At 43.6% G+C, this 288,358-nt stretch overlaps 1 protein-coding gene and 1 pseudogene across 1 annotated transcript; both read left to right on the forward strand.

Annotated features, from left to right (window-relative positions):
• Positions 1-71,973: 71,973 nt before the first annotated feature.
• On the forward strand, positions 71,974-215,043 carry LOC124606579 (aminopeptidase N-like). Its single transcript, XM_047138564.1, has 16 exons — positions 71,974-72,664; positions 93,177-93,261; positions 108,930-109,073; positions 115,858-116,041; positions 130,706-130,812; positions 133,509-133,664; positions 143,506-143,808; positions 154,899-155,082; positions 155,171-155,327; positions 161,953-162,034; positions 168,066-168,246; positions 170,559-170,733; positions 186,177-186,451; positions 193,975-194,171; positions 196,113-196,277; positions 214,896-215,043. The coding sequence occupies exons 1-16, from the start codon at positions 71,974-71,976 to the stop codon at positions 215,041-215,043; spliced, it is 3,234 nt and encodes a 1,077-aa protein (XP_046994520.1).
• A 49,406-nt stretch (positions 215,044-264,449) lies between these two features.
• On the forward strand, positions 264,450-264,567 carry LOC124607800 (annotated as a pseudogene).
• Positions 264,568-288,358: the final 23,791 nt, after the last annotated feature.

Below are 288,358 nucleotides of genomic sequence, written 5' to 3' on the forward strand. Positions count from 1 at the left end.
TGCAACAAGTTTTCGCTAGAGGCCACAGATTTCTTTTTATTCAAGAAAAATGTACAAATGTCACTTTCAATATGTCCCATGTCACAAACAACTTCGAATAGGGCCTATGTCCATATTTAGTTTTTTGCTTCAAATGGTCGTTCCTGTCATATCTTTGGGAATTGACCATTTCTCCTGAGACAGCATTTACACATGAACTACCATGTATGTTAAAATATGAGGGCCATTCAGAAAGTAGGGAACGTTTTGACATTAAAAAATCTAACGTCTGAAAGAGCGACTGACATACTACTTTTCCACATAATCACCAAACACATTGAGGCACTTATCATAGCGGTGGACAAACTTTGAAAGACCTTTGTCGTAAAATTATGTCGCCTGAGACTTCAGCCAGTGATTCACGCCCACCTGGAGTTCCGTGTCGTCATCCAAAGCGCTGCGTTGCAAGCCAGTTCTTCATCTTGGGAAGCAAGTGGAAGTCGCTTGGTGCAAGATCACGGCTGTAGGGCGGATGAGGGAAAATTTCCCATTTTAATGAATTAATGAGTTCTTTAGTGCTGTTTTCCCTGTGAGGTCGGGCATTGTCGTGAAAAAAAAAGTTTTGGACGCCAGCTTTCTTCGGCGTTTGTTTTGAACTGCTCTTCTAAGGCTGCGAAAAGTTTGACAGTACCGGGCAGAATTTATGGTTGCTCCACGCTCGAGAAAATCAATAAGAAGCACACCTTACCTATCCCAAAGCTCTGTCGCCATCAGTTTCCTTGCCGACAAGGTTTGCAAACATTTTCTTGGTTTTTGGGGGGACCTTGCGTGCCCCCACTCCATGGACTGTAATTTTGTCTCGCAATTGACGTTCAAAATGTTCAAATGTGTGTGAAATCTTACGGGACTTAACTGCTAAGGTCATCAGTCCCTAAGCTTACACACTACTTAACCTAAATTATCCTAAGGACAGACACACACACCCATGCCCGAGGGAGGACTCGAACCTCCGCCGGGACCAGCCGCAGCAATTGACGTGTTTCACCCAAATCTCGTCACCGGTTACGATTCGATCCAGTAATGAATCACTATGGTTGTAGTTGGCCTCCAGAAATGTCAATTTTGCCTCCATTCGCTATTCTTTATGGTGCTCTGTAAGCAATTTGGCCACCCTTCGTGCATAAAATTTATGGTAGCCTAGCTTCTGAGTGACAATTTCAAATAACAAACTCCGTGAAACTTGTGGAAAAGAAAGCTAAAGCTTAATTGTGAAGCAACTGTTTTCACGAATCGTTTCATGAACTTTAGAGACAAGATCGTCAGTCACAATACTCGGGCGTCCACTCTTCTCTTAATCATGAACGTTAGTTCGGCCATTTTTAAACAGAATGCACCATTTCCGGACGGAACATTCACTCATTACGTTGTTTCCGTACACTTCGCACAGTTCACGATAAATTTCTATGGGTTTTAGGTTTCTTGCCAACAAAAAACCATATCACAGACCGCATCTCACAACTGGCGGGATTTTCGATTGCAGCGCACAATTTAAATTCGAATATCGAAAAAACCAGACACGCAGAGACGTTCCCGCTATCACGGATGGAAGCCGACTGAGCTGCCAAGCACGCACATACCAAAATATACGCGATCGGTGCGCGCCTAGCGGCGTCAGACGGAAACGTTCCCTACTTTCTGAATAGCCCTCGTAATTATGTGTTATCCTATCTGAAACGCCCTGCTAAACCCGCAGGACAGGACAGGTAGTTGGAATTGTGGAAAGGGGCCAAAATGAGCGGCTGTCAGTTACACTCGAACACACATAACTTTATTTATTTGACCAAACATTACAGCACAAATTCTTGAACTTAGTTATACGTCACACTATCTTATGCCTTAAGGACACAACAACTTTAATTTTTAAAAACGGCTAAAAGCCATTAACTCAAAATCAGACGCCAAACAAAATATTTAGAAGGCCGAAAGCCTCACGTGAAGTACGTTCTACAATTTGGCTGAAGGCCCAAAATCTAACTCTTGAAAAGCAAAAACTTTAATTTAATGACGGCTGAAGGCCCATGATTTAAGACTCAAGGAAAAATTAAATAAAAAACAGAAGGCAGAAGGTCTTATCTTCAATTAGGTTGAAGGCCCCAAACAGTCTAATACTTAATAAGCAAGGAACTTTAATTTTAAAACGGCTGAAGGCCCATGACTTAAAACACAACTAAACTAATTTTTAGTAGGCAGAAGTCCCAAGGCTTTGTCTTTAAACAATATATTAATCAGGCTGAAGGCCTAAACAATCTAACACTTGTCAAGCAAGGAATTTTAATTTTAAAGCGGCTGAAGGCCCATGACTTAAAACACCACTAAAAACAATTCAACTTTAATTCAAAACCATCGGCCATTAGCCATACAAATACACACAACAGAAAATAAGAAAAGGCAGTGCAGCTAACTGCACTCAGAAGTTTCGAGGGTCTGCCAGCACTTGAAATACTAACTGAAATACTAACGATCACTTAGGTGAGACAGGCAGTCGGCCTAACCATTCTCGATCCAATGACAACCCCACCAACAGACAGTCAACGGACCCACTGACAAGGTAACTTGCGCTCCACTCGACCAGCACACAACCGGGAGTTCAGTGCAAAACGTAAAAGGCATGGACGCCCACAACCAAGCATACATTAAGCTGCTGGACAGCGACACCACGGTGAGGAAAGGACACTGCCTGAATTTACGTCAACGTCCAGGTCAGGTAACCGGAACGTTAACGGCCACCTCAGTTGCAAATAACCATAAACAGTTAGACTCCACTGGACGGTGGCTAAACCTTCGCCAGCTCGAACACACAGGTTGTTGCTTGCGGGAATGTCCCAACAGCCAACAACGAGAACCAAACGGCACAATGTGAACAGTCTTGACTTGCTGATAAATTAAATCCCAAACGTTCGTGTCCAATGGCAGTGAGCCACGGACCTCGTAGCAATGGGAACAGCCCTGCACACTCCGATACTGCATAGAGACCGCCAGCAGGCCCAGCCAAACTACACCCTGCGGAGATATCCTCGCTGCTCCACGCCAACCGATCGACTGCTCTCACACAGCACAGCTGGTTAACTATAAGCACCAGACCAAAGATAGTACAAGGTGCGAATATTGATACACGCCGCTGCTGCCTCTCATGGAGAGAGCAAACAATAGCATAATCGCAATAACGGCGGGAAACCAAACACAGAATAGGAACCTAGGTTTAAACCAACGAATAACATGAGCCCAACACGGCTCACTATCCACCAAAAGTAATTAGAACCTTCATAGAGGCTACAACACACCAACAACAGCAACTATAAATGCAACAGACATAGAAGAAGACATAATAGTACACCTAACAAGAAAACAGAAGATCAACAGACTAAAACAAATCAGATAAGGATACAAAGAACAAAGAGCTGAACTCGGACAGAGAGGTGCTCAGTCAAGAAAGCGAGTTGGAAGCTGTATCACTGTGCCAAGAGCACAGAGAACAGAGTGACACCTCAAGTCGCTGCGTGGTCTGCGATCTCGTCCGCGATAGTTAGTTGCCTTGGTGGGGAGCAGTGAGCCAGCTTGCAATCCGATCTGTAAGAGCAGAGAGTTGGTGAGACGGCCTTTGGTCTCATTGGTGAGGGTGGTGGGGAGCCGGAGCTGTTGGTGGGGAGTGATTCCTGAATTCCTTTGCGGTTCGCTCTGACCACACGGTGGCTGAAGACCACAGCTTTTACGAGAGTATCTCTGGGAACACATTCCGAGTACGGTGCTAAGTCAAAGGACAAGAAGTAACAACTCACTCAAAAGTATGTAAAATGTTATTGAACTTCTGAAATCTGGGATATTCTTTTGAACTCAATATCGGAAACATGGGACTGGAAGTGTTTTCTGCCTGTGTTGAAGCATTTTTCTGTCATTTGACCAGGTAATTGCGCCGTCAACGTGGCAGATTGTGAAGCAAAGGAGTCCAGGTTCGATTCCCAGTTGGTTGAAGATTTTTTTTCCACTCAGAGGCTGTGTAACGAGTTGTGTTTACTTCCATGTGTAATTAATATTACTATTGAGATGGATAAAGAGCTACTGCCCGCCAGTCAATAAATCGAAGAAAAAACCCGGATCCTTCCTTATTTTCTGTTTTCATGGAAGAGAAAAACTTTATGTACTGGTAAGGTACTCAAATCCACATGTGCACATGGTGTATACATTTTTTGTAGCTTGGGAAACGTTTTCTTACAGATGCGGCGTGGGCCGCTGTTGCAGAAGCCTAGAGTAGAATTTTCATCCCGCTCGTTACAGCCACCAAAGACGCATTTTTTCGGAATCATCCATATTCACCCTTGAGAAATATCTGGCTTCTTCAATCAATTCAGGAGCGGTCTGCCCATCTGTACCGACCGGGCAGCGCGAGTCGAACCGCACCCGCAGTAATGGCTATGGACCAGGGCGGGCCGTGCAGGCTCGATGCACGCTTGTAGATGTGGAGACTGAGCCAGTCAGATGCATTTTGCCGAACTGAAGGAATTGTGGTAGCAGCTGGGCTGGGGGCACTTGTATTTGCTCTGGCTGGGTGTATTGCGACAGGTGATAGGCTCCTGTCATATATTTGGCTACGGAAATGCTAAGCTGACAACCCACTCAGTGGCGTGTATTCAGAGGATGCAAAGTGAGCTTGCGACTAGCATGAAGTAGAAACTACGGCGAATCTAATGGAAAAGTTAAAGTTTAATGCTGTTCCTTACGAGGGTTGACAAACGCGATATTATACAGTAATTTTGGATAAACGCTGCTGATTTTTATGATTTTCAGCAAAATTTGTAAATTTGCGCTCGTTATGCATTACGATTCAGGCAAGGACCGATATTACCTCAATGTCTGAACAAGCAGTTGCTAGAGCCTGGGAACATGGCTACCTGCTATCCTTGGTCACAAGCACGAGGTCCCGCAGTGAGACTACTGTGGACCTTGATTTGAGGTTAGATGAATTAAAAACTGTAATTTCTTTTCTGGTGCTATGGAGAATGCACAGGCGGTTAAGGGAAATGACTAATTACAATTGTGATACATGGTTTCATGTTACCTTGACTCCACAAACAGCCTTAACAGGTTGTAATAACGATTGTATAGGTATGTTGCTATTGGCAGGAAAGTAAACAATTGCGCTCACAGCGTATCGTACACCTAAGAGGTGAAACCATGGAAATCCCAGCAGGCACTCTCTTGTACAACTTTGCTGCCTGCTTTTTATGGAGAGAAGGATGTGATACAACTGACTGAACCTACAACGGAATCAATCATGCATCACAACTACAAATCTTGTATATGGCGTTTTCGTATGCATTTTTACACCAGTAAACTCTTACATCTCCTCAGTGAATATGACGAAAAACTGAAACATAATTAAGGATATCCATATCTGTTTACAAGAGTGTCGAATCCAATATAGAATTACTTGACTGTTTTGTTTCAAACATGCACATGAATAAAATAAGAAAGGAGATAACTTATTCTATTTTTGTATCAGCTATTCTTGATTAAGCAACTCATATGTATAATTACTCTCAAATTTCCTCGGTACTTCTGTATTTCACGGCTGTTAGTCAAGAGTTTTAAACTTCACGAACATACTAACAGATACATACGATGGAGTTGCTGTTATCGCTGATCATTTGAATGGATTGCAATAAACAGTGATAAACAGGTTTTCTGCTGCTCATTATTTTTCCTCACTTTCAATGCTCTTATATTATATTGTATTGTATGTTAACCGGTCACCTAGAAACGACGGAGAGGTTCCGTCCCCGCCACAGCCGCAGTGGTCCACAACCCCACGATGACTACCGCAGTCCACTTCACCCGTCCGCCGCCCCACACCGAACCCAGGGTTATTGTGCGGTTCAGCCCCCAGTGGACCCCCCAAGCAATATCTCACACCTGATGAGTGTAGCCCCTTGGTTAGCGTGGTAGAGTAATGGTGGTGTATGCGTACGGGGAGAACTTGAACTTGTTTGCGCAGCAATCGCCGACACAGTGTAGCTGAGGCGGAATAAGGGGAACCAGCCGGCATTCACCGAGGCAGATGGAAAACCGGCTAAAAACCTTCCACAGATTGGCAGGCTCACCGGACCTCGACACAAGTCCGCCGGGCGGATTCGTGCCGGGGACCAGGCGCTCCTTCCCACTCTGGAAAGCCATGGGTTAGACTGCTTGGCTAACCGGGCGGACCTTTCAATGGTCTTTCCATCATTTTTTTTTTATTCAGATAATAGAATAATAGAATCTGCGCTCAAGGTGAGGAAGTAAGGAAAATGACTGGTTGAGTTTTGCACCTCATTAGGCGAAACCTTGTATCACAGGTATCATTTTTGAAGAGGATAATAGATGTAGATGAGAACATGGATGAGTGAACCTATGCTGCTGCTTATGTATTTGAAATGGAAGCAACTTGCAAGTTTCAAATCGTTCTAGATACTTTTGCACATACCTTGTCTCTCTTACAATACTGGCTACTGTGTCACAAAAAATTAATGAATTCCAAGAAATATTGAAAACCAAGTATGACAGATTCGACAGACTATGGGAACGAGTCATCCATGGCCAGCATATGGATTAAGCAGTAACTAAATGTGCTAGTCATAATTCTGCCACACTGGACTCACATTCAGGAGGATGACGGTTCAAACCCGTCTCTGGCCATCCTGATTTAGGTTTTCCGTGATTTCCCTAAATCATTCCAGGCAAATGCCCGGATAGTTTCTTTGAAAGGGCACTGCCGATTTCCTTCCCCATCCTTCCCTAATCCAAGCTTGTGCTCCGTCTCTAATGACCTCGTCGTCGATGGACGTTAAACATTAATGTCCTCATCCATAATTCTGCAGTAAATTTAGAACCACAGTTTAGAGGAATATACGATAAAATTTTGGACCTAGTCGTGCGCCGGCTACATCATAGATTTACAAACTTGGACTCCCTGTTAGCTTTGGAACTTTTACATGCACATAAGTGGTACCAATATACCCCCTCAGCCCAAGATGTATCAAGAGTGGAATATATATACACTCCTGGAAATGGAAAAAAGAACACATTGACACCGGTGTGTCAGACCCACCATACTTGCTCCGGACACTGCGAGAGGGCTGTACAAGCAATGATCACACGCACGGCACAGCGGACACACCAGGAACCGCGGTGTTGGCCGTCGAATGGCGCTAGCTGCGCAGCATTTGTGCACCGCCGCCGTCAGTGTCAGCCAGTTTGCCGTGGCATACGGAGCTCCATCGCACTCTTTAACACTGGTAGCATGCCGCGACAGCGTGGACGTGAACCGTATGTGCAGTTGACGGACTTTGAGCGAGGGCGTATAGTGGGCATGCGGGAGGCCGGGTGGACGTACCGCCGAATTGCTCAACACATGGGGCGTGAGGTCTCCACAGTACATCGATGTTGTCGCCAGTGGTCGGCGGAAGGTGCACGTGCCCGTCGACCTGGGACCGGACCGCAGCGACGCACGGATGCACGCCAAGACCGTAGGATCCTACGCAGTGCCGTAGGGGACCGCACCGCCACTTCCCAGCAAATTAGGGACACTGTTGCTCCTGGGGTATCGGCGAGGACCATTCGCAACCGTCTCCATGAAGCTGGGCTACGGTCCCGCACACCGTTAGGCCGTCTTCCGCTCACGCCCCAACATCGTGCAGCCCGCCTCCAGTGGTGTCGCGACAGGCGTGAATGGAGGGACGAATGGAGACGTGTCGTCTTCAGCGATGAGAGTCGCTTCTGCCTTGGTGCCAATGATGGTCGTATGCGTGTTTGGCGCCGTGCAGGTGAGCGCCACAATCAGGACTGCATACGACCGAGGCACACAGGGCCAACACCCGGCATCATGGTGTGGGGAGCGATCTCCTACACTGGCCGTACACCACTGGTGATCGTTGAGGGGACACTGAATAGTGCACGGTACATCCAAACCGTCATCGAACCCATCGTTCTACCATTCCTAGACCGGCAAGGGAACTTGCTGTTCCAACAGGACAATGCACGTTCGCATGTATCCCGTGCCACCCAACGTGCTCTAGAAGGTGTAAGTCAACTACCCTGGCCAGCAAGATCTCCGGATCTGTCCCCCATTGAGCATGTTTGGGACTGGATGAAGCGTCGTCTCACGCGGTCTGCACGTCCAGCACGAACGCTGGCCCAACTGAGGCGCCAGGTGGAAATGGCATGGCAAGCCGTTCCACAGGACTACATCCAGCATCTCTACGATCGTCTCCGTGGGAGAATAGCAGCCTGCATTGCTGCGAAAGGTGGATATACACTGTACTAGTGCCGACATTGTGCATGCTCTGTTGCCTGTGTCTATGTGCCTGTGGTTCTGTCAGTGTGATCATGTGATGTATCTGACCCCAGGAATGTGTCAATAAAGTTTCCCCTTCCTGGGACAATGAATTCACGGTGTTCTTATTTCAATTTCCAGGAGTATATATATATATATATATATATATATATATATATATAAGATTGTGGCTTTAATGCTTCAGGCGCTCTACATTTTCCCCTCCCTCTTCTCCCATTTGATTACAACCCTCTGGGCGTTCGTTTGACCATGTAACTGTCAGAAAAGTATTTCTTTGGAGTGCTGTTCAACTTGCACGTCACATTCGCTTGAACTTTGGTTATGTCGTCAAAGTGCTGTCGATGTGAATTTCTGCAAGCTGTCGTTATGTGGTAGGTTCTTCTTGATAACCCCAAAGCTCGTGACTGTTGATGATTTTTTACAGAAAATAGTTGTCCATATTTGGCATTCCAAACAAGTTCAAAAAATGGCTCTGAGCACTATGGGACTCAACTGCTGAGGTCATTAGTCCCCTAGAACTTAGAACTAGTTAAACCTACCTAACCTAAGGACATCACAAACATCCATGCCCGAGGCAGGATTCGAACCTGCGACCGTAGCGCCAAACAAGTCGTGGCAGGCATCCACACATCTTTGTTTTTGTTCAGGAGGCCGGGTGTGTGGGATAAACACTGCATACACATTCTGGAGAATGTCTTGAACACTTGACGTAGAGACTGTGCTTCACTGTCAGTGTAACACAACTTTTACACACTACAGCCACACACCCACTACTTAACACTACCTGCTTACAACTGATGAGCTGAAAACTCGTGTGTTGTTTGCAGTTGTTAGTTCTAGCTGCCATCATAGTTACTGTACTGTCGTCAGGTGTAAGCAAGGAATAAAATCAGTTTTGGAACTTTTTGTGCAGACACAGTAAACATTATTACTCTGAACTTGCATTCAATCACTAAAATACTGCTATGAATCTTTTTTTTTTTACTTTTCACGATCGCAGCTAATCATTGGGTGTTTTTCTGGAAATATGCGTCGTAAAAGTGGTGGTGATCTGTTGAAGTTTATAGGCAAGTGGACTCCAGTCTGCATAGTGTTAAACGGTAAAATTCTTTGAACATACGAGGGGCATTTAGTAAATAACACAACACACTTTTTGCTGTAGGCCAGTTTCGGTTGAAAAAAATGCAGATTCTGTAGTGGAACATCGTGGAATATTCCCACTTCAGTCCCTATAATTTTATGAAGTTCCGATAGTTGGCAGCACTATACGTCATCTTCAGCAATTTGTAACAGGGATGCATTCCTAGCAGAGAACTGTCATTGATTTTCTGTTGGCGGGAAACCAGAGCATCATAGATATTCATAGGTGCTTGTGGAATGTCTACAGAGCCTTGGCAGTGAACAAAAGCACTGTGAGTTTTTGGGTGAGGCATATGTCACCACTGTAATGAGGTCGCACAAACCTGTCTGTTCTCCCCTGTGCCGACTGGCCATACACAGCCGACACCAGCAATGTTGTAACATGCAGGCACTCATTCGAGGTGATCGACAGCTCACAATCAAGCACCTCACTGCTAATCTGGAAATCTCCATTGATAGTGCTGACCTGGATCTCACACCTTCCGACTTCCATTTGTTTGGCCCAATGAGGGGATGCTCTCTGCTGCAAGCAGTACATGGATGATGGGAGGTTATTGATCCACCAAGACGTTAGCTCTGACATTTGACCAGTGGAGTGGCATCATGCAGGAATACAGGCCGGCAGTGGGATAAAGCTGGTATGAGCACGTGCTAGTGCGAGTTGTATACATTCATGGGCACACGTCCCCAGTGACGTCATTGCTTTTTCACAGCTGGCACGTGGACGTCTCTCTGTCCACCTTCTCCTCTCCTCCCCTTCCTTCCCCCTCCACCCCCCTGGAAGGGGTGGGAAATTCAAAAAAAGATGGGAATTCAAATTTTTTGGCAGGACCAACAAAGGGCGCTGTTGACCTCCCCCTTACCATCTCCCCTCCCCTCCTCTCCCCTCCCCACCCCTTCTCAAAACTGACAGGAAAAGAATGTTGTCTGTGCTGGTTTGCCAGATAGGATGGGAGTCTTTTGTATGCACTGTTTGTTTAAACAACCTAAGTTGTCACTGATGGAGCACTAGACAGTAGCTCCATCTATTGCATTTACCTTGAGGTGACCTAGTTCATAACACCAGCACCAGAGGAAACTGTTGACTTTCCCCACCTCCACCACCACCCCTCCTCCACTAACCCACATCCCCTTTCCTTCCCCACTTGTCAGGGAGATTCAGTCTTTGCTGAACTTCCTGAAATGATAGATGTATGTGTTTACTGTGAAGTGTGTGTTCAATGGATGAGATGTCTATGCTGGAGAAGGAGGAGTTTAACGGCGTATTAGCTGTAATTATGCTGCACAATGCTTGGAAAGCGATGATACTGAAGAGCATATGAAGAATATGAGTATGCTTCATCAAATAATGAAGATGCAGCAGGATGGGGCTAAGTTACATCTCGCAACGCATGCTGATAAATGCATGTGCTGGTACTATAGATCATTCGAGAAAAGTCCAATTAGTCTTCTGAACTGCCAGAGGAAAGACGTTCACCTACTCCAGCGCAAGCATCCATCTGCAAAATTGAGAAATGAGGAAACACTGGTGATGAACAGGGATGAATTTAATAAGTGTACTACATGCAAGCACAGAGCTGAGGACTGTATCCATAGCTTCCTACTCAATGAGTGGAAAGAAAATTTAACGGATGAGTGTAGGATGAATACTTTTCGACAAATAATGCCAATGGAGTGGGATAGGGTGATATGCATTTCCGGACTCATACAGATGTGCTGGAACTGCCTAACTATTCTGAAATTACCAGAGCTGTTTGGGTCTTGAGTGAGTTGGTTCGTAATGTCACCACCAGAGGGCGCTGTTGTTCACCCTCACCACATCTCTCAGGAGCCAATAGGAACATAGGAATATTATATCCGGTCACATGATCACTATGTCAGGTATATAGGGTAGACATGACAGCTATCCAAGTCCAATCAGTCTGTGGAAGAAGAAGAACCATTCAACGTAGCCAGCATAATAGGAAGAACCATAAAATTAGGTGTACATATTTACTTAGCTTCTCTGCAATTCAATTTTTTTCCTTTGCTCAACTCCATTTTCGTTGTTTGTATGGCTACTTATTGCTTCTTCTTCTCTGTTCAGTGGTGATCTCCGACGTGTCTAGACTAGCAGCAGCAACGATCACTGACTCGTTAGGGGCTGCAGCGACCTCCAACAAGTCAGGAGAAACACCAGTATCGGTGTAGTGGGATCCTGTTGCGCACCTGGTCAGCTTGCTGGAGCAGGACAATGACGTGCTGTTGTCTGTACCACTCAGTGATCTCTGGAACGAAGATGCACAGCCAGTCCCTGACTCGCAGAAGTGTACAAATGGTACTATCCTACATGAACCAGGTCAGTACTGGCTGCCGACATACGAGCCATCTCACAAGGGAACCTCCCCATCGCACCCCCCTTAGGTTTAGTTATAAGTTGGCACAGTGGATAGACCTTGAAAAACTGAACACAGATCAATCGAGAAAACAGGAAGAAGTTGTGTGGAACTATGAAAAAATAAGCAAAATATACAAACTGAGTAGTCCATGCGCAAGATAGGCAACATCAAGGAGGGTCTGAGCTCAAAAGCGCCGTGGTTCCATGGTTAACGTGAGCAGCTGCGGAACGAAAGGTCCTTGGTTCAAGTCTTCCCTCAAGTGAAAAGTTTAGGATCCTTATTTTTGCAAAGTTATGATCTATCCGTTCGTTCATTGACGTCTCTGTTCACTGTAATAAGTTTAGTGTCTGTGTTTTGCGACCGTACCGCAAAACAGTGCGTTAGTAGACGAAAGGACGTGCCTCTCCAATGGGAACCGAAAACATTTGATCGCAAGGTCATAGGTCAACCGATCCCTCCACAGAAAAACACGTCTGATATATTATATACGACACTGGTGACGGCATGTGCGTCACATAACAGGAATATATTGTCGACCCACCTAACTTGTACACTTGGCGAATGGGTAAAAAGATTCTTCTACCTTACCCGATTTAGGTTTTCTTGTGGATGTGATAATCACTCCCAAAAAAGTGATGAAAACATAAGAGTTTGTCACATAAACTGCAACAAATGAATGCAACAGTTTCACAGTGGCACATTTTTTCCTGTGCTCTGTCAAAACATACGTTTTTAACGTTTTCAAATTTTTCCGTGTGTGGACCGTCAAATCCTACATATGTCCAAGCAAATCTGAACATGTCTTGGAATCTTGGAGAGCGAAGTTGATTATGTGTGAGTGCATGAACTTTATTAATTGTCTGAAAATAAAAAATTAATTTTTTTACTCGAGGGAAGACTTGAACCAAGGACCTCTCATTCCGCAGCTGCTCACGCTAACCACGGGACCACGGCGCTCCTGAGCTGTCATTATCCTTGATGTTGGCTATCTTGCGCATGGACTACTCAGTTTGTATATTTTGCATATTTTTTTCATAGTTCCACACAACTTCTGTGGTGTCACCGCCAGACACCACACTTGCTAGGTGGTAGCCTTTAAATCGGCCGCGGTCCGCTAGTATACGTCGGACCCGCGTGTCGCCACTGTCAGTGATTGCAGACCGAGCGCCACCACACGGCAGGTCTAGAGAGACTTCCTAGCACTCTCCCCAGTTGTACAGCCGACTTTGCTAGCGATGCTACACCGACAAATACGCTCTCATTTGCCGAGACGATAGTTAGCATAGCCTTCAGTTACGTCATTTGCTACGACCTAGCAAGGCGCCATTACCAGTTATATTGAGATTGTTATTAATGTACCGTCAAGAGCGATGTACACCAATTATGGATTAAAGTTAAGTATTACATCAACTACGTACTTTATTTGCTACTATTAATTCCCTTAACTGTTCCAGACCTCACGCCAGTCTGCGTGAGCTAAACGCGTGCCTTTCGGCTACCTCCGAGTGGCTTGGCTGTCTTGCCAAGTCACTACAACTTCTTCCTGTTTTCTCGATTGATCTGTGTTCAGTTTTTCAAGACCTATCCACTGTGCCAACTTATAACTAAATCTGAGGGGGGGGGGGGGGGTGCGATGGGGAGGTTCCCTTGTCAGAAGATTCCCAAGTTACTGTACGAAGAACGAGAAGCTAGCAGTTCCACCTAGCGCTCTAACTCTTTTCGCGTCAAGATACAATTTATCATCCACAGGTTCAAAGCTTTAAAATAATCATATCCCTGGTACTCTCACCCTCGCTTCCACCCATCTGATGGCATGTCATTAATATCGAACTGATAGGCAGTTATTGAAATGATCGAGTCCCTTTGTATCGTGAGTAATGTTTTCCCCGCAGTAGAATTATACTCGTCAGATAACCGTTATAGTTGTTTCCATGACGTCTCTGTAGGCTTCCAACAGGCTAGGCAATCATTTCCTCTGATACCAAAATGGGTGGTAACCATCGACAAATGACTGAAATCCTACGCTAATTGCATTCTTTCTCTCAGTTGCCACATTTCGCTGGTGGAAGTAAGTCACTTAGAATTCCGGTATATTGGTCCCAAACTAATCCCGTTGAGACCTGTCGGGAAGTGGGGGCGCCGGCCGGTGTGGCCGAGTGGTTCTAGGCGCGTCAGTTTGGAACCGCGAGACCGCTGCGGTCGCCGGTTCGAATCCTGCCTCGGGCATGGATGTGTGTGATGTCCTTAGGTTAGTTAGGTTTAAGTAGTTCTAAGTTCTAGGGGACTGCTGACCTCAGATGTTAAGTCCCATAGTGCTCAGAGCCATTTGAACCATTTTGAAGTGGGGGCAGCAGGATGTTCCACTCTGCTCTCCACTTCCACGACGGCTTTTCCAGCGGATTCCATGTGCATAGCTGCTATCGGGTCGCCAAACTTCCCCCGCACATCAGAACTGTACTGCTCGCGGCAGACAACACATCGCTCGCCATCCCAATCAGCTGTTAATGATTCCAGATTCGCAAATGTTGTCCTATCTCTCTCAGAAGGACTGGATGCTTAAATGTTGCTGGGGTTAATACCAGGGTGTTGAAAAATATGTGTCCTCTCATCTCTCCGCAAATCTAAACCTTCTGATATGTGTTTTCGAAGTGTCCCAGAAATGCTAACACAGTGAGCAATCCCCCCATGGGGCTCGCCACTATTTGGCAGGTACGTGCTTAACTACCATGGGGCCCCAGCCTTTGCAGCATTTTTTTCCTTCCATGCTACATGTCTATGCTCTTGCTGTTCTCTTCCCCCCTTCCCTTGGGGAATATCTTTGGGCTGCTTTTGGAAATTATTCTGCATTTTCGGTAGTCAATATCAGAATACTCTCCACTGTTTTTCATTCCTTTTTTCTTTCTTCGTTCACCTTTTCCTGTCATTCCTTCGCTTCGGTGTTTGATGTTTCTCTTTTTCTTCTTCCCCCCTGTGCGTTCCTGAAGGCCAGCCCACGAGTCTGACGCGTGACAGATGACTGGGTAACGCGTAATTCCCAGCCCTGGGTCGGCAGGTAGGGTTGGTACGTACCCCTGGTACAGGCCAGGCCCAGGGAAAGGTGATTGCCTGCGTTACTACCTTCCCTAATTGCTGATTGGTCCCTCTGCCAGGCGTTCAGGAGGTGTGACCTGAGTGTGAACAATTACCTAAGGTGGGTGCGCCCCTTTCCGAAGGGGACCCCCAGTTGGAAGGAGTGTGCCATCGGAGATGCTGGCAATCGTGGGGGATTTTCTCGCAATGAGCCAACCATTTTCACAGCCAACGGCCACGAAACGTTAACGGAATGAGGCTAACGATTCAGGCCCTCCCAGCTGCACCATGCTTCCTTGTGGTTTCACGTACTGAAGATGGTCAGTATTTTGCTACAGTAATTCCGTTTATTATTCAGAAAGGTGTTGATACAATTGCTGGCCCTGTGAAATTCTGATCTCTTAGCTTTTGGAGACTACTTCTGATTCTCATGCAAAAATGGTTCAAATGGCTCTGAGCACTATGGGACTCAACTGCTGAGGTCATTAGTCCCCTAGAACTTAGAACTAGTTAAACCTAACTAACCTAAGGACATCACAAACATCCATGCCCGAGGCAGGATTCGAACCTGCGACCGTAGCGGTCTTGCGGTTCCAGACTGCAGCGCCTTTAACCGCACGGCCACTTCGGCCGGCATTCTCATGCACAACGACTGCTTACAGCTTCACTCCTCCAAGGGTACCCTGTTCATGTCGAGGCCCTTCGAATGCTGAAATTTCCGAGGTGATATTTACTTCCCAACTGCTCGATGGCCTGACCGAGGCAGAAGCCCAAATGTAAATCCAAATGCACCTCTCTGATCAGGGTGTCATTGCAGTCCATCGGGCGATGATAAAAGCAGATGGCTCTTTAATGCCCGCACGCACTCTCTTTCTCACTTTTCATTGAGTGGTTCTTCCATCAAATAGCAAAGCAGGTCATGAAGTTATCACAGTCAGACCATATATTCCGAGCCCGATGTGCTGCTACCAGTGTCATCATTACAACCACACTCGAGAGTCCTGTCAACACCCAGCCAAATGTGTAATCTGTGGTAGGGATGCTCCAAAGGGCGATTGTCCATCTGCTTCTCACCACTGCAGTAACTGCAATAGCGACTGTACCTCCTCCTCCTGCGACTGTCCAATGTATCTCGATGAGCAGGCTGTTCAGGATATCTGGCTGAAGAAAATAGAGCCTTACCTGGTCGCTCTCAAGTTGTTGGATAATGTTTCATCATCTGGCACTCACATTACTGTTCTTGCTACATCTTACTCCACGAAGGACATGACCACACAGACATGCTCGCTAAGATTTAGCACTGCTGTTGTGAAATCGCCCATTAGCATGGTAGCGTCCCCGTCTCCTCATCCAGTTGTGCAACACGCCACCAAACTTTCACCTCACGGGGCGAAGTCACCATCTACACAATAGCCAGGCTGGAAAGGATAGAAGGAATACTCCAGTGAAGACTTCCTATGTCTCTCCAGTCAACCAACATCTGAGTCCTCTGCCAACTGGAAAGGCTCTAAGAAGTCAAATGAAGGCGAACTATCTTCTCCTTCAGCGACACGAAGATTCTCTTTGGCATTGTCTCCATGTGATACCCTCGCCCAGCCGACCTCTGTGTTGCCTGTGCTCACCACCAACCGTCTTTCTGCCCTTGACTCAGCAAGCTGATAGAAGAATTGCGATGATTCTATAGACCCCATGGAGCAGAATCTCCTGCATCTGTGCCTTGTAGCAGCGAGTATTCGAAGGTTGGCACTCGGCAGCCACTGAGGTGACACCCCTTCGTTTTTTCCTGTCATGACTCCTCTCCAATGGAACGTCCATGGTCTTCGATCCAACAAAGACGACTTACAGGTGCTCTTAGAATCACAGCATCCACTTGTTTTAAGCCCTCAGGAAACAAAATTGCGTCCTCATGCTGTCGCCTTGACATCTCGCTTTTCTTCCTGGTCCGTTTTGACCTTTCCCCCAAGGACGGCATTCCACCTCGTTGGGGGAGTCATGCTCCTCATACAGGATGACGTTCATAGTCAGCTCATCTTCCTAACTACCCGCCTTCAAGCTCTTGCAGTTCGCCTGTTTCTTCCTCACTTCACCTTTTACCTTTGTACCAATTACATCCCTCCATAATTTGATGTCATTAGGGCAGACTTCCTTCAGCTTACTGTGCATCTACCTCACCCCATTCTGCTGCTCAGTGTAATGTGCACAATCCCCTTTCAGATTCTCTCAGATCCTGTCCGAGAGGTACCCTCTTGGCCGTCTTTCTCAATCAAGTTAACCTCTCCTGCTTTAACACAGGAGCAGCCACATTCCTTTCAGGTTCCACTTACACCTATTCCCATTTGAACCTATCCTTCTGCACTGCCCAGCTTGCCCATCGTCTCGAGTGGTCCATTCTCTCTGACACATACTCGAGCGCCAATTTCCCGTGTGGTATACGTTTGCTGACATCTACCCCACTTAAGTGCACACCCAAATGACAGCTTACTAAGGCCGACGGGAAGCTTTACCCTTCCCAGGCGACCTACAGCGAACAACATTTCCCCAGTTGTGATGACCAAGAATATCACATAAACGTTAGCCTTACCACCGCAGAACGTTTCATTCCTCGCTCTTCCTCTTTACCACGTCGTGTCCCGATCCCTTGATGAACTGGCGTGTGTCGCGACGCAATTTGCGCGCGGAGACGTGCTGTACGCGTTTTTAACCAATATCCTACGACGGAAAACTGCATTGATTATAAACAGTTGCGTGCACATTGTCATTGCGTTATTTGGGATAGCAAAAAAGCTAAATGGATTTCATTCGCTACTTCTTTTAACAGTTGCACTCCCTCTTCCATCGCGTGGGCCAACCTCCGACGGTTCTCTGGGACTGAGATTCATTCTCTAATTTCTGGCCTAACAGTAGCACACAACGTCATCGTGGACCCTATTGCTACCTCCGACACTTTGAGCCGCCATTTTGAGGAGATTTGGAGCTCCTCCCACTATTAGCCTGCCTTTCTCCATCGGAAACGTGCGGAGCAGGCTCGGGCGATGCCCTTCTCTTCTCATAATCATGAGTGCTACAATGCCACCTTTACTTTGTAGGAGCTAGAACATGCTCTCACTTCATCTCGATCCTCTGCCCCAGGGCCAGACGATGTTCACATTCAGATGTTGCAGCATCTTTCTCTTGTGGGCAAGCACTTTCTCCTTCATATGTATAACCGCATCTGGGCAGAGGGCACATTTGCCAGACGCTGGCGTGAAGCCACTTTCATACCCATACCTAAGCCAGGTAAGGAAAAACACGTTCCTTCCAGCTACTGCCCTATTCTCTCACCAGCTGTGTTTGCAAGGTGATGGAACGTATGATTCATGCCCGGCTGGTGCGGTGGTTCGAGTCTCGCAATTTACTAACCACTGCACAGTGAGAATTTCGGACCCGCCGTTCTGCAATTGACCATCTCGTCACTTTGTCCACCCATATAATGAATGGTTTTCTGCCGTGTATTTCGATCTGGAGAAAGCCTACGTCAGCTGCTGGAGGACTGGTATCCTCAGTACTCTCTGCATGTGGGGCTTCCGAGGCCGCATTTCTCGTTTCTTTTAGGAATTTTTAAAAGACTGAATTTTCAAGGTACGTGCGAGTTCTTCCTTGTTGGACACCTTTATCCTGAAACGACGTGCCTGGGGTTTCCATCCTGAGAGTCGTCCTCTTTGCTGTCGTCATTAACTTTATAATGGCCTGTCTCTGGCCAGGCATCTGTGTGAGATAACATGCCCATTTCGCCTTGACACAAGGTCTCTAAAATGACTCTTCTTTCCACTATTAAGGTGTCTATATGTAGCATGAGTTCACTCTCCTTCTCCAGAACACAGAATTTTATTGATATCGGTCAGTGCCCATTTCACAATATTTTTTCTCTAATTTCATGTATTCTCTAGTCAATTTGGTAATATTTCATCCTATTTCCCTCAATTTTTACATATTTCACAGCAATGTTTCGTGATTATACCAGGTTTTCCTGGAATTTCAGAGATTTTATGCAATTCTTCATATTTTTTCGACAGTTTTCCATATGTATATGCTCATACTGCTGACACACCACACGGTATTTGATTTTGCGTCTCATACAGCAACCTTCTAAAACACCTGTGACTTCCTCTCTCCCTAAAGATCCACATGCATGCATTTTGGGTGGGACGATAGTGAAAAGTATACTCGCATTCGCTTCATATCTATATGAGACTCGAAGAGTGGTGCAGATGATAGATGTATTGGGAAATCAAAGTCTGGAAACAATACTGTGTACTGCTCTGACCCATCAGAGAACCTGTCTCCAGACTCATGTACTGCTGCACTTGATGGAAACTTAAGTCTGGAAACGGATCTAGATCTTCATTTGACTTCCACTCCGTTGTGTAGCCGTCTGTAAAAGCAACTTGACATGTATATGGAGTTGATTTCTGTTGCTGCTCAGAATTTTTTCCCATTTGTTCTTATTGTTTACCAGATGTGCATCATCATTTGTTTTCGTACTTTCCATCTCTGATATGTCCCAACAACCCTGTCAGGCCATCTACAAACTATAGCTTTTCGGTATTTATTTTTATTACGCTAGTACTAAGTTATTCGTTAGTTGACAGTGTGTCGACAGGCAACATCTCGAGCCATAAGTGTTTCCCTCTCTATCTATGCAGCGCATCTCCTCGGCAGTGTCATTTACAGACAACCAGTATGCGTCCAAACCGCAGCTCCAAACCGCAACCATCCACCGCTGACAACTCTACACACACATACATACTCTGCATGCATATTAATCGCGAAGTTTCAATTTCGTCCACTTGTACCTTATTTTAGACAGAGCTACAGCTCTGCAAATAGCGAAGTACTCTTCGCAAAACGGTGCTGCAGCAGGTGTAAGCACATTCGAATTCCTCCTGCTTAAGAGCATAACATACAGTTTTTATTACCAATATCCATAACAAGATTGTCTAGATTCTCCAATCATAACAACCATCTAAGGCATCCCACTGCACCTATCACACCTCATTTATACTCTTAAAGATTCGTGATGACGGCACAAGATCACTCCAACATGCTGTTTGATTTGCTAGATGTCCAACGGATGGAAGAAGACAGTCATTTGGGAGTATCGTTATTATATATGAGATGTTTTTTCTTTAGTTATATGTGTCCAGAACATAACATATAATACATATATCGTTGATGATCATACATATACATATAAATACACAAGCATTACAAAATATATACACACGATTATATTCTATGTGGAGCCCAGAATTCCGCTGTATCAACTGCCTTATCATTGGCAACAACCAGATCGTCCATCGAGACAGGTTCTGCCAGTTCCATGCAGTTGAGTAGATGCTGGTCATCTTGAGGTTCACCACACTCACATAACTCGTCGTCTGAGATTTATCCGTATTTCTTCGTTTTTACCTTACACAGAGATACTTCAGTTCACAGTCTACTGAGGACCTTCCATGTCTCGTATGGGAGGTAGTGACCTGCACCAAGTCCTTCTTTGGGGTCATACCAATATTCCTCTGATGATGAACTATACCAGAGTCGTATTCTATGCATTGCAGATGGTGTCGCAATTGCTTGTGTTGTCTGCAGGAAACTTTTTCTCGATTTCAGTCTTGGTAACTGATGTTCATGTTCAAATAGGGGATGTCCTGGGTCTGTGTCCTGCGTCTTTCGTTTCATTTCAGCTGCAGTTCTCCTTCGGATATCTGGAGGTGCTACACCAAAGAGGTAGAAGATTTGCTAACCGGGATTGCCCACAAGCACCCTGTTGCAATGCATTTCCGTTGCATTTCGGGTAATTTTTACGTGTTTGGCATGGCTGGGGTTCTGCCATACAGGTTGGTTGGTTGGTTGATTGATTTGGAAGAAGGGACCAAGCAGTGAGGTCATCGGTCCAATTGGATTAGGTAAAGATGGGGAACGAAGTCGACCATGCCCTTTCAAAGGAACCATCCCAGCTTTTGCCTGAAGCGAAGTAGGAAATTACAGAAATCTAAATCAAGATGGACGGACGCGGGTTTGAAACGTCGTCCTCGCGAATGCGAGTCCAGTGTATTAACTACTGCACCACGTTGCTTGGTGTCACACATGTGCTGCATATTCTGCAGTGGAGGAGCACAAAGAAATGGAAGATGTGTGGATGACATCCAGATGTGCTCCCCAGTTGTTGCCTGTCAGTTTTTGGATGATATTGTTCCTAGCACAGACTTTAATTTTTGTGTCTGTCCAGTGGTCTTTGAAGTTGAGGTAGCAGTCCAACTTTACTACCAGATATTTTGGAGTATCGCAGTGTGTTAGTTGTTGGCCTCTCCAGATTATGCTCAGTTTCCTCCTGGCCTCTCTGTACGGTAAGTAGAGTGCACACGCTTTTGGCTGTGAAGGGTTTGGTTTTAGATAGTTACTGTCATAATCGTCAGATAGTGTTTTAGGACCTATTTTAGTTTTTCTTCCACCTCCTCAAAAGTTCTCACTTGGGCAGCAATTGTTGTATCATCTGTGTAAATGAAACACCTTCTGGTAGTATTAATTGGCTGGTCATTAGTATAAATATTATAACAATGGGGCTAACACACTTCCTTGGGGGACACCATTTCTCTGTGTCCTCCAATGGCTCCTTTTGTTTTGTAGGATAATTAAAGAAATGTCTGTTTTGAAGTAGACATCTCCTAAAATGCGTTAAATAGAAGTCTTTTGTGATGGCATAGATCTTTAGATCTTTGTTAATAATTTCCTACCATTGAAGGTGTTGTATGTGGCAGTAAGATCAACAAAGGCAACACTGGTGATCTGCCTGCGTTCATATCCAGCTTCTATGTGTTGTGTCAAATTCAAGATCTATACACAAGATGACCTCCCTGGACAAAAAGCCCATTGTTCCCTAATCAGTGTTTGGTCGACATGGTCTGAGATTCGATTCAGGATAATTCTCTCTAAGACTTTATGAAGGTGTCATAGAAGTGATATCGTTGGTACGTTTTTGCCATCTGTTGGCTGTTTCCCAGGTTTCAATACGGCCACAACGATGGTTTGTCTCCAGATCTTTGGTATTTGCAATCTTGAAACACAGTGTTCGTCGTATCTAGATTCCATTTCTTGTTGCTGGTGCAAACATTTTTATTTGTTCCTTTCTCATTTCATCCAATCCAGCACGTTTATTGTGTTTCATTGAGCATATTGCGGTTTCTATTTCTTCCAAAGAGAAATGTATGCCAGTATAGTTATTCTCCTCAACAGTTCTTTGTATCTTTGGGGTTACAGATTTTTTATTAAATTTACCATTCAGCAATAACTGCTGCGCTATCTGGTGAGGTGTTATATCAAGAATGACTGAGAGAGTAACTGTTGGGTCGTTTCCTAGGCTCTTCAGCAGTTGCTATGGCTTTCTACTGTTTTCTTTCATATCTAGCTGCATCCTAAGGTCGCACCATTTTTTTTTTTCTTGTATCTGATATGGCTAGCTAGCATCAGGTCTTCGAAGAGGTGTTCATATTTATTCAGGAGTGTCTTTGTATCTTTGTCCAGTCTCGGTATAGAGGTTGCTCTACATCCTCAGGATATGTGCCTACGTGAGACCGTTTTGACCAGCTTTATAAAGGACTCATATTTGTTTGGAGAAGGATCGAGTTCAAGAATTTCGGAGCCAAATTCCTCAACAAGTTATCCCATTGTGCTCGTTTAAAGTTAAGCCTTCTCTTGAAGGTGGTATACTTGGTTTTGATGACTGCTTCTTTAGTGCATATAATAGCTCAGTGTTGTGTCCTTTGAATTGGATCTCCCATTTCTTTACTCACTTGATGGGCAACATTTTCACTTGCAAAGATATTATCTGGGTTATATCCATGACCCCATCTTCCACTCCGGAAGGGGTATGGTAGCTTTGGATCATGAATTTGCTTCAGGCCCGTGCGTTCTACCCAGTTTTCAAGGTCTTCCCCACTTTGGTCTGTTTCTCTATAACCCCATGATACACTGTGGCAGTTAAAATCTCCCATGACCAGCTTCACTGGTAACGAACAGAAATTATCTGGTTCCTTGAAACTAAATAAATTATTTGGGGGTTTGTACATGGATGTTACTGTATGAGATTGTGTTCCTACAGTCAGTGTTTCTGTGTCCTTGTATTCAGTTAAGTTTGCGTGCGAGATATTCAGCCCTGGCATAGTAAATATTGCACTGCCGTATTGCGTGTTGCGTCTCTCAGTGATTGTCATTCTGCTTATCTTTGGCCTTACGTCATTCACGCCTCTATGTGTTTCCTGGATGAGGTCACAGTTCTTTGTCTTACGCATATTGGATAGTAATATTTCTCTCTCTCTGATGATATTCCTTTAATATTTTCGGAAATTACTGTAAGGTCTAGAAAAGCGCATTAGTTGGACAGTATAGTATAGCACTGCACTTGAATGCATCCAGTGACTTCCAACCACGTATTCTACAGTTGCAATGCATTTGCTTTGTTTCCTGTTGGTTGTGTCACGGATCTCTCCCGTGACCCAGAGTAGACCCAAATTACTTTTCAAGTGTGGACCCGCCAAACGTTATATCCAGAGTGGTGTTTCGATTCGGATTCACAATACTCTACATCTGGGATAGGATTCGAAGGTGGATCCACCGTGCATTATATCTGGTGTCCGTACAGCAACTGATTCTACAGTTGCAATGCATTTGTTTTGTTTTCTGTATGGCTGTGTTGTGGATCTCTCCCATGACCCAGAGTAGACTCGAGTTAGTATTCGAGTGTGGAACTATCACTCGTTATATCTGGAATGGTGTTTGGATGAAGATCCACAATACGCTACGTCTGGGATTCGAAAGTGGATCCACCACGCGTTATATATGGTGGCTAGAGGTGGCGCAGTGGATTACGTGTGGAATAGGGATAGGGTTTGATGTGGATCCATCAAGCCTTATGTCCAGAGACATGTTGTATGTCCGAAGGTGGTTCCACCAGCGCGAGGACTAGGTCAAGCTCTGAACTCTGCGGTGTTGGATCCATCTTGCTTCCTTAGGTACTTCGACGATACCTTCCTGATATGGCTTCGACGTGAAAATACACTGTAGCAGTTCGTGGATCACATGAATGGTGTCCATCCCAACATTAAATTTACCATCGAGATGGAGAAGGATGACAAGCTGCCATTCTTGGATGTTTTAGTTGAGCGGAAGGCAGGAAACTGACGCACATTGATCGACATTTGAACGCCAGTAGTTTCCACCACGCTGTGCAGAAGAAAGCTGTCCTGAACAAGTTAATAGACAGAGCGAAAGTTATTTCTGATGACGACCGTCTACAGACTGAATTGCAGCAGTTGAAACACGTGCTCGGAGATAATGATTACAGCAAGAAGAATACAGCAAACACTTTCAGGTACCACGGAAGAAGGACCCTTTGTGAATCGGCAGAGGAAGCCAAGTCGGCGGCTTTCCTGCCATACTGTGGGGCAACGAGCGGCAAGTTAGGACGTGTAATACAGAGACGTGAACTGAGACCAGAGCTCTGGCCCGCCCCCAAGATACGAGATATACTGCGCCCTGCTAAAGTCAACATAGCTCTCGTTTGCCCGGTGTGTATGGTGTTCCTTGCGAGTGTGGCAGTGTCTATATAGGTCAGACAATTTGCACGTTTGCGGAGCGTTGTACTGAGCACAAGAGACATACTAAACAAAGGGAGATTCACAAGTCGGCCATAGCTGAGCATTTCCTGAAAAACGGACACAAAATACGGTTTGAGAATACAAGAGTCTTGGCTCACATGTCAAAACACTGGGACTTCGTTGTGAAAGAGGCGGTTGGGGTCAGAATAAACTGCAACAAGTTTAACGGAGACCAGGGGTACACATAAGTAGAGCGTGGGGGCGGGCTTTGGATGTCGAAAGGAAGCAACGACGGATGCTTAGCGCTTGTAAGAAGGCAGGAGCGCCGGTTTCAAACGTGGGGCCGGCCCTCGCCACACCTGACGTCACTCAGTCCCGCAGAGGGACGAAGTTGCTATGAGCTGCCCAGCTCACCATCCGCCAACGCGTCCTTTCGGGCCTGTCTGGTTGGTGCCAGCGGCATAATCGTGGTTATATAAGCGGAAAATCGTGCCAGGCTCGGCAGTCAGTAGCGTTCTTCCTGACGACGATGGTGGAGATAGCCATCGAAAACTCGAGAATTTTGTTGTAATTGAAGAGGCTCGAAAATCTAGAAGATTTTATTCAGACATGTCACCATCAAAGACTCCTCGGATACACGATTTTCAGTATCCTATTAAATATATTATCAATGTATTTTAACTCTTCTGGAGCTGACAGTCACAAAAACTTTTTTTTCTTAGAAACATATTAATCACCTTGTATTTCAGCTCTTTAGAGCTTTTTTGCAGCTTCTTGCGAACTGCAGTATAATGAACATTAATAGTGGTTAACTTAAGAAATAGGGCACTGTTCATAGAGTTCATTAATTTTTAGGGAAATAGTTTGATATTAAAACTAAGACCTAGCGAACAGGAGCATTCTTGCCATCTATGTAGAAGAATACTGATCGTTTCTTTCTGTCCAGAGTGATTTAGTTCATGTTTTTTAAGTCCATTATTATTTGCATACTGGACGCACTTGAAGTGTGTGGATGGACCATAGGAAAATTTTATGTTTCACATCTCGTCATAAACGACTTGACTGATTTTAATCAAACTTGGTAGACATAAGACTTATTGCCTAGAAAGAAGTACTGAGGAAGTAAGAACTACCGAACTAGCACTGGAGCTTCGGTAACATATGAGGTGAACTGAGATAGGGGGGAGGAGACATGGACAGACAGAGAGTGTGGAGGAGGAGATGGAAGAGAGGGGGAGGAGGAGGTGGAGAGAGTAGGAAAAGGAACATATGAACAGAGGCATGGGGAGGAGGAAATGGGCAGAGAGAGGTAGAAGGAGCAGATGATCTCAGAGAGGGTGAGGAAGGGATAGAAAGAGAAAGTGAAGAGGAAGAAAGAGATGGAGAGAGGGAGCAGAGGAGTTGAACAGAGGGAGGAGAAGATGGACAGAGAGGAGATGATCAAAAAGATTGAAGAGGAGGTGAAGATCAAGGAGAATGTGGAGGAGGAGATGAGCAGAGATAGTGGAAGGAGAAGATGGATGGAGGAAGAGGAGAGAAAGAGACTTTCATAGAGAAGGGAAGGAGGAGATGGACACAGAAAGTGGGTAGAGATATGGGGAGAGTATGGAGAGAAGAAGGTGGACAGAGAAGTATGAAATGGAAAGAGCGAGAGGGAGGAGACATGTATAGTATATGTGATGTAAGTGAGCATGGGTGAAGCTGCGCCGAAAATGTGTGTATAACAAGGGATTTATATCTTTGTGATATTCCATATAACATCCTAAACCACTGGGTTGATTTAAACCTAATTTGGTACACATACTTCTTATTGTCTGGAAAGAAGCACTGAGGGTAAGAACTATCTAGCTTTCAAAGGGGTGAGGTTGGGCTTGAAAAGTAATGCCTGACATCTAGATTGCTCTGCATGACTGGCATATTGTGCTGGTAGTATCAGAATATTTTTCAGGGGTGACATATGTGACTGGGCATGGCTGAACAGAGAGAAGGGGAAGAGGAGGTGAATAGTGAGAGGGTTGATGATTAGACAGAGAGAGATAGGGATGAGAAGGAGATGGACAGAGAAAGGGCTGGTGGACGAGGAGATAGGAAGGGAGAGGGTTGCAGGAGGAGATGGATAGAGAGAGATGGGTAGGAGGAAATGGACAGAACTGTGGATAAAGTGATGGACAGAGAGAAAGGGGCTACGAAATCGGCAGAGGGAGGAAAAGAGGAGTTAGACTGAGAGTGGGGGGAGGAGAACATACAGAATGTGCAGAAGAGTAGATGGACAGAGAGAGAGGGAGGAGGAGATCGATTGGGAGAGTAGGAGGGGAAGAGGGATAGAAAGAGGGGAGAGGAAGAGATGGACAGAAGACAAGGAGGAGGAAGGAGGAGATGGACAGAGAGATGGCGAAGGATGAGACAGAGACAGGGGACAGTAGGAGATGGCTAATGAGAGGGGTTGGAGGAGGTGAACAGGACGAAGAAATGTGTGCAATATATGTGACATATGCATGCACATGTGGAGACGTGGGGGAAGACTCGTTAATACTAAAAAAGTGGAAGCTTTGTTGTGTAGAGTCCTGCTTAACCAACTTCCTCGATTACTGTATCTTCAAAATATGAAGGATAGCGGGAAAACTACGTTGCCTTGGTGTTGGAATAACTTTGTATGTTCATCATATATATCCAGTTGTGGATAGTTGGGTTTTCCAATATATCAATAAAATTATATTGATATTTGCATACATACATTGGTGACAAAATCGCTGTTACTTTTTAACAGCCACCGTTAAGGAAGATTGTTATCACCTTTCAACACAGAGCTACGACTCCCACTGTGAGAGCAACCAAGCCAACGTAACTGTATGCCTTGTTGCCTATCTTGTATGTCATAGGGGGCACTGTCTCCGTCCTCTGATGGAGATAAGCTGTGTGCCCGACCGAGACTCGAACTCGGAACCTTTGCCTTTTGCGGGCAAGTGCTCTACCAACTGAGCTACCGAAGCACGACTCACGCCCGGTACTCGCAGCTTTACTTCTGCCAGTACCTCGTCTCCTACCTTCCAAACTTTAGAGAAGCTCTCCTGGAAGTTTCATATCAGCGCACACTCCGCTGCAGAGTGAAAATCTCATTCTGGAAACATCCCCCAGGCTGTGGCTAAGCCATGTCTCCGCAATATCCTTTCTTTCAGGAGTGCTAGTTCTGCAAGGTTCGCAGGAGAGCTTCTGTAAAGTTTGGAAGGTAGGAGACGAGGTACTGGCAGAAGTAAAGCTGTGAGTACCGGGCGTGAGTCGTGCTTCGGTAGCTCAGTTGGTAGAGCACTTGCCCGCGAAAGTCAAAGGTCCCGAGTTCGAGTCTCGGTCGGGCACACAGTTTTAATCTGCCAGGAAGTTTCAACCACATAACCCTTCGAATCTTCAATGGCACACCTTCCAGCAGGGAAGGAAAAGTCACCCACAAGAAACACTGATAGATCTGGCTTGTTAGGCGATGTGTAAGGGAGACTAGCCCCAAAATACGGTCGCCATTATCCTGGCCCACACATTCCAGCTGCACCGATGTTGATGATTCACTGTCATCACACCACAGATGTGCATAATACGCCACATACGACTGTCATGAAAGTTGAAGTCTGTGAATGGGATGGATAACACAAATCCCGGAATCGTGATTGTCTGATGAAAAATACTGCTTCCGATGTGGAAAGTCTGTCAATAGTAAGCCTTGTACACGCTTTAAGTGATAAGGGTAGTAAAAATTGTTATGGAGAATGCTCCACATTGCCGCGCGGGATTAGCCGAGCGGACTTAGCCGCTGCAGTTATGGCCTGTGCGGCTGGTCCCGGCGGAGGTTCCAGTCCTCCCTCGGGCATGGGTGTGCGTGTTTGTCCTTAGGATAATTTAGGTTAAGTAGTGTGTAAGCTTAGGGACTGATGACCTTATCAGTTAAGTCCCATAAGATTTCACGCACATTAATGCTCCACATGGTCGTCTGGCTTAACCGTGTACTGGCGGGCAAACTGCCTGGTACTGACATGGCAGTCGCCTTCCACAGTGTTAATCACATTTTCCTTCAAGTCTGGTGTCCGAACATTTCGGGTATGTCCTTCATGATTTCGTGCTTCCTGAAACGACCCTACCTCAGACGAAGGGCGAATCGCTGTTGCAGACATTGAATGCTGTGGTTGTTGTCGGCGGGGACAGGTCTCCTGGTATGACCTTGCTCCCCTCTGTGCAGTGCCATTTGCTTCTCCGTAAGTAAACACCAAGTCAGCAAGCTCTTTATTCAAATGGAAATAATTGTGTACAAGGGGGTTATCATGTCCACTCCAAGATGAGTCAGCAAGAGAACTGAATTGGACGCAACACTACCAATTACTATGGCAAGAGAGGGCGCTAGGGCATGATGTGTGAGGAACAATACCACCCTCTAGGAGGAAACCATGCATGCTGTAACTGGCTGCATGGTACAGTGCGTATTAGTCTCGGTAACAAAGTATGATTGAATAAATGGTCTCTAGCATGGAAACCATGCATTTCCAGACATAAGTTCATTACGTTCAAAAATGGCTCTGAGCACTATGGGACTCAACTTCTGAGGTCATCAGTCCCCTAGAACTTAGAACTACTAAAACCTAATTAACCTAAGGACATCACAAACATCCATTCCCGAGGCAGGATTCGAACCTGCGACCTTAGCGGTCGCGCGGTTCCACACTGTAGCGCCTAGAACCGCTCCATATCCTCTCATCGCTTAATCCATGGAGTTTGTACACGGTGGAAAAAAAAACATGTATAAAATTGTGCGACGTTTCGGCCACTGTTGCAATGGCCTCCCTCAGTGTTTTGTACTGAGTCCTGAGGAAGGCCACTGACAATAGTGCCGAAACCATGGACAATTTTATATATTGACGATCCAGTCAAGAGCCCAGAACAATTTTATTGACTGTGACAACTAACACCATTTGCATGAGAACTGTCCATGTAGGGAGTGCTCTCTCTCTCTGCATCCACCTTTAATCCGAGAAAATTCATGTGAAAGAAAGGTGACTTATTCTTCCGAAAATCAAGAAACATCTATTGGATAGGGTAGATAATAACACGCAATAGGCTAAGAGACCTAGGTTGGCTAACATTTCATTGCAATCGGAAGCTGAAGAGGAAAAAAGGATTCTGCAACACAAATAAAAGTTGATAGGCGTGTTTCTACACCTGAAAGATGTTGTCTGTTCAAATTTCGTGTCAGTCGCATTGGAGTGGCACTTGTAGCCCACTATGAAGACACAAATCAGGTGTGCTTTAAATACACGGTGTCACTGTCGTGAACGTCAGCTACTTTTGAGATTGGACGTGGTGAGTTGGTGTTAGTCAAGAGCGCCTTTAAGGTGCAAAAATATGTCATTATCAACAGTTCACTGAGTTTGAATTAGATCGCGTAGTAGGGCTACTCTAGATGTTCCTTCTGTGGTATCGCAGAAAGGCTTGGCTGGCATCTAGCCATTGCGCATGATTGCTTGCAGCAGTGGTCATGAGAATATATGGTTGGAAGAAGACCGAGCTCCGGACGGCCACGTGACACTACCGAGAGAGAAAACCATCGTGTTCGGCGTGTGGCTCTGGCGCATTGCACTGCATCTGCAGCAGCAATTTGAGCAGCAGTTGACACTACAGTGACACAACGAACCGTAACAAGTCGGGTGTGCATTCCACTGCTATTTTCGGTATAAGTGGCGTCAAGCGAGAGCTCAATGGAGGGCAGGACCTGGAGGTCTGTTGTGTTTTCAGATGAACGCTGGTACTGCCTCGGTGACAGTATGGCCGTGTGTTAGTTATAAGGAGTCCAGTTGAGGGCCTCCAACCAATCTGTCTGCGTGCTAGACACACTAAATCTACACCTGGAGTTATGGTCTGGGGTGAGGTTTCGTATGACAGTAGGACCACTCTGGTGGTTATCCCGCGAACCCCGACTGCAAATTGGTACGTAGGTCTGGTGATTTTACCTGTTATGCTGCCATTCGTGAACAGCGTACCAGGGGATGAGGGGTTCCACCAGGATCACGCTCGCCCACATACCGCTGTTGTAACCCAACACACTCTGTGGAGTGTCGACATGTTGCCTTGGCCTGCTCGATCACCAGATCTATTTCAAATCGACTCCAGCGTCATCTGCAAACAGCATTAATCGTCCTTGTATTGACTGACCAGGTACAGCAAGCATGGAACCCCATCCCACAAACTGACATCCGGCACGTGTACAACACAATGCATTCATGTTTGCTATAGAAGAATGCTGAAGATTAGATGGGTAGATCACATAACGAATGAGGAGGTATTGAACAGAATTGTAGAGAAGAGGAGTTTGTGGCACAACTTGACAAGAAGAAGGGACCGGTTCTGAGGCATCAAGGGATTACAAATTTAGCATTGGAGGGTAAAAATCGTAGAGGGAGACCAAGAGATGAATACACTAAGCAGCTTCGGAAGGATGTAGGTTGCAAAGTACTGGGAGATGAAGAAGCTTGCACATGATAGAGTAGCATGGAGAGCTGCATCAAACCATTCTCAGGACTGAAGACTACAACAACAACATTCCACGTTCTGGCGATTGCACCGGTTATTATTGTACCAGAATTTCACAGATGCAATGGCTTATCTCCCGCTTACATGAACCTGTGAGCTTGCAACGTTAATTACTGACATATGTTACCTAGACAAATGTATTCCCGAAATTTCATTACTCTGCATTCATTATATTTTTGTGCTACTTTCTTTCCTTCAGTATATAAGAAGGTATTCTCCTTCAAGGTAGGTACTCAGTTGCCCTTACGATCCTGGGTGCAACCCGTTCTAGTCTTCCTGCAAAGAAGTAATTCATTTTCTACATGGCCTTTGTGTGCAGTTTCAGACCGATTTCATGCTCTCTCCAGGATGGCATATTCTTTGAAAACCCCTTTACCTTCACTACGTACTGAAAACTATATGCAGCTGAATTTGCTTACAGTATTCTATCTTGGTCTCCACAATATTTATCCCCCCCCCCCCAATTTCTCTCTATGACCATATTAACTAGTTCGTTACGTCTCAAGATGTGTCACTTACTCTATCCCTTCTTTTAGTCAAATTCTGCCATAGGTGTCTTTTCTTTCCCGTTCGATTTAGTACCTCTTCGCTAGTTATCGGAGATACATATCTTTTTCAGAAATGCTTTACTTTTTATTGCCAATCTGATTTGTATATCGTCTTTAATTCGGCCATCGTACGTTATTTTGCTGCCCATGTAGCAGAAATCATCTATTACTACCAGTGTTTTGTTTCTTAACTCGGTCACCTGATTTCATTGGACTACGTTCCGTTAGCCTTGTTTCACTTTTGTTGACTTCAGCTAATGACTTCTTTTCAAAACACAGTTCATTCCATTTCCGGTCTTCCAAGTATTTTGACGTCACTCAACAGTACAATGACATATGTTATAGTCTTCAAGTTCGTGTAGCACTTCTATGTATTCTTTTCGTCTTTCAGCCTTCCCTTCTTTGCTTAATACTAGCTTGTCATCTGAGCTCTTGATATTCATACAACTGTTCGTCTTTTCTCGGAAGGTATCTTTAATTTTTCTACAGGAGACACACCCCTTCCCATGATCATGCATGCTTCTAAAGTTTTGTATATCTCCTCTAGCCATCCCTGCTTTGCTATTTTGTACCTTCTGTCAATCTCATTTCCTAGAAATCTGCATCCAGTTTCGGTTGCTGTGTTTTTATATTTTAACTTTAAGTCAACTAAATTCAATATTTAAAAAAAAAAAAATAAATAAATAAATAAAAAAGAATAAATAAAAAAGGTGAAGGAATTATTGGAATGGGACGGAAATCGTGAGATGTGATGTACATGTACATACAAACAACTTTCAGAAAAAAATGGATGATTTATTCAGGAGAAAGAGCTCGAGAAACTGAGCAAGTCAATATCACTTTGGTCCACCTCTGCCCCTTGTGCAAACAGTTGTTCGTCTTGGTATTGAATGACAGAGTTGTTGGATGTCCTCCTGATGTATATCGTGCCAAATTCTGTCCAGTTGGTGCGTTACATCGTCAAAACCCCGAGCCGGTTGGAGGGCCCAGCCATGATGCTTCAAACGTTCTCACTTAGGGAGAGATCTGGTAACCTTGTTGGCCAAAGCAGTGTTTGACAAGTACGGAGACAAGTGGTAGATTCTCTCGCCGTGTGAGAGCGTTATTTTCCTGATATCTAAGACAAGAATGGCTTGCCATGAAGGCCAAGAAGACAGGGCATAGAATATCGTTGAGCCGGCCGCTGTAGCCGAGCGGTTCTAGGTGCTTCAGTCTGGAACCGCGCGACTGGTACGGTCGCAGGTTCGAATCCTGCCTCGGGCATGGCTGTGTGTGATGTACTTAGGTTAGGTAGGTTTAAGTAGTTCGAAGTTCTAGGGGACTCATGACCTCAGATGTTATGTCCCGTAGTGCTCAGAGCCATTTTTTTTTTTTTTTTTGGACTACCGTTGTGGTTAAGAGTGCTACGAATGACAACTAAAGGGGTTCTCCTATGCAAAGGAATGGCACATCAGTCCATCACTCCTGGTTGCAGAGCTGTATAAAGAGTGCTGTCTGGGACATCTGCAGTATATGGAATGTTTCGTCGTATCTTTCATGAAGGTCTTACCAAATGGCACATTTGAGCAGGATAAGCAAAGACCTACATTGCAGTGAGCCCCACAAACGCCTTGAGATATTTACAGTTGCCCTGATATATCGCGTTTTGAGCGTAAATGTTATATCCGGCGAAAAGACGTCAACTTTTCACAGCAGCCTCCAGTCAGTGGGTCTTGATCATGAACTGGCACAGCATTGGTTTCGGGCACGGCAAAAAATTCCTCACGATGACATTCGTGTGCTGTTTGATTCAGTTCCACAAAGAATGCTAGAGTGTATTCATGTTCGTAGAGTACCTCATACTGATGTTTATGATGGACATGAATTCTAAACGGAATAAAAATTAAATCATTTCATACCCGTCATGTAATGACCATCTGCACAAATTATGATAAATATCAGACTGTTGCTTCATGATGTAATGCTTCCCATATCCATCAGTCTAGTACATATCAAGCTACCAATCAATGATAATCAGAAATTGCTAAAAACAGCTAAGGAAGTAACAGCTGTTTTGAGAGAAGCTGCTGTTCTGCTAATTTACTAGTTTGCATTTATCTAGCGCAGAGGTTCCCAAACTGGTGAGCGCGCCCCCCTGGGGGGGGGGGGGGGGGGCGGGAGGGGGGGTGATGATGTTGCAAGGGGGCGCGGGTGGAGTTAGCGGTATGACCTTACTTAATTACTGTGAAATTTGGCAACCAATTCATTGATGTTATCTCATAACTTATAACGTTTCGTTTACAAGTAACGAAAGATAGGGGCACGAAAATGATTTTCGCGTAAAACCCCAGGATGCACCGCTCAGAACAGCACCGCAGAACAGGTAGCAAATTCTTAGGGTGCCTGTGGGCTGTTTCCACCCTAATCCGGGAAAAGGCCGTTTCTCCCAGCAAGATCCCTGCTCGGCCACCAGGCCGCAGACAGACAGTGCACCGACTAGCTGCGCTGCGGCTGGGCTTCCCCGTTCTTCGCCCCACCCCCCCACAGGCAGTCATCTGAGGTCCCGACAGATGACAGTAGCTTTCCTTTATTTCAGTTGGTTGCTTGCAGTTGTTGACACATCTGATGTATTGGATTTTGCTGAAATCTCGATGAATCTTTCACAGTTGTACCTCAGTAAAATCAGTGTTAGTGCGAAATTATACTGTTAACTTCTTGTTTTCTTTTACTTCACCATGAGTGTCGTGAAAAATCGTAAATATAATGATGATTATATCAAATACGGTTTTTCTTCTACACAAAAAAAATGGTGTTGACCAGCCGCAATGTGCTATTTGCTATGAGGTATTGAACAATGATTCCATGAGACCTTCTCGTCTGGAACGTCATTTGTGGGCAAAGCATGGTACATTGAAAGAGAAGCCGAAGGAATTTTTTGCTGCAAAATGTGATAATTTGAAACGGATGAAGTTGGACACTGCTGGATCCTTCGCTCAGACATCAGAAAAGGTACTGGAATCCTTGTATGAGTTATCGCTACTTGTTTCAAGGACCAAGAAAAGTCATGTTATCGGAGAGACACTAGTCAAACCCTGTTTGTTGAAAGCTGCTGATATTGTTCTTGGGTCAGAAAGTAAACAAAAACTTTCACAAATACCGCTTTCTGACAATACTGTGAAACGTCGGATTGATGATATGGCCGAAGACGTACAAAATCAATTAGTTACGGCCGTCAAACAATCGCAGTTTTTCGCATTACAGTTAGACGAGAGTACCGACGTTGGGAATTGTTGCCAACTGCTAACTTTCGTTCGCTATATAGAAAATGAATCAATTAAAGAAGAGTTGCTGTTTTCTACAGAGTTGAAGACAACTTCAAAAGCAATTCATATAGTGGCAGCCGTCTCTGAATTCTTTTGTAAAAATGAGTTATCATGGCAGAAACTGATAGGTGTATGTACAGTCGGCGCCCCATCAATGCTTGGATGTCGCTCAGGATTCGTGCAGATGGTAAGAGAAAAAAACTCTTGTGTTACTGCTGTATACTGTGTAATACACCGTCAAGCATTGGCAGCTAAGACACTTCCAAAGGAACTCAATGATGGCTTGAAATTGTGCATCAAAATCATGAATCATATTAAAAAGAGTGCGTTAAATTCCAGGTTATTTACGGCTCTTTGTGAAGACTTGGGAGCAGAGTATAAAACACTTTTATTTCGTACGGAAGTGCGCTGGCTCTCAAAAGGAAATATGCTAGGAAGATTATTTGAACTTCGAGACGAAGTGATGCAGTTTTTGGAAAATAACAAACAAACTGAATTGTATGTGGAATTTAGAAAGCCCGGTGTTCATGTTGCATTGGCTTATCTGTCAGATATTTTCGAATCTTTAAACACATTGAATTTGAAATTACAAGGTGGAGAGTCAAACATAATTTTTCATCAGGATGCCATCAAAGCGTTTACTGATAAGTTGCAACTATGGAAACGTAAAATTTTAGACTGCAATTATTCCTGCTTTCCCAGATTGTTTGGAATCCTGGAAGAAGCCCGATTACACAACGATTTTAAGGATACTGATACTAAGAGTAAAATATCGAACCATTTGCAACACCTCATTGATAAATTCGAACGATACTTCCCTAACAGTTGTGATGATAAAATTTATTATAGGTTAGTGACGGATCCACTTCATGTTGACGTGGATGTGTTGCCAGACAGACCACAAGAGGAAGTCTTAGAATTAAAAATGATTCTGCAGCGAAGTATGAGAAGATGGATAAGCCTTTATTTTGTGTGAAATATCTCACGGTGTATCCCAGCACAGCAGAACAAGCACTGAAACTGTATTTACCATTTTCAAGCACTTATTTGTGCGAAAGAGCATTTTCAGCGTTAGTGGTGACAAAAAATAAGCTCAGAAGCAAACTCAGTATTGTCAATGATTTATGTTGCGCAGTTTCTACTATTCAGCCAAGAATTCAAAAGCTTGTAAAACATATGCAAGCTCATCCTTCACATTGATTTATTTGTTTGTTTCTTGCCATATGTGTGTGGAAATAATATTTTTATAATAAATACGTCACATTATAAGAGAACTTGTTATTTTTCTCCTAACTATCCTTACATGTAGGTAATACTGTAAAATTATAAAAAAAACTATTTCGAAGAAACAATATAAAATAAACACAGTGAATCTGATTTAAATATAAATACTACGTGTGATCCTTATGGATTCTGATGTTACGTGTGGTATGTTATTTCAACTAACAATAGTATTTCTTCTGGATGAAGACACAGCGAAAGTTTATCCTAGATATGACAAGCGAAGAGTAGTCCTAAAATCGAATACTGGTGAAGAAATGGTGTGCAGCAAGGGAATGTAATCAATGTAAGGAAGTTGTTTTATTCATATTTTTTTAAGTTCCGTGTAGTCTGCAAAATTATTTCGTAAAACTTATTTTTTATTTTTTGTCTGGTTCTGTGAACTGGGCGTTTATCGCCGTTCGGTAACTATCATCGTTGACATAAATGCCAACCTATGCGCAATGACAATGGGGAGCGCTATAGGCGTACAAATCAGTGATGTACGTTAACACCGTGACTGAGTGACTATTTTTTATATTGAGTGAAAGTAATAAGCTGCACTCAACTTAAAATAATGGCCCGCATCCACTAATCTGCATAGGTCGCAAATACTTTTCCTTGTTTACCAAGGACTTTCTTGACTTTAGGAGTGGCTTATAATCACTAGACTAGACTGATGACGTAATAACTGCGACTCGATACATGAACAGCCTACCATGTTACATGACGTCATCATCACAAATTTTTCAATAGTTTCTTGATAATTAATAAAAATCTCTATATTTTTTTTTGGGGGGGGGGGGCACGGAAATTTTCTTTTCGGCACAAAGGGGGCGTGATAAACAAAAGTTTGGGAACCTCTGATCTAGCGTAATCTTAAACTATATTAAACAGCGTAGCGACAGGTTATTGTTAAAAGTGTGTTCCGTTTAAGTTTCTAAAAGTTCCTTCCCTTTTATCAGTGTATACCTTGACTCGTTCGATATTCCTGAAGGGTGATTGAATGTGTGGTGTCACCGCCAGCCACCACACTTGCTAGGTGGTAGTTTTAAATCGGCCGCGGTCCATTAGTACATGTCGGACCCGCGTGTCGCCACTGTCAGTGATCGCAGACCGAGCGCCACCACACGGCAGGTCTCGAGATACGGACTAGCACTCGCCCCAGTTGTACGGACGACGTAGCTAGCGATGCACACTGACGAAGCCTCGCTCATTTGCCGAGCAGATAGTTAGAATAGCCTTCAGCTAAGTCAATGGCTACGACCTAGCAAGGCGCCATTAGTAACATTGCATGTATCTAAAGAGTCTCACTTGCATCGCCACAATCTCCAGATGTACCAAAAGGATGGATTAAAGTTAAGTATTCCAGAAGCTACGTACTTTTCTTTATAGCATTCATTACGTATCCTGTTTCAGACCTCACGCCATCCTGCTTTAACTTAGCGCGTGCCTTTCGGCTTCCTCTCATTGTGTCTAGGCTGTCTTGTCTAGACACAACAGAATGAATTGTGATTGAGTGAGCAAACTGACTATGCATATAGAATTTCTTTCAAATATAAATAGTTTGCACAAGTCTAGTACGAAAATGCAATGACTAGTGATTGAAACTTATAATTATTACATTGTTAAAATGCAATATGCAGACCTACTTGGTCGTTTCATTTCTTGAATGTATGGTTTCGAAGATCGCCGTGAAGCATGAATGCGAAGGCAGCGCCATATCAGTGGCATTTTGCGACATCTGGAATCATATTGTGATGCAAACAAGTACGCTAGATGGCAGCGCTGCTTGCTTTAAGTGTGCAGCTGGAGGCACGGCAGGTTGAATCGATATTCAAAAAATACGTACATTATTTCTCGTTGTTATCAAACTTCGTAGTACATCTTTTGTAGCCGAAGGACTTTAAATTAAACAGTGTGAAAGGATGATTTGGGTCTGCTGCTGAGAAGGGTTTTAATTTACGAGCTCTCTCTTTCGTCTGCTTTGTTGATGATGTAATTTTATGATTATATTTTGATGTTAGCAGCACTATCGTTACATGAAACCCAGAGAGAAGTGTTCGCTAGATTCATAAATTGTGACTTAGTAAGTGCAATACATCCGTACAAGATTGTAAATCTTGATACGAGATGATCTTCCATGTGAGAAATATTACATAAGAATCGTGAGTTGACTGTTTGCTTAGGTACATGTGCAGAGCCTTTCATTTGTACTCTGTTTATTTAGTCGGTATAGAACTTCTTAAATGGAAAAGAAATATTTAGGAACCTCGTGAGGACTAGGCTGCTTATAAACTCTACTACAAAAATTTATTAAAGTTTTTTAGGAATCTTGCACTAAGGCAATATTTTGATAACGGTTGACGAGACAAATGAGGAGCAGATCTTGGTTAACATTTTTCATGTTTGTGGAATCTCTATGCTGTAAAATCGTAGTTGCTCATTTCATCTAGACTAAATGCTTTGATTAACGTCACATTACAATTTAACGGTAGAGTCAGATATGTGTATAGTATTTAACAATAATTTTTTGAACACTGCTGGTGAATTAAAAAAAGCTTAGTTTCTACAGAGAATCATATAATTCTCTTGGAAAGTGGCTTCCGATACTGATAATTGAAATACTTCTCTTTCATACTGACAAGGGGAGTATGAGTCAATAATTAAATCATTGAAGGCTACAGACATGATGGAGTACCTTTCAGAATACTGAAGTACTGTGCTGCACCTGTTAGCCCTTTCAATTGTCCATATTTGTAATTTTTCCTTTAGGTTTGACCAATTTCCTGAACGATTTAAGTACCCAGTAGTAAAGCCACTTTATAACAAAAGGGCGAAAGGGATAATGTAGGCAATTTTACACCTATTTCTATGCTGTCAGTGTTTGTTCATGCCATTGAAACGGCTGTGTATGTAACGATAATTGATCATTTCATTACACATAATTTGCTTCCAAATGTACAATTTGGTTTTAGTAGTGGTTTAACGACTGAAAATGCTGTATTCTCTCTTCTATGTGGGGTACTGGTAGGACTGAACAAAAGGTTTCGAAAGACAGGCATATTTTTTATTTAACTAAGGCTTTTGATAGTGTTGATCACTAAATACTACTTCATTATGGAATACGGGGAGTAGCTCACAACTGGTTCACCTCTTTCTTTAAGAACAAATAGCACAAGGCCATTCTCCACACTATTGACAACGGCTGTAATGAGAGGGCCGACTGGAGCAGTGTTAAATGGGGGGTGCCGCAGGGATCAGTGCTGGAGCCACTCACGTTCCTTATTTATATAAATGATGTTTCTTTTAATACTATGGATGATTCTGAAACCTATCTGTTTGCTAGTGGATGTTGTGTGCGACGTTGGCACTGTTTCAAATAGTGCAGTTCAAGATGTAAGTTCAAGGCTCACAGAAGGTAAACTAACGCTAAATCACAGTAAGATTCAGTTTTCATAAGTTATAATACACTGTTCAACAAAAACCGACGTTCTAATTACACGGAATGGGCATATGTTTAGTGAGACTGAGCAGTTCAACTGTCGTGGAAAACCGATGTTCAGGATCTTGTTCAAAGATTTAATGCTGTCATTTTTACTATCAGAGCAGTATCTGAAGTAAGTGATATGTCATCACGAAAAGTAGTCTGCTTTTGCTTATTTTCCTTCACTTATGAGGTATGGTATTATATTTTGGGGTAACTCTTCCCATTCTCGAAGAGTATTTTTAGCGCAGAAACGGACCGTTCAGGCAATAAATTGTGCACATTCGCGAACCTTTTGTCGAACCACGTTCATTAATGTGGTTATTCTGACACTGACTTCCAAGGCTCTTGTGCAGAGAGGCATGCAGTATTATGTTGCATCCATTTTCAATAAGTTACCACAAGAATTCAAAATTCTTAGCAGTAATCCACGCGCTTTCAAATGTTAGGTGAAGAGTTTCCTCATGGATCACTCCTTCTACTCTGTCGAAGAGTTTTTTGAAAAATTGAGCTGATTCCTGTGTTATTTTGTTGATTGCGTTTGTATAAGCTCATAGCTTGTCGTCTTTTTACAATTTATAAACATTTCTGTTGTAATTTCATGTACTGTCACGTTCCATGATCATGGAAACTTGCTCCTCTATTTGGTAATACGGAACTAGACGTGTAAAAAAAATTATCAAGCCGTGTTTATATGTATTACGTCAGTTATTAAGTGAAATGGTTTGAGAAAGCTGTCTGTGGATGAATTTACGACCGACGTAGATAAAACGAAGACACTGAGTAGAAAAGGTAAAACAGTATATTAAAAATGGCATAAGCATTGGTCAAAGTTAGGTTCCGAGGAAAACCGATGACTCGAGACCCAAGGGCAGAAGAAGGAAGGGACGATACGAACAAAACGGTGTGATCACCCTTAAATCGTACAGTTGCGGAACGGGCAAACATGTGTAACCCGTAAATGCACATGACGACAATTACTAAGTGCTTGAGACCCATCATATTCGTAAAGGTAAGGATTCAAAACGAATCGTCAAGTCCTTTTAAAGCGCGTTCTGGCGAGTGCCGGTATAAAGGCGGTAAGAATATGTGAAGTATCATGTATGATAGAGTATTGAAGTTATGCGAAAAAGGTAGCTTTCACATATCTACGTTATACCAGATTTACAGACACTAAGTAACATAGATATTAGAGTTACTATCAGGAAACTATTCAAGCGGTACCAACACCAGCATAGAAGGCTGTAGGAACCCAATATGTCGAAATATTTGAATCACGATGTGGTATCGATAGCTACGATACCACGGCGTTGGGCAAAAGTTCTGAGGTTGGCACTACGACACCGACACGGACGACAACGCCCTCTAACCGGCGCTGTGCAGCTCTACGAGCGCCGCTCCAGATTCCGCCCATTTGATTCCGAGTAGACGACCGAGCAACATTATTTCTATTTCATAGTGGGCGAGCCTCTACAGATTTTGCCTGTGTAACTTCTGTGGGATTTGATACATCCGGATTCGCACCTAAGTGCTCCTCAGTGCAAAGTTATGTATTCATATTCTCCCTATTGTAAAGGTGATTTAAATTTAAACTCAGTACCGAAGCATTTTCACCTTTTCCCCTACCCTTCAGTTTACAGGAGCAGAACCACGCGCCACCTTCCAGGCGGGATACAAAACACGATAACATCAATAAAAATAAAAATAAAAACACAACAGTAATCAGAGTCTGCAAAGTCGAAATACGTGAAGGACTAGGAACTATACCACGGCAGAAGTAAAATAAATGGGGAGTTCATTGATGAGACAGTACTACATTTATGTTAAAAAAAGGAATGATTTTCTATCACAAAATGACATGTGGCGACAGATGCAATATTTTCGAGCTTAACAGTCACGTTATGGAATCGTATCTGGAAGAGTATGTTGGTAACTATGTATCTGATGTGACTAACTTGAGAACATCATACATTCTACCTCACACATTGTTCTCAGTCATAAGACTGCAGCCAACAGTACAGTTTTTTCCCTAAATGAAACTACTGGTATACTAGTTAGTAGTTTGTTTATCCAGAGCGCATTTACAAAATACACACCTGGAAATGGAAAAAAGAACACATTGACACCGGTGTGTCAGACCCACCATACTTGCTCCGGACACTGCGAGAGGGCTGTACAAGCAATGATCACACGCACGGCACAGCGGACACACCAGGAACCGCGGTGTTGGCCGCCGAATGGCGCTAGCTGCGCAGCATTTGTGCACCGCCGCCGTCAGTGTCAGCCAGTTTGCCGTGGCATACGGAGCTCCATCGCAGTCTTTAACACTGGTAGCATGCCGCGACAGCGTGGACGTGAACCGTATGTGCAGTTGACGGACTTTGAGCGAGGGCGTATAGTGGGCATGCGGGAGGCCGGGTGGACGTACCGCCGAATTGCTCAACACGTGGGGCGTGAGGTCTCCACAGTACATCGATGTTGTCGCCAGTGGTCGGCGGAAGGTGCACGTGCCCGTCGACCTGGGACCGGACCGCAGCGACGCACGGATGCACGCCAAGACCGTAGGATCCTACGCAGTGCCGTAGGGGACCGCACCGCCACTTCCCAGCAAATTAGGGACACTGTTGCTCCTGGGGTATCGGCGAGGACCATTCGCAACCGTCTCCATGATGCTGGGCTACGGTCCCGCACACCGTTAGGCCGTCTTCCGCTCACGCCCCAACATCGTGCAGCCCGCCTCCAGTGGTGTCGCGACAGGCGTGAATGGAGGGACGAATGGAGACGTGTCGTCTTCAGCGATGAGAGTCGCTTCTGCCTTGGTGCCAATGATGGTCGTATGCGTGTTTGGCGCCGTGCAGGTGAGCGCCACAATCAGGACTGCATACGACCGAGGCACACAGGGCCAACACCCGGCATCATGGTGTGGGGAGCGATCTCCTACACTGGCCGTACACCACTGGTGATCGTCGAGGGGACACTGAATAGTGCACGGTACATCCAAACCGTCATCGAACCCATCGTTCTACCATTCCTAGACCGGCAAGGGAACTTGCTGTTCCAACAGGACAATGCACGTCCGCATGTATCCCGTGCCACCCAACGTGCTCTAGAAGGTGTAAGTCAACTACTCTGGCCAGCAAGATCTCCGGATCTGTCCCCCATTGAGAATGTTTGGGACTGGATGAAGCGTCGTCTCACGCGGTCTGCACGTCCAGCACGAACGCTGGTCCAACTGAGGCGCCAGGTGGAAATGGCATGGCAAGCCGTTCCACAGGACTACATCCAGCATCTCTACGATCGTCTCCATGGGAGAATAGCAGCCTGCATTGCTGCGAAAGGTGGATATACACTGTACTAGTGCCGACATTGTGCATGCTCTGTTGCCTGTGTCTATGTGCCTGTGGTTCTGTCAGTGTGATCATGTGATGTATCTGACCCCAGGAATGTGTCAATAAAGTTTCCCCTTCCTGGGACAATGAATTCACGGTGTTCTTATTTCAATTTCCAGGAGTGTATATCAGACATGTCATCTTAATTGAAAAAGGAAATAATTAAAAAATTAACTAATTCATATATACAGTAGTGGCTCATGTAGGACTAGCTTAACATGTTGTGTCTTTAGTTTGATACCTTGTGAATAGTGTCTTTTATAAATATTTGCAAGCAAGTTTACAATTAAAAGACAAAGAGGAGATTTATTAAATTGTTCATATGGAGGGTCAATAAACAACAGACTTTCGTAACATGTCTCACAAGAAAATAGAAACTCAATAAAATCAATGTGTTATCCTTATGGGTAAAGATCTGTATATAAGAAACATCTATCTCAGATAACTAGCGAAGTTAACAGTAGGAAGTGTGACGATCTTGTCAACAGCAACAGCGATTTCCATCTAAGCTCGGCATGGGATGTGGCGTTAGCAAAAATACCCAGGAACTAATGCGAAAGTGGATGAGAAAGCGGACAGAATAGACAGGCAGCACTAGCCGGTACCCCAGTGCCCCTCTAAATGCCCCATGCCCTCCCCCCCCCCCCCTACTCCCTTCCCCAGTCGCGCCTCCCAACGGAGCGCCACATTCCTTCCGGAGTGGTTGGTACACCCCGCAGAGTTGTCTGGTTCCAGCGGCTACAAACGAACTGAACGTGAACCCGACACTTCACCTTTGACGGGCAGGAAGAATCTCACAAAAACGTTGCAACAACACGACGCCATGACTCGGGTGATAAGCAGAGAAGATTTTATCGCCTGTACAAGGACATTAAGTATTTCGTCATCTTAACAGTCACTGAGATTTATACCACATTTTTCTGAGTACTTGTTTACTCTCTCTAAAAGTGGTGATTGTCACGTTGATAAACTACTTCTTATTTTCACGTGCAACAGAAAACAGAGGTAGCCATTTCACTGCAGTTTTTGTTACAAGTAAATCAACAAATGCGGACAGGAACAGCTCCGAGGTAGCTGCGGGTTTTTACGTAATCTCCTTCGTTCTGAGTCTGGAGTCGATATAAGGACGCAGGTATTCGAGAATCTGCCTTTTAGCGCAGATGCCTACCTTAACTCCATTTAATTTTCAGGATGCCCTCGCCTCGCTTAAGGATGGACATGTTTCTAAAGCCGTCGGCACACGGACCGTGCATCCGAACGTTGAGCGTTGAGCGTGCCGAGTTTCTGACGTCGTAGCGTGGAGTAGCACGTTCGGGAGTCTTTCCGAACGTGCAGAGCAATATCTGGCATGTCAGATATTCTGAGCGTGCGTCTGAGCGTTGACCAATGAGGTGGCACAACGCTACCTACGTCACACGCACGCCATCTCCCTTCAGTACAGAGTTGCAAGACGCCATATTGGCATTCATTTCATTCTTATATGTACATATGCCATTTCTGAGCATCAGCAAATTGAGAATCACTGGAAAACCCGTTGTTAACTGTGTGATTCGTACCAATAAAATAATGAGAAACATCATATTCGTGGCAAAAGAATTAGTGTAACTTCAGTATTATGAGAGTCGGCTACTTGAAGGCAGTGACACAGTGAAGATCCTCCCAAAACGCATTGTTATTGGTCAATTTGTTATAATTCAATTTCAATTAGCAACATATCTACGATTAAGGTTTTCAGCAAGGGTAAAATAATATGATTAGAGGTTATATCAGCGTTGTTGGTTTAGCATAATGAGAAGCGTCGCTGTCCTGTAATGCTTTGTCTGTTGGGGCCATGGTTCGCGTCTTGACGCTTCTAAATTTTCCCCCCTAACATTCGCGTTTTTATTAGGTTCTGATTCTTTATTATTAGTTTAATGTAAGTATGTACTATAATATTTGATGTTATGTAAATATAAGCTCACCTTTTTTCGAGGGGTGAGTTTATTCGATTGGTTTAATCTACAGGACAGCATGCGCTACTTGTATAAAGATATTTTGCTCCTTTTTCTTTTACGCTTCGTAATTCACATGCTGCAAAGATTCTGCTACTGGGTAGGAACAGTGATCAAGTAAGACTGACCTTGGGGTTTTACTAAAATGTGGGAATGATGAAATAATGTTTATCTTATGCGGAGAACTATTCCAAATTTGTACCGCACTGTTTGTAATGGAGCTTTTATAAGCCTGTGTCCTTACTGATTGGACATGGTACTTTCCTTTTCGTGGGCGATGGAGGAAATGTGAGTTTTAATAGAGCTAACGTGGGAATTTTACGCGCGCCTGTTGCGTAAACAGTGTGGTTTACGAACTAGAAACATCCCTCAACTGCCGCTGGAGTGCGTTGCGATCGCGTGTACCACGTTGGGGCCCACGTACCGTATGCACAAGTCGCAACGTTCCTGAGCGTTCAGCAGCACGTTGGACTTGGCACGCTCAACGTTAACGTTCGACAGCACGGTCCGTGTGCCGACGGCTTAAGAGCACGGCAGTCAATGAGAAGCGTGCCGAAAACTGATTGACCCCTGCAGCCGCTAGGAAGGAGCGTCAAGAATGCACACTTGAAGCGTGTGAAATTTTCTGCCTCAGAAAACGGAAACGGACCGAAGATTCCAGCGCCCCACAGGCACTGGCAGGAGCGTACACAAAGCGCCAAGAATCCGTGCAGCAAGGCGTGTGAAACTAAAGAACTGCGAAAGAAGTCAGCCTGCTTAAAAAAAGGTTGTATGAACATTAAGGAAGTTTGTTATTAATCACGAATGCCAGCATGTTCTCAAAACGAAGCAGAAATATGAGACTGCCCAGGCCTCACGCAAAGACAGCTTTTATGAAGAAATGTCGAGTGACTGCATTCACAACAACGTAGGAACGCAGGAAAACATCGGAGGAATCCACGACCAGCGCTGGGAAAAGCTTTGACGGTGAAATCAGGAGAAAGACTACAAGGGTCTCTCCAATAGAAATGCACACACTATTTTTTTAAAAATATAGTTTTCATTCCGCATGTGTGAAAGTTTTACAGCGTCTAAGTACATCCTTCATGCTTGTTTTCAAACTTAGTTCAATCTGTTCCCGTGAGTTGCGCCATCACAGCATGTCTTCAAGATGGCTGCTACACTTGACGTTCATGAGAAGCAACGTGCTGTCATAGAATTCCTGTGCTGTGCAAATGAGACAGTGGGAAACATCCACAAGAGGTTGAAAAAGGTGTATGGAGATGCTGCTGTCGATCGCAGTACAGTTAGTCAGTGAGTAAGCAGGTTACGTGATGAAAGTGGGCACGGCAATATTGAGGATTGTCCTCGCAGCGGCGGGCCTCGTACTGCACACAATCCAGACAATCCGCAGAGAGTTAACGAATTGGTGACTGCTGACAGACGCATCACAGTGAACGAATTGTCACGCTGCGTTGGGATAGCGGAAGGAAGTGTTTGCAGAATACTGAAAGTGTTGGGTTTAAAAAAGGTTTGTGCCAGGTGGGTTCCCAGGATGTCGACAGTGGCTCACAAAGAAACAAGAAAAACCGTTTGCAGCGAACTTTTGGAACAGAAAGAGAATGGTGGAAATGAATTTGGTTCAAATGGCTCTGAGCACTATGGGACTTAACTTCTGAGGTCATCAGTCCCCTAGAACTTAGAACTACTTAAACCTAACTAACCTAAGGACATCACACACATCCATGCCCGAGGCAGGATTCGAACCTGCGTTCCAGACTGTAGCGCCTAGAACCGCTCGGCCAACACTGCTGGCGGAGATGAATTTCTTGGAATAATTGTGACAGGTGATGAAATATGGCTCCATCATTTTTCATCAGAGACAAATAGTAGCATCATGCAAATTCACCCAAGGAAAAAAAATCAAAACCACACCTTTTGCAGGAAAAGTTGTGGCTACGGTGTTTTTGGATTCCGAAGGAATATTGCTTGTGGACATCATTCCAAGTGGAACCACCACAAATTCTGATGCATATGTGACGACACTGAAGAAACTTCAAGCTCGACTTAGTCGTGTTCGACCACATCGGCAAAAGCAGGATGTTTTGCTGTTGCACGACAATGCACGGCCACATGTCAGTCAAAAAACCATGGAAGCGATCACAAAACTCGGATGGACAACACTGAAACACCCGCCTTACAGTCCTAACCTGGCTCCATGTGACTATCATCTCTTTGGGAAATTGGAAGACTCTTTTCGTGGAACAAGGTTTGAAGATGATGACTCCCTTGTGCACGCTGCCAAACAGTGGCTGCAACAGGTTGGTCCAGAATTTTACCGGGCGGGTATACAGGCGCTGGTTCCAAGATGGCGTAAGGCAGTTGAGAGGGATGGAAATCATGTGGTGAAATGAAAATATTGTTCCTAAAGGATGTATCTACACACTGTAAAACTTTCAAACATGTAGAATATAAGATGGATTACAAAATAAGTGTGCATTTCTTTTGGAGTGACTCTCATAAAATTCCCGAATCACACAAAAGGCCACGCAAGACAGAGAATTTCACCCTGCACTGAGAGGCGTGGTCATGAAATGGCGATCACTCATTGGGTGTCGTTGCAAATTTAGTCAGCCCGTGGCTATGTCGAGAGGAGGAAAATGTTCAAGGAGTCGTTGAGCTAGGAGATGGATGAGGAGCAAAGAAGACTTTCGGCGAGACAGCGCGGAAGTGAGAGGAAACCTGCCATCCATTGCCATCTTCCGCCTTCCGACACCGTGATGACTCTGCTTCGGGTACGGCAACACACGCGACCTATCAACGAAGAGACCGCTACGGGCCACCGATGCAAAGGCGCAGCACAGCAGCAAAGCTGCCGACTTGCCCCGCACAGCTGCGAGGCTGGACGCCGTCCAGACCTAACGCCTGCCGCCGTCATCGCCACGCGACGAATAAACGTGAAGAATGATGGTTTGTTCCTCCCTCCTTCCCCTTAATAACTGAGTCGGGTCCAAGCCCAGTAAAATCGGCCCTTAGACTTGTAATTTCTGTTTTGTGTGTAAAAGTTGCTGACATTAATGCACCCATTTCGTGTTTTCTTCATCTAAACAGCCTGTTCCATTCGCTTATCAATCCCTTAACCTCATAACCTTCTGTGTCTGATTTCAGCTAATCTCTGATGGCTTCTAATGTGGGCGATCTCAATAGTAATTTGCATTCTATGCGATATCACAAAGAATTTATTGATTAACAACATTTTTGGTGCTTGACATGGGGTCGCCTGACATGGGGACGCCTCATTAGTCATCTACATGCCATTTCATGTGACATGGGAGAATTTTTCAGTTGACTATAATGGGGCCTGCAACGCATATTTTCCTACAAATCGACAAAAGAATCTTTTATAACTGACGCTTTATAACGGTACGTTTACGTAATGTGTATACATAAACACACAATTATAAATGTCCCCGTTCGTAGTCGCTAATTATAACAATATGTTTACTTTTGTGCTGTAACATATAGCTATAATCAGCGGTGGAAATATATTTGCGAACGCCGACCGTGTGCGGCTGTTTCTTGTTGGATCGTCCGATCAGTTCGAAGTTGCATTGCAGAGGAGAGTAAATGCCTATTCAAAATATAATTATTTTTGGATAGCTCAACATGAATTTCCTAAGGGACCGTAGTTTATCATGCATTTAGCAGTAGAATATGGCGCGGAGAAAATATCTCGCCGCATGCAACTTCCGTCCGATTTTGACAAAAGAATTCGTGACTGTGAACTTTGTATTTGGCAGAAACATAAAGAAAATTAAATAACTTCATGAAGGAGTGAGACATAGATTCTACACTAAATAAATAGTCCATACAGCACTTCCATTTAACACTGAATTTATGGCAACTAATAGATGAATTTACACTGCAATGAAGGATTTAACATGGATGCCGTTTTGACTGGCACTTCTCTTCTCGTAATGAAAATAATTCCTTTGACGTTTTCACATACACGTCGCACAATAAGTCTACCGCTATGCAGTATTGCACTTATACTTTACACTAAAATAATATTATTTTTAACAATAATAATACGGCGGCAAGACATGCCCCTCCGACACAAGTTACAAGAGACAAGAGAAGAAAAAAATGAGTAGCTGAGTAACTGTTAATCGAGAATATCTCGTACATCAAAAGAATGTGTAAAAGTGTTCTTCTTTTGTCCGTTTTTCGCGCCGCGTTTTTCAAAGTCAGTAGCTCACTGCATCTCTGACGGCGCTTCGACAATAAACAAGTTACGTCACAGGTCGTTCACCTTTTACATTCTCGCAACATTATTTGCTAACTGTAGCTGTTGAAATGTTTACGTAATGTGTATACATAAACATACAGTTATAGCTTATGCACCTGTGATGCAAATGCTGTACAACGAAAGTGATACTGGTGTAGCGAACAAGGAGTATGTCTGGGAAGTAGAGAATAAATGTTAAGACTCCGAAGTGCATTTTGCATTTTCTTTTCTTTGTATTTTTTTCCGTTTAGAAATTGGTAGGAATGGGAGGGTTAATAAGGTGAGTAAACCAGTAATGCAGTAATGAATAATAACAAAGTGAGCCGTGCGTGGTTCGTTCTCGTGCCATATCTTAGTTGACATCCTGCTTTTACTGTACTACCACCTCGTTATGTTAATTTCAAGTACTGGTGTCACTGAATTGCTGCCTTGACTGCCCGTGAGCGGCAGCAGCGGCGGTTATCGATATAAGCCCTGGCGTATTATCTTTGCTGACTGCTATTACTTCCCGGTTGTCGCATGTTGGGAGTTAGTTCGATCTGCCAGTGAGTTGGGAGGCCCTAGCAGTGCAGTTCGGACGCGGCAGAAGTTCAGTCGGGGTGCGGCTGCAATGAGGTCCGGACAGCCATGACCCGCCCGACGGTTGCCGATACACATCACTTGAGTGCGGACCACCTTGGTTGGTCGTCGGTTGGTCGTCATGTCGGACGACGTGTATGTTGGCCGGCGATCGCTTACGGGTTGCCTGCGTGTGCCGGCTCCTGATTCGTCCTTGTTATTGCACAGTCGCTGCCGTTGGTATTGTCTAGTCCTTCGTGCAACTGTTCGTGAAACTGTGTGTAGCTTGTGATGTCGACTGCTCAGTTATTTTAGTGCTGTCTCCGTGCTGATGTGTGGCAGTCGGTCGGTTGGTGTGGATCACCCAGGAAATCTCCGCGCAGTGCCGCGGGCCGGGCCTGCTGGCGGTCTCTGCGCAGTGATGGAGTGTGTGGGAGCTATTCCGACTGCCACGAGGTTCGTGGCTCACCGACGCAGGACATCAAAGTTGAGTGGTGATTTAATTACCGAAGCCAGACTGTTCACATTGTGCCGTTGGCTGTTGGGTGTATTCCGGTGCGCAACAGCGAGTGTTCGAGTTGGCGAAAGTTTGGCCACCATCAGGTGGAGTTTAATTGTAATTTGGTTATTTGAAGTTCTAGTGCACCAGCGGAATTTTCTGCCTTGTGGCCGCTAGCGTTCCGGTTATCTGCCCTGGCCGCCGACGTAAAATTCAGGCAGTGTCCTTTCCTCACCGTGTTGTCGCTGTCCAACACGTGTGTGTAGTTTTGACAGCTTATGCATACTTGGCTGCGGGCGGCTACGCCTTTTACGTTTTGGCTTTGGAGTTCCTTGTGTACTGGTGGGGTCGAAAGCAAGCCGTCTTGTCGGTGGGTCCGTTGACTGTCTCTTGGTAGGGTTGCCGGGGGGATCGGATATAGTTGGGCCGACTAGCTGTCTCACGGGAACAACTGAAATAGCGCATCACTTCACTGCAATTTGCATTTATTGTAACACTTGATAACAGACCAAGAAATTGTTGCGGGTTACACTTGACAGATAATAGTACTAGAACAATAATAAACACCTGCTTCAGTTTTCTGCACTTAAGTTAAGGTTCAACAGGCGAACACGATTTAAGTTCTCCCATAAATATAAATACACGCGTAGTCGCATTAAAGAACTGGTTATGAAATAATCATAACATCAAGGCAGGCACACCCCATTCAAAGAAAAATAATTAGCAAGTTTATACATTGACTAGAACATTAAGGTAAATCACAGGAAAGTGCACCGTCCACAACACCTTACGACGTCAGTTAACCTCCAATAAGTTCCTTTCTTTACAATAAGGCACTAAGTACAGCTCAATAGTAATTAAAAAACATTTAGATTCCACGTGCATAAGCACGATTAAGAACTAGTGGAAAAACACTAAATTGGAAATTGACCAATCTATACTCGAAGGAGACACACTCTACCTAAACACCCTAAAAATGGCAACTTAATGGTTACTTAGAGTAACAAAATTAAGAATAGCTTGCTTGACTAGAATAAAGGAATAAATAACACATACACGACCTGTGACGGCTGACAAACTGTGTTGGGCTATTGAGCAGTAATTAATTTTAGCCACAACATACGCTAACCAGGTTAGCACCGTATTTAAAGACAAGCGTCGAGCAAGAACCCTGACCAGAAGGTAATGGAACCACTACTAATTTACAACTAACTACAGCATTGAAATCAACTCATGACAGTTGACCATTACTGATGTGGCGTACGATGGATAGTCAATAGACTGAACACTCACCTGAAACCCAAGTATAATGCTGAGGGGCGGAACGCCTAGCCCCGAAGCCTGTTTAGCGCAAACACCTAGTCTGAGAACAAAACAACCATGAAACAACAGAATTATATTGCAGCTTGCAGTACAAATGCCAGAGCCCGAATATAGCCTTAACACAAGGTAGGACCAAAGCACACTAGTTTCTCTCTCAGTCAAAGTTTCCAAAAGAATCAAAACTAGCAGGATTCCTTTACACGGCAGACGTGCCAACACTTCCGTTCATACTCCAGAATCAATTAGCGCAACAGAAATCGCTGACACATTTCAGATAATATTTTAAAATATCATAAATTCCTTTGTTTACCATAAGCCTTAATTAGTTAACAGGTTAGGCTCTGTTATTGATGCCACGCAAACGAGGTAGCAAGTTGAGGTCTACAATTGTACTTTGCCAGTTAACACGCGTCGTGACGAAGAAAGAAAGAATCCAGCTAATTAATTGAAAGCCACTACTTGGATTCAATATTTGACGATGCGCGTAAAATCAACAGACAAAGGTGAGAGTCAAGTTTACACTCCCAAGCAGCACACGCAGAACACGAGCATAAGGTGAGCATTAAATAAACTGCTCCTTGTTCAATCATTTACACACCGACGAAACAAATAATCTTCGCCGAATTACTGCAGACGCCGGAATCCCCAGTTGCTTGCAAATGACGGAAATAATGGTCAAAACGGCTTACTTTAAGTCCGATGACATGCGTAGGATAGGAGTTTCAATGGACAACCAGGCTCTAAAAATGGTTCAAATGGCTCTGAGCACTATGGGACTTAACATCTATGGTCATCAGTCCCCTAGAACTTAGAACTACTTAAACCTAACTAACCTAAGGACATCACACACATCCATGCCCGAGACAGGATTCGAACCTGCGACCGTAGCAGTCGCGCGGCTCCGGACTGAGCGCCTAGAACCGCTAGACCACCGCGGCCGGCGGACAACCAGGCCTCATCCCCTTGGATCCACCTGCGACCAAGACAGTAACATTGGCTGCTATCACGGCTTTAGCGATGTATCACACCTGACACGAGTCACGCCAAACCAACAAAATGGCGTGGCCTCCTGTACACTCCCAGACGTCCTCAATCAAGAGTCCTTCCTCCCGACCGACGCTCTCCCGCAATCACGGCAGGCGGCTGGCCGCAGCAACGCCACAGCGCTCTCTGGCTAGGGTAAGAAAACAGCGGAGCGCGAAGCGGGAATTTCAAAAGCAACGCGTTACAGACAAGGAGGAAAGGCAGAGAACCAACCGTGACATTTCGTCACTGTTCAATACCTAAATTGCTTTTGTTACAAGTCACGCATCGGATTACATTGCCTGAAAAATCGGTGCTGAAAACTGATCGTGAGTTACGCTTTGAATCGTTGTTGCATCGTCACGGTTGTACGGTTACTGCTGTACTTCCAGAAGCAGATTGCAAATTTAAAGCCTCTAAACAAATTTTTCATCTTAACGATAAAAATACACGTCACATGGCCGGCACACAGGTGTGCAGTTTGATGGTATTGCTTTTACCGTCCAAGTCCATTGAACCTCCTCATCTACAAACGTGCTACCATACACGACGGAATTAGTTCGTCCACCCCTGGAATCCAATATCAGACAAAACTTTTTATTAGCAACTTATGGTTTCAAATTTTTTTGAGATTTTTTAAATTGAGATTGTCAGTTTCACGGATTCGGAACAAGTGACGTAAACATTTTTTAACGAGTCGGTTAATCGGTTATCGTTTTATATATCTCGGGGACCAAATTGTCATCGGTATCTTATAAGCAGAGGGAAATCATAGGCAAAAATTTTCCAGAGGCTGTGATGAAATATTGCCCCATGTACGAATGCGTTACTTTATGATTACTGCCAACTGTGGAAAGTGTTCGTTGTTCCTCCTGTACCCGATAACGTGGTCGTCTTCGCAGGAATCCTACTCGGAAATGTTTTCCTACAACAAGGCTTAAAATCGTAATTCATTACTAATCCTGCCATTTGAGAAATTGATTGGTGTACCTTGATATTACTTCTTAGTGGTTTACTTACCTTGTTGACGCTCCTATTCTTACCAATGTGGATGTGAAAAAAAATCAAATGGTGTAAATCTGCAGAATGCATCTGCGAATCAAACACAAATTCGGTGCCCTCCGTCCAGATGCTTTGGTCGCTACACTAGAGGCTCTTTCGTTGAACGGTGTTTGCCTTTTCGGTACATAGACGACAGACGAAAAAGTCTGTTTCTTTGATTTCTAGGAAAATATGCGTTTGCGTGGCACATATATGATGACGAAAAATGCTCAAATTGTCTATTGACACCATCAGTGTTGGGTCGATTGCGTGTGATGAACTTCAGAGGCAGTTTTCTCGAAAACGGAGGAGTGTTGAGCCAAAATAACATAGAGACTTTTATTTTATGACGTATGTATGCAGACTGAAGCGAGGAATGAAAATTTGTGTTATGGCTGGGATTCGAAGCCAGGTCTCCTGCCCACTAGGCGATGCTCTAACCACTACGTCATCCTAGCACAGTGGCTTTGCACATGTGCGCAGATTATCCTAGCCCGCCTCTCTCCTCAATCCAAATTCCCATTCACGCCTCAGCTCACTTAGTATTCTCCCTAAATTCTAACAGCGCTGCAAAGATCTCCATTTGCATTTGAATAGTACCTCAGCGTCGATCGAAACAGGAGATCCTGACTAGAACCCAGGCAAATGAAACCACACGGTTCCAGAGACCTTTACGCTGAGGCGTGAATGAGAATTTCAGTTGAGGAGGGGGGGGTGCGAGGATAATCCGCGCACTTGTGCAAAGCCACTGTACTAGGGTGACGTATTCGTTAGTCCGTCATCTGCCTAGTGGGCAGGAGACGTGGGTTCGAATCCCAGCCATGACACAAATTTTCATTCGTCGCTTCAGTCTACATGTATATACAGGGTTATTACAAATGATTGAAGCGATTTCACAGCTCTACAATAACTTTATTATTTTAGATATTTTCACAATGCTTTGCACACACATACAAAAACTCAAAAAGTTTTTTTAGGCATTCACAAATGTTCGATGTGTGCCCCTTTAGTGATTCGGCAGACATCAAGCCGATAATCAAGTTCCTCCCACACTCGGCGGAGCATGTCCCCATCAATGAGTTCGAAAGCATCGTTGATGCGAGCTCGCAGTTCTGGCACGTTTCTTGATAGAGGAGGTTTAAACACTGAATCTTTCACATAACCCGACAAAAAGAAATCGCATGGGGTTAAGTCGGGAGAGCGTGGAGGCCATGACATGAATTGCTGATCTTGATCTCCACCACGACTAATCCATCGGTTTTCCAATCTCCTGTTTCAGAAATGCCGAACGTCATGATGGAAGTGCGGTGGAGCACCATCCTGTTGAAAGATGAAGTCGGTGCTGTCGGTCTCCAGTTGTGGCATGCGCCAATTTTCCAGAATGTCCAGATACACGTGTCCTGTAACGTCTTTTTCGCAGAAGAAAAAGAGGCCATAAACTTTAAACCGTGAGGCATCCAGAAGCTTTAAACTGCGCATACCATCGAGTTAGCAGTTGGTGGATCTTCGTACTGAAGTGTCGTTGCACTGTTATGACTGACTGATGTCAGTGCATTTCAAGCACGACATACGCTTTCTCGGCTCCTGTCGCCATTTTGTCTCACTGCGCTCTCGAGCGCTCTGGCAGCAGAAACCTGAAGTGCGGTTTCAGCCGAACAAAACTTTATGAGTTTTTCTACGTATCTGTAATGTGTCGTGACCATATGTCAATGAATGGAGCTATAGTGAATTTATGAAATCGCTTCAATCATTTGTAATAGCCCTGTACATCATAGATCTTTGAGACTTGAAAAAGTCTCTAGATCCATACACTTCAATTTTAGGTTGCACACAAACGACTTGTCAAATATGAGCCGAATCGGTTGGCCGTGTCTGAGGCTTTCTCCTTGTATGTAGCAAGGAGTAACGCCATCTACTTTGTAACGCGCCGGGACATGGGCAGTTACTCGTTAGCTTACCAACATTAGTATTAATAATAAAGGGACTGGCAAGGGCATCAGATCATGACTCAATTAAATTATGATAAATATGAGGCACTCTCAAGCAGTCTTCCCTACATGTCTGCATGATTAAGTCACTAACTTAAAGCGTTGGTGCAAAGTGTCTGATGTTGACAATTGTGGAATGTAATGTCTGCAGCTGGCCGTAGCTCGCTGGGCCGCCGTGGGCGGCAGGTAGCGGTCACCGGAAACGCGGGACAGTACGGCGCTTTTGGGAGTAGCCCGGCATCCGGAGCCAGCTGTGCTGGGCAACGCGTGACGAAGACGAGAATTTCGTTTGCTTAGAGGCGTTATGACCTGCTCGATCATTGGGTAGATCTCAGTGGAGGGATTTCGGCGATGCGTTCGACATTGGCCGAAACTGAGTATTCTTCTGCCGCGTTTTCTTACGCGTGGTGAGACGGGAGAATTGTGGTTGGTTGGTTGGTTGTTTGGGGAAGGAGACCAGACAGCGTGGTCATCGGTCTCATCGGATTAGGAAAAGATGTCGGCCGTGCCCTTTCAGAGGAACCATCCCGGCATTTTCCTGGAGTGATTTAGGGAAATCACGGAAAACCTAAATCAGGATGGCCGGACGCGGGATTGAACCGTCGTCCTCCCGAATGCGAGTCCAGTGTCTAACCACTGCGCCACCTCGCTCGGTCTGAGAATTGTGGAGAGAGAGGACTTCGCCTTCAGCCATCGAGCGGTACGGACTTGAAGACGGCGTCTTGGCCATCGTCTTCGGAGGGAGATATACGGTCTGTATCGCAGCATTGCACCAACGCGTGTTCCGTGCAGAGTTCTGCGGTTAGAGCTCTTCGTGTGCTCAGAAGCGAGATTTTCACCAACGCTTAACCACTTCCAACAACTTACCTAATATTCTTGATATGGTAGTTATCCTTGCGAGGTGCCGGGTATTTATCAACGTAGCTGCCAGTACTAGGAGCGCGTAATTGCAAATTGTTAATGTGCCATTCTCAGGAGTGTGTGGGTGGACAAAGAAATTCACATTTTTTTGTAAATTTTGTCAGTTGTGGGGGATATTGAATTAAAGTGCCAGTATTATAATCGAATTATCGACTTCATTGTAGCTAGCATTTACCCTGTCCCAGGAAGTTTTACATGTTCAAAAGGGCTCAAATGGCTCTGAGCACTATGGGGACTTAACATCTATGGTCATCAGTCCCCTAGAACTTAGAACTACTTAAACCTAACTAAGCGAAGGACATCACACAACACCCAGTCATCACGAGGCAGAGAAAATCCATGACCCCGCCGGGAATCGAACCCGGGAACCCGGGAAGTTTTACGTGTACTCTAGTCACTGCACAGCTTGCCCAGACGGGAAGGAAAGAAGGTTTGCAGTCTTCTATGTCAGCGGCGGACAAATAAGCTTACAACTTGAAAGGAAAGATGACGCAGCGGTTTTCTCACTCAAAAATTGTATTTGATTGTCATTCGTCCGAAGGACGTGTTATCCCACGTGTAAGAAGGAAAAACGTTTAACATACTTGTCAGAACACTGCAGCTGCAGGTAAGTGGCTCGACTTGATCGGTGTCCGACAAATCTGAGCGCGGATGTGGCATCGACGACTTCAGCAGGACCATACTCGACATGTAGGATCTCAGCGAGTAACGCTCGAAACATCCTGTCTGATCAGCCATGCAGGTTCGTACAGTCACGTCACGTTCCTTGTCAGAAAATTAGGTTGTTTGCACAAAGACACTTATCTCCAGGACGATGTGAGGACACCTGGAGCACCACAGGAACTATCGTAGCTTTCCTTAGCGCGGCAGAGAGAGGGGCGCACCGAAAACACTGGACACAAGAGTGCTGACACCACGTCTTCGTTTCAGGCTTGTCGCAGTTTTGTGCACAGCATCAGGGTGGACATATCAGAGTGTGGAGGCTGTTAGGTGAGCGAATGTTCCCTTATTGCATTCGTCAAGGCAAAACACCTGGCGAGACAGAAACTAAACACAGACAACAGAGACACTGAACAAGAGGATGTATCAGGCAAAAGCGCAATACTTGGAGAAAGTAAATGTATAACCACATTTAAAAAAAGAGAGAGAAATGTGCACGTCTGTGTTCGCATGTCATCATGCAAGCTCAGGCACACTTCCGCGCACTGAACCATGGTAGTTTAAAATATTGCTTTGTGAAACTAGGATTATCAGGACGCTCGGTCCGAGGCGTCTTGTCACGGCTCGTGTGGCTTCCCCCCGTCGGAGGTCCGAGTCCTCCCTCGGCCAAGGATGTGTGTGTTGTCCTTAGCATAAGTTAGTTTAAGTTAGATTCAGTAGTGTGTAAGCTTAGGGACCGTCGACCTCAGCAGTTTGATCCCATAAGTCCTTACCACAAATTTCCAAAATACTCGTACCGATAAACATGATTACAGCTTTAGAAAAATTGGATGATTTAGTCAAGAGAAAGAGCTTCAGAAATTGAGCAAGTTAATAACGCTTTCGTCTACCTCTGGTACTTATGAAAGCAGTTAAACGGCTTGGCATTGATTGACCTCGTTGTTGGATGTCCTCCTAAAGGATATCGTGCCAAAAGTCTGTCCTAGTGGCGAGATGGCTGGAGGGTTCTGCCCATAATACTCCAAACTTTCCCAACTGGGGAGAGATACAACGACCTTGCTGGCTAGGTAGGGTTTGGGAAACACGAAACTCTCGCTGTGTGCGGGCGGGCATTATCTTACTGAAAGAAGCTCAGGATGGCTTGCCATGATCGGCAACAAAATGGGGCGTAGAATATTGTCGACGCACCGCTGTGCTGTAAGGATGACGCAGATTACAGCCAAAGGGGTTCTGCTATGAAATGCATTGGCATCACAGACCATGACTACTGGTTGTCGGGCCGTATGACGTAAGAGAATCTGGTTGGTATTACACCGCTGACTCGTGCGTCTCCAGACGCGTCTTCGCCCTGGAATCTCACTGACTACAGTAGAATTGTTTTTAGTGATGAGTCCCACCTCTAACTGAGCCCTGATGACTAGCGAAGACGTGTCCGCAGATGCGCCTAACAGCTGTGGGATGTCAATCTCTCGAGTTACATGCGGCCTGACAAGAGGGTGTGATCGTCTGGAGTGCCAATGCATTTTGTAGCAGGACCACTTTGGTCATTATCCTTGACACGCTTACAGCATTGCGGTACGTCAACGATATTCTACGTCCCGTTTTGTTGTCCTTCATGTCAAGGCATCCTAGGCGTACATTTGACCAAGAAACTGCAGGTCCACACACGGCGATAGTTTCTGCTGCCGGTCTCCTTGCTTCCCAAACCCTTCCTTGGCCAGCAAGGGCGCCGAATCTCTCCCCAATTGAGAGCGTTTGGAGCATCATAGGTAAGGTTCTCCATCCAGCTCGGTATTTGAACGATCTAACACGCCAGTTGGCGAGAATTCGGCATGATATTTCTCACGAGGACATCCAACAAGTTTGTCAATCAGTGCCAAACCAAATAACCGCTTGCATAAGGGTCAGAGATGGACGAGCTCATTACTTACTTGTTCAATTTGTGAAGCTTTTCTCTTGAACAAATCATCCAATTTTTGTGAAATTGTAATCTTTTGTTTGTCTGTACATACGTCGCATCTACTCTTTTCCGTCTCATTCGGATAATTTCTTCGTGGAGCGTTTCTTTATTAGAGTTAAAAAATGGTTCAAATGGCTCTAAGCACTATGGGACTTAACATCTGAGATCATCAGTCCCCTAAACTTAGAACTAATTAAACCTAACTAACCTAAGAACATCACACACATCCATGCCCGGTTCCAGAATGAAGCGGCTAGAACCGCTCGGCCACAACGGCCGGCTTACTATATACTAAAACTTTTGCCCAGATGGATGTGGCTGGCTCATCACTAATAAAAATGGGAATAAGCCAGCCAGTCTAACGTTAACATTGGCTCCCCTTCAGCATAGAGGAGTTCCGATTTGTCGCATTATTTACGAACCCGTGCTACAGTAGCACTGTCGTCAAACAAAAGAGCCTGTCACCGATCAAATATTTTAACACCTTTTGATCAGTATAAAAATAGTATTTAGTTACAAAATTTTTCACAACTGTAGTGATCCCAAATGCGCCATATTCTGAGAGCTCGTCGTTGCAATACAGGAATCAACGATTCTACACTTACGTACATAATCTCCAGGGCATCGTCTGGTGCATGGAGGATGGTACTTTGTAGTACTGTTAGTGATTAACTTTCCAGTGAGGAGTGAGGGGAGAACGAGTATATGCTTCTGTGCGAGTCCTGAATTATTATTGTTATTATTTCTTTACTTTCTCAGACGTTATGTCTGGTTAAAAATGGAAAGTGCCGCGGACCTTGATCAAGCGTCACTTCCTTTTAACTGTACGGTATATGTTATATTGCATTTAGGAACTTTCGGGTAATTGAACATGTATCAATAATTACAGATTTCTGTAGTTTTATATATAAGTTTGGATGTAGCTGTATTGCATTGATGTACTGGTGGATATTGTGTGGTATGACTCCTGTAGTTGATGGTGTAATTGGTATAATGTCAACTTTATCCTGATGCCACATGTCCTTGACTTCCTCAGCCAGTTGGATGTATTTTTCAATTTTTTCTCCTGTTTTCTTTTGTATATTTGTTGTATTGGGTATGGATATTTCGATTAGTTGTGTTAATTTCTTGTTTTTATTGGTGAGTATGATGTCAGGTTTGTTATGTGGTGTTGTTTTATCTGTTATAATGGTTCTGTTCCAGTATAATTTGTATTCATCATTCTCCAGTACATTTTGTGGTGCATACTTGTATGTGGGAACGTGTTGTTTTATAAGTTTATGTTGTAAGGCAAGCTGTTGATGTATTATTTTTGCTACATTGTCATGTCTTCTGGGGTATTCTGTATTTGCTAGTATTGTACATCCGCTTGTGATGTGACCTACTGTTTCTATTTGTTGTTTGCAAAGTCTGCATTTATCTGTTGTGGTATTGGGATCTTTAATAATATGCTTGCTGTAATATCTGGTGTTTATTGTTTGATCCTATATTGTAATCATGAATCCTTCCGTCTCACTGTATATATTGCCTTTTCTTAGCCATGTGTTGGATGCGTCTTGATCGATGTGTGGCTGTGTTAGATGATACGGGTGCTTGCCATGTAGTGCCCTATTATTTCTATTATTATTATTATTATTTTTGCCTTCACGGTGCTTGTAAGTTGGTGCTAGTAGAATTATTCTGCAGCCTGTCGCAAATGTCACTTCTGTAAACTTCCTCTGCAGTCTTTGTGAATGGAACCTCTTCTCTCCCAGGGATTCCCATTTGAGTTCATGTAGCACTTCCATAATAATCGTGTTGATCGAACCAAGCGGTAACAAATCTAAAAGTACACTCCTGAGTTACTTGAATGACCTCCTTTAATTCGACCTGATGGGGATACTGAACACTAACTAAACACGAGCAGTGCTTGAGAATACGTCACGTAAGTGTTTCGTATGCCGTCTCCAATATAGAAGAGCTAGAATTTCATGGAAGTTCTCCGTTATAGAAGAGCTATAATTTCATGGAAGTTTTCCAGTTACTCAAAGTCTACCATTCACGTTCCCCACAGCCGAACTTACATCCTTGTCCATTTCATGCCACTTTATCACACTATGATAAACATTTCATTGACATGATTGTGTCAAGCAGTACACCACTAGCACTTATTCAAACATTACAGGAATGATTTTCATGCTCATCTGCATTAACTTACATTTTTACACATTTAGAACAAGCTACCATTCAGAATACCAAATCGAAATTTTGTCCAAGAAATCCTATGCCCTTCTACAGGCACTCAACGGTTACACTTCGCCATACTCTATAGCATCATCAGCAAACATTCGCACATTGCTGTTTACTTTATCCCTCAGATCGTTTATATGTATAGAGACCTAGAACAGGCCTATCAGGTTTTCTTAGGGTACTCCCAACGGTACCTTTGTGCAGTGAATTGACTATTCACGTTATAGATGACTTCCCTTTTCCTCAGTGGCGGCTCCGGCACGGCTCTTGTTTTCCTCTCGCCACTCGGGGTGCTCATGTGGGTGAAATTTGCAGAAAGAGTGCCACACCGAGGTGAGGTGAGGTTGGAACTGTGGGACTGTGGTCAGCAGTGGGCAAATCTTCTGTGTCGTACCGCGATCTTGCGTGGCACACTATCTGAGCTTGTTTTGCATTGGCGTGACCAGTCCAGGGAGTTGCTGGTGGCAGCGCCATTGTATTGCGTTTTCTTCTCATATTTTATTTTATTTTAGTCGCTGGCTGGATACTGAATTAGAGTTTTTGAAATGGAAATGTTTTATCACTTTTAACTGTGAAGTCATAAATGCAAGTTAATAAAATGTTTTAACAGCCAGCTCCCAAACAGACACCATCAAACAAATCTGAAATAAACTTTCTACGAAATTTAAAAGTAAACGTTGTTAGTTGCATTGCCTTTTCAGTGGGAACCTATACCTCTTCTTTCTGCTGCAATGGCCATGTCAAATACAGCCACTGTAGAAGTTGCTAATTGTTGACTGTGTCACCTAATGAAAGAAACTTCTATTTCGATGTGGTGAGATGAAATGTTTGCCAAATAAATAGCCAGGCATTGTGTTTCACTTCATTTTCATACTAACCGAGAATGTAATCTTATTCAGAAAACTGTTATAACAGAAAGAGCGATATAGATATTCGCTTTCTTTCTTCATCAAGACTTACCACATGTGTACAGAGGTTGGTAGCTGCGATGGTGTCCCTTTCCTAGGATGAGGTGGTGGTCAGATGACTTAAGTTAGTAGAGGCAGTCCAACTACCCTTTCTTTCCCATTTTCTTAGGTTAGTGGAGATAGCCCAATTGACCTATCTTTCCTCCGAAATTCGAACTTCCTGCCAGTTGCTAGGAAGAGGTGGTAGTCAGATGACTTAGGTTAGTGAAGGTAGTGTGTGACCTGTTTTACTACCATTTTCTTAGGTTAGTAGAGGTGCGTTGCATTGTGCTGATGGAATTTGAACTTCCTGCCATTTTCTGGGGGAGGGGGACGGGAGGGGGTTAGGTTAGTGGAGTTAGCCCAATTGACCTACCTTCCTGGCAAAATCCGCCATTTGGACGATGTCGTGCGCTGTTGCCAAGTCTATAGGCCACCATCTTGGATGATGTCATCTCCGCCATTTTGGATACATCTGGCAACAATGAGAGTGGGGCGACACTGGCCTAGGTCCACTAATTGCATTACTTCACTGGGCTTGGCATAGTATGCTCTGCCGAAAATTACTAAAGCAGAAATCCAGTTTATTACTGATAATGATGAACTCCAATTTGTTGAAAGGTATTAGAGGTGTTCCATTGTTCATGAAGACATGCTGTTGCCAATAGCAGATTCATGGTCTTATGATGACAAAATTTCTGCATTTTATGCTGCATATATTTATGTCAAAAGCCTTTACAGTTGGGTGGCGTTAAAGTATTTTCAAGTGTCCAGTTTTGTGTGACTTTCTCCAGCAAGTGTTGTACCTTTCAATATAGAAAACACGGAAATATGGAATTCCAATAAATGTTACATTTAAAAGTGGGTTTCTAATATTCTGAGAATATTTACGATTTGCGTTTACATTTGTCCTTATGCCCAGAAAACATATCACCATCATCAAACAGTAAGAAAGGAGAAATCTGAAACAAAGTTTGCAACATAAATTGGTTTAAGAAAAGATCAACGAATTTTTTCATTTAACGAGGATAAAGCCATACGTTGAAATTAATGCACGAAATTGAATGAGCAACAGCAGCGAGAAGATTATTTTCAAATTAATGAACAATAGTGTGCTTGAAAAAATAATGTAGAATATGATAAATAAGGCTAGCGATATCTTGGCAAGTCAGATATGGAGGAGCTGTATTAATTGCCAAACCACGTTTTCAAAAGAGTGTCGGTTGCCAAATTAGGAAGCATATTTTTCGCTAAATCGGAAACTTCTGTAATTCACTACAATAACTGAACTTTTCGTCATTCCTTGACAGAATACGATAATAATATTAAAAAGTAGAACACTTCACATATGCTCATGCACGTGTGCTCTTGCATATGTGTGTGCGCAGCAGTTTATAGAATTCAGGTGAAGTTGCTTGCATATTTTTTAAATGTGTGTGTGTGTGTGTGTGTGTGTGTGTGTGTGTGTGTGTGTGTATGTGTTTGACGCTGGCAGTTTACGGAATTCAGAGGCAAATAGATTTGAAAATGGCACCTATATTCGAATGAAACTTCAGTATCTTTTTGGTACGAAAATTGTATGTCTTTGAACATGACGCCATTTCAAGCAGTTCAAAGACAAATATCTTTCAACATAACAACATTTTCATATAGTTCAAGTGAAGATCACGTAATCTGACAGCTACATTATGATTGGCATCATCGTTTTAATACTACACTGTTATTGACTGGAGAGGGAAGACCCAGGACGAGAGTGAGGGGTGCAGAGTGTAACTGGGTTAGTTCTGCCACCCGGGTTTCTTAAAAATTTCCTGCCACCGCCATCGTCTTGTTTATTTTAAATTTTCCGCAACCGCTAACTTGCATTTTTAAATTTTTCTGTCAGTGTCAATCTGGATTTTTTGGTGGCTGCAGTATGGACTATCGATGCACACATGAACTATGTGGCAGGTAGGGCTCTGTTATACTACGTATTATCAAGTGTTGTGATCTCATTGCATTTGTGAGAATTCTTTACAGGGCCATTAATTTGGCGACACCAATTTTTTAGATTTTACGTCACAAATCCACTGTAAGGACCAAAATTTATTGAAAAACGTATTTTTGAAATATCTGAATCTCAAATAATTCTCAGCTAGAGTAATTCTCGACCTCTGTGGTGCGTCCGTCACATTATTAAAACATACATCAATTTTTTGTCGTTATGGTCAAGTTTTTGAATATGCACTTTCGAAACTTTCACAAATGTAAGCACACCGATACTTCAATCTAATTTAATCTCCTAGTTGACTAATATTCAAGCAATTATAGGTGATTTAATTGGTTACAGCAATCATAAATTTCAGGCATTTCTCTCAAAACGATGCACTGACCTCCTTCAGTAATAATTCTATACAAAGCCTAACAGTCTGAGATTGATTTTTAAATTTCCTACTTTCACTGCTAACAATGCTTGTTCTCGCGAAAGAGAGAAAAAAAGATAAAAGAAGGCTGTTGATGAGATTGTCCTTTTGCCGGAATTTTTATTAAAGCGACCCATGCCCCAGGTTCTTTATAACAAACTGGTAACGGTAATAATCTATACTGGTGATTATTAAAGATGTCAAAACCAAAAACCCGCTTCTTATAATTCACGAGGACGGAGCTATAAAAATTATTTACAGTGAGTAGATGTGCCCTCCAGATTCAGTAAGGCTTGAAACGAGATGTTTTTTTTCTACAATTTTGACTAGCATTTTTACGTTTTTGAGTAAACCATTAACCTACAAGAGATAAAAATATAGCTGTCATGACGAGACGTGAGAAGCCAATGATCTTCACTCCAATCCTAAGTATTTACTAATACAGTAATAAGCATGGATAGTGACATTTTGAGACCGCGGCTGTGTACATAATATGGGCTGATTCTTTCAAAGAAAGAAACAGAAACCAGCCACTATTAATAATGCTATTTCTTTGAGTAAATACCGCCGTAACTGGTTTCGAGATGGCTGTTCACAAGATGAACATTTAGATGTTTTTCTCATAGAAAAATATGGAGCTGAGTCATAGCTGTCAGATCCTACGTGGCTATCAAAGTTGTCATTTTCGGCTGACACCACAAGCTCATGAATGAACTGAACTTGAAACTTTAGAGAAAGAATAACCTCGTCTGTGATCCCTACCGATTAATCAAAGGACTTCAGAGAAAGCTGTCATTGTAGTACAACACGCAGAGAAAACGTTACCCATTTTCACTGCTTTAAAGAGTTTTGTGCTATAACCCCGAAGATGTCAACCTTCATTTTCCCCAAAAAATTATTTGTGATTTGGAGAAGCACTTTTTGGGGAGACTGTCACATCTCAACAGAAATAAGAATGATATTCTTCTGTTATAGAATCCGTTTGATTGTAACTTTGATTTGCAAGCAAACGAATTGTCGAAAGAGAAGGAAAACTTGTCGAATTTTGCTGTTGCATTGCATTGTATTGTATGTTAACCGGGGACCTAGAAACGACGGAGAGGCTCCGTCCCCGCCGCAGCCGCAGTGGTCCACAACCCCACGACGACTACCGGAGTCCACTTCACCCCTCCGCCGCCCCACACCGAACCCAGGGTTATTGTGCGGTTCGGCGCCCGGTGGACCCCCAGGGAACGTTTCACACCAGACGAGTGTAACCCCTATGTTTGCGTGGTAGAGCAATCGTGGTGTACGCGTACGTGGAGAACTTGTTTGCGCAGCAATCGCCGACATAGTGTAACTGAGGCGGAATAAAGGGAACCAGCCCGCATTCGCCAAGGCAGATGGAAAACCGCCTAAAAACCATCCACAGACTGGCCGGTTCACCGAACCTCGACACAAATCCGCCGGTCGGATTCGTGCCGGGGACCAGGCGCTCTTTCCCGCCCGGAAGGCCGTGCGTTAGACCGCACGGCCAACCAGGCGGGCTTACTATTGCATACTTGATGTCGTGTTTCTGAAGCTGAAGATATTTACTGCTGGTATGTATCAGCGTTTGGAACAACTTGTATTTGTGAACAAACATTTTCATAAACGCAGTATGTTAAGTCAGCACATCGAAAGAGAAGGCTGATGAACATTTGACAGCAGTTCTTCTTATTGGAATCAACAAGGCTGATATCTTGAAAGCCAATCGCTAGTTTCACAAATCTCACTAACGTTTTTGCTGCTTTGTTTGTGACATTCGGATATTTGCACAGTAAGTATGATGTAACTCTCTTTTTGCTAACGTCGCCTTCTTTGATAACTTGTTAGTAAATAAATATCTTCGTTGTCCTTGTTTTTCTTTGTGCATTGCTTGGCACTCGCCCCTAATTAAGACGGAATGCTGCACTTAGTTTTTCGTCTTTTTTCCCAGAGCTTTCGTTCCGGTTTGCAAGTATTATAAAGAACGGCGATGCCGTTTGTCATTTGGTCAGTTATCTTCTCCACTGCGAAAAAAGTTTGACAATCTCTGTTCTACGAGACAGTGTCTTGTACCACTACGATGTATTATTCTCAGAAGGATAACCTTGTCTTATGCATGTTCAAACAGGGTTGTTATTGTTAATCAAAGGGAAGCAAAGCTGATCTCTGAACAAGATATGGTAGCACAAAGTCACTGATAAAAGTACCACTACAGGTATACAGGCTCTGCTAGTGTCTAGTTAGCGTGAGTTGTCGCGGGCTCACTAGTGATTTCTCAGACGCCATCTAGTTCTGTGAGCCCATGCTGTTACTGTTGTGGGTTTATTATGAAGCGACTACAGCCTTGGTTTGATTCGAAATATCAACAACAATATGAAGGAGCCTAACAACGGTCTCACGCATTATTAGTCTTCCCGCAGAGCCTTCGTCTTGGACCGAACGCTACCCAACAAGAGAGTGTAAATTCCCCTAGGTCGAACATTCTATCACGCAGATACACATGTCAGCTCTAGGGCTGAGACGTACAAACTGTTTCGTACTTTCGAAGTCTGTCCATTCTGTTGCTTCGGCACGATGAGTCTTCAACGGACCGTCGGTACTCAAATGGTTCAAATGGCTCTGAGCACTAAGGGATTTAACATCTGAGGTCATCAGTCCCCTTGAACTTAGAACTACTTGAACCTAACTAACCTAAGGACATCACACACATCCATGCCCGAGGCAGGATTCGAACCTGCGACCGTAGCAGTCACGTGGTTCCGGACAGAAGCGACTACAATCGCTCGGCCACCGCGGCCGGCCCTGCCGGCACTCGAACAGCTTTTCATGAGTGTAGTGGGTCAAAATACTTCACCGCCTATGTACTTGACCGCTTTTATCTCAACATTACTGATAGCTTATCGTTGCCTTGTAGCCGTGATTTTTCCCTAGCATATCAAGCTGGAAATATATTGACGTCTCATTCGAACTACCTGCTCTAATATTCATTGAGTAATTGGTACACAAATATAACATGATTGTATTCTACAACCTGTCACAAATATCGCAGCAATAATAGACGTTAGACACAAAATATGACCAGCAAATTTGAATAAAGACATATTAAAGATCAGATACCTTACTAATCCCCTTTCCGTTCATATCATCAACACTATCTACTTCTGGTCTGAGATCTTTCATCCTGTTGCAAACTTTTCATTTATTGTTTGTCGTTTGATCTGGACGTAGGTCTGACGTTTCTGCTGAAGCCACTAGAATGACACTTGATAAATGTGCAGGGACACTACACATAACCATACCTAATATTGTGCAGGAAAACCATTGTCACGCAGACAACTTCCAATCGTCTCAGAATGGATAAATACGAGTAGTGTCTGGCTCTCGAGGCACTCTTATACCATTGTTCCTGAAAAACAGTGGAAACCTCAGGTAGCGATAGTGGATGTGGACAGCGATCGCGCACTCTTCCCTCCAAAGTAGAGCACGAAGGCTCAATAACATAAGATCTGGCGACTACGCAGTTTCCTGATTATGGAGCTCCCTTCGTGTTATTTTGGTGCAGACAGGGTTCGCGAGTGCGACACTCAGTTGTGCAGCGACTTTTACAGCTGTCGTCCTCTTATTTTTCGTCTGTCATGATTACTAGACGCACACTTTCTTTCTGACTTAGTGGATGATGTTTTCCTGTTACAGAAGCATCAACCATATGAGTCCCAACAATTTGCCCACGTCCGCATTCGCTTAATGCACTCACAACCACGTAGAATGTTGTTTTGACCACGACTGACAATTGAAACACATTGAAGACATCGCACAGGTGCCGTTCGTGGTGAAGTGTAACAGCGCAACCTGCAGGGTTGGCTATCATCTGCATTTGTGTTCAAGTATGTAGTCCTCGGTGTGTCTATATATTTTTATCCGACCTCTCATGCATTCCAAATCAGATTATCACTACCAATGACATTCCATGATTTTATTATTTAGGTGTAGACATTGACCAACTGGCAGGTATCTTCCATAGTTTCAGTTTGTTTCTACTCTCTCCTCTTTTTCCTTTCTTGGTATTGTGTTATTGTACCACATAATCATCTAAGTAGGAACGTCATTGGCAGCCACCAGCAGCGGCTTTGTGATGGGCTACGAAAAGCCGTGAACTACACTGCGCACCACAATTGAAGCATCACTTTTTCAAAACCGCATAATTGTCCCTCATTGCGTAGCACAATTATAAAATTCGGATGAAAGTTGCCTAAAACGAACCTCTGTAAAGAAGCAAAAGAAGGCACATTGGGACCTCACACTCGGGTTCAGTGACACTCTAACCAACAAAGCGTCGACGCAAGCGAAAAAAAGACCAGGGCGCAGAAGTTCGTGTGAGGTGAGCTAATGATGTCAGTTTGGCATCAAATTTCACCACAAATCTGCACATCGTCACGGTTGGCGTGTTAAACGACGGAGAAGTCGGTACCACGCCTTTTACCCAAAGTTCACCACATCTATTGAAGCCTCTGCGATGGAGGACGGAGCTACGACGCCCTGTGTTGAAATCGCACTGTTTTCTCATGAGTGGGCGAGGAAATTGCTTCAAACACACTACCATTCGTAATCGATACGAAAAAGCTTGAGATAACATAAAGGACATCAATGGAACCACCCCTTCCATTGGGGAATTGGTTCCCAAACATTTGGCGGTCTAAAACGACAGTTCGCAGCGCGATGGGCAACAGGACGACATTCTTGTCATTTGACACTGCTGACATCCCCTGGACGATTAAACCCTTCCGTGAGGACATCGTGGGGCTGCAACCTCACTGAACTTGATCTGACTCCTGTAATGAGTAATGCGAAAAGCAATGTTTTCTCTGGTATACAGCGCTGAACTACTAGAGACCGTTCAAAAGCATCTGACAAAATTTGAACATGATTTGAAGCAGTGAAAGGTTTGTAAGCTTTTTCAGCCCTCCTGTTTCGTGCCCTCCTGTGACGTGATCACAGGGATGTGCAATGTTAACATGTGGGTGAATAAAACGGCAAAGGGCCCTCCTAAGACTTTCCAGTTGGGCAACATCCTCGGCGCCACCCATGTACCCTCGGTGAGTACTTGAAAAATGTACTTGTCGAGAGACTTTGATCTCCATTCATCTGAGCAGCGCTCGGCGCTGCTCTAGCGCCTGAGGGCAGGCAACCCCTCAGACAAACTTTAGACTCTGCATGCCCACAAGCAGGCGCTAGAGCAACTGTGTCCAGCATTTGCCCTTTCCACCCCTAGTGTCTGTCAACTTTTTCACGTGCAAGTACTGTCAGTTGATATACCATATTCTGTAGCCTGCATACTCTCTTATTGGGCCTAAGATCTTCCTTAAGACCTTTACATTCTTGGCTTCTAGCTTCCCATTCAGATCTTTCCTACTTACTGCGAGGAATTCTACTGTATACAGAGCCTCTGGGTGAATGACGGCACCATAGTGCCTCGGCTTGGATTAAACAACACAGATCATTTGTTGTAAAAATCCAGTCAGCAGATATGCTACTTGTTGATGCTGAATGTGAAAGCATATGTCTCGGCGATATTAAGTACTACCCAGTTTCCTACGATCCTTGGTACACCAAACGGGTTAGAACACTGTTGCAGAAACAAAGAAACAAACATGCCAAATTTAAGCAGAAGCAAAGTCCGCAAGATTGGCGATCTCTTACAGAAGCTCGAAATTTAGTGCGGACATCAATGCGCGATGCCTATAACAGTTCCCACAATGAAACTTTGTCTCGAAACATGTCTGAAAATCCAAAGAGATTCTGGTCTACATCTACATCCACATTCCGCAAGCCACCTTACGGTGTGTGGTGGAGGGTATCTTGAGTACCTCTATCGGTTCTCCCTTCTATTTCGATCTCGTATTGTTCGTGGAAAGAAAGATTGTCGGTATGCCTCTGTGTGGGCTCTAATCTCTCTGATTTTATCCTCATCGTCTCTTCGCGAGATATACGTAGGAGGGAGCAATATACTGCTTGACTCCTCGGTGAAGGTATGTTCTCAAAACTTCAACAAAAGCCCGTACCGAGCTACTGAGCGTCTCTCCTGCAGAGACTTCCACTGGAGTTTATCTATCATCTCCGTAACGCTTTCGCGATTACTAAATGATCCTGTAACGAAGCGCGCTGCTCTCCGTTGGATCTTCTCTATCTCTACTATCAACCCTATCTGGTACGGATCCCACACTGCTGAGCAGTATTCAAGCAGTGGGCGAACAAGCGTACTGTAACCTACTTGTCCGCAGCTCGTGGTCGTGCGGCAGCGTTCTCGCTCCCCGCGCCCGGGTTCCCGGGTTCGATTCCCGGCGGGGTCAGGGATTTTCTCTGCCTCGTGATGACTGGGTGTTGTGTGCTGTCCTTAGGTTAGTTAGGTTTAAATAGTTCTACGTTCTAGGGGACTGATGACCATTGATGTTAAGTCCCATAGTGCTCAGAGCCATTTGAACCATTTGTAACCTACTTCCTTTGTTTTCGGACTGCATTTCCTTAGGATTCTTCCAATGAATCTCAGTGGTCGTATGTGGAGCATGTTAGCGGCTAGAAACAATAAATGCCTTCTCTGCGTGATAGCAGTGGAGATACTAACGAAGACAGTGGTGCCAAAGCAGAGTTACTAAACACAGCCTTCCGAAATGGCTTCACAAAAGAAGTCAAGTAAATATTCCAGAATTTGAATCGAGAAAGGCTGCCAACATGAGTAACGTAGAAGTAAATATCCTCAGAGTAGTGGAGCAACTTATATCACTTAATAAAACCAAGTCTTCTGGTCCAGAATGCTTACCAATTAGGTACTTAACAATCATATACGACCATTCGCTCGACGAAACATCTGTACCCAAAGACTGGAAAGTTGCACAGGTCACACCAATATTCAAGAAAGGTGGTAGGAGTAATCCACTAAATTACAGGCCCGTATCGTTAACGTGCTGAGCACGAGCTTTTCATCTCCAATACCCAATTCCGTTTGCGTAACCGCTATAAGACCACATGGATGCACCCACGCTCCAAACATTGGCATCTTATAGACTACGTTATTACGCGACAGCGTGACAAGAAAGACATTCTCATCACAAAAGCAGCACTAAACATCGATGAGTGCTGGACGGACCATAGACTTTTAGTCAGCCGTTTGAGAGTACCAAAGTATCGCAAGCCACGATCCCACTTTTCAAACCCACCACGCAGAAAATTCAACATAAGCAACCTGAACAACAAAAATGTTCGCTCACACTTCCAAGACATACTGTCCGAACAACTTAACAAAGCTCCAGCAACCACAGATGACGTCGAACAAGAATGGACCACATTAAAGAACATCATCAAAGAAACTGCTGAGAATGTTGTTGGTTGTAGTGCACGGAAAAGAAGTGACTGGTTTGATGACAACCACGGAGAAATCCAAGCCATCATCAATGCAAAGCGGGATGCTTACCTATCCCTTGCTCAAGATCCATCCAGCGCAGAAAAGAAAGCACACTTTCTAGAACTCAAGCAGAAATGTCAAAGTGAAATACGAGTAATCAAGAACAAATGGTGGCAACAGAAAGCCACAGAACTCCAAAATCTTTCTGATGCAAGGAACCTGCGTGGCTTTTATGCTGGTATTAAAGAGCTGTATGGACCTATCCGCTCATCATCAGGAGCACTTAAAGCTGCTGACAACTCCACCATTCTTACTGAAAGTCAGGACATCTTAAATCGTTGGAAAGAGCACTTCAGCTCACTGTTAAACAGCCCTTCTACTGCCGCTGGAGATTTTCTCAAAAATGTCCCACAGCACCCTCCAAAACCCTGTCTGGCTGATCCTCCAACTTTTCAAGAATTTTGCAAGGCACTCAAGAGTGTGAAACCTGGGAAGGCTCCTGGACCTGACAGCATCCCGATGGAGCTTATTGAGGGTGGCGGTTTGCCTCTAAAAACTAGACTCTTCTCACTTATTATATTAATGTGGGAAACCCGCAAGGTACCAGCTGACTTGAAGAACTCCACAATTGTCACCATCTTCAAAAAGGGCGACAAAAGCGTCTGTGGTAACTACCGGGGAATATCTCTACTCTCTGTCACTGGAAAAATTTTTGCAAGAATCCTTTTAAATCGCCTCCAGACACTTTCAGAGACTATACTACCTGAGTCTCAATACGGGTTTCGACCTTCAAGAGGGACAATTGACATGATCTTCTGTGCACGACAACTACAGGAGAAGTGCAGAGAACAGCAAAAGCCTTTACTACTTGTTTTCTACGATCTAGAAAAGGCCTTTGATACAGTTCCCAGAGAAGCCATGTGGATGGTCTTAAAACGCTTCGGCTGCCCTGAACATTTTGTTGACCTGATTGAAGCTCTCCACGTTGATATGACTGGACAGGTCCTCTGCCAGAATGAAATGACTGGTGAATTCCCAATAACAAGTGGGCTTAAACAAGGATGCGTTCTTGCACCTACATTATTTGCATTGTATCTGGCAGCTATGCTTTACGAGACAACCGTAAACAATGCAGGAATAGAACTAAAGTACAGGTTTGATGGAGGATTATTCAACCAGTCCAGACTCCATTCAAAAAGGTTCACCAGTACCACTCGTGTGACAGAGCTGCAGTATGCTGATGACAATGCCTCTCCAGCTCATTCACCTGCAGAGTTGCAGCTGTCAGTTGATTCCTTCAGCAGGGCGTACGAACGATTTGGTCTCTCCATCAATATTTCAAAGACAAAGGTGATGGCGCAGCCAACTCCTGGCTCCTCCGTTCCTGACTTCAGCATATCCATCTATGATACACTCCTGGAACAAGTGGACCATTTCCTCTACCTGGGAAGCATACTGTCATCCAACTGCTCATCTGGAAAAGAAGTGGAGAATAGAATACGTGCTGCACATGTAGCATTTGGTCGTCTTACAAAGCGTGTCTTCCTGAATAAAGACCTAACACTGTACACCAAACTGATGGTGTACAAAGCTGTAGTCATTTCCACCCTGCTATATGGTTGCGAAACCTGGACGTTGTATCGCTGCGATCTGAAGAAACTAGAACGCTTCAACCAACAGAAGCTAAGATATATCATGAACCTAAAATGGGATGACTTCATATCCAACACGGCTGTTCTAGAGAGAGCAAAAATGCATAGCATGGAAGCTCTTATCATTGGGCATCAACTCAGATGGGTCGGACATGTCCAGCGGATGAAAAATGACAGACTTCCACGCCAAATGCTGTACAGCGAAGTGAGCACAGGTAAAAGGCCACGAGGTGCCCCTCTCAAACGTTATAAGGATCAGTACAAGAAAAATCTGAAAAACTTGAACATCGATCCGAGTAACTGGTCCACAATAGCAGAAGACCGAAGTCGCTGGCGCTCAGTTACCTCAAATGCTCTTCAAAACTTTGAGCTGGAACGTCGAAGAATGGAGAATGACAAACGCCAGAGACGTAAACTCCTCCAGGCTCAGCCACGTCCTCCACCTTCCATCAGCTGTAATGTCTGTGGCCGCCTGTTCCACGCTAGGATTGGATTGCTAAGCCATCAACGACACTTCCACGCCTGAACCGTGACAAAGGAAATCTCAGGAGAGAAATGAAAACTCGGATACGAGTATCAGCCGACGTAGCAGGATTCTGGAACATATATTGTGTTCGAACATTATGAATTACCTCAAACAAAACGGTCTATTGACACATAGTCAACATGGGTTTAGAAAACATCGTTCCTGTGAAACACAACTAGCTCTTTATTCACACGACGTGTTGAGTGCTACTGACAAGGGATTTAGGATCGATTCCGTATTTCTGGATATCCGGAAGGCTTTTGACACTGTACCACACAAGCGGCTCGTAGTGAATTTATTTATTTCTCGTTCAGCTACAGGCAAAGCGTGATACACTTACAAACATCAACATAAAACTTTAAATTAACATTAACATTCATTTACAATAAAGTTTTCAGGGTTTCCAGCCACAAAAGTGCTTGGTCACTTATCACATGTATGTCCATCAGATTTCCTCCCTTAAGTCCGTGTACGTCGCACTCAACTATATGCTGCATGGTTTGACTCTCTCCGCACTCACAATTGGGGTCCTGGGAGAAACCCCACTTTTTCAACAAATATCCGCACCGACCAACACCTGTCCGCAGACGATTTAGAGTTACCCACACTCTACGTTGGAGTTGGAAGCCTGGAACTCGTTGAGATGGGTCCTCAATAGGGAAACTGTTATTCACTTTGCTTTCCTGCCATTGCTGTTTCCACAGGTTATCGATATCAATCTGTTGTTTGAGTTCTTTCCAGAAGGGATTTCTTGACATCAATCTGTCAGGGGGAGGAGGTAGGTCCCTGAACTTTTCTTTGTACCTCTGGATTGCTCTTTCACGTCTAATCGAGGGTGGTTCGATATTGGCAAGGACGGGCAGCCAAGGTTTCGGGGTGGGTCTTACTGTTCCTGTTATGAGCCTCATTGTCTCGTTAAGTTGCACATCAATATATCTGACATGCCTACTGCGGGCCCAGATGGGTGCGCAATATTCCGCTACACTATACAGAAGTGCCAGTGCTGATGTGCGTAGAGTTTCAGTGGAACATCCCCAGGTTGTTCCTGCCAGTTTCATTATGATGTTATTTCTTGTTTTCATTTTTTGGGCGACTTCGTACAGGTGGCTCTTATACGTGAGAGTGCGATCTAGCTTAACACCCAGATATTTTGGCGTTCTATCGTTTTTCAACAATTTACCTTTTATTTGCACTTTTAGCTCACGATTTGCATCTTTGTTACACAAGTGCATTATTGATGCCACGGATTTAGTCGGATTTACTTTGAGGTGCCAGTTGTCATAATATTGTTGTAGTCGTTCCAGATCCCTGTTTAAAATTTCTTCCAGTTCTTCGAAAGTGTTGGCGTGAGCCGCGATAGCGATGTCATCTGCATACATAAAAGAACGAGATTCCAGGTTTGGGATGTCCGCTATGTATAAATTGAAAAGGCATGGAGCCAGCACAGACCCTTGGGGGAGACCATTTTGTAGTGTCCTGTAGCTGGTTGTTTTCCCATTCAGAGATACCTTGAATCTCCTGTTTATCAACATATTTCTGACTAGATCTATGATCTTCTTGCATTTCACGACTTTTGACAGTTTATACAGTATCCCTTTTGTCCATACGGTGTCGTATGCTGAGGTGAGATCTAATAATACCATGCCCGTTTTCTTTTTGTTTTGGTAACCTCTTTCAATGAAAGTGGTTGGGCGAGAACTTGGTCGCAACAATCTCTTCCTTTTCGAAAACCGCCTTGCTCTGGGAGAAGAGCAGCTTCTATTTTACTTTCTATTCTGCCTAGGATGACTCGTTCAAACAGCTTGTAAGTGGTGCACAATAAAGATATCGGTCTATAATCTTTAGCATTCTCTCCTGTTTTCCCTGGTTTCTGGATGGCTATGACTTGTGCGTTTTTCCATTGATTTGGTAACCGGCTGGTATCTATGATATTAGAGAAAAGAGAAGACAGACATGCTCTTCCCTTTGGCCCGAGGTTCTTCAAGAATTCTGGAAGAAGGCCGTCACAGCCAGCTGCTTTACCAGGTGACATTTTCTTTAGTGCTATATTTATCTCTTCTTGTGTTACCCAGTTCGCTAAACCTGCTTCCTCCTCGCTTGCATCTAGCTCTTCATTCATCAGTTGGTGCAGTTCTTTTTTCTTCGAGGCGGAGGCATGGATTCTGGATGTTTGTAGTATAGAAGAGCATATCTTGTTAGGGGTCATTTTATTATTGATGTTCCGTCCCTTGAATTGTGCTCCGCCAAGTTTCCTCAGTAGACTCCAGCTCTTCTGAAATTGCTCGTAGTGAAATTGCGTGCTTATGGAATGTCGTCTCAGTTATGTGACTGGATTTGTGATTTCCTGTCAGAGAGGTCACAGTTTGTAGTAATTGACGGAAAGACATCGAGTAAAACAGAAGTGATTTCTGGCTTTCCCCGATGTGGTGTTATAGGCCCTTTGCTGTTCCTTACCTATATAAACGATTTGGGAGACAATCTGAGCAGCCGTCTTCGGTTGTTTGCAGATGACGCTGTCGTTTATTGACTAATAAAGTCATCAGAAGATCAAAACAAACTGCAAAACGATTTAGAAGAAATATCTGAATGGTGGGAAAAGTGGCAGTTGACCCGAAATAACGAAAAGTGTGAGGTCAGCTACATGAGTGCTAAAAGGAACTCGTTAAACTTCGGTTACACGATGTATCAGTCTAATATAAAGGCCGTAAATTCCACTAAATACCTAGGTATTACAATTACGAACAACTTAAATTGGAAGGAACACATAGAAAATGTTGTGGGGAAGGCTAACCAAAGACTGCGTTTTATTGGCAGGACACTTAGAAAATGTAACAGACCTTCCAAGGAGACTGCTCCACTACGCTTGTCTGTCCTCTTTTAGAATACTGCTGCACGGTGTGGGATTCTTACCAGATAAGACTGACGGAGTACATCGAAAAAGTTCAAAGAAAGTTATGGCAGAGAGTGTCACAGAAATGATACAGGATTTGGGCTGGAAATCATTAAAAGAAAGGCGTTTTTCGTTGCGACGGAATCTTCTCACGAAATTCCAATCACCAACTTTCTCCTCCAAATGCGAAAATATTTTGTGGACACCGACCTACATATGGAGGAACGGTCACCACGATAAAATAATGGAAATCAGAGCTCGTATGGAAAGATATAGGTGTTCATTCTTTCCGCTCACTATACGAGATTGGAATAATAGAGAACTGTGAAGGAGGTTCGATGAACCCTCTGTCAGGCACTTAAATGTGATTTGCAGAGTATCCATGTAGATGTAGATGTAGACACTTGAACTTTTCTGCCAATCCAGTTATATTCTCTGGGCGCTGGTTTGATGTTAGTTATAAATTCCCATTCTCTAAACAGATCTGGAGGCATCTCTTATCCTCTTGGGTGTTTAATTAATTGATTGTCTTAGTGGCGTTGCCGAAAGAATCGCAAAGATTGCAAAATCTGCGAGGGCTAGGTCCGTTGGCAGTGCCTAACTGCCCCTATGATTGAAAGAGGCGTTACGAATAGAAAGCGATGAGAAAAACATCTCAGACAATAGTTATTAAACTTGTATGGGATAAAGACCCCATCCACTGAAATGTTACAGACCTATTTGCTTATCAAGCACCTCGCACAAGGTATAGAAGCGTCTGTATAATGACTGGTTGCAGCCTCACGGGGAGCTCTTGGTGCTTAACCAGTGTCAGTATGATTCAGGAAAAGGAAGTCTATAGATGACGTAGTGAATTGAGTTCTTCAGCTCGCAGAAACTTCGATGCCGAAATATGCAATTTCTCTCATTGTTGACCTCTCAGGAGCCTGTGACAACCTTCAGTGGCCTGTGATGTACGTCCCCTCCACGATCTCCGGGTCCACAAATGCCTGTACAAGATATCGTCGATAATCAGTGGCCCCTAATGCACGCCAAGGAAATAAAAAGTCACTAAGAGCTGTTTACAAGACAGTCTTGGATGTTTGAAGCCACATCATAATATCAGCTTCCCTGGTGTATTCACTTCGTGTTTCTCTGTAATAGGTGAATGATATCTGCATTGACCATCACAATAACTGACTGTAGAGCAACGTTTGACAAGAACAGTTCAGCGAATCACTTCTTGATAGTGATAGCGTTAATTCCTGAATGGCAGTCACTGCTGATTTCGTTACACCTAAATACAAGTTTGTTCCCAGATAGAAAACAAAAATAAAAACCAGAATACAGAACAACTAAGCCTTTTACATCAGGTAGTTTAAAACTGCCAATATCACCATTCATTTGTCGGTAGGTTTTTCTAGAAGTATTCTGATTCACCCATGTTTCAAAAAGGCAATACGCTGTAGAATTACCTTCATCTTTCCAAGGAATTGATCCCGTGCTACTGATGTGTCACTTTGCTATACTAAAAATCACGTTATATAACTGTTTTAATATATTTAAAACTAATATATTTTAAAACTCTTTGCATCGACGAAATACGATATTATTCATCATTTTAACAAGTTGACATGATATAAAGTCCACTGAATTTACACAAATTTCATACACGGAGTGCCTTAAAACTTTCATGTATAATGATTGAGTTTTGTTACTTGTTTCGTGGGATTTGGTTGCCTTTCAGGTGACAGGGAGCTAATATTTTCAAATGTTCCTACACCCCTGACACAATTCGGTTATAAGTTTTTTACTGACCACTAATGGTGCTACAGTCCGTTCTCGTGTCTTCCAATCGTCATGAATAAGGGCTCACTTTCAGTTTCAAGTTCGAAAAAGTTGTAAACAGATAATTAAGCACTCTCACCTGAGAGTAAAACACTTAACTTGTATTGCCGTTTCTTTATGGATCGCACTAGTTCATTACAGACAAACGTTATTAGCTATATGACCAAAGAAAATGCCACCAACTGTTGAGATGCAAAGAATAGTTCTGTCGCACAGTAAAAGAAACTGTACTGTTGCGATGCAAACTGACATCGCAGTTTGAAGGAGAGCAGTTCTCAGCTAGGCTCTCGTAAAGACAATAAATGTTATTGGCTGCTGGTGGATTTGAAGGGGGCTAACCAGAACAGCTAAAAATTGGATCGCCTCCTGATCTGAAGCAAACTATAGACACCAACAAATCTCCTTTTCCGCTAGCTTGCGGAGAAAGTTGTTAGCCCAAAGTAACTCGTATTAGCAGAAGTAAATGTCTTTACTGACGCCCTGTAGCTCTGGAATATTCTCCCTGTCCCGCATAAACGGACTACAGAAATAATTAAATTCAAGAAATAAACTTGTTGTGTTTACAGCGACTTCTTCCAATGTATGCTAGAACTAAGGGTTAATAATTTATGGAAATTAATCACAAATGAATGACACAGTTAATTGTAAAAAACTTTTCAAACAGAGAATATTTAGTCAGTGTTAAAGACTTCGCACATTGTCTGCAAATTAACTTCCTGATGTAGATCAGCCCTTGGACCGCAGGTAAATAATATAAGTAAGTACGAATTCTCTTTTGGAAGTAGCAACAGCCACAATAAGGAAACGAAAGGTGTCTGTAAAGTTTTACTGTTGGATGGATCTGAATGAGGTACTTTTATTTAAATGGTACTACTTCAAGGACGTTAGGAGTTTCATCTTAAGGAAAACACTGTAGGAAGGCAAAAACTTCATAAATGCATGGCAGACGGGAATAAAGTCTTAAAAGCGTCAGTGTAATTCACTGAAGTATCAGAATGGTGACTCGAAGGTGTGAAATGGTCTGTGCAGACACAGATGAAATGTTTTTAGCTCAGCGGTTTTAGTAAGACAATGGTAATGTCATCTGGAATAGCTCTTATGGAAGGTGGACATTTGAGGTATTTCAGAACATCAATGGCGTGCCTCATTATATGAGATCAGATTGTTCAAGATAAGGTCGACTTTGTCTCATTGATGACCACAGCGAAAACTCCCAGCACGAATTCGGCGCGTGATAAGTTCTGCTTCATTCGGTTTCTTCACAACGTTGGACATCCCGTGTTTCTCAGAACGCTTAGTCTTCCATTGATTGTTTGCTGATTATAGCATCCAACGTATCTCCACTTATTCTACTGCCTATTGATGACGGAGACTTTCCATGAGTACGTACAAGAGATAATTTGCGCAATGGATATTTTAACACTACTGACACTTATACGTCCCCCAGTAGGAGTACGTTATTCTCATTAATCATGTAAATTGTCATGTGAAAACCTACCCGTTTCGTAATATTATGCTGTGGATACGATAAAATGTCAGGATAAGCCGACAAAATCCAGTCCTCCTTTTCACGAATAAATTATAAAATGTACACATGGACCTGAAAATACTACGCAGAGACAGGAAAATATTATGTGCTAAACGATAAATGCAGTGATTTTCATACATTTATTCATCATAAGAAAACAATTTAAAAAACTAAGTAAGGATTACAAATCTCAGGTTCTCCCTTTATTAATACTGGCCCATAAACTGTCCGGCTGTGCCCCATAATGCACCCGCGATCTGTGATTAGGAGCGGAGTAACTGACACCCCCGTATAATAAGTAGCAAGAAGCAGTATGAAACCTCAGTGCCGAACGGAGTAGAACGCGTGATTCACCGATGTAAATTCACTTTCACACACGCCGGTGCATAAGCAAGATCACCGTAATGATCAGAAGTCATAACCGCAGGACTTCTCGCCTCAGCGAGATGACAGCGAAATTGTACTTCACCAAAATTGCAGCCGAAGACGTCCGTCGACTGCCGTGGACCTCCAAGACAACCCTCCTGCTCCACGACCCCGTAACGACTGCCTCCTTTTTTCTAATCTCCTCTTTTCGCTGCTCAAAATCTTTTCTCCCCATTAAATTTGGGTGGCGGATCATCTTTCCGGAAGGCGCTCGTTTCTGAACGCCGACCAATCCAGATCGACGTTTATGGAAGTTCTTTCTATGTCCGTAGGAAAATACGCAAATACCTGCTGCCATGTGTTTTTGGCCGACCAGGCCGCATTCTCACTCGTGCCCGTCGGACACGCGTTCCCGTTCTGCAGCTGGTCCAGCTTATGGGCGAGTCCCGTGGCTGTGCCGACCTATTGTCCGAAGGAATGTGTGAGCTTCCTGTGTCCTTCCGCTCTACCACGGACTTCACAGCTCTGCTTGTTCCCCAGTCACCCAACATGCAGACACTATACAATAAATTAAGTGTACTAGACGATGTTAGTCGCATACGTGTTTTTAATGAACAAGCACAAAACTGTCTTCTCTATCAATGAAGGGGCTTACTTATGTCGTATTGGATGCAAGCGCGGTTTCTAAGTTGTAAAATAACGCCACCTTACAACCAAAGTTGTTGATCATGGTGAGAAATTCCTGATGAAGCCGTGAAGTTAGTTTATGTGCACCTTAGGTCATCACCCGGTATAAGACGTGCTGAAGTTGTTCAGACAAACCAAGATATCCCTGATACTGGAATGCCGCATTTACATTTGATACAGATCAAGTATAATTTACAAATCCAGCAGATTATCTTTACAGAATTTTTAAATACACTCCTGGAAATTGAAATAAGAACACCGCGAATTCATTGTCCCAGGAAGGGGAAACTTTATTGACACATTCCTGGGGTCAGATTCATCACATGATCACACTGACAGAACCACAGGCACATAGACACAGGCAACAGATCATGCACAATGTCGGCACTAGTACAGTGTATATCCACCTTTCGCAGCAATGCAGGCTGCTATTCTCCCATGGAGACGATCGTAGAGATGCTGGATGTAGTCCTGTGGAACGGCTTGCCATGCCATTTCCACCTGGCGCCTCAGTTGGACCAGCGTTCGTGCTGGACGTGCAGACCGCGTGAGACGACGCTTCATCCAGTCCCAAACATGCTCAATGGGGGACAGATCCGGAGATCTTGCTGGCCAGGGTAGTTGACTTACACCTTCTAGAGCACGTTGGGTGGCACGGGATACATGCGGACGTGCATTGTCCTGTTGGAACAGCAAGTTCCCTTGCCGGTCTAGGAATGGTAGAACGATGGGTTCGATGACGGTTTGGATGTACCGTGCACTATTCAGTGTCCCCTCGACGATCACCAGTGGTGTACGGCCAGTATAGGAGATCGCTCCCCACACCATGATGCCGGGTGTTTGCCCTGTGTGCCTCGGTCGTATGCAGTCCTGATTGTGGCGCTCACCTGCACGGCGCCAAACACGCATACGACCATCATTGGCACCAACGCAGAAGCGACTCTCATCGCTGAAGACGACACGTCTCCATTCGTCCCTCCATTCACGCCTGTCGCGGCACCACTGGAGGCGGGCTGCACGATGTTGGGGCGTGAGCGGAAGACGGCCTAACGGTGTGCGGGACCGTAGCCCAGCTTCATGGAGACGGTTGCGAATGGTCCTCGCCGATACCCCAGGAGCAACAGTGTCCCTAATTTGCTGGGAAGTGGCGGTGCGGTCCCCTACGGCACTGCGTAGGATCCTACGGTCTTAGCGTGCATCCGTGCGTCGCTGCGGTCCGGTCCCAGGTCGACGGGCACATGCACCTTCCGCCGACCACTGGCGACAACATCGATGCACTGTGGAGACCTCACGCCCCACGTGTTGAGCAATTCGGCGGTACGTCCACCCGGCCTCCCGCATGCCCACTATACGCCCTCGCTCAAAGTCCGTCAACTGCACATACGGTTCACGTCCACGCTGTCGCGGCATGCTACCAGTGTTAAAGACTGCGATGGAGCTCCGTATGCCACGGCAAACTGGCTGACACTGACGGCGGCGGTGCACAAATGCTGCGCAGCTAGCGCCATTCGACAGCCAACACCGCGGTTCCTGGTGTGTCCGCTGTGCCGTGCGTGTGATCATTGCTTGTACAGCCCTCTCGCAGTGTCCGGAGCAAGTATGGTGGGTCTGACACACCGGTGTCAATGTGTTCTTTTTTCCATTTCCAGGAGCGTAGTTTTAATTCGAAATATCGATCACTTGGTATACTAGAAACAATTCTAATGTGACCATAAAAAAGGAAGAATTTAGTCGCTTTTCGGATGGAAGTAACTGAACAGTCACTACCCAGAATGTCTACTAGTGTCATTACAATAATCTCTGTTAAAATAGTCTGTCACACCTTTATCCGAGGGCACGAGCAAAAGCGTCTTCTATAACGGTCGCACGGTGTTGATGTGTACTTTCCAGGTTTCACTACATCCGAGACGAAACTCCTATTGGTCAGTTATTTTAAAATAGTAGAATCCGACGATCTACATGACCATTGCAATACTAAGGCAGTATTTGTGCTACTTTTATCTGGAAAGTACTGGCAGAATCCGACGTTGTGGACGATAAGTTTGGAGCAGAGGAAATGTAGGAACACACGAGTAAGTACTGACATTTTGACCTATCTTAAGACAGATTAAAGAAAGGCAAATCTGCATTCACAGCATTTGTGGGTTTAGAAAAAACTTTTGAAAATATTGACTAGAAGACTCTACCTAAAATTCTGAAGGCAGCAAAATGCAGAATGCAGTTATAAGATTCGAAGTACATTAAAAGAAGGTCGTAAATGAGAAAGTAATGAGAAAGAATGGATGCCGTTCTATCAGTGTATTGAACAGGCAGTAAAGGAAACCAAAGAGAAAGTTGGAAAGGTCATTAAAGGTCAGAGAGAACTAAGAAAATTTAGACTTGCCGATGACATTGTAATTGTGGCTGAGATGGAAAAGGGACTGGAGTATTAGTTGAATCAATTGAACGGGATGGATAATGTTTTGAAAAGAGTTTATAAGATGAACATGAAGCTTACGGAGTGTAGTCGAATTAAATAAAGCGATGATGAGGGAATTAGATTAGAAAATAAGACACTGAAAGTAGTAGATGACTTTTGCTATTTGGGCAGCAAAATTACTGACAATGTCCGCAATAAGACGCTATACAATGCACAGCGGCAATACCAAGCAAAGCATTTCTGGAGAAGAGAGCTATTTTAACATCAAATATAAATTTAACTGTTGGGAAGTTTTTACCGAAAATATTTGTGTGGAGCGTAGTAAGGAAGCGAAATGTAGACGATAAGGATAGAGGCAAGAAGAGAATGGAAATTTTAAAAAGTGGTGTCACAGAAGAATGCTGAATATGAGCTGAGTAGAAAGAGTAAATAATGAAGAGGTACTGAATAGGATCGAGGAGAAAAGAAATCATGGCACAATTTGACTAAACAAGGTATTGGTTGATGCGATTGCAAGGCATCAAGGAATAGTCAGTTTTCGATGAATGAGGAATACAGTCAACCGGTCGCGTAAAGTTTATTGCAATAAGCGTTGAAGGGGTTTCGAACAAACATTGAACTGAACATTTAGCGGCCAATTTCGATGGCAATTAAAGCAGTACTGAGCGTGCCACCTGCTGGGTTATAGTTGCGTGACATATACTCAGCAGTATGAAATACGTGACTGAAGTAGTAATACATCAGTGTAAGTGTTTTAAATAGAACATCTGCACACAGTGTATTAGCAAGGACATTATAAATGAGAATACAAAAGTAGTAAAATAATTTTGTTTAAATATGAACAAATGGTAAAAGTAATAAAATAATTTTGTTTAAATATGAATAAATGGTTTTCTTGATAGATTCCATGGGAATGATTGTACCCCACGATAGCGATGTAACTCGTACAGAGAGGTCAGCAGCGATCGTAATGTCATCTATCTTTTATATTGCATTGCAGAGCCAGTTCTCCACTGACAATGCAGCTATCATCAGTGTTATAAATACAAGAATTAGACATAGAAACAGTTCATTGATCAACGCCAAATCACAGTTGTACACAGTTACAATTCCACAATTACATACCGTTATAAATCGTCACGTAGACTGAACTTAATTATAACGACACATATTGCAACCTAACTCAGGCATGTACAAGCATTAATCCAAATAACACTGCTGTTTACAAGTTAAGAATGTAAATTATAATCTTACACCGACTCGTTAATCCTGGTCCAATGTTTTATGGAAACAAATTATATATCTATCTATTTCAAGATAATTGATTAAGTGTAACATACAATTCGTAATTATTTTTTAACTGACATGCCTGTAGACGAAACTGTTTTTTATTACTATTGTTATTAGAATTCAATGTATTTTTATGTATACAAGAATTATGTTAACCCATTCTTTTACATACTGACATGAAAAAAGGGGGCGTTTGCTCTCCCGTATGACGTAATATAACACCTGTCATAATGATTTTTTTAATTTATATGCCTCTATACAAAGTTTTATTTTATTATAATTACTAATTGAACTACCTGTATTTGTATTTTTATTTGCATAAAAGTTTTGAGTGTAACCCATCCTTTTACATATGGACAAAAAATTGGTCTGTGTTGGCTGTCCTTTATGTCATAATCTAACTCTTGTCGTAATGATTCTTGTCATAACGACTTTTTGAACTGTGTGGCTGAATACAACATTGAATTTTCTTGGTATTACTATTTCAAATCCCTGTATTTTTATGTACAAGTTGTTTTACATGTGGGCAATGAACAGAAGGGGTTGGCTATCCAGCATTACATAAACCTATGTTAGGTCTGTGGATTTATAAACAGTGGACTCAGTTGGACTGATGCGGTACTTGCCTGAGTTATGTTAGAATGTGTGTCGTTACAGTTATGGTCAGTCTACATGACTACTTACAATGTTATATGAATGTGGAATTGTAATTGTCTGCAACTGTCACAAGGGTTTTTATCGATGTGCTGTTTCTGTATCTGATTCTTGTGTTATTCGTATTCATAGCACTGGTAACAGCTGCTCTGTCAGTTGAAATTTGGATCTGCAGTGCAATAAAGAAAACAGATACTATTACATCCGATGCTGACCTTCTTTTTGTTCTGGATAAAATGATTAATTACAAAAATATATGTGCTGGTGAAAAATTACATAGCAGGACTTTAACATGATATTACAAAACACAAAAACGAAAAATATTCTTTATGTAAAATCTGCATAGCCAGATTACAGTGCCGTCTGGTGTGATGTCATTAAGAAAATACAGAAACCGCCAAGCAGAGAGAAAACAACGTTTCCGAAATGGAAGTGCACACAAACATAAGCCAAAACACCATCCAGTTGCGAGCAAAGGCTTAAAGCGTTTCTCAAGTGTAGTTGTTCATTTAAAATAAGGCCATCTTTACTGGTTATATATCTAAAGATCTGAAATGCTTCCAAGACAACAAGCTTCCACCCTTTCTTCTCTCTATACAGAATCGTCATTTTGTCTACTCCGTTTGGATCTTGTCTCGATGTTAATAAATGCTCCGTGAAAGTGTCGTTATGAACATTGGTAACCTTCTTTCTTAACAGCTGTTCCCTGTACTTTATGCTAAAGGCCCTACAGGTCTGTAAATGTAAAACAGCGCACACGTATCGCAAACAATTTTGTAAACTCCTGCGCAACTTAAAGAGCCGTTTGAAGATTTTAAGGTTTGGATCAATATTTTTTTGGAAAACCGTTATTTGTGGAGACGACAACTATGCATCCATATGTCTCAACCAACAGCCACTGAATCCTTTACGACCCATTACCTAAGTAAGGTACTGCAGTAACATTTACGTAATCATTATCCCCATTCTGGGAGTTACCAAGAGTAGTGACTCCTTTAACAGTTTTCGCTTAGTTTTTTTCTACGAATGAAGGTTCACGACCATTATTACAGGCTAATATTTTAATTTAATTAATTTTTTGCTTTAGTTTAACTGGTGGTAAAGATGTGACTACAACGTGACGAACAGCTGAATGAAATAAAGTTGTATCGTGGCACCGAGGACATGTCGAATAAGAAGGTACGAAAGACGTCAAAAGATACTGTCATCTGTTAGGGTAGAATTGAGATCCCGAAAATTAAACTCACGATTTACATTTTATAACTAGGAAGTGAAAATCGTGAGCTGAATTGTGGACGAAGTGGCACATGGGTAGGGTTTCGCTGTCACTCACACGTCACTCCCACACGGGAATCGTTGACTGACTGGCGAAGCGTCCCTGCACAGTGTTACAAACAACATGCTGTAAGGGTTACAGATCCCTGTTCAGTACTATGTAGGGCATTTAAAACGTGTACTGTACAATGTCTTTTTCATGGCAGTTTCAAGAATCGAAGCAAACCGTTCCACATAATTGTTTACGGAGAATTGCCGCTTGCCACTGATTCCTCTGACTATTTCTGCAGTAATGACATCATTTTTAAAGAAAATCAGTAAAGCTGATTTACTTTTAAAAAACTCATGCATTTACCATTGCTTATTAGTGCTACGCAATTGTAATTTGAGTGGTTATGGTTTTCTACTATATAACCCAAGGCGTTAGAATCAAGATTTTACTGCCAAAGTGTATGAGAATCACACAGTTGTCCAACAGTTATATCAAGTGTCAGCAGAGGTACCGCAGCACGATACCGCTGCTTGCAGGCGTTTAATACGCGTGGACAGTCCACCTGCGTTCTTATTCTCTACAAAGCAGTATTGTTAAGACATTTAGGTCAGTACTACATAGTTCTATATCATCTATAAAAAAGTGCCTTGTAATGTGAGATATTCCAAACATCAGTCACAGCTCATTCGTATTGAGGAACAATACTAATAGCATTCAGAATCCAGTTAAAGTATATATGAAAGAGCCAACCTCTACACGACAAATCACATTCTTCTAACCTAACATCAGTAATAAAACGACTCCAAGGACCATACTTGATTTGATGCACACCATGAAAAATTGGCACATTTGATGAAATGACTTTAAGCTTAAATGGCAAGATATTAAGAGATTTTGCTACATTTAACCAGCTAAAAATTACAAATACCTTCTTCAACAAGAAAGACATAAATAAATACACCCGAATTGCAAGGGATTCACACTCTAGTAACTGATTGCGTAATAGCTAGTAAAAAATAAGCTTTCACATTCGAGATACTCATGTATTTAGCGGCAGTGACACAGACTCTGATCACTTACTGGTTGCTTCAAAGACTGAAGTGTGGGAAGATGAAGGAAACAGACAAGCCTAAAGAAATTCAAAAACTGAGGCATGAAATTTTAAGTTCATCTTCTACAGGAAGAAAGCATAAGGAATTTATACCAACAAAGACTCACGCACGAACTGCAAATGGTTGGCACTAAAGACAGTATTGAAGAAGAATGGGGAAGGTTAAAACCAACACTGTGGAAAATAGCTAATGAGGCACTAGCGAAAAGTAATGAATTAAACAGAAAAGGGGTCTGAAAAAAAATGGAATACAGAAATAGCTAACAATATTAAAGAGAAAAATGCTTTAGTGCCTATTTACAAACACGAACAAATGAAGCGTGGGAAATATATAATCTCGAAAAGAAATAAAACAAAAAGTTTGGTAAACAGATAAAAGTTGTAAGGTGCAACGGTCTTGCACCTTACATGAGCCCATTTAACGTGACTGTAATCACTTGACGAGCACTTTAGGTCAATAAAAAACGACTGACAGCGGCGCAATCGCTTTGTAGATAAGTTGTTGTTTGTTGGAGTAATACTCTAAATTACGGTGTAGGAAATCTATGTGGAAACGCATCGGCACACTGGCTATTAATACAGCGAGAATTACGCGATTTTGTAATTATAAGATTTTGCAGAGATGCAGTATGCGAGACAGAGCTCGGTTACCTCCCCAGCTTGCCGGCGAAGTCCACAGCCTGACGGTATGAATGGTGAACTGGGAAAGTTCTGTAATCCGTTTAGAGAGGCCACAGCGGCCGCCAGCCTCTGAGGGATGTGCGGCTGCAGGTGTTCAAGTGTTTACCAAAACAGAACAGTGGATAGCTGGACGGGCTTTCCTGAGGGTGCTCTCGCCTATGTCCCACTAATTTTACGCCTTCGAGTAACTCAAGTGGGGCAGGCCAGGAGATCCGAATAACAAAAACTTTCAATGCAGGAGTCTGCGTTCGCCACGACGGGGAACCTTGCCGGGAAAATCTAGAGTGGTCTCTTAGAAGAAAAATTCCAGTAAACGTGTTATTTCGCACAGCCGTCCTTCTTCCCAGCTGGCGTGGGCGGAGTTTACTTGTGAAATTTTATAGAAAGGGTAGAATTGTGGAAAAGAGTTCTATTCCCAGGCCGTACATTAGTCGGCACTGGCAAACTGGGTATTTTGGCTGCTTCTAGTAATGTGATTCGCTCGGTAAAAGTTGAGGTGGGAAAACGGAGGTGAAGAGCGATCTTGCTCGACTCCCTGTAGATGTCTTCCGTACTGAGCTCTCATACTGAATGTTAGCCGGCCGAAGTGGCCGTGCGGTTCTAGGCGCTGAAGTCTGGAACCGCGAGACCGCTACGGTCGCAGGTTCGAATCCTGCCTCGGGCATGAATGCGTGTGATGTCCTTAGGTTAGTTAGGTTTAAGTAGTTCTACGTTCTAGGGGACTAATGACTTCAGACGTTGAGTCCCATAGTGCTCAGAGCCATTTGAACCATTCTTGGGAGGATGTTAGCCAAGTCGTCTCCCATCTTGGTCTTTCGCTCTGAGAGGGCCGCGCCAGCTCTTTGGTTCCAGGAAGATTGTTGCAAATAGGTAAGTTTACGGACAGCGGTCTGATGTCCGACTGTTGTAGGAGTGTACTTTCCGAGTCGCCACACGCCGATCGCACAGCCGCGCCATCGCCGTCGGAGACCGCCGCTGCAACAGGAATATTACGGTGAGATCGATCCCGCTTCGACCTGTGTTAGGAGTAACGTTAAATAGTTGGATCACGTGCAGTTCCTGTTTCCACAGATGTTTCACGATACATTGGGGTGTAGTGGTTCTTCATATTTTACGTTTTGTGTCGATGTCAGTCGGTCAGCCAAGTTATAAGAGATCGCGTTTTGGACCGATTTTAACACAGTTCACTGCCAGTGCCAGTTAGGAGGATAATTTGTAAATTGTTCATTGTGTTTTATTCAGCATTGATCTGAAGGTTATAATAAAATTATTGTGATTCAGTAGAGCCCTTACTTTAAGTAGGTGATCCTGAATTCACCCTTTTGCTTTATTTTATTTTTGTGCCTGTGTTTGATGTCACTGAACACCCTAAGTGCTCGTGATCGTTCATGTTTGAAAGTAAAAATAGGTGTGATTTATCGTCAACACTACCACCTCAGATTAATTAGGGGTGACAGGATTATATTTAAATCTAGCATTATCCATTTTTGCGTACAGTTCCACTCCCAATTTCTCTGTAAGTTGCTTGTCAGGGGCGAACACACGCAAAATCGGACAAGCAGCGGGTGGGGTGTTACAAAGTTTAATAAAAAGATACCATAAGGAATCCCGAAAAGCATTTATTGCTACTGTTGAGCATGACATTCATGGAAAACATGGTATAGTGTTTAAAGATATAGTGTTAAAACCCATGAAACACATGAATAAAATAGGAAATATACTGCAAAGATTAACATAATAAATTAAAACCAATGGATATACTATCACAGAAATTTGTAGTGTGATAAAGATAGTGAAGAGAGGTATTACATAAAAAATGAATCTTCAGAGCTAACAGACAAAAAAGAATTAAAAGCAGCCTTAAATGTAAAAAAAATAAGAAAGCTACTGGTCTGGATGAAATTAATCAAACATGGAGGAATAATTTTAGAATTTTTGTTCCTCCATTTTTTACGTATATATCGCATGAACTATTCAATATACACAGCTAAAGTTATGTCTATATGTAAAAAAGGCAGTAGTAAAGATGCTGGAAATTACACAGGAATAAGTTTACTTAATGCACGATATAAAATTTACAGGAAAATTCTTAATCAAAGATTACAAACTATCGCCGACTGGATAGCGTAAGAAGAACGATCAGGCTTCAGAAAGGAACGCTTGTGTAATGATAACGTATTTATAGTAAGACAAATAATTGAAAAACGTCGGGAATTCGGCTTAGAAACGCGTGTACCATTTATTAATTATGAGAAAGCGTTTAATAAGGTAGGAAGACCCCTTTTATGGTAAATATTAGAAACAGATGCTTTTCCTAAATATTTTATCAATACCCTAATGAGTTTATACGTAAATATGAAAATATTTGCAGGTTCAGGTTCGAAAATGTTGGATGAAATTTTAATAAACCAGGGAATTCGACAAAGATGTAGTCCAACAGCCGCTCTATTTATTATCACCCAGCTATTTTGAGCCTCAGTCCTTCTGCGTGCTCCTGTCCAGAGCTAAGTGTTTCAAGCTTCTCTTTGACATATGACACCAGTACCCATTTATTTAGTTTGATGAACATATATCCTTCTACTTGTTCTAGTCACCATTTCTACTTCGGTAACCATTGAAGTTATAACTGTCTCATAATCATTTATACCAATTTTAATGTGAACATCTTCAAAGAGGTTAGGTCTATTAGTTACCATTAGATGCAATATATTGTAAAGTATCTGTTTTAGGTAATTTTCAGAGAACTTTTAATAGGACGTCTTATTGCGCCCACTACTAAAAATCTTGGAATTTTACCAATTAAACGTTGCAAGATTAAAATCTCGATAGATGACAGAATGGTTGGGAGATTTACTAGTAGGAAACTGACATTTTCTTACAGTTTCCGGTGCACCAGAAGGTTAGTCTGTTGGTCGATAGAAAGATTCAGTTACTACCTTTATGTCCACCTTTCACACCAAGTATTGCCCAGACAATCTCCTATGCAGCTTCAGTTTCCATCTCGACGGATCTGAGTAGCTTGTCTACTACAACAAATACACCACTTCCATTTCCCATTAACCTATCCCTTCGATAAAAAACTTAAATTTTTCCAAAAAATCTAATTGTTATCAATTTCAGGTTTTATCCAGCCTTCTGTACCTGGTATTACGCGAGCTCGCTTGCTTCATTAGGATAGCTTTAAATTTTGGCACTTTGTTGCTAACGCTTGAGCAATTAAACACTAGGATTTTAATAGTCTCGCTTGTAGGAATCTCTCTTTCCTTTCTTTGGATCTTAACACCAATACGTGTCTGCTACAGGTGTTGTTGTCTGGACTGGATGGAAATTCTCCTAATCGACAAAAAACCTCGTGTGCACCCCACACGCAGAGGACTCTATAGTTCTCAACCTAGCTTTTTACAGAACTTCTGAAGTCTCTACTACAAGCCGTCCACTCGATTCAAAACCGAAGTGTAACCATCAGTTCTGTGTCTACTACAAGCCGTCCACTCGATTCAAAACCGAAGTGTAACCATCAGTTCTGTGGCAGTGCTGCAAACTGAGAGCTTGCTGAGATTCCTCAAGTAAGATCTTTCAACAAAACGTCTTTCAGCACGACACTGATAAAGCGACAGTTCGCTTGTACTCTATGCTTTGTCCCCAAATGAGCCACTGCTTCGATTGTAATGTAGAGGGGCACTAGACCTTTTGGACACTCAGCTTGGGACTTCTCTGATTATCTGATTGGCGGATGCTTGAGATGAAGGAGTAAACATACGAGGTCTTTACACGCGCTAGATTGGTGTCTGGAGCTTCTCAGACGTCATCGGAAAGACAATGTCGATCTTATCTCTGGTGGTATCATATATGGCATTAAGCGGCGGAAAATGTGAAGTACTTCAACTTGTATTCCACTATAAAAGCCACTCTAACATAACTTCGTTGTGTCAGTCTGTTATAAACTGAGGAACTCTACGTACTTCTGTTGTGTCATCACTGGCGGCTTCAGAAATTTGAAGCATTTGTTGATGAAAAGGTGCGTCATAAGAATCGTATCATAGAATTAGGTATTACATTTATAATAATCCAGCTATTTAATGTTTAGACAACTGATGTGTTGGCTTATTACACATTCACAACATCATATATTAAAGTTGTATATCAAATTTATCATTCTTCTTCGTTTTGTTCTTTTAGTACTGTCTTCTTATAGAAGTTTGGCAACATGTTTAGTATATTCTTCTCTTCTATAAGTACCTTTTCTTCAAAGGTAAGGTGCTTCAAAAAGTTGTTAAGAGTAATTTTTTTTGAATTGGCTACCAACTTAACAGTTTAACGCCACAGTGAAGTATTTAGTCGTCGGTCAGATCTGTTCATGCGAAGGTATGTATACATTTCAGTTGCCTTTATTCATGAACGATGTCTTAACAGCGCAGGTTCCTACCCCGTACAATGTACTGATACGACTTAACCCTTCACCATTTGCCAACAGGTGTTACGTTGCAGAGCACGACTGCATACCAGATTCGTAAGTTTTTCTATTGGTGTCCAGTCATTGGGGATTCTGCTTTTCAACTGTCAACCAGCAGCCTAGGTATTTCAGTCTACTTACCCTCTCTGGTATGCTCCACACAAATTGATGATCCCATTGTCTATTCTTTCTGCTGACCAAAGTTTTTATTTTTTGGAAACTTATATTTAGTCCGACTTTTTACTGGCGATGTTAATTCTGTCGAGAAGGAATTGTAGGCCTTATAAGACCTCAGCAAGTGTTACAGTGTATTCAGCATAGTGTATAACATTCAAGCATTTAACATTAGTTCTGAGTCATTTATTGACATCATACAAAGCATTCCGGAAAACTGCTACAGAATTTAAGTTGATGTGTGCTGGAGATAATCCGCATCCTTGAAACTTCCTGGCAGATTAAAACTGTGTCCTGTCCAGGATTCGAAACTGAAACCTTTGCCAATTTCGGATCCCAGTCCGTCACGCAGTTTTCATCTGCCGGGAAGTTTCAAATCCGCACACACTTCGCTGAGGAGCGAAAATTTGTTCCGGAATATAAGTTCTCAGCTGATACCTTTCAGCATTCTAACGTCGTCTGAAAATTGGCTTCTTACCATGATTCGGGTCATTCTTTGCAGTGAAGTTGTTTAATTATATGATTTGATGTTTGACGTTGTCAAACACTTTCTCAAAATCGATAAAGCAAGCGAAGGACGTTTATCTACGGGTAGAGACTTTTTTGAACTAACACCTGTTTATGAAACAGGGCATCTCTTGTTCCGAAATCGCTACTAAATCCGGACTGCGTTTCGTTTATGTTTCCATTTATTTTTCTGTGTAGAGGGCAGTGCAGAATTCGCAGAACACATTCAGAGCAGTATTAGCATTAGTCTTCCTTGACAGATTTATGAAGATGGGTTTAAACCATTCTACCGGTATATTCTCAATGTTGTAAATGTTACTGAAAAAATTTAAGAGAATTTGGTCTTTATTTCATTTTGCAATCATAAAATAATTGTGAAATATCGGGACCGTAAAACAATAGTTTCGTTTTTATTATCGAAGCATTTTCTGTTGTCAGTCACGATATAATTTTTATTTATCTTACATTCAACGTTCTTTGAGATTTAATTTTATTCCCATGTCCTTTTTTACTCAAGTGCAGATAAAATTAAAAAGCGCTTGGCAATAGGAATTATTTTCTGAAACGTTTAGTGCACAAGATGAACAAAATTGGTAAAAATCATGACTGTTAACAGTGAAGCAGTTTGATAACAAAAAAGAAATTATTCGTCGTTAGAGAGTGAGTCAGCAGTCTCGTTGACAGCGCAGTCACTTTTTTCGATGTAGGCTTATTTACATCAGTCTGCGGAGAACAAAGTTGTTAATAACAATGTTTTTGCTATTATCGAATTGGCTCCCCACACTGTGGTGGTACACTTCAATAGTTCATAAGGACTCGGTGCCAGTTAAATGTTGCCGCAACCCTACAGCTTCCATCGAGGTTCTCAGGTTCTCTGTGAGAGTGCCTGTTAGCAATATGAGAAACCGACACCTCGTCTTTATAGAGTTTGGCTTCAGTGCGGTACTGATAAAAGATTTCGAGTGGTTGAGATATATGTCTTGGCCTGCTGTTGCTCTGTCTACAGAGTGGTAATGATAATTTGCTTTTTACCTGCCATACGTGCGTCAGTACTATAACTTTCAAGATAAGATCAGATAAATAATGTCAGATGACAGCTAAAGATTAAGAAATTGACTTGCACTCGTTTTCTATGCATTCAAAAGGATATTCGTAATATTCGTAGTACAAGAAGGGGATGCCAGAATGGCCTGCAAATGTCCGTTCGTGGACTTCGTGCAGATCTTTGTTCAGTCGTCTGGGAATTCTAAGTCTGTCATTCCTGTTGATCAGATTATGGTCTCCTTCAAAAGTAACCTCTGCCTTCATTCAGTAAAGATTAGAGAAATAAACGGTTTGCATTTGAACCACGCCTCCATTATCATTTCAAAGGAATATGTGCACAATTCTGTTGTTTAACTTGCAATATGATTCTAACAGAAATATTTATGTTGTATATACAACCTTTACATACGCAGTCTCCGACAGTCACAGATATAATTTTCTGTATGTCTTTTAGTGATGATACAGTTTGTTAGATGGGTGCGTAAACAGTATTCGAGTATATGCTCGTGTACACCTGGGTTAGCACGAATACGTGTCATGCTATAATAAAGCAAAGCTAGAGGCTGCAGAACGCTGACTATATTTTTTAATTGAATTTATTGACCTTTAGCTTGCACCATACAAGCAGCTCATACTTTCATACTCATAATATTTGTTTGTTTGCACGTAGTACAGTGAAAACATAGTTACAGATAGACCAGTACTACATAATCAAGGGTTACAGAACACTTTCGTGCACCTCATTGTTAGAAGCGTATATTTGGGGCAACGGTGAATCTGCACATGGCGTTGAGAAGCCAGTTTTGCTAACAAAACCGTCACTCAGGTAGCCAACGTGTGACCAGGCCTACAAGTTCTTGTAGAAAGCATTGTCTTAAAAACTGTGCCAATGTTTAATATTAATGGGAGGCTCATGGTCAAAGGTAATGCCAATTATTACCTTTCCGTGAGAAAAATTCAACGCAAGTGGGGCGCTAAAACTATTTAGTCTAGGTGCTGTAATTGTCTTCCTTGGAATCTCCTGAATATCTAAATACTCCTGGACTGGGGGAGGAAGAATTCTAATGACCCACAAGCACCCAGTCTGTGCACATGATCGCCGCCGCTTGGTTCTACGACCGTTGATGGACGCGCCACGGCTCAACTATATCGAAAATTCAGGATGAGGTTCAGTTCTCAGTCTCTTTGTGCACGACACAGGGCTTTTAAATGGAATGTGACGAAGTTCACCTCAGACATAGTAGGCATCCACCTTTCTATCGCCAGTAGTCGTATATGTCAAAATGACAAGCGACGCCGTCCGTCCTGACGAACTGTCCAGGTATGCCAGCGGCCTCAAGTTCAAACACGCCAATGGACACACAGCAGCGGTCATCGTCGATCATGTGGGGCTCGGATTAAGTTCTCTGTTCGTCTTCACCTACATCTAAAAACATATTCCGCAAGCCACCGTGCAGAGCGTGGCGAAACGTACCCTGTACCACTACTAGTCATTTTCTTTCCTGTTCCACTCATAAACAGAGCGAGGGAAAAAGACTGTCTGCACGCCTACGTATGAGCCCTAATTTCTCATTTCTTATCTTCGAGGTCTTTACATCTACATCTACATCTACATGATTACTCTGCAATTCACATTAAGTGCTTGGCAGAGGGTTCATCGAACCACAATCATACTATCTCTCTACCATTCGACTCCCGAACAGCGCGCGGGAGCCGGCCGGAGTGGCCGTGCGGTTCCAGGCGCTACAGTCTGGAACCGAGCGATCGCTACGGTCGCAGGTTCGAATTCTGTCTCGGGCATGGATGTGTGTGATGCCCTTAGGTTAGTTAGGTTTAACTGGTTCTAAATTCTAGGCGCCTGATGACCTCAGAAGTTAAGCCGCATAGTGCTCAGAGGCAGGCAGCGCGCGGGAAATACGAACACCTAAACCTTTCTGTTCGAGCTCTGATTTCTCTTATTTTATTTTGATGATCATTCCTACCTATGTAGGTTGGGCTCAACAAAATATTTTCGCATTCGGAAGAGAAAGTTGTTGACTGAAATTTCGTAAATAGATCTCGCCGCGACGAAAAACGTCTATGCTTTAGTGACTTCCATCCCAACTCGCGTATCATATCTGCCACACTCTCTCCCCTTACGTGATAATACAAAACGAGCTGCCCTTTTTCGCACCCTTTCGATGTCTTCCGTCAATCCCACCTGGTAAGGATCCCACACCGCGCAGCAATATTCCAACAGAGGACGAACGCATTGTATGTTATCGGCAATAGAATAGCTCGGCAGTCAGCTTCAAATGACGGTTCTCTAAATTTTCTCAATAGGGTTCCTTGAAAAGAATGTCGCCTTCCCATCTGAGGTCTCGAAGCATCTCCGTAACACTTACGTGTTGTTCGAAACTACTGATAAAAATCCAGCAACCTGGTTCTGAATTGCTTCGATGTCTTTCTTCAGTCAGCCTGGTATATATCTCAGACACTCGAGTAGTACTCAAGAACAGGTGGCATCAGTGTCCTATATGCAGTCTCCTTTACAGCTGAACCACGCTTTCCCAAAATTCTCCCAATAAACCAAAGTCGACCATTTGCTTTCCCTACCATAGTTCCCACATGCTCGTCACATTTCATGTCGCGTTGCAATGTTACAGTCAGATATTTAAACGAGTTGACTGTGCCAAGCAGGACACTAGTAAAACTACATGCTTGCTCTTTCTACCCATTCGCATTGACTTACATTTTTCTATAGTTAAAGCTGGCTGCTATTCATCACAGCAACTAGAAATTTCATCTAAGTCGTCTTGAACCCTCCTACAGTTATTCAACTTCAACAGCTTACTGCACACCTACTCTACTACGTGATCACTCTGCTATTCACAATAAAGTGCCTGGCAGAGGGTTCAATGAACCACCTTCATGCTGTCTCTCTACCGTTCCACTCTCGAACGGCACGCGGGAAAAACGAGCACTTAAATTTTTCCGTGCGAGCCCTGATTTCTCTTATTTTATCGTGATGATCATTCCTCCCTATGTAGGTGGGTGCCAACAGAATGTTTTCGCAATCGGAGGAGAAAACTGGTGATTGAAATTTCATCAGAAGATCCCGTCGCAACGAAAAACGCCTTTGTTTTAATGATTGCCACTCCAATTCACGTATCATGTCTGTGGCACTATCTCCCCTATTTCGCGATAATACAAAACGAGCTGCCCTTCTTTGTACTTTTTCGATGTCATCCGTCAGTCTCACCTGATGCGCATCCCACACTGTACAGCATTACTCCAGAATAGGGCTGACAAGCGTGGTGTAAGCAGTCTCTTTGATAGAACTGTTGCACCTTCTAAGTGTTCTGCCAATGAATCGCATTCTTTGGTTTACTCTACCCACAATATTATCTATGTGATCGTTCCAATTTAGGTTATTTGTATCTGCAATCCCTAAGTATTTAGTTGAATTTACAGCCCCCAGATTTGTGTGACTTAGCGCGTAATCGAAATTTAGCTGATTTCTTTTAGTACTCAAGTGAATAACTTCACACTTTTCTTTTGCAGGGTCAATTGCCACTTTTCGCACCATACAGATATCTTATCTAAATCATTTTGCAAGTCGTATTTATCATCTGATCACTTTACGAGACGGTAAATGACAGCATCATCCGCAAACACTCTAAGACGGCTACTCAAATTGTCTCCTATGTCATTAATATAGATCAGGAACAATAGAGGGCCTATAACACTTCCTTGGGGAACGCTGGATGTTACTTCTGTTTTACTCGATGACTCTCCGCCTATTACTACGAACTGTGACCTTTCTGACAGGAAATCACGAATCCAGTCGCACAACTGAGTCGATACTCCGTAGGCACGCAGTTTGGTTAGAAGACGCTTGTGAGGAACGGTGTCGAAATCCTTCTGGAAATCTAAAAATATGGAATCAATTTGACATCCCCTATCGATAGCACTTATTACTTAATGAGTATAAAGAGCTAGTTGTGTTTCACAAGAACGATATTTTCTGAATCCGTGCTGACTATATGTCAATAAATCGTTTTCTTCGTGGTACCTCATAATGTTCGAATACAGTATATGTTCTAAAACCCTACTGCAAATCAACGTTAGTGATATAGGCCTGTAATTCGGCGGATTACTCCTACTTCCCTTTTTGGGTATTGGTGTGACTTGAGCAATTTTCCAGTCTTTAGGTACGTATACAACGTGGTTGTATATAATTGCTAAATATGGAGCTATTTTATCAGCATATTCTGAGAGGAACCTGACCGGTATAAAATCTGGACCGGAGGCCTTGCCTTTATTAAGCGATTTAAGCTGCTTTGTTCCACCGAGGATATCTAATTCTATGTTTCTTATCTTGGCAGTTGTTCTTGATTGGAGTTCAGGAATATTTACTTCGTCTTCTTTGGTGAAGGAGTTTCGGAAAACCGTGTTTAATAGCTCTACTTTAGTGGCACTGTCATCAGTGACTTCACCGTTGTTATCGCGCAGTGAAGGTATTGATTGCGTCTTGCCACTGGTGTTCTTTATGTATGACCAGAATCTCTTTGGGTTTTCTGCCAGATTTCGAGACAGAATTTCGTTGTGGAAATTATTAAAAGCATCTGGCATTGAAGTACGCGCCATATTTCTAACTTCTGTAGAACTATGCCAATCTTGGGGATTTTGTGTTGCTTTAAATTTGGCATGCTTTTTTCGTTGCTTCTGCAACAACGATCTGACCCGTTTTTTGTATCATGGGGATCAGTACCATCACTTATTAATTTATGTGGTATGTATCTCTCAATTGCTGTTAATACTATCTCTTTGAAAACATTCCACAACTTTTCTACACTTACATGATCAGATCGGAAGGAGTGAAGTCTGTCTCTTAAAAAGGCGTTAAGAGCATTTTTATCAGCTTTTTGAAATAGATCTACTTTGCGTTTCTTTTTGATGGTTGTAGGTGTTACGGTATTCAGCCTAGCAGCAACTGCCTTGTGGTCGCTAATCCCTGTATTCGTCACAACACTCACTATTTGTCCAGGATTATTTACTGCTAAAAGGTCAAGCATGCTTTCGCAACTATTTACGCTTCGAGTGGGCTCATGAACTAATTGTTCAAAATAATTTTCTGAGAAAGCATTCAGTACAATTTCGGATGATGTTTTATGCCTGCCGCCGGCTTTAAACGTATATTTTTTCCAGCATATCGAGGGTAGATTGAAGTCACCACCGACTATAATTGTATGAGTGGGGTACTTATTTGAAATGAGACTCGAGTTTTCTTTGAACTGTTCAGCAACTATGTCTTCTGAGTCGGGGGGTCGGTAAAACGACCCAATTAATAGTTTAGTCCGATTGTCAGGTATAACCTCTTCCCATACTATTTCACATGAACTATCTACTTCAATTTCGCTACAAGGCAAACTACCTCTGACAGCAATAAATACTCCACCACCAACTGTATTTAATCTATCATTTCTGAACACTGTTAGATCGTTTGAAAAAATTTCGGCTGAACTTATTTCCGGCTTTAGCCAGCTCTCTGTACCTACAGCTATTTGAGATTTAGTGCTTTCTGTTAGGGCTTGAAGCTCTGGTTCTTTCCGAACACAGCTACGACAATTTACAACTACAATACCAGTCGTTTCTACAACTACCTTACTGTGTTTTACCTGCCCACTTTCTGACGGACGCCCCTTCTGTGGTTCCCTAAGACTCTCTAACCTAAAAAACCGCCCAGTCCCTTCCACACAGCCCCCGCTACCCGTGAAGCCGCCTCCTGTGTGTAGTGGACTCCTGACCTATTAAGCGGAACCCGGAAACCCACCACCCGATGGCGAAAGTCAAGGAATTTGCAGCCTACACGGTCACAGAACCGCCTGGGCCTCTGATTTAGACCCTCCACTCGGCTCTGCACCAAAGGACCAGTCGGTTCTATCGACGAAGCTGAAGATGGTGAGCTCCGCCTTAATCTCTGAAGCAAGACTGGCAGTCTTTACCATTTCCGCTAGCCGCCCGAAACCAAACAGAATCTGCTCCGATCCAAAGCGACACACCTCATTGGTACCGACATGAGCCACCACCTGCAGTTGGCTGGACCCTGTACTCTTCATGGCATCCGGAAGCACCCTTTCCACTTCCGGAATGACTCCCCCCGGAATGCACACCACAGCAGCAACAGCAAACAGCAGATTGCTGCTCAACTTGTCCGCCAAACCATTTCCCTGTGGCATTCCTGATGATACCCTTGTATCTGATGAGCACTCGCCGTCGAGAACAGCATACTGGGTTCTATTATTTAAGAAGTCTTCAGGCCACTCACATATCTGTGAACTTATTCCACATGCTCGTACCTTCATTAACAGACTGCAACGAGGCAATGTTTCAAATGCTTCCCTGAAATCTAGAAATATGGAATCTGCCTATTGCCCTTAATTCATAGTTCACAGTACATCATGTGAGAAAAAGGAAAGCTGCGTTTCGCAGGAGCGATGGTTTTTAAAACCATGGTGATTCTTTGACGTAATCTTCTCAGTCTCAAGAAAGTATATTCGAACTGATACTATGTTCAAGGATTCTGCAGCAAACCGAAGTTAGGGATATTGGTCTATAATTTTGTGGATCTGTTCTTTTACCCTTTTTATATATTGGCGTCACTAGAGCTTTTTTCCAGTCACTTGCGACTTTGCGCTAGGCTGGAGAGTCACGATAAATACAGGCTAGGTAAGGTGCCAACGCCGTTGAGTACTCTTTGCGAAACCGAACTGAGATTCGATCGCGACCTGGTCGTTTATTTGCTTTCAAATCTTTCAGCTGATTCTCTACGCCTGGGATTCTTACTACTATGTCGTCCGTACGGTGGTTTGTCTGATGGTCTAATGACGGTACGTTTGCATGATATGTTTGCACGATTCTCCTATGTGAACGATTTCTTGAACGTGAAATTTAACACCTTGGCTTTCGTATTTCTGTCTTCAACTGGCACGCCAGATTGGTCAACAACGGATGAAGGAAGCCTTATATCCGCTTAGCTTCCCTTTGAAGTGCTCCCTGACGCCGTTGCTGCCTTATAAGCAAGTGGGAAAGTGCTGGACGAAGTAGCCGCAAAACGGAATACGTTCACAACATAATTGTCCCTTAACAGAATCAGCCAGGTTAAGATGGAGCTAACTAAACACGTGCCGACATACGAGGTGCGGCTAGAAAAAAACCGGACTGATGCTGGAAAAAACATTTATTTACAATTATTTACAATTTCATGTTATCTCCGTCAATGTACTCTCCTCCTCGGTCTCTACACCGCTCCATACGAATTTTCCACTGTTCATAGCAATGCTGCAGATCATTTTCGGTAAGTCCATACATTACTTCCGTCGCTTTTTCTTTTACTGCTTCAACAGTCTCAAATCTAGTTTCTTTCAAAGCTGACTTGACTTTAGGGAAAAGAAAAAAGTCACAGGGGCCAAATCAGGTGAGTAGGGTGGATGATCTAAGATGGGAATGTTGTGTTTTGCCAAAAACGTCTTCACTGACAACGCACTGTGAGCTGGGGCATTGTCTTGGTGAAGGATCCATGACTTTTTTCTCCACAAATCGTTCCGTTTTCTCCGTACTCGCTCACGTAGGGTAGCCAGGACGCTAATGTAGTAATGCTGATTCACTGTTTGTTCCTCTGGTACCCAATCAATGTGCACAATCCCTTTGATGTCAAAAAAAACAATCATCATTGCCTTGAATTTCGATTTTGACATTCGTGCTTTTTTTTTTTTGTCGTGGAGAACCAGGAGTTTTCCAATGCATCGATTGGCGTTTAGTTTCGGGATCGTAAGTAAAAAACCACGATTCATCGCAAGTAATAACATTATGTAAGAAGGTGGGATCACTTTCAATGTTTTCCAGGATGTCAGAACAAATCATTCTTCGGTGTTCCTTCTGTTCAATTGTGAGACACTTTGGAACCATTTTTGAACACACTTTGTTCATGTTGAAACTTTCATGAAGAATCTGCCTAACACTTTCCTTGTCAACTCCTGTTAACTCAGACACTGCTCTGATTGTTAAACGGCGATCTTGTCGAACAAGTTTACCGATTTTTTCAATGTTTGCATCAGTTTTTGCTGACAATGGTCTGCCAGTGCGAGTGTCATCACCGGTGTCTTCGCGGCCATCTTTAAATCGTTTAAACCACTCAAACACTTGTGTTCGCGATAAACAATCATCGCCGTACACTTGTTGTAACATTACAAACGTTTCACTTGCAGATTTTCCTAGTTTGAAACAAAATTTGATGTTAACACGCTGTTCTTTCTGTACACTCAACATTTTCCGACGCACAGACAAAACGTCAACTACTTAAAACAGACGTCACGGGCAGACTGAGTGCAGGAGGCAGATGAAACTCGAGCAGTAGGCGGAGCGAGAGTCACGTGACAGGTCACGTGACTTTCAGCATTATTGCATTCGTTTTATTGTTTCACCAGTACTAGTACGGTTTTTTTCTAGCCACACCTCGTACACCAACATTGGTGCTCTCAAGTAATAATAATACACGATAGACAGCCGTGCAAATGTTCTGAATGTGGCCAGGAAAGCCACGTGAGGTCGGCGAGTCTCTAACGATGCCTTACGCAACACCCACTGGGCTATCAGTAGCAGGATCATGCAGCCATGACCTTTCCCCTCACTTACGCTGCGCCAGTGAGGCCGGTATCTTCGCCTGACAAAGGGCAGACTTTCTCCCCATACATCACGTTGCGACGCGACGCCAAGAACTGATTCGAACAATAACGCGCCGGAGGCACAGTAACAGTCGGACGCTGTTCGACAGCAGTCATTGCCGGCCCCAACTTTTGATACCATAGACGTACACTATTTGATCAAAAGTATCCGGCCACACCGAAAAAATCCGTTTTCCATATTAGGTCTCGCTTCCCACGCTCGGGTTCCCGCGTTCGATTCCCGGCGGGGTCAGGGATTTTCTCTGCCTCGTGATGACTGGGTGTTGTGTGCTGTGCTTAGGTTAGTTAGGTTTAAGTAGTTCTAAGTTCTAGGGGACTGATGACCATAGATGTTAAGTCCCATAGTGCTCAGAGGCATTTGAACCATATTAGGTGGATTGTGCTGCCACCTACTGCCAGGTTCTTCATATCAGTGACCTCAGAAGTCATCATGAGAGAGCAGAATGGGGCGACCCGCGGAGCTCACGGAGTTCGATCGTGGTCAGGTGATTGGGAGTCACTTGTGTCATACGTCTGTTCGCGAGATTTCCATACTCCTTATATCCCTTGGTCAACTGTTCCCGATTTGATAGTGAAGTGGAAACGTTAAGGGGCACGTACAGCACAAAAGCGTGCAGGCCGACCTCGTCTGTTGACTAGCAGGGACTGCTGACAGTTGCAGAGGCAGACATCTATCCAGACCATCACACAGAAATTCCAAACTGCATCAGGATCCAATGCAAGTACTATGACAGTTAGGCGGGAGGTAAGAAATCGTGGATTTCATGGTCGAGCGGCTGCTCATAAGCCACACATCACGCCGGTAAATGCCAAACGACGCCTCGCTTGGTGTAAGGAGCGTAAACATTGGACGATTGAACAGTGGAAAAATGTTGTGAGGAGTGACGAATCACGGTGCACAATGTGGCGATCCGATGGCAGTGTGTGGGTATGGCGAGTGTCCGGTGAACGTCGTCTGCCAGAGTGTGTAGTGCCAGCAGTAAAATTCGGAGGCTGTGGTGTTATGGTGTGGTCGTGTTTTTCATGGGGGGGAGGTGGGGGGCTTGCACCTCTTGTTGTTTTGCTTGACACTATCACAGCACAGGCCTACATTGATGTTTTAAACACCTTCTTGCTCCCCACTGTTGAAGAGCAGTTCGGTGATGGCGACTGAATCTTTCAATATGATTGACCAGCTGTTCATAATGCATGGCCTGCGGCGGAATGGTTACACATCCCTGTTATGGACTGGCCTGCACGGAGTCGTGACCTGAATCCTATAGAACACCTTTGGGATGTTTTGGCACTTATTAGTAGAGCTTATGGTCAATAAGTTCTGTGAACAACGATACCGTGGATTACTTTCAAGCAAACGTGCACGGATGCTTCTAGAAGGGTGTGATATATACTCTCTGTTTTTGTGGATCATGAAGATGGGAATAAGCAGCCTTGTCGGTGATATGAAGGGCAAAAAGTTGGAAGATGAACAGGACATTGGTGGACACTACAGACTCACAAAGAAAATTTTAGACACTCTTCAAGTGTATAACGGTAAGTCTGTCAGACAGAGTCTATCCAGTGTACGCGACATGAAAAATGCGGTATGGGCTACGTATTTCCACACGTTCTCAAAAGATGAACATCCCGTTCATCCACTGTGCCAAAACAACTGGTGTAAGTCTCTACACATTCAGAGGAATAACAACCCCTAAATTCACAAGGAGAGGCTTCCAAATTGTATCCTGGATGTTGTTAAGCACACTTACAGGTTTCTGGCCGATTCTGAACTTCTAAAAAAAGTGTGTTCATGGCAAAACCCAGAAACCAAACGAGTCTCTAAATTAACTCATATGGAAACGATGCCCTAAAACCACATTTTAATCTGCTATAGTTGTCAGAATTGCAGCTTGTGATGCAAATGGCTCTGAGCACTATGGGACTTAACATCTATGGTCATCAGTCCCCTAGAACTTAGAACTACTTAAACCTAACTAACCTAAGGACATCACACATCACCTAGCCATCACGAGGCAGAGAAAATCCCTGACCCCGCCGGTTTGTGATGCAGTTATTGTATTTAATGATGGGAACGTAGGGAGGATGAAGGTATTACAGAGAATTGGCTTTAAGTTTAGAAATTGCCCTCGAGATATATTGAGAAAAAAATAGATTTACAGCGTGTCTCTGCAGCTGAAAATTCAGTTGAAGATCTAGTAAAGGAAAGGGGGCAGAAAACAAGCAAGAAATGAGAAATCTTGAAGGGAAGGAGGACCATGAATACAAATCTGAGGACTTCGGAAAAGGTGACATAAAACAAACGTTAGGGTGAACTTTAAATTGCATTTCCTGAACTTATGTTTCTGAAAGTTTACAGGTTATGTACCTTTTTCTCAGAATCTATGAAGCCTAGAATTACGACATTTTGTACTCTTATATGAAGTGTTCACGGGTTGTCAGCCGAGTAGCGTCGTCGTCTCGTAGCAACGTTTCGATGGAATGCGTCCGCATCATCTTCAGGCGAAGATGATGGAGACGCATTCCATCGAAACGTTGCTACGAGACGACGACGCTACTCGGCTGACAACCCGTGAACACTTCATTATTGAAATTCGCCGAGAAAGCCTGCACTCACATACTTTGTACACCTATTTCTATAAACTCAAGTGTAAGATAAGATATGGGGGAAAGTGCTTTGAATTTTGCACGAGTTTTATATTATACTTACAGAAATACAATTAAAAATTTGTCAGAATTCTCCTACTCAGTATATTCAAAAGACTTTGTGAAAGAAGTTAACTGTATGCAGATAGATTAAACAGAGAAAATTTTGTAGAAATCTCTGAGAAAATGGTAGATATATTACTTTTTGAAACTAAAATTTTAGAATTCCATAAAAAGTAAAATAACCATAATTCGAGGAAAGAAAGGGTTGGCGGAGGCATATTGTTAACACATTTAAATTGTTCAGAATTTATTAATTTATGGTTCGTTATTCTAAAAAAGCAAGAGGGAATTAACCTGAAATTTTATGTATGTAGTAGCCGTAAGATAACAGACCAGCACATTTGATGGATTGGCCAGTTGTTAGAGTCCGCAGCTCGTGGTCGTTCGGTAGCGTTCTCGCTTCCCGCGCCCGGGTTCCCGGGTTCGATTCCCGGCGGGGTCAGGGATTTTCTCTGCCTCGTGATGACTGGGTGTTGTGTGATGTCCTTAGGTTAGTTAGGTTTCAGTGCCGGCCGAAGTGGCCGTGCGGTTAAAGGCGCTGCAGTCTGGAACCGCAGGACCGCTACGGTCGCAGGTTCGAATCCTGCCTCGGGCATGGATGTTTGTGATGTCCTTAGGTTAGTGAGGTTTAACTAGTTCTAAGTTCTAGGGGACTAATGACCTCAGCAGTTGAGTCCCATAGTGCTCAGAGCCATTTGAACCATTTAGGTTTCAGTAGTTCTAAGTTCTAGGGGACTGATGACCATAGATGTTAAGTCCCATAATGCTCAGAGCCATTTGAACCATTTTGAACCAGTTGTTAGAACGACATGGGGTTGAAGTGTAGCAGAGGCGACACTGTTAAGAGCAGGACGAATCAATTAGATAATGGCATCATGTGGGGGAAGTTTCAAATTTAAAACATTCAATTTATTATTAAACAAAGGTGATGTAACTTACCAACCGAAAGCGTTGGTATGTTGATGGACACACAAACAAACACAAACGCACACACAAAATTCAAGCTTTCGCAACCCACGGTTGCTTCATCACGAAAGAGGAAAGGAGAGGCAAAGACGAAAAGATGAAGGTTTTAAGGGAGAGGGTAAGGAGTCAAATGTCTGCTTGTGTCAGTGTATGTGCGGGTGGATATGTGTGTGTGTGTGTGCGAGTGTATACCTGTCCTTTTTTCCCCCTAAGGTAAGTCTTTCCGCTCCCGGGGTAGGAATGACTCCTTACCCTCTCCCCTAGAACCTTCATCCTTTCGTCTTTGCCTCTCCTTCCCTCTTTCCTGACGAAGCAACCGTGGGTTGCGAAAGCTTGAATTTTGTGTGTGTGTTTATGTGTCTATCAACATACCAACGCTTTCGTTTGGTAAGTTCCATCATCTTTGTTTTTAGATATATTTTTCCAACGTGGAATGTTTCCCTGTATTATATATATATATATATATATATATATATATATATATATATATATATAATCTTAATACCGATAGTATGATAGATGCTCACTTCTTGGGCCGCACTGACACTTGCTTTGGGCCGTAAGTTGGACACCCTTGCCATATGATAGGTCTGGGACTATTTGGACTGGCAAAGGAAACGTGGTGATCTGATCTTCACCACAGTTTGACAGCCCTACAGGATCTAATCATTGGTCATCAATGAGTGCCTTCATCTGCTCATGACACACATGAAGAAAAAAACGTTCAAATGTGTGTGAAATCTTATGGGACTTAATTGCTAAGGTCATCAGTCCCATGCCCGACGCAGGATTCAAACCTCCGCCGGGACCAGCCGGACAGTCCGTAGCTGCAGCGCCTTAGACCGCTCGGCTTATCCACACATGAAGAATCTCGTGGACTAAATCCCTCGCAGAATTGAGGCCCCAAGAAGAGATGCGGGGGTTACACTGTACTAGTGTGATGTATCTTGGAGAATAACTTTTGTCCAGTGTGCTTATGTCTTTACTCCATTTGAGCTGTTTTGTCACACGTTTCTTAGGTATTTGTAATTTAGTTGTTTGAGCATGAGAATGGTTAAACACACGGCCTGGGTATGTGTTAATGGAACATTTATTTCTGTGTGCTGCCTCCAGGTGGTGCGTGATGACGGTTGTGAGATGTCTGGCGGCCCTGGTGTTGCTGGCGGCGGCGGCCCACGGACAGTCCGACCGCCTGCCGGGGGAGAGCTGGCCGCTCCGACAGAGGGTCGATCTCACGGTCCACCTCGGCGACGAGGGGTGAGTCACCAGCTGGGTCTCTTGCTGCATTGCTACCACATAGCGTAACTCAGTGACCTGTGTAAGCGCGGATGCTGCACTTGGCGGGACCGCATGCACTATCCACACCAGTTCCTTCCACAAAGGAAGAGAGAGAAGTATTACCAATTCATTGATTTCAGTCACAGATTAGGAGTCGTGATTAAATTTTGTATAATTTGATACTAAACTCAGACCGCTCAGTTGATTAACTAACAAGTTGCCAAGCTTAATCTCCCTTTAGATTCTAGTGAGTAAATTTTCTCAAAAAAAAAAAAAAACAGGCACCACCAATTTGTCTAGACAGACCACAACCGATTGTAGGGGCGGGGTAACTTCGATATTCCCATTTTAACTAATATAGAAAATCTCCAAGACGGCGAAGCCCAGCAAAATTACCTCGACATCAATTCAAATTTAAGTGGCCGAGGCATACCAATTCCTCCCTCGTCGGATCTTTCGTGAACAAAACATGTTCCATCCAAAGGGACAAAGAGACCATGTTTCCACCGGACCGAGGCTGCATCAATACTTCGTTTCCACCCCCTGTTACCCTAGCTGCGAGAATCTATTTGTTAAATGCGGACACTCACCGAGGTGCGGCGTCCGAGTTTGCAAACAACCCGGAGAGCCACTCTCCAGCCCGCACAGATTCTGAACGAGTCTGTATCGCGATAGTCATCATGCGACAGTTATTGCGATTTTGTTAAAACTGTTACCTTCCATAACGTTGGCAGAAGCCTTGTGTTTAGCCCTCGCGAATGTGTCCGTGACAACTTACGTCAGGAAGCGTGTCGCAACTGCAGAGGTTACGATTGTACTACCGCGACATGTGTACTGTGAAATACCGATGTTGCAATCCACATTTTGTAACGTGGTAAGCTCTAACGTCCGACCCCTGCTTTCTGTGATAATGTTCGTTACCCATGACAGGATTCTCTCCGCAGTCTCTTTAGGGAGTGGACTTAATCCTGATATTGTAACTGTTTATCCAACTGTCCTACAGCAAGAAAATTGCTCGCCAAGAGGCTGTTATTTGTGAGCGATATCTTAAGGAAGACATTGTGGTAGGGCTTCATCGTAACTTCTGAATATACGGTTTCATTACCAGAATCTACGGACTTTCAGTGCTCTGTAGCTCCCTTACTGCCCCTCTTTTGTTTAATTGATTCATCAGTAGACAAAAAGCATCTGTAGTGGAGAGCAAGTCCAGCACTACTACAGTCCACGGGCAGAAGATGTTGGAGAGTGGTCTCAAATGGAACAATGACTGTTAGTACATATCCGAAAGTGATTTATTCCCTATTTTCATAGTCTGCGAAGCTCGTCCCCGGTAGTTGAGTGGTCAGCGCGACAGATTGTCAATCCTAAGGGCCCGGGTTCTATTCCCGGCTGGGTCGGACATTTTCTCCGCTCAGGGACTGGGTGCTGTGTAGTGCTAATCATTATCATTTCATCCCCCATCGACGCGCAAGTCATCGAAGTGGCTTCAAATCGAAAGACTTGCACCCGGCGAACGGCAAACCCGACGGGAGGCTCCAGTCACACGACATAGTCTGCGAAAAAAAATGTCAGCTACAATAGCTTACCATTCGGAAAAATAGTGCCACCTATGGCCTGTCTCGCCAAAAGGGGTCACGATCAAAGCTTACCTCGTCAGAAAAGGGACTGAGGAAAAATAATCTGTGTGAAAAACAGCTGCCTGGATCATAAAAACACTTTCTGTATACTGTGTAACCTATTTCGGTTTTCTTCAAAATCCATAATCAATTGTTGTGGCCCGTGTGTCATGCGCAGTTGATCCTACTGCAAGTGGTACATGGATCACAAGATCTTATGATGCTTTTCGAGGACGGCGGTATCGCCCATAATAAAAAGTAGCTTTGTGATCCATTGGTGAAAAAACAGTCACAAATTTGAAGGATGACGGATCATAAGACGCTATGCCACAGAATTTTCTTAAAGTATTTTATTCGTACATGATTTCAGGAAAACTTTAGGTGCAGGCGCAAAAACTGTTTCTATCTTGCTATATTTCTGAAAGACGCTGACACTGTACAATATGTTCGAGGAATAACTAACATATAGTCATAGAATGTATCAACACAGACATGTGATGGATATTGGACAAATATGACCCGGTACACTGCAAAAGAAAGTGTACGCCAAGGAAGCGTAATAACCCCCACTGAAGCCCTCGAGTCACGCAAACGATTTATCAAATGGTTCAAATGGGTCTGAGCACTATGCGACTTAACGTCTGAGGTCATCAGTCCCCTAGAACTTAGAACTACTTAAACCTAACTAACCTAAGGACATCACACACATCCATGCCTGAGGCAGGATTCGAACCTGCGACCTTAGCGGTCGCGCGGTTCCACACTGTAGCGCCTAGAACCGCTCGGCCCGCACAAACGATTTATCATATAATGTCAGCAGCACTACCAGAATGTTCGCTGGCGATGCTGTAGTCTACAGGAAAGTGTCGTCCATGGATGACCGCCTTGGTCTAATGAACAGCAGCTCTCTTTAAATGCGAGTAAATACGAGATATTGAACATAACAAAGGAAGATAACCGGCAAGATAAGCATCAGGAATATCTCATATTGGTTAAATATTTCGGGCTAACACCGCTGTCAAGCGCGGGCGAAGTCGCGATGCTAACCAGTCACCATGTCCCCTTCTTTCAGTGGCTTCATTTTGATACAGTATAGTGGAGCTCTTTCAGCCATTGACAGGTTTATAAATCCCACGCGCGCTGCTTCTAACTCAAGGATTTCCTCAGTTGGCCTCGCGACGTATCTCTGTTAACTCCAAAGAAAAATCCCTCAGAGGAATGCGAACTGAATTTGGTTTCACTGCATGTCAGTCAGTCGCGCTCATCACCCTCCTACGGAGGTAGACAAATATGCTATCCTAACACTGTCCAGGCCTCTCCAGATGCGTCTTCGTCCTGGAATCTCAGTGACTGGAGTAGAATTCAGAGATGAGTCTCGCTTCGAACTGAGCCCCGATGAGCGGTGAAAACTTGCCTGGAGGCGCCCCGGACAGAAATAGGCTATCTTACGGCCACAAGGCCTCGAGTCACTGATGGTCTAGGATGCCATTTCTTTTCTTAGTAGGACCCCGTTCATTGTCATCCACGGCTTGCTTACAACACACCAGTACGACGTCGATTTTCTACGCCCCGTTTTGTTACTCTTCCTGGCAAGCCATCCTGGGCTTACATTTCAGCAAGTTAATGCCCACCCGCACACTGCGAAAGTATATACTGATTGTCTTCGTGCTTAACAAACCATACATTGCCCAACAAGATCGCCGGATCTTTCCCCAGCTGAGAACGTTTCTAGTATTATGGGCAGGGCCCTCCAACCAGCTCGGGATTTTGAAAATCTGACGTGCCAACTGGACAGAGTTTGGTAGGATATCCCTCAGGGGGACATACAACAACTGTCTCAATCAGTTCCAGGTCAAATACCTGCTTGCATAACGGCCAGAGGAGGACCAACGCGTTATTGACTTGCTCAATTTGTGAAGCTCTTTCTCTTGAATAAATAATCCAGTATTTCTGAAATTGTGATCATTTGTTTGTCTGTACATGTCTATCACATCTACCGATTTCCGTCGCATTCTCGTAAATCCTGCGTGGTGGGTCTTTTTTTTTTGTCTTAATGTAGTAGGACAAATACTAATATTTATAGCCGGTCAGCTGAAACAAGTCACTTCAAGGACACTCCTGAAGCGCCGTGTAGTTGGCAATGTAACTAACAAGTGAGGAAAGCGAGGCGCTGCTTCTTCTGAACCAATAACAGCACCGGTTCCGGCGTCGACGCTACCACGTCGCCGGCTTCCGTGTAAACATTGTATGTTAGTGCGCGAACGCCTGCTTTTGTGTTGTTTTGTGTTACCGTCTCGACTACAGCTTTTGTTTATTAAACAATGTCACCAAAATGATATCGTTCACCAAGTGACAATCCGTTGCGCCGTAGGTTGCCATTAAATAGTCAGGCTTTGGAATTGCTGCGGAGGATGCGTGAGTTTTACGAGCAAGACAAAGAATTTTTTTTTTGTTCATGGGCATTCTTCGATTTCTGCCGATAAATTATAGAGAGTACCTCAAGAACTCTAGGATTCAGTCAAAAAAAAAAAAAAAATGGTTCAAATGTCTCTGAGCACTATGGGACTTAACTTCTGAGATCATCAGTCCCCTATGAATTAGAACTACTTAAACCTAACTAACGTAAGGACATCACACACATCCATGCCCGAGGCAGGATTCGAACCTGCGACCTTAGCGGTTGCGCGGTTCCAGACTGTAGTGCCTAGAACCGCTCGGCCACTCCGGCCGGATAGGATTCAGTCAGAACAGTTATAAGGAAAGGGGTGCTACTTCAATATTTGCAAGACACTGAAGTAAACAGTGTGGAAGAAACCCCCTGTGGGAGAAACAGTGTGTTTTTAAGTACTCCGAGAGAGAAAAAGAAAGAGGCCTCGTCCTGTTACAGATACTGATTCTTTCCAACCCGATGCAATTCGTCGGCACATTTACGGATACTATAAAAAGCGAGAATACCCCACAATAGCCAAGTTGCTAATTTCTTTAAAAGAAAGCGAACTTTTCTCAGGGGGAAAACGTCACGTAAGATGATATTAAAAAGTATGGGCTTACGTTTTAAAAAGTTAGATGGACGAAAACTGTTACTTGAATACTGTTTTTCATAGGGCTGTCCCAACACTTTTCCTAAGATAGTGCAGATATAGCTGACGGCTTAACGCCACAGCTAGCTGTAAGTCGCCATTCATTTCTGTAACAGCAGCTCTATGCGCTACAAAGAAAACATGCGTCACTTATAGCCAACCTCGTCGAAGAGGGCACAGCTTAGCATGGGAATGAGTGGTGAATCAACTGTTGATCCCCTCGCTACAAATCTGTACTCTTCACATTATTTCACGAAACTGAGGAATGACTGAGCTGCAGATTTTAAATATACACCAATACTCTGCAAACCACTCCTCGGATTACGGCCTAGGGTACTTCTCGTCCCTATTAGTCACCATCTCTCTGTACCATCCTCCATTGGTGAGTGGGCATAACGACTATTTACTTTATCACTAGTTTTATTTATTCGTCAATTTTTACATATTACAACAGTAAATCTCTCCATGACGTACATCGCCTCTGCAGTGTCCGTCATTGGAGCTGGTTGAACACCTCCATAACGCTCTCACGAATACTAAACGATCCCGTGACAAAGCACGTCACTCTGATTTTTATCTTCTGTATCTCTTCTGTTCGAGCTGGTAAATGACCCAGAAAGATGAACAGTACTCAAGAATCGATCGATCAAATGTTTTGTAAGCCAATTCTTTGTAATGGGTAAATCTGTCATGAGAATCTCAGTGGAAGGGGCTATCTCAATTCAACGACATATTCGCCGTGAGTGTCGATGAGGTCATCCAATTTGGTCTTCTTTCATGACTATGTATTTTTGGATTCTTTTATGATGACATGCTTCAATAAAATCTTCTCAGTTTACAAGCTGTGTCATTTCAAATGAAACCACTGGAGCTTTCGATAGGTGGCTCTGCCATCGTCATTAGCCGTGCGGGGTAGCTACGCCGTCTGAGGCTCCTTGTCACGGTCCGTGTGGCTCCCCCACGTCGGAGGTTCGAGTCCTCCCTCGGGCATAGGTGTGTGTGTTGTCCATAGCGCAAGTTAAAGATTTAGTAGTGTGTAGGCTTAGGGACCGATGACCTCAGCAGTTTGGTCCCGTAACACCTTACCTCAAATTTCCAAATTAAATCATCATTAGGAGTTAAAATTGCTGACTGCCGTGGCTGACATGGTGTTTTGCTTATATCGATACAATGTCAGCGAAGCCGAATAACTACTTGCATAAGGTCAGAGGTGAACCAATGCGTTGTTGACTTGCTCAATTTGAGAAGCTTTTTCTCTCAGTGAAACTTATGTGCCGTTTCCTGATGTTACTTCTCTAGAGTGAGGCAGTGTTTTAATTGTGATCTCGCTCTGCTCATGTGACGATTATCTGATGTAATGGTGTTCCCAGTGAATGCGACGATCTGTTAGTCTTGGCCGGCCGCTGTGGCCGAGCGGTTCTAGGAGCTTCAGTAAGGAACCCCGCTGCTGCTACGGTCGCAGGTTCGAATCCTACCTCGGGTATGGATGTGTGTGATGTCCTTAGGTTAGTTGGGATTCAAAAATGGTTCTAATGGGTCTGAGCACTATGGGACTTAACATGTAAGGTCATCAGTCTCCAAGAACTTAGAACTACTTAAACGTTATTAACGAAAGGACATCACACATATCCATGCCCGGGGCAGGATTCGAACCTGCGACCGTAGCGGTCGCGCGGTTTCAGACTGAAGCGCCTAGAACCGCTCGGCCACACCGGCCGGCTTAGTTACGACTAAGTAGTTCTTGGTCTAGGAGACTGATGACCTCTTATGTTAAGTACCTTAGTGCTTAGAGACATTTGAACCATTTTGTTTGTCTTGTGTGACTTTACATTAATGTTTCATCGAGTTGTGTAATAAAAATGGGCTATGTAGCCTGCTCAACATTTATGGCAATGTGTCCTACCGGTTGGTGATCATAGGTAGGTGTCGGTGATCAGGAGATGGCTGACAACTTTAGCCGAAACTAGTAATCAATAAAAATAACAAATTGCGATCGCGACCAATAAAGGACTTTTTCTGAACCCCATAAATGTAAACAAAGATGTAAGAACTCTGTTGCCGCTACAGGGACAGCAGCTTCACCTTCGAAGGCCGGACAAACCTGACGGTGGTTGCGGTGCGCAACACAACGCAGATCGTGCTGCACGCCGCGCTCGGCGTCTCCTCCGTCACGGCATATGACGCCAGTGGCAGCCCCGTCAGCTCCAGCTACGAGCAGGGAGCTTTCCTGGTCGTCACACTCGCAGAGCAGGTGAGGAGACCTCGACTTAGTATAACTGGGCCAGTTTATATTTCCATTTGCACACACTGACTATGACTACCCCCCTCCCCTCCCCCTCTCCCACCCCCTTCCTCTCCCCCATCCCCCTGTCGTGAACGGTCTTGCCGATGTGGATACACCGATTCCCGTCAGATCACTGAAGGTAAGCGCCACACGGCGTGGCCATTACTTGGACAGGTGACCGTCCAGGTGCGCTGCGCGCTTTTCACATTTTCCCCTTTGCCTTTACAATAGAGAGGAGTTGCAGAGTTGCGCCAAACGCTCTCGATTCAATTCCAAACCTCCCCACTGTTGATGGTGATCCGCCCATCGGATGGGGATGTTAAGTTCGGCCGCTTCGATGGTGCCCTACGAGAGGAATAAGCTATTTGCCGGCACCGAGTTTCACTTGAGCTCTTCTCTCACCGTCTCCAACAAGAGCATTAGACTACACTATGCACACGACAGATACACTTACGTGCACAACTCTTCCACACTGCGAAAGAAAGATGCAAGTGGGTGCGAAGGATAGGGAAAACTTTTCCACTTAGGCTGCTGAACTTGCTCTTCGGGGTCTCGCAGTCATTAATGCCAGACGACTTTACTTTTTACCCCCTGCCTTCCACAACTCCAATGAAATAAGTAAAGAATAAGAAAAATATTGATATATTTTGAGATCATAATTAAGCAAATCACTATATTTAGCCGATGACAGCCTTTACTGACCTTATACACTGATAAACGACGCAGGGAGGCTTGTATTAAAACCACAGCTAGATATACAGAACTGCGATCAGGCCAACCAAGAGAGCAGATCAAGGCAATAAAGAGGAATATTCTGGTGAATCTTACGACATGGCTGGCGACGTCGGTATTACAGTCGTAGCACGAGAGACTTGGGTTTACTGAGCAAACGAAATGTCGTGCGTATGTAAGCGACATTAATGTTTTCTATTCAAGGCAATGAACATCTAAACTGCTACTAATTGCAAGATGGTAAATCCGTTTAGCACGAAGCATCCATGGCGGTGACAATACTCCAGCTTCTAGTCCGTCTCAAAGTTCAAACTGAATGTGCAGGACGTGGTAACAGTGAGACCTTTCATGGCTTATCTAGTGCTATTCTTTGGTCGAGCCGTGGCCAGCTCGCATCGATGCCGTTTGTTCTTTGACAGCTTGTCGCAATCGAGTGGCGCCTTATTTCTCCCTGAGTTAATAGCATAAAGAGTTGCTGACTTCCTCGGTCAGTGGCAGCAGCAGTGCTTGTCCATACTAGTACTGCTGTACCAGCTTTGGTGTGACCGCTGTATTCCCGTGTGGTGGTGTGTGTGGCAGTCAGTCGGTTGGGACAGAGCAGCGAGGAAGTTTCCGCCGCGCGAGGTCAGGCCGGGACTGCTGGTGGCTTGCACGCACGCCAGGATTGTGAGGTGCTAACTGTGAGAGCTACAAAGTTCGTGGTGTATTGGAGTCGGCGAAATTTTGTAGCCGTCTTCCTGTCTGGTCTTTAACTATTACATTGGTTGTTACTTATCAGTGAAGTGCACCAGCGCTATTTTTCTGCCTTGTGGCCGTTAACGCCCCAGTTGCCTGCCCTGGTCGTTAGCGTAGTTTTCCAGCAGTGTGTTTTTCCGCGCCTTGTTGATGCTGTCCGGCACGGCATGTAGTTCGACAGCCTTTCAATTGTTTGTTCTATTTTTTTTCTTAAGAGCGGTTATTGTGCTTTGGCTGTTTTTAGACGCCACTTTTAAGACGTAGTGCGGCTGGTATCTCCGTCCTCAGATGATATTTTCCGTTGTCGTACCGTTGGCCGGGCAGAAGGGAATTGATTAGGTTGTTGGTCGATCCTTCTGCCGTCCCTGGGTCGGATTGCCATCCGATTATTTAACCTTACTCTTGGCTGCCTGTCTCACCTCACCTTACGGTAGAGTTACCTCCTCAGGCCGACCCTTGGAACACTTCTGAACACCACTGTTCTGCTGCTTTTAGATTGTGATTTTCATTTTAGTCTGATGTACTGTGCGAGGCCTTCAGCCGTCTATTAATTTCGTTTGTTTTAATTTTAAGATAAGGCCTTCAGCTGACTTAAATTAAAGTTTGGATATTGATTTGTTTAATAACTAAAATTTTGAAAGTTTGTTCTATCTGTTCCATCTGTTGTTGTTCTTCAATATCCAGTGTGTGGCCTTCAGCCGAGCTTTTATGTGAAATATTTTTAAGATAAAGATAAAGAAAATAGAACCGTTGCCAAACACAGGAGCTGACCACGTCTATTTTGTCAAGAGAGGTTCCCTATACAGGCTCAGTACAAGTGAAGGCAGCAGAGGATCAAGTAGGTAAAAAGACGAGGGCTAGTAGAAATCCTTGGGTAACAGAAGAAATATTGAATTTAATTGATGAAAGGAGAAAATACAAAAATGCAGTAAATGGAGCAGGCAAAAAGGAATACAAACGTCTCAAAAATGAGATAGACAGGAAGTGCAAAATGGCTAAGCAGGGATGGCTAGAGGACAAATGTAAGGATTTAGAGGCTTATCTCACTAGGGGTAAGATAGATACTGCCTACAGGAAAATTAAAGAGACCTTTGGAGATAAGAGAACCACTTGTATGAACATCAAGAGCTCAGATGGAAACCCAGTTCTAAGCAAAGAAGGGAAAGCAGAAAGGTGGAAGGAGTATATAGAGGGTCTATACAAGGGCGATGTACTTGAGGACAATATTAGGGAAATGGAAGAGGATGTAGATGAAGATGAAATGGGAGATACGATACTGCGTGAAGAGTTTGACAGAACTCTGAAAGACATGAGTCGAAACAAGGCCCCCGGAGTAGACAACATTCCACTGGAACTACTGACGGCCTTGGGAGAGCCAGTCCTGACAAAACTCGACCATCTGGAGAGCAAGATGTATGAAACAGGCGAAATACCCTCAGACTTCAAGAAGAATATAATAATTCCAATCCCAAAGAAAGCAGGTGTTGACAGATGTGAGAATTACCGAACAATCAGTTTAATAAGCCACAGCTGCAAAATACTAACACGAAATCTTTACAGACGAATGGAAAAACTAGTAGAAGCCGCCCTGGGGGAAGATCAGTTTGGATTCCGTAGAAATACTGGAACACGTGAGGCAATACTGACCTTACGACTTATCTTAGAAGAAAGATTAAGGAAAGGCAAACCTACCTTTCTAGCATTTGTAGACTTAGAGACAGCTTTTGACAATGTTGACTGGAATACTCTCTTTCAAATTCTAAAGGTGGCAGGGGTAAAATACAGGGAGCGAAAGGCTATTTACAATTTGTACAGAAACCAGATGGCAGTTATAAGAGTCGAGGGGCATGAAAGGGAAGCAGTGGTTGGGAAGGGAGTGAGACAGGGCTGTAGCCTCTCCCCGATGTTATTCAATCTGTATATTGAGCAAGCAGTAAAGGAAACAAAAGAAAAATTCGGAGTAGGTATTAAAATCCATGGAGAAGAAATAAAAACTTTGAGGTTCGCCGATGACATTGTAATTCTGTCAGAGACAGCAAAGGACTTGGAAGAGCAGTTGAACGGAATGGATGGTGTCTTGAAGGGAGGATATAAGATGAACATCAACAAAAGCAAAACGAGGATAATGGAATGCAGTCGAATTAAGTCGGGTGATGTTGAGGGTATTAGATTAGGAAATGAGACACTTAAAGTAGTAAAGGAGTTTTGCTATTTGGGGAGCAAAATAACTGCTGATGGTCGAAGTAGAGAGGATATAAAATGTAGACTGGCAATGGCAAGGAAAGCGTTTCTGAAGAAGAGAAATTTGTTGACATCGAGTATAGATTTAAGTGTCAGGAAGTCATTTCTGAAAGTATTTGTATGGAGTGTAGCCATGTATGGAAGTGAAACACGGACGGTAAATAGTTTGGACAAGAAGAGAATCGAAGCTTTCGAAATGTGGTGCTACAGAAGAATGCTGAAGATTAGATGGGTAGATCACATAACTAATGAGGAGGTACTGAATAGAATTGGGGAGAAGGGGAGTTTGTGGCACAACTTGACCAGAAGAAGGGATCGGTTGGTAGGACATGTTCTGAGACATCAAGGGATCACCAATTTAGTATTGGAGAGCAGCATGGAGGGTAAAAATCGTAGGGGGAGACCAAGAGATGAATACACTAAGCAGATTCAGAAGGATGTAGGTTGCAGTAGGTACTGGGAGATGAAGAAACTTGCACAGGATAGAGTAGCATGGAGAGCTGCATGAAACCAGTCTCAGGACTGAAGACCACAACAACAACAACTCAGTACAACCGCCAGAGATGCGGTTCTCGCCGTGTCCCTATGACTCCAAGAGGAAGAAGGACGATTCTGGAAAAGTTGTGTAATTTTTAACAGTTGCCGTCATTTTAAATAAATTATCTACTCCTCTTAAAATAACTTCACCCAAAGTCTGTTTTCAGATTTAGGTTCCTCAGCAGGTGAAAAATCATTGTCATGGAGTTTCTTTTCCCAAGGAAATTACGTTAATGATTTAAATCGCGATTGGATTTTCAAGGAACTCGAAATGTACTTGATAGGAAAATTATGGATGCAGCTGTGGGCTGCTCACTCCCAAATGGTTCTTACCTGTCAACTGATTGGTCGATTATTAATTCTGGCTGCATTACAAACCAAAAAACACTGGGTAGTTTACAGTTCCCATTTATAACCTCTAGAGGCTTTTGTGGGAGAGTCGTGAATTATGGATATGTGCACAGTGTGACATCGTGGCTGTAATCATGCGTGCAGTGTATGGTCAACGCAGGATGTTTCACACATAGAGGCAGCACTCTCTCTGGCGCTGCGTGCAACCAGTATCCCCACAGGCAGGGTCCGATCACCGCATATTCTCCGGCTCCTCCCTCGTGCACTGTGTTAAGTGGCGTGTCTGTTTCAACTGAACGAGTCGAATTAGTAGTATAATTAGTAGTATCACTGCGTCATTCACCACTTAAGGCTGCTGTCACAGTGGTTTCTGTTGTATACAGACTCAAACGGAAGTCTTAAAGTAACGGTACTGCATCAACTGATCAGTTCAAATACTGTTGTTCGAAGTCAGCACCTCTTCTTCACCTCTTTACGTTGGACAGTTTCAGCCCCAATCTGGGTCTGTTTGCAACAGAAGCTCACCATCTAGTTCTGTTTTCCCACCATCTTTCAGTGTTTACTCTTGCCTCTTTCTCTAACATCCCAATCTTTCAGCCCTCTATCCTTTCGTCTTCCTCTTGGTCGTTTCATTTACATCCCCATTTCATGCATCTTCTTGGAAATCCTCTTAGTTTCGATTTCCTTTATGTGTCCATTCCATCTTAGCCTTGATTTTTCTGTCCTGCTCTGCAAGGGTTCCTCTTTCACTATTTCCCTTACACTTTCATTCTTCAACCTATCTCTCCTTGTTCCTCTTGTTCTATTTCCGAAGAACTTCATTTTACGTGCTTGTAGACTGCTTGCGTCTCATTTCTTTATTACCCATGTTTCAGACCCATAGGTCAGTAGTGGAACGTAATAACTTCTACTTATTAATTCTTTGCTTTTTTGTTGAACAACTTTGCCCTAAACCAGGCTCCGAACACTCCAACAGAATGCTTCTGCCTGTCTACCGCTTTCAGTGATCTCTTTCTCATTTCTTCCATTTCCCGTATCACGCTTCCCAAGTGCTTGAAACTTTTCACCTTCTTCAATAGTCCACCGCCAATCCTTATTCCGTTAGTTGGTCTATCTTTCTTTCTAGTTGTAGCCAGGGTCTCACATTTGTTGACATTAGATTTCATTCAGTAATTTCTCACAGTTTCTTCCCAATCTTACAGCTGTTCCTAAATCTTCTTCTTCCTGTTTCCTGTAGTACTGCAGCTGGCTGTTTCCGCACATGCCTGATGGAAGATCGCTCGCGAACTGCGCATTTTTTTCTGATGAAGCTTGGGTGTATTTATGAAGCTATGTGAACACGCCGAAAAAACCACGGTTCGTTGTTGGCTAAATTCACTGTATCATTGGCAGCAATTAAATACTGCATTTGACAATCTAAAGCAACATTTGGCAAACATAATCCGTACCATATGTACGGAATTTACAGAGCCGTTTCGCTACAAAGGGCAAATGAACTGTTCAGATGTTACAAAGGAAGAAAAGTACTTACGCTTTTAAGTCTCGCTTTAATATTGATGTATGGTATCTGTTCTAACAAACAAACATTCACCGAAGAACTCGGATAGTAAGTGCGTTGTGGTCCACATAGGAATTATAGTGGTCGATTTGCGCAGTTGGCCGCTCTAATGCAACAATAGAGACTGACGGCGACTGATGAAGGTTTCCTGACACCAAACAAACTGGCGTAACCGACGAAAGCAATATCTGGCATATTCCCTCATATGACATAACAAAGTGAGCTATATCGGTGGCAGAGACTAAACCCTGACAATCAGAGCAAGGAACGTCGAGTTGAGTGTAAACTGCAAGACAACCTTTAGTTGAGTAAGCACCGTTGTTGAGCCACGACACAAAACGGCAGTCAGTCTGCGACGAGAGCGCTGAAGTCAATCACGTCAAGGGCTGGTGGAACAACTGCTGAGGCTCCGACAATCATTTGTCACCCACCACGAATTTTTGAGTCGGTCAGCCTATAACTTCTGATGTTAACACTGTAGTGATCTCCAGGTATAAATTTCGAACTATTGCGCCGGCCGTTGTGGCCGAGCGGTTCTAGGCGCTTTAGTCCGGAACGGTGCTGCTGCTACGGTCGCAGGTTCGAATCGTGTATCGGGCATGGATGTGTGTGATGTCCTTAAGTTAGTTATGTTTAAGTAGATCTAAGTTCTAGGGGACTGATGACCACAGATGTTAAGTCCCATAGTGCTCAGAGCCACAAATTTTCACAGTGTTAGATGTTCGCTTCACGGTGTGCCAACAACATCTGAACCATTCGAACTTTTGCTTTACAAATCGTATTTCAGAAAACGAAAATGTTTACATTTTTTATATTTTTTGCCAGTGTATAAGCTAAACTTTCGTATTTTGTTATTAGAATAAAAGTTCAATCATATTTTCTGTACGTTATTGAGACTTAAAGCTCGCAGTACTTAGATGTAAGCTTACTTTGCTTTACTTTCCGTGTCCAGGTGAAAACATCTGTAGTGTCTTCTTCGAAAGCTCTGTGGCTTTAATGGCCTCGTGATTCCATAAAAACAAATCTTCCGCTGTCAAACAGTCTCCATCCTTGGGCGTATGAGCAAGCGTTTAACCTACGTTTCTCCGCATTCACAATGGTCTCTTTCAGAGTAGCCCCACATAACCACGTTTACTTCGCATCAGATCTACTCATACCTCCCCATGTACTATATTGTAGCTACTGCCCTTGTTTTGTGTGATTTCCTCTTCAGGATGCAGGCTTATATTTCGCAGAGACTCCAACCATAAAGAGAGACGGCGGATCTCAGGTTCGCCTTCTAGCAATACTGTCCGTTTTATAAAGCTCTTCCTTGACTTCGAACGAGTTGGAACAATTTACTTTGGTGGGGTTTGCTGTTTTTTCCTCTCTGTTTCACTGGCTACTTTTTGTCTGATATTTTGTGGCGCTATGGCTTCATGTGAGTATATTGTGTGGACAGACGTACGCCTCAGGCGTTCGACGACAATCTTGACCGTCTCATTTAAAGCGACGTCTACTTGTTTGGAGCGGAAAGACGTCTCACATACAGGTACTGCGTATTATCCATCTGCAAAACAGTCCCATTACCGATGATGGAAGAAATTTACACTACGCCCTTCATGTTGATCCAGTTAGTTTAAGTATAATATTAAAAACTGGGTTGTTTTGGAAATCAGCCTTATGCAAACACAATTAATTTATTTTTATATTTCCCCAGACATGTTTCGACACCAATGTGTCATCTTCTGTGGGTTAAATTCTTTATTTCTGTACAGTATAAGATCACATTTGTAATACTTTAACTACTGTGGGCCTAGGAAATACAATATTTGCAGTTTGCTTCGTTTTGCTTTGGACGCTCACTTTAAAACTACATCGCTGATTGAACTGTATTATTGTACATCGATTTTAGTGCTCGTTTTCGTCGTTTTTTTGACCGCATGTCATCTGCAAACTAGCCTGAAGAAAATTATTGCATGTTTGTGGATAGCTGTTTCGAGGGTAGAGGTTATGTACGTTTCTGTACTTAACAAGTTCCGTCCTGTTTCGTGTCCCTGGTTGGTGTCTCAATCAACTACTATTTAGTGGATTGCTTTCGCTCAGTTTTTCATCAATTTCCGCTCACTACTTCACCTCACACGCACTTACACAAAATGTGGTGAAATGAGATCTGAGCAGACACTCTTGGCAATACTCTCAGTGAGATGTGTCATGTTACTGTCGTTGTTCGCTTGCTCATCGTTGGAGTCTGCATATATTAATATTTTTTGTTTCTGGCTGGTGTGGCTGGTTATTTGTCTACGTATTGTACAGGTTAGGGGAAAGAACGCCCCCTTGCGGTAATCCATTCGTTTGGTTTCTCCATCTACTTTTTTCCCTGGTTATTAACATGTAACTCAGTCGAATATCCTTCGTTATTTCACAGACTTTCGTGAGGAGTCGTTGGTGATTTACTGCATCATACGCAGCGGAAAGGTTAATAAACACATCTGCGGTTATTACTTTCCTTTCAAAACCATCTTCAATGTATTGAGTCAGATTCAGTATTTGACTACAACATTTTCCCTGGTCTTGTAACGTCACGAGTTTATGGTCAAGGTATTCGTCCACCTTGGGCTGGTACTGAGGAGAGCTGGATTTTTCTGCTGGGCTGAGTGCGGGTCGACGTGACGTGGGCGCCCCGCGACCACTGGAGGCGAGCCCAGGTGCAGAGACAAGGAGCACATCGCCAGAAATGGGTAAATCCAAAAGTTGGGAATATGGACGGCTGTAGCTCCCATGGTCTTTGTACAGGAGATGCATCAAAAATTGCGGTGTGTATGATAAGCTGAACGATGGCTTCTTAAAGCTCTTCAAAAATCTGTAGTAATTCACAGTTAAATATTAAAGTAAATCTGAATACATCTGCGCTCTCAGAAAAATGATGCGCATGCAGTGGCAAAATATTTCAATATCTTTACAATTACAGAAGTTAATATTTCACAATGAACCTCTGAATTAACAACTTTTAAACACTTCATGCAATTCTAACTTAGGTGACACCACCTTTGTAAAAGAGCGTCAAAAGACGCTTCTGACAAGCTGATCTAAATAATTGTTTAAACAATATTAGCGACAATATGTTGTCATTTATCGTAAGCGTACTTGCGCGAGAATACTGGGTTATTTGCTTATCGACAAAACTTATTTGTATTTATCGTGAATCGTTTGAGTGTCTAATATACTAGCTTACTCCTTGACGTAGTCAGGTGAGTCAGATGATGTCTGTAGAGCTTAAGAAAAATGGCTCTGAGCACTATGGGACTTAACATCTATGGTCATCAGTCCCCTAGAACTTAGAACTAATTAAACCTAACTAACCTAAGGACAGCACACAACACCCAGCCATCACGAGGCAGAGAAAATCCCTGACCCCGCCGGGAATCGAACCCGGGAACCCGGGCGTGGGAAGCGAGAACGCTACCGCACGACCACGAGATGCGGGCGTAGAGCTTAAGAACGATGTATTTTCGATGGGGACGGTCTTCAGCCAATGGAAAATCAGACGGTAGTGGAACACTATGGGAGTCGAGTGGAGACTGGGACTTCACGAGTGAAGAGCGCAAGGGAGCGATTCTGGAAGCTTTTACGTTGTACTTGAAGGAGGCAGTCCTGCCTGTGGTAACGAGTGGTATTCGATAGTGCAGGTAACTGACTCTGAACAGTGAACAGCCGCTACCATACTTCAACAACAGAAGGGAGTTTATACACTTCGTTAGGCTGGCAACTTGTACAAATATGTAAACAAACCAAACAGGATGAGTAACACAGTGAGCTCGAAGTAGTTGTGTGTATGTTAGTGTTACGTCTATAATACTGGCAGAAGACTAATAGTGCACCAAAACAACAAGTGCAAACAAAATGAAAATTGGGAAGAAAAATGTTCGGAACACAAAAATCATGCACGTGACCAGGTGAGAGGAAACACCGATGCCAACTAAAAACAGGAAGAACACTAAGTAATCACTTATTTTCATAAAAAGCTGGAATTGAACTATTTTATGACCTGCGAATAACCATTATAGATCTCACTGATCATGCTTTAAAAGGACAAAAGGCGAAACCGTCTGGGAAAATAAAATAAAGTACTGCAAGAAAACTGTGCTTGCTGCGGAGGATGGCCACGCAAACAAACTCGTGATAAGTGTATTTTTGTCTTTATTGTTCGTAGGACCACTTCCCGTTTACTTGAGATGTCCTTTCCTGAATAAACACTATTCAACATAATTCTCTGTCGTGTACATTCATTGCAGACGTTATAATAGAATCCTTGTTATTAAATTGATCATTTAATTTTTGCAATTTTGTCATATGATGACATTTTGGAGACCGTGGCTGTTTTTGAAGACAAATGTTGATCGTGTTAGGACAGCAACCAGCCACAAATTTACTTTGAGTTCCTTTATTCAAAGGAACTCAAAGTAAATTTGTGGCTGGTTGCTGTCCTAACACGATCAACATTTGTCATTTAATTTTTATTTTGTATTTCTGTATATTTCATTAACACCCAACTCTACCAAAGCCTAGACTATTTGACTGCTCGAGCTATTCTTTTTAAACAGAGTCGTGCATAGCCCAAGTATCTAAAGTATGAGTAACCGCTGGTAAACACGCTCTGGGTTGCTCGTAGAAGATGCTGTTTAGAAGAGCAACTCTGCAGCCGTAACCGTTAGGTACCGTCAGTCCGAAACTAGCTTATTCAGCGATATATTTTGCACTGATTTTCGTTGCTATTCTCGACAAATTCTTGCGAATAACGTTTGTAGGTGGTAGGTCAAGGAAATATGACGAAAATTTTTTCGCTCGATCGGCTCTTTGCCAGGCTTTAGTAATGCTATGCTACTACTTGGCTTTCCTCCCCAGTTTGCGAATCTGAAACGTTTACCAACATCTGTTCATCATCCTTACTAGTCTTTCATTAGGTTTTGGACAAAACCGCTTTATTTGTTCAATTTGTATGTTGTCATAGCCTGCTGCTTTATTTGCTTTCTGTTCTCGCGCTGCTCTTTCCAGTTCCTCATGTGAGAATGGAGCTTTTGTAGATTCGCTCCCTCCATCTACGTTTCGCCTGAGATTCAATCTTTTCGCCATCTGTCTTGTCTTTCCATTCAGTAGCAGCTGCTGAGCAGTCTGGTTCAGAGCGACGACTGCACTCAATGGCGGACTCGTAGGATCAAGATTTTTTTATCAGCTTTCACGCTCTTCGACTGTTCTGTTTCATGTCCAGATAGGATAGTAATTCAGCTTATCGCTTCTTCCTTTCTTCAGCTTTGTTTCAGAGTAGTTTTTCTCCCACCTCAGTCGTATGTGCTGAGAAGGATCTGCTTTGTACTTGCTACGATAGTCGACAAAGAAATCTTGTGAACTTGCGTCAAGGCCAGATGTAAACTGGATTCTACATCCACTTGCAATATACACTGAAGAGCCAAGGAAACTGGTACACTTGCCTGATAGTGTAGGACACCCGCAAGCACATAGAAGTGCCGCAACACGACGTAACATGGACTCGACTAATGTCTGAAGTAATGCTGGAGGGAAATGACACCATGAATCCAGCAGAGCTGTCCATAAATCAGTAGGAGTACGAGGGGGTGGAGATCTCTTCTGACAGCACGTTGCAAGGCATCCAGATATGTTCAATAATGTTCGTGTCTGGGAAGTTTGGTGGCCAGCGGAAGTGTTTCAGCCCAGAAGAGTATTCCTGGAGCCACTCTATAGCAATTATGAACGTGTGGGGTGTCGCATTGTCCTGCTGGAATTACCCAAGTTTGTCGGAATGAACAACGGACAGGAATGGGTGCAGGTGATCAGACAGGATGCTTACGTAAGTGTCATCTGTCAGAGTCGTATCTAGACGTATAAGGGGACCCATATCGCTCCTACTGCACGCGTCTCCACACCATTACAGAACCTCCACCAGCTTGAACAGTCCCCTGTTTACATGCTGGTTCCATGGATTCATGAGGTTGTCTCCATTCCCGTACATGTCCATCCGCTCTATACAATTTGAAACGAGATTCGTCTGACCAGGCAACATGTTTCCATCATCTCCAATGTCGGTGTTGACGGGCCCAGGCGAGGCCTAAAGCTTTGTGTCGTGCAGTCATCAAGGGTACACGACTGGGCTTTCGGCTCCGAAAGCCCATATCGATGATGCTTCGTTGAATGGTTCGCACGCTGATACTCGTTGATGGCCCAGCAATGCAATCTGCGCAAGGGTTGCACTTCTGTCACATTGAACGATTCTGTTCAGTCGTCGTTGGTCCGGTTCTTGCAGGATCTTCTTCCGGCTGCAGCGATGTCGGAGAGTTGACGTTTTACCGGATTCCTACTATTCACGGAACACTCGTGAAATGGTCGTGCGGGAAAATCCCCGCTTCATCGCTACCTCGGAGATGATGTGTCCCATCGCTCGTGCGCCGACTATAACACCACGTTCAAACACTCTTAAATCTTGATAACCTGCCATTGTAGCAGCAGTAACCGAACAAATGCGCCAAACACTTGTGTTATACAGCCGGCCGGGGTGGCCGAGCGGTTCTAGGCGCTACAGTCTGGAACCACACGACCGCTACGGTCGCAGGTTCGAATCCTACATCGGGCATGAATGTGTGTCGTGTCCTTAGGTTAGTTAGGTTTAAGTAGTTCTAAGTTCTAGGGAACTGATAACCTCAGAAGTTAAGTCCCATAGTGCTCAGAGCCGTTTGAACCATTTGAACTTGCTTATACACGTGCTGCCGACCGCAGCGCCGTATTCTGCGTGTTTACAAATCTCTGTATTTGAATACGCATGCCTATAACAGTTTCTTTGACCATTCAGTTTACCTCCTTGACGTTATCTTTAGAAATCGACAAATGAATTGTAGTTTTCTGGGTCAGCCTCTATGTTTTCAACTTCGAGAACCAGTTGTTTTCTGAAAACCTTCCATGTCGCTTTCTTGAAGGTAAAACACTGTCTACTCTGATAACTCCAGAAGCTATATAAGAGCTAGGGAGATGTTTTGTCCTGGGAAAAGTTCTTTTACTATTATTGTAACATGAGAACCGATGTTCTCAGTAATCAAGATGTTGTCAGGATTATACCCTCCCTGCCATCTACCGTTATTAAATGATGGTCTTAATATAGGATAAAAAATAAGCAAATAAGCCGCAGTTCCTCTCTTTCTGCGTAACTCCCTAGTTCCTCCACATTTTCAACAGCTGAGTTACGTCCCCAGTTGACACTTTGACAGTTAAAGTCTCCCAATACATTCTTCAAGTTTTGATTATGAAAATTATTTGGCATATTTGGGGTAAAATCAACATTAGGTCGTTTGTGCACTGACATAACACTCAGTTATTAAAATTTAAATGTTTTTTTGTCTGTGATACTTCTTGACTTAATGTCTATATCTGGTCTTCCAGTGCTAGCACTACCATATTGTTCATGAGGATTTCCAATATCATCTTCATCGCTTTAATTGTTGGTCTTCGGTCGTATACCCCTCTCTGCTTCCTGTAATGACTAAATGTCTCATGAATGTTTTTACACTTGTCTGACAGTTATATTCGCCTCTCTCTTGATAGTCCTTCAATCTTTAAAGAACTCGTCACAATTTTAGGCCTTGAAAATGTCCGATTTTTTGTGTATTCTTCCTCTGATGTTTACCGGTGGTAGAAGTACTAACCATTGACACTGGTTCAACGTTTCCAGGGTACGATTATGTTACTAAAAACATTGTGCATTACAATACCATGTGTCGATCACCTTACTCCAGAGCTGTTGTGTAGTGCACCTTATCAGATTAACAAATAAACCGTGTAAGGACGCTTCCAGAGTATTTGATTTAATTGTCAATCTTCACACTTTATCACAGAAATTTCATGTCTATGAAAACCAATCACGTATAGCAATTTGACGTCTGCCAAGCTCAGACTGCTCACTTTGAGCTATTTAACAAGTAATTGCATTCTTTATCAGAACAAGTAAGCTGGGTTTCCGATATGCGGTTATCGGGCGATTTTTTCTAGATTCGACATCGCCTATGTTGCTCTAACCTAATTGTCAGTTTATTTTTACGCACCTTCTTTGTTTTTATCGTAGTACAATGCCTTACGGCAAACGTGAATGAAGGGTCTGGACCACCAGAAGAAAGCGTATAACATATTCATCGATCCATATGCAGAAACGAAGTGAGGCCCGAACAGATTTTACTTTAAATGTGGAGTTGAAATTAATCGTAAGATTAGTTGGTAATCTCTAAAATAAAGAAACTTATTCGTCTTAATTCCACTTTTAACAATTCCAGTGAGGACACAGAAACGAGACTGCGTTGCCTCTTAATAGTAATTCTACTCTTTCTGTAATATTTGCCTCTACACCCGGCTACGTGTTCTAGGTAGCAGATTACGAAAGTAAACACTGCGGTGATAAAAAGAACAGCAGAACTGTGCGCTTTACGTTTCTCGTGTTTTAGTTGACCTCGGGTAGCAGCATCACGCTGGAGGTGGACTTCAGCGGCGAAATCGGCTACAGGGAGGACGGCTTCGCTCGATACGACTACCTGGAGAACGGCCAGGAAAAGTGAGTACAGCAGTTCACTAAGTACAGTACATCCACGCGCCACTTATGCTGTCCACAGGCCAGTTAATGTGCAGCCTAGAGCTCCTGCAATCTAGTGTCCCATTCCTGATCTACAAGGAACTTTGGACACTGCTCAGCACAGTCAAACGAACTAGACATTTTTATGCGATGTGTCATCTGAGCTCATAATCGTTCTACACGTTTGCTGGAACGATAGAAATGGTCGGGTTACTCTAAAGAGAGATCAAAATAAAGGGTGGTCCACTGATCTTGACCGGGCCAAATATCTCACGAAATAAGTGTCAAACGAGAAAACTACAAAGAACGAAACTTGTCTAGTTTGAAGGGGGAAACCAGATGGCACTATGGTTGGCCTGCTAGATGGCGCTGCCATAGGTCAAACGGATATCAACTGCGTTTTTTAAATAGGAACTCCCATTTTTCATTACATATTCATGTAGTACGTCAAGAAATATGAATGTTTTGGTTGGACCACTTTTTTCGCTTTGTGATAGATGGCGCTGTAATAGTCACAAACACATGGCTCACAATTTTAGACGAACAGTTGGTAACAGGTAGGTTTTTTAAATTAAAGTACAGAACGTAGGTACGTTTGAACATTTTATTTCGGTTGTTCCAATGTGATACATGTACCTTTGAGAACTTATCATTTCTGAGAACACATGCTATTACAGCGTGATTACCTGTAAATACCACATTAATGCAATAAGTGCTCAAAATGATGTCCGTCAACCTCAATGCATTTGGCAATACGTGTAACGACATTCCTCTCAACAGCTAGTAGTTCGCCTTCCGTAATGTTCGCACATGTATTGATAATGCGCTGACGCTTGTTGTCAGGCGTTGTCGGTGGATCACGATAGCAAATATCCTTCAACTTTCCCCACAGAAAGAAATTTGGGGACGTCAGATCCGGTGAACGTGCGGGCCATGGCATGGCGCTTCGACGACCAATCCACCTGTCATGAAATATGCTATTCAATACCGCTTCAACCGCACGCGAGCTATGTGTCGGACATCCATCATGTTGGAAGTACATCGCCATTCTGTCATGCAGTGAAACATCTTGTAGTAACATCGGTAGAACATTACGTATGAAATCAGCATACATTGCACCATTTACATTGCCATCTATAAAATGGGGGCCAATTATCCTTCCTCCCATAATGCTGCACCATACATTAACCCGCCAAGGTCGCTGATGTTCCGCTTGTCGCAGCCATCGTGGATTTTACGTTGCCCAATAGTATATATTATGCCGGTTTACGTTACCGCTGTTGGTAAATGACGCTTCGTCGCTAAATAGAACGCGTGCAAAAAATCTGTCATCGACCCGTAGTTTCTCTTGTGCCCAGTGGCAGAACTGTACACGACATTCAAAGTCGTCGCCATGCAATTCCTGGTGCATAGAAATATGGTACGGATGCAATCGATGTTGATGTAGCATTCTCAACACCGACGTTTTTGAGATTTGTCTGCTACTGATGTGCGGATTAGCCGCGACAGCAGCTAAGACACCTACTTGGACATCATCATTTGTTGCAGGTCGTGGTTGACGTTTCACATGTGGCTGAACACTTCCTGCTTCCTTAAATAACGTAACTATCCGGCGAACGGTGCGGACACTTGGATGATGTCGTCCAGGATACCAGCATACATAGCACACGCCCGTTAGGCATTTTGATCACAATAGCCATACATCAACACGATATCGACCTTTTCCGCAATTGGTAAACGGTCCATTTTAACACGGGTAATGTATCACGAAGCAAACACCGTCCGCACTGGCGGAATGTTACGTGATACCACGTACTTATACGTTTGCGACTATTACAGCGCCATCCATCACAAAGCGAAAAAAGTGGTCCAACTAAAACATTCATATTTCTCTACGTACTACACGAATATGTAATAAAAAATGGGGGTCTCTATTTAAAAAAACGCAGTTGATATCCGTTTGAGCTATGGCAGCGCCATCTAGCGGGCCAACCATAGCGCCATCTGGTTTCCCCCTTCAAGCTAGATAAGTTTCATTCTTTGTAGTTTTTTCGTTTGATCCTTATTTCGTGAGATATTTGGCCCGGTTACTATCAATGGACCACCCTGTATACAGACGGGGTACCTGGGAATAAGGAACCAATAGTTGGAATTAAATATTTCCTATGGTACTAAGTCTCCAATGATCAATGCATGTTTGTTTTGTTTCATAACAAACTACAGCCTATCGAATCGACGTTGGTGAAGCTTCCTTCTAAAAAATACAGTCATCTGTGAAGTGAAACTACCTGGTATATTAAAACTATGTGCCGGATTGTGACTCGAATCTACGACATTTCTCCTTCTTTTGTGAAGGGTAGTGGCGGAAGTGAAACTGTGAGGTCTAGTACTGTATTGTGCTTAAATAGCTCAGTCAGTAGGGCACAATCCCTTCAAAAGCAATGGTCCCATATCCGAGTCCCAGTGCGGTACACAGTTTTAATCTGCCATGAAGTTACACATCGGCGCTCACTCCGCTACAGGTGAAAATTCATTCTGGAGTCCCAACCTTCCAAGCATCGTCCAGTCTCCCAGATGTCTTCTTCAGTACATATGACCCATTTTTGTTGTGTGGTTCGGCACAAAAAAGTGATGACGGATGTAGCTTCCAGCGTGTGACTGCGTTGTGCTGTTGGCAGGGCGATATACGCGACGCAGTTTGAGCCCAACTTCGCGAGGTCCGCGCTGCCCTGCTACGACGAGCCGGCTGTGAAGACCTTCTACACCCTGAGCGTGCGCGTGCCAGACGGCTACACCGTGCTCTCCAACACTCCAGCCTCCAGCATCGACGAAAGGTAGGCCCATCTGTGACGCTGCCACTTGTAAACCCTTCACATAAAGCTTTCGAAATCCCCAGATTTGATCCTTTACTTCCGGACTTGGCCTATCTCACTGACAACTTCTAGCAGAATGATGGAAACCTACGATGATTAAAAGTCTTCTGGTTGTTGCACCCTGTCATTATATGAAAAAAACTTTAATTATAAACTTACAACGAACGTTTCGACCGTATTGCAGCAACCTTCCTCAGGGCTAGACTCGTTTTGGTGGAGAAAAGGTGTCTACTTTAGACGAACGGTGTCAATACGTTGCATTTTTGAAACTTTGTTGGTCCTAAAATATAGTAGGCTAGTCCGTCATATTTTTGAAACTTTATTGGCCCTATAATATAGTGGGTTATGGCGTGCTGACACCGTTCATCTACATTCATGCTCATAAATTGCAGAATGTGGTGCCACACAACGTGGCACTACACAAAACTGGCTCTAACACCATAAGCGCATAGGGAACACACACGACACAGGTCTGTAGGTCCACGGTATTGGTAATAAGTTGGGAAAACCGTCCCGAAACACATGAGCTACAAAACGCCACTGTTTCCTGCGCATGTACCCCGACATGAATATGGGATATGATCACCATGCACACGTACACAGGCCGCACAACGGGTTGGCATACTCTGGATCAGGTGGTCGAGCAGTTGCTGGGGTTTAGCCTCCCATTTTTGCACCAGTGCCTGTCGGAGCTCCTGAAGTGTCGTAGGGGTTTGAAGACGTGCAGCGATACGTCGACCGAGAGCATCCCAGACGTGCCCGATGGGGTTTAGGTCCCGAGCAAGGCTACCTGCAGTACTCCGCGGCCATCTACGGGCACTGATGGTGAGATATCGGTCTTCTTGTGGTGTTGTACACTGTCGACGTCCCGTACTGTAGCGCCTGGACACGTTTCCTGTCTGCTGGAATCGTTGCCATAATCTTGAGATCACACTTTGTGGCACACGGAGGGCTCGTGCTACGACCTGCTGTGTTCGACCAGCGTCCAGTCGCCCTAATATTCTACCCCTCATAACGTCATCAATATGTGGCCTTTGAGCCATTCTCAACACAAAGTCACCATTAGTACGTCTGGAAACGTCTGCACACTTACTCGCTGCACCGTACTCTGACATGCACCAACACACCTCTGCGTATGTAGACTGCTGCCAGCGTCACCGTGCGACGACCGCAGGTCAAATGCACGGCATGGTCATACCGCGAGATGATTTAAACCCGCAAACCGCCCACCAGAGCGTTGTTTCACCATGTATCAGCATTATCCTTAATTTATCAGCATGAGTGTACAATGAATAGAATCATCTCTTATCCACCAAAATCAGTATTGCCCTGAGGAAGGCTGTTGCAGTACGGTCGAAACGTTGATTTAAATCTTATAATTAAAGAATTTTATACAATGACGCAGAACAACTCTCGGAAGAATTTTAATCATCAAGACTCGGGCCGCAGAAGTCTATGATGGAAACCTAAGAGGGCTGTCCAGAAAGTAACTTCCGATCGGCCGCGTAGTGGAAACCACAGTGAAAATAACAAACGTTTTATTTGCAACAGTTAGGTACACCTTCCACCTACTTCTCTACATATTCGCCGTTCCAACTTCGAGTGTTGTCGTAGTGTTGTAACAACTTTCCAATATCCTCGTCGTAGAAAGCAGCCACCTGTGCTTTCGGCCAGTTATCTGCACTGGTCTGCAGCTCGTTGTCTGTGGAAAAATTTTGTCTTCATAGCCAGCGGTTCTTGTCAGCAGAGATAAGGCTCAGGGGAAGCCAGTTACGGACTGTATTGCGGGTGATCAATCACTTCTCGTTTGAAACACTGCAGGAGCGTCTTCATTGCCCCTGCAATGTACGGCCGAGAATTGGCATGAAGAAGGAACTGCTCGACAGTTGTCTTATGTGGGCTGCATGACGCAGGCGAAATCTCTAACCGGGCCCTCGTACTTATAGGGAGACGTGATTCCCTACGCATCTTTACGTGCTCACTTTTCGCTCAAAACTGAAAAGAGCGACGCGACACGATCGACGGGCATATTAGAGACACTGCCCAACACATGCGTGCACAACTTTAGCGGATTTTCCCAGTGGTTTACATTTCGCAACCGATCGGTACTTACTTTCTGGACAACCCTAGTAAATTCATATAATTTATGGTTTTAAAGAAATAAAGAATGTTGAAGCCACGTAGTGAAATTTTCAGTTTAGCAGGGATGACATACGTTGTAAGGGTCGAAGGAACGAAGACGGCAGATGAAAGTCTATTCCACATCTTATTCAATCTTCAAGAAAGCGAAGGAAAAATTTGTAGAGTGAGTTAAAGTTCAACAAAAAGTAATAATAACTTATGAGGTTTGTCGATGACATGCTAATTCTGTCAGAGACAGCAAAGTTCTATGAAGATTAATTGAAAAGCGTGACTATTTCCTCTTTCCTCGGTCAAGTGAACCATTACGTGGCAGTCATTTCCAGAATGATGTATGCATGCAGACGGAAGAGACGAAATTTGTATGAAAGCCGGGATTCCCACCCGTGCCTCCCGCTCACTAGACAGATGCACTAACCACTACGGCACAGTGGCTTCGTGCAACTGCACGGAATACCCTGTCACGCCTCCACACTCAATCCAAATTGCCATTCGTGCTTCAGCCCACTTGGTACTGCCCTTAAACTTGAACAGCACTGCAGAGGCTCTGCAGCTTTACTGGTAAAGCACATCAGCTTCGAGCAAAGCGGTGAATTCTCCCTGAAACCAAGGTGTAGGTGCTTTCATTAAATGAAACTTATTTTGTCCCAGAGACCTTTTGAAATCTCAAACATCTATGATATACATTGTAAGTAGGCTGTTTAGGTTTTTTTATTGATAACGCCACCTCTGTATGAAAATCACTGGCTGTGCTGTGTGCAGTCTGCGGCTGCTTTGCATTGTTGTAATACTCGCCATTGTAGTGTTGGGCAGCGGCAGCTGGATGTGAACAGTGCGTAGCGTTGCGCAGTTGGAGGTGAGCCGCCAGCAGTGGTGGATGTGGGGAGAGAGATGGCGGAGGTTTGTAATTTATGTATGTCAAGAGTCAGCACTGTCGTTCCGTTGGAAGGACAACACTACTTCTTCAAGATTGCATGGAAATCCACTACTTCTGTGTGCATTTTCCTTTACTGCTCAGACTTTCAGAAAAACACTGCAATTTTACTGTGACGAATGATGAGGACTGTCTTTATGGACTGTGAGAAAATTTTAGCTTTTGACCAACATTGTATCAACAAGTGTGTGCATTTGATTTCTTTGTTATTGTAATTATGAAAAATTTTTTCAAATCTGTATTGGCCACTGCCCAAACCAATTTGTAAAATTTTTTTGTGGGGAGCATGGGGGCTATGTAAGTAGGCTGTTTAGGTTTTTTTATTGGTAACACCACCTCTGTATGAAAATCACTGGCTGTGCTGTGTGCAGTCTGCGGCTGCTTTGCATTGTTGTAATACTCGCCATTGTAGTGTTGGGCAGCGGCAGCTGGATGTGAACAGCGCGTAGCGTTGCGCAGTTGGAGGTGAGCCGCCAGCAGTGGTGGATGTGGGGAGAGAGATGGCGGAGGTTTGTAATTTGTCATGAACTGCTATATTTATATATGATGATATCAAGGTAAATATATTGTTTGTTCTCTATTAATATCTTTCATTTGCTAACTATCCCTATCAGTAGTTAGTGCCTTCAGTAGTTTGAATCTTTTATTTAGCTGGCAGTAGTGGCGCTCGCTGTATTGCAGTAGCTTGAGCAGCGAAGATTTTTGTGAGGTAAGTGATTTCTGGAAGGTATAGTTTAATGTTAGTCAGGGCCATTCTTTTGTAGGGAATTTTGAAAGTCAGATTGCGTTGCGCTAAAAATATTGTGTGTCAGGTTAAGCACAGTCATTTGTATAATTGTTGAAAGGGGACGTTTCAACATATATGCACACCAGGTTCGAACCCTTGTCCCGTGCTTCTGAAAATTTGGACTGAGGAGGGAGAAGTGCTAGGGTAGTCCGTGAAGTTATGCAAAGCCACTGTGCCAGGGTGGCGAAGCTGTTAGCGCATCTGCCCCGTGAATGGGAGACCTGGATTAGAATCCCGGCCAAGGTACAAATTTTTATTCGTCACTTCAGTTCGCATATATACATCACAGGTTTGAGGTTTCAAAAGGTCTCTGTAACCATAAAAGGTTCGTTTGATCATCAGAATGCCTACAAGGCGATGTTCAAGGCGGCACGTCTCCTGAACAGCCAAACAGAGACTTCAACAACTAGGGACTACGCCGAGTCATCATTCGGTGGGAAAATCAGCAAATTAGTTGAATTGAGAGGTGTAGAAAAGGATTAAAAGGATTAATACCTCGTTTGATGGTTGTAGCTCGATTTTTTTTTTCGACATGATGATTGAAACTGTTACTGCCACTCGTAGGACACATAAATTCACAATATGTTCTGTAGAAGCGGATGTGACTGTAATATGACAGTACTTCTGTACATTTCCCAATCAGGGGGAACATACCTCTGCTCAAGAAATCTACGGTCAACTAAGGTCGATACCAGAGCCAATTCACTCCCAAATTGATGAGGGCTGATGCACTCACTATAAAGGTGACAGGAATCCAATGTTACGAAATTCCGTAAATACCACAACAGTCTCTGGTCACGAATATTTCTTTATTCAATTGTTGGTTCAATCCTTACGATCATCTTCAGACTGCTCTGTCTTCATGAAGCTAACAGTAAATTAAATATATAGCCATAAATGGGATCGTCACATAGAGTAACATGACGTATAGTACCAAACGAACACTCCAGCAACGTCTAGCCATTACGGGTAATGAATAGTTACTATTTTATCTTGATTTTATCCTGGTCCCGGCGGAGGTTCGAGTCCTCCCTCGGGCATGGGTGTGTGTGTGTTTGTCCTTAGGATAATTTAGGTTAAGTAGTGTGTAAGCTTAGGGACTGATGACCTTAGCAGTTAAGTCCCATACGATTTCACAAACATTTGAACACTTTGATTTTACTCTATGTGGCGATGCCATGTATGGCCATGTGTTTTATTCACTTATTTTGCTATCTTCTTGAAGCATATCAATCTGAAGATGATCATAATGACTGAAATCGGTAACTGAATAAACAAATATTTGCGATCAGAGACTTTTGTGGTATGTACAAAATTTGGCAATCAAATTCTCTGTGCGGTTCAACAAGATCTCCATAATGCTGTGCGGCATTCTTGAGTATTAGCGATTTAAATAGCTTTTAACACCGCTGGTACTGATTATGATATTAATCATCTCATCAGCTGTAAGACCTTCGAGTCGGTACTTTCCATTTTGTTACCTGGACCAACATTTCGGTCACTATTGCAAGCGGTCTTCGTAAGAATCATCCATTTATAAGTGGACTAGTCTCCAGGTCAGCTCTTATATAATGTCATTACATCCAGTTCGTAGGGACAGTTGTCAAGAACTGCAGGGAACTCGGTTTCAGTAGCACGGCAGTAGGGGTTAGATGGGATCTGACACCTTTTATGAATAGTAGTTACTATTTTCATATTGACTAGTCTTGACGAATGACGGCCAAGCCAATATAACGACATCGTACTAGCGTGGAAGAATGTATCTGATACGTCAACACTTACATGTTTGTCTTATCAACCTATGTAAAATTTTTGTCAACAACCGAACTTCATAAAACTCAAAAAATTTTACATATGACACCATCACTTCAGAAAATGGCTTCCCTTAGCGGGAACTAAGTCGTAATAATGGGTGACCATTTAATCTGAAATCAACAAACTGCCGTAATGTAAGAAGGCGTTGTCATCCCACCACACACACACACACGCACTAGCAGATGTACGCCAGTATCTTACCTGTAGATTGTAACGAAGGTCGTAGAATCATTTGAATTTCAGTTGTTGATCACAGACATGCTCTTTTGCAGCGACCTTCAGATAACTGGCTGGAGATGGTGACGAACACTTACCCAGTAAGTAATCTCTTCGATTACATTTCTCTATTGTAGATACAGCTTTTCGACTATGTTTTTGTTTCTGTGCTTACAGAAACAACTGTAGTCTTCTTTCCTATACAGACCTCTTATTTATCGTCGGATCCCAATCCGGAGATGAACAGTAATAGCAGGAACACTGTTTCTGATCTAAGTAAAAAATTCTCCGTACTGTTCTCTAACGCAGTCATATGTTCAAAATTATGTCTTCAACGGGAACCGATGACTTGCACCAAAGTGGCAGAGAAATCACAACCTTTCCATCTTGAGAAGCATCATTTTGAAACTATCCTTCACTGTTGTTCTTATAGCAGTGCACAATAAAAATAGTAGTATTAATACTAATAACAATAATAGAGTGATGTAGTTCATGTGTAGAACATTTAAGAGTAATACAATGAAATGTAGTAGAGAGTTTCTTCTGTTGATGTATGTGACTGTGAAACACACAGCATGAACATCATTGATTTATTAAACCGGAGCGGTGTGCTCTTACGTAAATTTCCTTATAAATTGATCTGAATGTATTCAGAGATTAATTTTCAACATTTATCATTCAGAAAATATTTATATATAATGTTTTCATCTTTCCTCTAAGTCAAATTTAAAGGCAGGTATTGAAGTTTCTAATCATCATCATCATCATCATCTGCAATTCAATCATTAAATGATGTGGCCTCTTCGAGTCGTGGATTCAGGTAGGCTTTCAGCAGTCTTCTCCAAGTGGGACGGTCTTGGGCAGTTCTCTGCCAGGTGTTACCAGCGGTCTTCTTGATGTCTTTGTCCCATCTGTCTGGTGGTCTTCCTCTAGGCCTCCGGTGCTCCCTCGGACTCCACTCCAGTACTAGCTTCGTCCATCTTTTGTCTTTTCTTCTTGCGACGTGGCCAGCCCACTGCCGTTTCAAGGAACCTACTGTCTCTTAGATGTCATTAACCTTCGTCACAGACCGGATGTCTACCTTGGCCAGATTATAAATATGAAGGGAGACATAAGGCCAGAAATCTATCGACGCATCAAGCTTGGCTGGCAAGCATTTGGGAAGAATTCAAAAGTGTTCAGATCAAAAATGCCAGTAAATTTGAAGAAAGCAGTATTTGATCAATGCATTCTTCCTGTGATGACGTATGGCTGCGAGACATGGACACTGAACTCATTTACAAAAGGGAAACTTAGGACAGCACAGAGAGCCATGTAGAGATCAATGCTGGGCTATACAAGAAAGTCGCTGATAAGAAACAATATATATTCCAATTTTCTGGTAAGAATGTGTATCAACCATTATTCCTACGCATTCCAGAAAGAAAAGTAGGAGACGTCAATCATTTTCTGTTTTTATGCAGTTTTTTCGAAAATGGCAAGATCGTCGTACGTCCTGCACGGTTTGCATTAGGAAGTTCACACTGGACGGTTGGCCGCTGCACATGATGGGAATTAGTATGGTTTAGCGACGAAGCCCACTTTCATTTGAATGGGATTGTCAATAATCAAAATTGGCGCATTTGGGGACTGAGAATCCGCAGTTCGCTGTCGAGAACTCTCTTCACCCTCAACGGGTTACTGTGTGTTGTGCAATGTCCAGCCATGGAATAGTTGGTGCTGTATTCCTTGGTGGCACGGTGACTGCCGAAGGGGTACGTGAAATTTTTGAAGCATGATTTCATACCCATTATCCAAAATGACCCTGCTTACGACAACATGTGGTTCATGCAAGACGAAGCTCGACCCATCGAATCAGGGGAGTGTTTGATGTCCCGGAGGAGCACGTTAGTGATCGCATTCTGGCTGTGTGGTACCCAGAGTCCACTGACATGGCCCCCGGTTGGCCGCCATATTCTCCGGATCTGAAAACATACAGTTCCTTTTTGTGGAACTATATTAAAGACAAGGTGTACAGCAATAACCCCTACCCGTTGCATAGCTGAAAACAGCCACTTATGAGGTCATTGACACTTCAGCGAGTCATGCAGAATTTCGCTATTCGTCTGCGCCACATCACCGCCAATGACGGCAGGCATATCGAACAAGTCATAACGTAAATCCGAATACCTGTAGTGACGTTTACATTTTGAATAAAGTGTGTGCACGCGGCAGTTTCTAACTAATTTACGTTTCTTTTCAAATAGTTCACCAATTCCAGAATGAGATTTTCACTCTGCAGTGGAGTGTGCGTTGATATGAAACTTCCTGGCAGATTAAAACTGTGTGCTGGACCGAGACTCGAACTCGGGACCTTTGCCTTTCGCCGGCAAGTGCTCTACCATTCGAGTTACCTAATCACGACTCACGACCCGCCTTCGCAGCTTCAATTCTGGCAGTACCTCGTCTCCAACCTTCCAAACTTCACAGAAGCTCTTCTGCGAATCTTGCAGAACTAACAATCCTGGAAGGGTATTGCAGAGGTATGGCTTAGCCACAGCCTGCTAGTTTGGAAGGCAGGAGACGAGGTACTCGCAGAACTGAAGCTGTGAGGGAGGGTCGTGAGTCGTGCTTGCGTAGCTCAGTTGGTAGAGCACTTGCCCTCGAAAGGCAAAGGTCCCGAATTCGAGTTTCGGTCCGGCACACAGTTTTAATTTGCCAGGAAGTTTCATATCAACGCATACTCCGCTGCTGAGTGAAAATTCCAATTCTGGAAACATCCCCCAGGCTGTGGCTAAGCCATGTCCCGCAATATGCTAGTTCTGAAAGATTCGCAGAAGAGCTTCTGTGAAGTTTGGAAGGTGCGTGACGAGGTACTGGCAGAATTCAAGCTGTGAGGGTGGGTCGTGAGTCGTGCTTGGATAGCTCATTTCGGAGAGTACTTGCCTGCGAAAGGCAAAGGTCGCCAGTCCAACTCTCGGTTCGCCACACAGTTTTAATCTGCCAGGAAGTTTTAGTTCACTAATTGTCACTCTGTACCTCTACAGCTTGAGAAACTAAAGGTGCTCCTCCCAGCAAGTGGACCAGGTCTACTCCTCCATGAAGATATTCGAATTTATAAGGCCTTTCTTGATTCTGCATGGCAGAGGAGGCCATTCATAAGATTTGCAGTACTATCAGAAGTTGTATAACTAATGCCACGATGGGTGTATATTTCCAAAGTCTAAGGTGTTCTGGTATTTTTTTTTTTTTTTCCTTGAAGATACTTTTACTGTGGTGTCACCGCCAGACACCACACTTGCTAGGTAGTAGTTTTAAATCGGCCGCGGTCCATTAGTACATGTCGGACCCGCGTGTCGCCACTGTGTGATCGCAGACCGAGCGCCACCACAAGGCAGGTCTCGAGATACGGACTAGCACTCGCCCCAGTTGTACGGACGACGTAGCTAGCGACTACACTGACGAAGCCTCGCTCCTTTGCCGAGCAGATAGTTAGAATAGCCTTCAGCTAAGTCCATGGCTACGACCTAGCAAGGCGCCATTAGCCTTACATAGCTTGTATCTAAAGAGTCTCACTTGTATCGTCAAGAGCGATGTATACAACAAGGATGGATTAAAGTTAAGTATTCCAGAAGCTACGTACTTTTCTTTATAGCATTCATTACGTATCCTGTTACAGACCTATCTCTTGCCTGCGTGAACTAAACGCGTGCCTTTCGGCTACTTCCGTGGCGTGGCTGTCTTGCTACGCCACAACATTTCCCTCTAGAATTGATTATGTGCCTATGCGGATTCATTATTTTGCAGATACCTGCTGTTGTGAAATTTCCATATGTTTACTTTAAGTTTCTATCAAATTGTTGGCCGTATAGAGCTGATGGTACGAAGTTCTGTAGATCTCGACATTAACTTACACTGCTTTCTCATTCCAGCCCAGACGAGGATGGCTTCCACACGTTCCAGTTCGAGGAGACGCCCCCAATGAGCGCCTACCTGCTGGCCTGGGTCGTGCTGAACACGTCCAGCGTGGTGTCGCCCTCCGACGCGACCACGACCATTTGGACGGTGGACAGCACGCTGCCCCAGGCCGTCTACTCCAGCGTCATCACTCCCAGCACCGTCTCTGCGATGGAGCAGCTGGTGGGCGTGCCCTACACACTAACTAAGCTGGACCATGTCGCCATTCCCAGCTTCATAGAGGGGGGCATGGAGAACTGGGGGCTCATCACCTACACGTGAGTACGGCTACTGTGTCCCACACTCGTATACCAGAGCTCCAAGGAGGGAGGAATGGATAGCGAGGAGCTGATCACATGCACAGGAGTACAGCTGTAGATCCAACTGAGGCAAACGTGGAAGACTAGGAGCAAATCTTGTCTTACTTCCAAATCCCAGAGATTTACGTGCACTTCAATACGGATATTCTTTCACTTCCCAATATCAGACTGCAAGCACACTTATAACGATTAATTTGAAAAAGTAATCCATGTAGTGAAGGTTTTATTACGCTATCCAACCTAAGGAACTAATTCTTTTCAATAAGGTTTACTAGCTCTAAAAACATTCATTGACTGCGGCATTTGCAGCCAGTTTGAAATACACATAAGGGGCTATCAAAAGGTTTCCGTTCGAATGCCATACAGTCCGGAACTGCTACGCCAATCGGGTAAAATATCAGTGAGCATTGGGTCAGCCATCTTACCGACGCACCAGTCTGAGGATTCCCGTTTGGTAAAAGACTGCGTCCAGCTGCGCGAAGAAGTCCGCAACCGCCTGTTGCACATCCTCGTCCCACAGCCATTATTGACCATTCCAGGCCTCTCTTAAGGGACAGAAGGCGTGATAATGGCATGAGGAGAAATCAGGACTACAGGGCCGATCCTCGAGTGTCTCCCACTTGAGTGGCCGTAACTTCTGCGTTACGAGGCACTGTGGTGCTGGCCTCACAGATCGACCGCCGTCTTGTGTCGAATTGTGACCAGCACGGAACTTGGCGCACCATTCCGTAACGGTGGTTTTCGACATTCTTGATTCTCCGATGGATGTCTACGGTTGTTTGCCCATCGGCAGCCAGGAAGAGACCAACAGCACGCTGGAGATGTTTAGACGCATCAAGCAATAACGTCTTCGTAGTTCAAGTTTCTACATTTACCACACCTCGTTGGAGAGACGCGAATGCCACACTAATGCCTTGCCTAGATGTCGGTGCTTACATACCCTCATTGGAATCGCGCTACGTCGCACATACGCAGTAGACTCTGCGACGGAATCGGATGGGAATATCTCGACCTCCGGTTTTGGGTGCGGAATTGTAGGGTTCCCATTAATAGGGCAGGCGTGCACTACACGCAGAAAGCGGCTACTAGAGTAGCGGAGTACGTGTGGCGTGCACATGGGGCTTTTTTAGATTACCCCACCCTTGGGATCAAAGACGATTTGCATGTTAAATCAGCCACAGCGACCTCTGAGAATCTTGGTCCTCGCAGATCAGAGATAGAGAAGATTAATATGATTTTAATAAACTGCAGGAGCATCTAAGGAAAGGTCCCAGAATTAGTATCACCTACTGAAGGTTATAATGCACAGATAGTATTGGGAACAGAAAGCTGGTTGAAACCAGACTTCAATGACAACGAAATCCTAAGTTCAGACTGGAATGTTTATCGTAAGGATAGGTTAGTCACCATTGGAGGCGGCGTGTTTATGGCAGTAAAAAATCGATAAAACCCAGCGAGGTTATCACAGATTCCGAATGTGAATTAATCTGCGTGAAATTAAGTATCACAGAACGGTCAGAAATGGTTATCGGATGCTTTCATAGACCACCTGGGTCAGGATCTGTAGTTGTAGAGCGCTTCAGACAGAACTTGCAGAATAGCATTAGTAATTTTCCTGATCATGCCATTATAATAGGGGCTGATTTCGACTTTCCGGGTCTAGATTGGGAGAGTTATGCCATCAAAACTGGTGCCAGAGACAGGGAATCGTGTGGCATTGTTGTGGATGTCTTGTCCGAAAATTACCTTGAGCAGATAGGTAGAGAACTCACTCGTGAGCGTAACGCCTTAGACCTCAAGGCAACAAACAGACCTGAACTTATTGAACCAGTTAACGTAGAGGAAGGTGTCAGTAACCATAAGGCTGTGACAGCATCAATGACGACAGGTCCTTGCTCAGCAAGGGTGACAGGATACAAATTTCAGAATATCTCAGCAGTCAGCATCAAATATTCGGTGATGAGGACTAAGGTGTGGAGAACAAGAAAAAATTCAAAGGCATCGTTCAATATGCCCTACACAAGTATGTTCCGAGTAAGGGTGTAAGGGAAGGGAAAGATCCACCACCGTTTAATAGCAGTGTTAGAAAAGCGCTACGTAAAGAAAGAGCACTTCATCTCAGATTCAAGAGCAGTAAAAACCTAGCTGACAAACAAAAGCTGAAGGATGGGAAAATGAGCCTAAGAAGAGCAATGAGAGAAGCTTCAATGATTTTGAGGGTAAGACGTTGTCGAACTACCTGAGTAAAAACCCTAAGAGATTTTGGTCGTATGTAAAATCAGTAAGTGGGTCAAAATCATCTATTCATTCTCTCAGCGACCACACCGGCAACGGGAGGGAAGGTAATAGAGAAGAGACCAAAATACTGAATTCGGTCTTCCGAAGTTGTTTCACCGCGGAAGACCATAACACTGTCCCTCCTTTCAATCGCCGCACGAACATCGAAATGGCAGAGACTGAGATAACCGACAGCGAAATTGAAAAGCAAGCTACAATCGCTTAGTAGCGGAAAAGCTTCAGGACAAGATGAGATACCTGTAAGATTCTATAAAGATTATGCGAAAGAAGTTGCTCCCCTTCTAGCAGTAATTTATCGTAGATCGCTTGAGCAACGAAAGATACCTAACGACTGGAAAAAAGCGGGCTGAGGTCATTCCCGTTTTTAACAAAGGCCGTAAGACAGATCAACACAACTATAGAACTATATCGTTGACTTCAATCTGTTGTAGAATTTGGAACATATTTTCTGCTCAAGAATTATGACGTTTTTGGAAAATTAACAGCTCCTCTATAAAAATCAACGTGGATTCCGCAAACACAGATCCTGCGAAACTCAGCTCGCTCTGTGCCTCCATGAGATCCACAGCTCAGTGGACAACGGCGCTCAGGCTGATGCCGTGTGTGCTCCTTGATTTCAGTGAGGCATTTGACACCAAACACAAAAGCTTACGGAGTATCGGAGAAGACCTGCCACTGGATTCAAGGCTTTCTTGCAGATAGAACTCAACACGTCGCTCCATACGGAATTAAAACACAGATGTAAAGGTAATATCCGGAGTACCACAGGGAAGTGGGGAAGTGGCATAGGATCGCTGCTGTTTACAATATATGACCTAATAGAATGCGTCGGATGCTCTTTAAGGCTATTTGCAGATGATGCAGTTGTCTATATCAAAGTAGCAACGCCAGAAGAAAGTAAGATTTTGCAGAACGAGCTGCAGAGAGCTGATGAATGGTGCAGGCTGTGGCAGTCCACCCTGAACGTAAATAAATGTAACATAATGCGCATACATAGGAAAAGAAATCCACTACTGTACAGCTACACTATTGATGACAAACAGCTGGAGACAGCGTCTGCCGTAAAATATCTAGGCGTAACTATCCAGAGCGACCTTAAGTGGAATGTCCATTTAGAACAGTGGGTAAAGCAGGCGCCAGACTCAGATTCATCGGAAGAATCTTAAGGAAATGGGACTCATCCACGACAGAAGTGGCTTATTAGGCGCTTTTTCGCCCGATTCTTTAGTATTGTTCATCTATCTGGGATCCCTACCAGATACGACTGACAGAGAAGTTAGAGAAGATCCAACGAAGAGCAGCGCGTTTCGTCAGGGATTCGTTAAGCTGGCGAGAGAGCGTTACGGAGAATCTAAACGAAATACACTGGCAGTCGTTATAAGAGAGGCGTTGTGCATCATTGAGAGAGTTACTATTGAAATTTCGGGACAGTACGTTTCAGGAGGAGTCGAACAACATATTAGTTAGCCCCACATACATCTCGCGTACTGGCCACGAGGAGAAAATTCGAGAAATTAGAGCCAATACAGAGGCTTACCAACAATCATTCTTCCCACGCTCTATTCGGAGGGATCATATAGTAACACTGTAAGTACCCTCCGCCACACACCTTAGGTGGCTTGCGGAGTATGATGTAGATGCAGAGGTTCGTGTAACAACGCCCTCAAACGCAATCTCTTTGATCGGTCCTCCTAGAGTAGACAATCCGGCTACTAAATCTGATTAAGGAATATTGTACTTGCTTTTGTTTTTGCAGAATTTTTTTAGTTCTGGGTCACAGCTAAACTGATTGCAGATCCCCTCAAATCTTATTCTGAAACCATTAACACATTTCCATCATATCCTTATATTGAGAATAAAACAGTAACATATCCACTGTTAACATCATCATAAGTTATTCTAACCATTCACAGGTTCCTGTCACCATTCCTATCTTCATTTGATCCTGAGACTGCTTGCGTCTTATACAACTGAAATAATAATAATAATAATAATAAATAATTATAGTACTGAAATAATACACCGCAATAACAATGCGTGTTGTTCCTTCCTATTTTGTTCTCTCCGTCCACTCTACCTTCCGTAGGTGTTTTTAGAATTCCTTTTCCTTGGAGTATTTGCCCCACTCAGTTTCCTTTCCTTTTCTTAACCAGTTTTAAGAAAGTTCCTTGTTCCTGCATCATTTCCATTACTTCACTGCTTTTCACTTTATCTACCTATTTTACTTTTTCCATCCTCCGCAAAACCCACACCTCGAATGTTTCTATCTTGTCTGTTTCTCTTTCCTTCAATGTCCACCCTTCACAGATAAGCACCTCACCTGAAGCACTTGACCAACATTTTCCTGAACTCCAATCCAACTTTACTGCATCACAAAAGCTTCTTTTTCAGGAGAGCTAACTTTTCCATTACAGTTCTTCATCTTATTTCTTTTTCACTAGCCTGGTTAGCAGCTAGCAAACACCCCAAATATCTGTTGGGGGAGAGTATTGTATAATGGAACACTTTTCAGACATTGGCTCTGTAATAGAAGTCTAATATATTTTCTTATGCCATTCTGAAATGACAACATTCAGTTTATGTGTACTGCATTTTTTTCTGAAATTACAAAAACGATTCCGGAAAAGCAAGGTTTTTCTAAATGTGAAAAACTGTTAAAACATACAACATTGTCATCCATCCAGGAACAAATATTCTATTAAAATTAGATAATAATGCAATCGAGAAAATCTTCTCAATTTGTATTTAATAAATAATGTGTTACATTTTTACTCTGCTTCAAGCCAATAATCAGTAAGTGGGAAGAAGTATTCTCAAAAACCAGTTACAAGATAGAAACATTTTGAAATATAAACCATTGGTAACTAACACAAATATCCATTGTCGAGATTGGGAAAATTGCAGAAGTCATTAAAGGAACTTCGTTCATTTGGCAATATCATGTGTCCCATGGTAGAAGACCTTTCAATTCGATGTGCAAAATGGTGCATGACTGGCGAAGTATGGCTTAACTGTCCACACGGTTTGTAGCCAGTTTTACGAATATACAGAGTTTTCCTTACGATAAAACTCTGTACTCCAAGAGCAGATCCAGAAGAAAGCCACTGCGACCATCTGGAAACCGTTAGTTTTTACATTATGATGCGGTACAATAATCATAAAACTTTCATGCTAACTGACTCTGGCTGCGGAAGCGTACACAGTCATAAATATCTTCTAAATAGCTTTAATATATATATCATACGGCATTTAATGTGTGGGACTCATAATATTTACAAAGGCTGCACAGTACCCAACCTCGTATCTCACAACTATAAAAACAACAGAAAATGCTTAAGCTGGTTTGTTGTGCATGTTCCTTCATGTGATTCTAAAATTTGTCACTACACTGAAACACCGATGAGGAAATAACATGTCTTTCTGTAAACAATATCCTCCAGGTACGACACTTTCTCTTACAGTGCGATAAGTTCAACATGACCTTCTGTTGTTTTCACTTTCATATTTTCTTTGTCATGTGCTATACATCTTAGTTTAATTTGTATTAATTTCAGTTCTGTTCTCTTGCAATGCTTCTTAAAGACTGCATAGTGTTCTTTGAAAAGATATTGTTCTACCTTCAAGCAGTACAGTGTCATCAGAGAATCTGACGCAGTTGATCTTGTGGCCTCCTAAACATACTTCTTTTTCCTATACATACTACTTCTAGCATCTTCATTATCTAGTCTTTGATAAACATGGCAAACAGAGTGGCTGAAAGACAACAGCCCCTATTAACTCTTCTTCCGAATTCAAATCTAGCTGCAATGCCATTTTTTAAGCTTCATCGCTGGTTGCTGCTTTGTGTATAAGTCCTTACTTACAAGGGGAGGCCGCCAATTGTGAAATTGAGATTCAATTCATACTGCGCATAATAAAAGCTCATAGCCAGAGGTGTAATGTGGCAAAGCACGGAGATGCACTTCTCAGCCGTTGTCGAGAAAATCGACAGTTAAAAATAAAACGTTGCTGTGAAATACTCTCTGCGACTAAGGATTTTCTACAGCGTCGTGGCGCAGCGGTAAGCGCTCGGGTTCGTAATCCGAAGGTCGCCGGATAGAATCTCGTGCCATGCAACTTTTTTTTTTTAGTATTTGTTTTTTGTAATTCAAATGTGTGTATATATATGCACACACACACACACACACACACACACACATATATATATATATATATATATATATATATATATATAAATATATATATAATTCCCGGCAATCAGTTGCAACAATTATGCATATAATAAGTTGTTGAAAGTCGTTTGTCGTGGAAAAACTGGCGACTTCGAACATCATTATGTTTTCCCAAAACAAAGTTGTATTTCACAAATGTTATTAATTGTCTTCATAATGTTAACCACGTATAGTTAACGGAAGACGTAGAAACGATATTCCGAAACGAATACGTATAGCGTAAGTCAAACGTTCGAATTAGAATAGAAACCCCACGAACACAAATTTGCTGTGGCAGTATGAAATATAAACTCGTTACTCGCTCGTTACACTTGAAGGACAGATGTTGAATGGCCCGAAACGAGCCGCCGCATAACAGCGTAGTTGCCTGCTAACTTCGAAAGAAGGTAGATGCGGTCCCTAGCGCAACTTGTAACATCGTCGAAAATCAGAGCGGACGTGAGAGCTTTGGTACACCCTGTTAAACAAACGGAAAAATGGAGGCGGTACAATTGGAGAGCGATCCGCCTTCACCAACATGCATAAGCAATTCATTAATAGTTTTAATGAATTGCTTATGCATGTTATATTTGAATTACAATAAACTAATAATAAAAAAAAAGTTGCATAGCGCGAGATTCGATCCGGCGACCTTCGGATTACGAACCCAAGCGCGTACCGCTGCGCCACGACGCTGTGGAAAAATTATTAATCGTAGAGAGTATTTCACGGCAACGGTTTCTTTTAACTGTCGATTTTCTCGACAACGGCTGAGAAGTGCATCTTGGTGCTTTGTCACATTACACCTCTGGCCATGAGCTTTTATTATGCGCAGTATGAATCGAATCTGAATTTCACAATTGGCAGCCTCCCCTCGTTAGTCTCTTGGCCTTCCAATTCACTTTCTGACCAATTGGTTAGGTTGACAGACGCTTCGCAGCCGTGTGGTTTCGTGTGTCTCCCACTTAGTAGCGACACGAGCAACGCAGTGATATCTAGTGCATGGATCTTAATATTCCCAAATGTGACGCACACAGCATAGATTTCTTGGTCTTTCTTCTTTAGTTTCACTGTTATTACTGTTAAACATAAATTATCGTGAAAACGTAGGCTGACTATTTTGCTTTGTAGAGGAAGAGGCACAATCGTATAGCGTTCTTATTTAATTGACTTTTGTATGACTGTTAATTGTAATGGTATAGTATTATCTCATTGCACGTATACTTCGCATATGCTTTGTTCACTATACCTTCGTTAGGCTGAAGTGCAACAGTTACAGCCATCACTTAGCTAACAATAATATATTTGATATTGTTTCAACAGCATGTGATCTGTAAAAATTATGCCATAGCGTGTATATTATTTTAATGCATGGCATCAAGTCTGTAAATATTTATTTTATTGATTTTTAATAGGTATTACATTAATCTGAAACTACAATTTACATTGTTTTATACTTTAGAAGAACCCTTGCATTTTTTGAGCTTGGTAAGGACAGCAAACGTTTGTAAAATAATAAAATTAATTGTATTATATATTCTGAGGAAAACGTGATACGTTTGTGCCGCACTTCATCTTAATCTGAGAGCGGCGTTCCAGCAGTTTTACATTAACTCATGATGACGCTATGCTTGGTAAGGACAGCAAACGTTTGTAAAATAATAGAATTAATTGTATTATATATTCTGAGGAAAACGTGATACGTTTGTGCCGCACTTCATCTTAATCTGAGAGCGGCGTTCCAGCAGTTTTACATTAACTCATGATGACGCTATGATTTTTTCTATGGGTTGTCGCAATAAAGGTTTCTGTTCCCTTCCTATTTTGGTAAAAATCGCTATTCAAATTGATAGCTCGACAAAGCATTGTACCTTAAAACATCTGTCAGTGCTAGCTAAGCAGACAGTGGAAAGTGGGCGTGGTCTGGATTTCACGTGATAGCAGAGATAAACCTTGCCACGCCCACTTTCCACGGTATTATGCCGCTCTTCGACGTCCGACTCGTCAGTTGGAAAGACTCAGCACAACCAGGAGCACCTCCGAAGATGTCCAACGTAGCCCTGGACGAAACTTCAGAGATAGAAGAGTTCCATGGACCTCGAGCATTTTAGCCACCCACAGAAAAGGAGATTTTGTGCTAGTTTATGTAGTAAACTCTTGTTTAACCAATAGCATGCAAGGATGTTGTTTCCAAGTGGATGGCGTTGTCGCATGTCAACAAAATGCCGAGCCGTAAGCTGCAGCCGGCCGAAGTGGCCGTGCGGTTAAAGGCGCTGCAGTCTGGAACCGCAAGACCGCTACGGTCGCAGGTTCGAATCCTGCCTCGGGCATGGATGTTTGTGATGTCCTTAGGTTAGTTAGGTTTAACTAGTTCTAAGTTCTAGGGGACTAATGACCTCAGCAGTTGAGTCCCATAGTGCTCAGAGCCAGAGCCGTAAGCTGCACTTCCTTCCACCGGACTAGAGGCCTTGTGGCATACTGCGCCTAATTAAGAACACTCTTTACCCATTACATCACATGTGTTAGGCACATCCATCCTTAACTTTTTTTAAAGCTGGAAATTCTCGTAGACAATAAAAAGTTTGGGAAACTAATGAGTCTGGAACACCTTTCCCAGCTCGTAATAAGCTCCCTCAGTTTCAAACCTGTTACTACGTAAAATAATTTTCTTAGCTATTCTCAATCACATTTTATCAATTCTCACATTTTATCAATAACTAGTCTATCATTTTTAGCATAATGCTGTCCATTTAGTTTTTAATTTATTACCACTTTTCATATCTCGACACATGGTTAACATTTTCCCAGAAGCTATCATATATAATTAAATAGTAAACAGAAAATATAATAAATTCGCCATATCGAGGACCTTTGCCATCTAAGGAGATCTCTTCACTTATCAGATATTCCTTGTTTAGATGGCAGCCATCTGAAGTTCCAATTGAGGGACAGTTGATACCGATACTGTTGTTACCTTCCCTCGTCAATACTGGGCAGTTCAGTGAGGCCCGCCCCGGTAGCTGAGTGCTGCCGGCACAGTAGCTCATCGTGTTCAGTCAGAGAGCTGCTCGCCCTCTGTAATAAAAAAAAAATGAGGAAAGGAATCGATGATCGGCATGAACGGATGTCTTATGACATCCGCCCAGACCAAACGCAACGAACAATACCGAGCAACATGAGAAAAAAAGGCGGTCAGCGCGACTGAATGTCAATCCTAAGGGCCCGGGTTCGATTCCCGGCTGGGTCGGACATTTTCTCCGCTCAGGGACTGGGTGTTGTGTTGTCCTGATCATCATCATTTAATCCCCATCGACGTGCAAGTCACCGAAGTGGCGTCAAATCGAAAGACTTGCACCCGGCGAACGGTCTACCCGTCGGAGGGTCCTAACCACACGACATTTATTTATTTTAGTTCAGTGAGATTCTCTCTAGTCGCCATCAGATGGATCAATTAGCAACTTATTATGCAGCGTGTTATAATTTTGTACCACAGGTATGGTGGACACGATATCGAAACGATCATAACGAATGAAATATAAAATAAATATTTTGGTGACAAAAACAAAGTTTATTATGACCAAACATGGTCACAGATACGCCAGAGGACTTCTCTTCTAAAGTAATGAAAGTGTTCTTCGGCTATTACCTAATCTTTTTCTCTACCTATTCTTGTGTGTATTTTGGACAGCAAATTATGATTTGCTAGACGATTATCGTCTGGTACTCTCCATATATGTGTGCACATGCCTTCTTCGCTAATGAGATGATAATGTTAGTCTGGAACTGTCATGGGAAGTCTCCCGTTTCTTAGATACTTGACATCAACTAAAGTATAGCCTAACTTTAGCAGTGTCACTGCCTAGTGAGGAATGGAATCAAAATCCATAACTGGTGGCTTGTGTAACTTCGTACTTCACATTTTGCTCAGTGTGAAACACTTATGAGCTTATTAGTAACGAAAGTCATTTACTTGAATTTTTGATTCAGACTGAACATTGTTTGAGTCGAAATTCATGCTGCAGTGCCTTCTTTTCTTAGAGTGTTTTCGACTGCTGTAGTTACTAAACACGATTTCTTTCGGTTTCCTCTTGAAATGTAAACATTATTTAGAGATTTTAATATTCCACGTGTACAGCTGAACTGTAACAGATTACAGTCTGACTAATAGTGCTAACTGATTCAAGATGATTGGCAGATACAAACAAAGGCATTTTCACAAAACTCAGTTATTTTCATGTAACTGTTTCTGAAATTTTACAGGCATTATACGCAGTATCGTTTCCAAACGGTAACAAATATGCATTTTCGTTTTGCCATAGTTTTCACGTTTTCTGAATATTTATGTCTGTAATGTACAATATGTTATCACGTGTTCGTAGGTACACTATCCTATAGGTAGAACATTCGCCTCTACACTATGTTCCCTCCACCCTGGTCAGTACATGGATGTACACTTAGACGCACATGTAGACAGATGTAGGTGCTGACACCCTGTGAGCGTTGGCGGTACAGTGGACGACAATGCGGTGCCTTCTGTAGGCAGGGCAGCCTCCTGGTGCTGGAGAACTACACGTCGGAGGCGACCAAGGAGCAATCTCTGGGCACCATCCAGCACGAGGTGGCCCACCAGTGGTTCGGAGACCTGGTCACCTGCGACTGGTGGAACGTCCTCTGGCTCAACGAGGGCTTCGCCACCTACTTCCAGTGGATCGCTACCGATGTGGTGAGTTCCCACGCGCTGCGGTTGAGCTCTCACGACGCGTGTTTTCACAGCGGTCGCAGAGAGTGTTAACGTGTGTCTGTGTGCGCAGGTGGAGCCCACGTGGCGCCAGCGCGAGGTTTTCGCGGTGACCACTCTGCTGCAGACCGCCATGACGGCCGACGTCAGCGGCGAAGAGTACCCACTCACCAAGAACCCCAACATCACAGCTGACCAGGCCTTCATGGATTACAACATTTACCAGAAGGGTAAGCAGTACAGCTCGTTAGATTTTATCTTTTCCTTTCACACTGCTTCAAAATTTCGAGGAAAATATAGCTTTGATTTTTCTTCATTTTGAGTAAATTGAAATTTCGTGCAAGTGGTTCTCCTTTCTCCAAAGGTCTCTTTAATTTTCCTGTAGGCAGTATCTATCTTACCCCTAGTGAGATAAGCCTCTACATCCCTACATTTGTCCTCTAGCCATCCCTGCTTAGCCATTTTGCACTTCCTGTCGATATCATTTTTGAGACGTTTGTATTCCTTTTTGCCTGCTTCATTTACTGCATTTTTATATTTTCTCCTTTAATCAATTAAATTCAATATTTCTTCTGTTACCCAAGGGTTTCTACTATCCCTCGTCTATTTACCTGCTTGATCCTCTGCTGCCTTCATTACTTCATCCCTCAAAGCTACCTATTCTTCTTCTACTGTATTTCTTTCCCCCATTTCTGTCAATTGTTCCCTTACGCTCTCCCTGAAACTCTGTACAACCTCTGGTTTAGTCAGTTTATCCAGGTCCCATCTCCTGAAATGCCCACCTTTTTGCAGTTTCTTCAGTTTTAATCTACAGTTGATAACCAATAGATTGTGGTCATAGTCCACATCTGCCCCTGGAAATGTCTTACAATTTAAAACCTGGTTCCTAAATCTCTGTCTTACCATTATATAATCTATCTGATACCTTTTAGTATCTCCAGGGTTCTTCCACGTATACAACCTTCTTTCATGATTTTTGAACCAAGTGTTAGCTATGATTAAGTTATGCTCTGCGCAAAATTCTACCAGGCGGCTTCCTCTTTCATTTCCTAGCCCCAGTCCATATTCACCTACTATGTTTCCTTCTCTCCCTTTTCCTACTCTCTAATTCCAGTCACCCATGACTATAAAATTTTCGTCTCCCTCCACTACCCGAATAATTTCTTTTATCTCATCATACATTTCATCAATTTCATCGTCATCTGCAGAGCTAGTTGGCATATAAACTTGTACTACTGTAGTAGGTGTGGGCCTCGTGCCTATCTTGGTCACAATAATGCGTTCACTATGCTGTGTATAGTAGCTTAACCACACTCCTATTTTTTTTATTCATTATTAAACCTACTCCTGCATTACCCCTATTTGATTTTGTGTTTATAACCCTGTATTCACCTGACCAAAAGTCTTGTTCCTCCTGCCACCGAACTTCACTAATTCCCACTGTATCTAACTTTAACCTATCCATTTCCCTTTTTAAATTTTCTAACCTACCTGCTCGATAAAGGGATCTGACATTCCACGCTCCGATCCGTAGAATGCCAGTATTCTTTCTCCTGATAACGACGTCATCTTGAGTAGTCCCCACCCGGAGATCCGAATGGGGGACAATTTTACCTCCGGAATATTTTACCCAAGAGGACGCCATCATTATTTAATCATACAGTAAAGCTGCATGCCCTCGGGAAAAATTACGGCTGTAGTTTCCCCTTGCTTTCAGCCGTTCGCGGTACCAGAACAGCAAGGCCATTTTGGTTAGTGTTACATGGCCAGATCAGTCAATCATCCAGACTGTTGCCCCTGCAACTATTGAAAAGGCTGCTGCCCCTCTTCAGGAACCACACGTTTGACTGGCCTCTCAACAGATACCCCTCCGTTGTGGTTGCACCTACGGTACTAATATCTGTTTCGTTGAGGCACGCAAGCCTCCCCACCAAGGCAAGGTCCATGGTTCATGAGTTGGAATGGAAATTTATAAAAGTGAATTTCAATTTACTCGAAATTATCTGATGACTATTAAAACAAATTGTACATAGTGGCAGATATGTCCACAACTGCAGCATGTGTTATCTATACATGTCAAGCAGGAAGTGTTCTGTTCTTCCTTATACTTACTTTCCGTGTCCGGAACTAGACTTCACACTTCCAAAAATCAGCAGCCAATATGGCCTTGTCATTTGCCTCCCATAAGCCATTCATTGTGCAGGGCTGGTCTAAATATGGACAGATAAGCAGGTGTTGAGGATACTGGACAGAACCACACAGACAGAGAGTGTTCTCATTCTCTTTTAGGAAACCCCACTGCTGCAGGTTTGTCTTGCACTTTGGCACTTCTGCCCTCATACGGTTTAGGGTTCTCCAGACTGTGTATGGTACGTCTCCACCAGGCGGCAGTTCTTCTCTTACATCTTTATGTGGGTTTCTCAGGTCGATTTCTCACCTTTTCAGACGATTCTCTGCGCCGACCCTTCCAGGGCTCGGGTACGTGACAGGAAACTCTTCCTCGAACAAAGCCGTCGGACAGCAGGCTGGTGTCCATATAAAGGGTGACGCATGTCTTTTTCTTGCTTGGTTTTTTAGGCTTCGGCAGTGATGTCACGTCGTATGTTGGGCGGTACAATCCCCATCATTAAGTACATCTTGTGCACTGGGGTTGGCCTCAAGCATCCGGTAACAATCCGTGCCATTTCATTCACCGCGACATCAACTTTTCTCGCGTGTGTTGATGCAGACCATACTGGAGAGGCGTATTCCGCGGCTGCCACACTGAACGCAAGGGCTGAAGTTCTCAGGACTTTTGGGTTTGCATCCCAGGATCCGCTGGTTAGTTTCCTGATGATGTTGTTTCTAGTTGAGACTTTTTCCCTTGTAGCATTACAATGATGTTTGTAGGTCAGTGTGCGATCCAACGTGACACCAAGATATGTGGGCGTTTTACAATGCTCGAGACGTTCGCCTCTCCATATTACATTTAATTCACGATTTGCCTCCCTGTTCTTTAAATGTAATGCACAGACCTGCGTCTTGGAAGGGTTCGGCTTAGGTGGTTTGCCTCATAATACTGGGAGAGAGCTTCCAAGGTACTGGTTAATTTCTCCTCTACATCCATAAAATTGTTACCTTGGGCTGCAACTGCAGTGTCATCGTCACACATAAATTGGCGCGTGATGTTTGGCACTGGTTGGTCATCTGTATATATATTATACAGAGCTGGAGCGAGGACGCTTCCCTGAGGTAGGCCATTCCTCTGATATCTCCACCTGCTCTTCTTGCCCTGGAGACAGACGAAAAATCTCCTATTATGCAGGAAAGTACCTATCATTCTTCCTTATGCAATCCAGCCATTGCATTGTAGTATTTCCACACACAGGATAGGCAGACTTGCGAATGCGACAATTGGCAGCGAAGACTTTCCTCGAGCAGCAATACAGTGCCTAGTAAGCACTGAGCTTGCATGTCTCAAACACATCGGTGTAACCTCGCGACAGATGAGTCAGTTGCCACGACGTTTGTAAAGACCTATAGCGCACTATGGATCTCCTGAGTGCACGTAAAATTAATGAATGTGGTTAGAAATAAGTATAGAGCGTCCTATGGATTATCTCTTGGTTTGGTTATCATGCTTCTTCACCCGCTTGCACGAAAGTTACAGACTACAGCCTTTTATTTCCATTACTTTCGGAACAATACAATGCATAATAATCGCCAGTAGATTGGAAAACGGCGTTCATCGAAATACACTACGAGAATCGAATTAGGAGGCCAACAGTACATGAACACCACACTGCATGTTGACGATCACGTAATTACTCAAGAAAGTGTCGACAAGTATTGATATAATTTTTTATTTATTTTAAAAATTTTGAACGTCACTCACATGCGATTAAGTCCCTTCAGTGCCTAAAATATTATTAATATTTTTATTAATTCAGTATCAGTAATGACTATAAAATGACAACATCGTCAGTTCGGTCAAATTATTGCTTGACAGATGTGGTATGAATATTTGCAAAAAGGTTTATCCAAAGCTTGAAAGTTGACAATAGTGTTCATGTATACAAAACAATATCCTTTTTCGTTGGACGACACTTTTTGTGAATATTTGTACCTCATCTGTTGATGGCAACCTTCGACAAAACTGGTGATGTCAAAATTTTGTTATAATTAGGGATCCTGATTAGATACACATTTTTACTTGTGCAGAAGTTGATAATATAAGTTCCGAGTGATACTGTGTCATCCGTTAATAAATTACTATTTTACTGCTTTGTTAATTAATTTAAAGGTAGGACTATCCGTTTTTGTTTATGAAAGTGAACTGACAAGGTCTGTGTGACCTGTCCACCATTTCACAGTGAGCCTGCCGTAAACATGTCATCCGATAACAAAGACATCATGCTACAAAGAGATACTCTGTCAACTGTGTGTAGCCAGTGGATGATTGAGAGCAACACTATTGTTTGAGAACATCATTTTCAATTGTTTACGCGTACTACTAATTTGCATTACTGTGATACAGCAGTGCGAGGGTAAAGTGAAGGACATATTTGTCTAAGAGCACTGTTGCTTCCTCTGCATTTGTTATTCTGATCATGTCACGCACCAAAAAGAGTGTATAACTGCTGTCTTGTGAGTGCAGGTGCATTACTGTCCTACTAGGTGCCTCTCCTACATCTTATCTTGCATTAGTTCTGCAGCTTCAATACAGAAGTGGAATTTAAGTAGGAATGCTTGTTTTCATGATTTCTGTTACTCAAGTGTGATAGTCTTGCAGTTGTATACATGTTAGAATGACATTTTAAAATCTACCTTTTGTCACTAAGCATTACGGGCAAGGAGACGTGACTACATGGATAATAATTCTATATCCAGCTTGTTTGCCCCCTTGATTAAGATTCGTTGTTTTACTATACACTTGGTGATGATCTTCGTGAATCTTAGTGAATGTTTTTACATTACGGAGAAGATAATCATCATGCTTTTGTTAATGTTTACATCTTTCAAGACACTGCTCATTCCGTTCAACTGCACTTCCAAGTCCTTTGCTGTCTCTGACAAAATTGCAATGATATCAGCAAGCCTCAAAGTTTTTTTTTCTTCTCCCTGAACTACAATTCACTTTCAATTTCTCCTTGCTTTGCTTCACAGCTTCTTTACTGTACAGACTGAATAACTGTTGGGATAGGTTACAACCTTGTCTCACTCCCTTCTGAACCACTGCTTCCTTTTCATGCTGTACGACTGTTATAACTGCCCTTTGGTTTCTGTACACGTTATAAATAACCTTTCGTTCCCCGTATTTTACCCCTGCTGCTTACAGAAATTTGACGAATGCATTCAAGTCAAACAGTGTCAAAAGTTTTCTGTACGTTTACAGATGCTATAAATGTAGGTTTACCTTTCATTAACCTAAGGTAAGTCATAGGGTCAGTGTTGCCTCACGTATTCCAATATTTCTCCAGAACTCCGCAATGATCTTCCCTGCAGTCGACTTATACCAGTTTTTTCCTTTCTTTTGTAAATAATTCGTGTCAATATTTTGCAAACGTGACTTAATAAACTAACAGTTTTGTAATATCCACACATGTCAGGACTTACTTTCTTTGGAACTGTTATTATTAGATTCTTGAAGTCTGAGATTATTTTCCTGTCTCATATAGCCTCTACATCAAGAGGAATGGTTTGGTCATGGCTGACTCTCCCAAGGATATCAGCAGTTCTGGGGGAATGTCGCCTACTCCAGGCGCCTTATTTCGTCTTAGGGCTTTCAGTGCTTTGTCAAATTTTTCTCGCATTATCGTATCTCCTATCTCATCTGCACCATATTCCCTACCTACAGTATTTGTTTCATTTCCCTTGCAAAGTCCTTCCACTTTTCAACTCTTCCCTATGGCTGCAGGAGAAATGTAAGTCTATAGAACCATGTATAACTAGGAGAAAGCTAGACAACGCCTACAGGCAAATTAAAGAAGCCTTTGGAAAAAAGAGAAGTAGCTGTACCAGCACGTAAGCATTAAAAAATTTCCGTGACATGTCTAAGAAATGTGCTGAAACTGAGAGGCAAGTCGACCTTAGTCCGCAACTGTGGTATGAACACCTCCGACCTTGTTGCAAATAATAATCTAGTACGAACTACCGCTTGGCGGTGTTGATCGAAGACCTCGCTCTGATGTAGTCAACCATTCTGAAAATAAAAATTGCGTTCCGTCTTATCCGATGTGTTTTCTATTATGTGAGATTGTTCATGAATATTGTTGACTTTTCGTTGCATGATATGCCGTTGTGATCTCCGACCTGAAAATCTGAGCTGAAATTTCCGAATATTCCGGATGTCGGCTTAAATGACACACATGCGGATTGCCGTTGGAGCTGATGATAGGTGGCTGGATGGCGCCACTGTCTCGCTGGCTTTAAAAATGTGACAGTGCAAAAATGGCTCTCAGCACTATGGGACTTAACGTTTGAGGTCATCAGTCCCCTAGAACTTAGAACTACTTAAACCTAACTAAGGGCATCACACACATCCATGCCTGAGGCAGGATTCGAACCTGCGACCGTAGCGGTCGCGCGGTTCCAGACTGTTGCGCCTAGAACCGATCGGTCACCCCGGCCGGCGATGTGACAGTAGCAGGTGGCTGTGTAGATTTGTGTGCAACTGAAATATAAACCTGTAATGAAGATTATCACATTAGAACGAAATGGTGGATCTACACTATGAACAATATGAACTGTTCTTGAGGCGTTTACAGCACATGCAGTAATTATAGCTTAATTAAGAATTGTTGACCATGCTGCCTTAGTTGATTTTTGCTGACAATGTACGCTGTTCCATCGAAACATAATCTGTGTTTGTGGCAGGTGCATCAATAATCTGGATGATAGAGAACGTCATGGGATCTGATGCGTTCTTCAGAGGCCTCTCCAACTACCTCAGAAACAAGTAAGTACCACTCAAAAATTGGTAATAAATTTTCTTGACCCTGGATATAACATAACCTTTTTCAAAAAAAAATGTGCATTACAAAATTACGGACGTGATGTAGCCCTAATAGTTATTCTATATTCTACTTTTCTAGATTCACTTGGTTTCATTTCTTTAATTGTGAAGTCCTGTAAAGTGGCTAATACTAGTACGTTTACACTGTATTGTGATTTAATGAGTATGTCCACTTCAGGGGTCGTGTGTACGCAGAAACTTTGAAAACTGTTTGTTTACATATTTTATTGTACTTTAGTTTAGCTCTTTAGCTACTTCATTCAGTGTACAAGGGCGTCTTTGCGGCAAAACTCGAATCAAATATCTACCTCTGTGCACAGATGAGACAAAACGTTTATCAGCACCTACTTGATATCGTGATGTTCGACTTTTGTAACGCAATACAACATCGATCTGCGTGGCACGCATTTGAAAAGTCCTTGGGAGATTTTTGGAGGCATATAACACCAGACATTGCGAAGTGGCAACCATTTTCATGCCTCTCTCCTCACATTTTATCCTATTTGCATGCTGAATTACCTACGAGATTCCCTTGCTTCATTTACTTTACGATTCGGTTTTTAGTGTGTTGCTCACCGATTACATGAGTGGTTAAGGGGTGTCGTTTAGCAGTGTTGGTAAGCCACTCCTCTGTATGTAATCTAACATTTCATTCCTATGGTAGTTTCTCCAATAATGCTTCTGGTATTGACCAGGGCAGTTCCTCTTCGCTGGGTCAAGAACAGGTGGAATTTTCGCACGCTCTGTAAGAGCTACCGGTCACTCAGACTGTAGGCCTACGCTAGCGGAGGGCATGGACAGTCGGACGAGCCTTTCAGGGATTATCAAATGGATCAAATGGCTTTAAGGACTATGGGACTTAACATCTGAGGTAATCAGTCCCCTAGACGTAGAACTACTTAAACCTAACTAACCTGAGGACGACACACACATCTATGCCCGAGGTAGGATTCGAACCTGTGACTGTAGCAGCAGCGCGGTTCCGGACTGAAGCGCCTAGACCCACTCGGCCATAGCGGCGGGCAGAGATTATCCCCTGGCCCAACTTCCTTGGCCAATGAGCAGTGGGAAGGAAGACTGGTGTCCTCTATAGAAGAACCCTACTTCTTAGTAAACTTCGAGTAGAGGTCTTAGCTGTCAACTTCCCATTGTCCTTCTGTGTGCGGTCTCCAGACACTTTTCCTCAAGCAAAATATGCAGTCATTCGTGTCTCCAAATTTTTGGAACTTCCTTCTGTCGTGAGAGTACCGTGCGAAGCCCAACAAAATTTTCAGAATTTCCGACTATCAAGTCTAGACGTAAGATAGGGAGGCACTCGTTTCCTGTTTCCATACACAAGTATGTCTTTGGCGGGCACATCTTTAACTTTACGTTGGGAGCCTGTGAAGGGACTTCCTGATTCTGACTGGAAGAGCACCTAGTCCCTTTCTTGGACTGGCTACAAATGACTGTGCAGGGTGCTTTTCTGAGGTCTGAAGGAAAGCTACCAAAACTGAGAGAGGCATTCGCGATTCTAATCCGAACTTCTACTTTGTGGTTTTACTCTGAACTACGCCATCATACGTGTTTTTCATTGACTTCAGGATTCTGCAAGTCTTCGAAGTTTCACTGTGAACTTACTCATATCCACGATCAGTAATGAGGAGCGTGATGAGATCCTTGATTCGCAGTCACATCACGTCGGCTCAGCCCCAACAACAGTTATCTCGGCGCACCGCGACTTGCCGCAGCAACCTCGCCCGCCGACAATCACGGTAGACCGCATTTGCAATGCGCGCTCCCGCCTTTGGCAATCGGCGATATAGTGAGCAGAAACGAACTTCATCCCGGTTTCTATATTTAGTTTCCATAACTCTGTCTACCCGTCTCACACACTAGTATACAAGTTTTCCTGCAATCTACACTCCTGGAAATTGAAATAAGAACACCGTGAATTCATTGTCCCAGGAAGGGGAAACTTTATTGACACATTCCTGGGGTCAGATACATCACATGATCACACTGACAGAACCACAGGCACATAGACACAGGCAACAGAGCATGCACAATGTCGGCACAAGTACAGTGTATATCCACCTTTCGCAGCAATGGAGACGATCGTAGAGATGCTGGATGTAGTCCTGTGGAACGGCTTGCCATGCCATTTCCACCTGGCGCCTCAGTTGGACCAGCGTTCGTGCTGGACGTGCAGACCGCGTGAGACGACGCTTCATCCAGTCCCAAACATGCTCAATGGGGGACAGATCCGGAGATCTTGCTGGCCAGGGTAGTTGACTTACACCTTCTAGAGCACGTTGGGTGGCACGGGATACATGCGGACGTGCATTGTCCTGTTGGAACAGCAAGTTCCCTTGCCGGTCTAGGAATGGTAGAACGATGGGTTCGATGACGGTTTGGATGTACCGTGCACTATTCAGTGTCCCCTCGACGATCACCAGTGGTGTACGGCCAGTGTAGGAGATCGCTCCCCACACCATGATGCCGGGTGTTGGCCCTGTGTGCCTCGGTCGTATGCAGTCCTGATTGTGGCGCTCACCTGCACGGCGCCAAACACGCATACGACCATCATTGGCATCAAGGCAGAAGCGACTCTCATCGCTGAAGACGACACGTCTCCATTCGTCCCTCCATTCACGCCTGTCGCGACACCACTGGAGGCGGGCTGCACGATGTTGGGGCGTGAGCGGAAGACGGCCTAACGGTGTGCGGGACCGTAGCCCAGCTTCATGGAGACGGTTGCGAATGGTCCTCGCCGATACCCCAGGAGCAACAGTGTCCCTAATATGCTGGGAAGTGGCGGTGCGGTCCCCTACGGCACTGCGTAGGATCCTACGGTCTTGGCGTGCATCCGTGCGTCGCTGCGGTCCGGTCCCAGGTCGACGGGCACGTGCACCTTCCGCCGACCACTGGCGACAACATCGATGTACTGTGGAGACCTCACGCCCCACGTGTTGAGCAATTCGGCGGTACGTCCACCCGGCCTCCCGCATGCCCACTATACGCCCTCGCTCAAAGTCCGTCAACTGCACATACGGTTCACGTCTACGCTGTCGCGGCATGCTACCAGTGTTAAAGACTGCGATGGAGCTCCGTATGCCACGGCAAACTGGCTGACACTGACGGCGGCGGTGCACAAATGCTGCGCAGCTAGCGCCATTCGACGGCCAACACCGCGGTTCCTGGTGTGTCCGCTGTGCCGTGCGTGTGATCATTGCTTGTACAGCCCTCTCGCAGTGTCCGGAGCAAGTATGGTGGGTCTGACACACCGGTGTCAATGTGTTCTTTTTTCCATTTCCAGGAGTGTAATTCTTGCTTCAAAAGGAATCTTTTCCGTAACAACTCGTTTTGTTTCGTTATCGACTTAATTCATTGGAGCCCACGCGCCTGGTGATATTTCTTTGTGGTTCTTCCTTTATTTATCGATCTGTTGTGTGCTCAGTTCGGATTCATACTGTTTTGCAATCATGGGGGAAAATGTAATTTGTGTCCTTTACGTGTGTGGGCACCATCTCAATCGTAATTGTCCAGTATCATGCTGATGGCGACCCTAACAAACATTCACTTACCTTACCATTGTTCTATTTTAGTTGTGTAAATTCGCTCTCAGATTGTTTCATAACCTCGATGTTTATGTTGGGTTGGGTTGTTTTGCGGGAGGAGGCCAAACTGCGAGGACATCGGTTTCATCGGATTAGGGAAGGACAGGTAAGGAAGTCGGGCGTGTTCTTTTCAAAGGGACCATCCCGGCATTTGCCTGAAGAGATTTAGGGAAATCACGGAAAACCTAATCAGGATGACCGGACGTGGGATTGAACCGTCGTCCTCCCGAATGCGAGTCCAGTGTGATAACCACTGCGCCACCTCGCTCCGTGTTTATGTGTTTTGAGTAATTTTACACATTGTTTGAATAAACATTAATTTGTGAGATCAAAGAGAGCAACCATTAAAGTAAATTATCCAACTGAAATGCTCAGGTCCTCCAACCACAAGCAGTAGACGATGTACCTGGCGAGTTCAGAAACTTATGAAATAACGTTTTTCGACGCGCGTGACAGTTTATTTCTATGTGTCATGCTTGCCTCAAGGGGTAATCTATCATTTTGTATGAACTGGGGTGATAGATCCAGCATCAATCTAATATGCAAACCCACGGCCCACCTGATGAGCAAGAGTTCGTGTTGCCGGCCGCTGTGGCCGAGCGGTTCTATGCACTTCAGTTTGGAACCGCGCAGCTGTTATAGTCGCAGGTTCGAATCCTGCCTCGGGCATGGATGTGTCTGATGTCCTTAGGTTAGTTAGGTTTAAGTAGTTCTAAGTGTAGTGGACTGATGACCTCAGATGTTAAGTCCCATAGTGCTCAGACCCATTTGAACCAAGAGGTCGTATTCACAAGTCACGTAATTCTCGTAAAATTCGGACCTCTGGTCTGTGGGCGCCAAGCTGGTGAACGATAGCGTCGCAGGCGTGTTCCTTCAGTTCAGAGCAGACCAGTAAGGAGGCCAAGGCATCTACCAAAGTTCGCCAACACTCTCATCAAACGTTTACAACACGATTCTCGCCTTGTCACAAGGACAGTTCTCCTTCTGGATGACGGCATCGCCTTCGGAGAAGACATCAGGAGTGAGCAGATGCAGGTGGCCCACAATAATTTTGACCTACCTTTGCACAGACATGAATTACTTACATGTGCATGCCCTCACCACCACTCACGTAGGTTATCTTACCCGTGGAGACACTATACTGCACACACAGCAGCTTATGCGTAAGTTACGAAATTTAAAAGACGTTTTTCTTGCATGATGTTGCTTCCCCCACCATCGCCTACGAGTTTCAGTAACTGCCGCTAGGTTCATATGCATTCATTTTTCTCTTGTTCGTTGGACAGTACACGTCTTAAATCATTTGCTTGCATAGCGCCATGACAAAATAATGGTCTTAGTTTTAAACTAACTAAATAAATACTCTGTCAGGTGAAAAACATTCTAAAACCGCCCGACAGGCACCTCAGCACTCAGCATTCGCTGTAATCAGTTTTGTAATAGAGTAACAGAGCATCGTTTAAAATGACTTGCTGACGTACAATGAAAATAATTTTTTGCTTCAGTCACAGAGCATAAATTTTATGATGAAGTGTAAACAAAGAACTTGGCGCAATCACTAAGTAATGATTGTCTGTACAGTAGTACAAAATTTGGTTACAGAATTAAGTATTATCGACAAACGAAACGTGTACTTCGCAGCACCTGTGACCAGTGAGAATCTTGAGTAACTAGAAATTTAAAAAAAAAAAAGCAGAGCTGTTGAGATAAAACTCTTTCCGATGTTCTTTAGTGTGCTGTAGATAGCATCTAATTATTTAACGCAAAAATTTAGAAATATTACTCTTCAAAATGCGACGCGTGTGTTGCAGTGATGGTAGTGTCTCGAGTTGCCAGACGTCGTAATGTTAGTTGTAATTTAATGCAAGCTGGCGCGGCATGTGAAATACATACAGGGTGATTATAATTAAAGTTAACCTTTCAAAACGCTGTAAGGTTACACTGAAACCACCTGTCGTAACCCGTCCTCGAAATACTAATCTACAATGATGAAGCTTTCGTGGCAACTTACTGATGTATTGCCTGTTGTTCGTCTCGTGGTCTTCGGCCAATGTCCGTCACCAGCAATGAAGGGTGAATCCTTGACAATGCCAGACACTGATACCAGCAAAACGTCAGAAAAATCGTTAAACAGAATATGCTGACCTAAGATGCCGTGACGAAATGCAACGGGTAATACGTTCACATAACGTGTTAGCACTTGACATAGGTCAGTGCATGGAAATAATGCTTATCCTTCAAGCGTCACACACTGTTATGTTTAGGTTCTTAACATGTGTTTGATTCATATAGAACACCGTGGAAATGTAACTAGCTCTGCTGTCACCTCACGAGCAGTAGTGAATCTGCTGTAATGTAATGTGATCTGTCCATAGCATGTTCAGCGCGGCGACGGACGACCTCCTGTTGAGGACCCTGGATTACGTGACGCCTGATTCTTACCTGCCCGAGGGAACCTACCTAGAAGAGGTCATGCTGCCCTGGGTGCGACAGGGTGGCTTCCCTTTCATCTCCGTCTCCAGGAACTACACCGACGGTTCAGCTGTCATATCACAGGTGCTTCGACTTTCCCACCTCGGGAGACGCTGGATTCACCTCGATAACACTTCTACGTATCGTCACTACTTCTGTATATTCATTCTCGACTGTCGGGGACGTCTATCGACTTCCGTGGTAATATCGTGTTCTAAGAAGTGGGGGAAAACATGTTTGAAAGCTTTTATACTACTAGGTATGTCCTCTGAAAACAGGCTGCTTCGAGTATTGAGGACCACTCCAAAACGTGTCGCTAAAAGCGTAACGGCAGTTGAAGTTTCGAGGCGTAAGCTGCAAGGCTCTACAGTAGTGTAGTGCTTAGAATGTCGGAATGTGGAAAAGAATGTAGCTGGTACCTCCAACTTTTTTTCCGCATTTGCTTTCTTAAAAAATTCTCGGACTTTATTAAGCTGAGTACAGTATGTTCTGCAGTATTTGACGTTATGTCCATAAAAGAGCGCTTTATCCCAGGAGTGACTTGTAATTGTCAATAATTTACATATTAAGCATAAATCACCTAAATATCAGTAAATGTTCGATACAAGTTGTTCATCGAGTAAAACAAAAAAAGTACAACTCAAAATAAAAAGCATAGAAAAGACTGATACATAAAAAGAATTAAAACACAACATAGTCTCAACCGTCTATAAAGTACAAAACATGATTTGCAAGCTAGTTATTTTAGGATACTTCTGTTTCAAACGAGAACGTATGTTATGTACGAATGCATGCTTTCGTGGCGATATCGGTTACTAAAATGTTCTCGGGTTTCAAGCCGCATCAATAGGTTAACTGCCCTAGAGCTTTCGGCAGAGTCCCGGAACCAAAACATGGTCATATATGGTGCTGGACTAGGCACCAGTGACGTCACTGAGGGCGGCGCAGCTGTATAAGCGCGGCAACGGCATTCAGAGGACGGTCAACCATTTGACAATGACAGAGGAGATCTCTACCGATAGCTCGTCAGCAGTTAACCACTTGATGCGGCTCGAAACCCAAGAATATTTTATTAAAGAACATACATATGCAGATGTAATATATTCTGTACCTACAGCTGCTTTTTCTCATTGTTTCAGTTACTTTCACAAGTTCGTTTTCTTTCGCGGTGAATTGTAATTTTTCGCACAAATTAGAATATACTTCCCACAACCACCACACTTTTTCCATTGGGGAAACTTATTGTTAAGTACTTTTCGTATTACATAATTATGTATTTTAATTACTTTTGATATTACATAATTGCATCTACATCATACTCCGCAAGCCACGTAATGGTGTGTGGCGGAGGGTACCTTTTGTACCACTAACTGAGCCCTCCAATCCTGTTCCACTCGCGAATAGCGCGAGGGAAGAACGATTGTCAGTAAGCCACTGTATTGGCTTTAATTTCTCAAATTTTCTATTCATGGTCATTACGAGAGACATATGTAGGGGGAAGTAATATGTTGGCCGGCTCAACAACCGTATTTAAAAAACGAGTATGGACTTGGCTGGTTCTCACTTTCAAAGAAAGAAAAGACAACAATAGTTTTCAAAACTGTACTAATCGAAGATATGAAATGCTGCTTTAATTCGTGAGCAAGAGTGGTTACAACAGCCAAAACGATACTCCATATTTACAATCCTTTTACGGTTTGAGAAAAGCGTTATGGTAATATTAGATTTATTATTATGGTGTGCAAAGCACTTATAATTTTGTATGTGAAACTAGACAAAAGTACTTTACCTATATAGTCTTCAAATGACTAAACATATAAATTAAAACGAAGTCAATAAACATGTCAAATGGAATAAGGTAAGGGAAGATGTGGCTTATCCATTGGTATGGAACAAATAAATCGGTTCAGTTTTTAATGTTAATGAGGCGCACACATACTGATTGGGTATTTACAGACCATTTCTTAAAAGAACATAACTGTTATGCATACATTACTTTCATTCTTGGGGATAATAAGGTATTGAAAACAGCAGACAGTCACAATATTTCAGATCGAACGTTTCCTAGGTGGTGTCATGTATCAACACGATGATGGTGCCAACTCCCGAGTGAAATCGTGGGACTGTAGGCTCACCACAGTGATACCTCTGCGTAAACACAAGATGGATGACCACTGCAAACGAGGCCCATCACGCTCATACTCGACACGACCACGAAAGTCGATAGATGTCCACGACGGTCGAAACCGCGCACGTCCACGTCATAGTGACGTCACGCAGACGTGTTACCGATGTGAACCTGGTGTTTCCCTTCCCACTCCCCACTGAGGTCTACGCAGCTGATCCCCTTGGTGACGCACGGTAGCCCTCACGGAAACACCTGTGTGAATTTGCAGGCACCGTACCTGTCGGACGCAGACACCGTGTGGCCAGTGCCCATCACCTACACGTCCCGCTCTGAGGCGAACTTCTCCGCCTCTCCCCCACGGCTCTGGCTGCTGGACTCTGAGTTGGAGGTGCCGGCCGTGGCTCAGCCAGACGACTGGCTACTCCTCAACCTGCACGTGGCTGGTGAGTGACCGATTTCTATTCTGGAGCTTAAATTAAGCTTTTTTTCCCAAACAATCCGTGACATTTTATTCAAAGTAAATACGTAAAACTGCAACCAGTCACTTTTTGAAATAGTGATTTATTCATTCCCACAGACTTCAAGAAGAATATAATAATTACAATCCCAAAGAAAGCAGGTGTTGACAGATGTGAAAATTACCGAACTATCAGTTTAATAAGTCACAGCTGCAAAATACTAACGCGAATTCTTTACAGACGAATGGAAAAACTAGTAGAAGCGGACCTCGGGGAAGATCAGTTTGGATTCCGTAGAAATGTTGGAACACGTGAGGCAATACTAACCTTACGTCTTATCTTAGAAGAAAGATTAAGAAAAGGCAAACCTACGTTTTTAGCATTTGTAGACTTAGAGAAAGCTTTTGACAACGTTAACTGGAATACTCTCTTGCAAATTCTGAAGGTGGCAGGGGTCAAATACAGGGAGCGAAAGGCTATTTACAATTTGTCCAGAAACCAGATGGCAGTTATAAGAGTCGAGGGGCATGAAAGGGAAGCAGTGGTTGGGAAAGGAGTGAGACAGGGTTGTAGCCTCTCCCCGATGTTATTCAATCTGTATATTGAGCAAGCAGTAAAGGAAACAAAAGAAAAATTCGGAGTAGGTATTAAAATTCATGGAGAAGAAGTAAAAACTTTGAGGTTCGCCGATGACATTGTAATTCTGTCAGAGACAGCAAAGGACTTGGAAGAGCAGTTGAACGGAATGGACAGTGTCTTGAAAGGAGGATATAAGATGAACATCAACAAAAGCAAAACGAGGATAATGGAATGTAGTCACATCAAATCGGGTGATGCTGAGGGGATTAGATTAGGAAATGAGACACTTAAAGTAGCAAAGGAGTTTTGCTATTTAGGGAGTAAAATAACTGATGATGGTCGATGTAGAGAGGATATAAAATGTAGACTGGCAATGGCAAGGAAATCGTTTCTGAAGAAGAGAAATTTGTTAACATCGAGTATAGATTTAATTGTCAGGAAGTCGTTTCTGAAAGTATTTGTATGGAGTGTAGCCATGTATGGAAGTGAAACATGGACGATAACCAGTTTGGACAAGAAGAGAATAGAAGCTTTCGAAATGTGGTGCTACAGAAGAATGCTGAAGATAACGTGGGTAAATCACGTAACTAATGAGGAGGTATTGAATAGGGTTGGGGAGAAGAGAAGTTTGTGGCACAACTTGACTAGAAGAAGGGATCGGTTGGTAGGACATGTTTTGAGGCATCAAGGGATCACAAATTTAGCATTGGAGGGCAGCGTGGAGGGTAAAAATCGTTGAGGGAGACCAAGAGATCATTACACTAAGCAGATTCAGAAGGATGTAGGTTGCAGTAGGTACTGGGAGATGAAGAAGCTTGCACAGGATAGAGTAGCATGGAGAGCTGCATCAAGCCAGTCTCAGGACTGAAGACCACAACAACATTCCATGAACCGGTTTTCGAATCTTTTCAGGCTCATCTTCAGATGGTGCAAAGAAAATTACATGTTACATAGCTATTTCAAGCGTAATGCTGGATGCTGGCTTGCGACTATGGATGGCTTTTGTTGTTAGTATCTGTCTCCTTCGTTTGTGATGGACAGTTGCTTCTGTACTACAGAATATGTATCTTCTGACTGGTTTGATGCGGCCCGCTACGAATTCCTCTACTGTGCCGACCTCTTCATTTCAGAGTAGCACCTGCAGCCTGTGGCCTCAGTTATTTGCTGGATGTATTCAATCTCAGTCTTCACCTGGATGTATTCCAGACTCAATCTCCTTCTAGACTTTTTACCTTCTGCAACTTCCTCTAGCATCATGAGAGTTATTCCGTGATGTCTTAACAGATGTCCTACCATACTGCCCCGTCTCCTTGTCTGTGTTTTCCGTATAGTCCTTTCCTCGCCGATTCTCCAGAGGACATCTCATTCCTCAACTCATCACTCCAACTAATTTTCAACATTCTTCTGTAGCAATGCAAAACGAATTACTTATGGTTATTACTATTGACTTTATACACGAGATTCAACTCTTCGGCGGAACGTTAGATGTTTTTGAGCTGAACATCAACTAAAAACTGACACATCGTTTTTCCGAATGGAATATTCAATTGAAACACTTTCAGCTATCCTCACGGATGACAGCACTGTTATGGAGGTGAATCGCGACACGTTTGGCGAAAAAAAGATTATTCCTTGCTTTGTTCATACGATTACTTAGTCGTAAATACATGTATTGATGATGTAAAACACTGAACTGAAGATTCGAGATATTGTCAAGTATATTAAAGGGAGCATCAGTGCAAGTAACGAGTTATGGGAAAGATAGCTAGATACGGGACTGCAAGAAGTCCAAATTGAAGAAAATGGTACCTGACTTTCGCATACGATAGAATTTGTACTCAGACAGATACTTTTAACTAGAGGTGAGGTTCCCTCAACGGATTCTAGTAGCGAGTTATACCGTGTCAAAGAAATGGCGGAATTGCTACCACCGTTTGAAAAATTAACAAAAGCAATGTCAGGGGACAGTTACTTTACAGTAAACAAAGTGATCCCGTTGGCCAGGTGTGTTCGATACGCAGTCGATAGTACGACACCTACAAATTAAATTAAAAAAAGAAATAAATAAACAACTGGCAAGAAGATTCGACGACTTAGATCGCTCTGTTGTACTGGAAGTTTCAAAAACTCTTGACCCAAGATTCAAGTTCATGCATTTCAAAGATGCTGTCGCTAAATCAAAGGTAATTAGTTACTTAAATGAACATGTAAGGGAATTACTGCACTTGCAATCAAGAACGACACAAGCGATGAGTCGAAGAAAGAAGATTCAGAATCTGAATCTGGAAATACCACAAGCGATTGGCACACAAAAACATTGTAACCTCCCCCTCACTTATCGACCTTAATGACAAGCAAAAATTAAACCGCGTGTACCTAATGGAAATTTGGGAAAAGCAATCGTCACTGAAGTTAAGCTGTCGGTAAAGAGGGAGGAAAAGGTTACATCTAAATGAAAGGAAAAATGCAAATGAAACTGGTGGAAATTAGTTTTGAAAAGGGGTAAAGTTAATAAAGAAAGTAAATGTGCGGCCGTTACGTTAACAATTAACTAGCGGTAATTAGATATTTGAGATTTGGGGGAAAATCACGGTCGCCAGTCCTATGGACAATTACTATAGTAACTGAAAAAGAAAGGTTATTACACATATAATTAGCACTAGAAGCGTGGCAACTGAAGGTTGACACGTGTATTGTGAAAACTGAAAATTTGTCAGAAGTAATAAATTTCGCTACACTCTGACTTAATTTAGCAAAAGAATTAATAAAACCGGAAAATTGAAAGTTAATTTACTGACTGAAATTAATAGTGAGCTTTGTTTCTGAAGCACATCGAAATTTACTTCAACGTTGGCGTCTGAATTTCAACGACACTCGGGTTCATTCCGGAAAAGGAAGGGACCCTGCTTGGTAATGCAATTGGGACAATGAGCAACAAAGGTTCATGCTACGTTGCTGTAATTTTGTGATTTGAACAGTTTGAAAAGCTGAGGTCTGCCATACAGTTCTAAAACTTTACGTGCTTCCAGTGTTCGTTGTTGGTTGATTGAAGGTTTGAAGTCGTCGATCGAGGAGGTGGCGACAGTCACTCATTGTCGGCCGTCGCTGTTGCAGAAGCTGGATGTTGGCGCGCCTTCTTCTCGACACGGTCACCAGGCGAAACGGGCTCTTGATGTGCGCCAGCTAATGCTTCCCGTCCGCGACACCGTGTTAGAAACTATCATAGCAAGTCGAGCGCAATTACATGCTGCCAAACCCCGAAAGCGCGGCAACTCGCGGGAGCGTCACACAACACCTGCTCCACTGCACTACTCCAGCCAGACTCCCCTCTGCCCGCGCTCCACGCGGCCGAGTTCACACTACCAAAGAGGCGTTGTGCATCACGAAGAACTGTACCGGTGAAATTTCAATAGAGTCTGGCAACATATTACACCCTTCCAGGTACATCTCGAGAAATGACCACAACAAGAAAGCTCTGGAAATTGAGGTAATACAGACGTTTACCAACAATCATTCTACCCTACGCTCCATTCGCGAGTGGGGTGTGGAAGAGGGGATCAGTTAGCTGCACCAGATGTTACCAGATGTACTCACGGCTACATACCGTGCGGAGTACTGACGTAGACGTAGACTCGTACTGTGCGTCCATTCTACATGATGTGGCTATCATTGGAGTTAGAGGGCGAAGTGGTAGACTGACTGATAATGTAGTGTTTGTTTATTTATAGTGAAGAATATCGGTGTTAACTGATTTTCTTCTTCCTTTTGGAGGTGTGTGTGGGGGGAGGGGGGGAGGGGGGAGGGGGACAGGCGGGAGAGGGCATATTCAGTCTTCTGAGTGGTTTGATGTAGCCCACCACAAATTCCTCTTCTGTGCCAACCTCTTCATCTAAGACTAGCAGCCGGCCGAGGTGGTCGAGCGGTTCTAGGCGCTTCAGTCTACAACCGCGCGACCACTACGGTCGCAGGTTCGAATCCTGCCTCGGGCATGGACGTGTGTGATGTCCTTAGGTTAGTTAGGTTTAAGTAGTTCTAAGTTCTAGGGGACTGATGACCTCAGAAGTTAAGTCCCATAGTGCTCAGAGGCATTTGAACCATAAGAGCAGCACTTGCAACCTACTTCCTCAATTATTTGCTGGATGTATTCCAATTTCTGCCTTCATCTAGAGATTTTACCTTCTACAGATGCCTCTAGTAGCATGGAACTTATTCGCTGACGTTTTAACACGTGTACTATCGTCCGATTCTTCGGAGAACCTCCTCATTCTTTATTTTGTCAGTCCAACTGATTCTGAACCTTCTTCTGTACCAGCACGTCTGAAATCCTTCAGTTCTCTTTTGCCCCGATTTTCCCCACAGTCCTTGTTTCACTACCATACAATGCTGTGCTCCAAACGTAAATTCTCAGAAATTTGAAACTTCCTGGCAGATTAAAACTGTGTGCCCGACCGAGACTCGAACTCGGGACCTTTGCCTTTCGCGGGCAAGTGCTCTACCAACTGAGCTACCGAAGCACGACTCACGCCCGGTACTCACAGCTTTACTTCTGCCAGTACCTCGTCTCCTACCTTCCAAACTTTACAGAAGCTCTCCTGCGAACCTTGCAGAACTAGCACTCCTGAAAGAAAGGATATTGCGGAGACATGGCTTAGCCACAGCCTAGGGGATGTTTCCAGAATGAGATTTTCACTCTGCAGCGGAGTGTGCGCTGATATGAAACTTCCTGGCAGATTAAAACTGTGTGCCCGACCGAGACTCGAACTCGGGACCTTTGCCTTTCGCGGGCAAGTGCTCTACCAACTGAGCTACCGAAGCACGACTCACGCCCGGTACTCACAGCTTTACTTCTGCCAGTACCTCGTCTCCTACCTTCCAAACTTTACAGAAGCTCTCCTGCGAACCTTGCAGAACTAGCACTCCTGAAAGAAAGGATATTGCGGAGACATGGCTTAGCCACAGCCTAGGGGATGTTTCCAGAATGAGATTTTCACTCTGCAGCGGAGTGTGCGCTGATATGAAACTTCCTGGCAGATTAAAACTGTGTGCCCGACCGAGACTCGAACTCGGGACCTTTGCCTTTCGCGGGCAAGTGCTCTACCAACTGAGCTACCGAAGCACGACTCACGCCCGGTACTCACAGCTTTACTTCTGCCAGTACCTCGTCTCCTACCTTCCAAACTTTACAGAAGCTCTCCTGCGAACCTTGCAGAACTAGCACTCCTGAAAGAAAGGATATTGCGGAGACATGGCTTAGCCACAGCCTAGGGGATGTTTCCAGAATGAGATTTTCACTCTGCAGCGGAGTGTGCGCTGATATGAAACTTCCTGGCAGATTAAAACTGTGTGCCCGACCGAGACTCGAACTCGGGACCTTTGCCTTTCGCGGGCAAGTGCTCTACCAACTGAGCTACCGAAGCACGACTCACGCCCGGTACTCACAGCTTTACTTCTGCCAGTACCTCGTCTCCTACCTTCCAAACTTTACAGAAGCTCTCCTGCGAACCTTGCAGAACTAGCACTCCTGAAAGAAAGGATATTGCGGAGACATGGCTTAGCCACAGCCTAGGGGATGTTTCCAGAATGAGATTTTCACTCTGCAGCGGAGTGTGCGCTGATATGAAACTTCCTGGCAGATTAAAACTGTGTGCCCGACCGAGACTCGAACTCGGGACCTTTGCCTTTCGCGGGCAAGTGCTCTACCAACTGAGCTACCGAAGCACGACTCACGCCCGGTACTCACAGCTTTACTTCTGCCAGTACCTCGTCTCCTACCTTCCAAACTTTACAGAAGCTCTCCTGCGAACCTTGCAGAACTAGCACTCCTGAAAGAAAGGATATTGCGGAGACATGGCTTAGCCACAGCCTAGGGGATGTTTCCAGAATGAGATTTTCACTCTGCAGCGGAGTGTGCGCTGATATGAAACTTCCTGGCAGATTAAAACTGTGTGCCCGACCGAGACTCGAACTCGGGACCTTTGCCTTTCGCGGGCAAGTGCTCTACCAACTGAGCTACCGAAGCACGACTCACGCCCGGTACTCACAGCTTTACTTCTGCCAGTACCTCGTCTCCTACCTTCCAAACTTTACAGAAGCTCTCCTGCGAACCTTGCAGAACTAGCACTCCTGAAAGAAAGGATATTGCGGAGACATGGCTTAGCCACAGCCTAGGGGATGTTTCCAGAATGAGATTTTCACTCTGCAGCGGAGTGTGCGCTGATATGAAACTTCCTGGCAGATTAAAACTGTGTGCCCGACCGAGACTCGAACTCGGGACCTTTGCCTTTCGCGGGCAAGTGCTCTACCAACTGAGCTACCGAAGCACGACTCACGCCCGGTACTCACAGCTTTACTTCTGCCAGTACCTCGTCTCCTACCTTCCAAACTTTACAGAAGCTCTCCTGCGAACCTTGCAGAACTAGCACTCCTGAAAGAAAGGATATTGCGGAGACATGGCTTAGCCACAGCCTAGGGGATGTTTCCAGAATGAGATTTTCACTCTGCAGCGGAGTGTGCGCTGATATGAAACTTCCTGGCAGATTAAAACTGTGTGCCCGACCGAGACTCGAACTCGGGACCTTTGCCTTTCGCGGGCAAGTGCTCTACCAACTGAGCTACCGAAGCACGACTCACGCCCGGTACTCACAGCTTTACTTCTGCCAGTACCTCGTCTCCTACCTTCCAAACTTTACAGAAGCTCTCCTGCGAACCTTGCAGAACTAGCACTCCTGAAAGAAAGGATATTGCGGAGACATGGCTTAGCCACAGCCTAGGGGATGTTTCCAGAATGAGATTTTCACTCTGCAGCGGAGTGTGCGCTGATATGAAACTTCCTGGCAGATTAAAACTGTGTGCCCGACCGAGACTCGAACTCGGGACCTTTGCCTTTCGCGGGCAAGTGCTCTACCAACTGAGCTACCGAAGCACGACTCACGCCCGGTACTCACAGCTTTACTTCTGCCAGTACCTCGTCTCCTACCTTCCAAACTTTACAGAAGCTCTCCTGCGAACCTTGCAGAACTAGCACTCCTGAAAGAAAGGATATTGCGGAGACATGGCTTAGCCACAGCCTAGGGGATGTTTCCAGAATGAGATTTTCACTCTGCAGCGGAGTGTGCGCTGATATGAAACTTCCTGGCAGATTAAAACTGTGTGCCCGACCGAGACTCGAACTCGGGACCTTTGCCTTTCGCGGGCAAGTGCTCTACCAACTGAGCTACCGAAGCACGACTCACGCCCGGTACTCACAGCTTTACTTCTGCCAGTACCTCGTCTCCTACCTTCCAAACTTTACAGAAGCTCTCCTGCGAACCTTGCAGAACTAGCACTCCTGAAAGAAAGGATATTGCGGAGACATGGCTTAGCCACAGCCTAGGGGATGTTTCCAGAATGAGATTTTCACTCTGCAGCGGAGTGTGCGCTGATATGAAACTTCCTGGCAGATTAAAACTGTGTGCCCGACCGAGACTCGAACTCGGGACCTTTGCCTTTCGCGGGCAAGTGCTCTACCAACTGAGCTACCGAAGCACGACTCACGCCCGGTACTCACAGCTTTACTTCTGCCAGTACCTCGTCTCCTACCTTCCAAACTTTACAGAAGCTCTCCTGCGAACCTTGCAGAACTAGCACTCCTGAAAGAAAGGATATTGCGGAGACATGGCTTAGCCACAGCCTAGGGGATGTTTCCAGAATGAGATTTTCACTCTGCAGCGGAGTGTGCGCTGATATGAAACTTCCTGGCAGATTAAAACTGTGTGCCCGACCGAGACTCGAACTCGGGACCTTTGCCTTTCGCGGGCAAGTGCTCTACCAACTGAGCTACCGAAGCACGACTCACGCCCGGTACTCACAGCTTTACTTCTGCCAGTACCTCGTCTCCTACCTTCCAAACTTTACAGAAGCTCTCCTGCGAACCTTGCAGAACTAGCACTCCTGAAAGAAAGGATATTGCGGAGACATGGCTTAGCCACAGCCTAGGGGATGTTTCCAGAATGAGATTTTCACTCTGCAGCGGAGTGTGCGCTGATATGAAACTTCCTGGCAGATTAAAACTGTGTGCCCGACCGAGACTCGAGCTTCTGTAAAGTTTGGAAGGTAGGAGACGAGGTACTGGCAGAAGTAAAGCTGTGAGTACCGGGCGTGAGTCGTGCTTCGGTAGCTCAGTTGGTAGAGCACTTGCCCGCGAAAGGCAAAGGTCCCGAGTTCGAGTCTCGGTCGGGCACACAGTTTTAATCTGCCAGGAAGTTTCATATCAGCGCACACTCCGCTGCAGAGTGAAAATCTCATTCTGGAAACATCCCCTAGGCTGTGGCTAAGCCATGTCTCCGCAATATCCTTTCTTTCAGGAGTGCTAGTTCTGCAAGGTTCGCAGGAGAGCTTCTGTAAAGTTTGGAAGGTAGGAGACGAGGTACTGGCAGAAGTAAAGCTGTGAGTACCGGGCGTGAGTCGTGCTTCGGTAGCTCAGTTGGTAGAGCACTTGCCCGCGAAAGGCAAAGGTCCCGAGTTCGAGTCTCGGTCGGGCACACAGTTTTAATCTGCCAGGAAGTTTCATATCAGCGCACACTCCGCTGCAGAGTGAAAATCTCATTCTGGAAACATCCCCTAGGCTGTGGCTAAGCCATGTCTCCGCAATATCCTTTCTTTCAGGAGTGCTAGTTCTGCAAGGTTCGCAGGAGAGCTTCTGTAAAGTTTGGAAGGTAGGAGACGAGGTACTGGCAGAAGTAAAGCTGTGAGTACCGGGCGTGAGTCGTGCTTCGGTAGCTCAGTTGGTAGAGCACTTGCCCGCGAAAGGCAAAGGTCCCGAGTTCGAGTCTCGGTCGGGCACACAGTTTTAATCTGCCAGGAAGTTTCATATCAGCGCACACTCCGCTGCAGAGTGAAAATCTCATTCTGGAAACATCCCCTAGGCTGTGGCTAAGCCATGTCTCCGCAATATCCTTTCTTTCAGGAGTGCTAGTTCTGCAAGGTTCGCAGGAGAGCTTCTGTAAAGTTTGGAAGGTAGGAGACGAGGTACTGGCAGAAGTAAAGCTGTGAGTACCGGGCGTGAGTCGTGCTTCGGTAGCTCAGTTGGTAGAGCACTTGCCCGCGAAAGGCAAAGGTCCCGAGTTCGAGTCTCGGTCGGGCACACAGTTTTAATCTGCCAGGAAGTTTCATATCAGCGCACACTCCGCTGCAGAGTGAAAATCTCATTCTGGAAACATCCCCTAGGCTGTGGCTAAGCCATGTCTCCGCAATATCCTTTCTTTCAGGAGTGCTAGTTCTGCAAGGTTCGCAGGAGAGCTTCTGTAAAGTTTGGAAGGTAGGAGACGAGGTACTGGCAGAAGTAAAGCTGTGAGTACCGGGCGTGAGTCGTGCTTCGGTAGCTCAGTTGGTAGAGCACTTGCCCGCGAAAGGCAAAGGTCCCGAGTTCGAGTCTCGGTCGGGCACACAGTTTTAATCTGCCAGGAAGTTTCATATCAGCGCACACTCCGCTGCAGAGTGAAAATCTCATTCTGGAAACATCCCCTAGGCTGTGGCTAAGCCATGTCTCCGCAATATCCTTTCTTTCAGGAGTGCTAGTTCTGCAAGGTTCGCAGGAGAGCTTCTGTAAAGTTTGGAAGGTAGGAGACGAGGTACTGGCAGAAGTAAAGCTGTGAGTACCGGGCGTGAGTCGTGCTTCGGTAGCTCAGTTGGTAGAGCACTTGCCCGCGAAAGGCAAAGGTCCCGAGTTCGAGTCTCGGTCGGGCACACAGTTTTAATCTGCCAGGAAGTTTCATATCAGCGCACACTCCGCTGCAGAGTGAAAATCTCATTCTGGAAACATCCCCTAGGCTGTGGCTAAGCCATGTCTCCGCAATATCCTTTCTTTCAGGAGTGCTAGTTCTGCAAGGTTCGCAGGAGAGCTTCTGTAAAGTTTGGAAGGTAGGAGACGAGGTACTGGCAGAAGTAAAGCTGTGAGTACCGGGCGTGAGTCGTGCTTCGGTAGCTCAGTTGGTAGAGCACTTGCCCGCGAAAGGCAAAGGTCCCGAGTTCGAGTCTCGGTCGGGCACACAGTTTTAATCTGCCAGGAAGTTTCATATCAGCGCACACTCCGCTGCAGAGTGAAAATCTCATTCTGGAAACATCCCCTAGGCTGTGGCTAAGCCATGTCTCCGCAATATCCTTTCTTTCAGGAGTGCTAGTTCTGCAAGGTTCGCAGGAGAGCTTCTGTAAAGTTTGGAAGGTAGGAGACGAGGTACTGGCAGAAGTAAAGCTGTGAGTACCGGGCGTGAGTCGTGCTTCGGTAGCTCAGTTGGTAGAGCACTTGCCCGCGAAAGGCAAAGGTCCCGAGTTCGAGTCTCGGTCGGGCACACAGTTTTAATCTGCCAGGAAGTTTCATATCAGCGCACACTCCGCTGCAGAGTGAAAATCTCATTCTGGAAACATCCCCTAGGCTGTGGCTAAGCCATGTCTCCGCAATATCCTTTCTTTCAGGAGTGCTAGTTCTGCAAGGTTCGCAGGAGAGCTTCTGTAAAGTTTGGAAGGTAGGAGACGAGGTACTGGCAGAAGTAAAGCTGTGAGTACCGGGCGTGAGTCGTGCTTCGGTAGCTCAGTTGGTAGAGCACTTGCCCGCGAAAGGCAAAGGTCCCGAGTTCGAGTCTCGGTCGGGCACACAGTTTTAATCTGCCAGGAAGTTTCATATCAGCGCACACTCCGCTGCAGAGTGAAAATCTCATTCTGGAAACATCCCCTAGGCTGTGGCTAAGCCATGTCTCCGCAATATCCTTTCTTTCAGGAGTGCTAGTTCTGCAAGGTTCGCAGGAGAGCTTCTGTAAAGTTTGGAAGGTAGGAGACGAGGTACTGGCAGAAGTAAAGCTGTGAGTACCGGGCGTGAGTCGTGCTTCGGTAGCTCAGTTGGTAGAGCACTTGCCCGCGAAAGGCAAAGGTCCCGAGTTCGAGTCTCGGTCGGGCACACAGTTTTAATCTGCCAGGAAGTTTCATATCAGCGCACACTCCGCTGCAGAGTGAAAATCTCATTCTCTCAGAAATTTATTCTTCAAATTAAGGTGCATGTTTGATACTAGTGGACTTCCTTTGGACAGGGATGCCCTTTTGGCCAGTGCTTTTCACGTCCTCCTTGCTCCACCCGTCATGGTTTATTTTAGTGCCTAGTTAGGAGAATTCCTTAACTTCAGTACTTCGCGATCACCAATTCTGATTAGAAGTTTCCCGGGTTTCTCATTCCTACTACTTCTCACTACTTATCTCTTTCATCGATTTACTCTCAATCGATATTCTGTACTCAGTCGACTATTCCTTCCATTCAAGATATCCTGTAATTCTTCTTCACTTTCGCTGAGTATAGCAGTGTCATTAGGGAATCTTATCATTGATATTCTTTCAGTCTGAATTTTAATCCCACTCTTGAACTTTTATTTTATTTCCAGCATTGCTTTTTCGACGTGTAGATGGAATAGCAGGGGTGAAAGACAACTTACACTATGTTATCAAAAGTATCCGGACACCTGGCTGAAAATGACTTACAAGTTAGTGGCGCCTTCCATCGGTAATGCTGGAATTCGATATGGTGTTGGCCCAACCTTAGTCTTGATGACAGCTTCCACTCTCCCAGGCATACGTTCAATCAGGTGCTGTAAGGTCTTTTGGGGAATGGCAGCCCATTTTTCACGGAATTCTTCACTGAGGAGAGGCATCGATGTCGGTCGGTGAGGCCTGGCACGAAGTCGGCATTCCAAAACATCCCAAAGGTGTTCTATAAGATTCAGGCAGGATTCTGTGCTGGCCAGTCCATTACAGGGATGTTATTGTCGTGTAACCACTCCCCCACAGGCTGTGCATTACGAACAGGTGCTCGATCGTGTTGAAAGATGCAATCGCCATCCCCGAATTGGTCTTCTACAGTGGGAAGGAAGAAGGTGCTTCAAAACATCAATGTAGGCCTGTGCTGTGATAGTGCCACGCAAAACAACGATGCGTGCAATCCTCTCCATGAAAAATACGACCACACCATAACACCACCGCCTCAGAATTTTGCTGTTGGCGTAGACACGGCGGCAGATGTTCACTGGGCATTCGCCATACCCACTCCCTGTCATGGGATTTCCACATTGTGTACCGTGATTCGTAACTCCACAGAACGTTTTTCCACTGTTCAGTCGTCCAATGTTTACGCTCCTTACACCAAGCGAGGGGTCTTTTGGCATTTTCCAGCGTGATGTGTGCCTTATGATCAGTCGCTCGACAATGAAATCCTCGTTTTCTCACCTCCCACCTAACTGTCATGGTACATGCAATGGATACTGACACAGTATGGAATTCCTGTGTGATGGTCTCGATAGATGTCTGCGTCTTACACATTATGACACTCTTCAAGGGTCGGCGGTTTCTGTCAGTCAACAGACGAGGTCGGCCTGTACGCTTTCGTGCTGTACATGTCCCTTCACGTTTCCATTATCACATTGGAAACATGGGTGTTTACGAGTGTGGGAATCTCGCTTACAGACGTATGACACAATTGAACCCAGTCAAAAATGTTCAAATGTGTGTGAAATCTTATGGGACTTTACTGTTAAGGTCATCAGTCCCTAATTTTACACACTACTTAACCTAAATTATCCTAAGGACAAACACACACACCCATGCCCGAGGGAGGACTTGAACCTCCGCCGGGACCAGACGCACAGTCCATGACTGCAGCGCCTCAGACCGCTCGGCTAATCCCGCGCTGCTGAACCCAGTCACCCGACCACATTCGAAGTCAGTGAGTTTCGCGGAGCGTCCCTTTCTGCTCTCTCACGATGTCTAATGTCTACAGAGATCCTTGATATGGAGTACCTGGCAATAGGTGGCACCTCAATGCACCTAATATGAAAAACGTCTGTTTTGGTGGGTGTCTGGATACTTTTGATCACATAGTGTACCTGTGTTACACTATTTTTAGTGTGATTGGTTCTTTCTTCTGTAAGACTTCGTGGTGTCCTGACCTTCATTGCTTACATATTCCGCCCTCACAGTCATATTCTGCACATCAAGCCGCTTCATTCGAACCCAAACTCGATAAGACAAAGTCAATGTTGTATGAATTCATGTAAACAATATGCAAATAACTATAAATCGCAAGTGCGCACCGTGGTTGAAATACTCGAGGCTGGCGTACAGACACACATTCCAGACACGACGGTCGCAGGAGCTTTTAGTGCGAGAGAGGCACCCGCACGCCAGCAGGCCAGTCCCAACCCATCTACGTCGGTCGGTGGCCGCCCGTGGAGCGGACAGCGTTCGCCCGAAGCAAAGTAGGAACGACCCCGTGTTCGGCTTAAAAGCAAATTCCGCTACATTGTGTGGGAGCGGCCAGCCTACGCATTATTTACACATAACATGCAGTTTCAGAAATTTCCACAGGGAGACAGCAAACACCAAACGCCGATACTACAGGTTTCCGGATTGGTCGCCTTAAACGAAACGTCATTCTCCCGTTTTAGAAGAGCAATGCTGATTGGCAGACGATATTTCTGACGCCTTGAGCTGAAGGAGTAATGGAAGAGACCGAAAGATATACCCCTTCATGTCTGAGGTGGAGAGGCGCCGTTCCGTTGTCGCTCTTGGAGCGAGGAACAAGTCTCTCCTCAGTACTTCACTGGGAGACCACCTCTGTCCAGAGCGAATCGAAGTGCGACTCTCTGTATTGAGTCCTTGCGATGAAGCGTTGTTCACTGTGTTGGCCGACACACTTATTGAGCGGTCTGAAAGGACAGACTTATAGTTAGACACCTGCGAGCGAATTTTTGAGTGGCATCACGGGGGTGACTGGTTATCTGACCGGTGTACCACGCCAATAGTTAGACTAGGGGCGAATGGGAATCCTTGACTTCATCAAGACGTAGTGAGAGTTTGATTGGCGAAGGTCAATCCAGATAGAACGACAGTTAACTTATTTGTCAGTAGCGAACGGCGCAGACAGCAGTCATCGCAGCTTACGGTATTGTGCGCTACAGCTATTGCGGGCCCCATATTTCCTCCACAACAGTACACTTCACCGCATTTCACACGCGACAGCCTCGACCGTATCTAGCAACGTTCTAAAGGATAATTATTCAAGTTCAGTAGGCGCGCCTCTCAGCCATTCTGCCAAGTCAACAACGATCTTAAACTTTGTATAGAAATTTGAATAGAGAATGCTATCCTTGAGAGGTAACTTCACATTCCGAAAAGAACCAGGATATAACTTGTTCAATTCATAACTAAAAGTGCGATTGTGATTTCTCATAATTTTTGTAAAATAAATAATAGCTTTCGTTAGTTTCATGTTTTTCTTACACTAACTAGCACTACTCCAGTACCCAAGTATCCCACTAGTTACGTAAGAAATTTTGTGAATTTTTGTGCCATTTCCTTACAGCGGACGACTCCAGAAGATATTTATTGCTGAAAATTTTTCAGGCATTTCTCTTTAGAACGTTAGGAGCGTCTGTCTGACTTGTGTAGTAGTGTGGGGGTGGAAATTGAATCTTGCAGGAGCCACAGGGTAAAGGGTACATCTCAGATTAATCCGTTGCGCAGAATAACAGAATCTCAGATCAACCCCACACCACAGGCTTGGTCTGCCACTGTTTTTGTTCCCCTTGGTTTAATACGTATTGTGTAAATCCGTTTTTCCCTGTAGCCTACCTCAGCTTGTCTCAGTATTTCGAAGATCTTGCAACATTATACATCGTCAAACACTTTTCCCAGGTCGACAAATCGTATGAACGAGTCTCGATTTTTCTTCAGTCTAGCTTCCAGGGCGGTGGAATTGCGTTTGGCTAGTTTCTGGGAGGCATAGGATCGGCAGAACAGCTGCCGGTAGCACGTCAGTACGAGTGCTGTGCCCGCAGGCTACTACCGCGTGAACTACGACGAGCAGAACTGGGCGCTGCTGACGGAGCAGCTGCGGTCCGACCCCGAGGCCATCCCGCCCGCGAACCGCGGCCAGCTGCTGGACGACTCGGCCAGCCTGTCCGGCGCCGCCTACGTGCTGTCCGCCGAGGCGGCGCTGCGGCTGCACTCCTACCTCAGCCGGGAGCGCGACTACATCCCCTGGAGGGTCGCCTCGGGCACACTGCTCAACTTGGAGCGCCTTGTCGGCTGGGACGCCCCCGAGCAGTACAACGTGAGTATCGGCCTCGCATTTCGCCTAAGTCACCTCCTACGAGGGGTTATCAAAGAAACCACAATTATTTTTTCAAAAGCTATATATTTTCTAATTGTGTACAAAACAGTCTTCTCCTTTCAAAATACTCGACATTACAACTAACACACGACTGGCCATTAAAATTGCTACACCACGAAGATGTGCTACAGACGCGAAATTTAATCGACTGGAAGAAGATGCTGTGAAATGCAAATGAGTAGCCTTTCAGAGCATTCACAGAAGGTTGGCGCCGGTGGCGATACCTTCAACGTGCTGACATGAGGAAAGTTTCCAACCGATCTCTCATACACAAACAGCAGTTGACCCGCGTTGCCTGGTGAAACGTTGTTGTGATGCCTCGTGTAAGGAGGAGAAATACTTACCATCACGTTTCCGACTTTGATACAGGTCGGATTGTAGCCTATCGCGATTGCTGTTTACCGTATCGCGACATTGCTGCTCGCGTTGGTCGATATCCGATGACTGTTAGCAGATTATGGAATCGGTGGGTTCGGGAGGGTAATACGGAACGCCGTGCTGGGTCCCAACGGCCTCGTATTACTAGCAGTCGAGATGACAGGCATCTTATCAGCATGGCCGTAACGGATCGTGCAGCCACGTCTCGATCCCTGAGTCAACAGATGGGCACGTTTGCAAGACAACAACCATCTGCACGAACAGTTCGACGACGTTTGCAGCAGCATGGACTATCAGCTCGGAAACCATGACACTTAACGCTGCATCACAGACAGGAGCGCCTGCGATGGTGTACTCGACGACAAACCTCGGTGCACGAATGGCAAAACGTCATTTCTTCGGATGAATCCAGGTTCTGTTTACAGTATCATGATGGTCGTGTTTGGCGACATCGCGGTGAACGCACATTGGAAGCGTCTATTCGTCATCGCCATACTGGCGTATCACCCGGCGTGATGGTATGGGGTGCCATTGGTTACACGTCTCGGTCATCTCTTGTTCACATTGAAGACACTTTCAACACTGAACGTTGCATTTCAGATGTGTTACGACCCGTGGCTCTACCCTTCATTTGATCTCTGCGAAACCCTACATTTCAGCAGGATAATGTATGACCGCATGTTGCAGGTCTTGTACGGACCTTTCTGGATACAGAAAATGTTCGCCTGCTGCCCTGGCCGGCACATTCTCCAGATCTCTCACCAATTGAAAACGTCTGGTCAATGGTGGCCGAGCAGCTGCCTCGTCGCAGTACGCCAGTCCATACTTTTGATGAGTTGTGGTATCGTGTTGAAGCTGCATCGGCAGCTGTACCTGTACTTGCCATCGAAGCTCTGTTTGACTCTATGCCCAGGCGTATCAAGGCCGTTATTACGGCCAGAAGTGTTTGTTCTGGGTACTGATTTCTGAGGATCTATGCACCCAGATTGCGTGAAAATGCAATCACATGTCAGTTCTAGTATAATATATTTGTGCAATGAATGCCCGTTTTTCATCTACATTTCTTCTTGGTGTAGCAATTTTAATGGCCAGTAGTGTAGATTTGTCCCAGCGGTGCCTTCATTGTTCTTGGAGTCATCTCTAGAAATGGCTGACTGCTCCTCCCTAGTTTTTTTTCTTGACTTCTTCAATGTTGTCAGACTGGTGTCTTTTCATAGCCCTTTTCATGCGTGGAGACAAGATAAAGTCTCAGGCGAGTAAGGTGCGTGGGGCAGCGAAACCATGCTATTTTTAGTCAAAATCTGTGTGTTATGATACTTCCTGGCAGATTAAAACTGTGTGCCCGACCGAGACTCGAACTCGGGACCTTTGCCTTTCACACAGTTTTAATCTGCCATGAAGTTTCATATCAGCGCACACTCCGCTGCAGAGTGAAAATCTCGTTCTGGAAACCTCCCCCAGGTTGTGGCTAAGCCATGTCTCCGCAATATCCTTTCTTTCAGGAGTGCTAGTTCTGCAAGTTTCGCAGGAGAGCTTCTGTAAAGTTTGGAAGGTAGGAGACGAGATACTGGCAGAAGTAAAGCTGTGAGTACCGGGCGTGAGTCGTGCTTCGGTAGCTCAGATGGTAGAGCACTTGCCCTCGAAAGGCAAACGTCCCGAGTTCAAGTCTCGGTCGGGCACACAGTTTTAATGTGCCAGGAAATTTCATATCATCGCACACTCCGCTGCAGGGTGAAAATCTCATTCTGTCTGTTATGATGTCTGTGTTTTCAGGCGCGTTGTCGTAATGGAAGAATCAGTCTCCTGTGAGTCACAAACCGGGTCTTTCTTGACGAACACACTCGTACAAGTACGCTGATAAGCCACAACATTATGACCACGTGCCTAATAGCTGGTACCCTTGGCACGGACAGTAGCTGCGACGCGTCGTGGTATGGAACCAGTGAGGTACATCGCTAGGGGGAGTTGGCGCCACATCTGCACACACAAGTCACTTAATTCCCGCAAATTCCGGGGCCGTGGACGATGACACCTGACGCCACGTTCAATCAAATCCCAGATGTATTCAATCGAGTTCATATATGGAACTCGCCACTCTGTCCCTTGAACCAATCCGTCACATTTCTGCCCTTGTTATATCGCGAATTATGTCGTTGAAAAATGCCGCTGCCGCCGGCAAACATAATCATCATGAAGACGTGTACGTTGTCTACAATTAGTGTACGGCACTCCTTGGCCGTCATGGCGTCTTGCACGAGTTCCACTGGACCCATGGGTGCCCACTTGAATGTTCTCCAGAGCATAATGGAGCCGCCGCCAGTTTGTCTCCGTCCCGCAATGCAGGTATCAAGGAAGACGACGTATTCGTGTCCTCCTGTCGGCGTGATGAAGTACGTATCGGGATCTATCAGCCTACACAACGCTCTGCCAGTACACCGACGTCCAGTGCCAAAGATCACTTGCTCGTTTCAGTCGTAATTGTCGATGCTTACATTGATACATCCATGGCTCATCGTTAGGAGTGTTCAGAACACTGTGTGTTCAGAGACACCTGTACTCTGACCAGACTAAAGTCTGGTGTTAGTTCCGCCACAGTTCGCCGCCTGTCTTGTTTTACCAGTCTGCCCAACCAACTACAAGCGACACCTGTAATGAGGAGTGGCCACCCAACTTCACGGCGTCTGGATGTTGTAGGGAAGCAGCCTACTCACGCCGTAATAAATTCACATCAGTCTTTCCATTGTGTGCCAGCCAGTCTGCTGTAACTAGCTCTGACGTCATAAATGTTGCGCAATACTTTAAAAATCAAGTAAATAACCTGAAACGTTTCTAGCATGTCAGCAGTAGTACTAAATCAACATGTGTTGAATGTCAGTTCAATAACTTTAACCATTTTTTAAATTTGGACGTTTCTCTGTAAAAAGCATTGGCGCAACAGAAAAGAGCTAGAAACTTAAAAATTTATATTTAGATTCCTTTTTCATAATAATTTAATAGAAACAGTACTTTGGATCTCACAAATTAAAAATTTTGTTGAAATTCATGAATTTCTGGTTTTTGTCTTAGAAATTAAGGAAGCAAGATAGATTAAGTAGGCTAATAAATAAGGCTAGGGTGTTTAAATTTAAGTAGAAGGGAGATCAGCTATAATCATAAAGATGTGAGAAGTTTCAATTGAATAACAATAAAACTATAGCGATAGCGTATCTCCAAAGGGCAAGTTCAGAGCTCGTCTACTGCGTGTAGTGTAATTAAATTAATTCTCTCGCCCAAAATAATTGACTTAGCCACGTCAGATTTCTATTATGATTACTTACCTGTGTGCTGAATGCACATTTAAATCGAGAGTTTCATCGGCTATCAGCAAAGGAAGCAATGATTTATTCAATAACTTAGAGTGGTGCATTACTAGCGCAGCGGCTAGTCGGGAGAGCCGATTTGATCAGGCGTTCGCTTAGCCGTCCGCACCGCGGCTTTATTTATAAGAACGCTGCGCGAGAAAGTAAGGCCCCAGTTCTCTCCAGACGCTGAATAGCACACCATCTGAGTCGGGAGTCGCGTCGCGTCTGTATCATTGCTATAAACAGCCTCGGATGCCGTATTAAGTTACTCGGTATACACGTAACCATGAAATCATTTTCGAGTGAAGTGTTAATTCTGGGCTGACTTCAATGATATATCTTCAGTTTGCGTATGTCGTATTTTCACGTGCCGTCGCGGGACAGACATTCTACCGTTATTTAGCGTGGCGTTTGATGAACATTATCATCAAATTATGGCGAGCATTCACTTAAACATTTAATTTGAACAATTATAGTTGCATCAGCGGATTAGACTCTGAACTGCTCTGGTAGTTGGATTGTGTGGATTCTTTTTGGTCTGTGACTTTCAGAATATAGCGAACATTTTAGAGAGAATCGTTTTTGATTATGAATCCCAGACAATCTCCTAATTCCTCAGAGCTATAAGCTGTAGCTATAAATGTATTTCTCAGATGAAGTGGGCACTAGGAATTCTAATTACAGGCTTCACGTTTTGCTAATCACTTTCTGGTTGCTAAAACTGTAGTTAGAGAGCCAGTGTTGACAACGGCAAAACAACAGCATAAATAACAGGAACATTTTAAACAACAAATATTATTCCACCCGCCGCCCCACAGTGTGGTTCCTGCTTGGTCACGCCACGTGTTGAAGACGCTCACCACTGCCGACGAGACGTGCAGACTCCTCAGTGCCCATGGCGAGCCTCCGGGCCATCACAATCTTACCTTCCGTCAAACTCAAACAGATCGAGTGCCGTCCCCATTCTACACGCGGCCACACACGATCGCTGATACTCCGTGCACTGGCTAGCCGTCATTCCTCACAGGGTGACCCTGCTATCGCCTGATTGGGTTTATGTCGATAGTAGGTCATAAAGTTTTGGCCGATCAGTGTATATTTAGGGTTAATTTATAGTTAAAAAGCACACCGTCTTCAGGCCACGAGTGGCCTACCGGGACCATCCGGCCGCCGTGTCATCCTCAGAGGAGGATGCGGATAGGAGGGGCGTGCGGTCAGCACACCGCTCTCCCGGACGTTATGATGGTATTCTTGACCGAATCCGCTACTATTCGGTCGAGTAGCTCCTCAATCTCTAAAAAGGGCCATCACAGAAGTTGGGAAGGAAAACATAGGTACAAACGAGGCAGCTGCGAAGAAACCATGGGTAACAGCAGAAATACTTCAGTTGACTGATGAAAGGAGGAAGTACAAACACGTTCCGGCAAAATCAGGAATACAGAAATACAAGTAGCTGAGGAATGAAGTAAATAGGAAGTGCAGGGAAGCTAAGACGAAATGGCTGCAGGAGAAATGTGAAGACATCGAAAAAGATATGATTGTCGGAAGGACAGACTCAGCATACAGGAAAGTCAAAACAACCTTTGGTGACATTAAAAGCAACGGTGGTAACATTAAGAGTGCAACGGGAATTCCACTGTTAAATGCAGAGGAGAGAGCAGATAGGTGGAAAGAATACATCGAAAGCCTCTATGAGAGTGAAGATTTGTCTGATGTGATAGAAGAAGAAACAGGAGTCGATTTAGAAGAGATAGGGGATCCAGTATTGGAATCGGAATTTAAAAGAGCTTTCGAGGACTTACGGTCAAATAAGGCAGAAGTGATAGATAACATTCCATCAGAAGTTCTAAAATCATTGGGGGAAGTGGCAACAAAACGACTATTCACGTTGGTGTGTAGAACATATGAGTCTGGCGACATACCATCTGACTTTCGGAAAAGCATCATCCACACACTTCCGAAGACGGCAAGAGCTGACAAGTGCGAGAATTATCGCACAATCAGCTTAACAGCTCATGCATCGAAGCTGCTTACAAGAATAATATACAGAAGAATGGAAAAGAAAATTTAGAATGCGCTAGGTGACGATCAGTTTGGCTTTAGGAAAAGTAAAGGGACGAGAGAGGCAATTCTGACGTTACGGCTAATAATGGAAGCAAGGCTAAAGAAAAATCGAGACACTTTCATAGGATTTGTCGACCTGGAAAAAGCATTCGACAATATAAAATGGTGCAAGCTGTTCGAGATTCTGAAAAAAGTAGGGGTAAGCTATAGGGAGAGACGGGTCATATACAGTATGTACAATAACCAAGAGGGAATAATAAGAGTGGACGATCAAGAACGAAGTGCTCGTATTAAGAAGGGTGTAAGACAAGGCTGTAGCCTTTCACCCCTACTCTTCAATCTGTACATCGAGGAAGCAATGACGGAAATAAAAGAAAGGTTCAGGAGTGGAATTAAAATACAAGGTGAAAGGATATCAATGAAACTATTCGCTGATGACATTGCTATCCTGAGTGAAAGTGAAGAAGAATTAAATGATCTGCTGAACGGAATGAACAGTCTAATGAGTACACAGTATGGTCTGAGAGTAAATCGGAGAAAGACGAAGGTAATGAGAAGGAGTAGAAATGAGAACAGCGAGAAACTTAACATCAGGATTGATGGTCACGAAGTCAATGAAGTTAAGGAATTCTGCTACGTAGGCAGTAAAATAACCAATGACGGACGGAGCAAGGAGGACATCAAAAGCGGACTCGCTAAGGCAAAAAAGGCATTTCTGGCCAAGAGAAGTCTACTAATATCAAATACCGGCCTTAATTTGAGGAAGAAATTTCTGAGGATGTACGTCTGGAGTACAGCATTGTATGGTAGTGAAACGTGGAGTGTGGGAAAACCGTAACAGAAGAGAATCGAAGCATTTGAGATGTGGTGCTATAGACGAATGTTGAAAATTAGGTGGACTGATAAGGTAAGGAATGAGGAGGTTCTACGCAGAATCGGAGAGGAAAGGAATCTGTGGAAAACACTGATAAGGAGAAGGGACAGGATGATAGGACATCTGCTAAGACATGAGGGAATGACTTCCATGGTACTAGAGGGAGCTGTAGAGGGCAAAAACTGTAGAGGAAGACAGAGATTGGAATACGTCAAGCAAATAATTGAGGACGTAGGTTGCAAGTGCTACTCTGAGATGAAGAGGTTAGCACAGGAAAGGAATTTGTGGCGGGCCGCATCAAACCAGTCAGTAGACTGATGACCAAAAAAAAAGCTCCGCAATTGGCATCACGAGGCTGAGTGCACCCCGAAAAATGGCAACAGCGCATGGCGGGCTGGATGGTCACCCATCCAAGTGCCGACCACGCCCGACAGCGCTTGTTAATTAATAGTTAGGTGTATTTAATTTTATTTATTAACTTAGAGCGGGTTTATCGCATATACAACCAATGCACAAACCTTTTTCCTTTAACTAGAAGTTGTTTTAGCTGTTTGTCTATAAACCTGTCTTATCATTAGTTCTTCACACGAGACTTTCATTTTTAACTTCCCCCCATAGTTCTGTGAACGTTTCACACTCAAAATTTTCATTTTTTTGGAGTTATATTGTCAGTTGAACGTAATGTTACGCCTTTTCGTTGTGTTTTCGTCACTTACTCTTTTTTTTATCCATTTAGCTTTCTCTGTTATACTGCAGTTGTTTCATTTATAACTTCTGCACATTTCACTCGCAATAAATTTCTGCAGGAATTTGCACTGTCTGTGTTGGAGCACATGACTGATGAATTAGGCTATCGTGAGGTGCCAGGTGAGGACCACGTCACACGTATCCTGAGGGCCATCATTGTCAACCTTGCTTGCAACTACGGACAGCAGGCTTGTCTCAATTCCACATACGAACAAATGGAGCGATTCATGGCCGATCCTGCCAATCCTGACAACCAGTGAGTAGTTTTCTCAGCGTGGTGAATCCATTTACATGGACACTCTGTTTACACGTCAACTCTGCAATTTAAGATGCTATACACAAATTTATGGAACCATTTTAGGAAAGTGGTTGATGTAACATTTTAAATTTGGTAATGTTTAGTAACATGTGAAGGTGTGTGTGTGTGTGTGTGTGTGTGTGTGTGTGTGTGTGTGTGTGTGTGTTTGTATGTGTATTTAGTAGTATGTGAGAGTGAGTATGGGAGGCAGTTCTCTTTTGTGTGTGTGTGTGTGTGTGTGTGTGTGTGCGTGTGCGTGTGTGTTTATGAGTTTAGGTCGTCTGACAATTTTTTGAAGGCAGCGAACGTAGTTACGTTGAAAGAGCTGCATATTCGTTTATTATTTCTTTTCCTTCAACTATTGCTATCAGTATTTAGTGGCTTTCCTAAATTATTAGTTTTTGTGAGGGACTTTTGGTGCATTTGGAAATTTGAGAAGTCGGTGTTGATGTCTGTTGGTCTGTGGTCCATATCCATAAGGTTTTCCGTGAATATAAAATGACAGCTGTTGTTTTTAGGGCTTTATATGTATCTAACACTGTAATTTCTGCTTGTCTGTCTAATGTAAATTGAACTGCAGTATTGATGTGTCAGTTGATAAATATTGGAAGTGTTGTGTTTGTCGTTGTTCGTATTGGTTATCCTTACTTGTCTCTGTGTTGAGTTACCTATCCTGCAGGCTATTGTTAGTCATTTTTTATCTATGTTGCCTATCCTGTGAGGTGCTTTGTTGTTGTAAGTAAGAGTGTAGCATTTCCATGTAGCTGTGCCTACTTCTTTCTGGTGCGTCTTTCGCACAAATAAGCCGTTTTCCAGTACATACTGCACGGACTGAATGAAAATCTACAAAAACGAACTACAGATAATGAAACAAATAGCTGTGATCAGTGGCACAAATACTGTAGACAAACTGAATCACAAAATTATTTGTTTGCTTTTGTGTGCTAGGTGACCCATTCACCTAGCACATAAAAGCAAACAAATCGTAACCAACATTCAAACACAGATACACCAGACACACAGGACGACCAGCAAATGGCACGAGAACTAAATATAGGCTACAGGATAGCTAACTTTGCACGGAGAAAACTAAGGACAACCAAAACCAACAAAGACAATCAACACTTCTTGTATTTATGAACTGACTGTCAGGATTTGAGTTCAGTCTACATTGGATAGTCAAGCAGAAATTGCAGTATTAGATATACACAAATGCACTAAAAAGTAAGAGCTGTCATTCTACATTCGCAGAACAACCAACGGATATGGACCACAGGCCAGTGGACATCAACACAGAACTCAAATGTAACTATAACACACAGACAAATACACACACAAAACACAATCATCCATACAGTGTAAAATAAAGCTAATCGCAACATTCCCAGTCGTAAATTTTTGGCACAACAAAGTTTCTAGATTACGTCCTTTATGGCTACAGAAAAACCGTGAAAGAGAAACAACTGTAAAGGGTAGTGCAGTACACCACAAAACCACAGAATGTGGCGTATGTATGTATATTTTGTTGTATATTTTGTCTGTTACCAAATCTATAGGTACGAGTTTTAACAACTGAAATTTCTAAGTTTATAGATATTAAAGAGCAATTTTACTGTTATTTCACAAAAAGAAACTAAAACTGTCACTGATGACGCTGTAACATCAACGAAACATGTCTTGCAAAAAAGAAGAAAACATTGTGTTTGCTCGAAGCGGAAACAAATTTTATTTGTAAGCGAAGAAGCATGAACACACTAGTATTTATACACTTTGCCGTATTTCACGGTCAGACCTCTGGTCGTGTTATTTGAGGCAGAAGCAGATAGAAATCGTAGATTTTTTTTAAGTGTGTTAACTTTTGGTTGCAGAGTGATGTAACTTTAAGTCCACTGTTGACAGGGTGGACCCGGACTTGAGGCGCATCGTCTACTGCCAGGGCGTGCGATATTTTGGCGCTGATGTTTATAACTTCCTGATGGACCGATATGCGACCACTGAGGTCATCTCCGAGATGAACGACATCCTGCTAGGCGCCACTTGTTCAGAGATGGTGGCTGGTTTACGGTAAGGGGAACGTACTAAAATGTGTGTTGTTTTCTCTCTTCTTCGTGTGGAAGTTCTCTGTGCACACTTTTCCCTTATCACAGGTCATACTCTTAAGCTGTGTTTCCACCAAGAGAATTGTTCTTTGAGGATTGATTTTCGTCAAATAAACTATAGAACTACAATGTGCTGCATTAATGGCTGACTAATGTTATTTAAGATGTGCTGATATTCTATCGCTAGTAAAAATTGTGTTAGGAGTCTGTGATGCACGAGGAAACGATTTGTTGCGCATCACGAAACTTCGTGCAGATAAAACTGTATGCCGGACTGGAACTCAAACTCGGGACCTTTGCCTTTCGCTGCAAAGTGCTTCACCAACTGAGCTACCCAACCACGACGCAAGACTGTTCTCACAGCTTTAATTTCGCCAGGAAGTCGTCTCCTAGCTTGGAGGGTATGACCTTGTCCCCAAGTTTAGGGGGTAGGAGACGAGTTACTGAAGGAAGTAAAGCTGCAAAGAGGGACCGAGGGTTGTGATTGGGTATCTCAGCTGGTAATGCAGTTGCCCGCAAAAGGCAAAGGTCCCAATTTCGAGTCCCGGTTCGGTAAACAGTTTTAAACTGTTTTAATCCACATCAGTACACACTCCGCTGCAGAATGAAAATTACATTCTCATTCAGATCATCTTGTAAATCGACAATAACCCTTCATTTCCTACTGACATTTAGCTTGTTTCTGAAAGCAACAATCTTTTCCTAGATATTTTAAGTCTCTTCAGTGTTCTAAAACAGAAAAAATTACTGTAATTAATTCGTTACAACAAAAATACATAGCATCGAATTGCTTAGTTACAGTATGTAGAGTTTCTAAGAGCCATTTTTGAGCTATATTGTTAGTTACATTAGTCTCAGGGGTATAATTAAGCGGACGGAAGGGGATCATAAACTGATTTGTTCGAGATAAGGGATCAACGAGTGTAGTACATAATTCCAGTGGGACGATTTCTTGAATGACCGCTGCTCTCTACGCACGCGTTCGTAAGGTGCCTTTTTTTTGCATAGACGCTGCAGAAGCTAACTTTAAAAATAATACACAATCGTCTTTATGGTTTTCAGTGATGTATTTTATCCATAGGAGCTACATGAGGTCAAGGATGCGAGAAACCCCAAAAGAAAATGAAGAGGAACTAGTTGATACCTGTCTTACTACACAACATAGATTGGGGATGCTGAAGATAGTATGGCCAAATGTTATCCTAGTTACGTTACTTAGTAAATTATGTGTATGTTCAGTTGATTAGGACAAATGACACGATTACTTCTTACGTTAATCTTAAGAAATCTTCATTTTTTAAAATGTACTTTATAATTTAATTCTAGCGTCGGATTTCGCTGGTGTAGGGTCTGGGCTGGGGGCTGTACAGGTGTAGGCTTAGTTTAACATTTACTTTCTTAAATGTAAAATCTTCTTGACAATATAACAATAACAATAAAAAGTAACTTAATTTTCAGCCCACTATACTCGTACACACATCAAAAAGTTTTGCATCACCTCGGTTCCGAGAGTTCCGGAAGCTGTACAGAAAATTGTAATATATCAACATAAACATCATTTCCACCCTTTTTATTGCTCATGAAAACCACACACTACATGTTGTACAGCGAGACCTTCAGAGGTGGTGGTCCAGACAGCTGTACACAACGGTACCTCTAATACCAAGTGGCAAGTCCTCTTGCATTGATGCTTGCCGGTATTCGTCGTGGCATACTATCCACCAGTTCATCAAGGCACTGTAGGTCCCGATTGTCCCACTCCTCAACGGCGATTCGGCGTAGATCCCTCAGAATGGTTGGTGGGTCACAGCGTCCATAAACAGCCCTTTTTAATCTGTCCCAGGCATGTTCGATAGGTTTCATGTCTGGAGAACTTGCTGGCCACTCTAGTCAAGCGATGTCGTTATCCTGAAAGAAGTCATTCGCAAGATGTGCACGATGTAGGCGCGAATTGTCGTCCATGAAGACGAATGCCTCGCCAATATGCTGCCGATACGGTTGCACTATCGGTAGGAGGATGGCATTCCCGTATCGTACAGCCGTTACGGCGCCTTCCAGTACCACCAGCAGCGTACGTCGGCCCCACATAATGCCACCCCATAACATCAGGGAACCTCTGCCTTGCTGCACTCGCTGGACAGTGTGTCTAAGGCGTTCAGCCTGACCGAGTTGCCTCCAGACAAGTCTCCGACTATTGTCTGGTTGAAGGCATATGCGACACTCATCGGTGAAGGGAACGTGATGACAATCCTGAGCGGTCCATTCGGCATGTTGTTGGACCCATCTGTACCTCGCTGGATGGTGTCGTGGTTGCAAAGATGGATTTCGCCATGGACGTCGGGAGCGAAGTTGCGCATCATGCACCCTGTTGCGCACAGTTTGAGTCGTAACATGACGTCGTGTGGCTGCACGAAAAGCATTATTCAACATGGTGGCGTTGCTGTCAGGGTTCCTCCGAGCCATAATCCGTAGGGAGCGGTCATCCACTGCAGTAGTAGCCCTTGGGATGCCTGAGTGAGGCATGCCATCGACAGTTCCTGTCTCTCTGTATCTCCTCCATGTCCGAACAACATCGCTTTGGTTCACTTCGAGACGCCTGGACATTTCCCTTTTTGAGATCCCTTCCTGGCACAAAGTAACAACGCGGACACGATCGAACCGCGGTGTTGACCGTCTAAGTATAGTTGAACAACAGACAATACGAGCCGTGTACCTCCTTCTTAATGGAATGACTGGAACTGATCGGCTGTCGCACCCCCTCCGTCTAATAGGCGCTGCTCATGCATGGTTGTTTACATCTTTGGGCGGGTTTAGTGACATCTCTGAACAGTCAAAGGGACTGTGTCTGTGATACAATATCCACAATCAACGTCTATTTTCAGGAGTTCTAGGAACCGCAGTGATGCAAAACTTTTTTTGATGTGTGTAATTTTCAAAGCAGGTCTCAGGCAAGAGAACAACAATTAGAGTGCCCTCGTCCTACAGAATTCAATCAAACAGAAATAAAATAAGCTTTGCCTCAGCACAGAAACTCTGACTATGACAGTAATAATTACACTATATGGACCTTGACTACAGACAAAAAATCACGTTAAATATAGCTTCTGCAATTAACCATAGGACGCTAAGACAACCCTCAGAATTAATTAAGATCACTCGCGTAGCACACAGTTATACACTGGTCTACGATTACTCCCGTAGCCAACTAGCTGCTATGACCTACTGTCAACTGTCTGCAGAATCAGCCACACATACATCTCAATACAGTCTTGTGTAGAACAAAACATATAAATGAATCACTCTCACAGAACTAAATAACAAGGTAACTTTCGTAGTTCAAATGGCATATCAGTGAGGTTCTCATTGTAATAAATCATACAAATCAGAACCGCTCATGGCGTTTAACTAAGAAAATCAAAACGGCTCTCGCACACCCAGCGCTCCACCACTCAACTACCACCACCACGTCGGATTGTTGCCACGTACATTCCGTGCGTAATAGTACTTGTTAAACAATGCACTCAGTGCACCGCTTGTTCTCTGTATGTAATCTATGACTGATCACTTAACCACCGAAATATGGGTGTTACTACTACATCACGTAGGTAGTGCTCCTCTTGAAATGCAGAAGCATCCGTCTCCACATACGCTGGAACTGCCGTCCTCTGCCTCAGGAAAAGACGCCATCCACTCCACTGGATTGTTTGTACCCACAAAGCGGCCACGCACCATGCGATGTCTGGCAGACAGCTCCTTGGCGTATTAGCTTGGAGAAGGCATTCCGTTTTTTACAGAATTAATAAGTATTTGAATTTAGCCATCGTCCACACTGTCGAAAAAGTCGCCATCGAGCACGTCTCATATATCGGACGATGCTTGCCGGTCAGGAGCTCACCCCGGCCTTCAACTTCTTTGGGAAAAGCCGTCGTTCACTTTCCGTTGGCCGTCCCTATTTCGGATGACCGTGAAAGCCCCTCCCATCATCTCCTGCATCGGCTCGCTCAGCCGGGGCAACTCTTGCATTCCAAATGTCAAACTTTAATCTGGCAGAATTCTCGCCGACATATTGGTTATGTTACACTGCGAACCAGCCAAAACGGACATGCAAGTCTGGCAACAGAATGGACCAGAGGACTACCTTCAGTACTCGACGACCGGTATCGATTTGCCAGACGGTGTAAGCACAAGAAATATTCGTGATTTGCAGGAGCGAATAACTTCGTACTGCAACATCTCTTCTCTTCCACTAGCCCTCTCCATCCCTTCAATCACGTTGGCAACAGATGATACAGTGGCATCCTTACCAGGACGGTATCTGTTGTGACTTAGCACGACAGCCAAGTCACAACGAGAGGAAGCCGAAAGGCACGCGTTAAAGTCACGCAGATTGGCGTGAGGTCTGGAACAGTTAAAAGGAAATGAGAACTTAGAAAATGGACGCAGTTGCTGTAATACTTAACTTTAATCCACATTTGTAGAACATCGCTCTTGATGATACACGCTTCACAATATTAATTATCAAAGCTATGGCGCCTTGCTAGGTCGTAGCCAATGACTTAGCTGAAGGCTATGCTAACTATCGTCTCGGCAAATGAGAGCGTATCGGTCAGTGTAGCTTCGCTAGCAAAGTCGGCTGTACAACTGGGGCGAGTGCCAGAACGTCTCTCTAGACCTGCCGTGTGGTGGCGCTCGGTCTGCTATCACTGACAGTGGCGACACGCGGGTCCGGCGTATACTAATGGACCGCGGCCGATTTAAAGGCTACCACCTAGCAAGTGTGGTGTCTGGCGGTGACACCACAGAAACGATTAACAATGTCAGTTCGAGAAAATTATTTCACACTGCGGCGTTGCTGGATTAAAATTCGCGTAACTGTTTACTGCTTCTTTCGTCGTACTGTCAACCACAAAAGTTCCACCTACCTCAGTACGGCGTCTGGTCACGAACCCGCTTCTCTGCAACGCAGATACTGTTCTGACGATGTTAAAAGCAGCGTTGAAGAAAACCATCGTCAATACTTACGTTAGCACAGTCCGCGTTAACTCTGTAGCTAAATGTCATGTAAATATCTTATAACAGTTTTCGGGTGGAGGGTGATTATTTCATCCCTTAGAAAAATGTCAAAATTCGGCAAATAGTTCTTTATTTGCTTTAGATCCCAAATCAAATTCTTACTTAAGTCTCTATTACAAAACAAAAAATAGTGAAAGTTATTTAAGTATAAAAATACAAACATACTGACCTAACATTTTGTAAACTTCAGTAATGATTCCAACTGATAGCAAAGGATAAACTTTTATGCATCCGAAATGACTTTAATCTTACTAGTGTCGGTGTTTGGTATTTTTGGTAATTTTCTCTAACTCTGAAAGTATCCCAGCAAGAAAGCTGAGATTTTGCAACCAGCTTCTTTTTAATAACAAATGGCTAAATACACTACTGGCTATTAAAATCGCTACACCAAGAAGAAATGCAGAAGATAAACGGGTATTCATTGAACAAATATATTATACTTGAACTAACATGTGATTACATTTTCACGCAATTTGGGTGCATAGATCCTGAGAAATCAGTACCCAGAACTACCACCTCTGTCCGTAATTACGGCCTTGATACGCCTGGGCATTGAGTCAAACAGAGCTTGGATGGCGTGTACAGGTACAGCTGCCCATGCAACTTCAACACAATACCACAGTTCATCAAGAGTAGTGACTGCCGTATTGTGACGAGCCAGTTGCTCGGCCACCATTGACCAGACGTTTTCAATTGGTGAGAGATCTGGAGAATGTGCTGGCCAGGGCAGCAGTCGAACATTTTCTGTATCCAGAAAGGCCCGTACGGAACCTGCAACATGCGGTCGTGCATTATCCTCCTGAAATGTAGGGTTTTACAGGGATCGAATGAATGGTAGAGCCACGGGTCGTAACACATCTGAAATGTAACGTCCACTGTTCAAAGTGCCGTCAATGCAAACAAGAGGTGACCGAGACGTGTAACCAGTGGCAAACCCATACCATCACGCCGGGTGATGAGCCAGTATGGCGATGACGAATACACACTTCCAACGTGCGTTCACAGCGATGTCGCCAAACACGGATGCAATCATCATGATACTGTAAACAGAACCTAGATTCATCCGAAAAAATGACGTTTTGCCATTCGTGCACCCAGGTTCGTCGTTGAGTACACCATCGCAGGCGCCCCTGTCTGTGATGCAGCGTCAAGGGTAACCGCAGCCATAGTCTCCGAGCTGATAGTCCATGCTGCTGCAAAGGTCGTCGAAATGTTCGTACAGATGGTTCTTGTCTTGCAAACGTCTCCATCTGTTGACTCAGGGATCGAGACGTGGCTGCACGATCCGTAACGGCCATGCGGCAAAGATGCCTGTCATCTCGACTGCTAGTGATACGAGGCCGTTGGGATCCAGCACGGCGCTCCATGTTACCCTCGTGAACCCACCGATTCCATATTCTGCTAACAGTCATTGGATCTCGACCAACGCGAGCAGCAATGTCGCGACACGATAAACCGCAATCGCGATATGCTACAATCCGACCTTTATCAAAGTCGGAAACGTGATGGTACGCCATAATCCTCCTTACACGAGGCATCACAACAACGTTTCACCAGGCAAAGGTCGGTCAACTGCTGTTTGTGTATGAGAAATCGGTTGGAAACTTTCCTCATGTCAGCACGTTGTAGGTGTCGCCACCGGCGCCAACCTTGTGTGATTGCTCTGAAAATCTAATCATTTGCATATCACAGCATCTTCTTCCTGTCGGTTAAATTTCGCGTTTGTAGCACGCCATCTTCGTGGTGTAGCAATTTTAATGGCCAGTAGTGTATAAAGTTTTGCGAAATTGAGTAAGATTTAGTATAGTTTATTTAGATTCTTAGGGGTTTGAATATTCTGTCGCCGGAACTGACACAAGTAGCGCTTCCCACGGCCGTGCTAGCGACAGGTGCGAGTGAATCACGCCGAGATACAAGCGGCTGTCACCACCACCGACTACAGAGCTACGAGCCCGTACTGCAAGGTAGCTTACTGCAATAAACTGCTATTGCTGTTTAACTCGCGACGTTACAACACAAGCGACTTATCATTTGGCGTCATCCCCCCCCCCCCTCCCCCCGACCTGCCTCCACCGTTTTTCCCTCATACACTTTCACCCATACTAACTGTAATAGTCACCTTATACAAATCTTACTTTTGGTGACCCTCTCAGTTTGGCATCCCATGAGGCCGCTATTAATGAATTGCGATACATCCTGTATAGAAATCGTACACTTGTGGCGGCTCCATCACCCTTCCCACCTTGGCGCACCAAGTGGTGACTTGTGTCGGTTGGGCCTTAAACCAGCCCTTTCGGTTAATTCGATCTAGTACTTAATTAGGTTAGTCAACCCTAACCCATCCATTAGCGCATCGCCAAATTCACTGATCAATTGCTGTGCAAGCTCCCTCTGACTCTGTATTAGGCGATCTAATTGTGCCACATCAACTCCCCAATCCCTCTCTTGTAATGCCAATAGCGGTGCTTCAGAATGAAGGCAAAAGGAGAACGTCATATTTTTCAAAATTGGAATGCGTAGTAGCACGTGAATAAGACAGCCAAGCAGTTGCAATAAATTGAGGTATGCAATTAACCTTAGCCGTGGTTTCAACGGATTTAAACCAGTCTTCTTCAGAAGAAGACATGCCGGCATGTAGCTCTTAAAATGGTCTGGCATTTAATGTGATTGATTTTACTAATGTGACAAGAACTTGATTTTACGGCCTTCACTTCTACAAATGGATGTACAGGTCGTTGCCGACGCATTTCATGTGGCGATGTTAGATCGCTTTACTAACAGACTGTTTGCTGATGTGAAGTTAGTTTGTCGTCCTTATGAAGGCGATGGGTTTAAATCCGTTGAAACCATGGCTAAGCTTAACTGAATATAACCGTTTATTGTAACTGGTTGGCTGTCATTCACCTGCAATTCTGTGACAGTTGCTGAAGTGCAGCCATTTCAAAATATGGAAGGTGAAGTGATATAGAGCCAAATTCGGGATTAATCCAATTCTCTTAATTACACCTACCCAGAATCAGTTCAGTAGATAGCCTCTCCCCTACATTTAATTAGATTTCCATGTAAAATCCCGGACTTCAACTTAACGACAACCCTCACAAACATCTGCGAGGCGCTAGAATTGGCCGTCACATGTATCGTGGCATCCAAATCAAATCCAAATTCGACCACCCACACACTGTTTGGTGTGTGCAAATCCACTTATTAGTTGCTATAGTCACAGAGATTACTGGTGTCCAATAGCCCAGCCGTCGGTTCATTATTAATTCCAGAGCAGAAGCGCGAACCTAGCCTGTGTTCCTATAGGAGCAGTGACAGAACTTCGGTGCACCGCTAGGACACCATCACCGCATCTCCTGTGGTGGCAGTCCTTCCGGAAACGTCCCACTGCCCCACATAAGAAACAACTGATACGTTTTAAAATTGCCTCTCACAGCACCTTGTCACCTATAATGCTTGCTAGGATTCATGCTCCCGACAGCGGACAACGTATTTAAACCCTTCGATTTGATATGCTATTTCTTCTAAATTCCTGAATGTATAAGGGGACCAGGCGAACATCACCTGCGAACGATCCGATGGTTTAAATCGTCCAACAATATTAGCCACTACATCATCCTTAGAAGCCACAACACAATCTGCACGTGCGGCTGATAACAAAATCTCTAAATGTTTCGTTTATCCCCTGTTCATGCCCGTAATTTCCACACTGCCCATACTGGAACTACTCTCTTACATAACTCTTGTCGAAAATTTGCTACGCATCCCCTTAAAGTATGGCCCTTGCTGTCCCACTTGCCAAGCTGCCTATGCTATGGGGACAAGTCCTACATGCATTGACGCAAACATTCCCCTATTTTTTGTCAAGAACACCATATTGCACAGTCACTTCACAATATCTGATCTTGAATCTATCGATACTTCTTGCTATTGAACACTGCTGGTAATGGGTGGGAATACTAGCAAAATGTGTTTTACATGATTTACCCTCTCTTTCCAGCAGCTGTCTTATTCTGTTGCACTCCTCATCTTCCACTACTAAGTTTTAATTCGTCTGACTACCTTGCACAGAGACTGCTGTTCACAAACCACCATTTATTACATCTAGCCTGGCCGACCTCCTGTGTAACTCATCCAGCTCATGCCTAGTCTCTTCGTCAGCTACTACTAACAGATCATTAATTCTACTCCTATAATACACAGCCCTTGCTTGTAACGTATGCACTGTGAAGATGATGCACATTCCAGGGTGACAATACTAATTCAAATTACAAAAGAGTCGGCCAATTAGTTTTACTTCTCATACTCATGTCCTGGTTCTGCCGCTCCATGAACTGCATCAACACGCCCCCACAACCAACTGAAGTTGCTGACATAGCTCTGCTACTGTGCTCACCAGTAATTGGCTGCATACCGTCACCTAATAAGAGAAATGTTTCAAATGTCTCTGAGCACTATGGGACTTAACGTTTGAGGTCATCAGTCCCCTAGAACTTAGAATTAATTAAACCTAACTAACCTAAGGACATCACACACATCCATGCCCGAGGCAGGATTCGAACCTGCGACCGTAGCGGTCGCGTGGTTCCAGACTGAAGCGCCTAGAATCGCTCGGCCACACAGGCCGGTGCCTAATAAGAAAGCTCCTTGTTATTAAGCCTGGCCACACCCATCACGTCCCTGCAAGCCATGACTGGAACAGCACATAAGAATGCAAGACACAGGCTTTTATCTATGGTTTAATGTTTCTAGGCTTCGTCCCCACGTCGGCACAATGCACAACCACACTCTGCTACCAGTTGTGGCATAGAATTCTGCTGGAGTTGGATTGAGGCAGGGGGCTTTGCATGTATGGGCTCAGTTTGACAACTAATTTGATAGCAATAAAACGATAGAAAAAGGAAATTAATCTGCAACCTAGCGTAGTTCTCTACCGTAGAGCTCAAACAAGAGAAAAACAATCAAAATGATTTCAACATAATGAAACAGAAATTAGTGAAAGAGAATTAAAATCAACTTCGCCTCAACACACAGAACAAACAAGAACAATCATAATTATAATATATGGTCCTTGACCACAGAAGGAAAACACTATAAATATATACCGTCTACAACCAACCAAAGGACAGCTCTTAGTTAACATCACCCACACAACAATGAGCTAAACAGTGGTATAATATTACCGCCTTTAACCATCACTATCAAGTCACTACGACAAGCTGCTATCAACGATCTACAGTATTATGTATCATATATCTGAATACAATCTTTTCTGCACAATTGATGCACCACGCCTGAGATCGTTCTTCCTTCTCAGTTTACACTGAAAATGATCCAAACTTTACTCGGCAAACTAACTACGGAGTGAATAACTTTCTGCCACAGAATTTTTGTACTTGTCACTGAATATATCACGTTTGCGGACCGTTTCGACCCTCCGTAGCCAAGGACTGATAGTGTATCACTTTTCTGTTGCGGAAAACAATGATGCAATAGTAATTTCGTGCTCTAACAAATGACTTGTTATTTGTTGATTGTGGCCGACATCAATTAACTCCTGATCAACAACTTTGGTGATATATTGTACTGAAATATAGTTAACATCACCCACACAATAATGAGCTGAAGAGTGGTATAATATTACCGCCTTCAACCATCACTATCAAGTCACTACTACAAGCTGCTATCAACGATCTACAGTATTATGTATCATATATCTGAATACAACCTTTTCTGCACAATAAAACACATAAATCAGTCACTCTCACAGAGCAAAATAATGAGGTAACTTCCTTAATGCAAATGCTCAGAGCGCAATTAAAAAAAAAAGCAGACCATCTTCCTTACAATAAAACGTACAGATGAGGCACACTCACGGCAGGTAATGGACTAAAGCGGAATGTCCATCGCCTTTAGAGGACACATTGGCACGCTAAGCACGCCAGTACACAACAACCACAACACAGTACAGTATAACCTCTGACTTTACGAGCATAAAATTAACCAATACGCCCGGTACATCGCTTATACTCGACACGGTACACTATATTGGAGCACTGAACCATCAAGATGAGGCAGTCAGCTACTACAGCACACAGGTACTGCTCCTCTTGAACTGCAGAAACGTCTCTCTCTGCCTCCACTCACTGGAATCGCCATCCTCTGGTCTGGAGGGGTTGGTGTGCAGTGAAGCATGTCAATTCTGTCGCTGCCCTTGTAGGAAATGACGCTAGGTTCACGCATCAGTATCAAAGATCCGTTGCGTTTTGGACACCAGTAACTGTGTGACTGTAGTCATTCATAAGTGGTTTTGCATACACCAAGTAGTGTGTGGGTGGTCGTATTTGAATTTGATTTGGATGACACGCTATATGTGACGGCCAATTCTTAGTGCCTTGCAGATGTTTTGGTGGGTTGTCATTAAGTTGGAAGTCCAGGATTTTATATGGAAAATCAAGTTAATGGTAGGAGAGAGGCTATCGACTGAACTATTTCTGGAACAGGTGTGATTAAGAGAATTGGATTGATCCAGAATTCGGCAAAAGACACCTAATACTCCATGGAGTTCTTCGTGTTCACATACTGGGAACGTAACGCGTCGGCTGTTACTGATGTCTGGTACACAAGACGTTGGCGCCCCAAATTGGAAAGAGTAGCCCGTTCTTGGCCGTGCACCAACTGATTTCCAGTCGCCCGTCACTGATCCACCTCAGCCCCAAATGTATGCATGTAGAGTAATTACGGCATACGCGTACGTGGAGACAGTGTTTGGGCAGCAATCGCCGACATAGTGTAACTGAATTGGAATAAGGGGAAGCAGCCCGCATTCGCCGGGGCAGATGGAAGACCGCCTAAAAACCTTCCACAGACTCACCGGCACACCGGACCTCGACACCAGGCCGCGCGGCGGCTTCGTGCCGGGGACCGGCACGCCTTGCCACTAGGGAAGCAGCGGGGCGGGCAGAGTAGGTGGTAAGGCATATATAGAAATGTTTAGTTTCCCTGACCGCATGTTTCCATGCATGCATAATAACTACAGCATATTTGACTGTATTCTGCAGATTGTGGAAATGCCGCATTATGTCATCCTATTCTCCTTCACACTGACATCTTGTTTTGGATTTTAAGTTTCGGAAAATCAGTTAGGAATAGTGTGTAGTACCACATTGTACTAATACATCTATAAAAACACCCGAAAAATTGATTATGGGAGTTCAAAGAATAAGAAGGTAAACAGAATGTGGTTATAACTCGCTCCTAGAGATCCAAATGATTAAGTAGCCCACTTCCCTATATGATACGTCAACGATTTGGGTCTTAAAAACAAAATTGAAAAAACGCATTTTCGAGAGCTTCCTGCAGTTCGTCGAAGTTTATAACATGCATCTCATGAATGAAAATGTTTCGTATATGGTGCACCAGTCTAAAAATATTACTACGGTGATCTTTCACCTCTGTCTACTGTTGTTGAGGATTCGATCGCAGATAAATACTTGTGACAAGTAAGATTATTAAGATGACTGCTGCTACTTACATTCCCAGTAATTTAAGTTGTGCTCTTAGATTCCTGTCTAACGGCGTTCTCGGAAATCACTACATATTCGGAAAAAAATGTTGAATTATTTATGACAAGAAAAAATATAAAGGACATTGTCGGTTGTTTTGCTCACAGAAATTTCATCTCCAGCTGTTTCATATTTCGTTTTTTAAACACACAGAAATCACGAAATCATTACTGAAGAAGTGCGCTCTTACATGTAAGTAATAACGAATATTGCAGAAAAATCTTAACTTACACGAATAACAATGTCTCAGAACGTGTTGCATTTATGAAGATGAGAAAAAAACCTTTGAACCCATCCGTGTGCGAAGCCATGTCCTTTCGTATTGCACTCCTGAGCGCTAACCACTTGGCCGCGCCAAACAACTGACAGCTGCTGCTAAATTCTTGTACTATTGCATAGAGGAACGTAGGCTGAGTTCGTTGCCAAACGGTGCTGCATAAGTCATAAATGCATGATAGTTTGTAAGGTTTCCAATATCGGGCTTCACATAATTGCTTTCCATTGTTACTTGAAAGTTCTATACACGTTTCGATAACTACTAACAAACCATTTGTGGGAAAAAGTATACAAAGTCACTAGTAACGTCAGGTCAGACTCATGTAATATACGAAAGCAGAGCCGACGTCTTGATATTTAATGATCTTTAAACTCTTATTTGCATAAAAATTACATGTATGTTGAGAGAATGTTGACCGAAAAGTTTTTTTGGGTGTAATCATTCACAGTAACAATCTAACATAAGTTTCTAACAAAGGAAAATAGTCTAATATGAACTCGCGTTCCAACCGGATGCGTCCTCTGGTGAATCTTTAGTAACACAATCACTAAATCCAGGGCTAAAACCGCTAAATATGTTTAAAATAACAAATTATAGGTGTACATAAACCACAGGTCACCGATCGACAGGGCCACACCGAAATCCAAAGCCTCTTGGTACAATTGTCGTAAAATCGGTGGGAGGACCGTTCGGTAACAGGTCTCAGAAGCTTACTGAATAGGATTTTTGGATAAAGAACCGAAAATGACGTCACTAACGAGACTAACCTACAACACCGATCGGTATGAACGATACAGAATAGGGCCCCTGGAGTACAATAGGGTGGCGGCCGGCCGCTATTGTAACAGGACCGGAAGGATAATCGAGAACTCAACAAATCTTAGACGCAGGTGAGAGGAATGAAGAAGTGGCACCTTGGAAACCACGCAGGGTGGGTTCTTTCCAAGGATTTTTACTCAGAAGCGTACGAGCATAGGTTTTCCCTCGCAAACTTTCCGCGCTGGACGACAAAAGACTAAAATACACTCCTGGAAATGGAAAAAAGAACACATCGACACCGGTGTGTCAGACCCACCATACTTGCTCCAGACACTGCGAGAGGGCTGTACAAGCAATGATCACACGCACGGCACAGCGGACACACCAGGAACCGCGGTGTTGGCCGTCGAGTGGCGCTAGCTGCGCAGCATTTGTGCACCGCCGCCGTCAGTGTCAGCCAGTTTGCCGTGGCATACGGAGCTCCATCGCAGTCTTTAACACTGGTAGCATGCCGCGACAGCGTGGACGTGAACCGTATGTGCAGTTGACGGACTTTGAGCGAGGGCGTATAGTGGGCATGCGGGAGGCCGGGTGGACGTACCGCCGAATTGCTCAACACGTGGGGCGTGAGGTCTCCACAGTACATCGATGTTGTCGCCAGTGGTCGGCGGAAGGTGCACGTGCCCGTCGACCTGGGACCGGACCGCAGCGACGCACGGATGCACGCCAAGACCATAGGATCCTACGCAGTGCCGTAGGGGACCGCACCGCCACTTCCCAGCAAATTAGGGACACTGTTGCTCCTGGGGTATCGGCGAGGACCATTAGCAACCGTCTCCATGAAGCTGGGCTACGGTCCCGCACACTGTTAGGCCGTCTTCCGCTCACGCCCCAACATCGTGCAGCCCGCCTCCAGTGGTGTCGCGACAGACGTGAATGGAGGGACGAATGGAGACGTGTCGTCTTCAGCGATGAGAGTCGCTTCTGCCTTGGTGCCAATGATGGTCGTATGCGTGTTTGGCGCCGTGCAGGTGAGCGCCACAATCAGGACTGCATACGACCGAGGCACACAGGGCCAACACCCGGCATCATGGTGTGGGGAGCGATCTCCTACACTGGCCGTACACCACTGGTGATCGTCGAGGGGACACTGAATAGTGCACGGTACATCCAAACCGTCATCGAACCCATCGTTCTACCATTCCTAGACCGGCAAGGGAACTTGCTGTTCCAACAGGACAATGCACGTCCGCATGTATCCCGTGCCACCCAACGTGCTCTAGAAGGTGTAAGTCAACTACCCTGGCCAGCAAGATCTCCGGATCTGTCCCCCATTGAGCATGTTTGGGACTGGATGAAGCGTCGTCTCATGCGGTCTGCACGTCCAGCACGAACGCTGGTCCAACTGAGGCGCCAGGTGGAAATGGCATGGCAAGCCATTCCACAGGACTACATCCAGCATCTCTACGATCGTCTCCATGGGAGAATAGCAGCCTGCATTGCTGCAAAAGGTGGATATACACTGTACTAGTGCCGACATTGTGCATGCTCTGTTGCCTGTGTCTATGTGCCTGTGGTTCTGTCAGTGTGATCATGTGATGTATCTGACCCCAGGAATGTGTCAATAAAGTTTCCCCTTCCTGGGACAATGAATTCACGGTGTTCTTATTTCAATTTCCAGGAGTGTATGTTTGGTCGGCGTTAGGAAGAATCTGCAGAGAGGGAGAATACTCCGTGGTTTCGGGAATATGATTCGTTTTCGGAATTACAAGGGTGGGGAGCCGAGCCTTGCTGGGAAGCCAGCGGTGGAGAGACGAGGTCTTCTGCTGTGAGCGCCCGTGTGTGACGCTCCCTCAATATCAGCTTCTTGTTGCTACGGACGGAGTTGCTGTCTTTGCTCTCAGGAGAGTTTATAGTTAGAGCAGTTAGGCACTGTACTGTTGCGAACCTATACGATTCTGAACTTCACCTCCGGGTTGGAAATCGTCGTTGAGTATGCAGCGTTCAGTAAATGAGAGCACTTCTTCTGCCTTTACTTACGTTGAGACGTTATCTGAACTCCGTCCTTGTGGCTGGGAGTTCGCGCTTCTCGTCTGTAGAACACAGAGAGGAGAAGACAGTATTAGAGTATATTAGTCAGAGGACCGCCTTCTGCCGTCCTAGTGTCTGAAAGCCTTTATTTGTGGCTGGAGTTCATCCATCGTCGCTGACGAGTATGAGAACCATCACTTTGACGCTCTGGACGCAGTACATACGATGATATCGCAAATTGCTCCGGCTTATTAGGGCTTCTTTGAAAATAGCGTCTTCTGGTCTTTACTACGTAGATGATGTCAGTCATTTCGCGTTAGTGATATTAGAGAGCGCAGTCGTAATAAGGGGCAGAGTTGGGCAATTGATTAATAATTTTAGCTAGGAAATCTAGATAATTGTACTTAAAGGGTTGATTTTAATCTATAATAAATATATATTGAACAACAACGTCTATCATTCAGTAGTATTAGTTGCCTTCATCATTCATTTATGTTTAGATTGTAGTTTATATGTAAAAAAGAGCATTAAGAGATCCTAAGATCTGCTTCAGGGGATAGACAGGACCAAATCATCATTTTAGCGTTTATTATTTTCCGTTGCGCTCATTCATTTTTACACCCGTCTGGAGTAGCATCTTGGAAAATGTGTGTCTGCTAGTTTTTTTTCTGTATGGTTTTTAATGGTACAAAGCGGTTTCATTACACACTCCTGAATGCAGATACAGTGCCTTAATCATCGTGCCACTTTGAAAATGGGCAGAGAATGTGCGTCGTATACCACTGACTCAGTCCCCACGTTGAAATCGCTAACCAACGTATTCTGAAGACTTTTTCGTAATATTCATACGGCCTTTTTTCTCAGTTTGATACCAAGGTAACGGATCTGGTCTGACACACTCTACATATCGTTGGATGAATGTTTCGTGTGGATGGAATGTACATGAGTTTCTTTAATGCGATAGCATCCTTTCCGTTATAATTTTTGCTTGTTCATTAAAATGTAACACGCCCTCCTCCAGAAGTAAGGGGTCAGCTGTCTGGCTACTGTGTGGAGGACTTGGGTTCTTGTCATCGTCAAAGAGTTTTTCCTTGAGGGGGGTACTGTAATGGGGTGTAATCACCCTCGTGATGCAAACTGAGGCGTTACTTGAATATTAAGTAGCAGCTGCAAAGTCTGGGAAATTAACAATGGTAGAGAGAACGGGGTGCTGACGAGATGCCCCTCCGTATCCCCGTCGGAATAACGCCACAGGCAGAAGATAACACGGTGATCAGTGTGGGGGGGTTTAGGTGTCACGGAAATGTAACGTAACTCCAGGCAATATGTTTTGCTAATTGTCTTAATCGTTTACTCAGAAGCTTTCGAGTAGCGCTTGGGTGTAGATTTGACTGCTTGTGCCTCTGAATATTTAATACGATAAATGTGTTTCTTGTTGGATTTCTTCTACTTCATGTGTGCTGCTCACATACCGTGCCTTTGAAATATCATGTAAAAAATATCCTCGATCGCACATGTTGGTTTGTGGCCTTCAGATCTAAATTTCATTTGATGCAGCTTTCCAAGATCTTCTATCGTATGAATCGCATGGCTCCTGACAGCTACATCCATTCGAACTTCATTAGTGAATTCACACCATTATCTCGCTTCACAAACATGTCAGCCGCACAGACTCAAAGTTCCCTCCACTTCACTACGGAACAAGCTGCTCATAATATCTCAAAATGCATCTTCACAATTCGGTTCAGTACTCCTTCAGCGGTTATCTGATCTAGCCACTACTGGTCTGTAGCATCATATTTTAAAAAGAGTCGGTTCTTTTTGTCTGTACTGCTTATCATCCACTCTTCGCGCCCATACATATGACAAATTCACGAAAATGGGTCATTTGACATCAGATTGAAGGAAACATGATCGCGCTTATAAAGAAATAACGCCACAAATCAGCAGCACCCACCCACCTGCGTGAACAAAACACCCTGTTAATAACACAAGCATCAGTTTTCTACATATCCAAACACAAGGAAAAAGAATTAGGCACATTTGAAATATTCCAAATACACGAACACCAAAGGAAACAACGCGAGTCCATCCTAACTGAGAAGAATGATGTTTACAACATTATCGTCTCTGTTTTTAACAGCAGCCTAATTATTAAATATAAAACCATTAAATAAAAAATGTCTTCTCCACCCTCTCTAGCCCCTTACCTCCTCCCCCCTCCCTCCCTGCTTTCGGTTTGAGTCGGATTAGAATGGATTTATTCGAAAAGTGTACGTTCGAAACACACCTATGCTAAGTAGGACGATACTTTGTACTGAAGTCAGCGGCGACCCGTAAACACACATTTGAAATTACTTCACAAACGGCCCATTTACGAACTCAAGTTTACTAGAGCGATTTTGCTTATATTATCGTATAATTTCAGCTCTGTTGGTCCTCAGAATAAATTACGATACACGCAGTATGTAATATTATAATTACATCATCCATTACTAGACGGCAGCCTCATGTTTTGAAACAGAGAACCCGCGTTGTATAGCTGAATTTTATGCGTACCTCCTTGACTCCCTCATCCCCCATGATACTCATCCATCGTAACCATCGTGTGTGGGATAAATGCGCAGTTACGGTGTTGAGGCACCTGTTTTTTTTTTTTTTTTTTTTTTTTTTTTTTTTTTTTTTTTTTTTTTTTTTTTAAGCAGTCCTGAATGGATCGAGATTCTCTTATGTCATGGTAATCTCAGTTCATTAAGCAACACGTGGAGAAGGGCATTTAAAAACTTGGTTTTAGTGAATAAACTCAGTGGTATAAAAGGTTGAGTTGTAAGGGTCGCCTGCACAGTCTACAGAATAGATGAGAGATTACCTTGTGCAGGATGCTGGAGTTGACGGCGGCTGGAGCCCAGGGTGGCTTCCGGAGAGAACACCTGCTGCGCCTGCTGGAGGGACTTCTCCAGCAGAAGCAGGGCATACCTACGGCCCTCCAGTTTCTCAGCCACAGCGCGCATTTCCTCACTTGGTGAGTACCGCTGCTTTCCCCTTCAGGGAGCATAGTGTATGTTTACAAAATCTCAAAAACTAAGGCTCACCTAGATAAGTAAACAGTAGCGTGTCATCGTTCATTCATATGTTCGGCAAATATGTTGTTTCGTTCTGAAACAGGTCAAATGATATGAAAACCTAGAAAATGTGTTAGAGTACCAGTTTATGTGTATACAGAGTAAAGTTGGTGATGTGCGAGGCTCTGTGTGCCTCTTGCTTATGCTCTCCGCTAGGATCACTGTTTCTTTGAAGTTCTTTTTATAATGCCCATCAGCCACACATGTAACCAAGCTGTCAAGCGAGCTATTACTTTGAATAAAAATGTTACTGCCGTGAATTTTCCATAGTGTTATACACTCTTGTTTGTGTGACGACGACACGTCTGGTATTTGCTTGAAGTTAGGAATACATCTACATCTCTAGACCTATATAATACTCTGCAGTTCACAGTTAAATGCCTGGCAGAGGGTTCATCGAACCACCTTCAAGCCACTTTTCTACCGTTCTACTCTCGAGCAGAGCAGGGAAAACGAAAAATCTTTCCATGCAAGCTCTGTTTCTCTTATTTTGTTATGGTGATCATTTCTCCCTGCGTAGGTGGGCGCCAGTAAAATATTTCAGATATTTTCATATTCTGAGGAGAAAGTTGATGGTTGAAATTTCATGAGAATCTCCTGCTGAATCGAAAAACGCCTTTATTTTATTGACTGTCACCCCAATTCGTGTATCATATCCGTCGCATTCACTCAAATATTTCGCGGTAAAACATAACGACCTGCACTTCTTTGGCCTTTTTCGATGTGCTATCTGATGTTCTCGCTTCCCGCGCCCGGGTTCCCGGGTTCGATTCCCGGCGGGGTCAGGGATTTCCTCTGCCTCGTGATGACTGGGTGTTGTGTGATGTCCTTAGGTTAGTTAGGTTTAAGTAGTTCTAAGTTCTAGGGGACTGATGACCATAGATGTTAAGTCCCATAGTGCTCAGAGCCATTTTTTTTTTTTTTTTTTGCTATCTGATGCAGACCCCATGCTCTACAGCGATATTCCAAAGAAGACGGACAAGCGTAGTGTAAGCAGTATCTTTAGTAGACCTGTTAAATTTTCTAAGTGTTCTGCCAATAAATCGCTGTCTAGGCTTTACTTTGTCAACATTATCTATCTGGTCGTTAAAATTTTAGTTATTCGTAATTGTAATACCAAAGTATTTAGTTGAATTTACAGCCTTTACATATGTGTGATTTATCGTGCAACCGAAATTTAGTGGATTCATTTTAGTACTCATGTGGATGACTTCACACTTTTCATTATTTATAGTCAGTTGCCACTTTTTGCACCATACAGATATTTTGCCTAAATCAGTTGATTTGCATCATCTGATGACTTTACAAGACGGTAAATGAGAGCATCATCTGCAAGCAATTTAAAAATGCTGCTCACGTTGTCTCCTAAATCACTTATGTGGATCAGGGACTGCTGTGTGCGCATAACACTCCCTCGAGAAACGTCAGATATTACTTATGTTTTACTCGATGACTTCCCGTCAGTAATTTCGAAATGTGACCTTTTTGACAGGATCACGAATCCAGTCTCACAACTGAGACGATACTTAATATGCACGCAATTTGATTAGAAGTCGCTTGTGAGGAACTGTGTCAAAAGCCCCAGGAAATCTGAAAATGTGGAATCAATTTGACGTCCCCTGTTGAAGAGCACTCTTTACTTCCCGAGAATAACGAGCTAGTGGCGCTTCACGAGAATGATGTTTTCTGAATCAGGTTCGACTACTTGTTAATAAATCTTTTTCTTCGACATAATTCATAATGTTCGAGCACAGTGTATGTTTATATGTCCCAGAATCCTACGTGGTCACATCGGTGAACCAAACAGAAGGCACAAAACTACAGGTGGGCTATTTTAATTAACTCCGTATCCTTTATACACTTTCCACGAAAAACTTCGTGAAGTGGAACGTGTTAACTGGACGAAAAGATTTCAAAAATGGTTCAAATGGCTCTGAGCACTATGGGACTCAACTGCTGAGGTCATTAGTCCCCTAGAACTTAGAACTAGTTAAACCTACCTAACCTAAGGACATCACAAACATCCATGCCCGAGGCCGGATTCGAACCTGCGACCGTAGCGGTCTTGCGGTTCCAGACTGCAGCGCCTTTAACCGCACGGCCACTGCGGCCGGCTGAAAAGATTTCACAGACAATTAAAAAAATATTCATGCTAGCTATGTTGGGTGTTGGCTACGTGTCTGTCTTGACTACGATAATGTGTTCTCTAAGCTGTTCATAATAGGTTATCCGCATTCCTGTTTTCTTGTTCATTGTTAGACCCACTCCTGCATTAACGCTATATGATTTTGCATTCATAAAACTGTACTCGCCTGACCAGGAGATCTGCTCCTCCTGCCACAGAACTTCACTATTTCCCGCTATATCTAACTTCACCCCATCAATTTCCTATTTAAATTTTCAAGCCTACCTGACCGATTTCGAGATATAATATTCCACTCTCTCACCTTTTCTAATGACAACATCCCCGTGAACAGTGACCGTCCGGAGATCCAAGTCGGGGACTATTCTGTCTTTGGAATATTTTACCAGGGAGGATAACATCATTATTTAATCACACAGTAGATCGGCGTCCCTTGCCTTTAGCCGTTCGTAGCACCAACACAGCAAGGGTATCTTGGCTGATGCTATAAGATGACATGTGTCAATCATTCAGACTGTTGCCTCTGCAGCTACTAGAAAGCTACTGCCGCTCTTCAGAAATCACATGTTTGTCTGCAGACACTCCTTAATTGTGATTGCACTTGCTGTACGGCTATCTGTATCACGAGGACACTCAAGCCACTCGCCTCCACAAGGCCCGTGAACCACGTGTTAGACTTTATTGATACACCACATCTAACAGTACTAAACTGGAAGAGCTGTGCACCTTCAGACTTTAAACGAGGCCTATTTGTACAAATCCAGTTAATAAATAAGGGAACCGCATCAACTTCCCTTTACACCGAATTATGTTTTAGACGTGACTCATAACATACGGGGACATGTTTGCTTTGCACTGAATGTAAGATTGCACAACCACCAATATAACACAATAAAGTGCCAAAGAAACTGGTATAGGTATGCGTATTCAATTACAGAGATATTTAAACAGGCAGAATATGGCGCTGCGGTCGGCAACACCTACAGGGCTATTACAAATGATTGAAGTGATTTCATAAATTCACTGTAGCTCCATTCATTGACATATGGTCACGACACACTACAGTTACGTAGAAAAACTCATAAAGTTTTGTTCGGCTGAAGCCGCACTTCAGGTTTCTGCCGCCAGAGCGCTCGAGAGCGCAGTGAGACAAAATGGCGACAGGAGCCGAGAAAGGGTATGTCGTGCTTGAAATGCACTCACATCAGTCAGTCATAACAGTGCAACGACACTTCAGGACGAAGTTCAACAAAGATCCACCAACTGCTAACTCCATTCGGCGATGGTATGCGCAGTTTAAAGCTTCTGGATGCCTCTGTATGGGGAAATCAACGGGTCGGCCTGCAGTGAGCGAAGAAACGGTTGAACGCGTGCGGGCAAGTTTTACGCGTAGCCCGCGGAAGTCGACGAATAAAGCAAGCAGGGAGCTAAACGTACCACAGCCGACGGTTTGGAAAATCTTACGGAAAAGGCTAAAGCAGAAGCCTTACCGTTTACAATTGCTACAATCCCTGACACCCGATGACAAAGTCAAACGCTTTGAATTTTCGGCGCGGTTGCAACAGCTCATGGAAGAGGATGCGTTCAGTGCGAAACTTGTTTTCAGTGATGAAGCAACATTTTTTCTTAATGGTGAAGTGAGCAGACACAATGTACGAATCTGGGCGGTAGAGAATCCTCACGCATTCGTGCAGCAAATTCGCAATTCACCAAAAGTTAACGTGTTTTGTGCAATCTTACGGTTTAAAGTTTACGGCCCCTTTTTCTTCTGCGAAAAAAACGTTACAGGACACGTGTATCTGGACATGCTGGAAAATTGGCTCATGCCACAACTGGAGACCGACGGCGCCGACTTCATCTTTCAACAGAATGGTGCTCCGCCGCACTTCCATCATGATGTTCGGCATTTCTTAAACAGGAGATTGGAAAACCGGTGGATCGGTCGTGGTAGAGATCATGATCAGCAATTCATGCCATGGCCTCCACGCTCTCCCGACTTAACCCCATGCGATTTCTTTCTGTGGGGTTATGTGAAAGATTCAGTGTTTAAACCTCCTCTACCAAGAAACGTGCCAGAACTGCGAGGTCGCATCAACGATGCTTTCGAACTCATTGATGGGGACATGCTGCGCCGAGTGTGGGAGTAACTTGATAATCGGCTTGATGACTGCCGAATCACTAAAAAATCGAACATTTGTGAATGCCTAAAAAAACTTTTTTAGTTTTTGTATGTGTGTGCAAAGCATTGTGAAAATATCTCAAATAATAAAGTTATTGTAGAGCTGTGAAATCGCTTCAATCATTTGTAATAACCCTGTATATAAGACAACAAGTGCCTGGCACAGTTTTCGGATCGGTTACTGCTGCTGAAATGGCAGGTTATTAGGATTTAAGTGAGTTTGAACGTGGTGCAACAGTCGGCGCACGAGCGATGGGACACAGCGTCTCCGAGGTAGTGGGGATTTTCCCGAACGACCATTTCACGAGTGTACCGTGAATATCAGGAATCCGGTAAAACATGAAATCTCTGACTTCGGTGCGGCCGGAAAAAGATCCTGCAAGAACTGGACCAACGACGACTGAAGAGAATCGTTCAATGAGACAGAAGTGCAGCCCTTCTGCAAACTGCTGCAGATTTCTATGCTGGGCCTTCAACAAATGTCAGCATGCGAACCACTGAACGAAACGTCATCGATATGGGCTTTAGGAGCGGAAGGCCCACACGTGTACCCTTGATGTCTGCACGATACGAAGCTTTACGCCTCGCCTGGGCCCTTCAGCACCGACATTGGACTCTTGATGACTGGAAACATGTTGCCTGGTCAGACATGTCTGGTTTCAAATGGACGTGTACCGGTATAGAGACAACCTCATCACTCCGTGGATCCTGCATGTCAGCGGTGGACTGTTCAAGCTGGTGGAAGCTCTGTAATGGTCGGCAGGTGCAGTTGGAGTGATATGGGACCCCTGATACTTCTAGATACGACTCTGTCAGGTGCATTTACGTAAGAAACCTGTCTGATCACCTGAGTCTATTCATGTACATTGTGCCTTCCGACGAACTTGGGAAATTACAGCAGGACAACGCGACACTTCACACGTCCAGAATTGCTACAGAGTGGCTCCAGGAACATTCTTCTGAGTTTAAACACTTCCGCTGGCCACCAAACTCCTTAGACATGAAAGTTATTGAGCATACTGGGATGCCTTGCAACATGCTGTTCAGAAGAAATCTCCACTCCCTCGTACTCTTACCGATTTATGCACAGCCCTACACGATTCATGGTGTCAGTTCCGTCCAGCACTATTTTAGACATTAGTCGAGTCTATGTCACGTCGTTTTGCGGCACTTCTGCATACTCGCGGGCCCTACACGATATTAGGCAGGTGTACCAGTTTCTTTGGCTCTTCAGTGTAAATGAACGTTGTGTAATGAATATTTTGTGCCACACCAATACCTCGCTAAAACCTCTCCTAGGACAAAAGTATATATGAACATTTTGTCTTAGTTTGATCGTAAGAATCTTCTCACAATGTTTGTTGTAAATATTTATAAACAACGTGTATGATTTCGGCCCGCGCTGCTGACAATCGCATGAAGTGCTGCTGTCGTTTTGAGATGCGAGCTTGCTGCTTAAGCTGGAATCTGATATAGCAGATCGATTGACATTCCTTCTGCTTTGTTCACAGGCCAGGCGAAAAGGCAGCGGTCAGAAAGCTGGTGATGGGAGCCACGCTGAACATGTACGAACAGGAGCTGCTGGATCAGGTGAGTGGCACTGTTGGCTGCTGCTTGTTGCCTGGGCCTTGTCGTGTGGTTCATATTGTGATAGAGACCAAATATCTCATAATGTTGAAATAAAATGACAACACACACACACACACTCATTAACAGAGGTAGAGAACGGTGGGCTGAGAGAGAGAGGTATTCATACAGTCATCAGGGTGTATGCACTTATATTCTATGATGTCTTTCTTGCCACAAGTATTGGTTGTCTGCTGTACTTACGTCTCTCCATGAGTTACCACTTCAGATTCAACAACCTTTAACATTTTCTAATACGTTGGGGAAAGTACTGAACCTTCTCACACTTTCCGCCCTAAGCAGCCCTGCAATAAAAGTTTAATATGTTTTGTTATTCCATCTTGAAATGATGAAATTCATTTTATGTGTGCTGCAGTCTTTTTCTGTAACTACAAAACTTACTCCAGAAAATTTTAGTTGCTCCAATTGTGAAAACGTGTTATAAGGTACAACAGGGTCATGTACATAGGATCAAATATTCTATTCAAATTTAAAAGTGTTGTAACCGAGAAAAATTTGTCGGTAGTATATTTCGACATAGGTGTGTTACCTTATTACTCTACTACACACTAATAATCGGTAAATAAGATCAAATTTAGTAGTGTTATCAATAACCTGTTAAAATTTAAAAACGTTTTAAAATAGGAGCTGTGGACACTTAACACAAATTTCCATTTTGAAGACAGTGAAAATTGTTAAGACATTAAAGAAACTAAGTTCATTTGCAAATACGATGTGTTCCATGACAGAAGACCTCCTGTTTCAAGGTATAAGATGGATACAGACTGATGTGTGGCTTAACCGTCCACACATTATTTAACGAGTTTTAGAAACATCCAGAATTTTACTCACTATAAGACTCTGTATCTGAAGAATTAACTGTAAACTTCGAATAGCTTTAATATGTTATACATTACTCAAATGTGTAGAACTCATAATTTTTATAAACACTACACAAAACACCGCCTCACGTCTCGTAGTATGGAAAACAGTAGAAAATGTCAGAAACTGCTTACGACAGTCTTTAGAGGATATTCCTTCACGTGATTCTAAAATCGTCAAAGAGACTGAAACAGTGACAGATTACGTAGGTATACTGAACTCTAGATGCAACGCTCTCCACTACTTTGGTTTTTGTCCCCTTATGTAATGATATTCTCCTTCTCCTTCACCCTTGCTAGTAATATTACCAGCTAAGTTTTTTTATTTCTGTTTGCTGCCCTTATCAGGTGGAGCGCGTAGCTGACGCTTTGGAGGACAAGTCACTACACAGAGCTGCACAGAGGCGGCGTGACGTCATCGCCCGTGGAGAGACGGCGCGTAAAGAGGCAGCCCGCTGGCTCAGAGAGAGGCGATGGGAGCACCTCTGAGTGGGAGGGGAGGGCCGTGTCTCCTGCACACAGCAGCAGCAGCAGCAGCAGCAAGCTTACGCGAAGTTCAGGAAATAAAGTTATGACTGTTACTTGATTACGATTAATCGTTTTTCCTTCAACCCTAAGATAGCTCATATCTTGCTACTTCAACTACTATCTTTTTGCAGAAATAATTCTTTGCAAAACCCAAGGATCATTGGAGAATGCTTTTCATCAGTTAACGTCAAGAAATGTCGTAAAGAAAGAAGAAAAGATGGTGAACGCTTAAATAGTTTTATGGAACAGATGTTATCGAGGAAATGCTGGAAGCATGCTTCGAGAAGACAGCTCACGTCAGTACGTTCGCTTCATTCTTCACGGAGCCTTAACTTCATCTTCCACGGTCTTCACTTAGATCGTCCGTCACTGATCACAGAAAAGTGCCGTAGACCGTTTTCTTCAAGCACTGGAGGCTTCTCGTTGGCGCACTGGCCACCTATCAGTCTTCGGGAAAAGCTTGTAGGAGTAGTAAAGAAATTCTTAACGTAACTTACCTTTTTCGGTTATGAACACTTCGATATATTTTCTTCCTCCCTTACTTACCGTTGTGTTTCGTAGTTAGAGAGGGCAATGCTCTAGAGTTCTCGAGAAAACGTTGGCTGTACTGCATCCGTTGGAAACAAGTCAACGAGTGAGAATCTACACTCCTGGAAATTGAAATAAGAACACCGTGAATTCATTGTCCCAGGAAGGGGAAACTTTATTGACACATTCCTGGGGTCAGATACATCACATGATCACACTGACAGAACCACAGGCACATAGACACAGGCAACAGAGAATGCACAATGTCGGCACTAGTACAGTGTATATCCACCTTTCGCAGCAATGCAGGCTGCTATTCTCCCATGGAGACGATCGTAGAGATGCTGGATGTAGTCCTGTGGAACGGCTTGCCATGCCATTTCCACCTGGCGCCTCAGTTGGACCAGCGTTCGTGCTGGACGTGCAGACCGCGTGAGACGACGCTTCATCCAGTCCCAAACATGGTCAATGGGGGACAGATCCGGAGATCTCGCTGGCCAGAGTAGTTGACTTACACCTTCTAGTGCACGTTGGGTGGCACGGGATACATGCGGACGTGCATTGTCTTGTTGGAACAGCAAGTTTCCTTGCCGGTCTAGGAATGGTAGAACGATGGGTTCGATGCCGGTTTGGATGTACCGTGCACTATTCAGTGTCCCCTCGACGATCACCAGTGGTGTACGGCCAGTGTAGGAGATCGCTCCCCACACCATGATGCCGGGTGTTGGCCCTGTGTGCCTCGGTCGTATGCAGTCCTGATTGTGGCGCTCACCTGCACGGCGCCAAACACGCATACGACCATCATTGGCACCAAGGCAGAAGCGACTCTCATCGCTGAAGACGACACGTCTCCATTCGTCCCTCCATTCACGCCTGTCGCGACACCACTGGAGGCGGGCTGCACGATGTTGGGGCGTGAGCGGAAGACGGCCTAACCGTGTGCGGGACCGTAGCCCAGCTTCATGGAGACGGTTGCGAATGGTCCTCGCCGATACCCCAGGAGCAACAGTGTCCCTAATTTGCTGGGAAGTGGCGGTGCGGTCCCCTACGACACTGCGTAGGATCCTACGGTCTTGGCGTGCATCCGTGCGTCGCTGCGGTCCGGTCCCAGGTCGACGGGCACGTGCACCTTCCGCCGACCACTGGCGACAACATCGATGTACTGTGGAGACCTCACGCCCCACGTGTTGAGCAATTCGGCGGTACGTCCACCCGGCCTCCCGCATGCCCACTATACGCCCTCGCTCAAAGTCCGTCAACTGCACATACGGTTCACGTCCACGCTGTCGCGGCATGCTACCAGTGTTAAAGACTGCGATGGAGCTCCGTATGCCACGGCAAACTGGCTGACACTGACGGCGGCGGTGCACAAATGCTGCGCAGCTAGCGCCATTCGACGGCCAACACCGCGGTTCCTGGTGTGTCCGCTGTGCCGTGCGTGTGATCATTGCTTGTACAACCCTCTCGCAGTGTCCGGAGCAAGTATGGTGGGTCTGACACACCGGTGTCAATGTGTTCTTTTTTCCATTTCCAGGAGTGTATATTTACACTCTCATCCATACCTGGTGATACACCTTCCGTTCCGGTGTGTGTCGGATGGTACTTCTGGTGCCGTGCTTCCCTAATCTATTCATAATTGCTGCTCGGGAGGAACGATTGTGGGTATGCCTTCGCATGACCTCTGATTCTTTGATTTCTTTTTCGTAGTGGTCATTTAGTGAAATGCGATTGAACCACTGACTCAAGGCCTCTCGCTTCCATGCATTTGCTCTAGATCCTGCATTAAAACTACTAAGTAAATGAGCCCGACTGACGAGCAATTGTTGAGAACCGGTCGAAAAATTGATTTTAATCCTCTTTTACGAGGATGAATTTCATTTCCTTAAGATTCTCCGAGAGACTCTCAAGATTTTATTGTGTGATACTACTGGTTTCAGTAAATTATCGGCAGCACTTACGTGGACACATTGTATTTATTTACGTTCAGAGTCAACTGCCAGTGCTTCCACCAATCGTCAGTCCACAGTAGGTCTCCTTCCATTTCGCTAGAGTCTTCTGGCGTTGCAACCTTCCGTCTGCGAATAGTCTCAAGGAGCTTTTGATCTGTTACACTAAATAATACACTACATTATATATCTAGAAGCCCACCGACCTCAGCCCTTGGTTTGCCCCATCATCTAGATCTGGGATAAACCATGTTATAACCATTCTTCTTAAGCATCATTAATTTGTCCTTCGTAAGAAGGACATATGAGAAGCTGACAGTGGTCTTATTGGCGGAATATCAACTTCAATGGAAAGATCCAAAATCTGCGTCTTGTGATGCATGATTTTGTTACAAAGACTATGACAGAGGCCTGATAAAACATGCTAGGCCTTCAGCTTGGGGAATGAGCAGATGGTTAGTACCTAGTTCTCGTAAAAACGCCGCTGATTTCAGGTCCAAGTTTTAAATCGGAAAACAGGGAGTATCCACGATAGCAACCTTATACTGACAAAGGACAAGTGAAAATTAGTACCAGGCAGAACTGTGTTAGCAACATGGAACGTAAGAATTGTTACTTTTAAGAAAGAGAAAATTTCAGATGTTTTGATGCAACGGAAAACATATTTCGTATACATCTCAGAAGCAATACATTAGTGAATAAACGCGAAAAACATAAAAAATAAAAAATCAATCACCACGAAGGAATTATTGCAATGGTACAAAAAACTGTAGATGTGATTACATGTACACACAGATAAATGATTAGAATTTGTGAAAAACTGAAACATTTATTAAAGAGAAAGAGCTTCACAAATTGAGCAAGTCCATAACGCGTTGTTCCACCTGTGGCCCTTATGCAAGCGATTATTCGGCGTGGCACTGATTGATAGAGATGTTGGATGTCCTCCCGAGGGATATTGTGCCAAATTCTGTCCAACTGGGTCGTCAGATAGTCAAAATAACGATCTGGTTGGAGGGCTCTGCCCATAATGCTCCAAACTTCCTCAGTTAGTGAGAGGTCGGCGACCTTGCTGGCCAAGCTAGGATTTGGCAAGAACGAGGACAAGCGGTAGAAACTTTCGCCGTGTGCGGGCCGGCTTAATTTTCCTGAAATGTAAGATCATGACAGCTTGTCTAGAATTCTCATTGACTGGAATATAATCATCTTCAGTGCTCAGTCACGCTTCGGTCAGAGACCGATGACCAGCAGATACGTGAGACAGCTGTGGCATACCAACATGAGTGTCGACCGCTGTATGACACGAAAACCAGGAGTGATGGTCTGGGGTGCCATTTGTTTTCGTAGCTGGATCCCTTCAGTTGTCTCTCGCTGTATCCTCAGAGTATAGCGGTACATCGACAATACCCTACCCTACCCTCTGTTTTGTTTCCCTTCATGACAGGTTATCCTGGGCTTACACTGCAGAAAAATAGTGCCCGCCGGCACACGGCGAGAATTTCTACTTCTTGCCTTTGTGCTTGCCAAACCCTACCTTGTCCAGCAAGATCCCCGGATCCCTCCCCAATTGAAAACGTTTGGAGCGTTATGGGCAGTGCCCTCCAACCATCTCGGGATTTTGTCGATGTAATAACACCCCAGTTGGACAGAATTTGGCAAGATATCCCTTAGGAAAACATCCAAAAATTCTGTCATTCGGTGCCAAGCCGAATAATTGCTTGCATAAGGGCCAGATGAGGACCTACGTCCTATTGACTTACTCATTTTGCGAAGCTCTTTCTCTTGAAAAAATCATCCAATTTCTCAGAATTGTAACCATTTTTTTTGTCTGCACATGTCCATAATGTCCAACAATGATTTCCGTCCTATTTGGATAATTCCTTTGTGGTGCACCCTTTTTTCCCCTTAGTGTGTACACTGGGATCTACATAATGCTGTAAAATATTGCTAGACTAAATTGAGGAGTAAGTAAAGGTGCAGTACGCTTCATACATAGCAGTTGGGAACAGAATGTTAAAGACTGTGAGCGTGCCAATGATAGAATTTTAATAGCAACAACCAAATCAGAAAAAATGGTTCAAATGGCTCTAAGCGCTATGGAACTTAACATCTGAGGTCATCAGTCCCCTAGACTTAGAACTACTTAAACCTAACTAACCTAAGGACATCACACACATCCATGCCTGAGGCAGGATTCGAACCTGTGAACGTAGTAGCAGCGCGGTTCCGACTGAAAATCAAAACAGAAAGCCAGAATTTAGCTTTGATTGTTGTTTGCAGTCCAGAAGTAGATAAATATCACGAATTCAAAGCCTTTAATGAAATTCGTCTAAAATGTATTCAACAATTGCACTCAAAATCATCAAGTAATTTAGTTAGGCAATCTAAATGCAAGAGTAAGACATAAACTTACATGCAATGTAGTGGGTGTATTTGGATGAATTTCTTATGACATGCAGTAACCGAAACGTTTCTTAAAAAATAAGCTTAAGGTTGCCGTAGAGCTATAGATTATTTTATTGTGAAGGAGCGAATATAAGGTCATGCAAAAACCAAGTTTATGTAGAAGCTGTGATACAGTTTTCGAGCATTACATTTTAATATGGATGCATACGCTAAATGTGAGAATACGAAATAGAAGATAACAGAGGGAAGTACAGAAGGGTGTTTCAAGTTTATTTAGTATAAGGAAAAAGTAAGAAGGACTCATACTGCAACCGATTAACGGCAGGAGTGGAATATCTGTGTACTGAGGAATGTACTGAAGAACGGTCAAATATCAAGACAGAAATTGAAAAAAGGCAAAAAATGGAGGAATGCGAATGAAATATAAATACTGCGAATAGGGAAGACTAAAGACTTCTTCCATTAGAGTTTAATACAATGATTTCCGAGAAGTAAGCCTGTTATCAAAATACTTCTGAAATTTTACTGATAAAATAGCTTGAAAAGAGATTACTTAAAGGCGTCCACAATAGAGCTCGGGAACTATACGTTATTAATATAAAAAATGGCATTCATGAGGGACAAACAATAGTTTATAATGGTTTCAAAGCATTAAACAAGTTGGAAAGAGAAAAAATTCCAATGAAACACCACAAAGCAAGAACGTGTAAAAACAATTTAACCTATGTAATAGCTGGTACACTTTGTTTACTTTGGGCATTCTGGAGCAGTTTGTTTACATTTGTAATAAAGCTAGGTCCACTTTATTTATGACATCATTATCATCACATTACAACCCCCACATCCTTTCCTCCTCACTTCCCTGTTCACTAAGCATTTTAGTTGCCTTTAAAATGAAAGAGCCAATTACAGTGGAGTATTTTAGCAGCTATTAAAATGAAAAAAACAATGCACCCCAGAGCACCCACCTTGAATTTGATCAAAAATACCCAAACATCCTGAATGAATTATCGGAAAATCACCTACATCAAAAGAACACGTCTTCAAACGATAGAAACTTAAAACAGTACTTAACCTCCATTTGAATCGTGGTTGAATGGAGCAAAAAATTGCCTACTGTGTTTTCATTCCTGACTACAAAGAGTTTTTCACGGGTTGTCTCACCAGGCGCATCCGCAAATATTATCGAAAACTACAAAGCATTTGCTATTAAATGTGAGAACTAGTATAAAACATACTTTCCATAAGTAGATAAAGCCCACATTTGCTTGTACAATGCAATTAACAAATTAGTAATTCGTAACTGGTGAAGATGATTTTCTTTAAACACTATTCCACAAAACTTCAAAAAGCGAGAGAAAATTAACTACCATTTTATGGTACTCTTGCTTGTCCGCACCAACAGATGGCTGCACTTGCGAATGTTCAAATTTCGATTATTATAGCACATTTCATTGAAGATACAAATGAGCATCAAATTAATTATTCTCCATGACTAAATGCTTGTCATGTATCACAAACTTCTTTCTAAATCTAAAATATCGGCAAAAATGCGTCATTAAAGCAATTTTATTTTCGACATACACACTTCCGTCAAAGTGATGCCTAAACTACGGTTGTGTACTCTAGAAGAATTACCCCAATGCTATTTCCATTCCTAAACACTTACAAATAATATTCAAAACAGACACTTGATATAACAGGGTGGGCCTAAACATGGTCACAGTAAAACTAATCTGACCAGGCTTATAACTGGAGAAAATATGTTGTTGTTGTTGTTGTGGTCTTCAGTCCTGAGACTGGTTTGATGCATCTCTCCATGCTACTCTATCCTGTGCAAGCTTTTTCATCTCCCAGTACCTACTGCAACCTACATACTTCTGAATCTGCTTAGTGTATTCATCTCTTGGTCTCCCTCTACGATTTTTACCCTCCACGCTGCCCTCCAATACTAAATTGGTGATCCCTTGATGCCTCAGAACATGTCCTACCAACCGATCCCTTCTTCTGGTCAAGTTGTGACACAAACTTCTCTTCTCCCCAATCCTATTCAATACTTCCTCATTAGTTATGTGATCTACCCATCTAATCTTCAGCATTCTTCTGTAGCACCACATTTCGAAAGCTTCTATTCTCTTCTTGTCCAAACTATTTATCGTCCATGTTTCACTTCCATACATGGCTACACTCCATACGAATACTTTCAGAAATGACTTCCTGACACTTAAATCAATACTGGATGTTAACAAATTTCTCTTCTTCAGAAACGCTTTCCTTGCCATTGCCAGCCTACATTTTATGTCCTCTCTACTTCGACCATCATCAGTTATTTTGCTCCCCAAATAGCAAAACTCCTTTACTACTTTAAGTGCCTCATTTCCTAATCTAATTCCCTCAGCATCACCCGACTTAATTAGACTACATTCCATTATCCTTGTTTTGCTTTTGTTGATGTTCATCTTATATCCTCCTTTCAAGACACTGTCCATTCCATTCAACTGCTCTTCCAAGTCCTTTGCTGTCTCTGACAGAAATACAATGTCATCGGCGAACCTCAAAGTTTTTATTTCTTCTCCATGAATTTTAATACCTACTACGAATTTTTCTTTTGTTTCCTTTACTGCTTGCTCAATATACAGATTGAACAACATCGGGGAGAGGCTACAACCCTGTCTTACTCCCTTCCCAACCACTGCTTCCCTTTCATGTCCCTCGACTCTTATAACTGCCATGTGCTTTCTGTACAAATTGTAAATAGCCTTTCGCTCCCTGTATTTTACCCCTGCCACCTTTAGAATTTGAAAGAGAGTATTCCAGTCAACGTTGTCAAAAGCTTTCTCTAAGTCTACAAATGCTAGAAACGTAGGTTTGCCTTTCCTTAATCTTTCTTCTAAGATAAGTCGTAAGGTCAGTATTGCCTCATGTGTTCCAGTGTTTCTACGGAATCCAAACTGATCTTCCCCGAGGTTGGCTTCTACTAGTTTTTCCATTCGTCTGTAAAGAATTCGTGTTATTATTTTGCAGCTGTGACTTATTAAGCTGATAGTTCGGTAATTTTCACATCTGTCAACACCTGCTTTCTTTGGGATTGGAATTATTATATTCTTCTTGAAGTCTGAGGGTACATCGCCTGTTTCATACATCTTGCTCACCAGATGGTAGAGTTTTGTCAGGACTGGCTCTCCCACGGCCGTCAGTAGTTCCAATGGAATATTGTCTACTCCGGGGGCCTTGTTTCGACTCAGGTCTTTCAGTGCTCTGTCAAACTCTTCACGCAGTATCATATCTCCCATTTCATATTCATCTACATCCTCTTCCATTTCCATAATATTGTCCTCAAGTACATCGCCCTTGTATAGACCCTCTATATACTCCTTCCACCTTTCTGCTTTCCCTTCTTTGCTTAGAACTGGGTTTCCGTCTGAGCTCTTGATATTCATACAAGTCGTTCTCTTATCTCCAAAAGTCTCTTTAATTTTCCTGTAGGCGGTATCTATCTTACCCCTAGTGAGATAGGCCTCTACATCCTTACATTTGTCCTCTAGCCATCCCTGCTTAGCCATTTTGCACTTCCTGTCGATCTCATTTTTGAGACGTTTGTATTCCTTTTTGCCTGTTTCACTTACTGCATTTTTATATTTTCTCCTTTCATCAATTAATTTCAATATTTCTTCTGTTACCCAAGGATTTCTACTAGCCCTCGTCTTTTTACCTACTTGATCCTCTGCTGCCTTCACTACTTCATCCCTCAAAGCTACCCATTCTTCTTCTACTGTATTTATTTCCCCCATTCCTGTCAATTGATCCCTTATGCTCTCCCTGAATCTCTGTACAACCTCTGGTTCTTTTAGTTTATCCAGGTCCCATCTCCTCAAATTCCCCCTTTTTGCAGTTTCTTCAGTTTTAATCTACAGGTCATAACCAATAGATTGTGGTCAGAGTCCACATCTGCCCCTGGAAATGTCTTACAATTTAAAACCTGAATCCTAAATTTCTGTCTTACCATTATATAATCTATCTGATACCTTTTAGTATCTCCAGGGTTCTTCCATGTATACAACCTTCTTTCATGATTCTTAAACCAAGTGTTAGTTATGATTATGTTGTGCTCTGTGCAAAATTCGACCAGGCGGCTTCCTCTTTCATTTCTGTCCCCCAATCCATATTCACCTACTACGTTTCCTTCTCTCCCTGTTCCTACACTCGAATTCCAGTCACCCATGACTATTAAATTTTCGTCTCCCTTCACAATCTGAATAATTTCTTTTATTTCATCATACATTTCTTCAATTTCTTCGTCATCTGCAGAGCTAGTTGGCATATAAACTTGTACTACTGTAGTAGGTGTGGGCTTCGTATCTATCTTGGCCACAATAATGCGTTCACTATGCTGTTTGTAGTAGCTTACCCGCATTCCTATTTTCCTATTCATTATTAAACCTACTCCTGCATTACCCCTATTTGATTTTGTGTTTATAACCCTGTATTCACCTGACCAGAAGTCTTGTTCCTCCTGCCACCGAACTTCACTAATTCCCATTATATCTAACTTCAACCTATCCATTTCCCTTTTTAAATTTTCTAACCTACCTGCCCGATTAAGGGATCTGACATTCCACGCTCCGATCCGTAGAACGCCAGTTTTCTTTCTCCTGATAACGACATCCTCTTGAGTAGTCCCCGCCCGGAGATCCGAATGGGGGACTATTTTACCTCCGGAATATTTTACCCAAGAGGACGCCATCATCATGTAATCATACAGTAAAGCTGCATGCCCTCGGGAAAAATTACGGCTGTAGTTTCCCCTTGCTTTCAGCCGTTCGCAGTACCAGCACAGCAAGGCCGTTTTGGTTATTGTTACAAGGCCAGATCAGTCAATCATCCAGACTGTTGCCCTTGCAACTACTGAAAAGGCTGCTGCCCCTCTTCAGGAACCACACGTTTGTCTGGCCTCTCAACAGATACCCCTCCGTTGTGGTTGCACCTACGGTACGGCTATCTGTATCGCTGAGGCACGCAAGCCTCCCCACCAACGGCAAGGTCCATGGTTCATGGGGGGGGGGGGGGGGGCGGGGAGAAAATATATGTTAGCTAAAATAATTTGCTAAACAAACAAACTGTCAGTTTGAATTACTGTTAGCTACTGGAAGAATGTAAGTAATTCTGTTATTAATATCTACTCTTGGTGTAAATAACAGTACACCCTTAAACTAAATATTACATCTCTATTTTTTGTGGTGGTGTTTGACAAGTTTTGCAGTAACATCTCCACGTCTGAAATACCTAAAGGTTGCTGCCATTTCTATCTTATAAAATGTTGTTCTTGTTTCATAGAGCATGTTGTCATTATATAACGTTTTCCAAATTTTCAGTAATCTTTCACCTTACTGAGCACCAAATTAGGGGTCGCAGGACAGGTATCACTAGAAAAATACAGTCGACGGTTCTGATTGGAACTTACTAATTTTTATTATAAATGTTTGGTTCTCGTTGGGGTTAAGTACAACACGAACTTTTGGCGATGGGTGCAATATTTTCAATCAGAACAAAGGTGCCATAGTACTCTGAAACGTTTATAAATTGCAACTATTGTACCAAGGCATTCTAAAACGTTTACAGAGTGTATTTCCTACAATCAGCTACTAAATAACATCAACATCTAACAAAAATGCATGATGTAAAAGCTCCCTCTCCTTCTCTCACATTCTCTCTCTCTCTCTCTCTCTCTCTCTTTCTCTCTCACTCTCATACACACACACACACACACACACACACACCATAGCCAAACACCATTTCAGGAAGGAATGAAGACATCATCATCATCATCATCATTTAAGACTGATTATACCTTTCAGCGTTCAGTCTGGAGCATAGCCCCCTTATAAAATTCCTCCATGATCCCCTATTCAGTGCTAACATTGGTGCCTCTTCTGATGTTAAGCCTATCATTTCAAAATCATTCTTAACCGAATCCAGGTACCTTCTCCTTGGTCTACCCCGACTCCTCCTGCCCTCTACTGCTGAACCCATGAGTCTCTTGGGTAACCTTGCTTCTCCCACGCGTGTAACATGACCCCACCATCTAAGCCTGTTCGCCCTGACTGCTACATCTATAGGGCTCATTCCCAGTTTTTCTTTGATTTCCTCATTGTGGACACCCTCCTGCCATTGTTACCATCTACTAGTACCTGCAATCATCCTAGCTACTTTCATATCCGTAACCTCAACCTTGTTGATAAGGTAACCTGAATCCACCCAGCTTTCGCTCCCATACAACAAAGTTGGTCGAAAGTTTGAACGGTGCACAGATAACTTAGTCTTGGTACTGACTTCCTTCTTGCAGAAGAGAGTAGATCGTAGCTGAACGCTCACTGCATTAGCCTTTCTACACCTCGCTTCCAGTTCTTTCATTATGTTGCCATCCTGTGAGAATATGCATCCTAAGTACTTGAAAACATCCACCTGTTCTAACTATGTTCCTCCTATTTGGCACTCAATCCGTTTATATCTCTTTCCCACTGACATTACTTTCGTTTTGGAGATGTTAATCTTCATACCATAGTCCTTACATTTCTGATCTAGATCTGAAATATTACTTTGCAAACTTTCAATCGAATCTGCCATCATTTTGTGTTCACATATCTTAATCTCACCCAGCCAGTCTATTGTTTTCAACATATGATCCATAAATAATATGAACAACAGTGGAGACAGGTTGCAGCCTTGTCTTACCCCTGTAACTACTCTGAACCATGGACTCAATTTACCGTCAACTCTAACTGCTGCCTGACTATCCATGTAAAGACCTTTAATTGCTTGCAAAAGTTTGCCTCCTATTCATGAACAACAGTGGAGACAGGTTGCAGCCTTGTCTTACCCCTGTAACTACTCTGAACCATGGACTCAATTTACCGTTAACTCTAACTGCTGCCTGACTATCCATGTAAAGACCTTTAATTGCTTGCAAAAGTTTGCCTCCTATTCCATAATCTCGTAGAACAGACAATAACTTCCTCCTAGGAACCCGGTCATATGCCTTTTCTAGATCTATAAAGCATAGATACAATTCCCTGTTCCACTCATAACACTTCTCCATTATTTGCTGTAAGCTAAAGATCTGGTCCTGACAACCTCTAAGAGGCCTAAACCCACACTGATTTTCATCCAATTGGTCCTCAACTAATACTCGCACTTTCCTTTCAACAATACCTGAGAAGATTTTACCCACAACACTGATTAAAGAGATACCTCTGTAGTTGTTACAATCTTTTCTGTTTCCATGTTTAAAGATTGGTGTGATTTCTGCTTTTGTCCAGTCTGATGGAACCTCTCCCGACTCCCAGGCCATTTCAATTATCCTGTGTAGCCATTTAAGATCTGACATTCCACTGTATTTGATGAGTTCCGACTTAATTTCATCCACCCCAGCTGCTTTATTGCACTGCAATCTATTGACCATTTTCTCCACTTCCTCAAATGTGATCCTATTTCCATCATCATTTCTATCCCATTGTACCTCGAAATCTGAAACATTACTGATCGTATTTTCACCTACATTGAGCAACTCTTCAAAACATTCCCTCCATCTGGCCAAGGAATCCACAGGATTCACCAGCAGTTTTCCTGACCCGTCTAAAATACTTGTCATTTCCTTCTTACCTCCCTTTCGAAGACTGCTAATTACACTCCAGAATGGTTTTCCAGCAGCTTGACCCAAAGTCTCCAACCTGTTTCCAAAGTCTTCCCAAGATTTCTTCTTGGATGCTGCAATTATCTGTTTGGCTTTGTTTCTTTCTTCAACATACCTTTCTCTGTCTACCTGAGTTCTATTATGTAGCCATTTTTGATACGCCTTCTATTTCCTTTTACAGGCTGCCTTGACTGTATCATTTCACCAAGCTGTTTGCTTCATCCTACCTTTACACACTACTGTTCGAAGAGATTCTTTAGCCACTTCTAGTACTGTGTCCCTGTACCTTGTCCATTCCTTTTCCAATGACTGTAATTGACTACATTCAACTAACTGGTACCTTTCTGAGATCATTGTTATGTACTTGTGCCTGATTTCCTTATCCTGACGTTTCTCCACTCTTATCCTCCTACATATGGACCTGATCTCCTGCACTTTCGACCTCACAATCCCAATTTCACTGCAAATTAAATAATGATCAGTGTCATCAAAGAATCCCCTGAATACACGTGTGTCTCTCACAGCCTTCCTGAATTTCTGATCTGTTATTATATAGTCAATGACAGATCTGGTTCCCCTGCCTTCCCAAGTATACCGGTGAATGTTCTTATGTTTAAAAATGGAGTTTGTGATTACTAAGCCCATACTGGCACAGAAATCTAAGAGTTGTTTCCCGTTCCTGTTGGCCTCCATATCCTCTCCAAATTTACCCATTACCTTTTCATAGCCTTCTGTTCGATTTCCAATCCTGGCATTAAAATCACCCATGAGCAGAACACTGTCCTTGTCCTTTACTCTAACAACTACATTACTGAGTGCCTCATAAAAACCATCCATCTTATTTTGATCTGTCCCTTCACAATGCGAATATACTGACACAATCCTAATTTTCTTGCTAGACACTGTCAAATCTATCCACATCAGTTGTTCGTTTACATACCTTATTGCAACTACACTGGGTTCCATTTCTTTCCTGATGTAAAGCCCTACACCCCCATTGTGCTATTCCTGCTTTGACTCCTGACAGGTAGACCTTGTATTCTCCCACTTCCTCTTCTTTCTCACCCCTTACCCGAATGTCACTAACAGCTAAAACGTCCAGCCCCATCTTGCTTCCAGCCTCTGCCAGCTCTACCTTCTTACCAGAGTAGCCCCCATTGATATTAATAGCTCCCCATCTCATTACTATTTGTTTACCAAGTCGTATGAAGAAGGTGTTTTTATTACAGTGTATCACTTAAACTACAGTACACAATGGGAACATCTGCTGTGTTTATAAAAAACACAACCATAAATGGTCATAGAGATAAAACATCTGAAAAGATAATAATGGAGTTGATAACTGAAGAGTAAAATATTCTTCAGTGAAATAAAATTAGTTGCCAAAACATGTGGGGGTTTTATACTAATATAATTCTAAAACTCGAAAATTCGAACTTTGCACAAAAAATTGTTTATTTCTCTGAATATGGAAGTCTTTGAGCACAACGTACATTTTGCAACCACAATGGACCTTAAAATTAAATATTACCACATCTAAACTGACTGTATTAATTATTAAAAATACCTGCAGCTTGCAAATTGGCATTACTGATAAAAACTAGTAGGTTTTGGAGTACTTACTAACGACAAAAGTTGAGTTGTTATACCACATTTTGCAACCTCTGTGGACCTTAAAATGAAATATTTTCACCACTAAATTGTCTGTATTATATATTAAAATACATATAACTCGTTTATTGACATTACTTAAATAAATTATTGGTTAGTCGACGATTATTGTTAGATCTTAGTCCTTATATTAAATTCATCTACATATGTAAAAATTAGTTGCAGAACATTCACACATGAGCACTACTGCAGGACTAGATTACAACTAAAAGTGCATTGAGAAATAACAAGGTAAACACTGACAACATTTTATGCTCGCAAAAGAAAGTCACCATACATCCTGGAATGCACTTTATATAATAATACGAACCAAACGTCTACCTGCTAAACACGCATGGGAACTACAGTAAAACTAACTTAAAGCATAAAGTACGCTTGTTAAAGAGCTTTACCGAAGTAATCAATGTTATTCCTCCATCTCTAAAACTGAAAGTTCGATATTCCTATCACGTTTTACAAGTACAATCAACCCTCAAATTAAATATTTCCATATTGTATGCATAGTTTCTTAAAATACAGGCAACCGCATTACTGACAATATTAATTTCATCTGAATACATAAAATATTACAAAACACACAGAAGACGTTTCTCGTTGTGAACAGAAGTTTAAGTGATATGTTGTAATGAAATAATAGACTGTGATTGGCTGGAAAGGGGAAAGGATGGAAGGTGAGAGGGGAGGGAACAGATTTCAAACCACAAGTGAGCTAGTCCACTCTCTTGGATTTTTAATTTAATTTATCTGTTTTATTTGCTTATTTATTTATCTTATTACAGACACTACATTCTCATTGGATGCCTCATGTTACTGCTATGCTGTGGTGCAGTGGAGAGGAAGAGGGGGAGGAAGGGCAGGTGAAGGTGAAGAGAGGAGTACAGAGAAGTGGGCGAGGGAGATGGGGAGGGGAGGGGAGAAAGAAAGTGGGTCGAGCTTGTCACTTGATGATAATGATCTCATAGATGAAGGGGGCATGGTTTCATCACTTGCACCAAAAAGTACAACTTTAAGTGCCACACATAGCACATGGGTTACTCCACTGGTAAAATGTTATAAAATTTTACGGTGTGGTAAAACTATGCACGAGCTGGTAGGAAAAATATTTTTTTTATTAAAAAGCACTAAGACCAGGTGATATTAATGTAGAAGAAATGTGATGATCACAAAGACCACAAAAATAAGAAATAATATGGACAGAATAGTGTAAAGTTGATTATGGGAGGATGCTGCTAAATTTTAGATTGAAACGTTTTAGAATATGTTGAATCAAAAGGAAATACATTCAAAATGGAAGACGGCAAAATAATTTCACTGCATGTGGGAGGGAACAAAAGAGTATAATATATTTACAGAAGAATAACCTTCCTTGACACAATTCTCAAACTGCAGTTCAATTTATAAACACCCCATTCAAAGCAGCTCTGCTGAATATTTGCTTCTCAAAGAATAAACAATTCATTTTATAACACATTCAGTTACTGATATTACCTTTTCTTTAAGGCAACTTATTGAAAAAAGTTACAGCTGCATTATCTCTCAATATTAAAAGTGTATATTTATGTTTGTGAAATTGCCCTGTTTTCTGGGAAAGAAAATAAGCTGCAGATAAAAAACATGTTATGAATAAAATTGGAAAATTCAATGCAGAAAACTAAAAGACTGTTATAGTTAAACACCTGACTAGGACTAAAATTGGTGTAAGCAATAAAACAATAGAAAAATTAAAGTGCTTTGAATATCTTCACTCCAATTTAACATACGATTTAACGAAGCCATGCACGGTAAAGCTAATATGTTTAGTGCAACAATAACAAGAGACCTGAAAAATTTTATTGTGACAGTCATCAGTTAAAAAAATGGTATGATGCAGCACCTAGTGCGAGTCTATCGTATATAATTCTTTTCATATCTGCATAACTGTTCCATCTTAAATCCATTTGTGCTTGCTTACTGTATTTGAGCCTTGGTTTCATTAGACAATTTTTAACCCCCCTTTCAACACACACTTCCTTTATTACCAAATTAACTACACTGACGTATAAAGAAGAAAGTAACTTCCACATTATGTGTAACTGCCAACTAACACTTCGCTATGAAACTTCGATCATACATAGAAAGAAATGCTACAGTATAGTGCAGTAGGTAACTGAAAGGAATGCGCAAGGAGACGAACAGGAATAACTTATTTAAAGATAATAATCACACTGAAGTCACCGCGATTTATGACGGACCCCAGGACATAACAAAAGGGGGGGACATGATTTTTAATAGGGTGAGTGATCACTACGGATGGTAATGCTTGCTCCACGACGTGCTCTCATGCTGGCCAAAAGTTTGGTAAGGAATTCCGGTGGTAGGGTTCTCCGTTCCTCCTCCAGCGCTCTTGACAATTGCTGGATGGTCGTTAGTGTTTGTGGACGTGATGTAATGCGTCTCACAAATGCATGCCACACGTGCTCGACGGGACTTAAGTCGGGGAACGGCCAGGCCAGTCCATTCGCCAAATATCCTCTTGTTCCAAAGATATATTTCACCTGCGCAGTTAGATACGGTCGCGCATTATCATCCATGAAAATGAAATCATGGCAGAATGCACCAATGAAGAGACGCACCTGGCGATGGAGTGGAGTGTGAGAATAACGTTGGCCCATGAGTTCACAGCATTCAAAGATTTGGAAGTCAGTAGAGCTATGCAACATTACACTTCCTCCTGGCCCACCAAAATTATCACGTTCGAGAATGTTCCTGAGTGCATTACGTGTTCCCACCTCTCGTCATACGTACTGAAACCAATGTAGCTGCTGATGTCTGTTTTCGCAGCTGTTATCTGTACTCTATGGCAGTCTTCCGTTTGCTGATGTGGATGTGTTTGTCAGTTCTCCTACATCCTTCTTGCATTCTTAGTTGACTTCATCGATCTTATACCTTCTTAATTCTTCCTTCGCGTGATCCACCTTCTCATCTTGTTTTTGGAGAGTTTACTAAAGTCTTGAAGTGCTACAGTGCGGTATACATTGACCTTCTTAACTTCTTCTATATCTCCTGAGTATACCTAACTGTTTAATCTCTTTCGCAAGTTTTCCTGAGTCCTGGCAGCCTCAGTTCTACTTTATTTAATATCTTCCCTGCTCTGGTTGATACACACCTGGAAATGCTCCATCATAGTAAATAACTCTACACCCTGAACGACGTCCTCTAGTTGTACAGCTCCAAAAGCTGGGAACAAATCTGTTCCTGAATTTTCCATGTCGGGTGACATCATCAACACAATAATCATTTGACAACTTATTGTCAACAACTGAGTAGTGGCGCTATTGAATTAGTAGGCTGTTCTGTCTGGCGTCACTGGCTCTGGTGTAGTACCGACTGTCCCTCTTCTGGCCCCATTGCCAAAATCGGTGAGCAAGAGTCCATGCAACTGCTTGCTAATAAAGGGGAATAAAATTCTGTAATCCTCGTGATGATTTGTTTCATTGTCTACCTGCCCCCTTATTATTTTCTTGTTTGTACCCGACCCTCAGAGTTTTACTCGGTCGGCTCTTTGGTCGTAAATATAGTTAGTAGTACTGTACAAAGACACTAGCTGTCATTTGAAAATTTGTCCCGCTATTGTATTGTCATTCCTTTCTGGTTTGTAACCGATCATTAATGCTCTAATTAATCAGCTCTTGGTCGTAAATACAGCTGGAACAATAGTACTAAGGCACAGGTTGCCGTTAAACAAAAGATGGAACAACCGTTCGCTCGACTAAAGATCCGTACCCAAAGACTGGAAAGTTGCACAGGTCACACCAATATTCAAGAAAGGTGGTAGGAGTAATCCACTAAATTACAGACCCATATCGTTAACGTCGATATGCAGCAGGATTTTAGAACACGTATTGTGTTCCAACATTATGAATTACCTCGAAGGAAACGGTCTATTGAGACACAGTCATCATGGGTTTAGAAAACACAACTAGCTCTTTATTCACATGAAGTGGAGTGCTATTGACAAGGGATTTCAGATCGATTCCGTGTTCCTGGTCTTCCGGAACGCTTTTCATATTGTACCACACAAGCGACTCGTAGTGAAATTGGGTGCTTATGGAATATCGTCTCTGTTATGTGACTGGATTTGTGTTTTCCTGCCACAGTCCGTAGTAATTGGCGGAAAGTCATCGAGTAAAACAGAAGTGATTTCAGGCGTTGCCCAAGTTAGTGTTATAGGCCATTTGCTGTTCCTTACCTACATAAACGATTTGGGAAACAATCTGAGCAGCCGTCTTCGGTTGTTTGCAGTTGACGCTGCCGTTTATCGACTAATAAAGTCATCAGAAGATCAAAACAAACTGCAAAAAATATCTGAATGGTGCGAAAAGTGGCAGCTGACCCTAAATAACGAAAAGTGTGAGGTCATCCACATGAGTGCTAAAAGGAACTCGTTAAACTTCGATTACACGATAAGTCACTCTAATCTAAAAGCCGTGAATTCAACTAAGTACCTAGGTGTTACAATTACGAACAACTTACCAGAATGAGATTTTCACTCTGTAGCGGAGTGTGCACTGATATGGAACTTCCTGGCAGATTAAAACTGTGGGCTGGACCGAGACTCGAACTCGGGACCTTTGCTTTCCGCGGGCAAGTGCTCTACCATCTGAGCTACCCAAGCACGACTCACGCCCCCTCCGCACAGCTTTACTTCTGCCAGTACCTCGTCTTCTACCTTACAAACTTTACAGAAGCTCTCCTGAGAACCTTGCAGAACTAGCAATCCTGAAAGAAAGGCAAAGGTCGCGAGTTCGAGTCTCGGTCCGGCCCACAGTTTTAATCTGCCAGGAAGTTTCACGAACAACTGAAATTGGAAAGAACACATAGAAAATGTTGTGGGGAAAGCTAACCAAAGGCTGCGTTTTATTGGCAGGACACTTAGAAAATGTAACAGATCTACTGAGGAGACTGCCTACACTACGGTTGTCCGTCCTCTTTTAGAATACTGCTGCGCGGTGTCGGATCCTTACCAGACGGCACTGACGGAGTAATCGAAAAAGTTCAAAGAAAGGCAGCACGTTTTGTATTATCGCGAAATATGGGAGAGAGTGTCACAGAAATGATACAGGATTTGGGCTGGGAATCATTTAAAAGAAAGGCGTTTCACGTTGCGACGGAATCTTCTCACGAAATTCCAATCACCAACTTTCCTCTCCGAATGTGAAAATATTTTGACACCGACCTACGTAGGGAGGAACGATCACCACGATAAAATAAGGGAAATCAGAGCTCGTACGGAAAGATATAGGTGTTCATTCTTTCCGCGCGCTATACGAGATTGGAATAATAGAGAATCGTGAAGGTGGTTCGATGAACCCTCTGCCGGGCACTTAAATGTGATTTGCAGAGTATCCATGTAGATGTAGATGTAAATGTAGAGGTAATCCTTGGCCATTGGCCATCCGACATCTCTTCGTCGAGAGACGTGCTGGAAATAATCTACATAAGTGTCCATATTCAATAATTCACTTTTAATTAAGGAGTGACATAGAGGTGCCAGAATCTAATAACCTGCACAACGGTTCATGCCCTATTGCCGTGCAAACAAATCGTAAGGTACGCGTGCTGGCTGCCTGTATACGACTGCACCACCTCAGTCTCCGAGGATGCGACCCGCCCCCCATCTGTCGTCATTTCACAGCGCGAGGCGTCCTTGGAACCGGGCATCCTCGTACTAAATGGTCACGTGCGCCGCATCTAAGACAAGGCCCCTGATTTCATTGAACCGCGCGCTGTACCTATCTCGCTACCTTCTAGACCGAAGTTAGATTAGTCTTGATGTCCCCCCACTAACTCATCTCGTTGGTTGTCGGCAAAAGACAATTTCATAACGGAGTTAACAAGATTTTCTAACCTACGAGGAGTGACTGGACGAGGGAAGAGTGCGATTCGAGACCTATCTTCAGGCCGAATACCTTCCAAGACATTAGCAACTAAATTCGCCTCGGGAACATCCCGCTCTTTGTGCATACGGTCTGATAACTTACCCTCCACGACCGTTTGCCTCACTTGCCCGATCGTCTTAACCTGCTGTAAGGTTTCGGATAGCAGATTACTTAAGCTACCGCGTGCTGATGGGCAGAGTGCGATAAGTGCTAAGTGATGGGAGATCCTTAATGGGTCAGCATGCGACTCAAACTTAACTGGCAGCCATAATACATGTTGTATATTTTCTAAGGTTCCAATTGACAATTTCTGAATACTATTTGGGAGCACGTCATCGGGTTAGGGAGGCGGGCAAAATACTCCCGAGACCGATCACTTAGATCTCGGATGACGGATCCACATTCGACTATTGGATTGTAAGAAGCACATTCCATATTATTTGTATCAACCCCACTTTCTAATTCTAAAGCTGTAGTTTGGATTCGAAAATAAAACAAAAAATTATTTCACTGAATGACACGTGCTAATTGCTCAGGGCTCGATTCTAGGAGTTTAAGAGCCTTTACTCTATTGCCCAGGTGGACTACTTGTGCACGAATGCGCTTCATCATACTCAAAGTTTATTGTTTACTTTAGAGGAAGGAGAGATTTTCTTGTAACTGACTCAATGGTACCATAGTAGCCTGTAAATGTTGGCTCACCTCGCCAACCGTGCTGACACAAACGGAGAGTGGTGTTGACAACGCTGCCCGTAGCCCGGCTGCCAGCTCGCCCACCTTACTGTGAACATTTTGTTGCCTAATACTCGGTTCATACTCAAGCTGATCCCGTTTTAGGTACTGAATATTGGGACACTGACGTGAATCCATGGTGCTACTGTGGACAAAAGAGAATAATTAGGCAATGTCCCAAACAAATCAAGTACAAAATTTAAACTGAAGCAGGACCTACCCCCTCCCCCCCCCCCTGGGGTAATGGGTCGAAAACCACGCTCTGCTACCAATGATGCATGGTACTTATCACTGGAATTAACGAAAACGTGGAAGGGAGGACCCACCAATATAACTTTCTTTTTACACAACCTGTTTATTTAACAATATGTGAACAGTGTTATTTCTATAATCGATACATTTAACCATAAAATTTTAATTAACAAAATGAACAATTTGGAGAATTCTTTTGATCTTAAACCCTAAGTTGAATAAGCTTTTAAACTTTTCAAAAGAAATCTGAAGTGCTGTATTGCAAAACAGCAGAAAACATGGTAATGATTACAACTGGTATAGTCTGGACCAGAAGACTTGCTTTTATTAAGTGATTTGAGTTGCTTCACAACTTCGAGGATATTTATTTCTACGTTACTCATGTTGGCAGCTGTTCTCGATTCGAATTCTGGAATATTTACTTCGTTTTCTTTTGTGAAGGCATTTCGGAAGACTGTGTTTAGTAACTCTGCTCTTGCAGCACTGTCTTCGATAGTATCTCCACTGTTATCGCGCAGAGAAGGCAGTGATTGTTTCTTGCCACTAACGTACTTCACATACGACCAGAATCTCTTTGGATTTTCTGAAAGGTTTCGAGACAAAGTTTCGTTGTGGAAACTGTTGTAGGCATCTCGCATTTGAACTCCGCGCTAAATTTAGAGCTTGTGTAAAAGATCGCCAGTCTTAGGGATTTTACGTCTGTTTAAATTTGGCATGTTTGTTTCGTTGTTTCTGCAACAGTGTTCTAACCTGTTTTGTGTACCAAGGAGGATCAGCTCCGTCGTTTGCTAGATTATTTGGCATAGATCTCTCAATTGCTGCCGGTACTATTTCTTTGAATTCAAGCCACATCTGGTCTACACTTAAATTATTAATTTGGAATGAGTGGGAAGTGAGGGGAAATCTTTCCCTTTATGAATTTTGATGCCTGTCAAGTTTTTATTAGTTAAGCGACTGGTGCCTGACTTAATTCTAGGGCATGATTTCATCCGTAAGACCGTATGATCTTAAATTTTGGTACCCGGACCTTTTATTTCAAAGTTTCCCCTAACGATCGAATAGCCTTTTGTTCATGTGCTCATGTGAGGATGGGACGTGACACCAGTAATAACGTGCCTCCTTGGAGTAGGCCACCTCTCTAGTCAACAAGGGAAACATTTAAGTGAACATTGGGAGAATTTCCTGGGAGTCACAGACGTCATTAGACACCATATTCGTGTCATGGATGAAGTGCCAGTTCGCCAAGGTCCATATCGCTTGTCACCACCTAAGATAAAGACATTGCGGCACAAAATTGACGGATTGTTAAAAGACGGAGTCATAAGACCGTCCACCTCGGTCTGTGCTTCCCCCATTTTCTTAGTACGTAAAGATCAGGAGCAGGATTTCCGACCTGTGGTTGATTACAGGCTTCTCAATAAAAAGGTAGTCTTGGAATCGCTGCCACTGCCTGATCTCCAGAGCTATTTCACCCGGTTTTCTGGAGCATCTTGGTTTACGGTGTTAGATCTTAATCAGGCTTATTATCGGATACCCCCAGTGGAGGAATGTAAGCACCTCACCGCCTTCGCCACGGATCGAAATTTGTATGAGTTCAACCGGGTTCCGTTTGGTTTGTCAACAGTGCAGCAGTTTTATCCCGTTAAGTGGATAAAATTTTAGGTGATTTAAAGTTCAATTGTGTCTTCAATTATTTGGACGATGTGGTCATATTTAGTGCCTCCTTTGAAGAGCATTTAGAGCACATCCAGAAGGTTTTATCCAGGCTCAGAGATGCGGGTCTGACTGTCAAACCCTCAAAGATAACCTTGGCTCAGCGCCAAGTGTCGTTTTTGGGCCACTTGGTGTCGGGGATGGATTTAGCATTGATCGGGAACGCACTAAGGCGTTGAGGAATTTTCCGCAGCCACGAAGTAAGAGGGAGGTTGCCAGATTTGTAGGGATGGATAATTATTTCTGCAGATTTGACCCAAACTTTGCGCAACTTGCAACTCCGTTAAATTTGTTTTGCAGAAATAATGAGAAATTCGTTGGGACTGAAAGTCAGCAGACAGCCTTTGAAGGAATTAAAACTGCGGTTGCCACTCCAACGGTTTTAGCCGTAACTGACTTTAAGAAAAGATTTGTGGTCCAGACTGATGCTTGCAATACTGGTGTGGTGCCGGTTCTTTCACAGGGTGATCAAGATATCAGGCGTCCGTTTGCATTTGCTTCCCGACGTCTTCAGAGTCCTGAGCTAAATTACAAGGTATATGAGTGCGAAGCGTTAACTGTGTTATTTGCACTGGAAAAATTTCGGTTCTATCTCCAACATCGTGAATTTGAAGTAGAGACGGATAATCAGGCCCTTAGTTGGTTCATAGCCCGTCCTAGGAAGATAGGGCGTATCGCGAGATGGGCGGTCCGCATTTCGCCTTTCCATTTTAAGGTTCGGCACGTTAGGGGATCTGATAATCGGGTTGCTGATGCCCTTAGCAGGATGTTGAAACAGCACGAGCTTGATGAGGAAAGGCCGGACAGTCACCTAGTATGTACGGTCCTTACCGAGGCACCCCAGCTGTTTAATAATTTGAAAACTGGACAAGAGCAAGACCCATTGTGGGAGGGCCTCAGGAAACAAATACTAGATGGACAGGTATCCAGTGACTATTTTCTGAAGAACGGCATTTTGTGTAACCGCAGGGGTAGGTCTGAGGAAGCTAGAATTTTTCTCCTACGAACCTTAGTTAATCCGGTCTTCCGTTGCAATTAGGGCTTTATAAAACCTTAGAGAAGGTCAAGGAGCAGCTGACCTGGCTGACACTTTATAAAGACATTGGAAGTTTAGTCAAAGAATGCCGAGATTGTAAGAAGGGAAAACCAAGTAACTCCCTGGCGAGGCCATTGCTGCAGTCGGAATGGAAAGAGCATCCGTTTGACAAACTGTTTGTTGATTATTTAGGCTCGCTTCCCCGGACGAAAAAAGGTAATTCATATATTCTCGTAGTGGTGGACGCCTTCTCCAGGTTTGTTTGGTTGATACCTAGCCGGGGTGTGACCGCTCTTTTCACGATCTTTCATCTTAGTAATATATTTAGGTGCTTCGGGCCACCGCGGGCGTTGGTTAAGCGTAATGCTCCTGGCTTTCGTTTAGACAGTTCTGTTTTGGAAATGGGATAAAACATTTTACCACCACACATTATTATCCAGAGGCTTCCTTTGCCAAAAGAGTTAACCGCAGCTTGAAGTCGACGTTGATTATTTACCACCATAAATCTCCCAAGAAGTTCAACTTCGCTCGACATGAAGCACCCCAGGCCACCCCAGCTAACCTAATGCTCGCATATCCCATAAATTCTCTGCCCTCCGATTTATGGGAGATAAATGATCTTTTACCTCCACCTATCACTCCGGAGATTCTTAGTGAGAAATGGGGCCGAGCTGAGGCATATATTAGGAACGAACACGATCATCAGGTCTGTCGCTATAATAGAAACAAGAGCTGCTTTCAGGGGAAGATAGGGAATCTTGTCTACATCAAGAACGTTCCTGGGTAGACTTAGGGAAGCTCGCCCCGCGTTTCCTAGGTCCATATTCCACTGTCAAAATTGTAAGTCCGGTCAATCTTCTGGACAGGGACCCAGGAAAGGGAAGCTCATAAGAGTTCATCTCAGTCAGATTAAACATTCCAGCGGAGTGAGGGGTTCTTAGCCCCGAGGGAGGCTTGTTTAGATATGTAGGGGGAGGTTGAGCTGTGGCGGCATTGAATTAGTCTGGCGCCACTGACTCAGGTGTGGTATTGACTATCTCTTTTGCGGCCCCGTTGCCAATATGTGTGAGGAAGAGATGGTATCTGTAGGTCGTGTACTTAGAAGGCCACTGCTTGCCGATAGATATAAGAGGTTCGCTGGCCAGAGGAGGAGGCATGAAGTTTGGGGATTGTTGGTAGCATCGCGACAAGAGGAGGTCACGAGGTCAAGGCGGCCGAAGCCACGAGCTGCGCAAGGAGGGCCAGCACAGAGCGAAGATACCGGAGTACTTCATCGGCGTCAGCATCGACTAAAAGCAGCAGGCCGACATCCCATCGGTTAAAAGAGATGGGGCCCCTCCACGCCCGCACCAACGTGGTGACCAAACCAAAAGTTCTACTGTCACCTCCGTAAACATGTTAGTTATCTAGTAAGTGGATCACAGGATGCTGGGCTGTGATATTGTCCGTGCGTCTGGGTAAGGCTGCGCATTAACACGGTCCATCAGGTGATAGATAGTGGACGAAACGCGAGTGAGGGTAGCGATTTGAAGGGCAGAGGGAAAAAAGTGCCATGGTTCGTGCTGTGGAAAAAAAACCACTACGACAGTGGGATGGGTAGTAAGAGCAGTAGTGTCTTACTAGCTGCGATAGTTCATGCAAGGTTGGATTTGTTAGTATAGGTATCATGCATCGTTACCGTGGCAAGCGATGGCGATGTGTCCCAGTTGCTGCAGCTGATGCATTCCTGGAACAATCAAGATCGTTATACAGTAGTGGGAGATCGGCCATAGATCATCTCACTGTGTGGGGGATGTGTGGAGCTTGTTTGCATGCAGTGTACGGTACGGCTTCCCTGTGTGGTGCCAGTTATTCGGCAGTGTATTTCAGCTGGATATCCAGTAATGGCGTCTGATGAACAGGGGCTCGCCTGTGCCGTTACGTTTGCGTATGTTTGCCATAGATGTTATGTCCTTATAAGTATGACTTTTGGTCTTTTATGTTTCCATCTATGATTGTGGTCGTAGTTCTCCAGATTCAGAATAAACGGGTTCTGCGAATGTCTGGAGTTTCTGTATAGTCTTGTGGTGAGTTTGTGGATTACCTCCGTGAGAGTCTCAAGTCGGTATTCCCGGTGAAGGTCCGCGATGCGTGTGTATCGTGGAGCATTGCTTATGATTTTGAGTACTTTGTTTTGTATGAGCTGCAGACGGCGCAGGCATGTAGGCGCAGCGTATCCCCAGACAGGAGCTGCGTACGTCATCAGGGGTCGGATAAGTGTCATGTACATGGACCTCGACACCCACCTGTTCAGTGTGCTACGCCTGTTGAGCATAGGATAGAGCTGTTTGAGCCTCGCGCTAGCTCGGTTGGTCATTTGTTGTATGTGGTCCCCCCAGAGTAATTTCCGGTCCAGCCAGACACCGAAGTATTTGACTTTCTCGCGGAAACGTATTGGACGTGTTGGTTGGCAACATTCGTGTCGAACGACCGCTCGTGGCCTGGCTGCCCTCTTCTACATGGCGTTCATCGGCGTCACTCGGTAACCGCTGCAATGCACCGTAGATCCATGGAATTGCTTGGTGGTAAAGGGGAGTAACATTCTGTAATCCTGGTGGTGATTTTTTTCATTGTCTACCTGCCCCCTTATTATTTTCTGGTTTGTACCCGACCCTCAGAGTTTTACTGGGTCGGCTCTTTGGTCGTGAATATAGACAGTAGTACTGTACAAAGACACTACCTGTTATTTGAAAATTTGAGCCGCTGTTATATTGCCATTGGTTTGTACCGGATCATTAATGTTCTAATTAATCAGCCCTTGCTCACAAATACAGCTGGAACAATTGTACTAAGGCACAGGTTGCCGTTAAACAAAAGAGGGACCTTGTGGTTAGATTTAGCTGTTAACCGGTTCAGTTCTCTGGTTATAATTTCATTTCTCAGTCATTAGTTATAATCTGAATAACCTGTTCTATTAAGCTGTTCATTTTTGTATTTGAAAGACCAGGTCATTATTAGTGTATTTTAGCTGGATCTTATGGTTCCCCAGAGTGAGTTCTCTTGTAATAAGTGTTCACCAGTAATGTTTTAAGATGTTCCTTCAGAGTGGTCTTAATAACTGACAATCAGTTTAACTTTGAAAATATTAGCAGGCAACTGTCACCAGGACTTTAGTCGAAATAAAATAGTCAGAAGGTACGGGTTGGGATCCAGTCGCACCTTGGTTGCCGATTGAAATTAAGAGGTTGGCTGCTTTGAAGTAAGCCTTATCATTGTCATATTGTTTGCTAATCTGTTTAACCTCTAAGCACAGGTGTGCATCTTAAACCCGAACCTCTCGACGTACAGCTTTCAAATTAAGAGTTAAGTCATCTGTTTTGAGTAATTGAGTCATTCTTGTCATCAATGATGCTTATATAGTTTTCATGTGTTGCAGAAGGGCATTTAATAAGACAGACTGCGCCCAGCGCGTTAGTAAACACCGCTGTTTCACCCGATAACGGGCGGGCTGCAGGTCCGGCCGTCTTGTAATCATTGTCATATTGTCTGCTGTTTTGCAATACAGCACTTCAGATTTATTTTGCAAAGTTTAAAAGCGTATCCAACTTAAGGTTTAAGATCAAAAGAATTCTGCAAACTGTTCATGTTGTTAAAGAAAATTTTATGGTTAAATATTTCGATTATAGATAAAACATTGTTCACATATAGTTAAACAAATAGGTTGTGTAAAAAGAAAGTTATATTGGTGGGTCCACCCTTCCACGTTTTCCTTAATTCCAGTAAGTACCACATATCAACAACTACAGTTTTTATTTTCTCTGCCTCTACCTCCTCGACTTCACATTTGTTTGTTACTGTGTACAAATCATATTTACATTCATGTTTGTAACTGCAATGACAAATGTAACTACTTTTGTATATTGCAATAAAATATTCACTCACGAAGTCTGTCCCTGCTGTATACAATGACAACAACAAAGCTACGTCAATTAACCCAAGCCATGCCGAAAGTCAATATCGGAATACACCTTAACGTCAATAAACGCACACAGTGTGCATTAGCAACAATTCGTAACATTCTTGTCTTAAACAAAATTATGTTACTTGCAGTTACATTCGAATCTACAACGCAGTATCACAACTGTCTACTGATTCAATAACCACATTGATACAAAAGACTCATGTTGCTTTCTCAATGTCATTGACGCAGTGGGTTACACTATTGTTATTAGATTTTGTTACACACCTTTCGCGACACTTAAGCCTTCTCATTCGTTGCGCAATGTCTGGATGTTTTTGTACTCCTGCAGTGCATTGTAGGTCGCTATCAGATGCTCCGATCGTCTCTTGTTATATACACTGCATTTATTGCTGGTGGGAAGTTGACTAACGACGTTTCACCGAGACCCAAGCGGAAATTCGAGCCCAGAAGAAACTGATGATGTAATATTAGTTGCCTTTTTAGCACCTCTGTTCCAAAGTGATTTGAGCTGCAGTCTATAGACCATGAGAGTATTAAGTGTAAGCTGTTTATTGTTGTTTCTATACGAGTCTTTCAACAATTATCTCCTTGAATTGGAAAATAGTTTTGTAGTATTTACCCGTGTATCCATATCGTTTTAGTGAATGCTACATTTCCATTTTCATAGAGAGATGTGGAGATTCTGAAAACTACAACCGGTTTCATGCTTTGATTAAACATGGAACTTTAGGTACATTGTGATGGGTACTTCAAGATAATATGTTAATGATCTGTTTTTCTTTTTATCTTCTAGAATGTACATTCATAACAAATAGTGGTCTACGATATAAGCACCTAGACAGTGTCCCATATGGGTGTTTGCTTTAGTTCAGGTAGCGTGCATGGATGGGTGAAGTGGTTAATGCGACAAGTCACAGTAAGTGAGAGATCGAGGTTCGCGTCCTAGTGTGGCACAAATTTTCATATGTCAGTACTGGGTAGTAAATCTATAACTAATACAGCTGAAAACAAAAAATACGCATTCAGCGAATTAATTTCGAAGTATTTTTTATTGCTGTGGATCGTCATCAGTGTCTGTTCTTCCAGACATCCATTTAAGTAAATGGTGATTTGTCATATGGTCTAAGTGTTAATACGCTAGCAGTGTTCCTAAAAACCTTATCAGAGAACACAAATCAACTGAACTCAGTAAACACTTTAGATTCTCTGATGGCGAAAATGGAAAAAGCGAAATTGGAGCCAATGTTAAACATACGTTAGACTGTGCAACCGAATGTCTTGTACCTGTACACAGTTTGACTGAAAATGAACATTTAAAATTTGTTGTGAAGAACCTGAAAGTGCTACAGATAACTAAAAACAATAATTAAAATGACAACGAAACTATGATAGTAGCTAGACGTTTATATTCAGTATCTGCATACAGTGCTCTCCGAACGTGCAGTCCGATTGTTTTACTACATCCACGTACTTTGCAAAAACTAACTTGTAATTACCCGTTGATCAGGAAAATCGTTACAGTGACAAATTTGAAAATATACGAATTCCTGGTGCCTCTTTTGACAGGTGAGATATATATCCAGCCAAGATTTTAGCCGGCCGCAGTGGTCTAGCGGTTCTAGGCGCTCAGTCCGGAACCGCGGGACTGCTACGGTCGCAGGTTCGAATCCTGCCTCGGGCATGGATGTGTGTGATGTCCTTAGGTTAGTTAGGTTTAAGTAGTTCTAAGTTCTAGGGGACTGATGACCACAGATGTTAAGTCCCATAGTGCTCAGAGCCATTTGAACCATTTGAACCAAGATTTTAATTTAAGTGTGGTAAGACGTATGGCGGTAATATGATGCTGGAACTTGTGTCTGCAACACGACAGGTATTTATAGTCTTTCCATTTTTGTCTAAATATGGTGGTTTAATAGTTACCATTCCTGTTAGTAATATAGCAGGTGGGCAGTTTAAATCCTTAACCACAATGTCGTGTGAATGATGGAAGTGATGGTTTCAAAGTAATTATCCTCATTGCGGATAGTATAGTTTTAACAGGAAAGCTTATGATCTTTTCAGCACCAATAAAATCCTGCAGCCTTCTACTGAACATTGAAAATTACTTTTTTTATTGTTAGACACTGCCAACATTTTGAAATCCCTCAGAACTACTGAATAAAGCGATATTTAAAAAAAAAAACTTTTCATTTTCCCGGTATGAAGGACCATTCAGTAATGCTGTCAGCACAGTATCGACATTTGGAACACGTTTTTAAGACAGCAAAAATCTGTTTCGTTAAGTATGGTCACATTCTCCCATCAAAGGCTTTGTATCTTTCATCAGTTCAAAAGCAGATTGTGAAACTAATGGTAATGAGAGGTGAAACATTACAGTGATCTAAAGTTTGACAATAAGTACAAACCAAAGCAATCCCTGATCGCAAATATGCAAGTATGTTGTAGCATTGAAACATACCACAGAATATTTGCCTAACAGTTCTAATAAATAAACCAAACAGTAGTTTTCCTTCAAATTATTGTCAACTGGTAAAAGATTGTTTATGTAAAAACCGTATTTGATAGTCAAAGTTTTAATGATTCCAGCAGAGAAGCCTTCGGAGAAACGTTCTCTAGTAATACAAGTTTTTTTGTGGTATTGTGATTGGATGAAAATTTGGTGACTATCAGTCCCGCCACTTGCTGCTTTATCCTCACAGACATTTCAGTTTTTAATCTGAATTACAGAATCTTTCGTTCAAATAATCCCGTATTTATCAGATCTGCAGAATGGACTACGTTCTGCTTGGTAAGCTTCAATCTGTCCATCTTGAGAGCCACTTTGAACCCTACTGACAACTTAGTGGGGCCAGCTGTCATATAAATGAAAATGATAGGAAGGTAACATTTAAAAAATATTGTGCCGTTTGCTGCTCAGAATACTAATATACCTTTGGATACTATAATTCCTTTTCAGCAAATTTCGGATCATAGCACTGATTTACGGATGCTTTCAGAAATTTAAATTTTAAGTTACACGACATTTCTGGCGAAACTTTTCCCATATTAACGAATATAGGTGGCTATACCGAGAGAAAATGTTCGCAAAAAATTGAAATGTGATATGTGTTACAGCTAAATGAAGAAGTGGAAGTAGACTTTTGTGCCGGATGGAGTGCTCCTCCGGTAATTTGCATTTCGGACCGTTGCGGTGCTACAATTGTTCCTCTGTGTTCCACGGGGTGTTGGGTGTGCCTAGGTGCGCGAATGACAGTGCGGTGGCGCTACTGGCGTCAAAGGTGACAGCGAAGAGCAGTGCAAGCCACGTCCGGGCTCAGCTCCTGACTGCTGGTATTTACAGCCGCAGCGTTCCGTAGGACCACCGCAGCGACGAGGCAGAGATGTGTTGGCCGGGGCTATTAGCTGAATTCAGTTAGGATCAATCCCAAAGAAAGCAGGTGTTGACAGATGTGAAAATTACCGAACTATCAGTTTAATAAGTCACGGCTGCAAATACTAACGTGAATTCTTTAGAAGCCGACCTCGGGGAAGATCAGTTTGGATTCCGTAGAAATATTGGAACACGTGCGCCAATACTGACCCTATGACTTATCTTAGACAATAGATGAAGGAAAGTCAAACCAACCTTTCTAGCATTTGTAGACTTAGAGAAAGCTTTTGACAATGTTGACTGGAACACTGGCTTTCAAATTCTGAACGTAGCAGGGGTAAAATACAGGGAGCGAAAGGCTATTTACAATTTGTACAGAAACCAGATGGCAGTTATAAGACACGAAAGGGAAGCAGTGGTTGGGAAGGGAGTGAGACTGGGTTGTAGCCTATCCCCGACGTTATTCAATCTGTATATTGAGCAAGCAGGAAAGGAAACAAAAGAATAATTCCAAGTAGGTATTAAAATCCATGGAGAAGATATAAAAACTTTGAGGTTCGCCTATGACATTGTAATTCTGTCAGAGAAAGCAAAGGGCCTGGAAGAGCAGCTGAACGAAATGGACAGTGTCTTGAAAGGAAGATATAAGATGAACATCAACAAAAGCAAAACGAGGATAATGGAGCGTAGTCGAGTTAACTTGGGTGATGCTGAGGTAGTTAGATTAGGAAATAAGACACTTAAAGTAGTAGGGGCGTTTTGGTATTTGGGGAGCAAATTTATTTAGAGAGGATATAAAATGTAGACTGGCAATGGCAAGGAAATAGTTTCTGAAGAAGAGAAATTTGCTAACATCGAGTATGGATTTAAATGTCAGGAAGTCGTTTCTGAAAGTATTCGTATGGAGTGTAGCGATGTATGGAAGTCAAACTTGGACGATAAATAGTTTGAACAAGAAGAGAATAGAAGCTTTCGAAATGTGGTGCTACAGAAGAATGTTGAAGATTAGATGGGTAGATCACATAACTAATGAGGAGTTATTGAATAGAATTGGGGAGAAGAGGAGTTTGTGGCACAACTTGACTAGAAGAAGGGATCGGTTAGTATGACATGTTCTGAGGCATCAAGGGATCATCAGTTTAGTATTGGAGGGCAGCGTGGACGGTAAAAATCGTAGAGGGAGAGCAAGAGATGAATACACTAAAGAAATTCAGAAGGATGTAGGCTGCAGTACGTACTGGGAGATGAAGCAGCTTGCACAGGATAGAGTAGCATGGAGAGCTGCATCAAACCAGTCTCAGGACTGAAGACCACAACAACAAAAACAACATTGGAGACAGTAATCCGTAGCCGAAATTTGTGGTAATGCTCGGTAGATCTTGTCATTGTTTTCTTCTTCAACGTTGCCGGCCGAGTTCCGTTAAGTGGTGAATAGCGGCCTTGTAACGTTTATTTCTTTCTCAAGAAGGCAACGCCGACGATAAGAAGCTTTGTGGTTTCACCACGGTGGTTGATTGCGAGAGCTAGCTAAGACAGCTGCGTCGGTTCCTTAGCTTCTTTGTGGTGTTTTATATCGTATTAAAGGGGCGGTAACGACTGGACGTGTTGATTTCCTTTGTGGTGCGGCGATTGTGAGGATTGGCTCCGACAACAGCTTTATCTGATAACCTTGTTGTCGCTAAGGTTGCTAAGGAGAACAAAAAAAGGATTCCACCGTAGTAATATGATGGAATGGCTAGTTACGGAGTACCATTCTAGAGGTGCTGCGTTTGATTGTCTTTGTCTGGTTGTGGTGTGGGGAGGCGGTCGTCAAAATGTAGGAAGGACTGCCTCCGGCGCCAACGTTGGTGGCAAAAGTTTCGTTACTTGCAACGCTGGCACATGGACCCGTCCCAGTTGGCTAACGGAAACGACCGTTATTAAGCAGTGATACCATTACTGGCTTCGTCGATTCTGGATCGTTCGTATCCGGTTGTTACCTACTGATGTAACCCAAAAGAGAAGATACTGGTGATATGTCTCGTGGGTACGCTGCGTTGGCCTATGGAAACTTGAGTCGTCTCTGTACTGAGTTGTGTGGTCAGGCCATTCCCTGGTCAGCGCTTTTATCGTATCTTTCCATTCGACTTAGCTCTAAAGTTTTTAATATAAAGTGTATATGTCGCCCTTTGGGAGTGTGTACTTTGAAGTAGCGGTCTTCGCTTCTGTAGAGAAGTAAATTGGTGCAATGGTGCACCACCGCAGTTAGTAAACTTTAAGTAAGGAGTGCTTGACCGCAGGTGATAGGGTGGGTACGATGTCACGGGCTTAGTGTCCGCACGGTTACAGCGTGGCCAGCGTTCGGTCTCGCTTCCGTGGCTACGCCCCGTTAAGGTTAAGCTGTCGCATTGCGACTGATGCCCACTGAGCGTATAGCGCATCTGGCTGACGGAAGCTTATGTTTGAATGTAGTGGTCATTAAACTTGACCAATATTAAGATTAGCGAAGTAAGTTTTAAAAGCCTTGTTGGTAAGCCCTGTTAGCTTATTTTGTTTGAGTGTGGTAATCATGCCCTTGTCCAGTATACATTTTTAGCATAATAAGTTTACACTTGGTTTAAGAATCATGAAAGAAGGTTGTATACATGGAAGAACCCTGGAGATACTAAAAGGTTTCAGATAAATTATATAATGGTACGACAGAGATTTAGGAACCAGGTTTTAAATTGTAAGACATTTCCAGGGGCAGATGTGGACTCTGACCACAATCTATTGGTTATGACCTGTAGATTAAAACTGAAGAAACTGCAAAAAGGTGGGAATTTAAGGAGATGGGACCTGGATAAACTGAAAGAACCAGAGGTTGTACAGAGTTTCAGGGAGAGCATAAGGGAACAATTGACAGGAATGGGGGAAAGAAATACAGTAGAAGAAGAATGGGTAACTTTGAGGGATGAAGTAGCGAAGGCAGCAGAGGATCAAGTAGGTAAAAAGACGAGGGCTAGTAGACATCCTTGGGTAACAGAAGAAATACTGAATTTAATTGATGAAAGGAGAAAATATAAAAATGCAGTAAATGAAGCAGGCAAAAAGGAATACAAACGTCTCAAAAATGAGATCGACAGGAAGTGTAAAATGGCTAAGCAGGGATGGCTAGAGGACAAATGTAAGGATGTAGAGGCTTATCTCACTAGGGGTAAGATAGATACTGCCTAAAGGAAAATTAAAGAGACCTTTGGAGATATGAGAACGACTTGTATGAATATCGATAGCTCAAATGGAAACCCAGTTCTAAGCAAAGAAGGGAAAGCAGAAAGGTGGAAGGAGTATATAGAGGGTCTATACAAGGGCGATGTACTTGAGGACAATATTATGGAAATGGAAGAGGATGTAGATGAAGATGAAATGGGAGATATGATACTGCGTGAAGAGTTTGACAGAGCACTGAAAGACCTGAGTCGAAACAAGGCCCCCGGAGTAGACAACATTCCATTGGAACTACTGACGGCCTTGGGAGAGCCAGTCCTGACAAAACTCTACCATCTGGTGAGCAAGATGTATGAAACAGGCGAAATACCCTCAGACTTCAAGAAGAATATAATAATTCCAATCCCAAAGAAAGCAGGTGTTGACACATGTGAAAATTACCGAACAATCAGTTTAATAAGTCACAGCTGCAAAATACTAACACGAATTCTTTACAGACGAATGGAAAAACTAGTAGAAGCCAACCTCGGGGAAGATCAGTTTGGATTCCGTGGAAACACTGGAACACGTGAGGCAGTGCTGACCTTACGACTTATCTTAGAAGAAACATTAAGGAAAGGCAAACCTACGTTTCTAGCATTTGTAGACTTAAAGAAAGCTTTTGACAATGTTGACTGGAATACTCTCTTTCAAATTCTAAAGGTGGCAGGGGTAAAATACAGGGAGCGAAAGGCTATTTACAATTTGTACAGAAACCAGGTGCCAGTTATAAGAGTCGAGGGACATGAAAGAGAAGCAGTGGTTGGGAAGGGAGTAAGACAGGGTTGTAGCCTCTCCCCGATGTTGTTCAATCTGTATATTGAGCAAGCAGTAAAGGAAACAAAAGAAAAATTCGGAGTAGGTATTAAAATTCATGGAGAAAAAATAAAAACTTTGAGGTTCGCCGATGACATTGTAATTCTCTCAGAGACAGCAAAGGACTTGGAAGAGCAGTTGAATGGAATGGACAGTGTCTTGAAAGGAAGATATAAGATGAACATCAACAAAAGCAAAACAAGGATAATGGAATGTAGTCTAATTAAGTCGGGTGATGCTGAGGGAATTAGATTAGGAAATGAGACACTTAAAGTAGTAAAGGAGTTTTGCTATTTGGGGAGCAAAATAACTGATGATGGTCGAAGTAGAGAGGATATAAAATGTAGACTGGCAATGGCAAGGAAAGCGTTTCTGAAGAAGAGAAATTTGTTAACATCGAGTATAGATTTAAGTGTCAGGATGTCATTTCTGAAAGTATTTGTATGGAGTGTAGCCATGTATGGAAGTGAAACATGGACCATAAATAGTTTGGACAAGAAGAGAATAGAAGCTTTCGAAATGTGGTGCTACAGGTGAATGCTTAAGATTAGATGGGTAGATCACATAACTAATGAGGAAGTATTGAATAGGATTGGGGAGAAGAGAAGTTTGTGGCACAACTTGACCAGAAGAAGGGATCGGTTGGTAGGACATGTTCTGAGGCATCAAGGGATCACCAATTTAGTATTGGAGGGCAGCGTGGAGGGTAAAAATCGTAGAGGGAGACCAAGAGATGAGTACATTAAGCAGATTCAGAAGGATGTAGGTTGCAGTAGGTACTGGGAGATGAAAAAGCTTGCACAGGATAGAGTAGCATGGAGAGCTGCATCAAACCAGTCTCAGGACTGAAGACCACAACAACAACAAGTTTTTCAGCCTTGTTGCTATAATTGGAGCCTGGTAGCTTAACTTAGTTATCGTGCCCCGCAAAAATTCAGTGTAGCTTCTGAAGTAAACATAGTTTATAAATTTATGTCGTGGCTTTCATGTTATTGAAGTGGAACAGAAGAAAATGATAGTCTGTCAAACTGTCACCTACATCTGGCTACAGTAAAGGAAGCACAATTTTATATGCTGTATTTCGTACCGATATCCATCATCAGTTACATAATAAGGTAATATTTTTCAATAAGACAATTAGCCCATCAAACACATCTTCATTACTATGCAGCCTGACTAATACGATCTTTTAGCTTTCTTTAAATCAGAAATAACTGATTACAGCTGTTGTCCTGAACGTTTTGTAATTGTAATATCAATAAATAAGCAGTATTATAACCCACAAGTACACAACGCACTCTATTATAGAACCATCAAATGTCACTTATTCATCAATGAAAAGTGGTATTTACCTTTCAATACATACCTGCATTTCATATCGTTCCTTCAGTTTACTTTATTACGTAGAAGGAGGACCCTGCTGTAAGGATTCCAACACTACAAAATACCTCTACTCAGACGTCACTGGAGCGTCATTTGTACGCCACCGGGTAGTGTCAAATGTGGTATGGGTTCATGACCAGCTTACACGAAGACCTTCAGCAAAAATCATACAAGAGGCAGTCAATAGGTAATGCAACACATTTCTTGGTTTTATGCAAGATTCTGATATATCACACCATTCTCCACTTTTTCGCTACACTCTATTTTTCTCTATTTTCTCTGTTCCGTGTGACAGCCTTATACCACCTTATGGGGAGGGCCAGTACGCTTACATGGTACCACTCCAACGTTTGACGTCTCAGCAACATCTTGCTGCATCAGTAACCTCCCTGTCATCGATGTACCGCTTCCTGTGGCATGCATCTTTCATTATGACAAACAAATGGAAGTCAGAAGGTGAGCAATCCGGCCTCTACGCTGGATAGAAGAACAATCCAATGAAGTTTTGTGAGCTCCTCTCGGCTGCAAAGCTTTATATGAGGCCTTGCGTTGCCATGGAAGTGTCTAACTGTGGTCCATCGCTCACCTCTAATGAGAGTGTCTTCTAATATTACAGGAGTCACAGTTATGTACGTCCAGTTGACATGTGCGGGGTCAGACAAGCTCACGCGATTTTGCTATAATGATGATGCGTCTCGCCGTTTGTTTACTTCCAGGTCGTAGCCATTCTGCAAGAGTCTATGAACATCTGCAGTGCTCTGGTTTTCCGCCAAAGAAAACTTAATGACAGCTCTCTGCTTGGAACACACTTCCATTACAGAAGCCAATTTCTAGGCTGCGTATAGTGCCTAGACCTGTCAGAACTTCATGAAACTGTAGGGGTGAAGCGGGAATAGCCCACGATGTCCCCCAACAAGTTCCACATTTTTTCTACTGTAACTTGAAACGCGGACGTCTAATATGTACCAGCGATGGCGAGGTATGACAGAATCTCTGACCAGAGAGTTATTTATCGTTGCTAGTCTGAGCTTGACTGCGCGAGAGTTTAGTTGCGAGTAGAAATGTTGCTTGTTGCGCGCGCGAGACAGTAGTCGTGTGTGAGAAGTCGGCGGGCGTCGACATGGGTCTCTGGTCACGATTCAGGAAGAGGTATATTGTTATCAAAGGTAATGAAGCAGCATTGCGCTCAGCCAATAACATATGTTAATTGTAATTAATTTGTTCAAGAAATGCCCCAATAATAATTTTGTTTTCAAAGCAATCGTTTTTAAGAAAAGAATCATTCCAATTGAAACAATATTTCCTATGCTTTTCCTCCCAGAATCAATTTATCAGATTAATTATTGCACAGGGCCTAAGGTCAGCGATGCTGCCCTATTATTGTGGGTTTAATGATTAATGTTCATTTCTCAATTTTTGTGTCGAGTTTACATTTGGCCATTATTTTTCAATATTTTTGTAGCGAAGGTACAGTCGCTTTTATTTCAATTTAATGGTGTTTTGTGGGAGCTCAACAACATTTGGCTCTATTCCGATTAACATTCAAATATAGTCTCTTTACATTTTTTGCGGGGAGGTTATTGTTTTGGCTTTATTTGCGGGGAAATTATTGTCATTTACATTATTTGTGGGGAGATTACACTTGGCTCTATTCACATTAACATTTATATTGTCTTGTAAAAATCTGCTGGGAGGTTACGTTTAGCACGATGTCCATTCACATTTAAATAATTTTCTTTACAAATTTCTCCGGGGAGGTTACAAACTGGCAGAGAAAAAATTGTGCTGCATTAATTATTGAATGCCCATGGTACATTATATTATGTGCTATACGAGACCTCCAACATGAGTAGAGAAATTCGTTCCACCATGTAAGACGTTTCAGTGATGCCATCGTATCACATACGACAGATCACAGATTTACCGAACTTACTCTACGTAGTCGGAAAAAGAATACAGACGAAGATAATTATTAGAATTTGAGGCATACTGCGGCAAGAGATTCAAGCTGTACCTATAACCTTACGTTGTCCCCTCCGGTAGCTGAGTCGTCAGCGTGACAGACTGTCAATCTTAAGGGCCCGGGTTCGATTCCCGGCTGGGTCGGAAATTTTCTACGCTCTGGGACTGGGTGTTGTGTTGTCCTAATCATCATCATTTCATCCCCATCGACACGCAGGTTGCCGAAGTGGCGTCAAATCGAAAGACCTGCACCAGGCGAACGGTCTACCCGACGGGAGGCCCTAGCCACACGACATTTCCGTTTACCTTACGTTTTGGAGGGGTGGGACCAGACGCGTAACACATCGTCTACTGCTACAGTGCACAGCAAGGTGGGGATGATGCGTACAGTTTCCTCATGGAACTGTACCTGACTACCGACATCGTGTCTGAGCTAAACGAAATCGTACTGGGGGCGACCTGCTCACACTTAGTGGATGGCCTACGGTAGGTACAACGCCATAACATTATCTGTATGGTGATTTAATTTTCAACAAAATGGCTCTGAGCACTATGGGACTTAACTACTCAGGTCATCAGTCCCCTGGAACTTAGAACTACTTAAACCTAACTAACCTAAGGACATCACACACATCCATGCCCGAGGCAGGATTCGAACCTGCGACCGTAGCGGTCACGGGGTTCCAGACTGTAGCGCCTAGAACCGATTGGCCACACCGGCCGGCATTTAATTTTCAACCATATTCCAGCAATATTATACAAGTTTAAATGGGGTATATGCAGTTGACTCAGAAAGCTTCTAGTGCTTCAGTTGGTGTTAAAACATTCACTGCATGCATTTTTTTCGCAGTCACGTTTTGATATCCGATTATTTGCTTTGCTGTCGTTTCTCAGTCCACAAATTACGAACATCTGGAGCAAACTAATGAAGTTTAATAGGAAGAGGTCGTGTCATGACTGTACTCGAAGTGGCACAAAGTGACCCGAAAGGAATAGGGTGCCGTCGACTGCGAGACGGTGAGCGTAAACCGCCTCCTTTGTACAGGCTGCTGGAGCTGACTGCCACTGGAGCCAAGGGCGGCTTCTGGAGAGAGCACTTCCAGCGGCCGCTGTAGGAACTGCTGCTCCCCAGTTCCTCAGCCGCGGCGCAAACCTCCTCTCAAGGTGGGTACAGCCGCCTTCTTCCCGAGGAAGCTCGCTGCGTTTCTCTCCAGAGAGGCATCAGCGCTGCATCACAATAACAAAAACTGCAGTAAGTAGGCTGTTCAGGTTTATAGGTTGGTAACGCCACGTAGCGCTCTGTATGAAAATCACTGACTATGCTGTGTGCAATCTGTGGCTGGTTGCCACTGTTGGAATATTCGCTATTGTAGTGTTAGGCAGTTGGATGTGAACAGCGCATAGCGTTGTGCAGTTGGAGGTGAGCCGCCAGCAGTGGTGGATGTGGGGAGAGAGATGGCAGAGTTTTGAGAGCGGACGATCTGGGCGTGTGGCCGTCAGAAAAACGAAATGTGTAAGACTGGATGTCATGAACACTATTAAGGTACATACATTGTTTATTCTCTATCAAAATCTTTCATTTGCTAACTATGCCTATCAGTAGTTAGTGCCTTCAGTAGTTAGAATCTTTTATTTAGCTGGCAATATTGGCGCTCGCTGTATTGCAGTAGTTCGAGTAACGAAGATTTTTGTGAGGTAAGTGATTCATGAAAGGTATGGATTATTGTTAGTCAGGGCCATTCTTTTGTGGGGATTATTGAAAGTCATATTGTGTTGCGCTAAAAATATTGTGTGTCAGTTTAGTGATGATCAGAATAAGTGCCGGCTGGTGTGGCCGAGCGGTTCTAGGAGCTTCAGTCTGGAACTGAGCGACCACTACGGTCGCTGGTTCGAATCCTGCCTCGGGCATGGATGTGTGTGATGTCCTTAGGTTAGTTAGATTTAAGTAGTTCTAAGTTCTAGGGGACTGATGACCTCAGAGTCCCATAGTGCTCAGAGCCAATCAGAATAAGTAAAGTGAGAAATGTCTGCGTATGTTCAGTTTTGCTCAGATGTTTGAAAATCAAATAAGGTAAGAGGTTTACCAGCACAGTAATTCATAATTTCTTCCTAAGGGGACGTTTCACTGCTGGTGAGTGATGGTAATGCAAGATGAACTTCGATGGTCAAGCAAGGAACGTGGCTTTGACTTGATAATGCAGAGAAGCTAATTGAACCTTGTTGCTAGGTCATCTGTCTGTATGGTTTCAGTCTGTATTAATTAACATAAAAAGTTTTTCAAGTTATCCAACATACAGACACATCCTCGGTGGTTATATCAAGCCCAATATAAAACAACACTGCCAGCGTAAGAGCAGGGATAAACATCCATGTCTCAGCATCAATGAACAGGACAAGCCGGGACGGAAGGGGACAGGTGCGAAAGGACTGTGTAAATTGTGGTGTCACCGCCAGACACCACACTTGCTAGGTGGTAGTTTTAAATCGGCCGCGGTCCATTAGTACATGTCGGAACCGCGTGTCGCCACTGTCAGGGATCGCAGACCGAGCGCCACCACAAGGCAGGTCTCGAGATACGGACTAGCACTCGCCCCAGTTGTAAGGACGACGTAGCTAGCGATGCACACTGACGAAGCCTCGCTCATTTGCAGAGCAGATAGAATAGCCTTCAGCTAAGTCAATGGCTACGACCTAGCAAGGCGCCATTAGTAACATTGCATGTATCTAAAGAGTCTCACTTGTATCGCCACAATCTCCAGATGTACCAAAAGGATGGATTAAAGTTAAGTATTCCAGAAGCTACGTACTTTTCTTTATAGCATTCATTACGTACCCTGTTTCAGACCTCACGCCATCCTGCTTTAGCTTAGCGCGTGCCTTTCGGCTTCCTCTCATTGTGTCTAGGCTGTCTTGTCTAGACACAACATAAATTACGCAAATATGTGGAAGCGCGGCGTGTGTCAGGTGAGAAAACTTCGATCGGCAGCAGGGGCGCCCTCCAGCAGGACACTGCCACACTCTGCGCAGCCCCCCCCCCCCCCCCGCCACCCGGCCGCGCGCAAGCCCTCCACCGGATAACAGGTACAAGATGTGTCGCCCGCGAGTGTCGGAGGCCGCACGCACGAAGCGAATGACGCGGTGCATCGAGCAGCTGTGTGTCTCACGCAAGTGGCGGCGCGCCCGCCAGTTCGGCAGACGCCTCTGAGACGCCGGACGCGCACTCCGCGGCTCCAGCTGTTGCGGAAGGACGTGCATTGCGTCAAATGTGTCACCGAAAACTGCGATTACGTGTGTTGGGAGAAGAGGCAAAGGCGTCCTCTGTCGTGCGGCTATAGCATAAGGGCGCCAACGGCCATACCATGTTGAATACACCGGTTCTCGTCCGATCACCGAAGTTAAGCAACATCGGGCCCGGTTAGTACTTGGCTGGCTGCCCTCCGGGGAGGACGTGTGCCGCTGCCCACTGTGCGTCCCAGGTAGCCGAGGAACACCGGCCGCCGAGCCGTCGACGGGCGACATTCAACCGCGCCCGCCACCTACCGGCTTCCGCGCCGCGCCAGCCGTAGCTGCTTCGCTGTTTTAACGTCAGTTTCAACTATTTGGTGAGTCAAAAATGCCAATTTACAAACGATCTAATACAATGCTGCCATTGCAATTAGACCGAGAATATATTAGGCCAACGTCGTTTGAAATTGAGGAGTGGATGTGTAACAAACTGAGGATAGAGGAAGATGAAATTGAAGGACTGATCTTCGCGGTATACAGTCTTTTCATTAAGTTAAAGACGCTCGTACGGTGTGAAACCTTGGTCACCACGCATGGTGGATTACGGAAATTCAAGCGCAGGGACGGTGCCGGATTATATGGGGACGTGCTAACCGTGAACCACGAGTTCTGGAGGGGGGCGGGGAGGGGGGCGAGACAGTTGACTCGGGACTCAGGTCTGTGACGATAGCGCTCAAGGAACACCTGGCATCTTTCGTACTGATTGGAGAACGGACACAGGGGGTGGTGGAGTACAATGGCCAGCCCCAGACGTGCTCCATATGCAACTCTACGGAGGATGTGCGAGCAAACTGCCTGAGAAGCAAATGACTGGCGCAAGTGCCACGCACAAATGCCGAGCTACAGAATATTACTGGCAGCTACGCCGGAGTTTTAACAGGCGAAGCTGCACGTTTAAACGAAGAGCCGTGGCCACAGCGAAGCGGCCGCACCGTTAGCCGCGCAGGCAGATGCACAGACAAAGAAGATATATGTTACTCTGTGACAGAGGCCTAGCCGCCTGTCCCTGCACCGGCCGTGGCCGTCGCAGGTAGCGCGGGGGAGAAACGCCTGCTGAGCTCCGACTCGGAGGGCGGAAGTACAGCCCCAGCCCCCGCCGCCCACTGGCCGAGGGTAGCGGAGGTCGACGCCCCCTTCCAGGAAGCAGTTGTGGCCAGTCGGACGGCCGGACCAAGACCACCTACAGTAAATCAGACCCTTAAGGCAGATATCGATAGTTGACAATATGGCGGCAATCGTGGGGGAAACAAACGTGCTTGTGTTTCCGCAACGTGTGTGTGTGTGTGTGTGTGTAATATTGTTAGGTAGTTAGTTGGTTGCGTGTTCCGTTGATCAATCCCACGGTATTGTAGCCGTTATGATGTGGAACGTGTCAGGTGCACAAGAAATGCACATACAGAACAAAATTTTTTAATATTACAATACAAAGTTAAAGATTAATATTTCTATTATTTACCCCATTCCCTTAATGGGCACAAAATGCATATACTATATTTATAGATTTATTTATTTCTATTCAAGAATTCATCTATGGTATAGAAGGAGTTGTCAAGGAGATACGATTTCAATTTATTTTTGAAGCTATTACTGCTGTCTGTCAGACGCCTTATTTCATCTGGTAATTTGTCGAAAATTTTTATAGCACTCTATTTAACCCCGTCCCTGTGCCAAAGATGGGTTGAGCAAAGGATACTGTAAGTCTTTCTTTTTTCTGGTATTATAATCATGAATGTCACTGTTGTTTTTAAACTGATCCACGTTGTCGAGAACAAATTTCATTAGTGAGAAGATGTATTGTGAGGCTATTGTAAGAATTCCCAATCTTTTAAAAAGATGCCTACAAGATGTGCAACTATGAAACCCACACATTATTCTAACTACTTTCTTTTGAGCAGTGAATACTTTTTGTCTAAATGTTGAGTTACCCCAAAATTTTATTCCATATGACATCAGCGAGTGAAAGTATGCAAAGTATGTTAGCTTACTAATTTCTATATCCTCAAAATTGGCAATTATTCTGATCGCAGAACTTGCTGAACCTAGTCGCTTCAGGAGACCCAAAATATGAAATTTCCAATGAAGATTCTCATCTATATGCACACCCAAAAACTTAGTATGCTCTACCCTGTCTACTGACTTCTGTTGATGTGTTATATTTATTGAAGGAACTGTACTTTTTCCAGCAGAAAATTGGATGTACTGTGTTTTTTCAATGTTTAGAGCAAGCCCATTTGCAGAAAACCAATTAATGACTTTTCCAAAGACCTTATTTGTATCATTTTCAATTGGACTTTCTTTTACTGGATTAATAATTGTGCTTGTATCGTCAGCAAACAGTGTCAGTTCAGCTTCCTGTTTCAGATAGGAATGGAGGTCGTTCACATATATCAAGAACAGAAGGGGACCCATGATTGAACCCTGTGGAATACCCAATATAATTTCACCCCAGTTACATGAAGTGGCAAACATATTTAAATCACTTGACCCATATAAGGAAACTTTTTGCTTCCTGTTCTGTAGGTATGACTTAAACCACTCATATGCTATTCCATTTATACCATAGAATTGTAATTTCTGTAACATGTCATGGTTCACACAATCAAATGCTTTGGACAAGTCGCAGAAAATTCCTATTGTGACATTTTACTATTTAAAGACTCTATTATGTGGACAGTGGAATTGTATATTGCTGTCTCAGTGGAACAGCATTTTTGAACTCCGAACTGTGATTTACTAAGTATCCCATTACTGTTGAGATTGCTAACCACTCTTGAGTACATTACTTTCTCGAAGATTTTTGAGAATGCTATAAGCAAGGATACTGGCCGATAATTATTGACATCTGTGGTGTCCCCCTTTTGGTAGACAGGCCTGAAAATAGCATATTTTAACCTGTGTGCGAAAATTTCTTGAGTTAGTGATGCATTACAAGACACAAAGAATCAGTTCTACCACCAACTGAACAGTACTCTCTCTAAAATACCCATTCAAGATAAATTAATTTTACTTGGTGATTTCAATGCCAGAGTGGAAAGGGACAACCGTTTTTGGAGAGATGTCATGGGTAAACAAGGGGTGGGAAACTGCAATGCAAATGGGTTGCTACTTCTTGGTCTATGTGCTGAGCACGAGCTTTTCATCTCCAATACCCAATTCCGTTTGCGTAACCGCTATAAGACCACATGGATGCATCCACGCTCCAAACATTGGCATCTTATAGACTACGTTATTACGCGACAGCGTGACAAGAAAGACATTCTCATCACAAAAGCAGCACTAAACATCGATGAGTGCTGGACGGACCATAGACTTTTAGTCAGCCGTTTGAGAGTACCAAAGTATCGCAAGCCACGATCCCACTTTTCAAACCCACCACGCAGAAAATTCAACATAAGCAACCTGAACAACAAAAATGTTCGCTCACACTTCCAAGACATACTGTCCGAACAACTTAACAAAGCTCCAGCAACCACAGATGACGTCGAACAAGAATGGACCACATTAAAGAACATCATCAAAGAAACTGCTGAGAATGTTGTTGGTTGTAGTGCACGGAAAAGAAGTGACTGGTTTGATGACAACCACGGAGAAATCCAAGCCATCATCAATGCAAAGCGGGATGCTTACCTATCCCTTGCTCAAGATCCATCCTGCGCAGAAAAGAAAGCACACTTTCAAGAACTCAAGCAGAAATGTCAAAGTGAAATACGAGTAATCAAGAACAAATGGTGGTAACAGAAAGCCACAGAACTCCAAAATCTTTCTGATGCAAGGAACCTGCGTGGCTTTTACGCTGGTATTAAAGAGCTGTATGGACCTATCCGCTCCTCATCAGGAGCACTGAAAGCTGCTGACAACTCCACCATTCTTACTGAAAGTCAGTACATCTTAAAACGTTGGAAAGTGCACTTCAGCTCACTGTTAAACAGCCCTTCTACTGACGCTGGAGATTTTCTCAAAAATGTCCCACAGCACCCTCCAAAACCCTGGCTGGCTGATCCTCCAACTTTTCAAGAATTTTGCAAGGCACTCAAGAGTGTGAAACCTGGGAAGGCTCCTGGACCTGACAGCATCCCGATGGAGCTTATTGAGGGTGGCGGCTTGCCTCTAAAAACTAGACTCTTCTCACTTATTATATTAATGTGGGAAACCCGCAAGGTACCAGCTGACTTGAAGAACTCCACAATTGTCACCGTCTTCAAAAAGGGCGACAGAAGCGTCTGTGGTAACTACCGGGGAATATCTCTACTCTCTGTCACTGGAAAAATTTTTGCAAGAATCCTTTTAAATCGCCTCCAGACACTTTCAGAGACTATACTACCTGAGTCTCAATACGGGTTTCGACCTTCAAGAGGGACAATTGACATGATCTTCTGTGCACGACAACTACAGGAGAAGTGCAGAGAACAGCAAAAGCCTTTACTACTTGTTTTCTACGATCTAGAAAAGGCCTTTGATACAGTTCCCAGAGAAGCCATGTGGATGGTCTTAAAACGCTTCGGCTGCCCTGAACATTTTGTTGACCTGATTGAAGCTCTCCACGTTGATATGACTGGACAGGTCCTCTGCCAGAATGAAATGACTGGTGAATTCCCAATAACAAGTGGGCTTAAACAAGGATGCGTTCTTGCACCTACATTATTTGCATTGTATCTGGCAGCTATGCTTTACGAGACAACCGTAAACAATGCAGGAATAGAACTAAAGTACAGGTTTGATGGAGGATTATTCAACCAGTCCAGACTCCATTCAAAAAGGTTCACCAGTACCACTCGTGTGACAGAGCTGCAGTATGCTGATGACAATGCCTCTCCAGCTCATTCACCTGCAGAGTTGCAGCTGTCAGTTGATTCCTTCAGCAGGGCGTACGAACGATTTGGTCTCTCCATCAATATTTCAAAGACAAAGGTGATGGCGCAGCCAACTCCTGGCTCCTCCGTTCCTGACTTCAGCATATCCATCTATGATACACTCCTGGAACAAGTGGACCATTTCCTCTACCTGGGAAGCATACTGTCATCCAACTGCTCATCTGGAAAAGATGTGGAGAATAGAGTACGTGCTGCACATGCAGCATTTGGTCGTCTTACAAAGCGTGTCTTCCTGAATAAAGACCTAACACTGTACACCAAACTGATGGTGTACAAAGCTGTAGTCATTTCCACCCTGCTATATGGTTGCGAAACCTGGACGTTATATCGCTGCGATCTGAAGAAACTAGAACGCTTCAACCAACAGAAGCTAAGATATATCATGAACCTGAAATGGGATGACTCATATCCAACACGGCTGTTCTAGAGAAAGCAAAAATGCATAGCATGGAAGCTCTTATCATTGGGCATCAACTCAGATGGGTCGGACATGTCCAGCGGATGAAAAATGACAGACTTCCACGCCAAATGCTGTACAGCGAAGTGAGCACAGGTAAAAGGCCACGAGGTGCCCCTCTCAAACGTTATAAGGATCAGTACAAGAAAAATCTGAAAAACTTGAACATCGATCCGAGTAACTGGTCCACAATAGCAGAAGACCGAAGTCGATGGCGCTCAGTTACCTCAAATGCTCTTCAAAACTTTGAGCTGGAACGTCGAAGAATGGAGAATGACAAACGCCAGAGACGTAAACTCCTCCAGGCTCAGCCACGTCCTCCACCTTCCATCAGCTGTAATGTCTGTGGCCGCCTGTTCCACGCTAGGATTGGATTGCTAAGCCATCAACGACACTTCCACGCCTGAACCGTGACAAAGGAAATCTCAGGAGAGAAATGAAAACTCGGATACGAGTATCAGCCGACGACATATGTGACTCAGAACATCAGCTGTAATTGCTCCACATTGTTTTAATATCTTATTAGAGCTGTCATCTACTCCAACAGAACATTTATTTTTCAGAGATTTAATAATTTTACTTATTTCACAAGAGGTTGTTAGGTGAAACTTAATTTGACTATTTTTTTTCAAAAGGACTCTTTCGTGTACTGCCTAGCTTTTTCTTTTGACCTGTTCTCGCCAATTTTTCCTCCTACACTTAAGAAATGACTGTTAAATATATTAGCTACTTGTGTACTGTTGGTTAGGATGGTCTCGTTCTCTTTAACAGTAATACAACCTACCCCAGTGGTTACTTTTCCTGTCTCCCTTCTAACAACATTCCATATTAGTTTGATTTTATTGCCAGAGTTGTTAATTTAACATACATATTTCTTGATTTCCTTACAACTTTTCTCAGTATGTTACAATAATTTTTATAGTGTAAAACTACTTCTGGATCTTTACTAGTTCTTGCTGTTTCATACAGTTATCTTTTTCTTTCTGAAGACACTTTAAAACCTGTAGTAATCCAAGATTTCTTTGAAAAGTGTGTGGTGTTACACTTAGTAATTTTCTTTGGGGAACAATGTTCAAAGAGGGATATAAATTTATCACGAAATATGTTGCAGTTATCATTAGCATTTGGCTCATTATATACATCAAATGGTTCAAATGGCTCTGAGCACTATGGGACTTAACATCTGAGATCATCAGTCCCCTAGAACTTAGAACTATTTAAACCTAACTAACCTAAGGACATCACACAAATCCATGCCCGAGGCAGGATTCGAACCTGCGACCTTAGCAGTCGCGCGGTTCCAGACTGTAGCGCTTAGAACCGCTCGGCCACCGCCGCCGACACTTAATGGTTTCTGAAATGTACACCCTGTTAGGTTTTGTAAGTTAATCAGTTATGCATCATGGTCTGACAATCCATTTACCACAGGGAAAGCACGTGTTTGTTTTAGATCCTCTTTCTGTACAAATACATTATCTATTAGCGTGCTACTGTGCTGAGCTATACGTGTAGGGAAATTGATCACATATTCTAAGTTATATGTTGTTAGTAACACTTCTCTGAGAGACAGCATAATAGGGAGTCAAACTTTTTATGAACAGCCCCCAGTCTCCTAATGGGGACCTGTACTCTGCTGCCAATATAAATACTACATTATCTAGCTAAAGTTCACAAGCACAAACCTCAAAGTGCTGATCAACACAAAATTTGCTCACTTCTACAGTTTTGCATTTATACCCATGTGTTATGAAAATGGCAACTCCTCCTTTATCCATCCTAGATCTACAAGTGTAAGATGCTAAATTATACCCACTTATACTGACACTATCCATGCCCACAGTCACATGGTATTCAGACAGACGGAGTATATCGATCTCGTTCTTATTTTTGAGATCATCTAAACACACTAATAGCTCATCTACTCTATTTTTTGTCCCCCAGATATTTTGATGAAGTATGTTGGTACTGCCCTTGCCTTTACCCCTATTAACTGTACGTGAAGTTTCTTTTATTCTATTTATCTTGATTGTCATCTGTCTGGACTTTGGCTTTAAACTAAAAAACCTGTCTGCATGGGCCCATTAACCACAGGGATCACCCCTTGTGTGACTGTGGACCTCCTTACAGTTTCTGCTAAGAGAGAAACTAAATTACTTTCCCCTGTCCTATTCAGGTGCAAGCCATGTGTGGTGTATCCCCGCCTACCAATGGCATTTATTGGAACAACACTTATTTGAGATTTTGCCGGTGTCTGGAGCATCCTGTTCAGCTCAATGTTAACATGCCTTACAACAGTGTTTACCCAGAGCTGATCATAGCGCTGAAAGATCTCCACAAACCCCACATTTGTGTGCTCAGTTTCTGCTCCTATTTTATCCAGGTCACTCCTATTACTGTATCTTGGATTCATAGCCAGGCTGTTTCCTACTCCCCGAACTATAATTACCTGATCTTCCTTCTCAAAGTCCCTGCACAGCTGACCTAAGTTTTCTGTCACCTGGCTAAGGCTAGCTCTTGGTTTCACAACACTTGTGCCCTGGTACCCTGCACCTAATTTCTCCTGAAGCAGCTGGCCCACAACCCTCCCATGACTGCTGCCTATAAGCAGAATTCTTCTTTTCCTTTTCTCGTTAGTTCCCGACCTGTCTTTTTTCTTTAAGCTAATATTCTGCTTCAACCTACTTTCAACTACATCTGGATGAGGCCCTTCCTCCACTTCACATAGCAAGCCAAACTGATTTACTAATTGAACTTCTGGAGTTTTTTCAACTGTTTCCCTTTTTCGCCCTTTGCTTGCTACCTTTTCCCAGTTCCCAGTCTCTTTTTCCTCCCTTAAACTACGTAATTCCAAGTTCGCGTGTTCTAATTCAGCCTTCAGGGCACAAATTTTTGTCTCCTGTTCCGCAATTTTTCTGTCCTTTCTACATAACCTACACTGCCATGGAAGAGCATCATTTTCTACCCTCGTTTCCTCGCCGCTACATTCGCCCCAATGAAACCATAACTTACAGTCTACACAGAATACCCCCTCTTTCAAAATTCTACGGCAACCACCACATTTGTCACACATGTTTTGATAGACAAACTTAACACAAAAGCAGAGAATAAGTTGGCACAAGACAAACAGTAGTTTCGTAACCTGTAGCCTACTAATCCGTAAATAAACACTAATGTAAAGAAACTTTTAAACTTACTTTCGAGAGTTTTAACTACATAAACTATGTATGACCGGCACGAATTAATTTGTCTTCGAAACGATGACTCTAGTCATAAAGGAAAAATCTAAAAATGGTTCAAATGGCTCTGAGCACTATGCGACATAACTTCTGAATTTATCAGTCACCTAGAACTTAGAACTAATTAAACCTAACTAACCTAACGACATCACACACATCCATTCCCGAGGCAGGATTCGAGCCTGCGACCGTAGCTCGGCTCCAGACTGTAGCGCCTAGAACCGCACGGCCACTCCGGCCGGCGAAATTTACACCTAAGAAACATAAACAAAACTAGCGACTACCGGCCTTTTACGAAATACTTCCTTTTCGATCTAAATACGGTCAGAAAAGCGAAACCTTTAATAGATAGCCTAGAGAAGAAGTATATACACTAGTCTAAAATGTAATATTAACTAAATTAGCCATATTTCAGTATTAATCACTTAACTTAGCGAGAGCTTCGTATACACGCGTCTGTCTAGCTCCAGAGATGTAGATCTATATGTGACGTTCAAGCGATTATTATCGAAAGCATTTATTACTGTCTATTATTTATGCTTTATACTGTGAATGTCGTCACGAGTGCTACGCTTGTATTTATTTTCTAGATTCTCTAGTAACTTCGTCATAATTGAAAGTGTAAACTGTTCTTGCGGTGGGTCGTAGCTGTTGTGTAGCAGGATGTAAATCCAATTACGGCAAAACATACGATACTTCAACATTTAAGTTCCCCAAAGAAGCAGCATTGAGGAACAAATTGATTGAACTAATTCGTAGAGATAATTTTGAAGTGAACGATAAAACTGTGGTATGCGTGGTATGCGTTAAGCTTTTTGAACCTAAGTTTGTCGTTAGGGATGACATTTTTCCTGTGGAAAATAGTGAACCAATACCTGTGCCACGAAAAATACCAAAACTAACAAATGATGCAATTCCAACTATCTTTCCTAATCAACCTTCTTATCACACAGTACCAGTTTCTAAGGAAAGGAATAATCCTGAAGATCATGTTCAACAGCTACTGGAACGTGATAAATGTAGTTTCAGTAACTGGTGCGAAAATGAAAATATACCTGACTTTCAGCGTTTTAGAAGCGAAGTGCAGAACAAGAATGTTTCTCCATTTACACTTTCAGTAAAGGTTGGCTACGTGGATGCTTCAGTCAGTGATGTTCCATTAGTTTCAGTGTGCTTCAGGATATGAAGTTCCTTGGAAGTAAAAGTGTTTCATAAAAATGTGTGTTTGCCTATAGAAACCTTGAAATGTATATTAAAGTCCATGGTGCAAGAGAACATGAAATGTGACAAATGGACGAAATTTGACAATCTGGTGAGTCACCTAAAGGGTTTCACGGCTTTATTGGTACCATTGACAGGATTATAATTTTAGTCAATGTTCTCAAACAAGCACTGAAAGCTGGTGATAGCCCCATAAAATAGGAATTTGTTTTGGAGCAATTACAAGTTGCAATAACAAAGCAAAGTGGATATTCTCCTGAGCTTTTGATATGAGCAACAACCATGTGCTTTTCATTTCCTGGTGCCTACCATCACTTGAGGAAAACAAATGTGTTAAAATTTCCTCGTCCTGTCTATTTAAGGCAGTTTCTATGCAAAATGGGTCCAAATAAACCATGTATTGGTCCATCACAGATAGTGTTTTTGAGGGAAAAAATTACAAGGTAATGTCAGTGATGCTAGATGAAGTTTATGTTAACACAAAATTCCCTTATATCGCAGGAAAGATACTTGGTGTTGCTGAGAATGCTTCAGGTACTACAACAGCAGGTACAATGCAGCTTTTCATGGACTCATCTTTACATCCTGATTATAAAGAAATAATAGCTCTCTTTCCTGTAAAAATGTTGATTCTGATACACTGCTGAAAATGACAACTGATGTATTAAAGATAATGGATGAGCTTGGACATGGTGTAATATGCCTGGTAACAGATAACCATAGCACTAATAGGAAAATGTATCAGCTTATGTGTGGTGGCACTTTACAGCCGTGTATTGCAAATCCAATTGCTCCATACAAATTTCTCTTTCTTCTGTTTGACAGTGTGCACTTGCTTAAGTGTATCAGAAATAACTGGTTGAATCGAAAAAATGAATCATTCATAATGCCAAATATTGAGGATACATTTACTTTCATCAGTGTCTTTCTACACAGTCTAGATGTACTAAACATGTTGAATTGACTTTAAACGATTTTGCAGCGAAAGCAAATTACAGCATAAAGCACCAAACGTATGAAAATTTTGATAAATTAGAACCTGCTCTAGAGGAGCTAGCAAACATTCTCATGATGGATGAAGATTTGAAAGTCTTGGTTTGTATTGCTAGCTACGCTAGCAAAACAGTGCTTGAAAAGCTGAGAAAAGGTGGAAAATGTACAGATTGTGAAGAAATGTTACAGAAAGAGGATGAAACTTCGTTGCAGTGTGAAACCAAAGAACTCCTTTCCTATTTCAACCAACTGAATTGTGGGGGATTAAAGTGTCCTTCTTCTATAATGATTTCCTTGTGTTGTAATATATATAAACTTTTTCACGTTCTGATTAGCAGTACATATGAATCAAAATATCTCAGACTTGAAAATCAAAGAGATGCAGTACTTGCCTTAGGAACTGAATTGTGTGAAAATGCCATTAGTAACCTCTGCGATGTGTGCAAATGTGGCATTCCTTTGAACAATAATCAAGAAAAGTATTAAAGTGCTTTCAAATATTTTTATTAATAATTATACAAAACTCTTGAATGAAAAGTGTGTTTCAAAGGAAATTGCTCGAACACTAGTAAAACGAAAAAGAGGAACTCAAGAAGACATTGCAGCAGAAATAACAAAACGCGAAGTGGGCAAGCTGAGCAGCAAATAAATCCAACAGGTACTCAAAATCAAACCACTTCTAGCATATTACGTAATGACAGTGACTGGATTTAACTGCAGCTTGTTTAATACAAAATTCGAGCTTTAGCTGCATCCTTCACTTATTATTGCTATGTGGCTTCTATTTTGCAAATTATTATTAGTGTCCAAATATGCCATTTGCATGGGTTGTGTAGTAGTCTGTTTGGATTTTATTTTGAGTTACATCTCCAAATTTTACTTTGTCATAATATTTATTACCTAATTTGTGACTGTAGTACAACTTTTTATTTAAGTTTGAATATAGAAAAATACATAACAATACATCAATTCTTACGCAATTTAGAATCTACTTTCCATTTATGAAGTTTGTAGATAATTCGTGTTAGGGTACCTCTGAAATACTTGGCCAAGACTACCGCATCTTGGTTTCTGTGTTGTGGTCTGATATACTGTCCCTAAGACTGCCGCCATCTTGGTTTCTGTGTTGTGGTCTGATATACTGTAGGTCAGGGCTTCCCAACCTTTTCAGCTGGCGGACCCCTTCCTCAGTCGAAAATCCATGGCGGACCCCCTAGTCAGTCAAGAGCACAGTAACTTTAAATTTCAGAGCGAAACCCATGAGAACTGAAAGCTTCTTAATGCAAGTGCGATGTTCCTAATGACCCCGCTCCCCCCCCCCCCCCCAAGTATCAATAGACTTTGGTTTAGAGATGAATGAAAACAACTTGAAATTAACGATCCAATTTGAATTCCACTGTATCCAGACACTTACTAGTGGATTTACTACCTTTGTTCGACACACTATAGCCTGATTAAAATTACTTGGTAATTGACATTTCACACGTTGGAGCTGCCTTCCTCCAAGAGCAATCAACGTCATGTCCAAATTGTTCGCTGTTGACAAGCTGCCGCTTGTGGTCTGTTCACTTCCAATGTTTGGCTACTGTTGTGTAAGGAGCATGCATATTTCGTAAAGTTGTGTGTGTGTGTGTGTGTGTGTGTGTGTGTGTGTGTGTGGCTTTTCGTGAAATCCGAAGAAAAATGTTCAAATGTATGTAAAGTCTATGGGACTTAACTGCTCAGGTCATCAGTCCCTAGTCTTACACATTATTAACCTAAGTTTAACTTCTGCTAAGGACAAAACACACACACACACACACACACACACACACACACACACACACATGCCCGAGGGAGGACTCGAACCTCCGGCGGGAGCGGCCGCGCAATCCACGACGACATGGCGCCTAACACTGCGCGGCCATTCCGCGTGGCTGTGAAGAAAAGAGACAGACCCATGATTAGGGATACAAACACATCACGAAGGAAAAGAGGTCATGGGATTGCCTTTAAAGGTCTATTGTGACATCTGTTGTGAAATGTGTGGGAATACATTCACTCAGTTTACATGCGTTTCCAAAACCGGATTTCGTAAGCTGATGTCCCAGTTCCACTTTTGGTTGGTCAAGTAAACACTTCAAAATCGATTCTGGAAATCTGCTTTTATAAAGCCGTTTTCCAGTTCCACAATCGATTTTCGTGCCCATGTAAACAGCTCGGAAAGTCTAGTTATTTTTACGTCTTTGCTTATCTACTGAACGGCAGCTGTCAGTCCATAGCCGGCAGCTAGCAGGCGGCGCTGCAACAGTTGGTGGCTGGCAACTGGCAGATGGCGTGGCAACAGTTCGGTCACAGCTGACAACTTCAACTACTACTTGGAGACTATATCGTGGCAGTCAGCCTCGACTGTAAACAAATTAGGAAAACAAACAAACGGATTCTCTTTTTTCTAAATAAGAAGACAAAGCATTTCACAGAACGTAAGACTTTTTTTCTCAAAGGAAACAATTGTGGCAGAGGAGGTTTACCTTTTACAAGGTGGCACGTGAAAAGTCCTCATTTGTTTATACTCGCAGCCAATTGCCACAATATAGAGTAATAGCAAGTAATTGTAATTGAAGTATAGGCAGGCCATATTTTTAACTAAGAGGACGGAATATCTTATAAAGAAAAGAAATTAGTTTTATAAATCATTTTAATTTTCGTAACAAAAATATAAATGCCAACAGAATTCAATTAATAATTATTTTGTAAATGATAGAAGGCAGAAACAAAACTCCTACAGAGTTATAGTTCAGGTACGTTCACTGAGCATCTACAAAGAAAAATGCTTTCTTCTTTACTATAAATGAGTCTGTAAGAATAATAATGGAATCCTAATATGATGGTTGAGGGTGCTACTGCTGACACAATTTTGAAAAGAAAACTGGAGACGGATGTCTGGTTCCGCATCAAGACAGCTTCGGTACTTAGTTTTGTGGGCACCATAGATCGAGAATCCAGATTCACACATGTATGTTGTGGCAAACGAAAGAAGTACACGTTTTGCCTTTTCAACAAGAGGGTAGTATTTCTTGTTATCCAAACGGATCCAAAAGTGTGAGTAACCGTCAATGTCAAAATTTGATTTCAAGGTAGGGTCTGTGGCAATTTCTATCATCATTTGATGATAAAATGTTCGGCTTTTTGGATACAGCGAATGGGTTGACCACCCACTCGTATTTCTGCAGCTTCTCATCTTCAGTAGTTGGGTAATAATGCTCCAACAATGACGTGAAGCTTCGGAGATGTTCCAGGGTTTGATGAAACAAATTCTTCCCAAGCGCCAATGTTTTCTTTTTCAAAAACTCCTTGAGAAGAGGAAAACACTCGACCTCCCATTCCTCGACACTCTCTGCCCAAAAATTGAGTTCCCTCTTGAATGCTCGAACTTTGTCGATAGCAGTGACCTTCGTTTCACTTTGCTCTTGGAGTGAAATATTCATTTCGTTCATTTTGGAGAAAATATCTGACAAATAGGCAAGTATACACTGCCAATTTTCGTCATTAATAAGGTCTGCTAATTTGGTGTTATGCTCCGAAAGGAAACCTAAGACTTCTAATCTTAATTCGTACAACCGAGAGAGTGCATTCCCGCGTGAGAGCCACCTCACCTCTGTATGGAGAAGCAGTGAACGATGAAGGCTTCCGATATCTTCACACCGTATTGCGAAAAGTCTTGGCTTCAACGACCTTGATTTTATGTAGTTAAGGATTTGAATGGATTCGTCTAAAACTTTCTTGAACGAAACAGGCATTTGTTTCGTAACTATAGCGTATGTGTGGAGAGCATCATGACTACTGCTGCAACTCTTGGCGTTTTCTTTTATTTTCGTTATTGCTCTGACTGTAGGACCCGTCATAGCTTTTGCACCATCTGTGCACACATCCACGCAATTAGATCATGAAATCATCCAATAGACAGAATATTTCAGCAGCTGTTGTGTTGGCAGGTAGTGGTCTGCACAATAAGAGGTCCTCCTCAAAACATCCAGAATATTCATAACAGACAAAAGCCAATAAAATCGCTGATCCTGCAACATCAGTGGATTCATCTATGTGCAGAGAAAATGAATTGGGTTGGATACGAGAAAAAAGAGTGTCTTTCACATCGTTTGACATGTCAACAATGCGTCTCTTGACAGTAGTGTTTGATAATGGCCCCGAAGTACAAGCTTTACTGCCTTTTCGTCTAGCATGCAAGAATCAATATCATTAACACACGGCTTTATGAGATTTCCTGCAATTGTATGAGTTTTGCCTGCTTCTGCCACTCGATAACTAACCAAGAAACAAGCTTTTAATGAATTTTCATTAATTGTTTTTGCATGAGTTTTCATGCAATGCTGAGAAGCAGCTAGTTCAGCACTCTTCCTTTTGAAAAAATCGATATCCTTAGCCTGGAAATCCGGGTGAGTAGGACCTTCAAAATGACGGCGCAATTTAACTAGAACCTTGAACTTTTCGGAAGGACTCGCGCACAAATTACACACTAAGCTTTACCCTCCTTTGTCTCCATAAAGTCCATTTCTAAATAGCTTTCGTTGTACTTACGCTTCTTGGATATTCCACTTCCACAGGATATTGCAACCAATGGAGTACTTGCAGCGTTTTCACATAATAAATCCGGCTGTGGAGCTTCCTGTGCTGGTTCTTCCTTTGTTCGTCCTCCCTCCTCATTCGTTTCAACTGGTAACTTCCTTTGTTGTGAAGGTGATAGAGAAACTGCACCCTTCTTGAATGATCCTGACTTCAGCAACCGATCCATGTTAGAAGTAATAAACTGGTCAAAAATCGACTGATGAAATAGGTAGTGCACTGACAAGGCAAGTTTAACATTTAATGATGCCTGGGGCCCCATACGAGCCAGCGAGCGCTGTGACTGGTCGACAAAGCTCGCTCTGCGCATGCGTAAAAGGTTTCAGGGCATCTAGCGCCCTGAGCCGGCGCACAAACGACCCCCGTATTGTTGCGAAACAGTCGATCAGAGATACCGCATTCTCCTGCACTAAACTGCGTATGCGTTCTCACTTAGGAACCGCAAAGGCTACTTGGGAATACGACCTGAAGTAAAAGTACACATGTTTTTCACACGAAAAAAAAAGTGATGAATTTGATTTTCACAGTTGTATTCAATAATTTTACTCATTATTTTACACGATTTGGTGAAAGGTGGCCGCGGACCCTCTAGAAAGAGCCGGCGGACCCCTAAGGGGTTGGGAAGCCCTGCTGTAGGTGGTCCTGGTCGGACCCAGCAGAGATGCGCGAGGCCAGCATTAAGAAATACTCTTATGTCAGCAAAATAGCTCGCATACTCAAAGAGTCTGACGACCAGAGGAAAGAGACCAACACAGAGCGGCAAAAGTCGACAAAATCGAAAAGACAAAGGCGACAGGAGGGGCCAAGAAAACGTGGAACGGGTGGGCACATCTGATGCAGAAGCATCGGACGCACCACCCCGATAAACGAAAACGCCCACCAGCAAGTCCGAGAACGTCGTCCTATGGCCGGACCGGCCACAGCACACACCCAACCCACCCCCGCAAAGCGCCTGACGCCCCCACTTTAAATGCACAGGAAAACAACACTAACGATCCTCTCATGTAACGTCAATAGAAAGAGCTCCTCACTAGTATTAGACGCCCTTTCAGAATTCTTGCAGCACAGAAATGGAGACATAGTTCTCCTGCAAGAAGCGGTAACGACTCAAATAGCAGAAGTGCTGGGATACCAAGTTTTCTGCAACATCGACGCCGAAACCCGACAAGGGACACCGATTATGGTCAGAGAAGAAATAGAGACAGGACAACCTAAACTAAAGGTAGCGGCATAGCAGTAGAAATAGCAGGTTCAAATGGTTCAGATGGCTCTAAGCACTATGAGACTTAACATCTGAGGTCAGCAGTCCCCTAGACTTAGAACTACTTAAACCTAACCTAAGGACGTCACACACATCCAAGCCCGAGACAGGATTCGAACTTCGACCGTAGCAGCAGCGCGGTTCCGGACTGAACCGCCTAGAACCGCTCGGCCACAGTGGCCGGCAGGAGCAGCAGAAACGTTGTTCATAAACAGATATGCACCGTCTGGTACAGAGAAAAAGAGGGTGAGAAGTCAATTCATCAACGAACGCATTTGCGAACTCCTCCCACACCGAAATTGTACTAGGAGGAGACTGTAATTGCGTAACTGCGCCAGAAGACCAGATCTCGGTACCGAATCTATGCGTAGAGCTGCAAGAGCTGATAAGGCGTCTAAAACTTGACGACCCGTTTCGTCTGCTCAAGAGACCACAGAGTTCACTTGCCACTACAACACAGGGAAAATCAGACTAGACAGGGTGTACGTGAGCAGAGAGTTGGCCGCCTCTGTATCACACATAGATGGCTGCCCCGTGATCTTCTCTGATCACTGTGCATACGAGACCAAAATCCACCTGCAAAGAAGAAAGACCGCTGGTCACAAAGACAGATGGAAAATGAACATACAACACCTCACAGACGAGAGACTACGATCGGAAATCACAGAGACAATAGGAAAATGTTCTGAAAGGCGACACTCGGATAGCTCCACTATAGAGTGGAAGGTAGAACCTGCCCAGCCAGCAATCAGAAGAGTGGTAGATACATTGCGGAGAAAGCCTACTGGAAGAAAAGCACGGCAGACTTCTACGCACTCTGGCTAAAAGACGTGCTGAATGGCCCTACAGACGACCTACAGTACCCGACGCCTGTGAGAGGATTAAAAGCACGTCTCCTCAACACGAAACGGCAGCGAATGGAAGGCATAATCGCTCGCATCCAAACACACGGTGTCATCGAGGAAGAATAGAAAAGCAACTGGAATCACTCAACAGAGGAAACTCCACTGGACCTGACGGGATACCAATTCGATTCTACACAGAGTACGCGAAAGAACTTGCCCCCCTTCTAATAGCCGTGTACCGCAAGTCTCTAGGGGAACGGAAGGTTCCAAATGATTGGAAAAGAGCACAGGTAGTCCCAGTCTTCAAGAAGGGTCGTCGAGCAGATGCGCAAAACTATATACCTATATCTCTGACGTCGATCTGTTGTAGAATTTTAGAACATGTTTTTTGCTCGAGTATCATGTCGTTTTTGGAAACCCAGAATCTACTCTGTAGGAATCAACATGGATTCTGGAAACAGCGATCGTGTGAGACCCAACTCGCTTTATTTGTTCATGAGACCCAGAAAATATTAGATACAGGCTCCCAGGTAGATGCTATTTTTCTTGACTTCCGGAAGGCGTTCGATACAGTTCCGCACTGTCGGCTGATAAACAAAGTAAGAGCCTACGGAATATCAGACCAGCTGTGTGGCTGGATTGAAGAGTTTTTAGCAAACAGAACACAGCATGTTGTTCTCAATGGAGAGACGTCTACAGACGCTAAAGTAACCTCTGGCGTGCCACAGGGGAGTGTTATGGGACCATTGCTTTTCACAATATATATAAATGACCTAGTAGATAGTGTCGGAAGTTCGATGCGGGTTTTCGCGGATGATGCTGTAGTATACAGAGAAGTTGCAGCATTAGAAAATTGTAGCGAAATTCAGGAAGATCTGCAGCGGATAGGCACTTGGTGCAGGGAGTGGCAACTGACCATTAACATAGACAAATGTAAAGTATTGCGAATACATAGAAAGAAGGATCCTTTATTGTATGATTATATGATAGCGGAACAAGCACTGGTAGCAGTTACTTCTGTAAAATATCTGGGAGTATGCGTGCGGAACAATTTGAAGTGGAATGATCATATAAAATTAATTGTTGGTAAGGCGGGTACCAGTCCATCAACAAAGGAGGTGGCTTACAAAACACTCGTTCGACCTCTACTTGAGTATTGCTCATCAGTGTGGGATCCGTACCAGATCGGGTTGACGGAGGAGATAGAGAAGATCCAAAGAAGAGCGGCGCGTTTCGTCACAGGGTTATTTGGTAACCGTGATAGCGCTACGGAGATGTTTAACAAACTCAAGTGGCAGACTCTGCAAGAGAGGCGCACTGCATCACGGTGTAGCTGGCTGTCCAGGTTTCGAGAGGGTGCGATTCTGGATGAGGTATGGAATATATTGCTTCCCCCTACTTATACCTCCCGAGGAGATCACGAATGTAAAATTAGAGAGATTAGAGCACGCACAGAGGCTTTCAGACAGTCGTTCTTCCCGCGAACCATACGCGACAGGAACAGGAAAGGGAGGTAATGACAGTGGCACGTAAAGTGCCCTCCGCCACACACCGTTGGGTGGCTTGCGGAGTATAAATGCAAATGTAGATGTAGGTGTAGATGTAGAGCCTGCCACGCTGCACCACTTAGTCAGGGAAAGGCAAAGTGCCAACAGCAACGTTATCTCCGATCTCCTCGATAACGATAGAAACAAGCTGTCCACTAAGCGGGAAATCTTAGACGACGTTGAAAACCACTTCGAAAAACTCTTCAGAAGCGAAGAGACGGACTACGCCGAAACGGTAGACATCCTGCTGGAAACTCGTCGGATCCCGACTAACGAACACCGGGCGCTACTGACGGAAAACGTTACTGAGGATGAGGTGAGCGCCATCCTCAAAGACAGCGCAAACGGCAGAGCACCAGGTGGCGACGGAATTCCCGAAGAATTCTACAGCCATATCTGGGACCTAGTGGGAGGACATCTCACTGAAATGGTAAACGAAATCCTCAAGGGGACAGCAGTACCGGCCTCCTTTCTGGAAGGGACGGTAATCTTTCTCCCAAAAACACAGGTAGCGAAACACATCGAGGAGTTCAGGCCCTTAACTCTGTTGAATAACATCACAACTGCGTTAATGAAGACGATTAGCCCTTGGCAAACGTGTGCAGTGCTCGGCCGGAGCACATTCGACTTTGCCTGCGCATACAGAGACGTGGCTGCGCACGCCCCCACCAGCAGAAGGACTGTAGCAGTAATTTCTGTTGACTTTCACAAGGCTTTCGACAGTATCAGCCACCGATACCTGCTACAAATGCTGACGAAACTCGGATTTGAACGAAAATCATAAGAAATTTTCTAACGAAGCCCACATCGGTAATAACCATGAATGGATGGACGCAAAAAGAATACAACTAGGGAAGTCAGTAAGACAAGATTGCCCGTTGTCCATGGCCCTTTTCGCGATTGCACTTGACCCACTGCTACGAAAGCTATCTGCCAGCCTAAATGGACACCAAATCGGAGCACAGAAGGTCACACACATGGCCTACGCCAACGATGTGGGAATTTTCGTCAACAACGAGCAGGAGACAGTCAAAATAGAACCAATAATGAAAGCGTTCCAAAGAGCACCGGGAGCAAGGGTGAATCCAAGAAAGACTGTGCTGTTCCCCATTGGCAACGGGAGGCCGACAACAACAGGCAGTGGTATCGAATAACCGATACTCACAAAACACTAGGGATACAAATACAAAATTGCCCACTAAAGATGGCGGGACAAAACTGGCGAACAACCCTACAAACAATACGAGGACTCGCCAGGACTCACTCGAACAGAAATCTGACGTTGGGAAAAAAATTCCAACTTATCAACACAACGATCCTATCGAAAGCCTGGTACGTGGCACAGGTACTGTGTGCACCGACAGACATAGCCTACTGTAGAGGCGGGGTGAATTCAGAGTATCACCGGCGACGTGTTCAGTGAGGAAGGAGGGCTGGGGTTGGTAGACGTAAAGAGAAAGTGCTCAGCGCTGTTGCTCCACGGAGCAATCCAAATGGAGAACGAGAACGGAGACAGCATCACGACCTGCCTAATAAATACCTACAGGCCACGGTCAGAGGAAGCGCCGGTAGACACCCGCCACATCTCCTTCAAATGCACCGAGCGAGGTGGCGCAGTGGTTAGACACTGGACTCGCATTCGGGAGGATGACGGTTCAATCCCGCGTCCGGCCATCCTGATTTAGGTTTTACGTGATTTCCCTAAATCGCTCCAGGCAAATGCCGGGATGGTTCCTTTCAAAGCGCACGGCCGACTTCCTTCCCCGTCCTTCCTTAATCCGATGAGACCGTTGACCTCGCTGTCTGATCTCCTTCCCCAAAACAACCAACCAACCAACCAACCAACCATCCTTCAAATGCGACACATCAGGAGACTGCTATACTCGACAAGAGCTACGCACTACCCTCCGCGGCTAACACACAACTACGGACGGTGAAACACATCTATGGCGCACTTCGAGGACAAACGTGCAAAACAAGAATCGAGACAGAATTTCGAGACCAGGATTGGCCAGTCATCTGGAAAAAAATCTCTGAACCAGCAATACCGGAGCGGGCCAGATCTGCGAGGTACGAAGTAGTGCACAACACCATACCGACCGACGAGAGGCTGGTTAAAATCCGTGTAAAAGAATCGCCCAACTGTGAAACCTGCAACGAAAGGGATACCACAGAACACTGATTCCTATACAGGGCAAGCAGCAATATATGGGCGACAAGCAAAAGAATGATAGGCCACATAAACAGAAGCGACCCACCCAACGTTCTAATCACGACACTCACCGTCCCTGATGCGAAACGAACGGCCACGATGTGGATATTCGCCATGACTACACACGCAGTCAACGCCAAAAAACAATCAGACAGCGTGCACTTCCTCACGGACTTGTGGGAAGAACACAAGACGGTAAAACAACGCGCCAAATATCGCGAGACCTTCCACAACTTCCTGGAGATCCCGCTGACCGTAGCCTTCAGAGATGCCCTGTCTACCGCCACGTGACGTGACAGCCGCCGCCGACGACCCCTACCCTCACAACCTCCCACGCCCTCGTCGCCCCCGACGACGCCTTCCCACACCCTACAAGCGCCTATAGTGATACGTGTGTCCCAAAGTGTTGAAAAGTGTTTTCACAAGTAAGATTTTCCACTACAGTGCCAGCGTACCCCTTGCTTTGAGTGTGTTCTACCCTCACTCGTCTGCAATCAGCAGGTGGGCAGAACAGTGAGTACCTCACCATTATTACAGTCTAACAGTCAAACCATATAGTGTCTACGTGCTAAAATATGCCTTTTCTTCCACCATGAATAGCTTCTTGACTCTTCTCTCAGTCTCTTATACTCTCGCTCACCATCTTTATCAAACCAGCTCTACATTTGCACTGTCCACTGCTTCCTTGTGTCTTGTTCCTCGTTCAGTCTGAAAAAATGGTTTGAGCGATTCGATCTCGCAGTAATGATTTTTTTAAATCTTTTGGTATTTGTTTATGTTAAAATATTTAGTCACAACTGTTCTTTTTTTGTTTCTTCTTTGATTTCTAAATAACTGATGTTTTTTGGTACATTCTTTGATGTTTCTGTCAAGATTTTGTTTTTATGAATTGTGTACATTCAACCACGTTCTGTTTCATGGCCCAGTGTAACGCGTTTCGCCTTTTTGCTTCCCAACATTTGGATTCAATACGTAAATAGTTAAAATACAACATGATTATAAATGCATAGAAAAAATGCGCAATTGAAAATATAAATATAACCAAATTAGTATTAAGCAAAAAGAGTCTACCATTACTTCTACTTCACCACTCTTTTCCGTGACTTTGCTCGATTTTGCAATCGATGCTTCCTTATAACTTCCTTCCACCCAATGTATAAATGTAATGTATCAAAGTCGGGACGGAAGTGGCCAGGTGCGAATGCACTGCGCAAATTACGCAAATATCTGGAAGCGCGCCGCGCGTCAAGTGAGGAAGATCCCGTCGGCAGCAGGGGCGCCCTCCAGCAGGACACTGCCACACCCCACGCAGTCCCAACCCCCCACCCCCACCTCCCGCAAGCCCTCCGCCGGATAACAGGAATCGTTAGCGCCAGGATTTCACCCGGAACAAGTCCCGCCACTCACCCCCGGTTTTCCCGGTCTTTGTTCGGCGCCTGGCCATCGTTTCAGTTGCCCCACGTGGTTTACCGCGTTCGGCTTGACTTGGAGTGAATGGTACATTAATATCTTGCTAGGTCTTAAATTTTGCCTTAGCTGTAGCAGGTACTTCCACAGCAAGCGTAAGAGAAAACAGTTAGCACTGAATTCTTTAAATACGAGACCTCAGTATTCAGATGAATAGCCCATGAAGAAACATACTTCTGTGTGAGAAAAAGCACCCAGAGCTAAAACAGGAAAAACCTACCCTCAAAGAATAATTTGCTCGGAGAAAGAGGAACCACGGTATACTTGACACTCGAGTTTCATAACTCAGACAGTATACGCGAAACAGGCACCAGTGTTCACTATAATCCCAGAGGGCATCAAAATTACTTTGTTGTTGCTAGATCGATCCAGGCTGTTTTTGCGCGTTATTCACTGAATAGTTTTGCTGAAAAGTTTTAGGGGTGGAAGAAGAGCTAGCACAGCATGAAGGACGTTTTAAAGCCGTGAAACACTGCAGCATTTATTTCCTGCATAACTGCTCTGTGGCAAACATACACATCATCATTATTATTTCTTTAAACTGGTTTGAATGACATTTATGAAATTAATAAATATTTTGGTTAAAAATAGACAGGACAGAGAATTACGACAGATTATTTTCCTGAGACGTTTGCAACAGCATGTGGGACATTAATAACACAGAAACAGCCACAATTCTTTATAACCTCGTTTATAATGCGCAGGTATGGCACTGGAAGAATCTAAAAGTTAAAATTCACCCATTACCCATGCAAATACTAACGAAATATGTCATACAAGCAAATATCTTACTGCTTTCATTAGGCATTTTTACTTTATGGCGTTCTTATATTCTTTAATTTTAGTGAGTTCCTATGAGGGCCTACATAAACAAAACGACGTTTACTTATTTCTATACAACGTTGATTTTAGACAACAGAGTTAGCAGACTGCATCCGTGGCTTTACTACCGACATGGCAGATTCAAGACCATTGTTTTCGCATTGTATGTTTGCTCTGCTGTTTCCCTCAAATAAACGTATTATAATAAGTGAATTAGTTAATGGTAAATTTGTCCTTATTGCCCTTAAATAACATCACGTTATTTTTTGTTTTCTGTTGGTGGTGATGCTTTCAGTTCTCTATAAATATTTTTATTTCTTTAATAATGCACATTCATATTATATTACTATCCAGAAAAACTTAAATTTCGTATCATTACTGAATTTCATCACAGTGTAATATGTGTTGGACTGTGA

Source organism: Schistocerca americana, chromosome 3 (genome assembly GCF_021461395.2).
Source record: "Schistocerca americana isolate TAMUIC-IGC-003095 chromosome 3, iqSchAmer2.1, whole genome shotgun sequence".
NCBI lineage: Eukaryota > Metazoa > Arthropoda > Insecta > Orthoptera > Acrididae > Schistocerca > Schistocerca americana.

What these genes read in the sequence shown, in the direction of transcription:
- LOC124606579 (XM_047138564.1), top strand. Translation starts at nt 71,974, where the DNA reads ATGCACCCACGCTCCAAACATTGGCATCTTATAGACTACGTTATTACG. An exon ending in GCCTCCAGCATCGACGAAAG is followed by an intron (nt 133,665 to 143,505) that starts GTAGGCCCATCT and finishes TTCTCATTCCAG; the next exon opens with CCCAGACGAGGATGGCTTCC. An exon ending in GTTCAGCTGTCATATCACAG is followed by an intron (nt 168,247 to 170,558) that starts GTGCTTCGACTT and finishes GTGAATTTGCAG; the next exon opens with GCACCGTACCTGTCGGACGC.